The sequence below is a fragment of the Pelodiscus sinensis genome, chromosome 19 (assembly GCF_049634645.1).
Source record: "Pelodiscus sinensis isolate JC-2024 chromosome 19, ASM4963464v1, whole genome shotgun sequence".
NCBI classification, from domain to species: Eukaryota; Metazoa; Chordata; order Testudines; family Trionychidae; genus Pelodiscus; species Pelodiscus sinensis.
Window position 1 is genome coordinate 7080914 of NC_134729.1, and position 280531 is coordinate 7361444.

At 55.0% G+C, this 280531-nt stretch overlaps 2 protein-coding genes across 4 annotated transcripts; one reads left to right on the forward strand and one right to left on the reverse strand.

Annotated features, from left to right (window-relative positions):
* Positions 1 to 18681: 18681 nt before the first annotated feature.
* On the forward strand, positions 18682 to 154983 carry PDE1B (phosphodiesterase 1B). Of its 3 annotated transcripts, XM_006131134.4 has the most exons (17): positions 18682 to 18750; positions 21466 to 21544; positions 22265 to 22401; positions 130277 to 130390; positions 132088 to 132270; positions 132817 to 132883; positions 133468 to 133584; positions 135464 to 135604; positions 136239 to 136339; positions 137546 to 137671; positions 141260 to 141361; positions 141979 to 142099; positions 146370 to 146451; positions 146547 to 146667; positions 150300 to 150436; positions 150982 to 151100; positions 153577 to 154983. In XM_006131134.4, exons 3-16 carry the CDS (start codon positions 22277 to 22279, stop codon positions 151077 to 151079), a joined length of 1635 nt encoding a protein of 544 aa, XP_006131196.2. In that variant the 5' UTR covers positions 18682 to 18750; positions 21466 to 21544; positions 22265 to 22276; the 3' UTR covers positions 151080 to 151100; positions 153577 to 154983. The 3 variants fall into 3 exon arrangements, with proteins under 3 accessions (XP_006131196.2, XP_075758197.1, XP_006131197.2); XM_075902082.1 differs by lacking the exons at positions 18682 to 18750; positions 21466 to 21544 and adding an exon at positions 21984 to 22161; XM_006131135.4 differs by lacking the exons at positions 18682 to 18750; positions 21466 to 21544; positions 22265 to 22401 and adding an exon at positions 93238 to 93462 and having other exon boundaries at positions 153577 to 154982.
* An 8368-nt stretch (positions 154984 to 163351) lies between these two features.
* On the reverse strand, positions 163352 to 222148 carry PPP1R1A (protein phosphatase 1 regulatory inhibitor subunit 1A). The gene is made up of 7 exons (XM_075902083.1): positions 221955 to 222148; positions 192651 to 192711; positions 171367 to 171404; positions 170737 to 170800; positions 170083 to 170289; positions 165753 to 165880; positions 163352 to 164255 (listed from the first exon to the last, which is right to left on the reverse strand). Exons 1-6 carry the CDS (start codon positions 222033 to 222035, stop codon positions 165753 to 165755), a joined length of 579 nt encoding a protein of 192 aa, XP_075758198.1. The 5' UTR covers positions 222036 to 222148; the 3' UTR covers positions 163352 to 164255.
* Positions 222149 to 280531: the final 58383 nt, after the last annotated feature.

Sequence of the window (280531 nt, forward strand, 5' to 3'; positions counted from 1 at the left end):
TTATTTTGAAATAGGGGGCCTCCAGCCCTTCCCAGGGTGCTCTGCTGGCCACCCTGGTCACAAGGTAACGTCTGACCTGATGCCCTGCTGGAACTGGTTCCAACCAGCCTTAAATGCGATTCAACGTCCACTCAGTGTGGACGTGCTATTTCGCAATAGAAAAACGTTATTTCGAAATGCATTTTGTGTGTAGGTGCGTTATTTCAAAATAAGCTATTTCAAATGAACTGTCTCGAAATAATGCTGTAGTGCAGACATACCCTCTGAAACACGTAAGCGCTGCGTCTCTGCAGCTCCACCAGGGAGGCTTCTCTGCTGCATGCTGGTGGCAGTGTTTCCTAGTGGATAGAGAAGTAGGCAGGGGCTCAAGAGACCTGGGCTGTCGTCCTGACTGTGCACTGGTTTGTGGGGTGACCCAGGGCAAGTCACTTTCCTGCTCTGTGCACTGTTACACTTTGGTTCTGTGATGTGATGGGAGCCTCAAGGGTTAAAGCCGACTACCCAGTGAAAACTACTGGATGGTGGTGAAACAAATGATTTTTATTAAGTGGTCAAAACCAATAATTACCAAATAGGTGTTTAAACCAGCAATTGCTCAGTACTTTTACAGCTTAGAAAAGCTTGGGCACAATTATACCCAGCTGATTACAATTCTTTGATTGCAATTCACTTATATCAAATCACTATCCCTAATTCGCCTAAGACAACGCAGCATACAAATAAAAAATACAAAAAACAAAGCCAAAATAATGATAATAAAAGAACCACCCACAGCCAATCCCTCCAATGTCACTTTAGGACAGCTGGTAGAGTTAGTCATTGATTTTTTACTGTTACAAGTTGACAACTCCTGGGTTTTTCTTCTAACACTTATACCTGGGCTAAAACTTAACCCTTTCACATAGCACAAAATCACACTATCTATACAATACAATTAATATGACTTACTTATACTTCACAGGGTTATAGGATGTAATTAATGCAGCTTAACTATTAACTAAACCACCAATTAATAAATTTAAGCAATACTCACAAATCCTGCAACGATAACAACTCAAAGACACACTAGATCTCGGAGCATGCTCAGGACTCGTGCACCCCTATATTTGACTCGAAGGGTGGGGAGGCAGCCTCAGGGTGATCAATCCTTTAGCCGGGCAAAAAAAAGACACGTGCCCTCAATACACGGAACCTCCGTCGAAGAAAGGGGTAGAGGGTCTTTTATACAAAAATTCAGTGTCTAATGCCATGCTAGGGTCTGCATTTGGCAGGGCCTGATAGGCTAGTGATGAGGTAGTATGACAATACTGCCCTATAGGAATTTTCGTCATGTATGCGTGATCCCCTTGTGGACAGGACCAGATGGGGCATAGTTAGTGTAAGACAATTATGTTTTATTACCCTATGTTTACTTTTTCCCTTGCCCCTAAGACCGGTCAAGCTACGGTCAAATGAGGCTTATCTGTAAGTGCAGCTAGGCACTATCTAGTCATGCTCACCTCCCTATTTTATGATGCCTGTGAGTCTCAGGATGCCTGTAAGGTCAAATTCCATTCACAAAATCTGCATTGTGCGCTTACAAGTTATGCTTTCTCAAAGTGTGACAGAGGCCTACATTTTCTGTGAGCTGCTTTGTGTGGCTGGATGGGCTATACGCGAAGGCCTGGTCAGAAGAAGCCTGCTGGACCATGGGGATAGCGTCCCCAGCTGGACCATGGGGATAGCGCTATTGACTTGCTTCAGGAAGCAGCTCTGGAGCCACTCACGAACAACAGCCACACGGGGTCAGGCCAAAGGCCCCTTGTGACATAGTGGGGGTACCTGGCTGGTTTCTATGCTGCTGGCTCTGGGGTAACCCCCACTGGCTGCCGTGGGTACCACGACCCAGCAAAACAGGATGAGTCACTATGCAAAGGGGCCTCTCAACCAGTATGGCCAGACACCCCCCATGGAGAGGAACAAAGGAAGGTGGAATGCTACCCTGGCTGGGGGGGCAGGGCTGGAAGAGTGTTGGTTAGTTGCTGGCTGGGAGCATGGAGGAGACAGCCTAGGGAAAGGGTCTGGAGTTTAGGGGCCCAGTCTCCCCCCATCTCAAGGGGGCCTGAGGCATCCTAGCCCAGCTCTGTGACCAGATTCCATCTGTGCTGTGCTGTATCCTGGAGAGGCAATAAACTTCCTCTATTCCACCGGCTGGTGCAGTCTGTTTGTGCCATTTCGGGGTGCAGGAGACGGGGGTGTCCATTCCCAGCTTCCGGTACATTGCTGCCTGATAACACACAAAGCATCAGGCGGAGCATTGCCAGCAGTTCTAGGGAAGAGATTATTCCCCTTCATTCAGCACTGGTGAGGCCACAGCTGGAGTACTGGGCCCAATTCTACCCCTCCCCCCATTACGGAAAGCAGGGGCGGATGAGAGTTTTGCGGGGCCCAGGGCAGCACAATTTTGCCGGGCCCCCTTTGGAGAAAAAAATAGAAAAAAGCGTCAAATGCGCAGATCGAAGGCAATTTTTATACTAAATGTGAATTGGATAAATGTGATAGAAACTTAATTGAGTTGGATAATTTTTATTTTAATTATATTGTAATTCATTGTTAAACAAAATTCTGCATGAATAATTACAAATTTTCATTGAATTATATTGTAATTTTGGCTGAAACAGAGTAGCCAAGCTGCCGTTTTGACCCTCATATCCTGTGATCCTAGGCGGGCTTGGACAAGCATCCGCCCCGGAGCAGGGAAGGAAACCCTTGCTAGAGCAAAGCTAACCTGCCAGGGGCTCTCAGCAGCCTGCCCCAGGACAGGCCTCTCTCCAGGTTGCCCATTAGCCCGGCGAGGTTAGAGGGCGGCGGAGGGATCCCGCCCGCCTGCCTTTCTGGGGGCAAAATAGGGCCGGGAGAAGTGAAGTTGGGAGAAGTTTGCCCGGCGGAGCAGAGGGGAAAGGGCCGCAAGGGGGGCTCGCTCCGCAGGCTCAGCCCTGGCCGGGCTATGGCAGCGCCGCGTGGCTGCAGCCACTTGGCTTCCAGCTGCTGGGGCTTTGAGGGCTGAGCACAGACGCTGCAGTAAGTGTCACTGCCCCCCCCCCCCATGTCCTGGGGCTCCGCTCTGGGCACCGGGGGCTCCCTCCCCCCTCGGCAGTGTCTCGTGTTTATAACCCCGGTAATCCAAAACCGCCGGGATGGGCGCTTGGGGAGCTTTCTGCTGCTTAAAAATAGGCGGGTTGCTGCTCCTTGGCCCCCCGCCCTCCCGGCCATGGTGATGAGCTAAATCACAACACCCCTTCCAGCGCTGCCACTCTCCGAAAGGCGCGGCGCGCAGGGCAGTGGCGGGGCGGGTCAGAGCGAACTGGGGAGGGGTGATCCCTGTATTCGGGTGCCTTCAGGTGGCCTGATCGTGTGTGTGTGTCAGGGGGGATGTGGGTCTAGATCCCAGCAGCCATCCGCCCCGGGGTAGCTGTGACGAGCCGCACACGGGCAGGCGATGTGTTCTCTCGCGCTCCACATGAGATTCCTTCCTCCCCTCGTGCTCTCTTGCGAGTTGAACTGGCAACCTGGGAGGGGAGCCTGAGGCTGTGAGAGAGAAAGAGGCGGCTGACCCTGGGGGCTGTGTCTGCGCTTCAGCTTTGCTCTTAACCTAGCACAAACGTGGCGGGAGGCTGGCTCCCCAGGGACGTGGGTGAGAGATGTGATGTCATCTAAAAACACCGGCGCTGGCGCGGGGCCTATTGAAGCGCGGGACCCCTATATCCGCCGCTGACGGAAAGAATGAGGAGGCACTGGAGAGAGCGTAGTGGAGGCAACAAAAATGATCCAGGGGCTGGAGTGCATGAACTAGGAGAGGCTGAGGGATTTGGGTTTGTTTAGTCTGCAGAAGAGAAGAGTGAGGGGGGATTTAACAGCAGCCTTTAACTACCTCAAGGGAGGTTCCAAAGAAGATGGAGAGAGGCTGTTCGCAGTGGTGACGGATGGCAGAACAAGGAGCAATGGTCTCAGGTTACAGTGGGGGAGGTCTAGGATGGATACTATGAAAAACTATTTCACGGGGAGGGCAGTGAAGCACGGGGCCGGGTTCCCTAGGGCATGTCTACACTGCGTGCTTATTTTGGAATGAAATAGTCCGGAAGAAATATTCTGAAATAGCGCGTCTACACAGCAAATGCTCATTGAAATGGTGCTGAGCTATTTCAAAATAGAGCGTCCACACTGATTGGATGCTGAATCACATTTAAGGCCACCGGAACCACTTCAGGCTGGGCATCAGTACTCAGTTACTCCCTGGAGCTGCTGCCTGAAGCTATCTGAGGCTCAAGCTTAAAAGGGTTCCCCTGTGTAGCTGTGTCTCAGGTTCTTCTCCTTTGCCTACTTCCTTGAGGGAAAGCAAAGCCTTTTCTCTGCCTGCTGTGGTTTCCCTTGCGGACACCTCAGCTCTCCTGCCATGGAGCTGGACCTGGCCCTGGGCAGTTGACGGCCCTTCTCTGTCGTGCTGCAGTTTCTGCAGGCTGCCTTCCTGGCCCTGCAGGAACGCAACCCCCAGCTCATCGCAGAGACCCTCATCATCTCTCTGTGAGTGCAGCTCTTGCAGCTGCACCCGACTGGGCACCCCCGCTTCTGGAGTCTGGCCACCAGTTCTGACTGGTGGGACTGGCTCGTCATGGAGCGGTGGGGTGACCAGCAGTGGCTCCAGAACAGGGATTTCCCTACACCCCTCCTATGGGGGTGTATATCCCCCCAAATTTCCCTACCCCCCCCGTTTTGTGAACTATGGTGCCATACTTTCACCCTCACGGTCTCACCCCTCATCGGCCCTGACACCCCCCCCGTAAATTCAAACACCCCCCCCATTTCAATTCTTGGGGAGGCTACTGCTCCAGAATTTCTGCATGCAGAAAGAGACCTTCCTGGGGCTCTGTGAGTGGCTCGCCCCTGCCATGAAACCCGCCATGTCCCTCAAGAAGCGGGTCACCATCACTATTTGGAAGCTAGCCATGCCAGACAACTAGGCTGTGTCTATACTACATGCCTCTGTCGGCAGAGGCATGTAGATTAGGGTTGTAGGCAAAGGTAAATGAAGCCGCGATTTAAATGATCGCGGCTTCATTTACATTTACATGGCTGCCGCGCTGATCCGACAAACAGCTGATCAGCTGTTTGTCGGCTCGCCGCTAGTCTGGACGTTCCCCCTGTCGACATCAAAGCCCTTTGTCGGCAGCCCCGTTATTCCTCGTGGAATGAGGTTTACTGGGGCTGCCGACAAAGGGCTTTGATGTCGACAGGGGGAACGTCCAGACTAGCGGCGAGCCGACAAACAGCTGATCAGCTGTTTGTCGGATCAGCGCGGCAGCCATGTAAATGTAAATGAAGCCGCGATCATTTAAATCGCGGCTTCATTTACCTTTGCTGAATAAACAAATCTACATGCCTCTGCCGACAGAGGCATGTAGTGTAGACGTACCCCTACTGATCCATTGGGAAGGAGTTCAGCATGGGGAGATAGACCACTGGGGCCCTGGTCATGCAGGTATGGTGCTCTCAGGCTATTGTCCCAGGAGGGGGATGACGTGCTGGGTGGTGTCACCCGTCCCCCTCTCACAGCTGGTTTGGCTGTGGAGAACAGAGAGATGGTCAGTCATCCCTGGAGACACAGTGCCTGAAGCCTTGCTCATCTGTGAGCTGAGACCAACAGTTCTTGGGTCAGACAAAGGCGCTGTGCTTGGAGCAAGGCCACCTGTGGCCTGGACAGCAGACTCTTTCCTTCAGGGGCCCAGATGTCCTGGGGGGGATGGTGGTGGTGGAGGAGCCTCACTACCCCCAGGTCCTGGGGACAAGCAGGCATGGGAAGGTGCTGGCCACACTGGGATCCTGCAGGCGGGAGAGGGAGCCATGGGGTGGCTGGGCTTCCCTCCATGCTGTGCACACGCCGGGTCCAGCAGTGGTGGCATCCCACGGGAAGAGAACTTGTATCCCTGCCCACTGGAGGAGAGGGGGGGCAAGGTGTTGCGGGGGAGGTGTGTGTGAGTGACAGACACTCCTGCGCTTCGCTGCGCTGTCCCCGGGAGCAGGTGCTGCCTCGAGCGTGCAGGCATGCCCGTGTGCCGTGTGCAGCACTCCTCGGTGTGTGTGTGGCCGTGTCCCCAGCCTCGTAGTGGTGACTTGTGGTGGGAGGGCTTCCCCCCATGTTGGGAGTGTGGCCAGCCTCCCCAGAGCCTGTGAACAATAGCACAGTGTGCTCTGGTGCAGCCTCCTGATGCTGCACGATCGTCAACCCGCTGCCCATCCTGTGTGTGTCAGTAACTAAGGTCATTCACCTGATGTGCCTTCCCCGGCCTCGGAGGATGCCTGGGACACATCCAGGCTGTGGGGTACCGGCTCCAGGGTCAGCGTAGTGATCGTACTGGCTGTGTCAGGGTCCTCCTCCTCCTCCTCCTCACCACCAGCTCTGCCCCCAGCGGGGTGATGACCTTCCCCAGCCCTGAGTCCACTACCGGGGGGAAAGGCAGTGGTGCAGGATGTGGTGCAGGTCCGTGTAATAGGGGCAGCCGTGGGTTCAGCCCTGGTGCAGGATCTTCTCTCCCTCGCCCTGGCATATGCTTGGCTGAATTCTTAACTTTCATCCGCACCTGCTCCCGGGTGTGGTTGTGCCCCCTAGTGGCCAAACTCTCAGCCATGCGGCCATAGACAGCTGCATTCCCGCGTCTGGTGCGGAGATCCTGCACCCCAGACCTCAATGGGGGCCAGGATCTCCGCACCACACCAGGAAGGTGCGCGCCTCTTTCGGCACCTGGCGGGGTCCTGGGAGCTGTGTGACTGCTCCCTGGGAGCAGTGCAGGGCTCGGTGGGGGCAATGGAGTTGCTCATTATGGCCCAAATTCAAGGCTGTGGCAGATGCTGGGTGGCTCAGAGCTGTCAGGGCCAGCTTCCTGCCACGAGCTCTTTCCCTTCTGCCTGCAGCCCTTAAAGCTGATTAAGGCATGGGCTATTTGGGCAGCTGCCCGGGACACCAACTTATGGGGGGGCGCCTGATGGCAGCTGTAAGTGGCGCGCAGCACCCCTTATAGCTGCCATCAGGCGCCGTGTGCCCGGTGCCCAGACCTTGGGCTGCAGCAGCTCCCAGCGGCCACCCTGCAGTGGCTGCCCAGGGCAGGGGCCGCGTTAACCCCCCCAGTGCTGGCCAGCAGCGCCCTTCCCCCCACAGCCATGGGGCCCTGCACTGCCATGCTCGGCCCGCCTAGGACTGCCCCAGGCTGCACGCCAGCGGTGGTAGCCGGGCCGGGCTGGGCACGTGCATCCTGCTGCTGCCAGCTCCGCGCGCTAGTGTGGGGGTGGGGCCGCACATGCGCCCTCCCCCAACCCGGGGCACAATTAAGCTGTCTGCCCGGGGCGCTGGAATGGCTCGGTCCGGCCCTGGCTGCAGGGGACAGGAAACTATGGAGTTGTGATGAGTGTGGCCAGAGTGGCCGGCAGGGCACCAGTGGGATTTCCTGGAGGCCCTTTATTTCGAAATAACTCCAGCTGCCCGCTCTACACACGCACTAGAACCTATCTGGGGATAGGCCTTATTCCTCGCGGGATGAGGGTTACAGAAGTCGGAATAAGCCGCCCGTTATTTCGATATTATTTTGAAATAGCGGAATCGCTGTGTAAACGCTCACAATGGATAACGTCCATTATTCCGAAATATCGCTGCTGTGTAGACGCATCCCTAGGGAGGGGGGTGGAATCTCCGTCCCTAGAGGTGTTTAAGTCCCGGCTTAACAAAGCCCTGGCTGGGACGATTGAGTTGGGGTTGGTCCTGCTTTGGGCAGGGGGTGGATTCGATGATTCCTGAGGTCTCCTCCAGTCTGAGGATTCTAGGATTCTAAAGCCCCTTCCCTAAAGAAAGCGAACCGCACACGTCCCCGAGCAGGCCGCTGGCTTGGCTGGCATTCGCACCCAGCTGAAGTGACACAGTCGGGATTTACACCACCTCTCCCTCTGTGCTCCTGGGAGAGTCTGTCAGATTGGAGCCCCCCCCCCCCCGCCCCAGCACTGCACCTCCTGCAAACAGCAGTTCCCGGCATCGCTGCGTGCTGGGAAGGCTCCGTGCACACCTACAATGTTACATAAGGACTTATTAATAACATCTGGAGGCTGCCGAGTCTCCTGCACGTGGTTCCGCAGAGGGCAGCTCTGATTTCTCGGCTCTTGCCCTCCAGCATGATGCCCCGGCAGCCTGGCCAGCTGGAAGGGGGCCGGAGGTACCACGTGGGCGGAGCAGCCTTGGGAGCACCAGTGCCTGTGCGTTGCTTTGAAGACACAAGCACTGAGTCTAGGGATCAATTACAGCGTATACCCAAGTTATTCCTCTTGCGACAAGCCCATGTGCAAGTCACGTGGCAGCACGGGGCTCGGTAATCAGATCCTCAGGCCAGGCCTCTGCCACCTCAGCTAAGGAACACCCATTAGCTGTTTGCAGTGCGGGGGCTATGACACACAGCTCAGCCATACTAATACTACCCTGTGGCTAAGGTTGGGAACCCAAGAGATACCAGCTGGACCATGACAAATAATTTGTCAAAACCGTCTACCCAGGATCCCGGCATGCACTGACCGGAGGGGTCATCTCATACAGGGGCAGGAGCCGCACCTGGGGTGGTTAGAATCAGGGCCAAGACCAGTGATTTTGGGGGTCCAGCCAGAGACAGTTTAAAGGGGTCTGATATGGGGGGGGGGCAGAGCTCAGCATTCAATCAGGTGGCAAACCCCAGATGTCCTGTGTGAGCTTGGCTCCAGCTGGAGGGATCGTCCCCTTTTTAAGTGCAAAGTCGGAGGCACCAGCCCACTGCAAATCCCAGACCTGCAGGCTACAAAGGAGCAGCAGAGGGAGGAAGAAGCCATCTGTCTAGTTCCCTCCAGTGTCTAAAACCCCTGCCCCTTCTGCAAGCCAAGGGAGTGGGGCAGGGAGCAGGGGGCTTGGCCACTGGGGACCTCAGCCTCTGGTCCCACCCAGCTCCCAGCCCAGTGGCTGTGTGGGCGCCACATTCCGTGCCACCTGGTCCCCTGGGCATTACAGCTGGGTGTGCGAGTCCAGCTTGCTAGCTCTCATTCAGCCACAGCCTGGGCACCGGCAGCCCTTGGACGAGCCCCGTGGTCCGGCAGCTCACCCCTCCCGCCACTTGCTGCCACCGGGCGCCTGCAGCTGCCCCGTTTTCAACATGTCTCCTCCAGCCAGGAGCCCAGCCACTCCAGAGCAAACAAGACACTTTTTTTCCTGCCTCCCATCCCCAGTGGGGCACCGCGCTCCTGCCAGCTTGGGCTGCAAGCCTGGGGACAAAGGGGCTGCAGGCCAGCCTTGTCCACAGGACACTGGGGTGACCCAGGACCTTGCATGGCTTTGCACAGGGCACTTGGGTGGGATTCCATAGACGCTGCTGTTGGGATGCCCAGGGCCGGTCTCCCTCTCCTGGCCCTGGGCTGGTCCCTGCAGGTTGGAGGGGAAGAAAAGTAGCAGGAGCATCAACAGCTCTGGGAGCAGCCCTGGGTAGGCGCCACACGCGCTGCCTTGACTGGCTGACACTGTCTGCAGCCCAGGTGTATAGCTGGGCTCAGTGACTGTCATTGCCCCCGCTAGACCCATTGCTCCCCCCCCAGCCTGTAGGGGAGAAGGCGTCAATTTCGCACCCTTGGGCCAGAGTCCACAGTCTCCTGCCCCGCCCCCCAGCTGCAAGGATTCTTCCTAAGCCAAAAGGGAGGGGGCCAGGTCATGTGTCCTGTAGCGGGGACACCCCTATGCCCTGGATTCCCCCCTCCCAAGGGCACCTCTCTTGCCCTGCCCCCATGGTGCTCAGCTCACAGGTGGCTGGGCAGGGGCTGCAGGGCAGCTGGAGCGTCCCTGCTGCTCCAGCACCGGAGACACGGGATCCTGCCATGGAGGAGGAGGCTTCCTGTGGATGGCAGAGTGCAAGGGGCCTGGGCTAGAGTCACTGGCTATGCTGCAGAAGGAAGCCCCACCCCCTGGTCTCCCATCTCAGGGAAGCTCCATGCCAGGGAGATTCTCACTGAGATCTCTGCTCCCCACAGAGGCCTCAGAAGTGGGTAACCATGACATTACTTACCAAGAGGAAAAGTCCCTTCCTAGCCCTCATCAGAGCAAGCTTGACTCATGCTCAGAAGCTGCATGATTAGTATCCCACCAAGTTTTTTCCTCCAGGGCGCTTGACCTCCCATGATGTCATGTGGCAATGAGTTCCACTGGTTTATGACACATGTAACGTATTGGCTGTTACCCACTTGCCATTCATCCCCCATGACGGCAAGTCATGAAAAGGGATGAAAACCCACCCAGATACCTTTGCTAATCAATAGTTGTTTGCAGTGTTGCTGCAGCCCTGTAGGTCCCGGGTACAAGAGAGACGAGGTATCTTATTGGAGCAATGTCTGTGCAAGATGCACAGAGCTTTGCATCACTCGCATCCCTCCCCAGGCCCTGAGAGAGAGCTCTGGGCAGCTCGGAATCGTGGCCTTCCCCCAGCAGACGGTGGCCCAGTAACACCTATGTTGTCTCTCCCCTTGCTGCTCTCTTCAGTCCCCTGAGTCCAGGCTCTTTCTTGAGGCTCCGTGTTATTTTGGTCGTCCATATTTGCGCCTCCTCTACTCGGCTCTATCTCTCTTGGGAGGCGGCGCCCAGCGTGTTCCAAGGAGGGGCAGCCCTCCCATCTGTCCCACGGCATGACACTGTTTGCACGGTTCTCCAGCCCGTCCCCTCGGCAGCCTCACGCCTTGGTTGCTGGTCTGGCTCTGGCTGCGCACTGAGGAGCTGCCTTTGCTGAGCTGAGAGATGACAGGCCATTTCTGACCCGGCAACGTCTCTGAGCTAATCCAACTGGTCCTGCCAACGCTCTGTCCCTCGCATGGCTCTGCTGCCTGCTGTCGGCTCGGGAGGCCCTTTGAATACCAGCCAGCTGTAGCTGGCCTACTTAGATAGAAAAACCTTTCCGAAATGATTGTCTAGCTCTCTTAGCTACTTATCTGCCCCTGTCACCATGGCATCCGAGCACCTCACAGTCTCTGATGGTACCCTTCCTCTATCTGCAGGCAGGCCAGCACTTCCCGCCTGTTCTCTCTGACAGCACAACTCAGAGAAACAAGGGGACATGCCCATGGTCACCCAGGCAGTCTGTGTCGGAGCTGGGAATTGATGCCGGGGCTGTGGAGCTCGCCCCAGGCCCCTCAACATGCTGCCTCACCTTGTCGTGTTATGCAGACTACTCTGTGTATCACACGGGGCACTAGCTAGCAACATCTGATGCAGCACACCAACAGCCAGGAGACTCGGCTGTGAATTTATCTGGGCACTTCCCTGTAAGACACAACGCCGTGTACAAAGCTCACAGCACTGAGAGTCAGCTAGTTCCCTGCTCTAGCAGACAGTGGGTCCCCCCACTCTTCAGCTAATATAGTCATGGACTTGAAGTCTAGTGCAGTGTTCACAGGAGAGATCCCAGTGCCACCCAGCTCATTAGCAGAGAATCCACAGCTGGGTTTTGTGTTTCTCTACTAGTGGTGCACATCTGCACATATATTGGTGCAAGTAAAATTTATTCCATACATGGATGGCGATTAGAGGGAACATTGATCTAGTGTGGCCTCCTCCTGCAAAACACGGATGGAGAGACAAGCAGAGGCTCCTATCTTGGGAGCTCATGTCATTGCATCAGGTGGGACCTGAACCTATTCTTGCCTCCCCCTCCCCACCCCCAGCTAAAATAGTCGCCCTTCACTCCACCACACAGACTGAGGCCAGCTCACTACTTGGTATTGGGTGTTTTCTGAAAGTCCCAGATCCCGGACTCTGGGGATTACAAGGGACCCTCGGCTTTTAATTTGTGTAAAAATAGGTGGCTAGCCCCAAAGGCTGGGAGAAAAGCTGGAGAAGGCAGCTCCCAAAGACACAAAGAGGCAAATAAACAATCCCCCAGGTGGGATTTTTTAACATCTCATGCTTTCTGATGCCCTCTCCTGAGGGGCGGCTGGCCCAGGGGGTTCGCTCCACCCAGGGGCTCAGAGAAGAACTTCCAGACCAATTTGGGGGGTGGCCTAAGCTTCCTTGGCTTGCCTCAACTGAGGGGCCTGGGCGAGGTGGCCCCCGAGGTCCCTTCCAGCCCCACCGTCTATGAGTCTAGGAGGGCTGGAAAACCTGCCTTAGGGCGAGAGACAACGGAAGTCGCATCCACTTACACTACCCCAATGGCTGGGCAGGAGGTGCCTTGCTCATAGTCCATGAGGACACACACAGGGCAGCCTTTCTCAAAGCAGCAGGCTCTTTCATCTCTCCAAGGCCGAACAAAACCCAATGGCTGGCAGTGAAGACCCATCGTTCAGGCTGGAACTAAAGTTCAAGTTTTTAACAATGAGGATCATTGACTGTAGGAACCATCACTTGGATCCAGACCGGCTGGGCGGCTTTTTCAGAGCTACCCCCAGCTCAGTGACTCTGAGCCTTCCCTGTCAGGAGGCTGATTTGTCTTGTGTACCCCAAGTTGTGTACACCTGCCTGCCAATCAGACAGAAAACCCCCGAGCGCCCCAGGCCACGACCACTTTGTCTGCATGACAGTTTGGCTCCTATGGACTCTGCTGCTTTCTATGCAGCCTGTTGTAAAACGAGAGACCTCCACGAGGTGGAACGAGGTGTACAGATAGATCGGAATGGCTACATAGTTCGAACTATCTAGCCCGTGCTGCGTGTAGCCGCACGGCACGGGGTTCGAACAAGCCGGCTTTTAAAAATGGCGGAGCCAGCTTTATGCTAATGAAGCCCGGGAAATTCAAATCCCGGGCTTCATTAGCAAGTTCGGTATGCATACATTACCCCCCTAGTTCGAACTAGGGGGGTAGTGTAGACATACCCCCAGACTTTACCAATGTACATTGCAAAAGAGCCACAGTGATATGTCAGCAGCCCCCCTCAGATCTCCCCTTGGCCCCCAGCACCTCTCGCTTGCTGGCGGCCATGCCACCTAGCACCTTCCTCTCCCTCCCCTGCCCCGTGCCTCCCACCCGCTTGACTTTCTGCACCTCCAGGTGTGTCTGCGGGTGGCCCTGAGGGTGCTCCCTGGCACGTAGAAACACTTGTGCTACTTCTCTCTGGCCAGCAGGCTAATACAGGCGTGTGCCGCAGCCACACAGCGGGGCCCTGGGTTCTGCCGCGAGTGCAGGTGGCAGGGACCCAGCGCAGCTGTTTTCTGTAGCTCTTCCTATGGGAATGTGACCCGGGCACTTGGAACATTGTAACACAGATGGGACCTCAGCTGGGAGGTGGCTCCTCCTGCAGCCCCGGTATCCCCACTGGGTTGTTGGCTCACTGCTGGCCATGGACTGGGCACCATTTTTGCAGGGCCTGGGATTTCTATGGAAGTGCCTTTTCCCACTGGTGAGCAAGTGAGCCTACAGCCCGGGCCTGCCAGTCTGCAGGGGCAGGAGCATCCGCCCAGAGATTCCCTGTCCCACAGCGAGAATTCAACAGCAATAGTTCCAGTTTCCACTTCAGTTAAGTTGGTATTCACACCTTGCCACAGCTAAGTCACTGCCCTGCCCCTCCTTCCCACCCCCTTCCTTCTGCCCTCTCACCTGCCCTGCCCTTCCCCTCCCCCCTTCTCCTTTGCTCTCTGTCACCCTTCCCCCCCTACAGTCACTGCCAATCTGACCTGGGGAAAAATTCTTTGTGAGGATGCAGCCTGGGTACCACTGAGCTCTAACTTGGCTCCCTCATGCTGTGATGTTGTGACAAGCTGCAACCCCACCCAGGTCCTGTGCATACACAGACATCCACAGGCAGGGCCTCGGGTGCCAGGTGTCTGGCTTGCAACCAGAATGCCTGGTCAAAAATGGACCCTGGCAGCTCTGGTCAGGACTGCTAAATGGGCTACTAAAAGTCTGGTTGGAGCTGGCTCAGCAGGGCTAAGGCAGGCTCCCTGCCTACCCTGGCTCTGTGAGGCTCCTGGAAGTGGCCTGCATGTCCCTGCAGCCCCTACATGCATGGGCAGCCAGGAAGGCTCAGCATGCTGCCCCCCAAGTGCCAGCACCACAGCTCCCATTGGCCAGGAATTGTGGCCAATGAGAGCTGTAGGGACAGCATGAGCAGTGGGATGGAGTGAGCAGGGTGGGTGGAGCCTCATAGAAAGGGCGGGGCCTTGGAGAAGGGGTAGGGCAGGGACAGAGCAAGGTGTTTGGTTTTGTGCAGTTACAAAGTCGGCAGCCTGGGCAGGGACACACTCAGCTCAGCTACATGAACACTTCTCCCACCCGCCTATGAACCAAGACAAAGGCTACGGCCAATTCCTCCCAGAGCCCCAGTCTCCAAACTCTGAGCTGAACTGTCCTGGCCGGTGTCAGTTTATAACCCCGTCCATCCCTCCCTCAATGTGGAGAACTCAGACACCAGCTTTTGTATGCTGAGCAGTTGCCCTAAGCACTTAAAGCAAACACAGTGCTTTAGGTAAAACAGAAAGAGATGTATTAACTACAGGAAGCTAGATGTGAAGTGGTTCTAAGTGGGAGGCATAAAAGGACAGAGAAGATTTTCAGAGAAAATGAAAATAAGCACCCAGTCTATAGGCTGTAAACTAAATAAGAATGAATCAAGCACTAGTCAGCCCCCCCGCCGCCCCACTGGATGCTACAGACCTTCATGTACAAGACTTCCCTCCTGATGTCTGGACCTGTCTCTTCAGATGACCTTCATCTTCTTGGCATGCCAGTTGCTTCCAGTGTGGATGGTGGAGGAGACTGGCTTAGATCTTCTTAATTGCCCCTTTGGCACATGACCCTGGCACACACTAGCCCAGGCATGTCCTGCTGGGCTTTGCTGAGTCACAGTGATGGAGCAATTCCCGTTGTGTGGTGCCCACATAGTGGAGACAAACAGCTGATTAATGGGTGGTGAGTTCAACACCCCCCCGGACACGGATCCTTTGTATGTCACTAGCTGCCTTATAACATATTTCATGAACAACCAGACAGCACCAACTCCGAACGTCCTACACACTGCTGATGTGTGCGTTTGGACAGGCTGGCGGGTCTCACCTTTCGTGTGATTCCTCACATGGCCTGCTTGGTATGAAATCTCACAACCACTCGTGAATAATGTGTGTGTGTGGAGGGGGGGGGGTTACACGGCATTGTTGTGGGTTACAGAGTGCCATAGCCTTCCGGCCCCACACGTGGCAATGGCACACGTGAGCAAGAACCGGGCAGCCAAGCGCCGCGGCAGAAGAACGCTCGGTGTCATCTCAGAGCTCTGGCCCTCCCTGCCCAGTGCCACCCCCTCCAGCCATGGCCATCCCCGATGCTTCAGAGGAAGGAGATGAAAAAATCCCACCCTGAATACATTGGGGATTCCTTCCTGACCTCTGCAGGTGGCCAGCCAAAGCCCTGAAGCATGAATGGTAGGAACATAAGCCATAAACCAGCCGGGAGCCCTGCCCCACTCCAGGAGCAGCAATCCTGTCCTACAGATTGTGACGTAGTGCGCGGGGGGGGGGGGAGGGGGGCTGTACACTCTTGTGGCCCTGGATCCATTCTGGTTTGGCATTCACTGGTTGCTGCGTTGTGTTGTGTGTGACGCCTACTGGCCGATGCAGAGACTCTGTGTGTGTGTGTGTGTGTGTGTGCGTGTGTGTGTGTGTGCGCGCACGCTCTCTCTCTCTCTCTGTGTGCGCACGCTGAGGGACCAGTTGCTGGGGGTTGGGGCAGTCTTAGCTGGGGGAAGCATGAAGGAAGCAGACTAAGTCCAAGATGGGCCTGCAGACCCCTTCCTCCCGACAGGGCTAAGGCTGTCCGCCCTGGCTCCCTCCTCAGCATCGAGCCTGTGCTGTATCTCAGAGAAGCAATAAACCCGTTTTACTCCACTGGCTGGGGGAGAGTCAGCTCTGGCTGCGGACGGGGGTGCAGGGTGGGAGGGGCCCCGACGCGCCCCCACACAGCCACCCTCACAAATGTGTCTGGCTCTCTCCACACTCGCGACGCGGTTTGCTGCGCGGCAGAGACCGCCATGCCCTGCAGTGGCTTGGGAGGCCTCGCTGAGGTCAGCTGACATATCCGTGGGCTGGGGGACTCGAAGGCCAGCGCTGAGCAGTGTGGCACTGGCAGACAAGCACGGGCTTGGGGGACAACAGGAGCAAAGTGGATTTCCTGCGAAATATCTGGGAGGCGGTGAATGAAAATTCCCTCCCTCCCTTCCTGCCCCAGCTCGGGCGCTGGTCTTGCAAAACCTGGCTGGGACTCTGACCAGGAGAGGAGTCCTGTCTGTCGGTGCCCACCAGGGGAAACTCTTCCTCGCCACTGGCTACAGGCCCCACAGGCTCCTTCCTGCAGGCTGCCGACAGACACACCCCACCTCAATGCCCCAAGTGCCGCTCCCTCTACCTCCCAGACTGCCACACTGTACACACAGCCGCTGTCTCTGTGGAAACAGCCTCCCCTCCACCGGTTGACTGGTTTCACCTCAGTCACTCCCTGCCCAGCACGGGGCAGGTGGGTTAGAGGAAAGCCAAACAGCAGCATATTGGGCAGAGCTGGAGATAAGATTCAAACAGAAGCAAGTGAGAGGACTTGGAAACAAGAGGTAACCCCCCCTCCCTTGCAACCTGTACCCTGTGCATCTTCACAGGTACCCTTCCTGGCTTCTCTTGCACTTGCTGGCTTGTGCAGCACTTATCCAGGTCAGAGACTGGGGACCCCCTTTGCATCCCCATTGACTGAGTCACTGGTTTGGGCCTTTTCTCCTCCTTGTACAGTCGCACGCTCTTAGCCAAAGGGCCCCTCTCCCCTCCCTCCCCGGGTTTCCTATTGTCAATGGCCAGCCTGCGCCCAGGGCAGACAGTAAACACTGCCTGTCTCCAGGGCGGCTCATTGTTCTCACCTTGCCTGGGCCAGTTCCGCTGGCTCGCCCTCCTCAGGTGACAGGTTCCACTCCCAGCCCATTGGGAGCTAAACACCCACAGGTCACCTAGCTCTAAAATCGCTTCCTGTGCAAACAGCTGGCAACAGCCCTGACAATCAGGCAGCTCTGGCTTCTGGCAGAGCCTCCCATCCCGCCTGGGTGAAGTACTGAGCAGTGAGTTGGCCCAAGGAAAATCCACCTGCCAGGACTGTCTGTGTTCCCCGGTAGGGATGTTAAGGACTAGTTGACTAGTCAGTTCCTCCCCCTCCTTGCTGCCTCTATGATATAGAGGCAGCAAAGGGGGGGAGAGGGGTACTTCAAAGCGGCAGCACCGCACAGCTGAACTGGGGATCAGCTGTGTGATGCTGCCCCTTTAAAACGCCAAAGTGTCATGGAGCCCAGGGTCAGCTGGGGACTCCCCAGCTAGCCCCGGGTTCTGCACAGCATTTCCCCAGAACTCCCAGGAGTCCCCTGCTGACCCTGGGCTCCATGGCTTTGAAATGCACTAGAGCCCTCGCTGGGGACTCTTGTACATTTCAAAGCAGGGGCTGTATGCGGAGTTCCACATTCCTCCTTTGAAATGGACAAGAGCCCCAGCAGGAAGTCATTCAAAGGAGGAACGTGGAAGTGCCTATCGATTAGTCGATGGAAATTCCGCTGACTACTTGACTAGTCAATTAACTTCCTTTTTAACATCCCTTTTCCCAGGCTGTGCCCAGAAGAGCTGTGGAAAGTCTCACTGGAGGAGGGGCCTTGCTCCACCAAACACCTCTTCCGGGAATCTGACTGACCCATCAATGGGCGGCGTTGTGCCACACTTGTAAGCCCAGGAAAACCTTGCATGGGGTTTACATGCCTGGCTCTGAGCAGAGCCCTGGCTGGAGCTGTGCTTCATGTGTGTCCTCTGTCATGCTTTCCCCTGGAGCATCAAGGTGCTTGCTTCGAAAGAGCAGATGCTCCGATAACTGGGGCTGTTACAGCAGGTGACAGCAAAGTGCAGACATGGGCTGCTTAGATCTCCTGAGTTCCCTGGGGCCATGTCCTGCTGCCACCAGCCCTGTGGGGGAGCCTGATTTCCCCTGGGGCTTGCAGGACTGACAGCGCCTTGCTGTCTCACATGCAGAGCCCTTTCCTTCTGGCTCTGCCTTGGTTTCCTGATGTGCAGGTAGCTGGTTGTCCGAAGCCCAATACCCCTCAGACTGAGGTTTCGGAGCTGGGCTGGGGTCTGTCCTGTGACCACTAACCAGCATGTGGGAACCGAGGCTTGCCCTGTGGGAGGCATCGTTCTGTGCACTACGAGAGCAGGAATATTGTCCTTACACTGACCACACAGAACAGAAAAATAGCCCTTGTCCAAGGAGACATTGGTGCTGCATGAGGGCACCTGGGAGTCTGGGGGTCACTTGTTCCCCTCGGTTTTAACTGCTGAAGCCAGGTGCTCTGACTTTGCCTCCGGTCGCTTCTGGACCTCACCTAGGCTACTTTGGCTCTGCTTCTGTGCCGCCGGCGGAGGGAGGCGAGGTTGGCAGAGCAAGCTGCCACTGTTAATAATGTCCCTGCACAAGCATGGAAGTGACCATGCTAATTTCAAGCTCCATTAGAAATGAGTTTTGCCTGTGAGGGGAGGCGGAGAGTTAGAAGCGGGGGGGAGGGAGGGGGGTTAGGAGCCAGCTCTGAGGAAACAGCCACAGCGTGTAGGATGTTGTCGGCTGGGCTGTTGTTGGTGCTCTGGCTCCAGGCTAGGAGACAGACCAGGCAGCTAAGGAAGTGTCTTTCCTGCACAAACTCCTGGCGTGGGAGGGACCAGCTTTCAAAGGACACAGGGCTCTTCTTCAGGTCTGTGGAATGAATGTTGGTCTCCCCTTTGGTTGCAGGCTTGTGACGAAGCGAAGGCGGGGGTGGGGGGACAGGCTGACAGAGCACTGGTGGGGAAGGACGTTTGCTCAGTGTTTTTGGCACTTTTCTGAGCTGTGGGAGACCCACTTCAATCCCCCCAATGAGTTGGAAAAGGGATTTGCATTTGGGTCGCCTGTGGCAGGAGAGGGACTTAGCCACTGGGCTGGGGATAGCAGGGCATGGAGCCATCTCCGACTCTCCTCTAGTTCACTTTCCAGCAAAGGAGCCGGGATGTACGTTTGGGTGTCCCGTGTCCTAGGGGAGGGACTCAGCCCCCAGACGATGGAGCCCTTCTGTCTTTCTTTGGCCCTGTGACTCTGCCTTGCAACTGTCAGTCCTGATGGATCACAGGCTGAGAATAGTTGAGGCTGAGTTGTCTCCACTGCCCGAGGCCCTGCCGTGGCTTGGAAATGATTAGCTGAGAGGTACCCAGCTGTTCCCAGAAATGTATCCCTACTTCATGCTGCAGTGGGAGGTGCATCCCCCTGCCTCCAAACTGCTGCCAATCTGACCTGGGGAAATTTCCTTCCCAAGCCCATCAGTGTGTGAGCATGACCCAGAGGCCAGGTGCCTGTACTACGGGAGAGCTGATTCACCTCTGCTCCAGGCAGGAAGGACAGGGAAGTGCGGGAGGGCACGGCAAGGTGGCGTCTTTGCTCCTCTGCCGTTCTGGCCTGTGCTCAGGGCTGCTCTGACTTCCCCTTGACTGGGGCTGAGCCGACAGCCATGGGAGCCGAAGCACAGTCATACTCCAGCCACGCCTCCTGCTCTTGGGCTGTGCCCTGCTCCCAGTGAGAGCTACCTGAGGTGGTGTCGAGTCCTTACGCTCCACAGGGAAGCACATGGGGGGCCAGATCTGCCAGCTCCAAGGCCCATTGATGCCAGCCAAGCAGCTGTGATGCCACAGACTGAACTTTGCTCCCCCACATTGGCTTGGCTGGGCTGCCTCAGGTCCGGGTCTGGCACTGGGGCTGAAGCCCCCGAACTTGGTCACAGACGCCTAACCAGCCATTCCAGAAAAGACCATTCAAAATGGTGGCAGAGCCCTGTTGAGCCCACAGCTAGAACTCCCTTGGGCACGGGGCTCCTCCCGGGTCGGCTCATTAGCCACGCGCTGGCTAGCCCAATGGCTCCAGCTGTGTGATGCACAGCTCTGCGTTGTGCTGGGGAATTGTCTGTCTGCAATGTCTCACACGGGGACTCGCTGACACGGATGCTGCTCCTGAGAACATGCAAAAGGGAAACTGGAAACAGCAGAGGCACACGGGGCATGAGGTAAACTGAATGGAAACACCTTCCCAGAGACACCTGGAAATAGACCCAAGTCCACAGCGTGGAGCAAAGTGGGGTATAGGCACTGCCTGAGGGGATTGCCACAGGCTCCATCTACCCCAGGATCCTGTCTCCGGCAGTGCCCAGCATCCAAGGCTGCAAAGGAAGGTGCAAAAACTCCTGAAAGGCAATTCTGGAACCATTTTCCCTTTGGCCCCATTGGCGAGAGGTTGGCTTGTGTGCGGGGTGTGGCGGAGCCACTGAACCACAGAAGCACTGTGACTGGATGCAGCGGGAGCGCTCGGCTCTCACACTGAACCTAGTGTGTGATGAGCAGACCCCTCACTTCCTGTGCCCTGGGTTTACGTGTGTGTCACTTCAGTAGCACCGTCTGGAAAAAACCTGCATGGATAGAAACCGGAGGAATCTGGTGACCCTCTGTGTGGGCCACAAGAACACAGTCTCGTGGGCCACACGCAGAACCCCAATGGGCTGCAAGATGCCCATCGCTGCTGTAGTGGTTTTGCTACTGTGCCACCTTCGAGCCGACTTCACTCCCCTGACTTGGCATGTAAGTGGCACCGCATGGTGTTAACTTACAATCTTAATTTCCATGTGGGCTGACAGAGACAGGTGAATAATCTTCCTCTGTCTGGCAGAACCCTGAAGCCTGTATCATTAACACACATACCTACCTACCTACCTCCTGGCAAAGTAGCTGTGTGCACATGCTGCTAATGCCCAGGCTGTTATCTGAGATTGTGGGTACCAGAATGAGGGGCAGGGGAGGTCTTGTCACCCCTGAGGGGCTCTTTGAGTGTGTGACCCTCTAGTGGAAACTGCCCTGGCTAATTTAAGTGCAGAAGATGGGATTATCTGTATCAGTGGCAAACCAGGTCCTGAGCTCTTGGCCTGAGTCCTGTGGCAGGGAGCTCCTGCAGGCTCTGTGCCAAAGGAGTTCCCTTTGCCTGGTGTGTGTTTTCTGCCTTTCCCCTGCCCCCAGCGCCTGCTTGTCCTAACCCAGGTGGGTGCAATTCACCTTCGCTAATCCCTCCTTAGGTTAGACCCCAGGCATTTGCTGTCTTCTTTGCCCCCTCGCTAAACCAGACATCCCCCTTTTCCCAGTCTCTTCCCATAGCAGCGCTCTCTTTGGCTTCTCCTTCCCATGCCCACTGGCTGAACAGAACCCAAATGCGCTGCTGCCCTTTCTGGGGAGAGAGGGGCCTTGTGTCACCTTCCCTTCTCCAGCCTGGCCGAAAGGGCCGCAGTGAGTTCCTGAGCACGTGCCAATGCTCCCCAGAGCCCCGCTGGAGAGCTGGGGGGGGGGGGGGGGGCGCAGGGTGAGGCAGGGATAAGAGGCCCATGGGACTTGCTCTCTTGCAGATTCTGCTTTCCGCGGGGAAGAAGTCGGCAGTGAAGTCAGCACCTCAGGCTACGCGCTGGAGCTACGACCTGTGGGGAGGTGGGTTCGAGACCCGAGCTGTGGCAGGGCTCAGCTCCACCCAACCCCCGGCTGAGGCCTTCGCACCCCCACGTGCGCCTGACGCCAGCCCTCTAGGGAGGCACCTGCCCATGGCCCCGATCCGAGACGGGGAAAGCCCAGCCCCGCACCCTACGCTGGCCCCACGCGTGTAAAGTTACCGGGGAGGGGCCAGCGCCGGCCGCAAGCAGCAGACGCGCCCGGGAGCCATGCAGCAGGTTCGGGGGTAAACGCGCTTTCCCGAGCCTGGCACCTGGGGCCCCCGGATGCCATTTTAGCTCCATCTCCCGGCGCCGGGCTGGCGAAGCGGCGGCAGAAGGGAAGGCGCCGGGGCTGGGCCGGGCATGGGGGTGCCCTGGCGCTGCCAGAGGCTGAGCGAGCGGCATCTCCGGCGGGGGAGGCGCTCCAGCGGGCGGGGCGGGGCGGGGGAGCCCGGCTGGCGGAGGGGGGGCTCGCCAGGCGCTCCGGAGGGAGGCCATTACCAGGCGAGCGGGGAGGGACCGCGGCGCGCACGTTCCGGGCGCCGCTTCCCCGGCCCCTGCGCAGGCACCTGGCTGCGGGATCGTCAGGGCTGAGCGCGGCAGGCGCCCACCGGCCGGGTAAGTGGCAGCCGCAGGGGCCACCGGCGCGGGGCGCGGGGAGCCGGGGCGGGGGGCGGCAGCTGCCCGCCGGCGCTCACGGTCTCTCTCCCCCGCGCTGCAGAAGGAGCAAGAGATGGACGCGCCGCAGAGCCCCCCGCAGCTGGACCGGGACCTGCTGGAGTCGCCCGAGGGCTGCCCGTCCCCGCTGGAGCTCAAGTCCGCCCCCAGCAAGAAGATGTGGGTCAAGCTCCGGGCGCTGTGAGTAATCCCGGCCTGGCAGAGCGGGGACCCCTTCCCTCAGCCTGCCCCCACTGCCTGGGGGACCCCTTCCCTCAGCCTGCCCCCACTGCCTGGGGGACCCCTTCCCTCAGCCTGCTCCCACTGCCTGGGGGACCCCTTCCCTCAGCCTGCCCCCACTGCCTGGGGGACCCCTTCCCTCTGCCTGCCCCCACTGCCTGGGGGATCCCTTCCCTCAGCCTGCCCCCACTGCCTGGGGGATCCCTTCCCTCAGCCTGCCCCCACTGCCTGGGGGACCCCTTCCCTCAGCCTGCCCCCACTGCCTGGGGGACCCCTTCCCTCAGCCTGCTCCCACTGCCTGGGGGATCCCTTCCCTCAGCCTGCTCCCACTGCCTGGGGGATCCCTTCCCTCAGCCTGCCCCCTCTGCCTGGGGGATCCCTTCCCTCAGCCTGCCCCCACTGCCTGGGGGATCCCTTCCCTCAGCCTGCCCCCTCTGCCTGGGGGATCCCTTCCCTCAGCCTGCCCCCACTGCTCTGGGGGACCCCTTCCCTCAGCCTGCCCCCACTGCCTGGGGGACCCCTTCCCTCAGCCTGCCCCCACTGCCTGGGGGATCCCTTCCCTCAGCCTGCCCCCACTGCTCTGGGGGACCCCTTCCCTCAGCCTGCCCCCACTGCTCTGGGGGACCCCTTCCCTCAGCCTGCCCCCTCTGCCTGGGGGATCCCTTCCCTCAGCCTGCCCCCACTGCCTGGGGGACCCCTTCCCTCAGCCTGCCCCCACTGCCTGGGGGATCCCTTCCCTCAGCCTGCCCCCACTGCTCTGGGGGCCCTTCCCTCTGCCTGCCCCACACTGCCCTCCAGAAACTCCTTCCCCCTGCCTGCCCCCATTGCCTCAGGGACCCCTTCCCTCTGCCTGGACCCCTGACCTCCCCCCCCCGCCCGGGAGACACCTTTCCCTCTGCCCAGTGTCACCTGCATCCCTTTGCCTCATGCCCCCATCTCCCTTCACCCTCTGTATCCCCCTCTTGCTCCTTCCTTGGCTTCCCAGTGCCTCAGGGACTCCTGTCCACTTTCCCTTCCCTCTGGGGTTTCTGGGCCCCACCAACCCTCCGTGCACCCAGCCTTCCTCCCCCCACACCTGGTGCCCACCCTACAGTTTATTTTGGGGGTGGGTTTTTTGGAGGAGCGGAAGGTTTGTCTTCTTCCCTAATGTAAGGGCACCTGTGAACATGGGGTGTATGGGGGGGTGCTGCAATAAACTGAGCTGTGTGTGTTTGGAGGGGGAGGGGAGAGGGCACTGGCACGGCTGTGTTCGGCAGTGTGCGAGCTGACAGACACAAGGGGCAATGCCACTGCCTGATTGATTGCAGAGCCATGTGCTTTGCCCGGTCTATTGAGTCAGTGCATCCAGTTCTCTATTGTCAGCTGATGCCGAGCCCTAAATTCCAAGGCTAATTATGATGCGGCTCCTGTGCAATTAACCGCCCTTGCCGAAAAGCCTTGTGCCCGCCTGGGCAGCCCGTGCCAAGGGGTCTGAGCACCCTGGAAAGCCCAGCTCTGCTTGGGTGCAGCGCTGTGTGTGTGAGGCTCAAGCATGAGGTGTTCTTGTCATTCATCAGCTGAGCAAATAGATCATTTTTGCCTGATGCAGCAAGCGCGCTGTGGTGAGGTAGAGCTATGTCCTTAATGAGCGGAGCAGCATGTTAGCCCCTGTATGAAAGAGGCGAACGCCCGGGAGAGCTTAAGAGATGCAGCATGTTGTCTGTCTCCAGCCCGCTGCACACCTGAGAGAGCGCACACACTTCCTGCATGGACCGAGCGCCCGGCTTTCTTGGGATTTAAATGCATGAAAAATAGTAAAAGGCAGGATAAAAATACATGGGTTGGGAAGGGTGAGTGAACAGTAAGGCTAGAAAAGCCCAGGGCAAAGCAGGAATTTCCTGTTCCCATAGGAGACCCGGGGAGACTCTGAAATGTCCGTGGGTGCAGAATGCTTGGCTGTGTGAGATGAAGCAGACAGTTGAGCCGGAAGCGTGTTGGCCGTTGCCTGTGCTCCGGAGTGATTAGTGACATCCCACAAGTCCTGGGTACCCTCGTTGAGCAGCTCAGCCCTGCCCTGAGCATCACAGGACAGGGCTGCTTCAAGTGGGGTCGTGGCCAGAGTTTGTTTTACGACACCCTGAGCCTCTTTCTGTTCCATGGTGCTCAGGGTCCACCATCTAAAGGGGGCAGCTGCGGAGGGAGCTGGTGAAATGGGAGGGAAAGAGGGGCTGCCTGTGGCTGGTTTCCCAGGCAGGGGTGCTGCGTTCAGGCTGTGTGTTACTTGTGAGTGTCTGGGTAACTGACACTGGTCGTGGACCCTGCATTTTTAGCACCCTGGCTGCTCGCCTGAAGATGTGTCCCAGAAAGGGACGATTCTGTCTGTTTTTTAGGGTTACAAGCTTGTCGACACCATGTGGTATGTGACGTGGTGGGAATAAACTGTAGCTTGATAATCATTTGTCTGCATGTTTGGTGGCTATTTCCCGGGAATTCGCAGGCACTTGGGAAATCCGAAGAGAGGCCTGAATTACCACGTAAGGGGCACAGACTCTGGTGTCAGATCAGTGCTAGCCCCGGTCCTTACACCCTTCCATCTGCAGCCCAGTTATATTGGCACCAGCGCCTGGGTCTGCATGGGTGGGTCGGAGTTGCGGGTCCGGGCCAGTAATTGTAACAATTCCAACTTGCAATGGGTAGACGTAGTTAAGAGGTTCGGGAAATCTTTACCACAAGGTGACCTGTCGCTGCTGCAGGACTCCTGTAGCTAGTCCCTGTGCATTGTCACCGTTCAGAGAACGTAAGTAATTAAACCTGCCTGTGCTGTGGCTGATTGCTATTCATGACAAGGTTTTAAAATGTGTTGGAATTTCACTGTCCCAAGAGCCCTGTCTCGGGATATGCTTCCAATAAACAACTTGCCAGATGCAGGTTTCATTTCCTTTGGCATCCGTCACCTTCATGCGAGAGAGACAGCCTCCGGAGAGGGTCTCAGTAATTATAACACCTGTCAATGACCCTCACCCGGGCGGTGGTGTTCTCTCACTGTGAGACTGTAATCTGGGAAGAAGTTATCATTGGGATTGGAGAAACCGTATGGACAGTCTCCTGGAAACACACCTCCTCGTCCAGGGGTAGCCAACAGGTGGACTGTGGGCCAAGCCCAGAGGAGCAGCCATTTTTTAACAGACTCTGGAGTCTTTTATTTACTTATGATCGTGATGGCTATTCATGTTGTTGTTTTCTCGGGAGTCTGGATCTTGACTACACCTTGCCAAGGTCCAAATGTGTCGACAAAAAATAATTGATTGCCCCTGTCTTGGTCAGTTTCCCTCTTGGGACTTTCTCTCTCCTGCTGAGACTGTTTTGGATCTTGGCCCTAAGGTTAGGCTGCTCTGTTGCTGATGGTGTTTCATAGAGCCATGCTGCAGAGGGGGAAGGAAGCTCTTTTTCTCTTCAGGGGTCAGCCATGGTGGTCCCTTCTCTGCTCCATGGGGAGCACAGAGCTCAGCTTCCTGGAGAGGCTGCACCTAACCCCATCCCCTACAATGCAACCAGCTCTCAAAGCCGGTCTGGGCATGCACGTGTGTGTGTGTTTAAAATTCCCTGTATCCCTGCTAGCCAAGAACTTACATTGACTATCTGGAGGCTGTGAAAAATTCCTCCTGCTCCTGTATTCTCCAGGATGCAGAAATGAAGTGGAGGGGGGAAGAGAGAGTGTGTGTGTGTTTGTGTGTGTTGCTGTTTCACTGGGCTGCCCGACTCCCGGTGAGTAGGTCCCGTGTCTGAGGGTTCAAGGGGAACTTCTTTTGGGTGCAAATCACTGGGGTTCGGAGTCCCCTGAGATTGGGTTTGAATTAGGGATGTGAACCGGGAAACTGATTAAACGGTACCCGGGAGCAGCCTCCGGTCTGCCGCAGGGCTCCAGGAGCGCCTGGCACAGCGGAGGTAGGGTGGGCCCTCATTGGCAGCCCCCATGTGGCCAGGGGCCCGCGCTCCACGGCTTCACCGTTCAACCTAGTGTTTAACTGGTTCGCTGATTAGCCAAGATTTACACCCCTAGTTTGAAGTGAACTGGAGGCGACAAGTTTCTCCTCTAGTGCCGGGGACCGGTGGCTTCCTGTGCCGGGTTATTTAGTAGGGGCTGCGTTTCGGAGCAGGGCTCCTGTTTGTCCCCCCTGCTCGCGCTCTGGGCCATGCGTGTCCCAGCGCAGGTGACTCTCCCATGCTCCCTGGAGGCGGCGCCCCCTGTCTGAGCCCCCATTTCTCAGGGGCTGATGAACTGCTGGAAAAACCGGTCCCCTGGAGGCTGCCACGTGTTCTGTTGCTTCTCAGCCCCCAAGCAGAACAATAATTGTGGTTCGGAAAGTCTGACCCCATTTCATTTTTGCGCGCGGGGGGGGAGGGGGAGGGGACGGTGTTAAGACTAAGAGTGTCTTTCACTTTCTCAGGGCCCGGTTCTGCCCTGTGCCCCCAGCTGGTCTTTAAATGTGTCTCACCTTTGATTCTTCTCCCTCCTTTCCCCCGGCTTCTTTTGAAGCTAAATCTACCCAGGCCAGCCAGGGACCTCGAGCTCTCTTCTGCCGGGAGGATGGTCAGCAAGTGGGTGTCTGAGACCTTTCCTGGTTGTGCTGCTTGGGCCCAGGTTCTTGTCTCCCCTACCCCACAAGGAACTGGGCTGAACCCTGGCAGGGGGCTTACAGTAGGAGAGGGAGGGGGTGGTGTGTAAAGCAGAGGTGGCTTGGGAAAGGGGCCAGTTGTTCAGGGGCACAGCGGGGTGCCGCGTGGAGAGCCCTGCCAATCTGCGGATATCGGCTTTATACCCGCAGGCAGCCACAGCCGCGGCTGGAGATGCAGATCTCTGCAGCTCATTTTTGCGGCTGCAGATACATGCAGGGCCCCACCCGTGTGAACAGCTGGTTAATGGGCCCAGGTGTAGGCAGACTGAGACACTCTTGATGGGGCGGGGGCGAAGCACTCCAGTAGAGGCACCCCTAACTGAATTCCCTTATGGCTTGTGTTTTGTACGTGGAGCCAAGACAGTGTTTGAACCATCCCGGTAGCTCCAGGGGTCCTGAGGCAGCTTCCCAGTCCCAAGAGGGCTGCCTGCCACATTTGCGGTGCCCTTAGTCCCGGGCCAGACGGGAGTGGCTGCCCTGAGCTCTGTGGCCCCACGGCTCTGTGCTGCTTCCCTGTCGTGGCAGAGGCGGCTGGAAGGGAGCTGATCTAGTTGGTGCAGGTGCCTGGCCCTAGAGGCGCTCTCCTGGGTGCTCCTACCCTGTGGTGGGGAGGGTGTGGGGCTAGGCCAGTGTTGCTGAGAACAGAGGGCTTGTCCACCCAGGAGCAGAGCAGGGAGATCCCGCTCCGGGAGGGGCAGAGTGGGAGTGGTGTTCAGGTTGCAGTGGTGGGGGGTGAGAGATTTCCAGGTTCAGACTGATTTCAATGAATACGACGAAGGAGATGTTCAGGTCGGTCGCCTCTCGTAGAACGGGAGCCCAGCTGCTGGCTGGGATGCGGGGCCGAGGAACACAACTCGGAGTGCTAGGCAATCTCTCGCACAGCCGCTGCATGGTCACAGGGAGGGGAGCTAGCCTGCGAAATGTTTCACCAAGGGAGGTGGCAGATTCTCCCTCGCTTGGAGTCCCTTTCTGTAGGCTCTGCCCTGGCTCAGCCAGGCATCATGTGCCTCAAAGCAGGAATTACAAGGTGAAATCGTACGGCTTGTTCGGTGCAGCAGGTCGGACCAGACTAATAGATTTTAAGGCCAGAAGGGACCATTCTGATGATCTAGTCTGACTTCCAGAGAATCCCAGCCAGTGACTCCTGCCCCCAGCCACATCACAGGCTGGTCACAGTCATTGCTTGTAGCTTTAACATCGAGTCTCTCTCCCTTGTCTTACCCCCTCCCTAGCTATTAGCTGCATTGGCATGGCATTGCCCCCTGAAAGGGAAATGCCCGGGATTTAGTGACAGCATCTAACCAAGAGTCTGTTGTAATGAGCCTAGGGCATGGCAGCTTGTGTGCGCTCTGCTTCCCCTTAGCAAACAGAATTGGAGCCATGTGTCAAAAGCCCCGTACTGTCACAGCTGATGGAGAGTCTCCTTTAGCTTGGCGTGGGCTCCAGCAACAGGAGGCTCTGTAACGTGTCACAGGGCTGTTGTGTGTAGCACAGGGATGAACTGGGAAAGGTGAGGAAGCCATGAACTTCCTTTGGGCTTATTAATCATTCGGCAAAAGGACCTTAAGGTACATCATGGAGTCAGCTCAGTCAGTTGAGTTTGTGCTTCTAGAGGGCAAGGTAGTAGGTGTGATCCCAGCTGGTAACCTGAGGGGTTGTGGGCTTTGTGTCTGTATAATACCTGCTTTTAACACATTTAAAAAGCCCAAACAGCTGCTGGGTTTTCCCAGGTAACGTGCACTCAACCTGCCAGCTCTACTGAGTGGCGCCGTACTAAGCACTTTGCATGGGGATGTTTCTTGCTGCACTGGCTGTATCTTTCTACCCCACCAAAGCTCCTGAGAGCAGCCCCTACTGGCCTCAAGACAAGTTCAGTAATGTGCCTGGGGCGGGCGCCTCTTTCGGGGGAGCCAGCGTAGCACCGAGCCGTGGCACGGGCAGCTCCCATGGGGAGGAGGCATGCAAAGTCTGCAATGATTTCCCTGTTCTTTTAATTAGCGTATTGACAAATGTAACCGCCTCTTTAATCCCTGCTAGCCTGGCGAAGTCCCCGTCTGCAAGAGAGAGGATCCGTGCTGTCTTAATTAGCCTGGGCACAAGGAGACTAGCACCGGCTCTGCCCCCTGCTATTAGAAGGATGCAGCGGCTGGTCTGCAGAGGCAGGACTTGGCTGTAGTTACACTGTTGGGGGTTCTATGTCGGACACCCAGGCACCCTGTAGTTTCCAGACTCCTGCCTGGTCTCCCTGGATCCTGGCCTGGATTCGGCGGATGTGGATCAGGCTGGTGGCTGCTTTGCTTCCCAGGTCTGAGTCCTAACCATCCCCGTTGGGGCCTGGGGCCAGTTACCAAAGGCCTGGCCGTGCATTGGGAACAGCCTCTCCCCCCTCTGCCTGTGGCGATCGTCCCAGGAGCAGCCAGGCATGAGGCCTCTGCTAGCTGTGGAGTTAACTGTTCTCTGAGTGACCTACTTGTGGTGGTCCTGCCCTCGTGGCCTATGGACCAGGTGTTCCAAAGGGCTCAGCCAGGGGGCGGATTCCCCAGTGCTCTTTGGGAGCTGGTGGGCTATGGGCTCCCGGCCCTGCCTGTCAGTGTGGATTTCCAGGGGCACTGGTGCAGCTCCTGGGGCCGGAAGCGCTGCAGGTCTTCCAGAGCGCTGCCAGAGTCTTATTAACAAACGTCTGTCTCGCTCCGGGACTGTCGGATACACGGTGAGGCCCAGTCCCTGCCCCAAAGACCTATGGGATTACACAAAACATCTCAGCCTCGCTGGGTACCGGCTCCCCCCACCATGCTTTCACCTGTAGGTTCCTGAAACAGCAGAGGCCAAATGCTTTAAGTGCCAAGCAGGTCCTGTCACCTTGAGGTAATGCAGATCGCAGCCTCTAGGTGGCAGCATCCGTGAAATTCCCAAATCACGGATGGAGCCGAATTAGCGACCAGCCTTAGCCAAGAGTCACTGTCGTGTGAATTCCTGTCCTGTGGTGCTATTGGTTTTACATACCTAGCCTCGTCTCGCAGCCAGTAAGTGCGAGTTGAGAACTTCACTGGTTAATCCCATAGTAAAAGTGTCCGGACTGGCTCAGAACTTAGATCACAGGGGCTATGTCTACACTGCAAGGTTTTTGTGCAAAAATGGCTGTTTTTGCGCAAAAACCTGTGGAGCATCCACACCTCAAATGCGCTTTTGCGCAAGTAAATCAACAGTAAAATGGCAGAAGGGAGGGCTTTTGCCGGTGTAGGTAAACATCCTTCTATGAGGCATAACTCCCTTTTGCGCTACAGCTATTGCGCAAAAAGGCAAGTGTGGACGCTCCAGAGGGGTTTCTTGTGCAAGAAACCCCTATGGGGAAAAGCACAAGTGCTCTGATGACCATTCTGTGAATGGCCATCAGAGCTTTCTTGCTCAAGAGCGTCCATGCAGTGTGGATGCGCTCTTGAGCAAAAGCACATCGCTTTTGCAATGCGCTTTGAGGTGTGGACATGCTCTTGTGCAAGAAGTTTGTGCACAAAAGCTCTTGCGCAAAAGGCTTCTTGCGCAAGAAGCCTGCAGTGTAGACATAGCCACAGCGTTTTATCCCATCAGCAAAGAGCCGCAGCAGACACATGAAAGAGCCACTGGTGAGTTTCTGGCTTTGTCTACACTGGCAATTGAGGGACAAAACTTTTGTCATTAACAGGAACTTAACTCCCCCTTCCTCTCCCCCATGGCAAGTACACGTGTAAACAGTGCTTTGTCGGCAAGACAAAGCAAACCCCGCTCATGGGGTCTGGACGTTTTTTGTCAGCAAAAGTGCAGCCAAATCGTGTTTACACTGCCTGACTTCCAGTGAGGGGTCATGTCGCTGAAAGCTGCATAGTGTAGGCATACCCTGAGTATCGCTGTCCTACGTTAACTGTCCTGGGGTTGTTTTAAAAGTGGGGGTGGGGTGGGGGATGGCAAGTAGCCACTTGGTAGTTAAGGTTGCAACAATGGTTCTGTTGAAACCCGAATTGTGGCAGTTCTGTAAAATGCATCTGCGGAGATGGGTCTGGCAGCTGCTTGATGTGGAGTTTGTGATGCACGTTTGGGGGAATTGGGTTTCTGAGATTTCTCCCCCCTCCCCCGCCCTTCCAAGGCCAAACGTTACGTGTTTCAGTTTCTTGCTCCTCTCTTTGCAAGGTGGGGGTAGAACAGTGGCAAGTGGAACTGATCACTAAGAGCTAGATGGATTCATGGAGGTGAGGTCCAGCAATGGCTACTAGCCAGGATGGGTAGGAATAGTGTCCCAAGTTTCTGTTTCTCTGGAGGTGGGTGACAGGAGAGGGATCACATGATTATTCCCTGTTCTGTTCATTCTGGGGCACCTGGCATTGGCCGCTGTTGGAAACAGGACACTGGGCTAGATGGGCCTTTGGTCTGACCCAATGTGGCTGTTCTTATGTTCCAAACAAACCCCAATAAAGTGATTGGACTTTGGGTTTGCTGCTGCAGAGCCACGTGCAGGGAGCAACAGACTGAAAACTGCCTCCACAAAGTAGCCTGTTGCTTAGGAGAAGGTGCATTGGGCTGGGAGCCAGCAGAACCAGGAGTTCAAAACGCCTCTTCCGACAGCTGCTTCATTCCGCTCTGGGGGCGAGGGGAGCCCTGCCACGCCATCCCGCAGGGCGGAAATCTGGAGACGGGCACAAGGAGCACAGAGCACTCCTGTGCCTGCAGCCCTTGCTCCGGACTGAGCCACGTCTCTGGGCGACTGAGCGTTCATTTCACAGGCAAGATATGGAGTGGGGAGCAGAGACCTGTGGCCTGCCCGAAAGTCACATGAGCAATGAAAAGAACTGGACTGATAGCTCTGGTGTTAACTAAAATCTAGCCCGTAGTGACTGCTCAGAAGAGGCCAGGAATGGGAGGCTGGAAGTCAGCATCCTCAAAGTAGTGTGTGTGTGGGGAGCTAGGACAGCAGAGGCTGGGGGTCAGGATTGAGGGGCTCTGGCAGAGCTATGGGTGTGGGGAACCTAGGGCTGGATAGCAGGGGGCTTCCAGCTGAGGCTTGGGGGTGTCAGAACTATGTGCGGAGACCAGGGCTGTGTGTTGAGGTTGAGGGATACAGGCAGAGCTGTGGGGGGTCCAGGGCTGTGGGGGGTGGGTTGTGGGGAGTCCAGGGCTGCGGGGGGTGGGCACCGGCAGAGCTGTATGAGTGAAGCGTTCGCTGTAGCTACTAGCCTGGTTTGGCTGCAGCCCGTTGTGAGCTGAGGCACACCATAGCACGCCCCACCAGAGAGACAGCTATATATCTATATTTAAAGAGAGAAACTGAAGTTAACTGAGTGACAACACAGGCGGCTGGGAGGCAAATTATTTTTTCCTTTTAATCTTTGCATGAATTTCCGCGCTCGTGATCTGCACTTGCCTTTGAAACGAGAGGAGAATTTCTGATTGTGTTTCAGCATTTCCCGCCTACTGATCTAACATGAACTACAAAGCAGAGGCTGGTGCAGGAGCAGCCGTACAGGGGGGCTTAAATGCCTGGCTCTCGGGGGTGGGAAGAAATCTCTGGCTTGTACTGAAGCTAGAAAACTGTGCTGCTTTCCCCTAGGGAGGGGGGCACCTAGAGGAGACAAGCCGTTGGTATGTCAGGCCATGATCTTCTATTGGCCACCACCAAGGGGGTCGCTGTGGGGTTGCCTTGTCTGAGATCCTGTTGTCAGAACTGGAGGGGGGGGGGAGCGGAATACCAGCTGTTTACTGACACTTGCTCCCGTGTGTCTGCTGTTTGCCTTGCGACTCCATAGCTTGCAAAGGGTCCGGTATATGTAGGATGGGGGAGCTCTCTGCAAATCAGATAAGTGACATCAAGGGGACATGGCTACACAGTGGTGCTGGCCCCCTCCCCGATCTGTTTCCCTAACCCAGGCAGCACGTCTGCGCCCAGTTCCGCAAGGCAGTGCGGCTCCTTCCCCCTGCACCGCACGGTACTTACCGCTCCTGCCCTCCGGTGCCTGGCTCCTTGCTGTCCATCTCCGAGGAGCCTGCCTCCTCCGTTCTGCATGGCTGACAGCTTCAGCTGACGTGCTGCACTTGGCTGTTTTCTTTCTTTTCTAACCCTCCCTTCCCCCCTGCAAAGAGGGAACCGTTTCGTGTATTTCCTGCTGGAAGCTGATTTCCCCAGCGCTCAGGGCGATGCTCAGACTCCGGACGGCTTGGGCCGTGAGTCAGGATCGGAAAAGGGCCGTGTTCAAATGGCACCTCCCCGAGGGCTGTGGGCCCGACCTCCCTTCTCTGGCGACAGAGTTTGCAGGGCCCAGGTGGCGTGGTGGCGTGCAGGGCCCAGGTGGCGCTCCGAAGGCGCGTTCTGGGCAGAAGGCCTGAGAGATTCCCCCTACAAGCCTGGCACTGATAAATATTTTCTCTGCACCTGCAAAGGGCAGCAGCAGAGCTGCTGTGAGTTCCAGGTTAGCCCTGCACCCGGCAGGGACCCACCCAAGCAGAGACCTGGGCTTAGCCATGGGCCGGGGACACGCTCTGCGCTGGTACAGGCGTTGCCGGCAGAGCTGTTAGCGAGGCTCCTAGACCACAAATGCTTACGGCCCAAGGGAGCGTCTGGTCACCGAGGTGTTGTCCTGGGGACTCCAATGCCGCTCCCAATAGAGTCAAACACTTTGTTTACATCTAACCCCACTGTAAAGGCTGGAGGTAAAGAGAGGTTTGGGGTAGGGGCTGGCAGCTTGTGACCCCCCAGGTAATAACCCCACAAACCCCAAGGATATGTCTACACTACCCCCCTAGTTCGAACTAGGGTGGTTAATGTAGGCATCCGAAGTTGCAAATGAAGCCCGGGATTTGAATTTCCCGGGCTTCATTTACATCTTGCCGGGCGGCGCCATTTTTAAATCCCAGCTAGTTTGGACTCCGAGCCCGCAGCTACACATGGCACGGACTAGGTAGTTCGGACTAGGCTTCCCATTCCGAATTACCTGTACTCCTCGTGGAACTAGCCAGCACATGCTAGTGACACACTAACTGCCCCGTGCCGGGGAACTGTCTGGCTTGCGACAGTCTTGCAGCCCACTGAGATGCCCACTCACTAGCCTAGGTTGCCCATGGCTGCTACCGGTTGTGTCCGGCTGTGCCGCGGTTTGACAGCCCAGCTGGGGGGCTGCAGGGCGAAGCTGTCTGCCTTGGCAACTGAGGCTCGAGAGCTAAAGGGTTGAGACCTCTGCTCCCATGGACCTTTCACCCTTTCCTGGGGCAGGCCTGGGCATGGCTGTGCAGGGACTCTTGGAGGCGTCTCTTCAGGGCCATGACCTCTCTCCCCACCCTCCCAGCGGCCCTCTTCCTGCTGCTTGAGATCACAGGTGGAAAGAAGCTGGACGGGGCCAGGCTTTCCAAAGTGCTCCATTCCCATTGTTCTGAAGTGGGAGACGGGGGAGGGGGAGTTCTCCATTGTTCTGAGTGGCGGGGGAGGAGTTCTCCATTGTTCTGAGTGGCGGGGGAGGAGTGCTCCATTGTTCTGACTGGCGGGGGAAGAGTTCTCCGTGGGGAGTGTGACTGTTGAGGTGCCAGCAACGGGAACATGTGACAGATCTTCCATCCCAAGTGGCCTGTCTCTGGGTGTCACCTGGCGTACCCCCATCCCCCGCACCAGCTTTCAGATACCCCGACCATCTGTGGGCTGCTTTGCTGATCCGCAGGGGGGATGCCTCTCTGCCAGACCCCGGCTGCATCCCCACCTCTCACCTGGGGATAACGTCTCTGGAACCCCTGCCCAGTGCCATGTTCCCACTACGGCTCTCTGGGCTGCTGGGGAGGAAAGTGGATGGAGGGGATTCTGTGGAGCTGGGCCAGCTGGGATGTTGGGCAGCAGAGCGCCAGACCCGATGGGCCGCCGCTTTGTCTCTTTCCTTCCTTTCCATGCGGCTGTTTGGAGGACAAAGCCAGTTTGCTCACTAAGCCCTGGCCTACGCTAGGGAGCTATTTCAAAATAACTCCCTTTATTTCGAAATAACAAGTAGAGCGTCCACATGACCATGCCCGTTATTTTGAAATAAAGGCCTGGTTATTTCAAAATAACAACTCCTGCTTTCCACGAGGATTAACGCTCATTTGAAAATAGTTATTTTGAAATAAGAGTTGTGTGAACACTCCACTGCTGCTATTTAGAAAGGACTCCCCAGAGTCAGTCCGAGTAATTTCTCCCCAGTGCTTCCTGGGGCTCTAAGTCAAGGTAGTTCTCTTGCATCACATTAAGGAAATCACAGCCTCGGCTTAATTTTGAGGCCTCCCTATAGTGTGGACACGTGATTTCTAAATAGTTATTTTGGGAGTTATCATTTTGAAACTGGTTATTTTGAAATAATTTCCTAGTGTGGATGTGCCCTGAGTGCCCAGCAGTCTGCTGGCCTGTGCTGCCAGGGGGTCTGGCCATCTGGGGCGCCCCCTTGCCTACAGTTCCCCACACTTGCTTTGTTCACTCCTATGTCTGGGGAGGCTGCTCTGTGGTCTAACCACTGGACTTAGCAAACATTCTCTGAGGAGGCGCTGGGGCCAGTGTTACCCCTAATCTTTTCTATCCATGTGTGGAATAATTTGTATGTGCACCAAGGCATGTGCACCACCAGGAGACACAAATCCTAGCTATGGGTGCTGTGCTCATTCTCTGGGCAGTTGCACAAAGGCACAGCATGAAGGGGACAGTGGCTCGGACAGGTGATTCCTGACCTGGACCCTGTCTGGTCACTACACCCGTGGCTGCTCTGGAGAGGAGCTGGGCTTGGCTAGCAGCAGAGGGGGTGGTGTGTGCTGAGGTGCAGTTTGAAAGTGTTCTCTTGCATCATTTGTATCTAAACATGGGCTGGAGGAGGGAGGGCGCGCGTGTGTGGGTGGGTGGGTGGCTGGGATCTGCGCTAGAGACTGCACTCTAGCCCAGGCAGGCGGCCCACACCCTTCTGCATCCCTGCAGGCTTTCCAGTCACAGTGACCCCGCCCCACCCTGCTGCAAACTTGCCCCTCCAATGGGTTTGGCTCTTTGGTAGCCTTATGCCAGGGCAGATCTCAGACCCGTCGCTGGGCCGTCACCAGTGACCAGGGGTGGGGGAAGTGGCTCCGCCCCGCCTTAAATATTTTTGAGAGTTCAGCGTGTCTCAAACGGGGACAAAAAGTCTAAATCTTCAAACTATTTGCAAACCAAAAAATCCCTGAAAGCATCCCCGTGGGTAACTGGAAATGTTTTGGTCTCCCCTTTCCCCTTTTTTTTTGTCTAATAAGTTTAAATTTCAGAACAAAATGTCATTTTGAATCGAGAACACTCAGATTTTCGGTTCAGAAAACATCAGAACTGAACATTTCAGCAACGTCGACTCTCTCCCCAACTCTCAGAGATGGGAGGCTCATCGGCTCCAGCCCTGCTTCCCCAGCCGTTTGGGTTCCAGCCAGCCAACAATTTTCCAGAGTTGCAGCAGCACTCCGCGGAGTGGGAGCCCCAGCTCACCGCAGGACAGAGATGCTCATGAGAGGGGCTGGGGCCACTGCTGGTGATGGGCGGGAGAATGTGAATTGACTGCACACAGAAATGACTGGGTGCAGGAGCAGGGGGCGCGTGGTGGCCGACATGGGTTGTGCTGCGAAAGGCCGTTCGCTTTGTGCAGAGACCCTGCTTGCCCAGCGTGTGCCAGAGTTGGAGCTGCTACCTGTGCTTGTGGTGCTCCCTCCCCTTTTTCCTCCTGTTAGCCCTGCCAGGGCACCCCTGCTCGGGCAGCCAGACTCTTCCTCCTTGTGTGCCGTCCCCAGAAAGCGCTGGGCCTGGACTGGCATGTGGACCTGCTGTCTGGTGGGCAGAGAGCCGAGAGCTCATCTCCCCAGCTGGGTTTGCAAGGCGGTCATTGGAACCCCCCTTCCCTCTGGTAGAGCACGTGTGCTCACGAGGGGACGGAGCCTCTTCTTGGATCATTTCCAGGCAGCAGAGCAGAGCCGCGTCCGGGAGCTTTCTGCAGCTCTGCAGTCTGAGCTGCTGCTTGCAATTCGGGGCAAAGAAGAACTGGGGAGGCCACGTGTGCTGTAGCCAGAGGTGTTACAGGCCCGGATGCAGGTCTGGGGACTCCGCGCACCTGCATTAGTAGCACTGAGCGTGCTGCCTTCATGCTATGGCCACTAGACCCCCAAGCCCAATTGGCAGAGCGCCCCACCTCTCGCAGGGCAGCAGGAACGGTGGGTGCTTGCACCTCAGGTGACCGTGTGAATGGGGATGTGGCAGGTTCTAGTGTGTTATTTGGACAGGTGCAATATCGGCTTTCCATCCCTGGGCCTCACGAATGAGGAGGGAATGGTTAGCCCCCTTGGATGGATAGAGAAACTGAGGCACAGAGCGGAGAAGGGTCATCTAGCCAGTGAGCAGCAGCACTGGGACTAGAAGGCAGATCTCCTGAGTCCCAGCCCAGTGCTATCTCCTTTGGGCCTGTGAGCACCATTGCTGCCCGAAGGACTACCGCTGGGCCTGCCTGGCTGCTCCGACTCTGTCTGGCTGGGCACTGAGCCTTGTGCACCTGCTGCTCCCACAGGCACCCAGCTGATTCTCTGGCTTGGTGGAGATGCCCCTCCCCTGCTGTGCAGCCCTGGGTGTCTGTGCTCGGGGCTGTACGTCCAGCGCAGCCAGGACCACCTCGGGAGTGTTTCTAGCAGGGGGCCAAACAGGAGCCAAACTGCCCCACCCTTCCCCACAAGTGCAGGCCCCTCTGAGCAGGAGTGATGTGGTCGGAGAGCAAGATGGGCAGCCAGGGTCCCGTGCTTAGCTCTGCAGGGTCTCAGGCTCAGTGACGAGCCTGCTCCGGTTCCCATTGGCCCCAGGGAGCTAGAGGGGCCGGGGATGGAGTTTCGGGCAGGTCCCTTCCCCCTCTGTAAAATGGGGCTCATGACATTGCCAGACCCCACCACCCTGGAGCTGAGGCTTTATTAGGGATGTAAAAACCTGTTTAATTGGTTAGCTGGTTAAAGGGGACACGGGCAGGGGGAAGGGTCAGCCAGAGCAGCCCCTGCTTGCGGGGCTCCTGGGCTCCTCACGAACAGGCCGCTCAGGACGTCAGAGCGGCTCCTGCCCGTAGCGGGCCCTCGGCAGGGCAGGAGCAGTTACCTGCTGTGGGCAGGCAGGGGACTGCTCCAGCCCCCCCTTATTAACAGTTAACTAGAACCGGTTAACCTCCTGGTTAACCTTTCACACCCTTAGCTACCATCCCAGTACCTGGGAAGCGCAGGAGAAGGACCTTGGGGACATGTTCCATCTCCCTCTTCATTGGACGTTTCCCCCGCTTTCCCTTTCCAGTAGGAGTCTTGGCAGCGGGCGCTGCTTGGAGACGGGTGTGTACAGAACAATGGATCCTGGATAAGAACTCCCATGCTGGAGAGGGAACAAATGATCAAGCAAGGCAACACTTTGTCAAAGTCCGTGGGAGACCTCCCATGTGATTCGGAGGCTCCTGCAGGATTACGGCTCATGTCTGTGGGGTGCACCCGTATGCAGAATCCCCTCAGGGCTCCATGTGGACGCAAGGGCTGTAGGGTCAGGGCTGCTGCTTTCCAGTGGACTGTCACCACAGTGCAGGAAGGAGAAGGGGTGTGAGGTCTGCATCAGATCGCAGTAATGAAATGCCCAGCCTGAGGGTCCAAAGGGGAGAGCAGGCGCCAGTGGGAAATGGAAAGTGTGCCCCTGACCGGCTGTGTCAGGATGGAGAAAAATGAAAGGTCAGTTCCTATAGATGTGAACCCTTCAGTGCAGGGAGCAGCTCTCTGTTCTGGTTGTGCAGCACCCGGGACCTGGTCTGTGGGTGGGGCTGCTGGCAGCGACAGGAATACGAATGAGTGGAATAATAATATGGAACTCACCTGTCATGTTTCTCCATCATGAAGTGGCAAGTAAGTACATATGCACGTGTGGGTGTTTTCTCCTTGTTCATCTTCCTTTAGAAACACAAGGTACTGGTGTCTCCTAGGTTTGCTAGAGGACTCGCTGGATGTCTTGGCTTGTGGCTGTGTAAAATCAGGGGAGTGTGGGTTTAATCTTTAGTTTAACAAAGACTTCTTTTCTCCTAAGTGTTTCTCAAATACTTGAGTTAAATTAACAACCCCCAGCCAAATCCAGAGCCAAAGATTTATAAAGAGAATAAAATAATAACCACCTGGCCTCTGAAATACTAAGGTGTTTCTGATGTTTTATCACCTTTTAGAGTTTTTCATGGAAGAACGAGGTCTGAATTTTGGCACGTGAGGGTTCTGGTCCCCCTAGACAAGAGCAGAGCTATTGCTTTGTTGGTGCTAGCAGCAAGTGCAGAGTAATGCTTGCTTGGCCATGGATGCCTTATTGTTTTAACTAAAAAACAAACATGGAAATTAGTTGTCAAAACCTGTCATGGATACTTTCAATCTTCCTGTTCCGCAGGCAGCGTGAGGGGACAGGAGCAGAGCTGTTGGCCTAGCTGTGCTGCAGGCATGCAGTGCTTTGTGCTCTTGGGGTTTGGCTGAAATGTGTGGCGAGCGGCTGCTGTTTGTGGCATGCAGCGAGTTAATATGACGGCTGGCTCCTTATGGTCTGTGGCTTCTGAGTTCCTCTTGCTTTTCCGACCTGAGACCCTGCCACAGCACAGGGTTGTGCTGGGCTTGGACAGGGCTCATGTGTGAGTGGTGACAAGGAGGGAGATGAATGTGGCCTGAGCCCCTTCTCCAGTAAGTTACCCGCTGTGCTGAAGGGAGCAATTGAAGTGACCTGCCCTGTGGCACGCGTGTATCCAGCTGACACAGACGCCCTCCTCTCGCCTTCGCCATGGCGATTTGGGAACACTTCATCTCTTCTTTGGTTCTCTCTGCTCGGAAAGCCTTTGCCAGGCACGGGGATTTTCACCGTGCCTTGTGGCCCTGATTCCTGCTTAAAGTAGCATTAGGCTCAGGGGCGACTGGCTTAGAATCTCCCACCTCTCTCCCCTAACACCTGCATCACCGGCCCCTGCAGACTTGCAGCCCTGGCAGCAGCGAAACAGAATCTTGGAAAGAGACGCGAGGGATGTTTAAACTAGGGATGTTAAGGACTAATCGACTATCCGATAAGCAGATGTGTATTGGATCGTTGACAGGATAGTCGACTAATTGCACCCTCCCTTGCTTCTTCTATCAGATAGAGGCAGCAAGGCGAGGGGGGAACAGGGGGTACTTCAAAGCAGCAGCACCTCACAGAGCCCGGGGACCCAAGGATCAGAGGACAGAAATACCACTGAGTCCTGGTCCCTGCTCACCAGCAGATGTCAGCAGAGAGCTCCCTTCCGGATGGTTGCCCTTCGCCTAGTGAGTGAGCTGCATGAGTGGCTCTCCTGCATCTCAGGGGGCCCCAAGATTGTCACAACCAAGATGGCCTCCCATAGGGTAGCGTTGCTGGCTGTGGTTGCGCACCTTGAACGTGCAGCATGAGCCGACTGAACCGCTGCAGTGGGAACGCCCGGCTCTGGCGGCCCGTGTCGTGTGCAATTCGCACGCCCCTCGCTTCCCGTGCCCTGGTGTAACGTGCATGGTGCTTTAAAGCTGGCAGGGCAAAAACTGTGCAGGTGAAAATGGGCGGAATTGGGCAACCCTGCCAAAACATTGTGTGCGCTGCACACAGAACCTCTGATGGGCCACGTGTGGCCTGCAGGCCGCCGGCTGCCAACCGCCAGCACGGAGACTCAATCCAGCCCTGATTCCAAAGCTCCTCTAGGGTGCACTTCCCCTGTTCATCCATACAGGTCAGTAGAGAGCTCCCTGCTGCCAAGGGACTCAGTCCACAGGGTTTCGAAATGCCTGGGCTTGTTTCTCCCAAAGGTATAAGAGCTCCATAGCCGCTGGGGGAAGTTTAGTATTGCAGTGGGCAGGTGTGTGTAAGGGGCCGGGATTAGAACTGTTCAACCACGTGTCATGAGCCCTGTACTATTGACAGCTGCTGAGAATCCTCCTGTAGCTCAAGTGGTAAGGGGCTGGGCTTTTGGACCAGGAAGATCCTGGCTTTGTCCCTGCAAAGTTCTGATTGTTCATGGTGAGCAGCAAAATGACAACTGTGAAGTCCTGCTTGGCCACAGATTTGCTACAGTCTCGTGTTTCCCAGGTGCAGGATGACTCATTTCACCAGATGATGGAGGCTGAGGCTGTCATGTGGCTGGCACTTCACCTGGGCTATTTCTGAGCCACTGCTCCCAGGCACAGCCATAGATTCGGGGAGAGCCCCGTTACTTCTTACGTGCCATCTCTCTCTCTCTCTAGGAGAATTTGCTGTTGCTGCCTGGCCTCAGAGTAGTTAAGGGCTACTTTCCTCCTGCCGTGCCATCAGCATTGCAACTCTCCACGAACACTCTCCTGCCTCTTCCATCCAACCCCAGCACCCCCAGCCCACACCACCAGACTTGGGCTCCTGCTTTAGATGTGATTGGTCAGCTTCAGATGCCTATGTCCCTGCATTGGCTGACTTCTTGATGCAGTGGGAGGGTCTGTTCCAAGACTATTTTGACCAGCAGCTGTCAATCAGGGCATTTGATGGACAGGATAAGCTGCTCACCCCAGCAGCACTGGAAAAGCTGTCAAGTCAGGACTCCTCCCTGAGTCTGCCCTGTGGTGGTGTCCATGAATCAAGACCACTGTGCTGGCTGCTTGACTCTTATTCCCCCTCCCCTCCTCCATAGGACCATGCCAGAAATGGCAGATGACACCCCGGCACCTGGCAGGGCATGTCTTACCTGCCTGCCTCCATCTCTGCAGCTGCACTAGCCTGATGTTCCCTCTCATCTTTCCATCTATATGTGGAATAATTTGATGTGCACTGAGGCATGTGTGAATGTGCACCACCAGTGGAAACCAAAGACCTAGCTGGGGGGAGTTCTGCTAATCAGCCGGGTGGTATTTGAATCTCTCCTGAGCAGCTCCACCAGCGCCCAGCTTACTGGGAACACTGGCCCCACGTACCAGTCGCAGAGGGGCTGGAGCCGATGATGAGCCTGGCTGGGATTTGTAGACTGTCAAAAATGCCCTGCGGGGCAGCTTCAGACTCTGCTGAATCCCACCCTGTCTGGGTCCAGGGCTGAGAGAGCCCCCTGCCTGCCTCGGGCCCACCCCAACGCCCTGCCAATGTCCCGTCTTCCCCTCCCCTGCCCACGTCCCAAATCAGGCCCATCACAGCCCCTTGCCCACGGACCTGCCTTTGTGTCCTCTGCCCCCACATAGGCCGCCCCTGCTCCAGTGAGTTCAGCTGCAGCCCACTGGGGAGACCTAAGGCCACTGCATGAGAAGGTGGAGGGCAGGGAGAGGGTTGCTGTTGCAGGAGCAAGACGGGGAGGGTGGCTCTGTGGTGGAAGAGAATGCTGGTCATTCACATGCTGCCCCTCTGAGGCGGCTTACCATGGAGAATACACTCACCGTCCTTTGTAACAGCCCTCACGGTAGCTGAAGACTTAGCAGCTCCCCTCCACTGTCGTTCCTTCACCCTTAATGTGCACAAGGGGTTCACCATCCCTTTGCTAGGTCAGGTTTTCAAAACCCTTCATACTGGTTGTTGCTGTCCTCTGGACGCTTGCCAGTTTGTCCCCGTCTTTTCTGAAGTGGGGCCCAGAGTTGGATACAGGACTCCAGTGGAGGCCTCATCACAGCCATACAGAGCAGGACCGTTACCTCCTGTGTCTTCCATGCGACACTCCCGTTGATACATGCCAGAATGAGATTAGCCTTTCCTGCTTGTTGTTGACTCATATGCACATTAAGATCAACAATGTGATGCAGTTTTGGAAAAGGCTAATATCGTTCTGGGGTGAGTATAATATATAGTATATAATTACCCGCACTGTTAAAACATTTATGCCCTATTTCCAGTCTGAATTTGTCTAGCTTCAGCTTCCAGCCACAGGCTCGTGTCGTGCATTTCTTTGCTAGATTCCCATTGTCAAATATTTGTTCCTCTTGTAGGTACTTACAGATTACAGTCAAGTCTCCCCCTTCACCTTTTCTCTGTCAAGCTAAATAGACAGAGTTCCTGGGGTCTGTCACTGGAAGGCAGGTTGTCTGATCTTATAGTTTTTGTGGCTCTTTTCTGAATCCTCCAGTTTACCATTATTTTTCTTGACTTGTGGGCACCAGAGCTAGACACAGGACTCCAGCAGTGGTCACATCCGGGCCTGACAGAATAACCTCTTTGCTTCTCAAAAGTCCTTTCGGTCACAGCGTTGTCCTGGATGGCTCACGTTCAGCTGATTATACACCATGAGCCCCAAATCTTTTTCTGGGTCCGTGCTTCCCAAGAGAGAGCCCCATCCTGTAAGTGTGGCCGACAGTCTCTCTTCTAAGAGAGACTGTACAACACCATATTGACTGGTACATGGACAAGTAACCATATTAAAATAAACAGTCTACAACCTATCCTGGAACATGACCCCTCACTCTCAGAGGCCTTGGAGGAAAGGCCCATTCTCTCTTACAGACAACCCCCTAACCTCAAACGAATTTTTTCTGGTAACCATGCAACACATCATCATCATCCTGGAACCCATCCCTGTAATCAACCCCTCTGCCAACTCTGTGCACACATCTAGGCTAACGATTTCATCACTGGACCCAATGACATCGGCTACCAAATCAAAGGCTCATTTAACTGCACATCCACTAATGTGATCTATGCCAGCAATGTCCCTTTGCGATGTATATTGGCCAAATCGGACAATCTCTAGGAGGGGAAAGAATTAATGGACACAAATCAGATCTCCGAAAAGGTAACACACACAAGCCTGTTGGAGAACACTTTAATCTGCCTGGACGCTCATTAATGGATTTCCAATCACCGTTTTGTTTCAGACCAATTCCACAAGCCAAATACACAGTTAAGTTCCAATCCTTCTCTTCATTCACAAGTTTAATTCTTATGCTAATGGTCTAAACAGGGATACTGGATGGCTCACAGGCTATCTTCCACCTTTTAATAACTGAACCAACCAACCAAACAATGGAGGTGCTGATGGTTCTTAACAGACTCCTGTAACTACTTGAACTATCTACTCACCATCTACATGTTTTGTTAGTCTTTGAGGTGTTACTAGACTAATTTTTTTTAAAGCTTTATCTACTCACTGCCTCTCTTTTCCTTCCTCCCTCCCCTTTTTCACCCCCCATTCCCTTTTTTATCCTTGGATCTGGACTCATTATACTCCGTCATCTGAAGAAGTGGGGTTTGCCCATGAAAGCTCATGATACCATCTACATGTTTTGTTAGTCTTTAAAGTGCTACTAGACTATTTATTGTTTTTTAAGTTTTTCATATTAAAACACACGGGGCTTGCTTGCACCCTGCGTATAAAGTTATCTGGATCACACAAAGTTACCCTTCCTCTTCCCTGTTTATTGTTCTCACAACTTGTGTGTTAACAGAACTTTCACTGATAACATTTGCATATTTCTTCCTCTGTTTTGATGCAAATATTAAATAATATAGGGCCTAGAAATGGTCTCTGTGAGACCCAACGATACACACCAGTTTGATAATGATTTCCTGTTCACAGTCACATTTTGAGACCCATCAGTTAGCCAGCTATTAATCCATTTCCTGTGTGACGTGTTAATTTTATTCTGTTCTAGTGTATTTTAATCAAAACATGTGAAGTGCCCCCTGGGACACCATACACAAGTCTAATATATTAATATCCTTATCATCCAAAATTGTAATCTCATAAAAAAAGGGTATGAAGCTAATTTGACAAGATCTATTTTCCATAAGCCCATCTTCATTGGCATTGATTACATTACCTTTCTTTAATTCTCTATTATGTCCCATATTGGCTGCTCCATTATCTTGCCTGGGATCAATTTTAGAATGACAAGTCATCCCGTTTGTTCTTCTTAAATACTGGCACCACATTTATCTTTCTTCCAGTCTTCTGGAACATCCCCACAGTTCCAAAACTTAATGAAAATGAACATTAATAGTCCTATAAGTTTCTCGTCCAGCTCTCTAAAAACTCCTGGCTACAAGTTATCTGGCCGTGCTGATTTAAAAATGTCTAACCTTAGTTAATAGCTGATGTTTAACATCCTTCTGAGATACTAGTTGAATGGAAAAATGTTACCGTATGATATAGCACATCATCTGTTTTACCTAAGCACAGAACAGAAATATTTATTGACTACTTCTGCCTTTTATGCATTACTATTGATAACTAGCCAATTAGCCCATCATCAGACTGGATTTTCAGGTCTCTCCTCCATGTCGGTTTTCTCTCCTGAGCCTCCGGTCTCTCGCTCCGTGTCTCTTTCTCTCTCTCTCCTCCTCCTACTGCTTCCCCCTCTCTCTCTCAGCTCTCCTCTGCCTTCTGCCTATCTCTCCGTCTCTCTCTTTCTCTTCTCCCCCTCCTGCATCTCACTCTCTCTCCGCTCTCCTCTGTCTCCGTCGGGGATGCACGCTCGGCCAGGCCCCGCCCCCTGGCCGTGTACGTCACCGCCCCGTCCCCCTTCGCCTCCCGCCGTGGCGCTTGGCTGACTTCTGCGCCACTCAGACAGGCTTTTGCAGGGAAGCAAGCAGAGCAAGCGGCCGTTTGGGCTCCCCCGCGGTGACCCGGCTGGGTGGTGCAGGAATCAGCTGAGCACCATGGCAGGAGGTGAAGGAGGATATGAAGGGGGATGGAGCAGTGACATACACCACTCAGCGCCACGGCAGGAGGAGGAAGGGGGGGGTGACGTACACGGCCCCGCCCCCTGGCCATGTACATCACCGCCCCGCCCTGGCGGAGGAGCAAGCAGCGGCAAGCGGCCCTTTGGGGCCCGGCTGCGGCCAGTGGCTGCACCTCCTGGCCAGGTCTGCTTCCTGCCCACCTCCTCCCATCCAGCCCCATGGCTCCCGACCCCCTCTGAGCTCTGCTTCCCACCCCCTCTTCCTGCTGGTCAGCCCCACAGCCCCCCGGACACTCTCCTGCCAGCGCTGCTTCCCTCCCTTCTTCCTCCGGCCCCCCCATCCTCCCCTACAGCCCCCGATCCCCCCCTAGCTCTGCTTCCCACCCCCCTTCTGGCCAGCCTTGCCCCCTTCCTCTCCCTACGTGGTGCCCCGCCCCCCTTCCCTTCCTTCTCCCTTCCCCCCATGGCGCGCTGCGCTGCTCCCAGCTGAGCGGCACTCCCGCTGGGCCCCGGCGGGGGAGCAAGTGGTAGCAAGCAGCCCTTTGGGGTCCGCGCTCCCCACGCATGGGAGCACAGACCCCAAAGGGCTGCTTGCCGCCACTTGCTCCCCCCGCCAGGGCTCGGTGGGAGTGCCGCTCAGCTGGGAGCGGCACAGCGTGCCACAGCGCACCAGGAAGGCGGGGCTGGCTGGAAGGGGAGTGGAAAGCAGAGCTGGGTGGAGGGGATTGGGGGCTGTGAGGCTAGAGGGGAGGATGGGGGGGAGCTGGAGGAAGGGGGGAGGGACACAGCGCTGGCGGGTGGGAGGGATATTCGGTTGCCACCACGGAGCAAGGGGAAGGGTGGCGGGGCGCTGACGTACACGGCCAGGAGGTATGGCTGTGTATATCAGCGTTACAGACGCACAGACACTGGGCTACTATATATATGACTAGCCAATTAGCCCGTCATAAGACGGGATTTTCAGGTCTCTCCTCCATGTCCGTCTTCTCTCCTGAGCCTCCGGTCTCTCGCTCTCTCTGGGTATGTCTACACTACAGCGCTAATTCGAACTAACGGATCCAGACTAAAAAACTAGTTTGAATTAGCGTTTTGCTAATTCGAACTAGCATGTTCACATTAAGTGGACCCTGAACCGGGGTTAAGGATGCCCGGAAGCAGTGCCGGCAGGGCATCAGATGAGGACTTAGAGTGTGGAGCTGCTGCCTCAGGCTAGCCGAGGGCTGTGCTTCAAGGGTCCCGACCCCCACCCCAGACAGACAGTTCTCAGGGGTTCCCCGCTTGCAAAGCAGTCCTGGCTTGGAGTGCCCTGAGTGTCCACACTGGGCACATCACAGCACTCGGCCATCAGACCGGCTGCACTTGCCGCAGGCTGCCATCTGGGGAGAGGGGGCAATTGGGGGGCTGCAGGAGAGCTTCCACCCCCAGAAGCCCGCAAAGCCAGCCCAGTCCTCCCCATCGGGGGCTCGTACCCCATTCCTCCCTCACCTCCTTCCACTTACCCCTCCCTAGCCCCCCTTCGTGATGTACAAAATAAAGAAAACGTGTGGTCAAAAATAGAATCTCTCTTTATTGAACAAAACTCGGGGAGACTGGGAAAAGGAGGTGGGAGAGGGGAAGAGAGAGGGTAGGAGAGGGGAGGGCAACTACAATGATGAGGGGTTTGGAATACGTCCCATATGAAGAGAGGCTAAAGAGACTGGGACTTTTCATCTTAGAAAAGAGGAGATGGAGGGGGGATATGATAGAGGTCTATAAAAGCATGAGTGGGGTGGAGAGGGTGCATCAAGAAAAGTTCTTCGTTAGTTCCCATAATAGAAGGTCTAGATGACACCAAAGGAAAGGAATGAGTAGCAGGCTTCAAACTAGTAACAGAAAGTTGTTCTTCACAAAGCAAAGAGTCATCCTGTGGAACTCCTTGCTGCAGGAGGCTGTGAAGGCTAGAACTACAACAGAGTTTAAAGAGAAGTGAGATCAAGTCATGGAGGTTGGGTCCATGGAGTGGTATTAGCCAGGGGGTAGGAGTGGTGTCCCTGCCCAAAGTTTGTGGAAGGCTGGAGAGGGATGGCACGAGACAAATGGCTTGGTCACTGTCTTCGGTCTGTCCCCTCTAGGGTTCCTAGTGTTGGCTGCTGTTGTCAGACAGGCTACTGGGCTAGATGGACCTTTGGTCTGACCCAGTACGGCCATTGTAAGCTCAGGGCTCAGGGTCGGAGGTCTCAGTGGACCCCCTTGATTTTCATGCACACCTGCTCCTGGGTGGCCAGGCTGGCAGCTCTCCTGCCCTAGACGGCCGCTTTCCTGTGCCTAGTGCGGAGGTCGTGGACGAGGTCCACGATGTCTGCACCGGACCAGGCGGGTGCCCGCTTCTTGCGGTCCCGGGCAAACTCCCGGGAGCCGCCAGCCTGGACCCGGGAAGAGGGGGAGGGTTGGGGGGCATCGGGTGGCTGGCTCGAGCCGTGCCAGGTGCAGGGTCTGCTGGCTGGGTGCTGGCAGGCTTGCACCTGGCATGGGCATCGTAGCCAACCTGTGCCCCTTTAAGGGGTCCGGGGCCGGGAGGGGGGCAATAGAGTTTCCCTGGTGGTGCCCAGAGTGACCACCAGGGAAAGCTGGGGAGGGCTAGCCTCCCACTAGTTCGAATTAAGGGGCTACACACCCCTTAATTCGAACTAGTAAGTTTGAACTAGGCTTAGTCCTCGTAGAATGAGGTTTACCTAGTTCGAACTAAGCGCTCCGCTAGTTCGAATTAAGTTCGAACTAGCGGAGCGCTAGTGTAGCGCCTATCAAAGTTAATTCGAACTAACGTCTGTTAGTTCGAATTAACTTTGTAGTGTAGACATACCCTAACTCTCTCCCTCCTGCTCGCCCTGCCTCCCCCTCTTTCTCTCCCTCAGCTCTCCTCCGCCTCCTGCCTCTCTCTCTGTCTCTCTCTTTCACTTCTCCTCCCCCTCCTGCCTCTCACTCGGGGGACCGTGGAGCTCAAATGGCCGTTTGGGCTCCACACTCCCCGTGCTGCATGGGGGGCGCGGATCCCAGATGGTCGCTTGCGCCGCTTGCTCCCACGTGGCAGCCTGGCTGAGCAGCGCAGAAGTTAGCCGAGCGCTACGGCGGAAGGCAAAGAGGGGCGGGGTGGTCACGTTCACGGCTAGGGGGCGGGGCCTGGAGCCACTGTCACGCTGCACGTCACCGCCCCGCCCTCTTCGCCTTCCACCATGGCATTCGGCTGACTTCTGCGCCGCTCAGCCGGGTTGCCGTGCGGGAGCAAGCCCCATTTGGGCCCCGCACTCCCCATGCAGCACGGGCCGCTCAGAGGGAACAGCCAGCATTTCAGCAACAGTGCTGCCCTGAGGGAACAGCCAGCATTTCAGCGTTACAGACTCTCAGACACTGGGCTACTATATATATGATTCCACCATTTCATCTAGTAATGGGCAAATACAATTCTTACGATTCTTTTTCTTTACAATACACTTAAACTCTTCCTTATTATCCATAACTCCACTGGCAATAGAATAGTCCCTGTGTCCTTTTGTTTCCCTTATCATTTTTCTGCCATTTCTAGCTCAACCTTCTTACTCAGCTGTGGGTCCATGGCTTTTTGGGCATCTAATAAAGTGTTCTAAACCAATTTCCAATTATCATTCTCATTTTTCTGATTAAATTTTTTCTCCCAGCTGATTTGGCTCATAATTATTCTCAGTTTTGTGAAATGGTCCCTTTTAAAGCACCAAGTACATAAATTACTGGTCTGGACTTTATTCTATTTACACATTACAAAATAGGTCCTGATTGTTAGCTATAGAACACATATAAGTAAGGACACAGTAGCAGCCTCATAAACCTCTCCTTTTGATCTAGCTACTAAAAAGAGACAAAGACTATTTCTGCGGGTTATGCAGGCACATCATTTGGCACATACCTTCTAAAAGGTAGAGTGGGAAAATGGACAAGACTGGGCTGTGCTGTATTGGGTGCTCTGGTCAAATAAACATTGGTCAGGGATGATCTAATGGTGCTTGGTCTTGCCATGAGTGTAGGGGACTGGACTTGATGACCTCTTGAGGTGCCTTCCAGGCTGAGTAGTCTATAATTCAATGGTTCTATTAATGTAGGCACATAAAATTGTGGGAGGGATAGCTCAGTGGTTTGAGCAGTGGCCTGCTAAACCCAGGGTTATGAGTTCAATCCTTGTGGAGGCTGTTTAAGGATTTGGGGCAAAAATTTGTCATGGATCATACTTGGTCCTGCTGTGAAGGCAGGGGACTGGACTCAATGACAGTGTCCCTTCCAGTTCTAGAAGATAGGCAATCTCTATTAATTTATTTATTTTAATTTATAAAACTGCTTTGCATTAATGTCAGTGGCTACACAAGGGCCTGGGTGAATTGAAGCCATAAAAGTCCAGTCCTTTTTAAGCATCATGTCAAGCTCTTGGCTTCTGTAATACCCTGAGGCAGTGAGTTCCACAGATTTAATATTACGGCTTACATTCTCTCTGGGCCTTGTTTAGTAGAAATCAGCATGTGAGTTTGGGGAACCATAGTCTCTGATGGTCCTAGACCTTTCTAGGGGCTGCTCCATCTTCTGCTGCTAGTCTGAGATCCCTGTGCTGTTGTGTCTTCTCCGGTGACAGATGAAGGGTGTGGCTGGAGCAGCAGTTGGCTCTGCAAGGGGGATCCTCTCTGTTAGGGGGATTATCTGCTGCATGATTGTGGCTCCCCTCCCCCACCTGAGCACAGCAGGGCTGGGTGGTTTTGGGGCACCTGGCCCACCATGTTTAAAGACACCCCTTGCACTGATTCTCACTGCTCTGCTTCTTTAATTCCTGAGCTGAGCCATTGCTCTTGTCTCCAGAGGGCACAGGAGACAGATGTTCTTCTCTGCGCTCTGTCTCCCTGGGAGCCGGCAGCATGTTTCAAGCAGGCGTTTGCAGCCGGAGCTGTTCTGGGGCGGCTGCTCTGCGGCTGGGGGCAGATGAAAGTCCGAGCTCCTCCGTGTTCGGCGCGAGCTGCTTTCACTGTGTTTGAAAAAGGAAACTCTGAGAGCTCCTCAAAGGCTCCCTTGGCACCGGGCTCCCGATGACAGAGGGAATGAAGCCGGTGCTTAACGCCGCTCTGCGTCTAATGACCTGCCTACTCCCAGGAGCTGTGGGGAAGGCAGCACTGGCTGCCTACAAATCCTCCAGATCAGTAGACTTGGCTTGAAATCTGAAAGCCTCAGATCCTGCTGGCTCCAGTCCCCATGTAACAAGGGGGGAGCGAGGCAGGGCCTTGAAATGGCAGCTGGGTGTGTGTGTGTGGGGGGGCTGGTAACTGAAGGCAGGGGTCGGAATCACTAGTAATTTCACAGGCCAGGGCAATGTGCGGTCTGGTGCGGATCAGCGGCTCTGACCCGGGCTGATAGCCTCAAGAGGTGGCGGGCGGGCAGGCCCAAAGGCAGGGGCTGGCTCTGAGGCTGCTGTTCTCACCCCCCTGCCAGAGGCTAGGAAATGCCAGCCCTGGGTTTGCCCCTAGGAAGAGCTACAGCCCTTGAGCCCTGCAGGGCAGGAAGCCGCTCTGCATAAGAAGGGCCAATCCTGCCCGGGTGCAGAGTCAAGTCCTTTTGGGATCTGGTGTGTATGTTTGGGGGTGAGCACTTGGCACATCCCAAGGGGGAGAGGCTCCAGGACTGCGGGGTCTGACTTGGAGGAGGCATGGTGCTGTGATGCTGCGGGTGTGTGAGACACAGTGTCACTCACACACAGCTGTCTGGACAAAGAGACCAGCTCGTTCCAACCCATCGTGTTCCAGTGTCAGCAGTGGCTTCCATGGGTCCATAAAGTTACTCTGGGGGCCTGGAGCTGGCGGGAGTCGGGGTCACCCCGCAGCCCATTGGACTGAACGGCTCCGATCCTTCTCAGAGCAAAATTCCCTCTGTGGAGAAGATACAAGCTGGTGGAGTCTAGCCTAGGCCCTGGCATTCGGGCTGCAGGGGCCACTTAATCTCCCTCCGGTCCTGGAGCTGCAGGCTTCTGTGCTGGCTTCGCTGCCAGGGCGCCAGCCTGGCATGTGGGAACCCAGGCTCAGTTCGCAGCCCTGCTGCAGATGCCCTCTGTGAGCCCTTGGCTGAGTCACTGCATTTCTCCAGGCATCGCGAGCCGCCGTGTCTGGCTGGTGCCTCCAGCCCGGGAGCTCGCTGGGGCAGGGACTGTCTCACTGCTTCTGTGCAGTGCCTGATGCGACTGGGCCCAGCCCAGCTTGGTGCCTCCAGACCCTGCCCAAATACAAACCTGCAGCCCCACACCAGCCCCACAGAACCGCCCCCAACACCACAGCAGCTGGGTGGCCCAGACTCCAGTGTATCTGTTTGAGGAACCGCCCTGCGGCTCTGCTCTGGGCCAGAACAAGTTAAGGAGACTCCTGCTAGCACCTTGGACAGCTACCTCTATCCTTGGCAGCCAGCATGGAGCTGAGGTTGCATCTGGGCATTGGCAGGCTGCTGTGGGCAGTGGGAAGGGAATGGGGCAGGAGCGGTGCCAGGCTGGCCTGGTCTCTGCCATGTGACTCCCGCACAAGGGGAATGCTTTATGTTTCTGTAGCCCCCTTGTGTATCCCATACTCCATCCCTGCTGCACTGTGGTGTGGGGCCGCCACTAGGGAGTGCGTGTGCATGGGGGGGAAAAGGGTATGGGCACAGGGGACGGGAGGGGAGGGGAGCAGGCACTGCGTGGAACGTGCCCTGGCTCTTGGCTGGCTGGGACCATGGCGCTTGGTGGTCTCAGCACATGCAGTAAATGCGGCGATGCCAGCTCGCCAGCCCAGTTTGAGCTGCTAATTGCGTCTATCACAGCGGTGTCGAGAGGCCCAGCTGGGTTCAGGGCCCCATCATGCTCCTGCACAGACAGAGGGAGAGAGACAGGTCTGGCTTGGGGGAGCTCTCAGCCCAACCAGAGGCAGGGGCCTTATCCCCCAGCTCTGACGGGCAAGGGGGCAAGGCCTTGCCCAAGGATACCCAGGGAATCGGTGGCAGAGCCAGGAACTGAGTCCAGCTCTCCTGAGCCCTGGCCCCTGCCTGAAAGACATGCTTGGCTGTGCACTGTTGCAGCAAGATTGAATGCAGGTTCCCTCCTGCCTCTTGAAGCTGCCCAGGCAATTGCCCCCAGCAACAGGAAGGGCTGAGCTGACACATGGCTTCAGGAAATTGAGGTGTTTTGTGCTCTGGTGGCTGCACCTCCCTTCCACTGCCCAGGGATGGATAAGCCGTGTGGACACTGTGGGAGGGGCAGTGGCAGTATCAGCAGAGCTGGGAGGGGGGGGCCCAGAGTGGTAGAGCAAGGGCTGTGTGTGGGCACTGAGATACCCTGATGGGAATAGCATATGGCTGTAGGTTTGGGGGCACTGAGAGAGGTTGTGGGGGAAGGAAAGCATGAACAGCAGGTGGGGTGGGTAGCTTCTCCCCTTAGACTTTGCACTGCTGGTGAGTTTCCACATGGGACTCAGGGGCAAGGACCAACCACCCTTTGTTCCCCAGGCAAATGCCCTAGCCACTGAGCCCTGCCGGGTCAGCAGAGGGACTAGAACCTACCACCCTACACTCCCCAGGCAAATGCCATAGCAGTATAGCTACTAAGTCACACTGGGAGCCACTCTACTGCCCTACCTTCAGGTTGCCCCTTATCCTACCCACAGGGCTGGCAGGGTGCTGACCTGGGCAAGGCAGTTTTGCAGCAGGTCCCAAAGCCGTGGGGTGGCTGGTGAAAGCTGGAGGGCCCACGGGTATTTTCCTGCTTGACATTAATTGCTTAGTATTCCTTTTGGAGGAACTTAATCTGGCATTTGACAGGAAATGGGTCTCTCTCCCAGCTCGCTAATTGCCTAATAAATCTTTAAAGGGATAATTTTTTTAAAGTATTAAAGCCTCAAAAGAAATATTTTGCCCTGTGAGGCCGATGCAGGAAATTAAAATCCCAGAGATAAACAGTGTGGCCCGGCGGCCCGCAGCGCCCGTGTGCGTGGCGCTATTCCAGGCTGCGCTGAGCACAACCGGCCATGAAAGGCCGGGCCAGCAACGACATGGTAATTAGGGTCAGATGGTGAAATGCATCCGGCGCCCGTTAGTCCATTTGCAGGTCCTGGGAGGGGGGAGTAGGTGCCATCCTGCTGCTGCACGGGGAAAAGGTGCCAGGCTGCGACAGAAGCAATGATACCTGGCAGCGAAAACACTGCTCTGGCAGATGGGAGGCCTGGCTTCTATTCCTGTCTTTGCCACTGACCTGGGTCACCTTGGGGACTCCCTGCATCACTTGGTGCCTCAGTTTCCCCATCAGTCAATGGGGCTCTTGAGCTCTGCAGCTGGAAAGAGCCAGAGAAGAGCTTGGGGTTGTTCTGTATTGGATGAAAGGCCCCGAGATGAGCTAATTCTTCCCAGTTAGAGTCCCCTGTAGCGGGTACAGAGCACATTGGAGTGAACGGCTCTGCCAGGCCGTGGATGATGATCAGTGTGTTCCATCCCAGAGCGGCACGGGGGCTCTGTCACAGTGGGGAGGGGGTCAGCAAGAAACAGGTTGAAAAAGCACCGCCCTTTCCGTGCGAGGCTGTGGCTGCCTCTGCTGACCAGCTGTGCGAGCGGAGAGCTCCAAGTGCGGCATTTCCCCAGCTACTGTGTGTTCATCTGGGCCCAGGATTAGGAACCGCCCTTGTTCTCTGGAGCGTGTTAAAAGGACGCGGCTGGTCTTGAAATGGACCAAAAGTTTCCTGAATTCCTGAGCTAGCGCGGGAGCTGGGCTGCTTCCCTTCCTGCTAATGCTGATCAGGGCCTTTCCTGGCCCGGGGGGCTAGAGCTGCAAGAGATCCCAAGGGAACTAGCTGAGGTGAATTCCGCCTGTTCTAGGAGGCCGCAGGGAGACTGATTTAAGGTGGCAGGGCCGTGTTTGTCAGGCGGAGAACTAGGCTCTCAGGTTAATGGAGTGCGTGTGACAGGCGTGTGCGCGGCAGAGGGAGCGGGCGCACGGGGCCCTTGTAAGCGTTGTGACACCGCACACCAGCGCCCTGGCAATCTCTCTGTTTGCTGCCAACCCCCCGTCACCTCTTCAAGCAATTGGATGCTTTTATCTCCGACGCCTGCTTGTCTGAGGCCTGTTCGTGGGGCAGGTGGGCCGTGGGTGGGAGGCGCAGGTCCCAGAGGCGGGAGGAACCCTGCTGCTGCAGGCAGCCCATGTCTCCATGGCGCCCCGGGCTGGAGGAGCGGAGGCAGAGGCCGAGCTGTCAGGCGCTGAGCCGACACTCACTCTGTGGACACCAGTCAATCAAGAGGAAACCTAAGGCCTGCGAGCAAGGGGCCTTAGTCCGCTTTGCCTGTCGCCCGCAGGCGTCTGTCCAGACTTAACCCTCTCCCGGTCCCTGGGAGCTCTGTGGTTTCCTGCTCCTGTCCCATGTGGGGGTAGCCCAGCCTTGGCTGAGGGGGCCACTGTCAGGCACTGACTCCCCTCCCCGTGGGAGCACGAGCAAGCTGGGCATGGCAGCATTTGAGTTAACTGAGGCCTGTGCGGAGGGGCTGAGGTGGGGGCCAGCAGAGGTTTCTGGCCGGATCGTGCGGGTGCGCTGGGCCAGTGCCGGGAAATGGACCGGTGCAGGCCAGGCCTGTGAGCAGGTACAGCAAGTTCCTTGAGTAATCTTGCTCCATTTAAACCCAAGAGACACTAGGACAAGCAGCCTCCCTCTGTGGCGGAGATGTCCTGCCCCCCAGCCCTGTCCCCTGACATCTGTGTCCTGCCCTGTGCTGCAGTGTGTGGGGTGGGGGCTCTGTGGATCAGGGGCTTCCTCTGACAGGTTTATACAGCACTGAGCGCATTGGGGCCTTCACCTCTAGCTGGGCTCCTCAGTGCTGCCGTAATACAGTTAGGACACCCCCCCGCGGTCGCGTTCTCCCCTCCTGCTGGGAACGCGGCTGCGCTGGGAGCTGGGGGTTGTGGGGGAGGGAGGCTGCACAGCCCACCTGCCAGCAGAGTGTGTGGAGTCAGCCCAGCACCGGGCTCTGTGGGGATGTGCTAAGTCCCACGCCGGGGAGAGTCTGTAGCCTGGGTCTGTGTCTCTCTTCTGTGGACCCCCCTGAGGGCTTGGGTGCATTTTGCTCCCTGGGGGTTCCTGGGGGCCCTGCAGCCACCTGGTCTCTCACTAAACAACCAGGCTAGGTGCAGAGAAGATTGCCAGGCCCCCCAACCCCCTCCCCCGCAGTGCTTGCTCTCTCTCCCCCTCAGCTAAGCTAACAGCCTGAGCTCACAGCTAACCAGACCCCTCTCCCCACACACAGTACCCCAGCTGAGCTAAGACCTGGGCTCACTGCTAACCAGACCCCTCTCCCCACACACAGTACCCCAGCTGAGCTAAGACCTGAGCTCACAGCTAACCAGACCCCTCTCCCCACACACAGTACCCCAGCTGAGCTAAGACCTGGGCTCACTGCTAACCAGACCCCTCTCCCCACACACAGTACCCCAGCTGAGCTAAGACCTGGGCTCACTGCTAACCAGACCCCTCTCCCCACACACAGTACCCCAGCTGAGCTAAGACCTGGGCTTGCTGTTAACCAGACCCCTCTCCCCACACACAGTACCCCAGCTGAGCTAAGACCTGGGCTCACTGCTAACCAGACCCCTCTCCCCACACACAGTACCCCAGCTGAGCTAAGACCTGGGCTCACTGCTAACCAGACCCCTCTCCCCACACACAGTACCCCAGCTGAGCTAAGACCTGGGCTCACTGCTAACCAGACCCCTCTCCCCACACACAGTACCCCAGCTGAGCTAAGACCTGAGCTCACTGCTAACCAGACCCCTCTCCCCACACACAGTACCCCAGCTGAGCTAAGACCTGGGCTCACTGCTAACCAGACCCCTCTCCCCACACACAGTACCCCAGCTGAGCTAAGACCTGGGCTCACTGCTAACCAGACCCCTCTCCCCACACACAGTACCCCAGCTGAGCTAAAACCTGGGCTCACTGCTAACCAGACCCCTCTCCCCACACACAGTACCCCAGCTGAGCTAAGACCTGGGCTCACTGCTAACCAGACCCCTCTCCCCACACACAGTACCCCAGCTGAGCTAAGACCTGGGCTCACTGCTAACCAGACCCCTCTCCCCACACACAGTACCCCAGCTGAGCTAAGACCTGGGCTCACTGCTAACCAGGCCCCTCTCCCCACACACAGTACCCCAGCTGAGCTAAGACCTGGGCTCACTGCTAACCAGGCCCCTCTCCCCACACACAGTACCCCAGCTGAGCTAAGACCTGGGCTCACTGCTAACCAGACCCCTCTCCCCACACACAGTACCCCAGCTGAGCTAAAACCTGGGCTCACTGCTAACCAGGCCCCTCTCCCCACACACAGTACCCCAGCTGAGCTAAGACCTGGGCTCACTGCTAACCAGAGCTGCCCCTCGCGCCCCAACCAGCAGAAGGCTTGAAACCCTCAGGCTATGTCTACACTCGCGGCTTCTTGCGCAAGTGCGTCCGTTCTTGCGCAAGAATCTGCAGAGCGTCCACACCGCCCGCCTGCTCTTGCGCAAGGACATTTACAGCACGGCGTGGTAAGAGAGGGCTCCGTGCGCAAGAGCTACTCTCTTTTTTGACAGGTGCAAGCCCTCTTGCGCAAGAGGGCAGTGTGGACGCTCAGCAGGGATTTCTTGCGCAAGAGCACAGCGCGCTCATGGCAGTGGGGACGTTTTCTTGCGTAAGATGTTCTTGCGCAAGAAGCCGTGAGTGTAGACATAGCCTCAGAGAGGAGAAGGGGGCGTGGGCATCTGGAGAAATCTTCCCCTTGCCTCTAAGCCTGTAGTCGGGCCTGAGATCAGGCCCTCGTTCCTGAGGAGGACTGCTCCTTTCCATCCCCCAGCGCTAGCCCTGTCCCCCTCTTCTCTGTGCTCTTCTGTGTACAGGAGAATGTGGCTGTAGCCCCTGGGCAGGGAGGGCGTTTGGGCTGGGGCGCCTGTGGGTTGTGATTAGAGAGGGGTTGTGAGTCTTGTCTAATGGGGGGGCCTCTGGGTTTGGCTCTGACCTACTGCCCAGGGCTCAGGGAGCTGAGGTCCCTGCAGTCCCCGCAGCTGCTGTTCTCTCTGGCTTGTGACTAGCTCAGTCCCCTTGCTCTGCAGGGTACGTGTGTCCGGCACCTGCTCTCCTGGGCTGAGCTGGCGCTGCCCGGCGCTCTTCAGTGTATCTGTGGGGGCCAGGGGCACCGATTCTCCTGCTAATGGGTCTCTAATGTAACATCAGCTGGGCTCCTGCCCTGCTGCTGCGCCCTGGCCGGGCTGGGGCAGATGGGGGAGGTTCTGGCAGCGGCCAGGCAGTGAGCTGTGCGCGGTCACCTGGCACTCACCAACTGCTGCCTTCTGCCTTTCAGAGCTTCCCTGCCCCAGGCACTTGCCAGGCCGGGTGGCCCAGAAAGAACTGGGAAAGGCAGAGGAGGGTATGGGGGGAGTGGGCACAGCTGAAGGAGGGAATGGGAAGGGAAATGTGCACAGCCGGAGGAGGGTATCTGGGGGAGAGTATGCACAGCTGGAGGAGGCTATATGGGGGGAGTGGGCACAGCTGGAGGAGCGTATGAGGGGGGAATGTGCGCAGCTGGAGGAGGGTATGAGGGGGGAGTGTGCACAGCTGGAGGAGGGTATATGGGGGGAGAGTATGCACAGCTGGAGGAGGCTATATGGGGGGAGTGGGCACAGCTGGAGGAGCGTATGAGGGGGGAATGTGCGCAGCTGGAGGAGGGTATGAGGGGGAGTGTGCACAGCTGGAGGAGGGTATATGGGGGAGAGTATGCACAGCTGGAGGAGGCTATATGGGGGGAGTGGGCACAGCTGGAGGAGCGTATGAGGGGGGAATGTGCGCAGCTGGAGGAGGGTATGAGGGGGGAGTGTGCACAGCTGGAGGAGGTTATATGGGGGGAGTGCGCACAGCTGGAGAAGGGTACGAGGGGGGAGTGTGCACAGCTTGGGGAGGGGAAGAGGAACGTGCTGTTCAGACTTTGATCTGCAGAGCTGGTGCTGTTACTTTCCCAAAGTCACATGCATGGCTTGCCCCCGTCCTGCACAACACGGTGCATGTGACTCCCAGCTGCAGACTCTTCCTCTCGCTTAATGCAGAATAAGCCTGCTCCTCCACTCTGGTCCCCGTGCCAGCCCATGCATCTGCTCTGCTCCTAGTGGCAAAGCCCATTGTGCCTGGAGATCTGCATGGGTAGGCTGGCAATGCTCTGATGGCCGGGAGGGTTTGTCCAGTGGCCGCAGTGCAGAGGCTGCATGGCTGTGTGGTGTGTTGGATTTCTGTGTTCTGCACCTTTATCTTGGACAGAGACCACCCTGCTGCGGTGCTGGGAGACCCAGCTGATGCAGGAGAACTGCACACAAACTGCACACTTGCTCTCGCACAGAGACTTTACTTTTGTTCTTCCTTAGCTGTTTTCGTTTGTTTTCTCAAAGGTGGGAGGGTGGGGTATGGATCCTGGAGTGGCCTAGGGCCGTGCCCCTCAACCCCCAGGAGCACCCAAGAGAAATCTGGGGGTATGTCAACACAACTGAAATGTGGAGAAAACGGAATTTTTGTTTTAAGTAACAGCTCAGAGCATGTGGCTGCTGTGGGTGTGGGAATCCATAACCCCTCTGCTTGCTGTGGCTTGCGCAATCAGGGCATGGCAGAGCCACGCACCCCTCCCTGCTCCCATGCAGGAATGGTTCTGGCATGAGCCAGGATTCGTGAATAGCTCCCCTTATCTGGCTGCGTTGGGACGCTGCTCTATTGCTCGCCTCCCCATTCATTTGTAACAAGCCTGTGCTTGACAAGAAGCAGATAAGCGGCTACTCTGTGCAAAGCCCTGTTATCTCTTCAAAGTGTGTGTGGGGGGGGGGGAGAGAGGGGGAGCAGAAGCAAAGGAAGCCCTGACTGCACTAACCAGCCCAGAACAAGTTAATCTCCGTGCGGCATGTCGGGGCCTTTGCAAAGTAATTAAAGCGGTTGGGTGGCAGGCAGGTGCAGCCAGCAGTGCCCCTTCCTGATGTTGGTCTGAGTCTCCTGCATTGTCACCTTCCTCTGGGGAGTCAGAAAGTCTGCAGCCACCTGCAAATGGGCAGGGCTGCAGCTCCACAAGCAACTAGTGCTCCCCCTCCCCTCCCAGCTGTGAGACCAGGCTGGCTCTGCAGCCCTGGCTGAGCACTGAACCCTGGAACCCGCCAGCCCGAGCTCTGAACGCTGCGGAGTGCGGGGTGCAGACACCTCTGAGTGCAGGGGAGACACAAAACACTGCCCGCTGGCAATGGGAAAGGAGGGTTTTATTGTGAGTCCTTAAGTCCTTCTTAAATCCCCAGCTGCTGGAGTCCGGTGACTATAGGGGAATCTCTGCTTTCATCTAAATCAAAAATACAATTTTCCAGCCTTCTTCTTGGAAATGGGGCCCGGGCAGGGCTAGATAACATAAGGGGGTTGAGGAAACCCCAAAAGTTTATTCTTAAAAAAAAAACCTCTCATGACAGTTGAGGGCCGGCCTCATCAATCCTGATGGTTGATGTTGGCCAGACTGTATCCACCCCATTTTACAGAGGGGAAGTGAGGCACACAGCTCAGAGGGGCCAAGGTCCCAGGATGTGGCAGAGCTGGACAAAGGCCCCCTCTCTCCTTCCCCCGCCCGTCTGTCGGTGTATAGCGGAGGAACTGCTCCGTGGGTCCACAGTAGGGCCAGTGGGCAACGCGGAGGAAGCCATGTTCTGTTGGAACCTGCAGTTCTGTCAAAATTGGGACAGTTTTGCTGGAGTTTCATTTTGGAAGAAAATTGGTGGCGGGGGAAGTTCCAGGCAGGGAGACATGTTGTGTTTTGGTGTCTTTGAAATTAAACTATTATCATACTCTACAACGTTTAAAAACTATAAATCGGGAAAAAAATGGAACAACCCGCAATGACATTCCCCTCCCCGAATTTTTCTTTGTGAATTTTGTCATGTTTTGTGTTTTGTTTCTATCTGGAGCTCAAAACCTTTCTCAAAACAGACCCGCCCCCTGTCCTGAGGAGGCCCTGGCTTTATAGTAACAGTGCAGGGCTCTTCTCTGACAGATAAATGCTTTAGCATCTGACCCTTGAGGTCTATAAAATCATGACTGGTATGGAAAAAGTGACTAAGGAAAAGCTATTTATTTATTCCCACAATATAAGAACTAGGTGGTCAGCAAATGAAATTCATAGGTAGCAGGTTTAAAACAAACAAAAGGAAGTTTTTCTTCATGCAGCACACAGTCAATCTGTGGAACTCCTTGCCAGAGGATGCAGTGAAGGCTAGAACTTTAACAGGGTTCAAAAAAGAGCTAGATAGATTCATGGAGGTTAGGTCCATGAATGGCTATTAGCCAGGATGGGGTATCTGATATTGGCCACTGTCGACAGACAGGATATTGGGCTAGATGGACCTTTGGTCTGACCCAGTGTGACGGTGCCCCCGGGGTGGGTGAACCTGAGGCCCCGAGTCCAGCACTGTCTCCTTAAGTCCAGCCAAACAGCTCCTCCTTAGCTGGTGGCGTAACTCGCTTGACAGGCGTCTCACTATGGTTTGCCTCCACTAGAGACGGGGGAGAAGGGGGGGCCCGGGCCCGCCCTCACTTGTGGGCCCCAGGCCAGGGCCCTAAGGACTTGGACCACACGGCAGTCCTAGTCCGGTTAACGGGGTCGTGACCCTAAATGCGTTAGCCCACGGGCTTGGTTCACCTCCCTGCCCTGGGCCACTTCCTCTCTCCCCCTCCCTCTTTCTCCAGTTCCTTGTCAGGTCGGTCCCTCCAGCCTTACCACCTGCTTTCTACTCCGCCTCCACCGGCCTTTTCTGCCCCTCTCGTGGGCCCTCTTCTCCTGCGTCCCGCGTCCCCTGCTCCGCCCGGGCGGCTTTTAAATCTCCCGCTGCCCCGGACGTCAGGCCGGACATTGCCCTGATGTCATCGGCCTATCTCCGCCCTCCACGCCATCCTGCTACGGGCTTGGCGCCTCCCCCTTTCCGCAGCCGTGCCGGTGCTCTCCCAGCCGTGCCACGGCGTGAGAACAGCTGGCGCACCGCTGGTAAGAGTGCCCCAGCAGCGCCAACAGGGCACTTACCTCCCAAGGTCCAGTGTGGGGCCTCGGTGCCCCGTCACACCCAGTATGGCTGTTCTTATGTTCTCTGCTTCCCCCAGGGGCTGCCTTCCACTCCTTTGGAGGCTGAGCCGAGCCAACAAGCTGCATGTGGGGGTAACGCAGGCTCCCTGCTCAGAGCTGATGGGCTGTTTCCCTGAGGCACACCCCGTTAGCTTTCTATGTTGCTTATCCCAGGTCCTGGTTCGAGGGAGCCCAGCACTTTGCCAGACAAATTCCCCCTTGTCTGAGCTGATCCGGCTGTACTGGAGACTGAGCCCAAACAGGTGTTGGTTTGTGAGGGCCCTGCCCCTCAGAGCCTGCCAGGGGCCCATGACACGGACATGTAAAGGGCATTCAGTGGATCTTCATAACATGTTTGTCTTTCCCCCCAGGGGGCTTGATGTTCACATGGTTCCTTCGAGGGCGTCACAGGAGTGCACGCGATGGCGGGAGATGAGCACGCTGGAGGGACAGCTCATTACTTGGGGGACATGAGCTATGAGCTAGAGGCCTCCACGGGGTCTAGAGCAGCGGGAAGGGTCTGGTGATTAGAGCGAGGACTTCTGGTTTCTGTCACCAGCTCTGGCATGGTATGTGTCTCTAGGCCTCTCTCTGTGCCTCAGTTTTCCCATCTAATAGGGTGCTAGTTCCGACCTTACGGAGTACTGATGTTTATGAAGCAAGTTGAGATCCCACCATGAATCTGGTGAAACTTCAAACCTCGCCTGGTGGTCTCCTGCTTTTCCCAGCTCTCCCAGGCCTGTGCAGTCCGGGGGCAATGTGTCGTCCTGGTGAGTTCTGTGCTGACACCTGCCAAACTGTGATAGAAAATAGTAGTAACTGAAGCATGATTTCCCCCAAACTGCCTGCATCAACCCCTAGCACAAGGACCTTTAGGGTGTGTCTAGACTACATGGCTCCGTCGACGGAGCAATGTAGATGAGTTTACCAGACACAGGAAAATGAAGTAGCGATTTAAATAATCGCCACTTCATTTACATCAAAACGGCCGCCGTGCTGTGCCGATCAGCTGATTGTCGGCACAGCGCAGTAGTCTAGACGGGGATCAGCCTACCCCAGCACCCTTTGTCGTCAGATCCTTTATGCCTCGCGTGCATTCCTTAGACACACCCTTTGTGAGCAGAGTGCACACGTCTTTGCCAGGTTTGTAGATTTCAAGGCCAAAGGGGGCAACTGCGATAATCTAGTCCGGGGGTGGGGAATGTTTTTGGGCCAGGGGCCACTGACCCAAAGAAAAATCAATTGGGGGCTGCACACAAGTGAGAAGCAAGAAACCCCTAAACCCTCATCGACATGGCCCCCCACTGAGGAGAAAGACACCCCATGTTCCCCCTGAACACCAGGGCCTGGGGGTGGGGGTGGGGGTGGGGGGTCCAGCCTAGTAGATTTTGTGTGCTCCAGCCCTGCGGAGATCTGCCGCAAAATAATCCCCAGAGCAGAGCTTTTAGAAAAAACTTCCAGCTGGGACTGAAAAATTGTCAGTGATGGAGAATCCACCACAGCCCTTGGTAAATTGTTCTAGTGATTAATTACTCCCACCATTAAAAATGTACACCCACTGCCACCCTAAAAGTGTCTAGCTTCAGCTTCCAGCCAGTGGATCATGTTAGACTCTGCTAAGCCGCAGAGCCCAGCATTAAACATTTATTCCCCAGGCAGAAACTTACAGACTGTGATCAAGTCACACCTGAAACTTCTCTTTCTTAGACTCCCTGAGTTCAGTCTATTGAGTCTATCATTATAAGGCCTGATTTCTAATCCTTTAATCATTCTCGTGGCACTTCTCTGGACTCGCTCCAATTTACTAACATCCTGCTTGAATTAGCAAGGCTGGATGCGGGATTCCAGCAACCTTCACACCAGAGCCAAAAGCCGAGGTAAAATAACTTCTCTGCTCCTGCCTGAGATTCCCCTGTTTCTCCATCCCAGGATCCCAGTCGTTCAGAGTTGCATTAGGAGCTCGTGTGCAGCTGGCTATCCACCATGACTCCGAGTGTTCTTCAGCCTTTGCTTCCTAGGCGAGAGGCCTCCTTCCTGCCAGTAGTTTTCCCAATCTTCCTTCCCCGACGTACTTATTTACACCTATCTCTATTACAGCTGCCATGGCTCACTCGTGCTCAGTTCACAAGTCGATCTAGAGCACTGAGGGTCAATGATCTGTCCTCTTCACTGTTTATCTCTCACCCCATTTTTGTGTCATTTGCAGACCTTGTAAGTGACGATTTTTATGTTCTTCCATTTCATCAAGAAATGTTAAATAGCAAAGGGCCAAGAACTGATCCCACTAGAAACAGAATCTGTGATGACAATTCCCCATTTCCAGGTGCATTTGAAGAACGATCAGTTTTTAGTTCATTTCATGGCCATGTTTGTTTTGTACCATTCTTCTCCTTTTAAGCAAAATGTCGTGCGGCACCACATCAAATGCCTTACAGGAGCCTACGCCTATTATGTCAACACCACTGCCTTTTATCCACCAAACTTATAATCTCTTACAATATAAAGATAAGTTCATTATGCAGAATCTATTTTCCATGGACCCACGGTGCTTTGTGTTAATTACATTTCCCTCCTTTAATTCTGTGCTAATTGAGTCCCATATCACTGTTGCATTATCTTGCTTGGGATAGATGTTGTGCTGACAGGCCTATGACCCACGTCATCCCATTTACCCTTTTTAAAAATTGTTGTGATATTAGCATTCTCCCCCAGCAGTCCAAGACTTATTGAAAATCGACAGTAACATCTTAGGCCAGCCACCCGGGATATGGTCCCTCTAAGTTACCCTGTGGTTTCTCGTAGGCCGTTAGGTGGGGTCATGTACCATGTTAGTCTGATGTGCCACTTCCCCGTGCTGAGATGTGGTTTGATCTTATCTGACTGTTCATTGGCACAGATCCTGCTCCAAGCCAGAGTTGTGCAAACCTCTCGCACACCCTGGGCAGCTGTTCACAGGTATGGTGAGAACTGGGGCGAGTCAATTTTTTTTTGTCAAAGTCCAGGTATGATCAAGATCCAGACTCTTGAGAAAATAATTACAAATAACAGAGGTGATGCTAACGAGTGAACAAAAAGCTGTTTGGGTCCATTCAAAAGCCTCCAACCGTCCAGATCTGGTCCACAGTCTCCCTGTGGCCTGCCCTGGAGAGCCTGATCCAGGCCATGGCAGTTTCTCCATCGGGAACCAAGCCTGGTTGATGCATCTGGCTGAGCAGCAACGGCTGGACTTTGGGCTCTGTCACCAAGTGGTGAGAGTTGGGGCTGCCTTGCCTAGTGGCAGGAGTCAGTGGCTGGGGATAGAGGAACCTGGGCCCAGCCCAGAGCCCTTCAAAATACTGGTCCCAATACATAGCCTGGGGGCAGGTGTGTATGGGCCTGTTCCAGGCCTGCCAGCGGAGCGTGGGGAAGGGGCAATTGCTCCCAGGCCTCATGTTTCAGTGGGGCCTGGAACTCCCAGCCCCCACTGCTGCTGGAGCCCGGACCTCTTTGAAGTGCGGCGGGAGCGCGGCTCTGCTGCTCTGTGCTGTGGCTTTGAGCGCCGCTGGCAGCTTGACTGCATGGGCCTGTCCCAGTACTTGGGGTACCAGCAGCTGCTCTGCAGAAGGCTGCAGCCCCTCTCCAGCGCGTCCTGCCCAGCCTGAGCCCAGCTGCTCCCTTTCAGCCCTCCCGCCATGGGTGCATGCCCAGCAGGGGCGAGGGCCTGCCGTGTCCAGAGCAGCTCCTTAAGCCTTGCCTCTCCTCCACCCCCAAACAGCAGCTCCCAGCGCCTCCTGTGGAGATGAGACGGCCCCTGGCTTAGCATTGCATTACTGGCATTGCCAGCTCTGTGGCCCGAACACATCCAGCGCCATGGGGCCCTGGCCACTCCCCTGATACTCCGAGTCAGTAATGGACAGCGCTTGGCACGCTGGGTCCTGACTAGGGTGCTACCACAAGACAGATAATTTTGTGTTACTTTAGCGACAATGCCAGGGGTTAGAGGTGGGTTGACTGGGGCTGCCCGGGAGCATAGCAGGGACAGGTCCTAGTGCATGTGTGTGTGTCTGGGGCGGAGGAGCCTACGGGGTGGGGGGTGTTTAAAATGGGCTGGTTCTGAGCATTTTCTTACAGCTGTAACAAGGGCAGTGCTGCTGGGGAGCAGTGTTGAGCTTTCTCATCTCTGAGGTTACAAGGGTATTAACCCCGGGAGCAACTTGCCAGCGGCTGTGGGCAATATTCCAGCAAATTGGAGCCCTTGGGTCAGGACTGGATTCCTCTCCCATACAGGCTGTCTCCCAGGCATGAGTCCTTGCATGGAAATCCCTGACATGTGTGGAAAGTCAGGCTAGGTGAGCAGAGTCCCTGCCTCAGTTTCCCCATACAGACTGAGGAGAATGATACTTTGGACAAGTATCCTCTGACGTTCAGCTGAGTGCTAGGTATTAATGAGTATTGCAATGTCCCCTCCTGCCCTGAAAGTCTCTTTGTGAACTTTATAGATTGTTTTCTCCTGAGTGGGTGTTGGAGGGCTGCGTTAATAGCTATTCATGAAAACAAAGTAACCAATAAAGGGGGGGAATAAGAATATGAACAGCCTGAAAAAAATGCCTTCCCCTCACAATTAATCAGATCTCATTTTCTTTGCTATTGTGCTTAGAAAGCTATTAGCTCTCTAGTGAGTCACAGTGTCCCACGACAGAGCAGCCAAGAACGGAATGTCAAATGGGTTTTCAAAAAATCAAAAACTTGATTTTTAATCCCCCCCGCTCACCTATTTCTGGCTGCTGTTACCCCTCCATCCCCCGCACTTTCCCAATCATCTTTAACTCCCGAGTTCCTGCAGCACTGGAGCAGCCAGCGTGTGTATGAAATAGGGCAAAGGGCTTGCAATTAAGCTTACCAAGCCACAACTATGGCCCCAAAGCCCTCAGCGCCTCCGGGGACAAGCAGGCCGCTGGTTTTGTTGGTTTGTTTTGTTGTTTTTAAAGGAAACATGCTCAGGCCTTCTGCAAATTTTGGCCCATGCACTGAACTTGGGTCCTTCCCAGCTCTTGTGCCCCACGCCTGCGGCAGTGTTGGGGGCAGGTCGCTTCCTCCGTGTTGCAGGGTGTAGCCAGTGCAGAGTGGCGCTAACCTCACTTGGGGCAGCCGTCCTGGGGGCTGCAGGGATTTGGTTTAACTGGCTGCCCCGGTGGAGCAATGAGGGGGAGTTGGGGACTGCAGGTGCCAAGTGTGACAGCGTTTGGGGGGAGCTGCTCTCAGCTCTGAGCAGCGACCCGGAGGGACTCTGGGATGCAGTGAACCTGCTGGCCTGGTCTTGCCAGTGCAATGAGGGCAGGGCGGGTGCCTGATTGCCCAGTGGAGTCCCCACCTCGGGTGTCGCGACTTGGTGCCCAGGGCTGTATGGCCACTCAGGTGGGACTGGGCCAATCCTGAGCCATGCTGCTGTTGCAATGCTCAGAGCAGGAAGGCCAGGCCGGCCAGCCAGCCCCTGGGGACTGTGGGATGAGTGCGGTACAGGGACTCCTACCCCAGGGCTTCCTGCCCAACCCACCTGCCTCTCCTGCCCCAACGGCTCCCAGCTTCCAGGGGTCAGGACCCATCCGATGCTCCTCACTCCCTGGGTCCTTGTCTCTCCTAGGGGCAGGGCCAAGAGGGATGGGGGGAGGCTGGGGCTCAGTGGAGGAGGGTGCGTAGGAGTTTCGGGGCTAGTGGGGATTTTGGAGAGTGAGGTTCAGTGGGGGAGAGGGAATGTATAAGGGGGACACAGGCGCCCAAGCAGGCTCCCTGGCAATGCGATAGGGGGTGGGGAGACTGGAGAGGGAGGCTGTAGTGCTTAGGAAGACCCATGGTGTCCTATGTAGTTATCTGGGGGGCAGTACTGGGAACCTTTCCACTGGGGGACTCTCAGGAGCTGGCTGGGTATTTTGAGGTGGCTGCCTCGTGGCTGTATAGAAGTGGGGTCTAAATCCCAGCTTCTCCCGCAGTGTGGAGAGGCCGGGACTGATGCTGTTTTGATTAATACATGCTCAGTTGAGGTGTTTTATTAATGGAAGGTGACAAAAAGAACTAAAACAACATTTACAGGCAGAAAGCAAAAGAAAGAGAAAGTTTCTGAAAAGTAAAAATATAAAAAATATAAAATAGCTCTCGCCAGTGGTATGAGACGGGTGAAATGCCGGCAGAAGTGATGTGTGCTTCCTTCATGTTGTGTTGCTGGTGTCCCTCAGTCCCGACCCACAACTCCCTGGGCACCCCCCCTCCGCTGGTGCCCCTCAGTCCCGACCCACAACTCTCTGGGCCCCCCCTCCTCCCCCGGTGCCCCTCAGTCCCGACCCACAACTCCCTGATAGCTCATCCCTGAGCACTCTTCTCCCCCCCCGCTGGTGCCTCTAAGTCCTGACCCACAGCTCCCTGATAGCTCATCCCTGAGCACTCTTCTCCCCCCCCCCCCCGCTGGTGCCCCTAAGTCCTGCCCCTCCCCCCTTCTCTCCGAGCCCTAGCCCCCTTCCATGCCCCATCTCCACCTCATATTTAAACTGAACTTCAACTTTCTTGAGGTTAAATACATTGACACAACTTCCTGTTTTGGTTTTAAGAAAAATGATTCTCACGCCTCTGCCGGGGCTGGTTTGGGCCGAGAAGCAAAAGCTCAGAAGGGGTGCGAGGGAGGGTGTTCTGGTCTGAGCCAGTTCCCCTCTGAGTCCAGACTCACCAGCCCCTTCCCTGGCTGTAGTCAAGAGAGCCCATGTGATGAATGTTACAGGGTGGCACTGGGCCAAGACAGAGAGCCAGCGAGATCCACCAAGTCCGTTTTCTAATGTCTGCACTGCCCACCGAGCCTGGCCTCCGAGTCACCCACACACATCAGTCTGAGCCGGATCCTGGTCCCTGCGTGGGCTGCGGCAGAGCCCACGTCCTGCTGAGACTGAGGAGCAAGCCTGAGTCAGCGCAGTGAGGACACGTTAGCCCGGCTGTGAGACCTAGGTCCAGCAAGATTTACACTGCAGCAGGGATGCCGAGGCACGTGCACGGCTGGGTCCCGTCGCCCCAGGCTTAGCGTGCAATGTGGACACACCTCCCGTGTCCAGCAGCCTTGGGGCTGTGTGCATTGCCCTTAGCACCACCGAGCTGTGGGAGGGAAGCCCAGGGCCGGGCTGACGTGGAACTCATGCAAGAATCCTGTTCCGGGGGGATTGGGAAATTTGTTTTGGTTTAGCAGCAAACCCAGAACATTTCAAAATTCTCCCTGAAAGAAAATTCCCCCAGATGCCCTTTCAGGTTCCTGGAAATGTTTCATCTTTGACGTCACTCGCCAGAGATCGACCTGAGAAGAGCTGACTGATACCAAACCTACAAATAGTCACAAGGAGACGATTCTGGAGCAATCCACGTGTTTCATTCTGAAGCATCTCCCAGCCACATGAGTTCGCCCCCTCCCCCTCGGCTCAGGCTGCACAGGCTGCTGCCCGTCCTGCTGGTAGGGTTCAGGTAGGGTTCCAAGCGCAGGCGTAGGCTAGATTGCACACAGGGCCGCCCTGTCTGATTTGCAATGCCAGCCTGTTGCTGCACACCGCGCGCCACACAAATTCTCCTTTCTCTCCATTCCAGCCAAACCCTGGCTCTGCTCTGCTGTGGGGAGATGGGCTCTGCCCCAGCCTGCACCCCATTTACGGTCTCTCCCCTGTAAAAGCCAGAAGGCAGCTCCCCACAACATGGGGCAGGCACGGGCCCTGCCATAAAGCACCATGGTATCCGATGTCCCTGTCACGGGTGCCGCCCTCCTGCCCATCCTGCCTTGGAGCTTGGAAGAGACACTGCAGAGAGATCCCCTGTGGGGCCTGCCAGAGGCAGAGCCGTCCCTGCTGTGACCCCTATGCCCTGTGCTCTTCCGTCAGCGCTGCCTGCCCCTACTCTGGGTGTCAGAGCTGGCTCGTCTGCAGGCTGGCTGCTGCCGTCTCCATCGAGGGGACATGTTTGCACATCCCCTCGTGTCTCAGCCTCTCCCTGTCCTGCTTCCATTTCCCACCCCATGGCCCGTGTGCTCACCACCTGTCTGCACGGGACCCTGACTCCGCCCAGCACTGCCCACAGCCCATGTGCTCACTACCTGCCGGCACGGGACTGTGCCCCCACCCAGCACTGCCCACGGCCCATGTGCTCACTACTAGCCTGCACGTGGCTCTGGCCAGCACTGCCCACGGCATGGTGTTGCACACCAGCAAGTCCTGCCCTGGAGCACCTCGGGCCTGGCTGAGTGAGGCAAGCGTGTGAGCCCTGTCTATGGATGGGGAAACTGAGGCACAGAATAGTGATGGGACTTTTACCCATCTCGGATTACTGTTGCTGAGCTCCCAGGAAGAGACGGTGTGGGGGCCAGGCTTTGGGGGAAAAGGGTGGAGTGGGGGCAGGGCTTGGAGTGTGGGGGGAGGAGGGGACAGTTGAGTCCCCTATGGCAAAATGAGAAGTCGGTGCCTATGAGCCAAACTGAGACTAGACCCTCCTGATGGAAGCACTCGACCCCTCCACAGCTGAGCACACAGCCCAGGTTCTGTAACGCCCAGCCCCCCGTACATCCCCGGTAATCACCCAGGAGTCCTGACTCCCTCTTCTCTGCTTTAACCAACGAGACTCCCCACAGCCACTAACTGGCTCCCAAATCGTCGCCTTAATCTTGGTGCCAGCTCTCCTGCTAATTGAATGATTTTTATCAGCCATGTGACGGCACCAGCTTGGATTATTGACACCTGATTCGTCAGCCCCCAGACAGTGCCTGTCACTAAGCCAAGCTCATTAAGCCTTCGATCAGCGCCATGCAAAGAGCCATTATTATTTATTTATTTTCCAGATGACTGGGTTTTACTGCAAATTGCTTTGCAGCCTGCGCTGGGCTCAGCGGGAGAGAGCCGGCCTCCTTCTCTGGAGTGCTCAGCGCGGAGGCTTCAGCAGGACTAGCCAGCAAAGGCAGGACGTGGGGAGAATACGGGGGTGCTTTCCCATGAGGCACCCCACAAGAGCCCTAGACTGGGAAAGGGGCACTTATCTGGGATGGAGATGGAAGGGGAGGGATTGGTTGAATACTTTTTTCCAGTCCTACGGTGTTTGGAACCTAGGGTGGTTCCCCTGTGCATCACAGACTGTGGCTGTCTGAGCAGAAGGGTAACTCCATTGAATGGCATCAGTAGTAGGCTGTTACTCTTTAGTGGACCTGCCACCAGAGGTGGGGATGACGCTTGCTGCTAGGGAGTTTGCAGAAGCTGTGTGGCTGTGGTCGCCTGTGTCAGATGCAGCCCAACATACAGGTGGGGGCCTTGACCCTGGGAGGCAGTGTCAGCCGACGGTCAGGGCAGTGTGTGCGTGTGTGTTACACCCAAGTCTTCAACTGCTGAGACACAAAGTCTCGTTGCAGCGGGCAGCCTAGGAGGCTGGAGGGCGCCCCGAAAAAATAGTTTAACGTCCGTGACTTTACTGCTAGGACCGAGGTCCCGTCGCAGAGGGTAGCCAAACAGGCTAACAGACGCCCCAGTGTGTACAGGAAGAGGTTATTACACTTCAGATTTTAGCTGCTAGAATTCATAATTCCTTCGCAGCGGGCAGCCCAGGGAAGGCTGAGAAGTGCCCCAGTGAACCCTGTCACCTGGGAGTGACACAGATCCAAACGCTCAAGCTCTTCCTATAACTGTCCCTTTATGACCGGCTGAAGTTCTTTTGTTTGTGTTCGGTTCGGGTACAGCAGCACGGGTTCAAGTCAGAAGCTTGACACTCACTGGCTTATTTATAGGAGAAAGAAAGAGAAAAGAAATAAAGAAACTTGGTTCAGTGTATATATATATATATATATATATATTATAAGTGAATGAGGGCACCCCACTTGTTCCCAAAGTTTATAGCTAAATCACCTTACCAAAGGTGATTTACAATAGAAATGAAGCAGTTTGACTTTAAGAAAACTATAATAAAGTAACTAACTTACAACAGAGAGACAATTAGAGTGTACACATAAAGAAAACACATTGCAGGTACAATTCTCACCCCTGTGTTCCAGACTTGGTGTGGCCAGCGTCTTTCTCTCAATCCCTCGGGAAGAAGTAGGGCGAGGTTGGGCGTCCCACGGACCTCGGGAGACAATCAATACCTGCCAGCAGGTGTAGGTGATTGGAGCTCAAATTGGGCGGGCAACTCAACCCTCTTTATACCCCTTGGGTCACATGGGCTTCTTCCTGGTCTCAAGTGGCCAATTAGAAAAAATGGCTTTGAATGCCAAGTTTCCCACGAAGGGTGCAAAGCATAATTCACACCTGGGAAAATGCAGACAATGGGCACCTCTGGTATGTGATGGGCGAAGATTCCTCTCCCGAGACAGTGCAGGCTTGTCAATTACTGGTACTAGCCATCACGGCGACGGGAGGCCTCCCAGTCGTCAGCTAGCCCATTTACTGTCTGGTTTCTGTTTATGGTAGAGTCAGGGACAGGCACCACACCTGCGTTCCCAGGGCATCAAAGGCTGACTGCCTTTCTCTTGCTCTCTGGGGGGGGAGAAAAACAAGATGGGGTTCGTGGAAAAACAAGATGGGGTTTGTGTCTGGCTACAGGCAGTGACGCTGATAATGATTTGGGGGCTGTGGTGGATAATCAGCTCAACATGAGCTCCCAGTGGGGCCAAAAGGGCTAAAGAGATTGTGGGATTCAGGAGCGGTTAGGGCAGGGGTGGGCAATAAGTTCTGGTGAGGGGCCCTACCAAGATTTTGGAAAGTGGTCAAGGGTCGCACTTTTCTGTAGAGGAGATGCGGGGTCTAGGATGGAGGTTGGGTGCAGAAGGGACACAGGGTAAGGGAGTGGAGCGCAGGAGACGGTGTGCGGTCTGAGAGGGAGTTTGAGTGGAGGAGGGGGTTGTGACCTGGGTCAGGGGATTGGGGTGGCGCAGTGGTCCCCAACCTTTAGAGGCTGCCGGGCGCTCGGGGGCGGGGCCACTCATGCGCCGGGCGCCCGGGGGGTGGGGCCACTCATGCGCCGGGCGCCAGGGGGCGGGGCCACTCATGGGCCGGGCGCCAGGGGGCGGGGCCACTCATGTGCCGGGCGCCCGGGGGCGGGGCCACGCGTCCTGGGGCACGGCAGGGGCGGGGATGCCCTTGCACCCGGCGCCGGCATGTGCCCCAGGGCCGGGGCTGGGGCCGCCCGAGCGCCTTGTGCCTTGGGTCCAGGGCCGGCGCCGCTGCCCAAGCCGCGCGCCTGGGGCCAGCACCGGCGCCGCGCGCCCGCATGTGCTGCGGGGCTGGGGCTGCCCGAGCGCAGCTCACCAGGCGCCGGTGCGTGTTGCGCGCCTGGGGCCGGCGCCTCCAGTGCGCCGCGTGCCGGGGGTGGGGCCGGCCCAGGTTGTCGGCGGGCGCGCACAAATGCCCCGGTGGGTGCCATAGCACCCGTGGGCACCGCGTTGGGGACCACTGGGGTGGCGGATCAGGGACAGAGTATGGGTGCAAGAGAGGATTCTGGCCTGGGGGAGGGGCTCTAGGACAGGGTGCAAAGTCTGGGAGGGAATTGTGACCTGGCAGAAGGAAAAAAGGGGGTGCAGACTGCAGAGGGTTTGGCTGGTGACCTGGGGGAGGGAGTTGGGGTGTAGGAGGGGTAGGGGTGCAGTGGCAGGCTTTGGTTGGGTGGTGCTTACTTAAGAATCTCCCAGCCAGCTGCACCCCCAAGGCAGGCTGGGCTCCCTGCCTGGTGCAGCCCCAGCCCACTTGAAACTGCAGGCTGCTCCCTCCACATGGCTCTCAGCTCCGGGAGGGGGAAGAGGCTTGCACTGCCCCATCCTCCCCCAGGCCAATCTCTTGGCTCCTATTGGCTGGTTGTTTCCAGCCAATAAGAGCAGGGAGATTGGGAGCAGGGAGATCACGTGAAGCACTGAGATGGGTTCCCTAGGGAGGGGGTGGAATCTCCATCCCTAGAGGTGTTTAAGTCCCGGCTTGACAAAGCCCTGGCTGGGATGGTTTAGTTGGGGTTGGTCCTGCCTTGGGCAGGGGGCTGGACTTGATGGCTCCTGGGGTCTCCTCCAGCCCTGGGATTCTAGGGTCCTGTGAAGCGTCCCCCTCCTGGCAGCACAGACTGTGCTTGAAACCTCAGCAGCTGCGTGTGTGAGCGTCCCGGCAGGGTGGTCCGCGGGCTGGGTGGGCCGGATCTGGTCCCCGGCTGTACTGTGCCCAGCCCTGGTGAGGGGTGACTTGCTCGGTTTATAACAGCTCTTCCCAAATGCTTTGCCTGCACAATCCCATGTTAGTGAATTAGGGTATGTCTACACTACAGCGCTAATTCAAACTAACTTAGTTAATTCGAACTAAGCTAATTCAAACTAACGGATCCAGACTAAAAAACTAGTTTGAATTAGCGTTTTGCTAATTCGAACTAGCATGTCCACATTAAGTGGACCCTGAACGAGGCTTAAGGATGGCCGGAAGCAGTGCCGGCAGGGCATCAGATGAGGACTTAGAGCGTGGAGATGCTGCCTCAGGCTAGCCGAGGGCTGTGCTTAAAGGGACCCGACCCCCACCCCGGACAGACAGTTCTCAGGGGTGCCCCGCTTGCAAATCAGTCCTGTCTTGGATTGCCCTGAGTGCCCACACTGGGCACATCACAGCACTCGGCCATCAGACCGGCTGCACTTGACGCAGGCTGCCAACTGGGGAGAGGGGGCAATTGGGGGGCTTCAGGAGAGCTTCCACCCCCAGAAGCCTGCAGAGCCAGCCCAGTCCTCCCCATCAGGGGCTCGTACCCCATTCCTCCCTCACCTCCTTCCACTTACCCTTCCCTAGCCCCCCTTCCTGATGTACAAAATAAAGAAAATGTGTGGTCAAAAATAGAATCTCTCTTTATTGAACAAAACTGGGGGAGACTGGGAAAAGGAGGTGGGAGAGGGGAAGAGAGAGGGTGGGAGAGGGGAGGGCAACTAAAATGATCAGAGGTTTGGAAGAGGTCCTATATGAAGAGAGGCTAAAGAGACTGGGACTTTTCAGTTTAGAAAAGAGGAGACTGAGGGAGAATAGGATAGAGGTCTATTAAAGCACGAGTGGGGTGGAGAGAGTGCATCAAGAAAAGTTCTTCATTAGTTCCCATAATAGAAGGTCTAGAGGACACCAAAGGAAAGGAATGGGTAGCAGGCTTCAAACTAGTAACAGAAAGTTGTTCTTCACAAAGCAAAGAGTCAACCTGTGGAACTCCTTGCTGCAGGAGGCTGTGAAGGCTAGAACTAGAACAGAGTTTAAAGAGAAGTGAGATCAAGTGATGGAGGATGGGTCCATGGAGTGGTATTAGCCAGAGGGTAGGAGTGGTGTCCCTGCCCAAAGTTTTTGGAAGGCTGGAGAGGGATGGCACGAGACAAATGGCTTGGTCACTGTCTTCGGTCCATCCCCTCCAGGGTCCCTAGGGTTGGCCGCTGTTGGCAGACAGGCTACTGGGCTAGATGGACCTTTGGTCTGACCCAGGATGGCCATTGTAAGCTCAGGGCTCAGGGTCGGAGGTCTCAGTGGACCCCCTTGATTTTCATGCACACCTGCTCCTGGGTGGCCAGGCTGGCAGCTCTCCTGCCCTAGACGGCCACTTTCCTGTGCCTAGTGCGGAAGTCGTGGATGAGGTCCACAATGTCCGCACTAGACCAGGCGGGTGCCCGCCTCTTGCGGTCTTGGGCAAGCTCCCGGGAGCCGCCAGCCTGGTCCCGGGAAGAGGGGGAGGGCTGGGGGGCATTGGGTGGCTGGCTCAAGCCGTGCCAGGTGCAGGGTCTGCTAGCTGGGTGCTGGCAGGCTTGCACCTGGCACGGGCACCGTAGCCAGCTCGTGCCCCTTTAAGGGGTCCGGGGCCGGGAAGGGGGCAATAGAGTTTCCCTGGTGTTGGCCAGAGTGGCCACCAGGGAAAGCTGGGGAGGGCTAGCCTCCCACTAGTTCGAATTAAGGGGCTACACAGCCCTTAATTCGAACTATTAAGTTTGAACTAGGCTTAGTCCTCGTAGAATGAGGTTTACCTAGTTCGAACTAAGCGCTCCGCTAGTTCAAATTAAGTTCGAACTAGCGGAGCGCTAGTGTAGCGCCTATCAAAGTTAATTCAGACTAACGTCCGTTAGTTCAAATTAACTTTGTAGTGTAGACATACCCTTATTTCCTTCCGGGACCCCAGCCAGCAGAGAGACCCTTTTGCGCAGCATCCGGCGTGAAGTGGTGCGTGCGAGATCCTGCCGAATAGGGGGTGCCATTTTGTAGAGCAGGGGTGTCCAGACACAAACAGCAACAGGCTCTGGTTTTCCTTGTTGGTCAGCAGGGCAAGATGCAGCCCCGCTCTGTCCTGGCTAGGGGGAGGAGGGGAGCTGTAGCCTGGATTATTGAATCCTTCCTACTGCCATGCAGGAGCTGGGTGGCTCTTCCTCTCCGAGGGCCCCTCCCATGCTTCAGGGCCCCAGTTGTGCTCCGGGGTTTGCAGGGTGGACGTCTCCCAGAGTGCTCCTGTCTCCAGCCTGTGCTAGTGCCCAGCCCAGGTGCCGTGTTGCTCTTTGGTCTCCCCTCCCGGAAGGCAGCTGCAGCTCACGAGGGCCGTGCTGTGATTTCACAGGGGGAACCTGGCTGGGAGGAGTGTCTGTGTCTGGGTGTGAAATACCTGGGGCTCGGCTCCCCGCGCCGCACTCAGGGAGGAGAGCCAATGCAGGGGTCCTGGGCTCCCCCTGGAGCTGCTCACCACATACCCACGCCTTGGCAAACAGCTAAGCTCCATCGTCCCGTCAGCTCCATCTGGGAGCGGGTACGTGCCGTCGCGTTAAGTGACAAGCAGCTCCGGGTCTTGGTTCCTGAGGGGTCGGCCTGCTGCTGTGTGGCGCAGAACAAGCCTGTTTGGTTTTTATTAATTTGTTTAGCTCCAAAGACCAATGTGCTGCATTGTGGTTGTCACAGGAGACAACTGCTTCTTTCCCAAGTCAAACAGTCCTTTCTCTTGCCCTGCCTCAGTTTCCCCATCTCTCAGTGGGGAGTAAATCCATTCCTGTTCACTGGGTGTGTGGCAGCCTCATTCTCATTTGCTCATGTTCCAGGCCCCGAGGTCTCTTTTCCCAGGTGCCAAGTCTCACGATTTTATCACACCGCTCAGGATCTTTGCCCTCGGAATCACACCCGAGGGGGACGCCTGGCTTGCAGTCAGTGGGCTTTGAAAACCTTTCCAGCCCGCCAGGGGGCCGAGAACAGTTTGAAGACGAGCTCCTGAAAGGCTCAGAGCCCTCCAGGCAAAGGAGAAGAGCCTGTTTATTACTTTAAAAAAAAATGTGATTTTCAAGCTGGCCTCGGGGCGTTTCCCGTCCGGGATTGGCAGCAGAGCAGCCTGCAGAAGGAGATGGATGGGGCGTTCCACTGGACAAGTGGCCCCTTAGGCAGTGTAGCGGGAGGCTGGCTCTGCTCTGTGGGCTGGTGCCAGTCTCCAGGGCTGTTGCAATTTTTTAGCCCTATCGGATGCTTTCCTGCCCTGTTCTCTGCCTGTCCTGGTTAGCTGGCCAGGCCTGGGTACCGCCGGCCCCACGGCACATTCCGCAGCTCTGTCTCGGCTGCTCCCATCTGCCTGCCAGTCTGTCTTCCGCCTGCACAGGCTGGCTGGCAGGGGGTGTCTATGGGAACGAGTCGCATTGTAGTGCAGGGAAGAGTCAGGCGGGGTGGGGAGGGTGTGTCTGCATGGCAGACCGAAACCCCACAGCCCTGAGTCAGCTATGGTAACTTCCCAGGCTTGGGTTGCGAGTGGCAGTGCTGACAAACTGCGGCTGGTTCTCTGCAGAGCCCCAGGGAAACGAGCTGTGCAGATAATGAAATCGGTAGGAGCTTTGTTTTCTGAAGCTGAGAGAGAGAGTCACTTCCCCCCCCCCCCCCATCACTGTTTATTTATGTGTAGCTCTTAGGCACCCCAGGCATGGCCCGGGGCCCGATTGTGCCAGGTGCTGCACAAGCTGGAGCAGAGAGGCCGTCCCCGTCCCACGGAGCGGCATGGCGAAGCATAAGGCAAGAGACGGCCATGGCCGGACAGACGGGCGAGGGAGCAGAGAAGCATGTTGTGTGAAGACAGGCCAGACGCAGGCGGGGGAGTGCACGACGTGCCAGCAGAGATATGGGCACTGGCAGCAAACAGCAGGTTTGCACCACCCTGGGTTTATGGGAACGAAGCTCAGCTGAAGAGACGAGGAAAGGGAAGGGCTGGAGAAACCAGCGTCAGCCCAGGGCAGAGCCAGCCAGAGCTCGGCTGCAGTGTGACCGAATGGCTCAAGCCCTGGCTTTGGCGCTCTTGGTCCTACCCGCTTGAGCATCTGGTTGGTTCCTCTGCCATTCTCCCTGAGCCACGTGGTGGGCCGTAAAATGCAGGAGGGGTGGCTGGGTGGGTGCCGTGGCCCGTAGGATGCAGGAGGGTTGGCTGGGTGGGTGCCGTATTACGGCACCCACCCAGCCACCCCTCCTGCATCCCACGGGCCACGGCACCCACCCAGCCACCCCTCCTGCATCCCACAGGCCACGGCACCCACCCAGCCACCCCTCCTGCATCCCACGGGCCACGGCACCCACCCAGCCACCCCTCCTGCATCCCACAGGCCACGGCACCCACCCAGCCACCCCTCCTGCATCCCACGGGCCACGGCACCCACCCAGCCACCCCTCCTGCATCCCACAGGCCACGGCACCCACCCAGCCACCCCTCCTGCATCCCACGGGCCACGGCACCCACCCAGCCACCCCTCCTGCATCCCACGGGCTACAGCACCCACCCAGCGACCCCTCCTGCATCCCACGGACCACGGCACACACCCAGCCACCCCTCCTGCATCTCACGGGCCATGGCACCCACCCAGCGACCCCTCCTGCATCCCACGGGCCACGGCACCCACCCAGCCACCCCTCCTGCATCCCACAGGCCACGGCACCCACCCAGCCACCCCTCCTGCATCCCACGGGCCACGGCACCCACCCCGCGACCCCTCTTGCATCCCACGGGCCACAGCACCCACCCCGCGACCTTCCTCCATCTCATGGGTCCACCCAGCGACCCCTCCTGCTTGAGTCCAGAACTGGTGGAATTGGAAAGTGAAGCCCCGAGGGGAACCATCCTTCAGTCCCGTTAGTTACTGGAGCCATGGCTGGACTTGCCTCCCTGCTTGGGAGGGGAGGTGGTCCCCACGTTCAGGGGGTATTAGTACTGCGGGACAGGCCGAGGCAGCCCAGTTTGGTCTCCGCTGGAACAAAACGATAGTTCCATCAGATGGGTACAAAGGTCTGTCACAGCAAGCACAGCCCCTATCCCACCCGCCCCCTGAGGAAAGTCAGCCCCCCGCATCTGTCCTGGAATGCAAACGGTGGGAGCAGTGCCCCTGTTCCCGCCTGGCCCTGTCAGCACCTCTGCTCCCGGGAAATCCATTCCAATTACACAGAGCTGGGAGCCACAGCTGGCCCGGCAGGGGCATATCGACGAGGTGGCGGGAATCCAGAATCCGCTCCTTGTTGAGGTTGCTTTTTGTTCTGCCATGTGCAGGCTTCTCAGTAATCTAGCCTGGGAGCTGCCGCCACCACTGCTTGCACAGGCACCTGTGGGGCTAGACCCATAGGGCTCTGCCCCCTTGTGCTGACAGTTACCCTGTGAGGCTAGACCCATAGGGCTCTGCCCCCTTGTGCTGACAGTCACCCCGTGGGGCTAGACCCATAGGGCTCTGCCCCCTTGTGCTGACAGTCACCCCGTGGGGCTAGACCCATAGGGCTCTGCCCCCTTGTGCTGACAGTCACCCCGTGGGGCTAGACCCATAGGGCTCTGCCCCCTTGTGCTGACAGTCACCCCGTGGGGCTAGACCCATAGAGCTCTGTCCTCTTGCGCTGACAGTCACCCCGTGGGGCTAGACTGGGGTCTGAGCCTGGGGTCTGAGATCTGCCCTTCGGCAGGTTTCCAAACCTGGGCCCAGCAAGCCACACGCCTGTCATTAGACCCACAGCATGAGCCTGACTCAGCGGGCCGAGCCTCTGAGACTCACTGTGGGGCAGGGCTTAGTGCACAGTGGGCACCTGAGAAGGGGCTTGTGGGAAGGCAGCGCGCCGCAGGGCTGAGCTCTCAGGCGAGAGGTGGGGCTTAGGGCCCCCTCGCCCATCCAAGGGCTGTCGGTGCCTCGCTCTGGCTTGGGGCTGGGTGCTTAGGCCCGCGTGTCGGGTGCGGATGCCCCCTCTGTGGCTGGCAGCCCAGGCGCTGGGCACGCTCCTGGTGAGTGGGAAAGCTGTTTTCAAATTCCTGCTCCACTCATCTGGAGCAGGGACTTGGGTCTCCCATTGCGCAGCTGAGCGCTGGGGCTGGTCTGGAGTGGGGCTCGCCATCTACCCTGCTGCAGCTGCTCCCCATTTTTCAGTACTCGCAGAGTAGGGGCGCCTAGCTCTCCAGGGCCTGCCTTTGCCACTGGGCGGGGGGCCAAAAGGCCCTGCCTAGTCTCCTCTGGCTGTTTCGTGCAGGTCAGGAGTGCTCAGCACACGCACCAGACCAGGCCCTGCAGGAGAGATGGGCAAGTTGTGCATCCTGCTGCTGCTTGGCTGGCAGCCAGGGCTTCAAGCACCCAGGCAGTGCGGTGTCGGTCCCTTTATGGAAACTGAGGCACCGAGGGGACTGAGGAGCCAGCTGAGCAGGGGTTCCAAGGGTCTTAGCAGTGGCGACCCGCCAATACAGGTGAACTAGGCGGTCGCCTCGGGCGCCAAGATAAACGGCCGTTGAGGGCTTTGGAGGCGGGGGCGCCTATCGCGTGCCGATCGCGTGTTTCGCCGAGGGCGCCAGTTGCCAGCAGCTCGTCTAGGGCTGCTCCTAGGTCTTAGTGTGCCTGAACGTCAGACTTAGGCGCCTGAGTCCCTGTGTGGAGCTCAGCCCCTGTGCCCCCATGAGGCACAGATTGGGGGGTCCCTGTCCCACAAAGGGTATTGCAGTGACTGCCATCTTCTCACTTCTGGTGGCAGACGGGAGCACTGGGACTGTCTCGGCTGACTGCCCATCAAGCACCAGCCCTGGGGCTTTGCCGAATTAAAGATCTTTTAGAAAATCATCCAGTCTTGTTAACGCCCCTCCTCCCCTGGGCTGGAGACTCTGCCATGCAGGTTAATTATTCTCACGTTACTGTGGCCCTGTGAGTGGGGCTGAATCAGGATCCCGCAGAACAAACCCCAGAAGCTGCTGCAGCTTGAGCTAACGGTGCAAGTCCTGCATTCTGCAGCTGAACCAGGCACCCAGGCTCCGGAGCAAGCTCCGAACCTGCCAGGGGACATGCTTGGACCACGGGGTCGTGCCCGGAGAACTCAGAGCAAAGGGACAGGAGGGGTTTCTGCTGCCAGGTGGCAGGCGAGTCCTCTGTGCCACAGGCTTTGGTGCTGCAGTGTAGTTTTGCTGAGTGATGTTATTAGTCACCGGTCAGGTTTGAACTGCAGTTAACTAAATAGCATTGCAAGTTTATTGTGCTCGTCTGACAATTCTTATTAGTGCTAATGAGGCGGAGCCGTGCCAGGGAGCACCAGACCGGAGGAGCCATCAGGAAACTGCCTCTGGAACTCTATCTTTATTTTTTAATAATCTCTTGATTAGTTTTTAAATATCCCCCCAAGGCAGAGCATGTTTGCTGCTTTACCCAGGGCTTCAGTGAGAAAGGAGCTTTCACGTTAGCATACAATGCAGCTAGCGGTCATGCGACACCTGTTATAGTGCTTTAATTATCCTGGTTCAATTAAAGTGGCCCAGCCCCCGACCCTCTCTCCCAGTTACCTTGGTGTAAGGGGCATTTATTGGGCTGGCTCTTCCTGGGTATGTCTACACTACAGCACTAATTCGAAATTACTTAGTTCGAATTAGTTAATTCGAACTAAGCTAATTCGAACTAACGGATCCAGACTAAAAAACTAGTTCGAATTAGCGTTTTGCTCATTCGAACTAGCATGTCCACATTAAGTGGACCCTGAACCAGGCTTAAGGATGACCGGAAGCAGTGCCGGCAGGGCATCAGAGGAGGACTTAGAGCATGGAGATGCTGTCACAGCCGAGGGCTGTGCTTAAAGGGACCCGACCCCCACCCCGGACAGACAGTTCTCAGGGGTTCCCTGCTTGCAAAGCAGTCCTGGCTTGGAGAGCCCTGAGTGCCCACACTGGGCACATCACAGCACTCGGCCATCAGCCCGACTGCACTTGCCGCAGGCTGCCCTCCGTGGGGGGGTTAATCGGGGGGGCTGCAGGAGAGTTTCCACCCGAGGAGCCCGCAGAGCCAGCCCAGTCCTCCCCATCGGGGGCTCGTACCCCATTCCTCCCTCACCTCCTTCCACTAACCCCTCCCTAGCCCCCCATCCTTATGTACAAAATAAAGGACACGTGTGTTTAAAAATAGAAACTCTCTTTATTGAACAAAACTCAGGGAGACTGGAAAAAGAAGGTGGGAGAGGGGAAGAGAGAGGGTGGGAGAGGGGAGGGCAACTAAAATGATCAGGGGTTTGGAACAGGTCCCATATGAAGAGAGGCTAAAGAGACTGGGACTTCTCAGCTTAGAAAAGAGGAGACTGAGAGGGGATATGATAGAGGTCTATAAAAGCATGAGTGGTGTGGAGAGGGTGCATACAGAAAAGTTCTTCATTTGTTCCCATAATAGAAGGACTAAAGGACACCAAATGAAATGAATGGGTAGCAGGCTTCAAACTAATAACAGAGGGTATGTCTACACTACCCCGCTAGTTCGAACTAGCGGGGTAATGTATGCATACCGCACTTGCTAATGAAGCCCGGGATTTGAATTTCCCGGGCTTCATTAGCATAAGCGGGGAGCCGCCATTTTTAAATCCCCGCTGCTTCGAACCCCGTGTAGCGCGGCTACACGGGGCTCGAACTAGGTAGTTCGGAATAGGGTCCTATTCCGAACTACCGTTACTCCTCGTGAAACGAGGTGTACCGGTAGTTCGGAATAGGCACCCTAGTCCGAACTACCTAGTTCGAGCCCCGTGTAGCCGCGCTACACGGGGTTCGAAGCAGCGGGGATTTAAAAATGGCGGCTCCCCGCTTATGCTAATGAAGCCCGGGAAATTCAAATCCCGGGCTTCATTAGCAAGTGCGGTATGCATACATTACCCCGCTAGTTCGAACTAGCGGGGTAGTGTAGACATACCCAGAAAGTTGTTCTTCACAAAGCAAATAGTCAACCTGTGGAACTCCTTGCCACAGGAGGCTGTGAAGGCTAGAACTAGAACAGAGGTTAAAGAGAAGTGAGATAAAGTGATGGAGGTTGGGTCCATGGAGTGCTATTAGCCAGGGGGTAGGAATGGTGTCCCTGGCCTCTGTTTGTGGAAGGCTGGAGATGGATGGCACGAGACAAATGGCTTGGTCATTGTCTTCGGTCCATCCCCTCCAGGGTCCCTAGTGTTGGCCAATGTCGGCAGACAGGCTACTGGGCTAGATGGACCTTTGGTCTGACCCAGTATGGCCATTGTAAGCTCAGGGCTCAGGGTCGGGGGTCTCACTGGACCACCTTGATTTTCATGCCAACCTGCTCCTGGGTGGCCAGGCTGGCAGCTCTCCTGCCCTAGATGGCCACTTTCCTGTGCCTAGTGCGGAGGTCGTGGATGAGGTCCACGATGTCTGCACAAGACCAGGCGGGTGCCCGCCTCTTGAGGACCTGGGCAGGCTCCCGGGAGCCGCCAGCCTGGTCCCGGGAAGAGGCGGAGGGCTGGGTGGCAGCGGGTGGCTGGCTCGAGCCATGCCAGGTGCAGGGTCTGCTGGCTGGGTGCTGGCAGGCTTGCACCTGGCACAGGCACCGTAGCCAGCCCGTGCCCCTTTAAGGGCTCCGGGGCCGGGAGGGGGGCAGAAGAGTTTCCCTGGTGGTGCCCAGAGTGGCCACCAGGGCAAGCTGGGGAGGGCTAGCCTCCCACTAGTTCGAATGAAGTGGCTACACAGCCCTTAATTCGAACTAGTTAATTCGAACTAGGCTTAGTCCTCGTAGAATGAGGTTTACCTAGTTCGAATTAAGCGCTCCGCTAGTTCGAATTAAGTTCGAACTAGCGGTTTGCATGTGTAGCGCCTATCAAAGTTAATTCGAACTAACGTGTGTTAGTTCGAATTAACTTTGTAGTGTAGACATATCCCCTGTTAGCCTGCGGCTGCACCAGTCCAGTGCAGTAAAAGAACCTTCCCCAGCCACCAGGGTTAGATTAGCAAAATGTTCAAGCGATGAGCAGGCCCAAGTCCTATTCTCAAGGAACATGGGCCCTTCGAATCTGGAGACACATTGAAAGGCCTTGTCCACCCTGCCAGTCATGCTGTGAGTTACAGCGGTGACAAAAACACCCCCAATGATACAGCTGCATCTGCAAAAGCCCCGTCTCCATTACAGTTATACCAGCAAATAAAATAACCCCTCTTGCTGGCACACCTTGTCACGCCCAGGAACTGGTATAAGCCGTGTTGTGGCTGAGAGGCTGTTGATACAGCTCAGCTGGCAAACCCTTGCCTGTGTAGATGCGGCCTTAGCCTGGCATTGGAAATTGGACTTTGCCCCTTGAGTCACTTGGACATGTTTGAAAATGTTCCCGTGGGGTGATCGAGTGACTCACAAACTGAATCTCAGTCCACACTGTGAGGCTGCTGCCAAAGAGGCAAGTCCCAAGTGGACTCGAAGAGTTACGATGGGATCTCACAAAACCGGGTGACTGGGCAACACAAAGGCAGATGAGACTCTGTGATGATAAATACAAAGTAATGCACACTGGAAAACAGAATCCAACGATGCATATAACATGATGGGTTTAAATTAGCCGATAAAACTCACGACGTCATGGATACTTGTCTGAAAACATCCATCAATGTGCAGCAGCAGTCAAAAAGTGAACAGAATGTTAGGAACCATTAGGAAAGAAAGAGATAATTAGACAGAAACCATCATAATGACAGTCTGTAAATCCATGGTTCGCCCACACCTCAAAAGTACAGAGAGGACAACAAAAATAATTAGGGGTATGGAACAGCTTCTATTCGAGGACAGATTTAAAAGGTTGGGACTTTTCAGCTTGGAAAAGAAACGACTAAGGGGAGGATATTCTAGAGGTCTATAGAATCATGACTGGTATGGAGAAAGCAAATAAGGAAGCGTTATTTATCCCTTCACATTACACGTGAACCAGGAGTCACCCAGTGAAATTAATATGCAGCAGATTTAAAACAAACAATACTACTGCACACAACACGCAATCAGCTGGTGGAACTCATTGCCAAGAGAGTTGGGGAAGGCTAGCAGTGTAACGGGGTTCAAAAAGAGCTGGGGAAGTTGATGGAGGATAGGCCCACCAATGGCTTTTAGCCAAAATGGCCAGGGACACAGCTCCACGCTCTGGGTGTCCCTAACCCACTGACTGCCAGGGGCTGGAAAACAGAGAGTGGCCCACTCAGTACATTGCTCTGCTCTGTCCATTCCCTCTGAAGCAGCTGTCAGACGGCAGGCCCAGGCAAGAGCCGTTTTTGTGTTCTTAATGCTTAAGATGGCAGAGAGAGAGTTCCACACATGTTCACTGGACTTACAATGTTTTAGCTGCATGTGGGCAGCTGCACTGGGGATAACTGCAGCCAGTGAACATGCCTCAAATGCAGCCTCTCACTCGGTCCAGATGAGTTTCTGGCTGTCCCTGCTGGAACTAGGGGTGTGCCAGGTGCTGTAGCACACCCTGGCTTGACGTGATCCCCATTATGTACAGGATTTACAGTAGCTCCCCGCCTCCACTGTGAACGGTGTTCCAGCCCCCACTGCTGCCTTGCCCATGCTACCAGCACATGGACCCTGATCTCACTGCTCTGAGGTCAGCTCAATCCATGAGAAAGCTCTGAAAGCCTCTGCCACAGGAAGTGGCCACTGCAAACCTCTTAGCAGAGCCGTTCTGAGTAAGCCAGGACTGCAAGCCAGTTCCCAGGGGTGTCCTTGAGCTGACTGCAGCAGCTCCCCCCTGTCCCAAGGGAGTGAGCCCCGTATAGCCATTCCATAGATGTCTGGGCACGGGGGAGAGGCATTTCTTGGAACCGCTCCTTTTCCAGGAATGTCCCATATGATGGGTGCTCTCCTCCTCCCTGACACGGGCCCTCCTTCCCTGAGGAAGCTGAACCATAGGGTCTGGCTGACACAGACTAGGAAAAGGCTTCTAATTTTGGCAGCATTCAGGGCATGGGTTAGCACTCCAGCCCTGTTCATATTGGTTAACAAACCAACTTGGTTTAGAGGAGAAGTGAAAATAGCTGTAAAAATAATACAGAATAAATGGGGATGTTGATAATAGTGAATATAAATCAGAAGCTAGGAATTGTAGAAAATTGATAAGGGAATCAAATGGACATAAGGAAAAAACTATGGTCCCCAGAGTTAAGGACAATAAAAAGTTGGGTTTTTTACTTGCATTAGGAACAATAAGAACCCTGACAATTGTATCAGCCCATTATTAGATGGAAATGGTAGAATTATCAGCGATAAAGCAGAAATATTTAACAAATATTTCTGTTGTGTATTGGGGGGTATGATGTCGTTATATCATAAGAATGGCTGTACTGGGTCAGTAGCTTGTCTGCCGACAGTGGCCAACACTAGGTGCCCCAGAGAGGGTGGACCGAAGACAATGATCAAGCGATTTGTCTCCTGCCATCCATCTCCAGCCTCTGACAAACAGAGGCCAGGGACACCGTTCCTACCCCTTGGCTAATAGCCTTTTATGGACCTAACCTCCATGAATGTATCTAGCTTCTCTTTAAACTCTGTTATACTAGCTTTCACAGCCTCCTCTGGCAAGGAGTTCCACAGGTTGACTATGCGTGGTGTCATTTTAAGAGGGGATAAGGGATCTTTCGGAAAAGGCTTTATTTTCCAAAAGATCCGCGTCTAGACTGGTGCTTTCTTCCAGCAAAGCTCCGAGCTGGAAAAAAGCGGCAGCCATTTTTATGCTAATGAAGCGGGGGAGATTTAAATCCCCGCTTCATTTGCAATTGCGATATGTCTAATTGCATCCCTTTTACGGAAAAGGAATGCAGTCTAGACACAGCCAAGATGTGGGCAGGGCCAGACTGAGGGGTGGGTGAGCCGGGCAGCTGCCTGGGGCGCCAACCGATGTAGGGCACCTGATGGCAGCCGTAAGGGGCGCGCAGCATCCCTTATAGCTGCCATCAGGCGCCGTGCGCCTGGATGCCACAGCACTGGCCCCGCAGCGCTGGCCAGCAGCCCCCTTACCCCCACGGCTGCAGAGCCCTGCACAGCCCGGCGCCCACGCCAGCAGCAATGGCCGGGCTGGGCTGGGCAGCGCATGAGCCATGCCCCTCGGGGACAGGCCCTGGGCTGCGCGCCCGCGGCTATGGCCGACCTGCACATGTGCCGTGCGCCCTGGGGGCGGTGCCGCACTCCCGGGCCCGGGGTGCCAAAATGGCTCGGGCCGGCCCTGAATGTGGGCGTACCATAGTTTTATACAGGGGCAGTAAGGGTACGTCTACACTACAGCGCTAATTCGAACTAACGGATCCAACTAAAAAACTAGTTCGAATTAGCGTTTTGATAATTCGAACTAGCATGTCCACATTGAGTGGACCCTGAACCGGGGTTAAGGATGGCCGGAAGCAGTGCCGGCAGGGCACCAGAGTAGGACTTAGAGCGTGGAGCTGCTACCTCAGGCTAGCCGAGGGCTGTGCTTAAAGGGACCCGACCCCCACCCCGGACAGACAGTTCTCAGGGGTGCCCCGCTTGCAAACCAGTCCTGGCTTGGAGTGCCCTGAGTGCCCACACTGGGCACATCACAGCACTCGGCCATCAGACCGGCTGCACTTGCCGCAGGCTGCCATCTGGGGAGAGGGGTCAATTGAGGGACTGCAGGAGAGCTTCCACCCCCAGAAGCCCGCAGAGCCAGCCCAGTCCTCCCCATCGGGGGCTTGTACCCCATTCCTCCCTCACCTCCTTCCACTTACCCTTCCCTAGTCCCCCTTCCTGATGTACAAAATAAAGAAAACGTGTGGTCAAAAATAGAATCTCTCTTTATTGAACAAAACTCGGGGAGACTGGGAAAAGGAGGTGGGAGAGGGGAAGAGAGAGGCTGGGAGAGGGGAGGGCAACTAAAATGATCAGGGGTTTGGAACAGGTCCCATATGAAGAGAGGCTAAAGAGACTGGGACTTTTCAGTTTAGAAAAGATGGGACTGAGGGGGGATAGGATAGAGGTCTATAAAAGCATGAGTGGGGTGGAGAGGGTGCATCAAGAAAAGTTCTTCATTAGTTCCCATAATAGAAGGACTAGCGGACACCAAAGGAAAGGAATGGATAGCAGGCTTCAAACTAGTAACAGAAAGTTGTTCTTCACAAAGCAAAGAGTCAACCTGTGGAACTCCTTGCTGCAGGAGGCTGTGAAGGCTAGAACTACAACAGAGTTTAAAGAGAAGTGAGATCAAGTCATGGAGGTTGGGTCCATGGAGTGGTATTAGCCAGGGGGTAGGAGTGGTGTCCCTGCCCAAAGTTTGTGGAAGGCTGGAGAGGGATGGCACGAGACAAATGGCTTGGTCACTGTCTTCGGTCCATCCCCTCCAGGGTCCCTAGTGTTGGCCGCTGTCGGCAGACAGGCTACTGGGCTAGATGGACCTTTGGTCTGACCCAGGACGGCCATTGTAAGCTCAGGGCTCAGGGTCGGGGGTCTCAGTGGACCACCTTGATTTTCATGCACTCCTGCTCCTGGGTGGCCAGGCTGGCAGCTCTCCTGCCCTAGACGGCCACTTTTCTGTGCCTAGTGCGGAGATCGTGGACGAGGTCCACGATGTCCGCTCTAGACCAGGCGGGTGCCCGCCTCTTGCGGTCCCGGGCAAGCTCCTGGGAGCCACCAGCCTGGTCCCGGGAAGAGGGGGAGGGCTGGGGGGCATCGGGTGGCTGGCTCGAGCCGTGCCAGGTGCAGGGTTTGCTGGCTGGGTGCTGGCAGGCTTGCACCTGGCACGGGCACCGTAGCCAGCCCGTGCCCCTTTAAGGTGTCCGGGGCCAGGAGGGGGGCAGTAGAGTTTCCCTGGTGTTGGCCAGAGTGGCCACCAGGGAAAGCTGGGGAGGGCTAGCCTCCCACTAGTTCAAATTAAGGGGCTACACACCCCTTAATTCGAACTAGCTAGTTCGAACTAGGCTTAATCCTCGTAAAATGAGGTTTTCCTAGTTCGAACTAAGCGCTCCGCTAGTTCAAATTAAGTTCGAACTAGCGGAGCGCTAGTGTAGCGCCTATGAAAGTTAGTTCGACCTAACATCCGTTAGTTCGAACTAACTCTGTAGTTTAGACATACCCTAAGATATTCTGTGTCTTATTTTCTATCCCTTTCTTAATAATTCCTAACATCCTATTTGCCTTTTTGACTGCCGCTGCACGCTGTGTGGACGTTTTCAAAGAACTGTCCACAATAACTCCAAGATCTCTTTCCTGATTTGTCGTAGCTAAATTAGCCCCCATCATACTATATGTATAGTTGGGGTTATTTTTTCCAATGTGCATTGCTTTACACTTATCCACATTAAACTTCATTTGCCAGTTTGTTGCCCAATCACTTAGTTTTGTGAGATCATATCATATGACAACACTTTTTCCATTGCACTAGTATCTCAGGAAGCTGTTAAATAGTAGGTACTAAAGTCGGACATTTTAAAAATAGCAGGTACAGGTTACTTATAGCCACAGGTTTTAAAAGAGCTGGCTGAAGAGAACGCTGGGCCAATGACTTCTGATTTTCAGGAGGTTGGGACCCGAGTGAATTTCTGGGAGACTGGAAGAAGGCTGATGTTGTGCCAAGATTTTAAAAAGGTAAATAGGATGGCCTGGGTAACTATAGGCCTGTAAATGCCACATCAATCCTGGGCAAGATCACGAAGCAGCTGACACTGGACTTAAATAATAAGGAGTTAAAGGTGAGTAATACAGTTAATGCCAGTCAACATGAGTTTATGGGAAACAGATCCTGGCAAACTAACTTGACATCTTTTTTTTTGGATGAGATTACTAGTTTGGCTGATAAATTTCATTCTGTTGATGTAGTGTGTTTGGCTTGGTGCCACATGACATTTTGATTAAAACACCCAGAACTATGTAAAATTAACTTGGCTAATGGATAGGTTTCACAATGTAATTGTAAACAGGGATTTAACAGAGAACGGGTGTTTCTAAAGGGGTCCCATAGAGATCAGGTCCTGCATCCCCCCCATATTAAATGTCTTTAAGTGACATGTGATCATCACTGACAAAGTGTGCACATGACACAAAAATCGGGGAGTGATGAATAATAAAGAGAGCAGGTCACTGGTGCAGCGCAGTCTGTTTGCTGAGCAAGCAGGGTGCAAGCAAACACTGTGCTTTCATATGGCTAAGTGTATCCATATACATCCAGCAACAAAGTGGGGTGCTCCTGGGCTCACGCACCCACCAAAAAAAAGAGCAGAATTAATCTTCTGTGGGCTTGGCACCTGGCCTATTGCCCTCCTGCTGCCCACATGTACAGCATGTGTATTAATATGGTGAAATGTAGGTGTGTACACCAAGGAGCACAGACTATAGGCCACAATTACAGGACGGGGGACTCTGCAGCAAAGCAGGGACTCTGAGAAAGATTTGGGGATCAGGGTGAGCTGTCAGCTGGACATGTGTGACGCTGTGACTGAAAGAACTAAGGCACCCCTGGGATTCACAAACAGGGGAATCGCTGGCTCTGTGTGATGGCTGCTGGACCGCTGTGTCCAGCTCCGCTGTCTGCAAGTGCAGCAGGAAGTTGATAAGCTGGAGAGGGTTGAGGGAAGAGCCATGAGGATGATTAGATGCCCTATAAGAATCGATTCGCTCAGCTACTTGGCTTAACTCAGAGGAAGTCATCACAGTCCGTAAGTACCGACATGGGGAACAATTACTTCACAATATGGAATTACTAGAAGATTTTCCCGGCATTGCTCGGGTTCTTCAGAGCAGGGGACTGGGGTGTGGGGGCTGCAAGAGTCAAGGCAGGGGCTTGGGGATGTGTGGGGCTCCGGGCAGGGGCTGGGGGTGCAAGAGTGAGGAAGGACTCAGGTGGGAGTGGCCACTGGCCTGCCCAGGGCTGATCTGCTTGGCTGCTGGCTTCTTTCTGGGGCCTGCCCGGGGCTGTGCTGCCTGAGGCCAACCCAGGGGCAGTGGGAGCCAGGCTGCCAGCTGCTCCCCAGGGACCAGCCTGGGTGGTGGGGAATGCACAGCTTTTCTCCCGGGGCAGGACACTTGCTGCCCCCCTGTGGTCACTTGGCAGTATAACTGTCCCTGCTATCAACCTCTCCCCTCCCATTTGATGTGAAACAACCACATCCCATGCACAGCCCATTATCCTGGCATAACCAAACCCTGGCTTTATGTTCAGCCAAGAGGAGGAGTTCTTAAACAAACGGACTCACGGACAGATGGGCCCACGGACGGACAGGCGCACCAACTCTCTCAAATACAAAGCAGATTAAATACATCATACTTGCAGTCTAGCTGGGAGTGGTCCAAAGGCTGGACGTGGGAGCGAGACATTTCAGACTGGAAATAAGGTGTAAATTGTTGACTGAGAGTAATTAATCATTGGAACAATTCCCCAAGGCTTCTGCTGCCATCTCCATCATCAGCTTTTCAAATCCAGCCTGGATGTTTTTCTAACCAATCTGTGCTAGGATTTGCCTGGGGGGAAGTTCTCTGGCCTGACAGTCACAGGAGGTCCCTGCTCCTCTGGGAATGGGCCCATGTACATTAGCCAGGCTACAACCCCTTGCGATGGAGAGGCAGAGCAGAAAGTGGCTGGGCTCCATCACCACAGCAACAGCAAATGGTCCGTGAAGTTTCTGCCGAGACCACCAGGCTCGGGGCGACCCTAGACTAGCTGCCAGCAACTGGTGCCCTAGGCGAACCGTGCAGTCGGCGCCCCCACCTCCAAACCCCTCAATGATACTGCACCACCATTTGGCGCCCCATTTAACTTGGTGCCCTAGACGACCGCCTAGTTCGTCTATATAGACGGGCTGCCCCTGACCAGGCTGGCTTGTGGCTTAAGTCCTGTCCTTCATGTGGCTGAGTCCCAACCCCGACACACAGAGCACTAGACAATCAGGGAGAAAAGAAACATGGAATCATAGAATCATAGCAGTGGAAGGGACCTCGAGAGGGCATGGCATCCAGTCCCTTGCCCTCACAGCAGGACCAAGCACTGTCTAGACCTAGGCCCACCGATGGGGAGTTGCCTCTGGGCCCAGTGATTCAATGGGAGTTTAAATGTGCTGTTCACATGCACGTCGGGCTGCCTTGTAAATGCTGTGGTGAGTGCCATCTGGGCAGCCCCGTAGCCATCAGTGACTTTGGACCGGCGTGTGCTGGAGACTCAGGTTACATTTCCATCTAGGGGTATGTCTACACTACCCCCCTAGTTCGAACTAGGGGGGTAATGTATGCATACCGAACTTGCTAATGAAGTTCGCACGGGGTTCGCACTAGCCGGCTTTTAAAAATGGCGGCGCCGGCTTTATGCTAATGAAGCCTGGGAAATTCAAATCCCGGGCTTCATTAGCAAGTTCGGTATGCATACATTACCCCCCTAGTTCGAACTAGGGGGGTAGTGTAGACATACCCTACGTGACTTAGGAACCTAATTTCCATTTTCCAAAGTGACCCTGGGGCTACCGTCGTATTGACGGTTGTTGGGACGCAGGCGCCCCAGTGTTCACATCCCTTTTGATGCACTGGAGGGGCTAGAGCCCCACTTCCACCCCCAGTGACTGGGCTGGCAGCACCCGGCCAGCAGAGCATCCAGTCCTGCCCCAGCCTTGCTGCTGAGCTTGGCCCAGATTCTGCAGAGCAGAGAGCTCTGGTTTATATTTGTAAAGCTCGCACAATCTGCCTAGAATAGCGCGGCCACGCCTGGCCCTGCCCCCTCGCAGTGCCCGGCTTCCCAAGGGGACAGCAGAGCGGGCAGCCTGCAAACTCGGAGTGGAAGGACTTTGAGGAGAGAGGCCCCGCTTGGCACGTTGCTGCAGCGCCGCAAGCTGAGCCCTGGGATGTTGGACACACCCTTCCCCCCGCTCCTTTCTGGGGTGCAGGGCCAGCTCCATGGCAGTTCCTGCATTTCCAGACGGTCCCCCGAGCAGCCCGTGCTGCTGCGCAGTGCCCTGCAGATGGGTCCTCCCAAGAAGAGCTGGGAAGTGGCTCTTTACGAGCCTAGAGCCACGGGCAGGGCTCTGTGGGCTCCGGCGGAGTAAACTCACAGTCAGAACTGGGCTGGGTTGGAGGCAAGGGAGGGGTCTGGTTGCTTGTTTCACGGCAGATTTTCCTCCACGGCCGCCTGACAGTTCCTGTGGGGTTATTTCCTTCATCACTCCCCTCTGAGGCCGCCCCCTTCCCCCGCCCTCCTGGCCACAACACTCCCACGCCACCACTGCAGCTGCCAAAGTTAGTTCCTCTGAAGAAAACAGCTTCCCCGCGGCCCTGGCCAGTGCTGGAGAGAGGGGGCCCAGGCTCCCCTGGGATTTCCACCATTTGTGAGAGGGGGACCCCCAGGGTGTTGCCCCAGCACTAGCCTAGCTGGCCCTTGGGCTCCATGGCACGGTTCGTGACAGTGCAGAGAATCCATTTGCAAGGGCCCATCCTAAGGTAAGACATGGGGAGTTCCCCACATGCTTTCACGCAGCTCGGCTCTGCTCTGCCAGGAGCGCCAGCCCGGGGGTTCTGGCCATGGGGAGGCAGTTTCTGGTCCTGAACCCAGCCTGCGGGCTCCATGCGGCACTGGCGCCTGGGCTGCGCTGATTCCCCAGGGTTATTTAGAGGGACGGTGTCCTGCGCTGACCAGCCTTTAAATCTTGCTTTGATGCTCCAGTGTAAGGAGCACTGGACCGGGGCAGGAAAGTCAGAGCATGGAGGTACAAAGACCTCCAGCCACGCTCCTCTTTGCTCAGCAGACACCCTGTTCCCTGGCACTGGGTCACTGCAGGGGCTAAGCCCTAACCCTTTCCCTGTTCCTATTTTTCCATCCAGCGTCCCGGTGCAGCATTGCGATGCTGTTAAGCAGCTGCTGCGTTCTACCCCCGCGGGGGCTGCGTGTCAGTGCTAGGGGTCTGGGCTTGCACTTCAGTAGCTCTGAGGCCGGAGGGGTGCTCGCCATTGTGCAGGGAAGGCGCAGAAAGGCAACGTGGCCCCCTGAGGTCAGCAAGCTGGCTGGTGGCAAAAAATCCAGAGGGGAAGCCGGGAGTGCTGACTCCCCCCTAAAGCGCATTGGAGTCCTTGGTGAGAAACCGACTCGCGGGAGGTCTCACAGACTTGTTTGCTGACAAAGGCACCAGGGCAAACCAGACAAGAGCTAAGAACTTGGGCAAAGAGCAAAATAACAGAGTCTATTTTCGGCTCTGAGTTTTGTTCCAGCTCCCAAACGAAGTGAATGCAAACGCCATGCGCTGAGTCCAGGCGGCAGCAGGCAGAGGTTTGGTATGGGGCGTTTTGCTGGCCTTGGCCTCTAGCTCAACAAACCCATTTACTCAGGAAGGGCCAGATCCAGGGCTGGGTCTGCATGGACAGAATCCCATATCGGGGTCAAGGGGTGCAGGGATCAGCCCATCAGGATCCAGCCCTTTGTCCCCAGGGGAGTTGCCCCCATGGTCTGGGCTGCACTGAGGCAGCCTCCTCGCACGCTCTCGCCAGCACAGCTGTGGTGTGGAGCATGCTGAGAGCTGGGCCGGTGTCAGCAGCTCCATGAACCTGGGTGGGACTTAGGCGAGAAAAGGGGATCTGAGTGTTTCCCTTTTGGAGGGTCCGGTGGGGCTGGCACAGCCAGCGTGGTGAGGTTCTGCTAGCTCGGAGTAGGGGGCAGCCGTCCCATTCTGCTGCCTTGCTCCCCCATTCCCTGGCCATACTCCCTTGCTGCACCCCACACCTCCTGCCCCCGCTGGCTCCCCGGTTCTGTGCTCCCCCTGCCCAGGCAGGGAGTTCTGTGAGAGTCTGCGCCGGCAGGGTGGGGCCACCATTTCTTCCCCTTTAGCTGGAGTTGGCTGCCCCTCTCAGGCATGGCAGTGGTTCATTGTTTCCCTGTGCTCCCCTGTCTGTCTGCACCAGGTGTATCTTGTAGCCTATGGTGCTAGGGGGACAGCAGCCCTCTCTGTGGGGTGCTGGTGCAGCGCCTGGTGCCTGGGGTCCTGAGCAGTGAAGTTACAGCCCAGCAAGGGCAGCCTTGCCAGCCTGGAGTTAGACCTTCGCACTGGCTGGGCTCTGCCGCCTTGAGCTGCAGGGAGGGCCTGACTTTCAGGGCTCAGTTCGGGGCACCTCATGTCCATCCATGGCCATGCAGGCAGGAGGGCTCTGCCTGGTGCAAGGCTGAGCTCCTGGCTTTGAGACCAGGCCTCTTGGGGGCTTAGCCATGGGGAGGGGCATCGGAGCTGAGTTTGGGATGGAAGCGTCTTTAGCAAGCGGTTTCTGTTCCCTGCCGTGCTCCGAAATGGCCCCATTAGCGCCATTGTGCGAGGCCATCGATCTGCAACGCAGCAGTGGAACGTCATGTCAATGCTAATCCCAGCGCTTGAGCTGTCTGCAGCTGGAGGCTCGGGCGGGGGAGCGAGAGCCTCCCCTACACCAGGCGTGGGAGCTGCTGTGACCTTTCCAGGAAGGGCTTGTTCCTGGCAGAGCAGGTGGGTGGGATGGGAGGGCAGGTACCGGGCAGGGCTGGGCTCGGTGGGGGATGCCAGGGTGCAGCATCTTCTCCGAGCTTGGTGAGAGAAAACGTGCAGGGGACAGAAGTGACTGAAACGCTCTGTGAAAACACAAGACCCAGGGAGAGATTCCATAGATTGAGAGAGCCTGTGGCCCCAACGACCATTAGACTAGTTGGGCTGGCCTGCTGTAGGCCGCCCCAGCACCCCGTGAGGGGCTAGACTCAAGCACCTCAGAGACCTGAAAGACCGAGGGGCGCTTGGGGCTGAGGCCGGGCAAGGGAGGGAGTTGACTGGGGTAAGTGGTGAGGGTCCCAGCAGGTGTCCCTGCGCTATGCTGCAGAGCAGTTGAAGAAAATCCAGGGTCCCTGCCAGTCTGACCGGGGGAAAAGTCCTTCCTGACACAAAACCTGCCGCTCAGTTGCATCCTGAGCCTGTGAACCAAGTTCACCAATTAAACATCTAAGACAAAGGATTCTCTGTGCCACCTCAACCATGAGCCCACCCTGTCCGCTGGCTCCCAGATGCTGCAGAGGAGGGCAGACCCTTCCCCCCGAATACATCTTTGCTTGGGGGGAGAGGGGGGAATGTTCCTTCTTGAATCTGCAGACAATTGGATGAAGCTTGGAGCATTAGAGTCAAACTCCCTCCTCCCGATGAGCTGGGGCTGAGCCAGGGATGGGCAAAAAGGGACCTGCCATGCAGGTCTATCCGGCCCACTGCGGCTCCCCCACCCCCAGGCCAATCAGGGCCTGGAGACGGGGGAGCAGGCAAAGTTTCCTCCCCCGCCAGGAGCACACAGCGCTTACAGTCAACCGCCAGGGTTGACTTGTGTGGCACCCCCTTGTAGGGCAGGGGCAGGGAGCGAGAGACTTCCCATGCTTCCCCCTGCCCCCAGGACCTGATTGACCTGGGGGTGGGGGGAGCGTGTGAAGTTTCCTCCCGCCGCTAGGGATGTGGGCACCTAGAGGGAACCACCAGGTGTTCTCCTGGGGGGGGGGGGGGAGAGGATGTCACACACTTCCCCCACCCCCAGGCCCATCAGGGTCTATGGGCAGGGAAGCACGGAAGTGTCCTGGCCCCGCCCCAGTGCCCCCCTCCACCCCATCTAAAATGATTGCCCACCCCTGGGCTGAGCTGAACCGTGACTGGTTTGACTCTTTAGCTCTCTCCTCAAACACACACAGATACAGGCAAATTGGCAGGAAGCTCCCCACAGTTACACTGAGCTGCCGCTGGTTCCAGCTGGGTTGGAATAAGACCCTGTAATTTTACCGCGGTGTGAGTGCATTGAGTCCCTGGCTGGCACCTGTTGGTGAATGGAGAATCAGAGCTGGGTATGTACTGTGCTGTATGTACTACACTGCGCTGGGAGCCTGGGGTGAGTGGGACTTGAGTTAGCAGACTCTGGGTTTGTTAACTTAGGACTGGAGCATCTAAACGCATCCGTAACTCCAGGTAAGGAATTGTGGAACCCCTAGCCCCAACCTGGGTCTCCAGTGTCTACACTGCATTATGTGGGTCCGGGCCCATATCCCAGACTTCTAGCACTCTCCCCAGTGTGACCACCGTGGGAAAACTTGACTGGCACAAAACTTGACTGGCTAGAGGACAAAGAAAGCAAGCCTGTGGGATACTGTTGGTGGACTCCCAGGGGGCTGTGTCTACACTACAAAGCAATAGGGCTTGAACCCTGGATCCTGCCTAGCCTTGGGCTTGCAACCTTCACCCCTGTGAGATCCTGGGACTCTGTGTGTAGGCACATTGAGCCTGAATTCAATCTCTGAGCTTACATTACAGTGTGGACACTGCCCTCCCCCCCCACAACCAAGCAAACCTGAGTCAGTGTTTACATGGGGGATCCGGAGCAGAATTGGGCTGTGGCAGTACCTGGGTGGCGGAGTTTGGGTCTAATGGAGTCTGGTGTCATTCCAGCGAGGAAGATGGCTCTGTGCCCGCAGAGCTTAAAAAACCATCTGACAAGGCACAGCTGATGCCCTGCTCCCTGCCAGGGGCAGAGGGGCCATGGCAAAGCTGTCGCTCTCCAAATTCCATGCTGCCGGACACTGCAGCCATGGGCCATGGGCCAGGAACTCCAGTAGGTACCAAGAGGCTGTAACGTGAGTGCAGCTTTTCCTCCCATTGCAAACCTCCCACCTGCAGGAGTTTCCTGCTGAGTCAGGGTATGTCTACACTACCCCGCTAGTTCGAACTAGGGGGGTAATGTATGCATACCGAACTTGCTAATGAAGCCCAGGATTTGAATTTCCCGGGCTTCATTAGCATAAAGCCGGCGCCGCCATTTTTAAAAGCCGGCTAGTGCGAACCCCGTGCCGCGCGGCTACACGCGGCACGGACTAGATAGTTCGGATTAGGCTTCCTAATCTGAACTAGCTGTACTCCTCGTTCCACGGGCTTCATTAGCAAGTTCAGTATGCATACATTAGTTCGAACTAGGGGGGTAGTGTAGACATACCCTCAGAGTGTTCCCATTCCTGGGCTGGGACTCTCATGGGTCCCTGCTACACCACCACTGTCAGGAGAGAGGAAAGGACAGGCACAAAACCAGCTTGCAGCTTGCATTCCTTTCCCCCTTTAGTCCCTCTCTGCTCTGAAGCAGGCAGCCTGGAGTTATTTGTGGCATTGCAGCAACCCAGGGCCCTGCTGCATCAGGGGACTGCACAGACAGACCCTCACCAGACGGCTCACACTCTAGCAAGGCAGATGACCAGCAAGGGGAAGAAGGGTGATTAGGGCCGTTTCCTGATCACAGAAGTTGTGGGTGGAGCGAGGGTTTGAACCGTGGCCCCTTGCATTACACCTACACCCCCAGGCTAGCCTTCTCTCTCAACACACATCCTGTGGGGGGCTGCATTGCTCAACTTCTGGCTGGGACTCCACTCACTTCACATACCTAGCGTAAACAAGGTGGCTGTGTCCAGACTGCATCCCTTTTCCATAAAAGGGATGCAAATTAGACACATCGCAATTGCAAATGAAGCGGAGATTTAATCCCCCCCGCTTCATTTGCATAAACATGGCTGCCACTTTTTTCTGGCTTGGAGCTTTGCCGGAAAAAAGCGCCAGTCTAGACGGGGGTCTTTCGGAAAATAAAGCCTTTTCCAAAAGATCCCTTATTCCTCTTAAAAAAAAAGAATAAGGGATCTTTCGGAAAAGGGTTTATTTTCCAAAAGATCCGTGTCTAGACTGGCGCTTTTTTCCGGCAAAGCTCCGAGCCGGAAAAAAGCAGCAGCCATTTTCATGCTAATGAAGCAGGGGAGATTTAAATCCCCGCTTCATTTACAATTGCGATAGGTCTAATTTGCATCCCTTTTACAGAAAAGGGATGCAGTCTAGACACAGCCTGTGAGTCTCCCCAGCACATTCAGTGGAGCTTGTAACTGGCCCCAGGGGCAGGTGGGCAGAATTTGAACCTACCACACTGCTCTCTCCAGGCAGATGGCCTATCTCCTAGTCCACCCCACTATCCTACCTTTGTGGGTGGGGGAAAGAGACCCTTATCCTGCCTTCCTAATGCAAGAGCTATCTTAATTCCTCAGGCAGCCTATGTTGGCTGTCATACTGCTCCCAGGGTGGGCAAATTTGAACCCAGCACCCTGCTTTCTGTAGATCAAGGTCCTATCCTCTTGTTCACTCCAGAATCCAACCCACACTCACTCCCAGCAGCTCATGTCCCTGCCTTGCTTTACAGCTCAGCCTGATCCTACTCTCATCTTGGGGTGTGTCTAGACTACATGGTTCCGTCGATGGAGCCATGTAGATGAGTTTACTAGACATAGCAAAATGAAGCGGCAATTTAAATAATCAGCTGTTTGTCGGCACAGCGCGGTAGTCTAGACGTTTCACGAGGCATAAAGGATCTGACGACAAAGGGTGCTGGGGTCGGTTGATCCCCGTCTAGACTGCTGCGCTGTGCTGACAAACAGCTGATCGGCACAGCGCGGTGGCCATTTTGATGTAAATGAAGTGGCGATTATTTAAATCGCCGCTTCATTGTGCTACATCTAGCAAACTTATCTACATTGCTCCGTCGACGGGGCCATATAGTCTAGACACACCCTTGGAGTCCTCTGCGCTCTGTGACTCAGAGCATTCTGGGGCCAGCTGGCTGGCAGGGAGGCGGACAGGGGCACGGGCTGAGAGCGGAGTGGGGCTCAGAGCACATGTCCTACTGTGCTAAAGACCCAAAGCGGCAACCGCCACTCCCTGAGAGATGCTGTCCCTGCGCACGGTGCTGGGGACGCTGCCCTGCGCACGGTGCTGGAGACGCTGCCCTGCGTACGGTGCTGGGGACGCTGCCCTGTGCACGGTGTTGGGGATGCTGCCCTGTGCACGGAGCTGGGGACGCTGCCCTGCGTACGGTGCTGGGGACGCTGCCCTGCGCACGGTGCTGGAGACGCTGCCCTGCGCACGGTGCTGGGGACGCTGCCCTGCGTACGGTGCTGGGGACGCTGCCCTGTGCACGGTGTTGGGGATGCTGCCCTGCGCACGGTGCTGGGGACGCTGCCCTGCGTACGGTGCTGGGGACGCTGCCCTGCGCACGGTGTTGGGGACGCTGCCCTGCGTACGGTGCTGGGGATGCTGCCCTGCGCACGGTGTTGGGGATGCTGCCCTGCGCACGGTGTTGGGGACGCTGCCCTGCGTACGGTGCTGGGGACGCTGCCCTGCGCACTGTGTTGGGGATGCTGCCCTGCGCACAGTGCTGGGGACGCTGCCCTGCGTACGGTGCTGGGGACGCTGCCCTGCGCACGGTGTTGGGGACGCTGCCCTGCGTACGGTGCTGGGGATGCTGCCCTGCGCACGGTGTTGGGGACGCTGCCCTGCGTACGGTGCTGGGGACGCTGCCCTGCGCACGGTGTTGGGGACGCTGCCCTGCGTACGGTGCTGGGGACGCTGCCCTGCGCACTGTGTTGGGGACGCTGCCCTGCGCACGGTGCTGGGGACGCTGCCCTGCGCACGGTGCTGGGGACGCTGCCCTGCGCACGGTGCTGGGGATGCTGCCCTGCGCACGGTGCACACCACGGCCAGCGAGAACGGGAAGTGTTGGCTTTCGCTACTGGCTGCTTTGCACGGCAGCGCCAGTGATGCGGAGCGACTGAGCCATGAGCCTGAGGGAAGATGCAGCCGTGACTTGGGGAGCGCTGGGGGGGGGGGGGCTCCTGTGCTGAGGGGCCTGGCAGCAGATGGCAATGGAGGGGCTGTTTCCTCACGGCCAGGACTGACTGTTCCATGGGCCCAGCCCTCAGCCTGGAAGATGAGATTGCAGACGCGTGCGTGCAAGCGTGAGCGGCTGCACTTGCCTCCTGGGACTCTCTTCCAGGGCACTAAGAGAGGAATCCAATCCCAGCGCGGTTCCCGTCTCTGGGGCGGGGCGTTTCCTCCTTTCCCTCCCCTTTCCCATGGCCAGGAGTGAGCAGCACAGTCCGGCAGCCTGGGCTGTGCAGGGAGCTCCTTGGCAGCCAGGCCGTCCCCTCCAGGGGAAGGGCAGGAGCCATGTTTGTTCAGGGAGCCTTGGCTGTCCTGAGGCTGCTTCCGTTCCCAGAGCCGCTGGTTCCGCACTGCTCCAGGTGCCAGGGCTTTGCCAGCCGGGGAGCCTGCCGAGAGTTGCAGGGACTAGGCTGTGGGTTTGTATCGGTGGCTGTGCGACTGAGATGGAGACGGGATGCTCCCAAGTGTACTCCCTGCTCCTTGCTTAGCCCATGTTCTGATGCCTGTGGACAGTTCCCTGTCACAGCTCAGCCTGGGCCGAGCTCCCTGGGGGTATGTCTACACTGCAGAGTTTCTCCAGGAAAACAGCCATTTTTCTGGAAAAACTACACTTACGTCCACACTGCAATTGCATTCTTTCGAAAGTCGAAAGCACAGAGGGGGGGTAAAAAAACCTCTTTTTACAAGGAAGAAGCCTCTTTCGGAAACAGGCGTGTGTGAGTGGGGAAGAGGGGTTTTTCGAAAGCCTTCAGGGGAAAGCACAGGTGCCCTGGTGGCCACTCTGTCCATAGTAATCACAACATAAACGTGAGATAGTGTCCAGTCAATTGAAAAATGCAGATCACTTTTTTGCTGTGCTTTTGCTGTGTGGATTCTCTCTTTCGGAAGTTTTTGCAGAAGATCTCTTCTGGAAAAGCTTCTTCCGAGAGAAACCTGCAGTCTAGACACAGCCTGGGCAGGGCCTGTCTTGCGGTGTGTGCAAAGCGCCCAGCATGAAAGGGCCCTGAGCTCAGTGGTAAGAGCTAGTGCTGTGGCAGCACTGAAGAATGTCTATAGCAGAGAAATATTCGGGGTGGGGGGCTCTTTAGCAAGGGGCAGTCAGCAGATCTCAGACCGTTTGCTTTACAGTCTGCTCCTGGATGTGTCGATCTGTCAAGGAGGCGGCGTGTTGTTTGGCTTTAACATTTCCCATCTGCCTCCAGAATCGCCTTTCCTTTGGAGAACACTGGGAGTAAGGTGCCACCTGTGTATCTTGAAGTGCCCCCCTCGGGGCAGCCCCCCCCACCAGTGCCCTTCCCCCTGCCCCAGGGAGACCCACTCCATTTGCCACAGCGCAGTCAATCATTTGTCCTCCGCAGCTGCCAAAAATCCAAGGCTGGGTGAGGAGCTGGGGGCACCGGCACTCAGACCCCCCAAGCTCATTTCCCAGCGGCAGCAAGCAGGTTGGTGATAGGAGCAGCTGTTCACAGGCTGGATTGCAGCGGGCAGCCTCAGCACTGCCTAGGCTGGGCACCCAGTGCAGCCTTGCACTGCCCCCTGCTTCTACACAAGGCTGCTTGATTGTCCCTGCTGCCTTCAGAGGCAAGGAACAGGCAGCCACAGGCCCTGGTGGGTCAGCCGGACAATGGAGTGAAATCAGTATGGGTGCTTGAGAGTGGGGTTGGCATCAGCCCCACAGAGGCCAACTGCAGTTGACCATAACACAGCAGTCATAATGAGATGCTCAGTGGAGATTAAGCATCGTCTCGTGGTCAGATGCTTCCTTTTTCTCAGCGTGTCCACGCAGCCTGTCGGGGCTCTCCTGGCTGTGTCAGACGGGAACCAATTGGCAGGCGCTGAGAGGGGAGACGTGCCTTGCAGTGGCTGAATATGGGCACTAACTGGAGCTTGTAAGCAACCACTCTTGGGTTCTGCAGGGCTCAATGCATGGGCACCTCGCAGCCCTGTCCTGCTCAGACACACGGGGAGACAGGCCCTGCTCTGCAGAGTTCAGCATCGGGGCCTGCAGGCCAGTGGGGTGGATCCAAAAAGAACGAGGGGTTCTGTGGCACCTTGGGGACTCAGACTTATTAGGGCACCAGTGTTTGTGGGTAAAACCCACTTTGTCAGATGGAGTGCAGTGGAAGTTACCGAAGCAGGGGTCTGTATAAGGAAGAAGTTGCTTCTGTTAATGAATCATAGAATCCTAGAACACTAGAATTGGAAGGGACCTTGAGAAGTCATCAAGTCCAGTCCCCTGCCGGACCAGACACTGTCTAGATCATCCCTGACAGGTGTCTTGTCTAACCTGCAGTGATGGAGTGTCGGGGTCCCCCAATCCTGCAGCCCCGTAGCAGCAAGAACAGACTCCGCCAGCCAGTAGAATAGAGGGGGTTTATTGCTCCTCCAGGATAAAGCACAGCACAGACCTGATGTGGTTACAGGAGTCAGGGCCAGGATGCCTCAGACCCCATGGGATAGGGAGTCCATTGTCCCCCCCCCCAACCCTCAGCACCCAGCTTAGTCTGTTCCCGTCATGCTCTCTAGCCAGAAACCGCCTCTCTCCCAGACTCTGCCCCACAGCCGGCTGTTCGTTTCCTCCTCCCTTCCTTTGTCTCTCCCCTGGGAAGAGCTTTGCTAACTGCTTAGGGACTAGGTGTCTGGGCCAATACACATGTGGATAAGACAGTGGGAATCACACATGACAGCGCAGGGGGACCCCGGGTTACAGAGCAGACAACACCCCCTCTACGTCACACCTGCTCTTCAATATCTCCAGTGTCCGTCTGCTATGTACATTGGACAAACGTCTCAGACACTTCGCCAAAGGATCAATGCCCACAAAACAGATATTAGACAGGATCACAAAGAAAAAACAGTTTCTTGCCATTTCAACCAGAAAGTTCATTGTTTCAACGACTTGATTACCTGCATCCTGCTTCAAAGACCTTTTAAGACTTCACTTGAAAGAGAATCCTCTGAACTGTCATTCATGCTTAAATTTGACACTTTACACTCAAATTTGAATAAAGACGCTAATTATCTTACCCATTACAAAGATAGCTTTCCCAATTATCACTTCTAATATCATTAGCTCACAGACATTTACCTCCCCCCCATCCCCCTTCTGTTCTGAAATTTGATTCGTCCTTTTCATATGTGTTCATTTTTTAAATTGTATCCTTTGGTATATATGGTTGTGACAATTTTCTTCCACTGTTTGATCTGAGGAAGTGGATCTGGCCCAGGAAAGCTCATCACCTATTAAACCATCTTGTTAGTCTTTAAAGTGCTACACAGTCGTGTTTTTTGTTCCAGCGATGGAGATTCCACAGTCCCTCAGGCAATTTATTCCAGTGTTTAACCACCCTGGCAGTTAGGAAGTTTTTCCTGCTGTCTAATCTAAACCTCCCTTGCTGCAATTCAAGCCCATTGCTTCTTGTTCTAATCAAGCCAGGGTACAAGTGGGTCATCCACAGCATTTGGTGTTGAGCCACAAAAGCTGATGCCCCTAATAAATCTGTGAGTCTCCAGGGTGCCCCAGGACTCCTTGTTTTTGCAGATACAGACCAACATGACACCAGCCTGCTAGGCCTGATCAGCCAGCCATGCAAGGGAGGGCACACCAAGCCCTTTTTGTTTGCACATGTAATCACCACCAGGCGGAGTTGAACCTGGGACCTTAGTATAGGGGCCTCTACCCTTTGAGCTAAAAGTCAGCTGCCTCTCAGGCCATGCTGTAGAGGTCTCTTGTTCTTCTCTGTTGCTGTGGTCTAGGTGCCACTGCATGGGACAGTGACCCACACTAGGGCTACGTCTACACTTCAGAGTTTTTGCGCAAAAATCCACAGAGCATCCACACCTCAGCGTGTTTTTGCATAATAAAATATACAGTAAATCAAAAGAACAGAGGGGTTTTGCGGTGTAGATAATCCTCTTTCTACGAGGAATAGCTCCTTTTTGCACAAGAGCTCTTACACAAAAAGGTGTGTGTGGAAGGGCAACGGGGTTTTGTGCGCAAAAAGAGCCAATTAAAAAAAGCACAGGTGTCCTGGTGGCCATTCTGTGACTGGCAATCAGAGCTTTCTGTTGAGAGAGCATCCATGCAGTGTGGACGCTCTCCTGCGCAAAAGTGATGCACTTTTGCAGTGTGGACGCACTTTTCCACAAGAAGTTTTTGTGGAAGATCTCTTCCTCAAAAAGCTTCTTGTGCAAGAAGCCTGCAGTGTAGACGTAGCCCAGGTGTGTGGGTAACACGCACTCTATGGATGCACACACATTGCCCACTCCTTCTCTCACACTTTCCCCCCACATACACATTCGTTCACCCCCAAAGCTCTTTGTTATGCCCCAAGGTATCTGTGCTCGAACAGCCCCATCCTCCATCTGGGGTCCTCAGCCCTGGCGTTCCAGGGACATTGACAGTGCTCAGGACAGTGCCAATGACACAAAGATCAGGAGAGTGGAAATAAAGAAGAGGACAGGTCCCTGATTCCCAGAGATCTGGATCATCTGGGAGCACCAAACCATCTGTTCTGATTCAGCTGAATGTAGATGGAAGAATGCAGGCTGTAGCGACAGGCTAGGGGACTCTGGCCTGGGAAGCAGGTGGATCGACCAGGTGAACATGAGCTCCCAGTGCGACGTTGTGGACAAAGGGGCTATTGTGTTCCTGGGATGTATAAATATGGGACTCTCAAGCAGGAGCAAAAAGGTTCTTTATCTTTCTATTTGGCTCTGATGCCACCACTCTTGGAATCCTGGGCCCAGTTCTGGTGTCCACGATTCATGAAGGATGTTGACACCTTGGAGGGTTTGGAGAGGAGTCACTGTTCCCCGGGATTTTCAGAACCTCAAACAGGAGCAATTCACTGGTTTTACTTTAGATGGTGTTAGGAATAAATTAACAGAAAGGCAGTGATTCTGTCTGATTAAGGGTTAAATGCAAGGAAGCACGCGCTTATTTAACACCGCAGTTGATTAGATTTAAGCAATAGGTCTAGAACTTCCCAGATATTAACCTGATATCTGGAAGAGTACTGAGTAATTCACAGCAGTTTCAGGGGCCAGGTGTTTGTCCACTGGGAAGAAAAGGAAAAATATCTCTTGAGATGGCTTCAATGGGGCTGCTTTCAAGTACATTCCATTAGCTAATTTTTATAACTCACTTTTACAAAACACACAGGTTATAAGGACCTGATTGCATTATATTTCTAAAAAACGTTTAATAAACATTAATCATCTAAATTTAAGGCTTTTTATCCACAGAGGTTTTTAGACTCAATTTTTTACTTGTCTTTCCCCTCCCCCCATTCTCATGAGCAGAAACTGCCAACTAGATTAGTCCGTGCCTCTAAAAGCCTGTCTCCAAATTAACCCTTAACTAGGTGGTGTTCTATCGTATTAATTTACTAGCATGTTTATTTGGTATTGCTCGGGTCCTCAAGGAGGGGCTATGAGCAGGGGGCAATGGGTGTGGGACGGTGCAGGAGTCAGGGTTGGAGGTGAGGAGAGGCCCAAGCGAGGGAGTTAGGATGTATGGGTGCAGGAGCAGGTCCATGCTTTCCAGACAGTGGCTGCCCAGGACTGGCTGCAGCAGTGGGGGCCATGCTGCTGGTAGCTCCTTGGGGCTCACTGCAGTGGTGGGGGCCATGCTGCCCATCTAGCATTTCATCTGTGATGGTGACCGGCAACATCCAGAGCCCTGCCGCAGCCGGCTACTGTCTTACGAACAGACAGTCTCACAAACTCTCAAATATAGAGCAGATAGTGGCTGAATGCACATAGGATGGTTGGAGGTAGCTTAATCATGTTTTGGGGGCATACACACCCTTCAAATCCAGGGCAACACCATGAGAATGATTAAAGGGTTAAAAAACCTGCTTTATAGTGATAGATTTAAGGAGCTTCAACTAGTTTAACAAAGAGAAGGGCAAGGGGTGACTTGAACACAGTGTATAACAGGACTAGTCAAGTGTTTTTTGTCAAGGTCCAAACCCCACTGGCATTGGAAAAGATTCAGAAAAGGGCAACAAAAATAATTAGGGGTTTGGAATGGGTCCCATATGAAGAGAGATTAAAAAGGCTTGGACTTTTCAGCTTAGAACAGAGGAGACTAAGGTAGGATATGATAGAGGTCTATAAAATTATGACTGGTGTGGAAAAATTATTCCCCCAATATAAGAACGAGGGGGTCACCAAATAATAGATAGCAGGTTTAAACCAAACAAAAGGAAGTTTTTCTTCATGCAGCGCACAGTCAACCTGTGGAACTCCTTGCCAGAGGATGTTGTGAAAACTAGGACTGTAACAGGGTTAAAAAAAGAGCTAGATACATTCATGGAAATTAAGTCCATTGATGGCTATTAGCCAGGATGGGTAGGAATGGTGTCACTAGCCTCTGTTTGTCTGGAAATGGATGTCAGAAGAGGGATCATGTGATGATTACCTGTTATATTCCCTCCCTCTGGAGTATCTGGTATTGGCCACTGTTGGCAGATAGGATACCGGGCTAGATGGACCTTTGGTCTGACCCAGTATGGATGTTCTTATGTTCTTATGCCAGAGAGACATTTTTTCACACTACAGTAAAAATAATGCTCTACTATATAGTTGGGAGAGTTTGTCTGTCTGACCATCTGTTTGTCTGTCCTAGAACTCCTCCTAAATGGTAAGTGCTAGGACCATCACATTTGGTAGGCAGCTTCCTGTTATCATAACTTAAAGCAAGATCAGGGTTTGGTTGTGCCAGGACAATGGGATTAGGGATGTAGGCTTATTGGATAGTCGAGTCACTACTCAACAAGTCACTTCTCCCACCCCTTGCTGCTGGGGTGGGAGCCGGTGCTGGGGGGAGCCAGCTTAAAGCGGATTCCCCCCAGCACCATCTCCATCTAGTAATATATTTTTTAAAAAGATGGTTTTGGTCCACTCAAAAGTATTTTGAGGTCCAGATTTGGCCTGTGGTCTGCCTATTGACTACCCATGTCATAGGCACCTACAAGGGAACAAATATTTAGTAAAGGGCTCCTCGGTGTAGCAGAGAAAGTTCCGAGCTGATCCAGCATCTGGAAGGAAGTTGAAGCTAGAACAATTCACACATTTTTACCTGGGACGGTGATTAGCCATCGGGCGGCTTCCCAAGGGTTGTGGCTGGTTCCTTCGTCCTTGGCTGTTTTTAAACCTGCATGTTCTAAAAGCTCTGCTCCAGGAACTGTTTGGGGCAGGTCTCCAGCCTGTGCTGGATAGGAGGTCACATCATAATGGTCCCTTCTGTGGAATCTATGGATGAAACTTCACAGTGACCTTCCCTTCCCCTGGCTGCTTCTCCCTGGCCCTTGGGAACTGCTCCTCCCCCTTAGCTCTAACTCCCCAGTGGCCCCTGGCTGGAGTGCACTGTCCACGTGGGGCTGGGGCACAGCCCCCTGGAGACCAAGCTGCAGCATCTTGTCCCAGGTGGTTCCCAGGAACTCTGGTGTTATGGCCAGAGCCAGGGTGGTCCTGGGAAGCACTGCAGGGCTGGATACCCACCCCCCACTGGGTTGGAGCCCCCACCGAGCTGGGGAGGTAACCTCCCCAGGGAGCTGTGTGCTGCGTCCCCGCGCAGCAGCCTGGGTGGCTCGTGGGGATTTCAGTGGTGCGGTGTGGACAGGCTAAGTACTGGTCCTTGGGGAGGGCTGATCTTACAGCAAGGGGCAGAGCAGGCTGGCGAGGGGCCAAGGACCCTGCCCCAGCTATGGGGTCTCTCTGTCTCTGGCAGGGGGGAGCCAGCACCCCCACAGCTTTGTTGGCATCCCGCTGTGGCCGTGTCCAGTCCTGAACTCCCACGTGCTCCGTTACACGGCCAGAAGGGACCATACAGGCTGTCGTGCTGCCTCCCAGTCTACAGCCCTGCCCAGGACGGGGGGGTTGACCCTTCCTAGCAGGCCCAGAGCAATCTGCAGGGATGTCTGTCCTGTTTGGCTGTCGTCCCCGTCCCCCCCGCCCACCCTTGCAGAGCAGCGGGCTCTGCCCGGTGACTTCGGGGGGCACAAGGTTCTGTCACTCCTGGCTCAGAGACGGGATCCTGCTTGGGTGCTGCAGGGCCCCATCCTGGCGGGTTGGAGGCACTGCTGAGACATAAATAATAGTGTCCCATTCCCACTGTCCTGAGCCAGCCATTGCCTCTGCCTTCCCTACTCTCCACCCTCCCTTTCTGTGCCCCATGCTCACCCTGTGCTGGGTACCCCGCCTGGACCCAGGCGCTGGCTCTTCCCTGTCATGCTAGGTTGGAAACGCCACCCGAGCAGGTAGCTTCCTTCTAGCTGCTTTCATCCGCCGGCTCGCCCTGGGGCCCTTGGCACCTCCAGCTGGCCACTAGCAGCCAGGCTTGGCAGGTCTTCATGGAGAAAGAACAGCCTGTGGCCCGACCCAGCAGTTGACACCCCTGCCAGCTGCCAGAGAACAGGGCGTGGGACTGAGGCCGGGCAGAGGGAAAGGGAGAAAGGGGGCCCTATGCCAGTCTCTGCCACCCACTTTCTGGGGTGAGTCCCTTCAACCCTTTGTGCCTCAGTGCCCCCAGCTGGGGCAGGGACCGCGCTCAGGGTGCAAGGGGCTGCCTGCTGTGCAGGGACGCTCAGAGCAGCAGGGACCACTGTGGTCATCTCATAATCTGCCCTCCTGTGAGACTGAGGCCACAGAACTGCCCTGGCATGGGCCAGACTAGTTCCGCAGCCGGTTGATTTGAACATTGCTGATAATGGAGAATCCACCACAGCCCTTGGGAAGTGTTCCTGGGTTAATTACAAGTGCGGCCGTCGTCTGAGACTGTAGGATTGTGGCATTGGGGCAGCTAGTAAAATGTGCTTAAACAATTCCCAAGTATGCATCTCATTTTTCTGATTAAATTCTTCCTCCCAGCTGATTCGGCTCATAATTGTTCTCAGCCTTGTGAAAATGGCTCTTCTCAGGCAGTTGTCTGGGCTTTATCCTGTTTGCACATAGGCAATGTAATCAAGACACCATCACTGGTATCTATGCTGCCCTTATATCGTGTGATCAGTTCCTCTTTACTGTCAAGATGTGGTCTAACAGAATTCCCCCGCGTTGGCGGCCACTCATTGTGGGCTAGGAAATTGTCATCTGTAGAGTTTAGCAATTCTGAAGAAGTTTTAATTAGGGATGTGAAAGGTGTACCAGCTAACCTTAATGGGAGATGCTTAACAATTCCAGTTAACCAGTGGGGGCTGAAGCAGCTCCCCACCCACTGTGGACAATAATCACTACGGTCCATGGTGCCAGGACTCCTGGGTCCTGTTCTTGGTTCTGCCACTGACTCATTAGGTGCTCTTGGCTGGGTGAGTCCATGCTACAGGTTCCCTTACCTGCACACTCACACCCTTTTGTTAATTGCCAGCCGCTGGCAAGAAGATTCGTGCAGATCCCAGGGGTTTTGTTTTTCTAATCCATGGAATTTGCAGTGAGTTAGCAAGAGACTGACCCCTGCAATCCTGACTCCAAGCCCCCATTCTAACCATTAGACCCCACTTCCCTCCTGAGCCAAAGAGAGAACCCAGGAGTACTGACTCCCAACCCCCACACTAACCACTAGATCCCACCCTTCTCCCAGTCTGGAGAGTTAACTCTCAGCTCTGCTGCTGTACCCACTAGCCCACATGGCCTGTTCCTTGGGAAGGGGCATGTTCATACGACTTAGGGGTGCTGAGGGGGCTTCAGGTCAGTCTCTTGCCCTGTAGGATCTCCTTAGCACCCTGTGGCACCAACCGATCATTTGTTATGCAAAGCAGGGAGAATAACGTAATCTACATAATTACATAATTCCTGGGGGTGGGGGGAGTGGCACAGCCGCTAAAAGGAGCCACGCGCAGGAATACTGGAGCAGCATTTGCCATCATGAATTCCCTGCCCGAGTTTCCGCAGAGCACTATGAGGAGCTGCATGCGCTTGCGGGGCCATAGCATGACTGACTAGGTGTGACTGACTGGGCTCTGATTCGGCTGCCCCAGCCTCAGACTTCTGGTGCTTCCCTCCCCAGCCTGGGCCTCAGCACGCAGGCCCACGGTATCTGAGCACCCGTCGGGGAACCTTTTTTGGGTTGGAGGCTGCTGACCCAGAGAACAATCAGTCGGGGGCCGCAAAAATTTTTAAAAAATTCTCACTGAGGCGGCCCCGGCTGAGAAGGAGAAATGGACACCCCTGAGGTGGGGGCTGGGTGGGTGTAGGCTAGTAGATTTTGTGTGCTCCAGCCCTGCAGTGGGGCAGCGGTTAGGGCTCCCCAGTGCTGGGGGGAGCCCTGAGCCTCAGGGGCCAGATCCCGGCAAGCTGAGGGCTGCATCAAGCCCCCGGGCCTGAGGTTTTCCACCCCTGCCCTAGGGCATCTCCTGGCTGTTTCCTGGCCCTTGCATCCTCCTTGTGTCTCTGTCTCATGGCAACATCTTGCTCCACCCCCCACCCACTGCCCTACCATGTCTCCGAGCCTTGCGGCCTCCTCCCCCATCTGTAGCGGCTGCTGGGTTGGACCTGGGCTGGGCTCACTCCATGACCCATCGCAGCAGCGCTGATCCTTGCCTGCTACATTTCTCCCTCCATGACACCAGAACCGGGCCCCTGCCCCATGGCGGGGGAGGGTCACTCACAGGGCAGAACCTCCCAGGGAACCAGCCCCAAGGGAGTTGACAGGGCAGAGTGATGCCACCGAAGGGGATGCCCATGGCCAGGGGACACAGGAGAGGGGTGTGTGGAGGGAGGCTCCTGGCTAGCAGGGCAAATTTCCTCTTTTATAGAGGACACTCCAGTTTTTTGCTACCCTGCCCTCTATTGATACGGAACAGGAGAGCAGAGGTGAAAGGAACCCGGTGCGCACTGCTGCGATGCTCTGGCTGGGGCACTCCGCTGCCTCAGCTCCCAGCAGGGCTGGGCTCCCGGGGCTCTCCTGCAGGCTGCCTTGCTAAGCAGCAGGCAGCCAGACAGGTGAAAGGGGCTAGCTGGGGTGTGTATGTCCCCTCCGTGTCCAGGGCTCCTCCAGCCCCTAAACTCCCCTGGCCCCCTTTCATGAGAGTAGGGGTGGGGGGGGGGGGGGGACTGCAGCCATGTGTTTTGTGTTTTTTCCCTCTTCCCCTGCCTATCGAGGAGCAAGGGGAAAGTGCTCAGCTTGTGCCTTCCTCTTGTTCCCAGCAGCAGAGGGAAGGGCAGAGGAGGATGCAGCAGGCTGGGAACTTTCCCCTTGCTCCCTCAGAGTCAGAAGAAGAAGAGCAGCAATGACTCAGTATGCGTGGCTGCAGCCTCCCTGCCCTCCAGAAATAGTGCTCTTGCCCCACATACTCATCCCTCCACCCCTTGCCCTGACTCCTGAACCCCCCACATCCCCCTGTCCTGAGCCCCCTACGCACTAAATGCAACTGTCCTCTATTCGTGAGGTACCTTGATGGCTGCCCCTAGCAGGAGGGGTGAGGGACTCAGGAAGGGCAGGTGGTGCAGCCCAGAGGTAGGGTTGCCAGGTGTCTGGTTTTGAACCGGACAGTCCAGTACTTGAGCTTACTGTTCGGGAAACAAATTGAGAAAATGGAAATGAGAAAATAGAAACGTCCGGTATTTCTAACTAAGATGTAATGTCGATTGTGATGTCATGTCAAGTGTGGCCGGTATTGTTGTTGAAACCATCTGGCCATTCTACCCAGAGGTGATGGGAGAGGGAAAGGATGGGGGCAATTAGAGCCCTCTTGTCCCCCCACAATTAAGATTCCTGTCAGGCATGTTATTACCCCTCCCCGCCAGGGACTCCAATGAGCCCAGGATCTTCTGTGCCCACCCTTATGCTCCAATGACCCTAGCATCCACCATCTTGGAAAATGGCCACCAAGTGTTTTCAGTGCGTTTGGTCAAGGCTGTCAAAGTGCTGAGGAGTTTGGGGAGCCTGACTCGTGTGAGCCGAGGGGAGTCATGAGGGGCTGGACTTTGAAAAGTTGGGAGTCCCCTGCATGGAGAGCACTGCGAGGGGATGAGCACCTGGGATGCTATGGTGTTTAAACTCTCTGGTCCTGGCTTTCTCCCACCCTGTGGGCTGTGTGAACAGCAAGCTGTGTGAGACCCCAATCCCCACAGAGGTTTCTAGAGGGAAACCGAGGCATTCATAGGAATCCTACAGCTATTACAGAATATTCCCTCTTTGTCACCCCGCTGCAGTACAACAACTAAATAATAATGTCCAGAGGAAGGTTGTTAAATTTAGACTAACTGGCTAATCGAATAGTCAATGCAATTTACATCACTATTGGATTAGTCAGTAAGGGCGCCTCTGCTTTTGAAATGTAGCAACAGCCCCAAAGACGAAAGTGCTGTGGGGAGCATGGGGCCAGCGGGGAACTCAAGCAGGCCCCTGCTGGCCTGATACTCCCTGTGGCATTTCAAAGCGGCAGCGCCTCTATCAGAAAGAGGGGGAAGAGGGGGGGGAGAGATGGGGTGCGTCAAAGCGGCAGCGCCACGTGGAGCCCGGGGTCTGCTGCTTTGAAACGCCGTGTGCAGCCCAGGGTCAGCTGGTGTCATGTTACTGGAATTTGAGGGAAGCAGCCAGATCATGGCTGCACCCAACAATGGTATAAAAGGGGGCCATGTGGGGTGCTGAATAGAAGCTTATTATCTCATAATCCTATGTAAGCTATTTATGTGGTTGTATAATGTCTGTGTGTGTAGTTAGGAATCTGTAGTCTGTGTGGATACTGAATACTTCTCTGCATGTGGTTGAGCATTGGGCAGAGCCTGGGCCTGTGGACATGCTAATTAGCAAGGCCCTGTGGGACAATGGCACTCAATAGGCCAAGGACACACCTAAAGCAGGAGGGCGGACACCTAAGAGCAGCCAGCAGAGAGAGGCTAAGGACCAGGTGACCTGCTGCATACAAGAAGAGGCCAGGAAGGAGGTATAAAGAGGCCATGTGGTCGATGCCATTTTGTTCTCAGCTCAGCACTTCATCCCAGAGGCAGCATTGCAGGGATCGAAGAGCCCGGAAGACCTGTGAACCCATCCTGATGCTAGGATGTGCAACAAGAACTTTTAAACTAGCAGCTGTAACATCTCTGCTAGAGCCTGCATTGAGGACTGGGAGATTCGGTGCATGTAACGTTCTATTCTTTAACAACCTTACTCTCATGCTTTTCTTTCTTGTGATAATAAACCTTTAGATATAGATTCTAAAGGATTGGCCCAGCGTGATTTGTGGGTAAGATCCAGAGGGTAAATTGACCAGGGATCTGTGGCTGGTTTCTTGGAACCGGACAGAACTTGTTCGGGGTAGGTGGGATTGGGTGCTAGGACCCCCCCCCCCCCCCCCACCTGTGTATAGGCCCGGGGCCATCTGGGGCACGGATATTGCTGGGGTGTCGGAGGGGTTTTGCTCATGAGGCTTCAGGCAGGCTGCTGAAGTGCTCTGTGGGACTGGTTTGTGGCCTGTTTGGAGAGGTCACCAGTCTGGGGGCTGTAAGGAGCCCCGGATTTGAGCAATTCGCCCTAAGCGGACGCCCTCAGCTGTGCCCAGACACGGCCCGGTCCGTCACAGCTGGTGACTCAGAATCCCCAGCTGACTCCAGGCTCCATGCGGCGCTGACACTTTGAAATGCAGCGTGCAGCCCCGAGGCCAACTGGGAGTCCAATCCCCAGCTGGCCCTGGGCTGCACACGGCGTTTCAAAGCAGCAGACCCCGGGCTTCACATGACACTGCCGCTTGGATGCACCCCCATCTCTTCCCTCCCTTCCCCCTCTTTCCGATAGAGGCAGCAAGGCGGGCGGGGGAAAGCGACTAGTCGATTAGTGTGTTGACTTGTCGTTCACATCCCAAGTCCAGAGGGCTGAGGGGTGGAGTACCAGGGAAGGTGGGGCACAACAGCACAGGCATTCATGGGAGCTGGAATGAAAGGTGCCGCCGCACCCCCTGGCTCCAAGTGGTTTCCATTATTTACAAGGTTTACCACTCTACACATTGCTCCAACACCCTCCGCATGCCTGAAGCTGTCCTGTGGGTCAGAGGGCTAGTCAGTGAGTGGCACAAATGTTCACGGAAATGCACTGAATTCAGTCAGAGCTGGCCATCTTCCTCCGACCTGCTTCCATTTGGGTCTCAATTCCACCCACCCCCTGCAAGCCAAGCCAAGCCAAGCAGCAAGCTGACTTCTGGGGAGGGGCGGTCTGGTTCTGGATCCTTAGCTCTGATTAGGCTGCAGCCGTTTTCCAGGTCCAGGGTTAATAGCCTAGCAGTTCCGCAGAGTGATGGAAAACCGTGGCTGCAGTCGGAGGCTCCTGGGGCCTGGCAGGGAGCAGTGGAGGAGAAAATAGAGAAAACGCATCTGCTTAGGAACAAAACTCGCTCCAAAGCAATGTGCGTTCAGTTGCTCCTGTTCGCAAAGCAACAGCGAATGGATCTGGATCTAAATCCTCAAAGGGCAGGTGTGGGGTGGTGCAGCAGGGATGAGGGAGGCGGGGAAAAAGTGGCTTCCACCCAACACTGGCACAAATGGCGATGGGTAAGCAGGAGACTCGGCACGTGGGAGGGAAGATCGTAACCCTGCAAGTCAAACCCACCATCCACAGAGTGAGTTGCTGCAGCAACTGATGGGGATGGGGAGTGTGGGAGAGAGAATTCAGATTTAACCCTTAGGAGGCCTGTTTCTTTTAGCACGCCAGCCCTTGCCCCCCCAGAGGAGGGGCTGGCTCCTGCCACGCAATGGGGCCTGGTATCTAGAGTCTGTCCCCAGCAGACTGGCTCTTCCCAGGCCTGGCAGGGCTAGAGAGCAGAGCCAGAGCTGCACAAGGAGGTGCTGGCGGTGGGAGGAAAGGGCTGCTTCTTTGCTCTGGAAGTTTGGGAAGCGACAGTGAGTCTATACGGGGGGGGGAGGGGGCAGTTCCACAGTCTGCAGAGGGGACGGCTTGTGCCACCATCCACTGGATTTTATAGACACAGAGTGAGGGGTCCAGTATGAGCAGGAGAGAGAGGAACATGGAGTCAGGCAAGGTCCAGACAGATTCCTGAGGCGGTTTTAAACCCCTCTGTAGGGCTGTAGCAGCTGTCACACAGTCCCGGCCTGGAGATGTTAGTGAACTTGATCTGACAACTCCCTTGTGTCTCGTGGGAGGATCTTCACCCCCATTTTACACCTGGGAAAACTGAGGCACAGTCTGGTCTATGGGGCCTTGCGGACTGACGCTCTTCTGGAGCTGCAAAGAGAACCCGAGGCCCAGACACTCAAGCCAGCGCTTGAACCACTAGGCTCCACAAGCCTCTAGCCCGGAAAATTCCAGTACTCTCACGAGTCCTCACAGAAAAGTTTGTGACACAAGACACTTGACAAGTGTCTGACCCTGCGAATCCCAAGGGCTCCCTGGTGCAACATGGCTGTCTCACATGGGCTGCCTGGGAGCTGTGACTGCCTGCAGACAGCTAAAGGAGCCTGGGTTTTGCTCCATGTCAGGCAGGCAGGCAGGCACTGGTTCAGTCCTGTGGTGCGAGGCACCCGCAGCTGTGATCAAACCCCTGGCGCTAGGGCTCCTGGGTAGCTCACGATGAATGGCAAGAAAAGTGACTGACAAAGAGCTTTGCAAGAGAACTTCCCTCTCTCTGGATCCAGGCCCCTTCCTATTCCTGCCTGGGAACACTCCCGATCGTACGAACATCGCTGAATTCTGATGGGGGCCCAGAGCCAAGAGCAGCTTCATGGCACCATGAGATCCATTTACTGACAACAAAACCATAAGCCTGAGTGTGTCACTCAGGCTACGTCTACACTACAGTGATTATCGGAAAGAGTACACAAAGTGCGTTCTGTCTACACAGGGCCAAATTTTGGAAAAGCCTCCTCTTTCAGAAGAGCCCTTTTTCCTCGTGGGAGGAGGAAGACAGGGCTTTCAAAAGAGCATGTCTGCTCTTTCACCAAAAAAAAGCGGAGGAGCAGACGCGTTCCCTGGACACGGCGGAGCTTTTCCAGGATATCACAGAAAAACCCCGTAGTGTAGACATAGCCTCAGAGAAGGAAGCTGGGCTAGTTAAAGTGCTGAGCTGGAGTCAAATCCCAGTTTTGCCGGAGGCAGCTTAAATGAGTCACATAATCATTTTCTGCCTCAGTGCCTCATCTGTAAAATGGGGATAATAATCTGTCCTGTGCTTTGCTTCATCTGTTCAGACTGGGAGGGCTCTGGCGCAGGGGCTGTGTGACAGATTCCGATTTGGAGCAGGGCCTTTAGGATGGGAGATGATCTGAATAAGATAAATTAGTGCGTCCCGTCAGGGAACAGAACAGTAGGAAGGTAGGTACCTAATGATATAGTTTTAGGCACTTTGTGTTTCTAACAAATGCTTCTGATCTAGTTAGGTTCCTAACTCCCTTGGAAAGTCATTGGGAGTCAAGCACCCAACTCACCTAGGCATTTGTGATAATCCCCCAGGCACCTCTCTGCATCCTTGAGGCACCTATGGACATGGGTGCATTGGGCCCCATGTGGGCAGCTCGCTGCACTGGGAGCATGTTGGAAACATGATGGTGAGACAGCTTTCCATCAGGAAATGCTGCTGTGATGAACTCACCGGTTGACACAAAAGCCTGTTGAATCGGACAAAATATTCTGTGGGGGAAAAAAAAAGATCAAAACAAAACATTTTCTGCCCCAGAACTTGTGAATTTGGGCTGGGTCTGGTTCAGAATGAGGCAATTCTTGACCTGTTGACATTTCCCTTGAAACGGGCTGTCCGAGGGTTGGCCAGGTCAGTGTGACACTGAACTCCTCCCGGGACTAGAATCACTGAGCGCTTCCTGGGAGCCCAGAAATGCCTCCGCCCTGCAGATGCACATGCAGAGTTTGGGGGGGCGGGGGGCGCTGGCTACATGGCTCCTTGGTGGGCAAGGGGCTAGGGCATCTTGGCCACAAGAGCACTCCTCTGCGAAGTGTCTCCTTGAGTTTGCCCTTGCTCTCAGCTTTGAAGGATGCTGCTGCTTTCTCTCTCCCTCCGCTTTGCCTCTCAGCAGCCACCTTCCCGGCTAATTGAAAAGATAGTTGGGCGAGATTATAGTGTTGCTGTTTAAATTGCCCAGGAGGGGAGGCTGACTCGGCAGCCAGTGAGGGAGGGATATTTGCAGGCCAGCGAGTCTAGATCACAGGGCTGTCAAGTTGAAATGTGGTCGTTCAAGCAGCGTCCCCTGCGCCCCTTCTGCCTGGAGCAGTGGGACACCACCTCGGTTGTTTACTCACCTGCATGGATGCCTGGCTGGCAGGGGTGCTGATGCGTTCCCCACTCCTCTAACATTGGCTCCCCTCTGCCTGTGTAGAGGGTTAATGTAGGCAGGATTAGACAGGGCCTTGAGGTCAGAGAGCCATTACGTCCGCTCCAGAGGTGAGCTGTCCCCACCCAGAGGTATTTGGATCTGGGGACTTGTTGTTGGCCCTGGAGGAGAGTCCCCTAAGAGGCTGGGAGCAAATTCATCACTTTGCTGGATTCGACAAATCCAGGCCTGATGAGAGACACTGGATTTATGGCTTGTAACAATCTGTAACTCACTAGTATCCCTCTCCCCTGCCACCGGCGAAGCTTTAACAGGCCACTTGACCTTGGATGGTCTCTTGAAATATGTTACCCACTTGTGCTAAACAATCAGTTCCACCTTGTCTTTAGCTGTGACATTCGGCGCCTTTTGCAGCCCGAAGAAGAGCTGAGCAGCTCCAGCGCTTGTCTTCTCACCCACAGGAATCGATGTAATAAAAGAGATCGCCTCCCCCACCTGGTCTCTCAGGCTATGTCTACACAACAATGATCTATCGGAAAAAGGCACGTAAACTAAACGGCACTCTGCAATTTGCGTACCTTTTCCCGATAGTTTTTTTGGAAGAGGCTTTTCCGAAATTTGGCCCATCTACACTGAGCCAAATTTCGGAAAAGCCTCCTCTTTCGGAAGAGTCCTTTTTCTTCGTGGGAGAAGGAAGACAGGGCTTCCGAAAGAGCATGTCTGCTCTTCTGCAAAAAAGAAGCGGAAGAGCAGACGCGTTCCCTGGATGCGGTGGAGTTTTTCCCAGATACCTCCAGTATCCTGGAAAAAACCCATAGTGTAGACATAGCCCCAAGGAGCACGATGGGCAATGGGGGCTTCCCCCACCCACCTCAGAAAGGAAAACTGGGACACTTGCTTGTCCTAGGAACATGGATCCCTGCTGTCACCCCCACTGCTCACTTCTAGTCAAACTGCCCCGCCAAACCTGCTCTTACCCCACCCAACCCCAGCTCCCTCCCATCCACCCTCAATCCCCAATTGTCTCCACTCGTCCCCGCCACCACCCCCATCCCCTCCCAGTTCAGAATCCCACAGGGTCCCTCGCCCCCCTGCATCCCACATCCTGCCGGCTCAGACACAGCCCTCTTCCGTGCTTGCGTCTTGCCCTCCCTGCCTGGCTCGGAAATGGCACAGAGGTATTCTGGCCACAGTGGCCTGATGCCAAGATTCCCTTAGGGAATCTCGTACAGGGCTGGGTTCTCCTACTGGAGTACACCTTGTTAGGTGCCATCGACATAGACTCATAGACTGTAAGGTCAGAAGGGACCATTATGATCATCTAGTCTGACCCCCTGCACAGTGCAGGCCACAGAATCTCACCCACCCACCGCTAGAATAATCCTCTCACCTATATCTCACATATTGAAGCCTTCAAATAGTTTGAAGACCCCAAGATGCAGAGAATCCTCCAGCTGTGATCAGTGCCCAATGCTACAGAGGAAGGCGAAAAACCTCCAGGGCCTCTGCCAATCTACCCTGGAGGAAAATTCCTTCCCGACCCCAAATATGGCGATCAGCTAAACCCTGAGCATGTGGGCAAGACTCACCAGCCAGACACCCAGAAAGTTCTCTATAGTAACTCCTATCATCCCTCCATTGACCTATTTCCCACTGATAATGAATGGTCAATTAGTTACCAAGATCATGTTCTCTCAGACAGGCTGAGCTGGCTTGGAGTTCCCCTTAGACACCCCACGCGTAATCTGTGTGATGAGCCAAGACCAGATTCTGAAATGTGCTTAAGGCACAAGCTGTGCTCGAGAGACCACTTGGAACAGCGAGATCCATTTGTAGGATTATTCCTATTTGCCCTCTGTACAGTGGTAGAATCTATCAGCCTTGACTCCCCCCCCCCCCCCCCCCCGGCATGGCCCCTGCCTCTGTGACAGGGGTGAGGAACCTAAGGCCCGAGGGCCAGATGCAACCTCCAGCTTGCCTGGATCCAGCCCCTGAGATTCAGGGCTCCTCCCCCCAAGAATTGGGGAACCCATACTGGTGCTCTAGCCACCCTGCAGTCGCTCTGTGGGGTTGGAGCACACAAAATCTAATAGGCTGGTGTGCGAGAGGAATGGGGGGAGTGTCTTTCCCCTTCTCAGTTGGGGGCGACGTCAGGGAGGGTTTTTTTGTTTCTTGCTTGTGCATGGCCCCCACCTCATTTTTCTGTGGGTCAGTGCTCAAAAAAGGTTCCCCACCCCCGCCTCCAAGATAAGACAAAGCCTTTGGCTACAGAGAGGCCGATGGGGAGCATAAGGGAACGAGAGGATAACAGATAAGGGGTCACAGTATATCAGCTGGGTAGCTGCTGTTGTCGAGATTTTCAGCTCTCCAATGGTTTGATGTCTCATCTTGCAACTGGCCGCCCTTTGTCCCAGTCTCACACTGCGGCACTTCCTCTCTGCAGCTTGGCCTTCTCGCAAGTCACTAGCGTTTCTCCCCACTGGGGGGTCAGAGTCTCTCTGGCTGCATCTAGACTGGCATGATTTTGCAGAAATACTTTTAACGGAAAAGTTTTTCTGTTAAAAGTATTTCCGCAAAAGAGCGTTTAGATTGGCACGGATGCTTTTGCGCAAAAAGTGCTTTTGTGCAAAAGCATCCGTGCCCGGTATAGATGCGCTTTTGCACAAGAAAGCCCCAATGGCCATTTTAGCCATCGGGCTTTCTTGCGCAAAAAATTAAGGTGCCTATCTACACTGGCCCTCTTGCACAAGTATTCTTGCGCAAGAGGGCTTATCCCTGAGTGGGAGCGTCAAAGTATTTGCACAAGAAGCACTGAATTAGAACGTCAGTGCTCTTGTGCAAATTCAAGCGGCCAGTGTAGACAGCTGGCAAGTTTTTGCACAAAAGCACCTGCTTTTGTGCAAAATCTTGCCAGTCTAGACGCACCCTCTCTGTAAGCCACATCAGGCCTCCTGGCAGAGAGGGGGTTGGAGGTGGGGTTGGGAGGACAGTGCAGACATTGACACGTGACTATGCAAAGAGGGGCCAAGTGTAACACAGCTATCCATGGCTACCCTCACTATGGACGGCAAACATCCTGGAAGAGCCGTTAAGTCTCCTGCTTTAGGGCTCCAGCAGGTCGCTAAACATTATAGACATTATCCCCATCCGCCACTATGAAGTCCTCACCCCTTCCTCTGCAGCATCTAGTGCTGGACCTGTCAGAGTCAGACCTGGAGCAGCCCAGCCAGACGCTGCCCATGTGTCCGGGTTGCGTGAGAACCGGTAGCAATCTCACGCTCTGTGAGGGGGACAGTGATGCCTGTGGCTAGTTTCTAAGCCTAGAACATGGAGGGACTGGGGACCTCTAGCTCCGTTGGCATCTCTGATCGAGGGACACTGCTCTCCACCTCGGTGCTCTCTAGATGGTGGCAGAGATTCCTGCTCTGGGGTCTGGCAGGGAAGCAGTAAAATTGCTTGGCATGAAGCAGCCCATCTCTTTGCTCCTGTAAGGGTCTTAAGAGCTTGTTTAATGCCAGTTGCCCTGGTTAAGCCGCGCAGAGCTGCCCTCTGTTCCTGGAGAGCCCCTGCTGCCTGCTGGGAGTCTGCATTGCAGGGGAGGTTTCTTGAGACCTGGATGCTTCTCCAGTTTGTGAATCCTCTGTGGGCAGAGCTGGATCCTCATGATTCTGTTCATTGGGGTAACTGATCCCGGCCCCCTGTAGGTGGCAGCTGCAGGCAGTGCTGGCCCCAGGCCCCATATAGTGCTTCAGGCAAGGAGCATCTTCAGTGTCCTCCCCGCCCCCCACACACCACACGCCATTCGACAGTCTTTGGAACACCTTAGTTGGTATATGGCATTTGTCGCCCGCTTCACCATTTCGAAGCACGATTTGCATGCCTGATTGATCCCTGTCACATAAGATACATTTGCACACCAAGAGCTGGAAATCGGTACTTCATTCAAGCCATATAGAAGCAAGTAAAAGGAAGGGAAATGTCGTTCTCAAAAACTCTGGAAGGCTCCACGAGATTCTACAAAGTTCTGGAGCACGCTAGGGCCGTGTCCAGACTCAGGGTTTTTTTCGGGAAAAGTAGCCTTTTCCCGAAAAAACTTCCCCTGCGTCCAGACTCAAGCCGCGTTCTTTCGAAATTATTTCAAAAGAACGCGGCTTTTCTTTCGATGGCGGTAAACCTCAATTTACGAGGAAGAACGCCTTCTTTCGAAAGTTCCTCTTTCGAAAGAAGGCGTTCTTCAATGTAAAGAGGCCGTCTTCGAAAGAGAGCATCCAGACTCGCTGGGTGCTCTCTTTCGAAAAAGCGGATTTCTCTTTCGAAAGATCCGCCTGCAGTCTAGACGCGATCTTTTGAAAGAGGCTCTTTCGAAAGATGCTTTCGAAAGAGTCTCTTTCGAAAGAAGCCTGCAGTCTAGACATAGCCTAGGAGATTAGTGGAATGCTTGAGACCTTTTCCCGCAACCCTTCTATTTTCCCTTTTGTCTCTAGCAACAGAAACAAGCCCCTGAGATTGCTGCTCCCTCCGAGCCAGCATCCCTGCCCCTACATCTTAGCCTGGGCATCATGTAACCCAGAGGGCTTGGGGGTTGCTTTACTCACCTCTGTGTCACCTCCTTGGGGCTCATCCAGAGACCTCGCTTTCCGCCCCTTGTGCCAGTCTCACACTGCGGCAGTGCCTCTGTGTGGCTTGGCCCTGCAGCAAGTCACTGCAATCCCCCGCCCCACCTTCGGTGTCAAAGTTTCTCTACATAAGCCACATCACGCAGCCTTCTAAATCCACCACCCTGTTTGCACCAGCCTCGGGCTGGGAGGGGAACCCAGGGCTACATCTACATTGAGTTTCTGCTAGGGACCCTACGTTCATCAGCTACTGCCCCTGTGGTCTCACCCCCAGACTTCTTCCTGCTCCTTCCTCTCCTCCCCAAGAGTCTCTGCAGCCTCTCTCCCCTGTCTCCACCTTTCTGCTCTCCTCGCCCTGACTCTGCAGAGGCCCAGCCTCAGGTCCAGGGCTGTCTAGCAAGCCCACATACTTACCAGGAGCAGTGCATCCAGTCAGTCAGCCCCTTCTAAGCCGTGGGGCGTGAGGGGAAAACACCCCCCACCCACACAAGGGTGATTCCACCTGATCAGAATTTGCCTAGACGTATTTCAGCTGAGTGAGGTCACTGATTTCACAGTGCGGGACGGGCTGGCACATGGACTGGCCGGCACATGGACTGGCCGACCGTAGAGGGGAAGCAGAGAAATGTGGAGGTGGCTGCGTAAATGCAGCCCGGCAGGTAGGCAGATGGTTTAACCAAAAATACTGAACTCTCCCCTGCCCCAAAAAAAACCACACCAGGAAAAAATTCTGTCGAGGAAAAAAAAGGAGGGGAAACCAAAATTGTTAAGCAAAAGTTGCTCCAGTCCCTCCAGTTTGGGTCCTCACACTAGCCCCCAAAGTACTCATCTCTCCCCCAGAGCCAGGCCCCCCTAAATGCCCCCATCCCCGAGCATTTACCCCTCCCCCTGAGCCAGACATCTCCAGTGCCGGGAGCGCCCTGCCCCAATCAAATCCCCCCTGCAGTGTCAGGCACCAGAGGAACGGGAGGGCCGGGTAAGGAAATCTTACTTTTATAGTCACCGCTCCTGCCGCCCGGTCCGGCTGCCTTGGCTCACATTGTGTAGAGGGAGGCATCATGTGGCCAGCTTCCGGGTCTCTGCTGCTCATGTGGGCCAGAGCAGCATGCACTCCACTCCCACCCCAGCTCGGCGCCCCCATAGCAAGTGCCCCCCTCGTTCCCCCCCTTCACTATGACTCTGCCACGCTCCTCACTCCCCCGCCAGACGCGGCAGGGGAACATTGTCCCCACTGGGCATCTGTCCGAGGGAAACAGGAAATACCGGACATTTCGCATGTCCAATGTCTTTTTACTGGACGGAGCCCGCAAATACTGGACTGTCCGGGTGAATACCAGACACCTGGCAACCCTACCGGCGGGTCCCAGGGACTCCGCAAAGCTCTCGTTCCTTATAGCCCAGGCTTGTCCTCTTGGAGCCATTGCTGTCATGATGTGTGGCCAAGGAACCAGGCAAACCCCTTGCCTTGCTGTGGGTCCCAAAGCAACGAGACGGGTCTCCCCGTTTTCCCTCAGGCAAGGCCCTGGGTGTAGCACAAGGCCAGAGTTTGAAAGGCGTTTGGGTGTCTAAAGATGCAGGTGACACCTAGTAGGATTTCCAAAAGTGTTTTTTATTTCAGTGTGAACTGGGCACCTCTACAAACCTGCTAGGAGGCCTCCTGCATCTGTCGGCAACTAAATGCCTTTAAAAAATGTGTCCTCGCTGACTGAGATCAGCGACCCCTCCCTGTGTGTGCACAGCCATCACCACACGCACCTGCCAGCAGCCTGGGGCCTAGAAAATCATGCAGAGCCATCACCTCCTCCTCCTCTCAGCATTGCAGTGCGCTGTTCAACAGCTGACGACCCCCCCAGAGGAGGCCGGGCTTCAGGGCTGAGTGAAAGATTTTCTGCCGTGAGTGGGAAAAACACCCGTGGGTCTCTGTGGGTGAAAGACACGCCGGGCCCGATTTTCAAAAGTGATCCTCAGTGGGTGGAAGGGAACTTCTCTGTCGCTTTCAGTCAGGGCTTCTGTGTCATGAGAGCCTATTGAGACCGTCAGGCCGTGCCGTGGAGTGGAATGAAAATAAGGACTCCGGTAATTACTGTGACTGTTAGTGGCACAAGCGAGGGAGGTAAAACACAGCCAGGCTGGAGAGGAGACTGGCTCCTAGTTGCCTGCAACTTGCACGAAGCTGCAGATACCCAGCTCTCTAAGAAATATCTGTCTCACCACTGGGGTACCCGGCTCTTCTGCCGTCTAGCCACCCCTGTGCTCTGGCCTCCAGACAGGATTCTCCCACCTCTGCTCTGCCTGTGCTGTGACCAGCACTGCTGTGGGCTGCCCTGGGATGCCTGCAGGGCCACGGTGTGCCACTCCCAGCCCCATGCTGTGCTGGAGGGAAGGGGGCTCTGCAGAGCTGGGAGGGAAGTTGGGAAGGAGCAGAGGGCAGTGAAATTGTTGCTTTATTGTCAGCCTGGAACTGCCCCCCTCCCTCCCAAGCACGGGCTCCCTGGGGAACGTGTGGGATTCCAGCGCCGGTGTGTCATTCTGCACAGAGCAGCGCTGGGTGCTTGCAACGCTCCCCCTTCGCCGGCAGAGCCTGGGCACTTCCTGCCCCACCGCCTGTTTTCCTCCCCGCGCCTTGCACTCGTCTGCCTGACCGCTTCCACACTGACACCACAGGGCTGGAGAGCAAAATGGCTGCGCGGGGGGTGTGTGTGTGTGTGTGTGCGCGTGCACGTGTGTGCGTGTGCACGTGCACGCACACACATCTTGTCAGGGCAGAGCGGGTTTCTGACTGACTATGGAGGTGTTAATCCAATTGCCAGCTACTGAAAAGCCTTCAGAGGCTGTTCATCATGTAAATGGCATTAGGAGGGCTGCTCAGTCAGATCCCAGCCTTGCATTCGAAGGGGAGCCGGGTCTCGTCTCCCTTGCCGGGATCATTCCCTTGCCTCAGAGTGAGGCCAGGTGGGCTCAGCGTGGGGATCGCACCAGGGGCCAGCGTGCGCCGGGGGTGTGGTTGGGCCACAGCTTGCTGCGGCACCACGTCTGTGCGCGATTCACCAGGTACCTGGGCCAATGGGGCCCGTCATCTCAGGCACGGCTTGTATGCCAGGCACCATTCACACCGAGTCCAGCTGTTTGGCACTCATCGGTGAAACGAGCCAGCGAGTTCTTAGCCCCCATCACAAAGCCCCCCCCCACCTCCGGCTGGCCGTCCCTGCAAACAAGGTCAGATTAGAATAGGGCCCCAGAGGCAGAGCTGCTCCCAGACCTGGTTCAGTGGGGGTCCTGTGGGATCAGGGGCAGCCTGCAGCCACACAGCCCATGTTCCATGGCAGGAAACAGGCCACGGGGCAAACCCCAGCAGAACCCTGGGTTAGAGCTGCCACCTCCAAGATGCAGAAGAAATGGCCACAGGCCACCCCTGTCTGGACACAAAGGTCCTAGCACCAACTGAAGCTAAGTCCAGCCCCTCCCAGGAGCTCCTGTCTGCACCACCCAGGCCCACTCCTCACGCCTGCCTGCTCCAAGAGGCGCTGCTGAGCTCAGGGAGGCCCAGGTGCCGGCTGGGCTCCCAGGGGTAGCGAGAGGTGACAGCGAAGCACAGCACAGACAGCCTGGCAGTGCCAACACCAGGCAGGTGGCAGCCCTACCCCTTCTGGGGCTCTTTGGGGAGTGCAGGGGAGGAGTTTTGCTCTGGGGCCTCCCTGAGCTCAGAGACAGACGGCGTGGCTGCCTGCAGGCCCGGCCTTAGGCTGTCCCCGTCCCGAGCCCAAGTACAAGGGCTGTGGCCGGAGCTGGTACTGGACAAGGTGGTCACCTGCGTCGCCGTGGGTGCTGCTCATCTCGCTGGCCTTCACGCGGGAGATCTCCATCGGTACCTGCCCGGCCAGCCCTGAAACCTGGCGCCCTGCCACTGCCCCGACCGGATCCCCCTGCATCACCCTGCCGGCGTCTGGGCTCCAGCCCAGCTGCATTGGCAAAGCTGCTGGAGCTGGCCCAGCCCACATGTGTTGGCAGCTCTAGGCTGTGCTTGGCCCTGCTGAGCTGGGATGCAGCCCCGAGCCGCTCGCCTTTCTCCCTGGCTTCGGCAGCTTGTGTTTGATCGGAGTGGAGGGGAGAGTCACACGGCTCAGCAGAGAACCTGGCCTGGCCAGTGTGTTTGGAATAGACCCTGCGAGTGACTTGTGCTGCCCAGGCGGGACTCTGTAACCCCAGAGTGGAGCGGGCGAGGGGCACCTCTTTTGGGTTGGGGGCTGCTGACCCACAGAAAAAAAACAGTTGAGGGCCACACACAAGCCTCTCCCTGACATGGCCCCTAACTGAGAAGGAGAAAGACCCTCCCCACATTCCCCTCACGCCCCAGGGAGTACAGGGGCCCAGGCTACTAGATTTTGTGTGATCCAGCCCTGTACAGGGGAGCTGGAGCACCAGCATGGGCTCCCCAATGTTGGGGTGGGGGGGGGAGAGGAAGGAGCCCTGAGCCTCGGGGGCTGGAACCAGACAAGCCGGGTGCCACAGCCGGCCCCTGGGCCTTAGGTTCTCCCCCCCGCCCACTATAACCACTCACCTGGGTTTGACAGACTAGAGCATCCACCGGCTAGACCCCGCTATCAGCGTGCTGCCTTGGGCCCTACAGACTCTTTGGCTGGGCCTGGCTGCCTGCTGAGCCTCACTGAGCTTTCGGCTGCAGCCCCAGTCCCTCCAAGAGGCTGCTTGACCCGACGGCACCAGGTGCCGACGTGAGGAAGGAGATTGTGAGCAGCAGACATTGAACCCAGGGGCTAAAAGCACAAGCCACTAACTGCACAAGCTCCATTAACCAAGGCTGCAGCCAGCCCCCCAGCCCCTCTCCCCGGCCCAGCCACCGCTGGCAGGACAAAGCACCTTCCTGAATGGCAGCTTAGAGCAGCAAAATGCCGCCTGATGCTCTGATGGGAGAAGCAGAGTCGTCCAGGCTCACCTGTGCATAGCACCGGGGAGCTGTGGCTCTCTAGCTCCTGAGGCCCACTCTAAGGAGCAACTTCTCAGCAACTGCGGCAGGGTCTGGCTTGGCCCCTCGCTGTCCTACATGTAACAGCATCGATCCGTGGCCTGCTACTGCAGGAGCCTTCGCCCTGCAGCGTCAGCTACAGCAGAGAGCCGAACAGCCCACAGTTTAGAGAGCAGCTGGCAAAGAGCCCGCAGCCTCACCGTGCCAGTCCCAGCAGCAGGATGCCTCGCTGGGAGCGCAGACCCACTGACTTGTGAGCACAGAGCTGGGACTGCTTTCAGTAGGCAACTCCAGCTCCCACTGGCAGCACACAAACCGCTCCCTCCCTGCCCATGAAATACAAACCAGAGAGGCAGCTGGCTCTTTGGGAAAGTCAATTAGCACAAGAAAAAAGCTTTGATTGAAAGAGACTCCAGGTGAGTGACAACTCCTAATCTGAGGAGGAGTAATTCCGGGAAGTAGGGGGAGCGTGTGCGGGTGTGAGACAGAGAGAGGTTCCTTGCCATCCATCATGGGGGGGGAGGCAGTTAAAGAGCTACTGCAAAGATAAAGATCTGTTCCTATTTTTCCTCACTCCTCACATTGCCCTTCAAGGAAATACCTCGATCGTGACTATTAGATCAAGCTGCAGAGTAACAGAAACAAGAAGGGGTTTGGTTAGGAAATAAAGGAGCTCTTGAATCACCCCAAATCCATGAAAATTTAAGCTGGCATTCTAACTAGGTGGCCCCAGGATCTGAATCTGACGTTTGTGAGTGTAATTAGTTGGATAGGAATCCTATTTAAAACAATTTCAACCTGAGATAATTAAACTGGATGAATTTGATGAGTCTAATTTACTTCACTGCTGATTAACTTTGCTTCATTTTGCAATGCAGTCAGCTGGGAAAGGGAAACAAATTCAGTTCTGCCAACTCAAGTGATTTTATCTAAGTCTGCTGCTATTCTTTGTCTCCTTAAGTCTCCAGCTGCTGGAGTCAAGTGATCATGTGAGACTATCAACTTTTTTTTATTTTTATTTTTCTCTCCCTCATGATTGTGGAGAAAATCTTGAAACTGTGACCTAAGGAGTACTTACATGTTGGCAACCAGCAGCTAAAAAAAAAGTCGTGACATTGAATTTCGTTAAAATCTCAAAATTTTAAAGCCAGTCTCGTGATTTTTCAGTGCTGACTCATAAATGCTGGAGGGATGGCCAGGCTGCAGTCTTGTTCTGGCTCACTTTGGCCTGGATTTTTAAAGGTATTTAGGCAGCTCACTCCCATTCTTGTCGGTTTCACCTCCACAAGTCCCATGCGCTAGCCCAACGATTCTGAGACTTCATTGTACTGCGGCCCCCTTCTGACAACAAAAATGGCTCCATGATCCTATGGGTCCCACGAAACTCAGCTGCTCCGGCTTGGGTTGTAGGGTTTGAGCTTTAGCATTCTGTCCAGAGCCGCAGCAATGCCAGCTCTGGTGACGCATTAAAATGAACTCGTGACCCACTTTGAGGGTCCTGACCCACAGTTTGGGAACCACTGCACTAGCCCAAATGCTGAAATTCTCGCTTCTTGACTCTGTCTGGGCAAAGCTCCCACCTCCTGCCAAAACAAAGATCCCATCTGCTCCCATTGTAAACGAAATTCAGGGCAAAGGAATTTTCCAATCTGTTAACTTTGGTCTCCCTTTCAGGCGACCCCGAAAGTTCAGGCTGGAGCCATTTGTATTTCCAATTGGAATCATTTTTGTTTTACATCAGCAGAAAGTAACAAAAGGAGAGAACACAGTGAAGTCCTTGGGCGCTCGCTGTCTGTCTCTCAGCGCACGTGTGCATGTGTGGGTGTTGTCTGCACTGATCAGAGCCCAGAAAGGCAGCTGGCTCTAGCAGATGGCAACAAGTTCTAGGGAATTTAAAGGGGAGAATCCCATTGAGCCAGACTGCCAGGCTTTGTGCTGCTGCAGACAGCGTTTGAAAGAGCGAAACCTCCTGTTTCAGGGCATTAGCTGATCTCTAACTGGTTGGGATGGGGAAGAGCCGTTCATTGGGGCAGATCACCTCATCTCTGCCTGATTCGGGGTTCTCTGCAGTGCCTGTGGGAGATGGGTCCTGCAGTGGGTTACAGGCTCCCCGAGGGTCACTGGCCGTGTGTAGGGAGCTCAGTTTGCTAGTAGCTTGTAGTGCTGCTCTGTTGGAGAGCCGGCTGAGAAAAGCTGGTGGTTCTCAGCCCAGCACCGGTGCTTAGCCCCAGGGCAAAGCCCAGGCCTTGATGTCCTGGAATGAGCATCTGTGCAGCATCTAGACATGCAGCTGTGCTGGAGCAGGAGCAGGACAACAGGTCTCCAAGCTGGGAGCTGCCCACTCCTTCCCCCCCGGGCAGAGCAGCTCCTGCAGCTTGCTGTGGCCTGGGGTTGAAGCTGCAGGTTCAATCAGCCCCACTGCTGATTCTGGGTGTGCATGGCAATGGGTTTCTTTGAGCCAGTGTGGCTCAGATACCAGCTCCACCGGCCTCCCCTCCAGCCAAGGAGCAGGGCTCTTGCTGCCCTTGCCCCCAGAGGGGGACATGTATAGGCTGGCAGGAGCCAGTGAGTGAGGAGCTGTGACAGAGGGTGTGTACTGGGCCGGGTAGGGCACCGGCTGTGATGAACCCATGCAGCCTTTCTCCCCTATGGCTTGCAGGGGACGCTGGCAGAGGCCAGGGGTGACCCATGCCTGTCCTGTCTTGCAGGTTGAGGTACATGGTGAAGCAGCTGGAGAATGGCGAGGTGAACATCGAGGAGCTGAAGAAGAACCTGGAGTACACAGCCTCGCTGCTGGAGGCCGTCTACATCGATGAGACCAGGTAGGCTGGGGCATGCCTGCCCCGTAGCGCCCCTGGGCATGCTAGGGGCTATACTGGGGATGGCTCCTCCTGGGGGAAGGCGTATAGGGGATGGGGTGCCCCTTTACAGGGGTGGGGGGGTACATAGGCAATGGGGTGCCATGCTGACAGGGGTGTTTATAGGAACAGAGTGGTGTCCTGCCTGGGCAGTGGGGGGGGGGGGGGTTGTAGGGTGCCGGGTGCCAAGCTGTCCTTCAGTGGCTCAAGAAAATGAGCACCAGCCTCCAGGCAGACGGCTAAGAACCGGGGCACAGCCCCCTCGAGTTCGGAGCTTAGACTCCTCAGGCAATGTAACAGCTCAGCCACAGGGTCGCAGACAGTCCCCCATGGCACTCAGATCTGTCCTGCCACCAGGTGAGTCGGCCTTCCTTCGTGGCAGACGGTCCCTTACTCTAGGGATCACGGCAGTAGTCCAGTTACTCCCAGTCCCAGAGGGCCAGTCACTTACTTACCGCAGTTCACACCAAAGACAACGCTTATAACCAACCCTGCAATGGATCGTAAACAGGTTTATTAACTAGGAGAAGGAACTAGAGTCATTTACGAGGTGGAGTCACGTGAACATTCACACTCAAATGAGTCCCACGCTTACGTTTCAAAAGGCAATAGGCTCTTCTATGCTAAGCAAACTCAGCACGGTCCTTTGGGCGAACCCAGGCTAAGTACTGGGGATCGTTTGCTTGTGCCCAGTAATCCTTGCCCCTCAAAGTCCAAGCAGTGTAAAGCATGGGCAGTGGGAGAAGGTAGGGCTGCATGAGGCAAGTCTCCTGCCCCCAACTCTGCCCCTGCTCCCCCAGCACCACGGGAAGGGAGGAGGGCACGGCTCCAGCCTCCCCAGCCCTAGAGCACTGGGGAAGATGGGCAGAGCGCAGCCCCAGCCTCTCTGGCCCCAGATCACGGGGAGGACCTGGGGTCAGAGGGTGGGTGGGGCCATGCCTGGTGGTTTGGGAAGGCAAAGCCCTGCCCTGTCTATTATATCTGCCACCCCGGGTACGGTTCCTCCTCGTTAGTGCTCTGGATTGATTTCCCCTTTCTGCTTCCAGCTGTAAATTCAGCTATAGGGAGGAATTCACTCGTGTGGCTCTTCTTCCTGGGGGCAGTGTGGGAGGGGGCAGCAATCAACAGTCTTTTGTCCTTTGATGTTCATCTGCTGAGTGTGCGGGGTGGGGGTGGAGGGGGGGAGCGGAGGCTCCGTGGCTGGGCAGAAAACACCTGCTGGAGACTAGGTTCACTCCCCTTAATGCTTCTCCGCGGTCTGACGCGTTACCATTACAGACCAGACCTAACCATGACCTGGTCTCATGGGAGGCAGACGCTGCCAGTGAGATGAATGCAGACGGCCACTCCCAAGCATTTCACAAAGTCTAAACACATTCTTCTAACCCTGACCCGTTTGAACAGTGCGACACACAGGGGAGCCAGCCGGGTGCCCGCCGTGCGTTTGTCGGTCTTCGGCTGAGACGTGGGGCTTCGGCATGAGCTGGGATGAGGTCTGCGAGCATCACCTTGGGATGCCATACAGGGCACGTGGGCGGAGGGCCCATGGCTTTCATAGGGCCCGGGACACTATGCAGATGGAGCATATGGGGGCGTGTCCAGGGATGGCACGTGGGGCTGGTGTGTGTCCGTTCCTGGTTCACCGGCAGTTTCCATTTCAGGCAAATCCTGGACACAGAGGATGAGCTGCAGGAGATCAAGTCGGACGCGGTGCCGTCTGAGGTGCGGGACTGGCTGGCTTCCACCTTCACCCAGCAGACCCGCGCCAAGGGCCGGCGCTCCGAGGAGAAGCCGAAGTTCCGCAGCATCGTCCATGCTGTGCAAGCCGGCATCTTCGTGGAGAGGTTCGGAGCTGGGGGGGGATGACACAGGGGGCTGTCTGGGGGAGCTTGCAGGGTGCTGTGTCGGCATGGCGGAAGTGAGCAGTTTGCCTGGTAGAGGGGATTGTGAGCCTGGACCGGTGATTTCTGTTCCTGAATCTGGGAGGGTACTGGGATCTGAGCAAGGGGGAACGAGCTGGGACTCCTGGGTTCTCTTCCCAGCTCTGCGAGAGGAACGGTGTCCCGAGGTTAGAGTGGGGGAGCTGGGAGTCCATATTCCTGGCTCCATTCCTGGATTTGGGAGGAGATAGTTCAGTCACCGCCTCGCTCTGTGCCTCAGTTTCCCATATGGTGCCCAGGGATGCTCCCCACACTGGGTGCATGGGTGAAGAATGCATCTGTTGAGTATCTGCTGAGCACTCTGAGAGTCTGCAGGCAGGTTGGGCAGGGTCACACCCCTGTCCCCTTGCATGACAATGGGTCTGCTTGGCTGGGCTGGCCACCTGCCCTAGTGCCCTTTGGGGGCAAATGGGGAGCACGGCCCCAGCCTCACCTGCCCGCCTCTTGTAGGATGTTTCGCCGGACGTACACGGCCGTGGGGCCCAACTACTCCAACTCCGTCATCAACTGCCTAAAGGTAACAGGGTGTGTGTGTGTGTGTGTGTGTGTGCTGCTGCTCCCCACGCCCTTGACACTGCCTGTGCTCCTGACATGGCTATGGCTCCCCTGGGGGCAGAGGCTGCAGCCCGGCATCCTCTCTGCTACTCGCCCTTGTCGCCCTGCAGCTGTCAGAGCCAAGGGCGACTCTGCCCTGCCCTGGCAGAGCCAAAGTGCCCGTAGCTTGGGGGGGGTCGCCTGGCCCAGCTCTGCCGTGTTCCATCCCAGCCCCCTCCTCCTGTGACGTGCCTGCCATGAGCCTGTTTGTATCGGCTGGGCAGGGCTGGCTGAGGGACAGGGCCGCCCACAACCCTAGGTGTCAGCCCCTCCTTCCCTGAGCTGGGGTACCTGTGCCCCTCCCCTCTTGCTCCCCTTGGTCATGCACTGTCCTCTGAGCCATTCCCAGCCCTGAGCTGGAGACAGGCTGTTTCAAAGGGGAATTCCCTCTGTCTGTAACTCTGCTGGCTGGAACAGGGCCCTGCCGCGGAAGCAGACTGTGCACCCCTCTCCAGCCACGCTGCTCAGTGAGGGGGTGTGACACCCGCTCTGCCCTTCCCCCCGCAGACCCTGGACCTGTGGTGCTTTGACGTGTTTTCACTGAACAGAGTGACGGACGACCACGCCCTGCGCACCATCGTCTTCGAGCTGCTCACCCGACACAACCTCAACAGTCGTTTCAAGGTCAGCGCCTGCCACCGTCCCCTCACCCCCCATCTGCCACTTGCCCCCAACCCCCAGTCTCCTTCCTCCTCCGTGCCCCCCACTGACCCTCTGTCACCTTCCCCTCGCCCCCCACCTGCCACCTTCCCCTCACTTCCCCCCCGGTCTCCTCTGTCTGCCATGCTCCCACCCATCTTCTGCCATCTTCCCCACAACCCCTGCTAGCCCTCTGCTCCTCCCATGCCCCCTGCCCCACACCATGCCCCACCACCAGCTTCCTGCCCACTCAGCCCCAGAGGGCTGGAAGATCCAACGGCCAGTGGACCAGGTGATACTGGGATCTCAAGTCCAGATCTTTGCCCAGCTCTCAGCTGGAGAGGAGGTTTGAGGGACATAGTGTACAGGGGTGGCCAGCAGAGCAGCCACCTGAACAAGCCCTGTGAGGTCACAGCGGCTCTGGACCCATTCTTGGGGTTGGGGGGTTGGCTGCTGGCTCTGTGTGTTGTTGGAAGGGCTGAGCCTTACAGAGGAGAAATCCCCTAAGCTCTTCTCTGAGCCAGCTGATGGGAGCGGTCACGCTGATTTCCCCAGCTCCGCCAAGGCCTAGGTGCACGCCTGTGGGTGTGTGTGTGCACTCACCTACGCATGAACATGGGTAATGCCTGCAGACCTTGGGCAGGATCGAACCTGGGACTTCTCCATGCTCACTGCATGTGCTAAAAGCTCTTCGCTAAGGCTGTAGGAGACTCCTCACTCTCTAGCTCAGGGTGGTTAATCATTTTAGATGAGGGGCCACTTCACTAATTTTTGAAGTGGCTTCGGGCTGCCCTGGAAGGGGCGGGGCCTCTGGTGGAGGGGGCGGGGCCAGGACACTTCCATGCTCCCCCGCCCATAGACTCTGATTAGCCTGGGCTTGGGGGAGCACATGAAGTCTTTGCCCCCAGCCTCCCCTGCCTAGAGGGAACTGCCAGCTGTTCTGAAGAGCTGGAGCTTCCCTCTAGGCACCTGCCCCCTTGTAGTGCAAGAGGAGACTTCACAAGCTGCCCCCAACCCCGGCCAATCGGGCGAGCAGTGCTGCAGGGCGGGGGCAGGGAGCAAGAGACTTTGTGTGCTCCTCCCACCCCCAGGCTCTGATTGACCAGGGGGAGGGGGAGTGGCAGGGCATCCGCGGGCCGGATCCACCCGCCAGGCTGTGCCGGGGCGAGGGGGGGGGGCGAAGCACAGTCGGTCTCCATGCACCATCTGTCTCTGGAGCAGGCTCTCCTTCGCCCCTCCCCCTGAGCGAGTCTCCTCTCCCCCGCCCTAGCAGGGTTGGGACTTGGCAGACAGCACCTCCGCTCCCCGTCTCTTCTCTGCCTCTGCCTGTGGCAGGGCCCTGGCAATGTGGCACCGTCCCTGGGCCAGGCTGCTCCCTGGCAGTTGTGAAACAGGCAGGGCAGGACTGTGAGCCTCCGCCTGGCCCCGGGAGCCTGGTGCTCTTCATTCCCTGGCCTCTTTGCTGGTACTGCTGAAAGACACACCTGGCTTTACCTGTGGGAGCAGCACCAGCTGGATGGGGCCTGAGCCAATCTGACATCCGCAAACAGGGCAAGACCCCCCAAACCACAGGGGAGAGCAGGCCTTTGCTCTGAGGGCAGTCAGCGGCCTGTGGCCTAGAAGCCAGAGCACAGGTCTAAAAGGGTCCTTTTCCCACCTGGGCAGCCTTGAGCAAGTCACTTGAGCTGTCTCTGTGCCTCAATTTCCCCATCTGTCCTGCCTCTAGGGCTTATTACGTGCTGAGCTTTCTGGCTCCAGGACAAGCCGGTGGCCCTCTCTGGCATGCCGATACCACCGCAGTGCCCGGGAGGTGTCTGGCTTGCACGCGGTGCTGCGGCCTGACCCTGGTCTCCTTGCTCTGCAGATCCCCACTGTGTTTTTAATGACCTTCCTGGATGCGCTGGAGGCCGGCTACGGGAAATACAAGAACCCTTACCACAATCAGATCCACGCGGCCGACGTGACCCAGACTGTGCACTGCTTCCTGCTGCGCACTGGCATGGTGGTGCGTGGACACTGGCTGTGCCCCTGACCCCTTCCCAGGGCTCGTGCTGAGGGTCACGGTCTGGTCTCTTCGCTGGCTGGTGGCTGAGGGGGGGAGGCGGGAAGATCAGGGCAGGCTACTGCTTCCTCCCTGGCGCTATGGGCAGGGGATCTCCCCACGCTCCTAGGCTCATCTGGGGAGGGGGAAGCTCCGTTTGGGCTCGAGGATCCAGAGCTTGGTTCAACCAGTTTTAGAGTCAGGGCCCAGCCTGGGGCTGAGTCAGATCCAGCCCCGCGTCCCCAGAGTTTGGGGGTCTTGGTCCAAGCCCCGTAAGTGCTACCTAGTTCCATGCAACAGGTATGTTGGTACCTAGGAGCGGCCTCTCCACCCTCACAGAAATGGGGTAAGTGGAGCTGAGGGCCCTTCTCCTAGCTCCCTGTGTGGGCCCTGCCCTGCCACCCCCTGCACCCGTCACCTACCAGCACAGCCCACGGCCCCTGGGAGGGAGGGAGGGACGTACATTTGGGGGTCACTATATTAAAGTGCTGCTGCCAACATCCCCCCGGCAGGTTATGCAGGAACAGGGGCAGGACGGGCAAGGGGGCTGAGCCGGGCAGGCCCCCTCCTGGGCACTAACAGCGTCTCTGCCCCCCAGCACTGTCTGACGGAGATTGAGGTCCTGGCCATCATCTTCGCAGCTGCCATCCATGACTATGAGCACACGGGCACCACCAATAGCTTCCACATTCAGACCAAGTGAGTGTCCAGGCAGCCACTCACGGCATGGCCGCTCAGCCCGGGATCCCTTGGGCCTCTGGGGAGGAGCTGGGCTTCACTGAGGAACTGGGGGTGGGCAAGGTGCCCATTGGCCAGGGAGCAGGGAGGGGCAGGGTGCCTGTGGGCCGGGCAATAGAGGAGGGGCAGGGTGCCTGTGGGCCGGGCAATAGAGGAGGGGCAGGGTGCCTGTGGGCCAGGCAATAGAGGAGGAGCAGGGTGCCTCTGGGCCAGGCAATAGAGGAGGGGCAGGGTGCCTCTGGGCCAGGCAATAGAGGAGGGGCAGGGTGCCTCTGGGCCAGGCAATAGAGGAGGGGCAGGGTGCCTCTGGGCCAGGCAATAGAGGAGGGGCAGGGTGCCTGTGGGCCAGGCAATAGAGGAGGAGCAGGGTGCCTCTGGGCCAGGCAATAGAGGAGGGGCAGGGTGCCTCTGGGCCAGGCAATAGAGGGGTAGGGTGCCTGTGGGCCGGGCGTAGATATGGGGTGAGGATGGGGACACCTCTGGGCTGGGCACCCTACAAGGGTTTGCATCAGTGGTGGGTGAGCAGCAGATACCATGAGAATTACCCTCCCCCATCGCTCTGGTCCTGCCCGCGTTCCTGCCCTGGCAAGGCCCAGACCTGGTCTGCATTCCAGTGAGGAAGGGTCGGGCTCACTCCAGCCTGCGCTTTGGGCTGGGTCGGCCCCACTGCAGCCTTTGCTTCTGCGGGGATCAGACCCACTCTGGGGGGTGGTCAGCCCACTCCAGCCCCCAGGAGCATGGGGCCTGCTCTTGCCTGCACTTGGGAGTTTCAGCTGCTCTAGCCTGTAGTTCTGGGGGAGGATCAGGAACTCTCCAGCCTGAGCCCTGTGGAGGATTGGGCCCACTCTGGCCTGCACTCTGTGGAGGATCGGGCCTGGCCTGTACTCCAGTGAAGAACTGGACCTTCTCCAGCCTGGGTTCTGGGGCAGAATCAGGCCCGATCTGGCCTACGCTTTGCAGGTTCACTCATCCCTCAGAGATGCAGTTGTGTGACAGGGACCGGCTGCCAGCCTGGTGTGACAGGGACCGGCTGCCAGCCTGGTGTGATAGGGACCGGCTGCCAGCCTGGTGTGATAGGGACCGGGTGCCAGCCTGGTGTGACAGGGACCGGCTGCCAGCCTGGGGCAGCTTCTCCCCAGCCCCAAATCTGAGCTCCTCTGCTCCCAGGTCTGACTGCGCCATCCTGTACAACGACCGCTCCGTGCTGGAGAACCACCACATCAGCGCCGTCTTCCGCATGATGCAGGACGACGAAATGAACATCTTCATCAACCTGGCCAAGGATGAGTTTGGGTGAGGCCCCACCCTGCCAGCCCAGGGCAGAACCCCCTGCTCCCGTCTCCCCTCACTTTGGCCAGCCTGGGTATTGCAATCAATGGCTGATCGTGGTGCCCATCTGGAGAGCAGGCCTCTGCCTATGATCATCTGTGTCCGCCCTCGCTACTGGGCAGCTGATACAGACATCAGCTCTGCTAGGGGCTCAACTCAAAATGGCGGCAGAGAGGGAACTTTCCTCCCCTCCGTGTTTGATTGATCAGTTGTGTTCCTGTGTCACTTGGGAGCGGGCCCTGTGGTGTTGGCACAGTATGGACACAGCACTGACAGGCAGTCCCCAGAATGCCTCGGGGGTGAACTGCTGATGGGATTTTCCCCACCAAGTGACTGTAAAGCACCCCAGCATGCTGGTGGAAGTGGTTAAAGCTGTGAGTCTGTCTCTCTGAGGGTATGTCTACACTACAAAGTTAATTTGAACTAATGGATGTTAGTTCGAATTAACTTTGATAGGCGCTACACTAGCACTCTGCTAGTTCAAACTTAATTTGAACTAGCGGAGCGCTTAGTTTGAACTAGGTAAAGGGATAACAAGTGGAGTTCCTCAAGGGTCTGTTTTGGGACCCGTACTGTTCAATATCTTCATCAATGATGTAGATATTGGGATAGAGAGTACGCTTATTAAGTTTGCAGATGATACCAAACTGGGTGGGGTTGCAACTTCTTTGGAGGATAGGGACATAATTCAAAATGACCTTAGCAAGTTAGAGAAATGGTCAGAGGTAAACAGGATGAGGTTTAATAAAGAGAAATGCAAAGTGCTCCACTTAGGAAGGAACAATCAGTTCCATACATACAAGATGGGAAGCGACTGTCTAGGAAGGAGCATGGCGGAAAGGGATCTAGGGGTCATAGTGGACCACAAGTTGAATATGAGTCAACAGTGTGATGCTGTTGCAAAAAAAGCAAATATGATTCTAGGTTGTATCAACAGGTGTGTTGTAAGCAAAACTCGTGAAGTCATTCTGCCGCTCTACTCTGCACTAGTTAGGCCTCATCTGGAGTACTGTGTCCAGTTCTGGGCGCCACATTTCAAGAAAGATGTGGAGAAATTGGAAAGGGTACAGAGAAGAGCGACAAGAATGATTAAAGGTTTAGAGAACATGACCTATGAAGCCAGGCTTCATGAACTGGGCTTGTTTAGTTTGGAAAAAAGAAGATTAAGGGGGGACGTGATAGCGGTTTTCAAATATCTAAAAGGGTGTCACAAGGAGGAAGGAGAAAATTTGTTCCTCTCGGTTTCTGAGGACAGGACAAGGAGTAATGGGCTTAAAGTGCAGCAGGGGAGGTTTAGATTGGACATTAGGAAAAAATTCCTAACTGTCAGGGTGGTCAAATATTGGAATAAATTGCCAAGGGAGGTGGTGGAATCTCCCTCTCTGGAGATATTTAAGAACAGGTTAGATAGACATCTGTCAGGGATGGTGTAGACGGAGCTTGGTCCTGCCTTGAGGGCGGCGGGCTGGACTCGATGACCTCTCGAGGTCCCTTCCAGTCCTATTATTCTATGATTCTATGATTCTAAACCTCATTTTACGAGGACTACGCCTAGTTCGAACTTACTAGTTCGAATTAAGGGGTGTGTAGCCCCTTAATTCGAACTAGTGGGAGGCTAGCCCTCCCCAGCTTTCCCTGGTGGCCACTCAGGCCAACACTAGGGAAACTCTATTGCCCCCCTCCCGGCCCCGGGCCCCTTAAAGGGGCATGGGCTGGATACAACGCCTGTGCCAGGTGCAAGCCTGCCAGCATCCAGCCAGCAGACCCTGCACCTGGCACGGCTTGAGCCAGCCACCCGATGCCCCCCAGCCCTCCCCCTCTTCCTGGGACCAGGCTGGCGGCTCCCAGGAGCTTGCCCGGGACTGCAAGAGGTGGGCACCCGCCTGGTCTAGTGCGGACATCGTGGACCTCGTCCATGACCTCCGCACTAGGCACAGGAAAGTGGCCGTCTAGGGCAGGAGAGCTGCCAGCCTGGCCACCCAGGAGCAGGTGTGCATGAAAATCAAGGTGGTCCACTGAGACCCCCGACCCTGAACCCTGAGCTTAGAATGGCCGTCCTAGGTCAGACCAAAAGTCCATCTAGCCCAGTAGCCTGTCTGCCAACAGCAGCCAACCCTAGGGACCCTGGAGGGGATGGACCGAAGACAGTGATCAAGCCATTTGTCTCGTGCCATCCTTCTCCAGCCTTCCACAAACTTTGGGCAGGGACACCACTCCTACCCCCTGGCTAATACCACTCCATGGACCCAACCTGCATGACTTGATCTCACTTCTCTTTAAACTCTGTTGTAGTTCTAGCCTTCACAGCCTCCTGCAGCAAGGAGTTCCACAGGTTGACTCTTTGCTTTGTGAAGAAGAACTTTCTGTTACTAGTTTGAAGCCTGCTACCCATTCCTTTCCTCTGGTGTCCTCTAGTCCTTCTATTATGGGAACTAATGAAGAACTTTTCTTTATGCACCCTCTCCACCCCACTCATGCTTTTATAGACCTCTATCCTATCCCCCCTCAGTCTCCTCTTTTCTAAGCTGAGAAGTCCCAGTCTCTTTAGCCTCTCTTCATGTGGGACCTATTCCAAACCTCTGATCATTTTAGTTACCCTCCCCTCTTCCACCCTCTCTCTTTCCCTCTCCCACCTCGTTTTCCCAGTCTCCCCGAGTTTTGTTCAATAAAGAGAGTTTCTATTTTTGAACACACGCTTTCTTTATTTTGTACATCAGGAAGGGGGGCTAGGGAAGGGTAAGTGGAAGGAGGTGAGGGAGGAATGGGGTACGAGCCCCCGATGGGGAGGTCTGGGCTGGCGCTGCGGGCTTCTGGGGGTGGAAGCTCTCCTGCAGCCCCCCAATTGCCCCCTCTCCCCAGATGGCAGCCTGCGGCAAGTGCAGCCGGTCTGATGGCCGAGTGCTGTTATGTGACCAGTGTGGGCACTCAGGGCACTCCAAGACAGGACTGCTTTGCAAGCGGGGCACCCCTGAGAACTGTCTGTCCGGGGTGGGGGTTGGGTCCCTTTAAGCACAGCCCTCGGCTAGCCTGAGGTAGCAGCTCCACGCTCTAAGTCCTACTTTGATGCCCTGCCGGCACTGCTTCCGGCCAGCCTTAACCCCGGTTCAGGGTCCACTCAATGTGGACATGCTAGTTCGAATTAGCAAAATGCTAATTCGAACTAGTTTTTTAGTCTGGATGCACTAGTTCGAATTAGCTTAGTTCGAATTAACTAATTCGAACTAAGTTAGTTTGAATTAGCGCTGTAGTGTAGACGTACCCTGAGATTCACGCAGGGAGGGCCCGGGGCACATCCAGCCCCCTGCACGGGATGGGATCTGGGGTGGGAAACTCACTGTCTGAGACACTAGCTGTATTTCTGAGCCGTCTCTGGCTGGGGACCCCTGAATGGGGAGCCCTGGCAGCAGCGGCCAGCTCAGGTCCATTGGGTTGTGCTGACAGTGCAGCCACAAAGGAGCCAGCTTATGGGATGCAGTGGGCGGGGCAGGTGGGACGGGCTAGGTCCCTGGCGGGACAGGAGTGACCACGCATCTGTTTCTCCACATGGGGAAGGGAGCTGCGGTCCCTGGTGATTGAGATGGTCCTGGCCACAGACATGTCCTGTCACTTCCAGCAGGTCAAGTCCATGAAAACCTCCCTGCAGCAGCTGGAGAGGTGAGTGAAGGGGCGGGGGTGTGCGTGGGGGTGTCTTTCCAGGCAAAGTGCTACTTCTAGGGGAAGCAAGAGGCAGTGTTGGCGAGGAGTATGGGAAAGATGCTTTGTGCACGTAGGAAGTTTATGAGCATGTGGGGCTTTGTGTGCAGCTGATGTGGGTGACAGGATTGTGAGTGTTGCACAAGGATTTTGGGAGTGGGCTATGTGCTGGGAGGAGGGGGGTGTGTGTGTGTGTGTGTGTGTGTGTGTGTGTGTCACACTGACAAATCGAAGAGCCGTAAGAACAATTCAGCGCCCGGAGAAGCTGCCTGCCAGGGCGAGACTGAAGAAGCTCCATCTACTTAGCTTATCAAACAGCAGGGCGAGAGCTGACCTTCTCCTGTCTGGTAATCCCTACATGGGAGCAGATCTCTGAGAGTGAAGAGCACTTTAATTTTGTTGTCAAAGGCTGAGTGGGAGCCAGTGGCTTGAATCAGCAGCTCAGCAAATTCAGGCTAGAAAAAGGCAGAAAAGGTTAAGTGAGAAGACTTAACCCTTGGGAAAACGGGCTGGGGATGCAGTGAATTCTTGGTCGCCTGGGGCCGACCTGTCTATGCCTCTCATGCCTCCCTCTGCAGGATCGATAAATCGAAAGCACTGTCGCTGCTGCTGCATGCAGCTGACATCAGCCACCCCACCAAGCAATGGAGCGTCCACAGCCGCTGGACCAAGGCTCTCATGGAGGAGTTCTTCAGACAGGTAGTGTGGGAGGGCCAGCCACTTCCCAAGGCCTATGGCATTGTTTCAGATTTTGGTTGTGGGGAGGATGACCTGTGATGAGGGGGAAGAGTGAGAGCACTGGGGCAGACTGAGGACAGCAGCTTCAATAGTGTTATTGAGCATGCTCAGTACAAGCCAAGGAGCAATTTGAGGGGGACTGATCCCATTTGTCCCCCCCCCCCTCCCCCACAGATATCACCTCTTAGGTACTGTAAAACTCTAGTGTTTTTGGCAGATAACTTAGCAATTACCTGACAGGAGCACTGTCTTTAATTTCTATATAAAAGAAAGAATGGAATAAATACGGGTATGTCTGCACTAGCCCCCTAGTTCGAACTGGGGTGGCTAATGTAGGCATTCGAACTTGCAAATGAAACCCGGGATTTAACACCTCATTGCAGGAGGAGTAACAGTTAATCCGAACTAAGGACTTAGTCCGGATTAACTTCTGACTGCCGTGTGTAGCAGTCAGTTCAAACTAAGGGGATTTAAAAATGGCGCCCGCCCGGGAACATGCAGATGAAGCTCGGGATATTTAAATCCCGGGCTTCATTTGCAAGTTCGAATGCCTACAATAGCCACCCTAGTTTGAACTAGGGGGCTAGTGTAGATATACCCTATTAGACCCACTCAGCTCTAATATTAACATGGTCAGGCATCTTGTGGCAAGTCACTTAAGGGACGCTGGTTAGCCTTAAAATGTTAATATATATAGTCTTACTTTGTTACTAATTTTGCGGGGAGAGAGAGAGAGAGAGAGAGAGACTGTCAGGACTCTTGGGCTCTATCTCAGCTCTGGAAGGGGAGTGGGGTCTAGTGGGTCACAGCAGGAGGCAGATACATTTGGGCGCTATATAAGAACATCAGAATGGCCCTACTGGGTCAGACCAATGGTCCATCTAGCCCAGAATCCTGTCTTCCATCAGTGGCCAATGCCAGATGCTTCAGAAGCCATGAACAGAAGAGGCAATCATCAAGTGATCCATCCCCTGTCGCCCGTCCCAGCTTTGGGCAAACAGAGGCTAGGGACACCATCTCTGCCCACCCTGGCTAGTAGCCTGGGATGGACCTATCCTCCTTGAACTTATTTTGTCCTTTTTGGAACCCTGTTATAATTTGGACCTTTTCACCATCTCCTGGCAAAGAGTTCCACAGGTTGACTGTTAAGAAATAATTTGTTTTGCTTGTTTTAAATGTGATTGGGTCAGCTTCTTGTGTTATGTTAGTGAAGGAATAAATAATGTTCCCTGATTCCATTTTTCCACACTATTGATAATTTTCTAGACATCTGACACATCCTCCGACCCTTTAGTCATTTATTTTCCAAGCTGAAAAGTCCCAGTCTAGTTAATCTCTCCTCATATGGAAGCTGTTCCTTACCCCTCATCATTTCTGTTGCCCTGCCTGTACCTTTTCCAAATCCAATCTATCTTTTTCAGATGCATGCAGTATTCACAGTGTGGGCACACCATGACTTTATATAGAGGCAATATGACATTTTTCTGTTTTATTATCTACTCCTTTTCTAATGATTCCCAATATTCTTTTAGCTTTTTAGTTTTTAGACAGCAACTGCACTGCACATTGAGCAGATATTTTCAGGCAACTATCCACAATAATTCCAAGATTTCTTTCTTGAGTGGTAACAGCTAATTTAGACCCCATCATTTTTGTATGTATAGTTGGGATTATATTTTCCCATGTGCATTACATTGCGTTTATCAACACTGAATTCCATCTGCCCTTGTGTTGCCCAATCACCCAGTTTTGTGAGATCCCTTTGTAGCTCTTTGCAGTCAGCTTTGGACTTAACTATTTTGAGTAATTATGTACTATCTGCAAATTTTGCTACCTCACTGTTTGCCCCTTTTTCCAGAACATTTATAAGTTTAACAATACTGGTCCAAATCCCAGCAGCATGACACTCATTCCCGTTCTGTCTTGTAAGTGCAGTACCTGGCAATATTCTCATGAGGATCTAAGGATCCTTCAGTTACTTGAATGACCAGCCTTTGGTTATTCTTAATCACCTGCCTCCCTCTTTTTATAACAAACTCCCTGCCCCAAAGGCAAAGCTGCAAGCAGCTCAAACTCTGTTGAATTTAAGAACTGCCTGTGGAGCTGGGGCATGCAGCGTTACGCAGACCTCAAGTATGAAATCCAGGGGCTCCCCCGAAATCCCCTTAAATAGCGCCTTTAGCTCTTTCACAGTGAGTCATGTGGCCTCTTCCCTGCTCCCTTGAAAGCTGAACGAGCCCATGAGGTTCCAGGCTTTGGCCAGAGGCAGTTCAGGGGATCCAGGAGCCTGCAGCTCCACAACATTCACCCTGGAAACCTGCCTCAGGTGGCGAGAGATCCCCAGTGATTCCAGTGTGACCTGCTGCCAGGCTCCGGCTGCATGCGGAGAGTGGGACAGCATTGCTAAAGCTCCCTTGAACTGGCTCCTCTCGGCCAGGAATGGTCAATTTGCTTACACAGGTGACCCCAGATGAGGCACTGGAGCTCTTCCCACCCCGTTGTGACCTCCTTGGTCCACCCCCAAGTGTGGGCCTGCCCCAGGATCACTCTGTTGGGCACAGGCTTCCCTGTGGCTCTCGAGTACCATCTCGCTTTCTGAGCCATTGCTGAGCTAGGGCCGTGATTCTGAACCAGCCCCCTGACAGCAGAGAGCCCAGCCAAAGAGCTGTGGGCTGGAGATGCCCAGAAGTAGCGCCGGGGCCCTGGGAGAGGAAGGAAGGTGGCTCAAAGCCTGTAGTGGAGCTGGGAAGCAAGCCCTGGAGTCCTGACCCTCCCACTGCTGTTAGACCCAACTTAGCTTCTCACCAACCAGGCAAACAGCACAAGCCCCATTTTACTGATGAGGAAACTGAGGCATACTGAGGGGAAGGGGCTTGCCCTGGATCACATGGTGGGATAGGGGAGCCAGCAGATGATGGCCCCAAGCCTGGCACTGACTGCACTTGCTCTTGCTGCCTCTGGCTCCGGGGTGGGTGAAACAAGGCACTGGCTGGTTGGAATGGATTTTGAGATCATTCTCTTCCAACAGCCACATGGTGACTCCGATGGCACGTGCGCACCCAACAGCCACATGGTGACTGTGATGGCATGTGGCCATGGGGCACACAACAGCCACATGGTGACTGTGATGGCATGTGGCCACGGGGCACACAACAGCCACATGGTGACTGTGATGGCATGTGGCCACGGGGCACGCAACAGCCACATGGTGACTGTGATGGCATGTGGCCACGGGGCACGCAACAGCCACATGGTGACTGTGATGGCATGTGGCCACGGGGCACGCAACAGCCACATGGTGACTGTGATGGCATGTGGCCACGGGGCACGCAACAGCCACATGGTGACTGTGATGGCATGTGGCCACGGGGCACGCAACAGCCACATGGTGATTCTGATGGCACGTGGCCACGGGGCACGCAACAACCACATGGTGATTCCGATGGCACGTGGCCACGGGGCACGCAACAGCCACATGGTGACTGATGCCACGGGGCACACAACAGTCACTGCTGAGTGCGATGGCATGCGGCCACGGGGCCTGTGACAGCCATGTGGTGGACGGGGACAGAGGATGCCTGAGGATGTTGTGAAGGCCAAGACTATAACAGGATTCGAAAAGGACTGTCAGGCTGGGAATGGGTGACGGGATGGGTCACTTGACAATTCCCTGGTCTGTTCATTCCCTCTGGGGCACCTGGCACTGGCCACTGTCAAAACATGGGGCACTGGCCAGATGGACTTTCAGCCTGACCCATGTGGCCGTTCTTATGTTCCTATTCCATATGGCCATGGGGCAGAATTGTCTGTGGGGCATGTGATAACACGAAGCAATGGGGTGTGGCCCGAGTGCTGACTCCGGTGCTGTGCGACTACGGGTGCAACAGCTGTATGGTGTTTGCACTGCCGTGGGGCACGACCGCCATGTGGTAACTGCGCTGCCAGGGGGCATCACTAGGGACTCATCCCCGCTGGCATCTGCAGCTCCAGACCCTGGGTGACCCAGCCTTGCTCCAGGCGACGCAGGCAGATGGGTGCAGAGCGAGGCCATGTCCTGCCCCCAGGGCTGTGTTTTGACCAGCCAAGAACTGAGCCCAGGCGTCTGGCTCGTGTGTCCCACGCTCAGAGCAGTCACCCATTGCACCCCTCTCCTGCGCTCAGGCTGCTCGTGTCCCCCTGGGGCCCAGGCGTTCGGCAGGGTTAACCGTTCTCTTTGCCTTGTTTCTCCCAGGGGGACAAGGAGGCTGAGCTGGGCCTGCCCTTCTCTCCGCTCTGTGATCGCAAGTCCACACTGGTGGCCCAGTCCCAGATTGGTGAGTCGCTGCCCTGCCCGTCGGGCCAGGCCTTGCCCTCATGTTGGGGCACTGGGTGCGTCGTGCTCTAACGCCCCATCCCTCTGCCTCCGCAGGTTTCATTGATTTCATCGTGGAGCCAACGTTCTCGGTGCTGACAGACGTGGCGGAGAAGATTGTTCTCCCGCTGGTGGAGGAAGGTTCCAAGACTAAGTCCTCCTCCAGCCAGCAGAGCAGGTGGGTGCTGGCATGGGTGGCGCAGAGCAGCTAGAAAGCTCAGGAGGGTGTTACTAGCACACAGGCCCATGTAGGCCCCCAGCACACTCAGGGGCAAGGAGCTGAGCCTTACAGTGGCTGCTGGGCACAGAGATTATATCATTATCTCTACATTGCAGTTGGGGAAACTGAGGCAGGGAAGGGCCTGGCTCGTAATCACATGGCAAGCCTATAGCAGAGTTGGGATTGGAACCCAGGAGTCCAGGCTCTGAGGCTGTGCACACAGCCCATAGGCCCAGTCCAGCCCATGCATCTTGTGCCATTTCCCCCTTGGGGGAGTGTAGCCCCAGGGAAGGGCAGGTGCTGGCTCACCTCTGACCGCAGGGATCCCCAGGACAGGGCAGAGCAGCTGTGAGTCCTGGCTGAAGTCTGGTCAGTGGGGGCGGCCTAGGCACCTCACTGGTTCCTTCCCAGCCAGTGCCACCGGCTCTGGAGTGTTGCTGGCTGACCAGCTCTGGGCCCCAGCTGGGCCTGGTGGGCCTCAGGCCTCCCTCAGGAGGTGGTGACACTGCTGGGACCTAGGACCTGAAACCCCTGGGCAGAACCCACAGGCCAGGGCCAGGCTGTCACAGCTGCCTTCATTGCTCTGGGGGAAGGGAGCTCTTCATTGTACCCGTAGTGGGGACGGGGAGGGGGATCCACGTGTTCTCCGCAGGAAGGGGCAGGGGGAGAGGGGCGAACTGGGGCTGCCCAGAAAACCAGAATTCCAGGGTGTGAAAACTGCCCAGGATACCGTATTGGGCCAGAAGCGAGACCTTTGAACCTATTGGACAAAAGCCCAGGGAGCAAGCGAGATGCACCCCAATGCCGGGGCGCTCTCTGGGGCTGTGGGGGACACAGGCTCCTGCTTAGCCCAATTCAGCGCAGGTCTCCCACAGCCCTGGGGGCCCAGCGCTGGGGCACTGGCTGTTCTGGGAAGTGGGGGGCACACAGGGGCTCTGTCCCTGCTCTTGCCCAGAAATTGCATCTTGGCCTGAGGCCCCAGCTTGGGAGCAGTCTCCTACAGTCTCAAGCCGGCTGGGGCTTAAATGTAGCGAATGCCAGGAAAAGGCAGTGATCACCCCGAGAGCCCACGTCCCATGTCACTGCAGCACTTCTGCTGGGGTCTCCATTCCGGCTGTGCGTTCGGCTTGTTTCTGAGCTGCTTGGAGGGGATGTCTGCAGGGCTGGGCCAGCTCCTCCCAGGGAGGGGGGCACCCAGTGGGCTAGATGGGCCCGTGTCCTCGGACCCCGTCCTCAGGGCCACCCACTGTCCATGGACTGAAAGGGTGGCCAGGCGGTAAAGTGAGGTAGTCACCAGTGCTGCCCAGAGGAGCCAGACCCCCATGTAGGCTGGTGCTGCTGGATGAGCCCTGGGGCCTTGGGAGGCAGTGCAGCCTGTGAGACTGGACAGCAGGACACCTGTGTCCTGCTCCCATCTCTGCTACTGATGATGTGGCTGCAGGTAAAACCTACCTGCCAATGCCTCAGTTTCCCCTTGTGGAAGATGCTGCCACTCCTAGCAAAGCTGAGTTAGCCGAGCCGGGGTCTCCCCTTGCTCCATAGGTTAAGGCCAGCATGGACCGGCAGCTCACTGGCCTGTGCTGTGCAGGAGGCCAGGTGCATTGGCCAACAGCCGGCCACTCCTCTGGAGCCCGGTGACTTTAGTCTGAGCATGGGGAGCTAAGCTGTTGTGGGCCACGGACAGAGCAGGGAGTTCGACATGCTGCCAGTGCCCCAGGGCCCTGACAGGGCGGGGTCTGATGAGTGGGACCTGCCCAGAGGATCTCAGTAGGTGATCCTTGCTCCCTGCTGCAGAGGAAGGCAAACCCCTGACCCCAAGGTCCCTGCTGGTTTGACCTGAGCATGTGAGTGAGACCTACCAGTGGGCATCTGGCCGGTGCCCAGCTCAGAGCACTGGCCCAGAACTTCCCTGAGCTCGGCAACAGTACTCACCCTAGCCCTAGCACCCCCAGAGCCCTTCCTACCTCCCGAGATTCCCGGGGCGCAGTCCCCTGCTGGAGCTCTGGGACCGGGCTGAACACTCCACCTGGCAGTACCCAGCACGTCCTTAGGCCAGCGAGGCGCCAATCTCTGCTCCAGACAGGACTTTGAAAGTCTCCCCCCCGCCCCCCGAGCCTCAGGAATATGGAAACTAGCCACTCTGGAGACCGCCCCAAAATGCTGGTTCAGGCTGAGCTGCATCCCAGTCTGCCCTGGCCCTGGCCTGCCCCACAGGAAAGGCAGGTTCCTAGGTGCGCTCCCTGCCTGTGTCCCCGCTGGGCCCTGCAGGAGCTCCCGGCAACCCTACTTTCTCTCTGTGTGAAGAAGGGGAATTTCAAGGTGTCCCTTCCAAAGCCCTTTTATCTCCGCCCAGCGCTGGGGAGCAGGGATCAGGAGCAAGCCTGGCCCGGGGCAAAGTCAGTAAATGATTCACTTGGAGCGGGGAGTCACAGCCCAACTTCAGAGCTTCCCCGCTGCTCTGTATGCGCCTGCCAGCTTCCCTGTAGCCGGAGAGCCGGAGGCGAGCGACCCAGCTGGGACCCTGCCGATGGCTCCAGGCTGCAGTGCCTGAGCCTCACAGACATGAAGTCACCGAGCCTCCCCATTAGCTCATGTTCATCATTATCACCGCTTCCCCCAGGGGAAACTGAGGCATTGAGCCCAGGGGCCTGATCCAGAGTCGTTCCAGTCACCTGAATGCACTTTGGGTCAGGCCCCAGACAAGTGGCAGAAGTGGGGACAGAGCCCAGGCTCTCAGCCCCCCCTGCTTCAGCACCCTAGAGCCCCTTCCCCTCCCAGAGCGGGGGGCGGAGCCCAGGCGTCCTTAGCCACAGGACAAGTGGCCAAAGACCAGGAGGTTGGTGGTGGGGGCGGCCGCTGGACACGACACCATGAAGCCTGAACACGTTTTGTGTGACGTTCGCCTGGCTGTGTCTGCCGCCCCCCCCCCCATCACAGGCACAGTCCACCCCTCCCTGGCAGTGGTTTGCTGCTCCAGCTCCCAGCTGCCTCGTGTGCGATCTGAGTGCGCCCCCTGCTGGCCCTGAGCGTAACACCAGCGGGGCTGCGGGGAGTCCTGGGAAGGAGCAGTGGGTCCGGTCAGACTTGTACAGCACTGCGCTAGCTCCAGGCCACCCCCTCACCGGGGTCAGTGCCAGCAGAGCCTCCCCGCTGGCAGCAGTGCCTGGCTTCGGGCTGGCAGCATTCCTGCTCTCCCTGCTCCCCCTGCTGGATGCCAGTCTCACGTCAGACCCACACTGAGCAGGTGCTCCGGAGCGGCCGTGGGGCCTAGTGCTCAGTGCAAGGGACGGGAGCTGTGAGGCAGGAGTCTTGTCTCCCTCCTGTGTGTGAAAACTGGACAGGTCACATAGCCTCCTGTGCCTCAGTTTCCCCTCTGTGCCAGGAGGGCTGTGGGGTGCCCGGGAACAGGTGCATTCAGGGTTATTGGTTACTCCAGGCAGCTCCCCTGAGCACAGGCTGGAGAGGAGGAGATAAGCCCTCCAGGTCCTCGCCCCAGCCCCTCCATCCCACCTGCTGTGGCTCCCAGCCTTGGTGTGGTGCTGAGTGGTTCCCACACTGCACTGGCGCTGCCCCCTCTGGCTTCCCCGCAGCTCCCAATGGAGGCAGCCGTCCCTGGACGAGCATTCAGAGCTGGGCGACATCAACACCGACATCACCAGCTTCCGCTCCACCTGGAGCAAGTACATCCAGGAGAACAAGCAGAAGTGGAAAGAACGAGCGGCCAGTGGTATGTGCTGGGCATGGGAGGCTGGGGGGGAGCCCTCTGTGGAGAGACCCTTCCCCACCAGTCCAGTCTGAGAAACCCTCAGGGGGCTTGCACCCCCTACCCCCGCCCCCTGCCCTGACTGTGGGTTTAGACAGCCTGAGGGCAGTGTGACCCCCTCGCCGGTCCCAGCAAGGGCCATGGTGCATGAGACGAAGGGTCCGGCGGTGGGTGGCAAGTGGGCTCTGAGCTGTGGCAGTGGCAGGCCCATCGGGCTGAGGGTGCTCGTGGGAGCAGGGCAGAGCAGAGGCTGGTCACTTCATTCCAAATCAGACCAATGCAGGGAAGTGGAGTGAGATGGAGAAATGCTGGACGCTTCAGTCCACACAGGCTACAGGACGGCCCTGCATGAGACGAGTTGGCAGGTCTCAGCTCCGTCCGCATGCAGATGGCACTAAGCAAGGGCTGTGGAGCCAATGGGCCACCTGCACTAGCTCCATCCGGAGCAGGGTCCCCGCAGGCCCATCTTGTGAGCTGTCCCCAGTGCCCCAAATGCCCTGTCTCCCCAGGGATCACTAACCAGACTTCCATCGATGAGCTGTCACCCTGCGAGGAGGAGCCACGGGTACCCGAGAACCAGCACAATCAGAACGGCGATGTGGAATAGCACAGTCAGCGAGGGATCTAGGTGAGCTCCGGTCTCTGCCATCCCGCAGTCTGTACAGCCTGGTGCCAGTCACCGCGAGCCCCCCGTCAGCGCGGCCTGGCGCTGGCTCCGGTCACCGCGAGCCCCCCGTCAGCGCGGCCTGGCGCTGGCCCCGGTCACCGCGAGCCCCCCGTCAGCGCGACCTGGCGCTGGCTCCGGTCACGGCGAGCCCCCCGTCAGCGCGGCCTGGCGCTGGCTCCGGTCACCACGAACCCCCCGTCAGCGCGGCCTGGCGCTGGCCCCAGTCACCGCGAGCCCCCCGTCAGCGCGACCTGGCGCTGGCCCCAGTCACCGCGAGCCCCCCGTCAGCGCGACCTGGCGCTGGCTCCAGTCACCGCGAGCCCCCCGTCAGCGCGGCCTGGCGCTGGCTCCAGTCACCACGAGCCCCCCATCAGCGCGGCCTGGCGCTGGCTCCGGTCACCGCGAATCCCCCGTCAGCGCGGCCTGGCGCTGGCCCCAGTCACCGCGAACCCCCCGTCGGCGCGGCCTGGCGCTGGCCCCGGTCACGGCGAGCCCCCCGTCAGCGCGGCCTGGCGCTGGCCCCGGTCACCGCGAGCCCCCCGTCAGCGCGGCCTGGCGCTGGCCCCGGTCACCGCGAACCCCCCGTCAGCGCGGCCTGGCGCTGGCCCCGGTCACCGCGAACCCCCCGTCAGCGCGGCCTGGCGCTGGCCCCAGTCACCGCGAACCCCCCGTCAGCGTGGCCTGGTGCTGGCCCCGGTCACCGCGAGCCCCCCGTCAGCGCGGCCTGGCGCTGGCCCCGGTCACCGCGAGCCCCCCGTCAGCGCGGCCTGGCGCTGGCCCCGGTCACCGCGAACCCCCCGTCGGCGCAGCCTGGCGCTGGCTCCGGTCACCGCGAACTCCCCGTCGGCGCGGCCTGGCGCTAGCTCCGGTCACCGCGAGCCCCCCGTCAGCATGGCCTGGCGCTGGCCCCGGTCACCGCGAACCCCCCGTCAGCGCGGCCTGGCGCTGGCTCCGGTCACCGCGAGCCCCCTGTCAGCATGGCCTGGCGCTGGCCCCGGTCACCGCGAACCCCCCGTCAGCGTGGCCTGGCGCTGGCTCCGGTCACCGCGAACCCCCCATCAGCGTGGCCTGGCGCTGGCACCTGGCGCTGGTCACTGCAAACCCCCTGTCAGCGTGGCCTGGCGCTGGCCCCGGTCACCGCGAACCCCCCGTCGGCGCGGCCTGGCGCTGGCACCTGGCGCTGGTCACTGCGAACCCCCTGTCAGTGCGCCGGCTGGGTTGCATCCCACTCCCGCTCTGCCTGAGTGTAAATGGCAGACGAGGGAAAGGGAAGCGCCAAGGCTGGCAGGCTCAGAGCACACCCAGCGAGCCAGCTCTGTCCAGGGCTCCCTGCTCACAGCCCGTAGGGGAGCCTGGCCTTTCCTGGCATGGCACAGCCAGGGATGCAGCCCTTCTCTGGGCTGGCTCAGCACCTCCAGCAGCAAGACTCCCGGGGTATGTCTACACTACCCCGCTAGTTCGAACTAGCGGGGTAATGTATGCATACCGCACTTGCTAATGAAGCCCGGGATTTGAATTTCCCGGGCTTCATTAGCATAAGCGGGGAGCCGCCATTTTTAAATCCCCGCTGCTTCGAACCCCGTGTAGCGCGGCTACACGGGGCTCGAACTAGGTAGTTCGGACTAGGTGCCTATTCCGAACTACCGGTACTCCTCGTGAAATGAGGTGTACCGGTAGTTCGGAATAGGCACCCTAGTCCGAACTACCTAGTTCGAGCCCCGTGTAGCCGCGCTACACGGGGTTCGAAGCAGCGGGGATTTAAAAATGGCGGCTCCCCGCTTATGCTAATGAAGCCCGGGAAATTCAAATCCCGGGCTTCATTAGCAAGTGCGGTATGCATACATTACCCCGCTAGTTCGAACTAGCGGGGTAGTGTAGACATACCCCCTTGCCCTGTGCACACAGTGACTGGCCTGGGGTACAGCGATTCCTGCCCCAGCAGTGAGTGCCTACACGTTGGCGCCGCCTTGGCTCTTGGGCTGTCAGAGGCATGTGGGGCATCTCAGCCCAGACCTTGTGGCTGTCACAGCAGAGCCGCCAAGCAGTGGCTGGGTGCTCCGGCGACAGCCTCCCTTCTATCCCCGTCCTCTAGGTGTGAGGGTGCACCCGGGCACCCCTAGCTCAGACTGTCGGGAGTGGCATGGGCAGCTGCTGTGCGGTGCAGGGGGGTGGGACGGGCAGCGCTGGGCTGAGCAGGAGGGGGAGGTGGGACGTACTGCCCTGCCCACAGGGAGCCATGCGCCTATGTGCCCTCACACTGGCACGGGGAGCACTCGGGTGCCCAGGGGTAGTGGGACGCGCTGTACGGCCCAGAGGTGTCCCTGCACCAGCGCACCCAGGGGCTGGCACGGTGCCGGGTGGGCGCTGGCTCAGCAGGGCCTGGTGAGCAGGCAGATCCTGCTGTCTAGGCCTTGACTCTCCTGCTCTGGCCCAGCAGGTCCCTTTTCCGACTGAATGATGCAGTTTAGTCCAAAGTCTTCGATGCCATCGAAATCAGCACCATCGCAGGAGGAGCCGCCCCGGCCGGAGGGCGCGGGAACAACCATTGCCGAGATAGAATTCTTAAATGTCACCTGAGAGCCGAGGGAAACCCAGATGTCACCAAGCACATGACCTGAGCCCATCCACGTCCTCCCTCGCCACCCCCCAGAGCCCTGCAAAGGCCAGGCCCGCCCTGCCAAGCCAGGCACAACAGCCCCTGTTCCGCCTGCCTTCCAGCCCTGCCCCTCCCGTGGGGGCCAGTGGGGGCATCTCACTGCCCGGCCAGTAAACGCCCAGAGCTGCTGAGCCAGGGCCTTGCCCACCTCTTTGTATAGGACTTGCTCTGTGCCATCCCGAGGTGTCAGATGCCCAGGGGTGAGTGAGGAGAGGCAGCTTCAAGGGGTTGAAGCTGGGCTGGGGAAGGGGTTCCCAAAGATGGAATTTGGGTGGAGGGGGTTCCATGTATGTTCCAACAGCTCCTGTGCCAGGGCCTGAGCCCGCATTGTCAGAACAGCTTTTGGGCTCCTACTAAGCGCCTAGAGGTGGGATCTGGGTCTAGCTGGCACGGGCTGGCAAAGTGGGCCCCACGGCATGACACTTCCTGTGCGCTAAACCCCTCCCCCTGGCGCCCTTCCAGTCTGATTGGGTCAGGGCCCAGCCACTGCCCTTCCCGCGAGGAGCCCGGGGCTCCGGCTGATGTCATGGGGCTGGAGTGGGCGGGTAGCTGCAGGGCCGTGCTCTTTTGCACGCCAAGGAGCTGTCGTGTGGAATCTGGTCCTGCCAGGCCCCGTGTGACACGGGTGCTCGGTGTCACCTTGCACATGGGGCTGTGTACTGTGGCAGGGCAGCCGTGAGGAGGGGCGGAGGCAGGGTGTTCACTCCTACCCCATCACAGAGCAGTGTCATCCTGGGCCGTTCCCATGACTGGAGCGAGGGTTCCCAACCAGGCCCTGGCTCCTCACCGGACTCGGCAACCTCCACAGCCTCCCTCGCGCCCCGCAGCACTGGCATGTTTTGAACCCTGCACTCTGCTCACACACGCACTGACTCTGGCAGCCTCAGCTCACACGTTACCCCCGCCAAGCTGCCGTGCCATGTGCTGCAGCAGGGGTCAGCAAGGTCCCTGGGTGCCAGCAGGCTCCGGGGCGTTGGCACAGCTGGGGGGAGGGGCAGGGCTGGGGGCTGAGCACCCTAGAGGGGCTGGACAGGGAATGAAGATTAGGGGGTGACTGACAAGCATTGGAAGAGCCGGGGGTGCTCTGGGGCTGCAGGCGGGAGAGAGGGGCTCTGGTAGGTTGGGGGGATCCCAGGGCTCAGCTAGCGGGGCTGCAGGCAGGAGGGAGGGGCTCTGGTAGGTCGGGGGGATCCCAGGGCTCAGCTAGAGGGGGCTGCAGTGGGAGGGAGGGGCTCTGGTAGGTCGGGGGGATCCCAGGGCTCAGCTAGAGGGGGCTGCAGTGGGAGGGAGGGGCTCTGGTAGGTTGGGGGGATCCCAGGGCTCAGTTAGAGGGGGCTGCAGACGGGAGGGAGGGGCTCTGGTAGGTCGGGGGGATCCCAGGGCTCAGCTAGAGGGGGCTGCAGACGGGAGGGAGGGGCTCTGGTAGGTCGGGGGGATCCCAGGTCTCAGCTTGAGGGGGCTGCAGGCAGGAGGGAGGGGCTCTGGTAGGTCGGGGGGATCCCAGGGCTCAGTTAGAGGGGGCTGCAGACGGGAGGGAGGGGCTCTGGTAGGTCGGGGGGATCCCAGGGCTCAGCTAGAGGGGGCTGCAGACGGGAGGGAGGGGCTCTGGTAGGTCGGGGGGATCCCAGGTCTCAGCTTGAGGGGGCTGCAGGCAGGAGGGAGGGGCTCTGGTAGGTCGGGGGGATCCCAGGTCTCAGCTTGAGGGGGCTGCAGGCAGGAGGGAGGGGCTCTGGTAGGTCGGGGGGATCCCAGGGCTCAGTTAGAGGGGGCTGCAGACGGGAGGGAGGGGCTCTGGTAGGTCGGGGGGATCCCAGGGCTCAGCTTGAGGGGGCTGCAGGCAGGAGAGAGGGGCTCTGGTAGGTCGGGGGGATCCCAGGGCTCAGCTTGAGGGGGCTGCAGGCAGGAGGGAGGGGCTCTGGTAGGTCGGGGGGATCCCAGGGCTCAGCTTGAGGGGGCTGCAGGCAGGAGAGAGGGGCTCTGGTAGGTCGGGGGGATCCCAGGGCTCAGCTTGAGGGGGCTGCAGGCAGGAGGGAGGGGCTCTGGTAGGTCGGGGGGATCCCAGGGCTCAGCTTGAGGGGGCTGCAGGCAGGAGGGAGGGGCTCTGGTAGGTCGGGGGGATCCCAGGGCTCAGCTTGAGGGGGCTGCAGACGGGAGGGAGGGGCTCCGGTAGGTCGGGGGGATCCCAGGGCTCAGCTTGAGGGGGCTGCAGACGGGAGGGAGGGGCTCCGGTAGGTCGGGGGGATCCCAGGGCTCAGCTAGCGGGGGCTGCAGTGGGAGGGAGGGGCTCTGGTAGGTCGGGGGGATCCCAGGGCTCAGCTTGAGGGGGCTGCAGTGGGAGGGAGGGGCTCTGGTAGGTCGGGGGGATCCCAGGGCTCAGCTTGAGGGGGCTGCAGGCGGGAGGGAGGGGCTCTGGTAGGTCGGGGGATCCCAGGGCTCAGCTAGCGGGGGCTGCAGGTCAGACCTGAGGAGTGGCAATGGCCCATGTCTCGCTCCAGCCCTCTCCACAGCTAACAGTAAATCCCCCTGGACTCTGCCGGCCGGCTCTGCAGTGGGGTGTCTGGGAGCTGCCCAATGCTGACCTTCCCGGGGCCGGGGCCTGGGCCTTGTCTAGATGAGGGATCCGGGGGAGCCCGCTCCAGCCAGTGTGACATCGGACGACCCTCTCAGAGCCCTGCTGGCCCAGAGCTAGGGCGCCTCACTGGCTGCTGAGCCAGTGGCTGTGGGCTAGGACCTGGGTTCTTTGCCCGGCTCCAGGAGCAGCTGGGGAAAGGGGGAGAAATCTGTATTTTAAAGAGCGTATGTGTAGTAGTGCAGGCCGGGCACTGGGCGTCCGCACTCCTGGGCCCTCTCTGCAGCGCTGGGCGTGGGGAGGGTCTCGTGGATGGGGAAAGTCCTGTGAGTCCTTTGCTACTGGGAAGGTGCTTGTGACCAAGGTACCTCCTGCCTCAGTTTCCTCTGGTTCGTGGCACTGCCCCAGGGGTTGCCAAGCTAATGTCCGTGCTGGTTGACAAGTGTTTTGAGATGGGGGCAGGGGGAGGGGAATGGGTGTGTGAGTGAGGCGCTGGGCTCCACCCTGGTGCTGCCTGAGCTTCAGATCCAGGGAACCCTGCTGGGTTTGTTCTGCAGCGCATGCTGGGGGCGCCATGCTCAGTGGGCTGACAGGGCACTCACCAGAGGGGCTCACTGCCCAGGGCTGGGGGCTGGAAGCTGCATGCATAGGGGCCAGAGTGTGGGGCCTGGGGCTGTATCACGACAGGCTGGGAGCCAAGGAGGTGGGGGGTGAGGCTGGGAGGTCACTTGCTATGAGGACCAGGAGCCTGAGGGGATAGCTGGGAGGTACACTTGCTATAGGGCCCAGAAGCCTGGGAGGTAACATTTGCTATAAGGGCCAGGAGCCCGGGAGATGGCTGGAAGGTACATTTGCTATAAGGGCTAAGAGCCCAGGGAGTGGCTGGGAGGTACATTTGCTATAGGGCCAGGAGCCTGGGGTGGGTGGGAGGTACACGTGCTAGAAGGGCCAGGAGGTGTGCTCCCATGGAGGGAGTGAGAGCCATGTGCACTGCATTGTACTTGCTATAGGATATGGGCATGTGGGAAGGAGGGGGAGGTGCATGCTTTGAGGAGTACACTGGAACTAAGTGCTGGGTATTCGGAGGGTTTGAGGCAGGTATACCAGCTGTAAGGGCTGGGTGCTTGTGGGGAGGGAATAGAGGCAGGTATACCAGCTGTAAGGGCTGGGTGCTTGGGGGAGGGGATGGGGGCAGGTATACCAGCTGTAAGGGCTGGGTGCTTGGGGGAGGAGATGTGGGCAGGTATACCAGCTGTAAGGGCTGGGTGCTTGGGGGAGGGGATGGGGGCAGGTATACCAGCTGTAAGGGCTGGGTGCTTGGGGGAGGGGATGGGGGCAGGTATACCAGCTGTAAGGGCTGGGTGCTTGGGGGAGGGGATGGGGGCAGGTATACCAGCTGTAAGGGCTGGGTGCTTGGGGGAGGGGCTGGGGGCAGGTATACCAGCTGTAAGGGCTGGGTGCTTGGGGGAGGGGATGGGGGCAGGTATACCAGCTGTAAGGGCTGGGTGCTTGGGGGAGGGGATGGGGGCAGGTATACCAGCTGTAAGGGCTGGGTGCTTGGGGGAGGGGATGGGGGCAGGTATACCAGCTGTAAGGGCTGGGTGCTTGGGGGAGGGGCTGGGGGCAGGTATACCAGCTGTAAGGGCTGGGTGCTTGGGGGAGGGGCTGGGGGCAGGTATACCAGCTGTAAGGGCTGGGTGCTTGGGGGAGGGGCTGGGGGCAGGTATACCAGCTGTAAGGGCTGGGTGCTTGCGGGGAGGGGAGGGGAGGGGTCATACCTCTTATAAGGGTACCTCCCAACTATCCCCCAGGGCACCTGACCCCTATAGAGCTGGGCTCCCGGAGCAGATTTGTCTTTGGCTCAGCCGAGGAGAAGCTCTGATGCCCCCTGGATGACTTGCCTGTCAGACTAGGGGCCCTGGATGCTGGGTCTTCAAGTGCTGCCCCCCCCCCCCTTCCCAGGATGCTCAGCTGTCTAGGAGCCTGCCCTCTCCGCTGGGCCGGCCCGGCTGGCCTTTGCACTGGGCTGGCTGGAGACACTGATGTCACTGGGCTCTGCAGGGAGCAGTGCTGTGCCCTGACCACAGACATGCATGTATTCAGGAGGGCAGTTCCTGGCTTCTCTCTGAGAGCTGGGGATGGGGCGCTCCCACGCCCAGTCCCTGCGCCATTCAGTGGCACCTGTAGAATCCCTCTTCCCCTTAGGAAGGACGCTGTGGCTGATGGACCACGTTTGCTCCTGGTGCATGGGGAAGGAAGTGGGGCCGGGCGTCAGGACCCCTGGGTACTACCTCCAGCTCTGGGAGAGGAGTGATGTCTAGTGGGTGGAACAGTAGAGTGGGACTCGAGACACAGGTTCTAGTCCAGGCTTTGGGAGCGAACGGGGGAGGGGGAGGATTTGCTGTGTGGCTTTGGGAGAGTCACCCCATGGCCAGTATTGAGTCACCCCCACCCCAGTAACACGGGGCGAGTGATGCTGCAGAGTGCGGGCTGGTTTGGAACTGAGGCTGCTCTGCAGGAGGTGGGCGGGCAAAGGCGCCAGGGAGGAAGAGCAAAAGAGGGACAAAGCCCCCAGCCCAGGCAGAGCCATTTGCCTGTTCTCAGAGCACCCGTGTATCAACTCCAGGCCACACCCTGCTCTTGCCCACACCATGGAAAACCCACACGAGGCCTGGCCAGAGAGCACTGGGAGCCAGCAGAGCTCAGCGCCTCGCAGGGCCAGGCATGAGGTGAGACAGAATCAGGCTCAGAATCAGCAGCTCCCTATCAGGAGCGTCCCCAGGACTGATCTCCTCAAACCGGCTTCCTTGGGGCTCTTTCAGCTGTGAGGACCTTTAATCTGGTCACCGCTTAGTGGCCATGCCCCAGTGGCCCTGAGCTGCTAACCTCTCCCGCCTGCACTGTAAATACACCCGAGCTCACCTCCGCCATGGGTATTCTCTGTACGTGTTTGTACTTCGGGCGTAATTTTCTACCATGCAGTTACTCTTCGTTTCTCGAAACCGGTTATTATTCGAACAGCTCCACATTCCAACGCTGAACCCAAACTCTGCGCATGTGAAAATGAAACCAAGGAACTAAGCAAAAGAACTACGTGAAGGACAAATAAAAAACAAAAGTGAATTAAAACTGGTTCCTGTTGTTTTTCCCCTGCCGATGGGAATAATTTTAAAGTCCTCAGACCAATTGAGAGAAAGAAAAAATCTTCACAGGGGAGAAAAAAGTGATTTATTGATTGATTTTGTTTTTTTAGAAAAAAACAACCCCTGTCTAGTTCATACCCTGGCTCGGGAAACAGAGTGGGATCTAGTTAGAAGGGCAGGATTTTTCTAACAGTTTCTGTAAGTATATCAGAATCAGCAAGTCTGCCACAAAAAACAAAAATCAGTGAAGCCATTGGCTGTTCCAAGGTGCACTCAAGGTAAACATGGCAGCTGCAGTGACGTTAAATGAATTCTTTGCATCAATCATCTCTGCAGTTATGAGGGAGATTCCCACACCTGAGCCATTCCTTGTCAAGGAACAGTTCTGAGGAACAGTCCCAGACTGAGGTGTCAATAGAGAAGGTTTTGGAACAAACTGATAAACAGTAATAAGTCCCAAGGACCAGCTGGTATTTGCCCAAGAGTTCCAAAGGAACTCAAACCAGAAATTACAGCCCTGCTACCCAAGGTATGTACATCAGCCTCTGCCCCAGCTGACTGGAAAGGAGCGACTGTTGTGCTGATCTTTAAAAAAGATGCCAGAGTAATCCAGACAATTACAGGCCAATAAGCCAAACTTCAGTACCAGGCAGATGCGTTGAAGTTAAAGAACAAGATTATCAGACACACAGATGAACACAATATGTTGGGGAAAAGTCAACATGGCTTTTGTAAAGGGAAATCCTGCCTCAAAACATTAGAATTTTTGGAGGGTGTCAACAAGCATGTGGACAAAGGTGATCACCGTGTGCTTAAACGCCTTTGCCAAGGTCTCACATCAAAGGCACTTGAACAAAGTGAGCCATTGGGGCAAACAAGGCAACGTACCCACATGGCTCAGTACCTGGTTAAAAGGCAGGAAACAAAGGGCAAAGTGAAACACTATCCCAATGAACAGTGAGAAATAACAGGTCCCCAAGCAACTGTACTGGGGCTCGTGTAGGTCACAGGTCCATAAATGACCTGGGAAGTAGGGGTGGAGAGGGAAGGTGCAAACCTCCCTGACAACACAACGTTACCCACCAGATGAGCAACTGTGAAGAGTTACAAGGAGCTCACAGAACTGGGTGACTGGGCAACAAAAGAGCAGAAGCCGGTCAGTATGGTCAGTGCAAAGTAACGCCCATTGGAAACCAGCATCCCAACTCCACCGAAGGTGATGGGGGAGGGTCTAAATGCCCTGTTACTAATGGAAGAGTCACGAGTCATTGTGGGGAGTCCTCTGAAAACAGCCACTCAATGGGCAGCAGGGGCCAGAAAAGAAACACCATGTTGGGCATCATTAGGCAAGAGAGAGACTAAACCAGCAAACAGTATAGTGCCACCCTGTTGATCCATGGCATGTGGATATTCACATGCTGAGTGCAACTGGGGTTGCCCCAGCTGAAAAAGTGATGTTAGACCTGGGACAAGTACAACAAGGCGCAAAAAAAGGGATTAAGGGTATGGAACCATGTCTGTATGAGAAGGGCTTAAACAGACTGGGCCTGTTCAGCTTGAGGAAGAGGTGACGAAGGGGGGTCTATAAGACCATGCCTGGAGCGGAGACAGTGAACAGGAAAGTGACATTTACCCTCTCACAGAACACGAGACCCAAGGGTCCACCAATGGAATTGACAAGCAGCAGGTATAAAACGAACCCAAGGAGCCTGGAATTCGTTGCCAGGGGAAGGTTGTGAAGGTCACATGAATAACTGGGTTCAAAGAATACTTAAATTCATGGTGGGTAGGTGCATCAGGGGCTATTAGGCCAGGTTGTCAGGGTGTGCTGGGTGTCCCCGAAGCACTGCCTGCCAGCAGGTGGGACTGGACAATGGGATGGGTCACTCGAAACTGCCCTGCTCTGTTCATTGACTCTGAAGCATCTGGCACCTGGCACGAGTCACTGCTGGCGCCAGGATACTGAGCTGGCTGGGTCATTGGTCCGGCCTAGTGCAGCTCTTCAGGACTCCTTGGCTCTATTTGCCAGCCTGGGAGGGGCGTGGTGCCTAGTGGATAGGGCAGGGGCTGCTGTGGGGTCAGTCAGACATCTCTTTTACGGATCACACAGGGCGTTAACCATAGGACTTTGCCTCTGATCCCCTGGCCATTTCTGAGTGCCATTGTGGTCTAGGCCAGGCCTCTCCTCTCCAGCCAGCTGAGGCCCCTGTTCCCTTGGCAGCTGCTCTGGCTGGGCCTGGGACCAAGCTCAGAGCTGGCTGCACTGAAAGCCTCCTGGCTGCCATGGAGTCACAGCTGGGACAGGGCCTCCCCTCCATGGGATACTAGTGCCCTGGAGCTGCAAGGGGCAGGCCGAGAGCAGGGCCCTGGGAGCCGGGGGCATGTCTGTGCCTGGTGGTCAGTGCTGAGGAGGGGGCTGCCAGAGAGCCCAAAACAGCAGAGACAATGCTCCCTTGCCTCGGCACCACGGGATGGAGGACCCCTCCCAGTGAGACCAATGGAGGCTCCTCCCCCAGGACAAGGGGGCCTTGCCTTCCTGTTATTCTCAGTGCAGGCTGCTGGGGGCTGGACACATCCTCAGCCAGGCCTGCCTCCCGCCAGCCCCCCGCCCCTGCAGCCAGGGGGTGGGACCTGACTGGCCTTTAGAGGGAAACGACAAGCACTTTGAGACACGGCACAGGCCTCAGCCAGTGGCTCCCTGCATGTCCCCCCAGCCAGCGCACTATGCAGGTGGCTCTGCACTGCTCTGTGCCTCATGGCCCGGGGGCCTGCTGGAATGTGGGCGGGGGGCTAGGGAGCAGGCATGACAGGTTCCCCAGGGGCCTCCAGCTTTCCCCCCCCCAGCCGCTGTCCCCGCTCCCGTCAGCTGCTCGGCACCGCCCCCCACATAGCCATCTATCTGGGAAGGAGCTGGAGAGCCACTAAGGCTGAGCCCCCCTGCAGACTGGCCAGGCGAGCAGAATGACCAGGAACACAGCGGCCCCTGCAGCCCTGAGCCTCACTTTGCTTCTCCGGCTTTTATTTTTAACACGCTCCTTCTCAGGAATGAACGGCGGGAATTTCAAAACTAACCAAACCCTTTACTGCCCAGCATGTGCTTGGCCTGTGCAGCTCCCTGCACCTGAGGATGTTAAGAGGGGCTAATCCACTAATCGTGTAGTCGATAAAAGTGTTCTCAACTACACGATTAGTCGATAAGAGAAGGCTGCTGCGGCTCGGCCGTTTAAATGTAGCAAGAGCCGGGCATGCAGGCAGCGCAGCTCCTACTACATTTAAACTGCAGAGGCACAGTGGGGGTAGCTCCTGGACCCGGCTCATGCCAGGTCCAGCAGCCTCCCCTGTCCTCCCAATAGAGGCAGCAACGCAGGGTTGTAGGAGCAGGCAGCACTGCGGAGACAGTGCTGGGGGAACCAGCTTTTAATTTGGCTCCCCCCAGTACCAGTTCCTGCTTCCTCCCCCCACTTGCTGCCTCTGTATCAGCAAGGGCAGCAAGGACGGGGGGGGGGGGAAGCGAGTAGTTGAGTAGTCGACGCGACAACTTGCTTCCACCTCTCCCTGCAACACAGGCACCTGCTGTCCTTGGACTGTGCGACTCCAGAGGGACCGGACACTCCTGCGGCTCACAAGAACAGCCAGGCTTTGGGAAGGGTTAACCCTCCTGCTTCACTGGCCACTCAAGAGCAGGATGAGACCTGCACAGATTATCCTCTGCCTGCTGCAGCGGGCTTCTTCCCCCTTCCTTTGCAGCCTCTGGCACCGGAGAGCTGGGAGACCGGGCAGGATGGGCCCAGTGTCCCCCCCGCACTGCACCCCAGCGCAGGGTGCAATGAGCAGCAGGCACCAACAGGAGAAGATCAGTTTATTGATTGACATGACAGGCTCGGTGCTCTGGACGGACAAAGCGGCAGTGATTTGCAGAGGGCTGAGTGCAGGTGACGACAGACACTCCGGGCAGGGCTCAGCCTCCTGCACCGCCGCACAGGGGCAATGTATGCTCACCTCTCAGGCTTGCCCTGGGGTCAGCCGAGCCCGGCCCAGCTTGGCCCCACCGGTCCTGAGACCTGGCTGAGGGCGGCAGGAGCCCGGTAGGGCGAAAGGCCCTGTGCGCACCCAGGGAGAGGAGGAAGTGCAGAGGTTTTGCTGCAGGGGGTTCCTGTGTGGCTGGGGAGAAAGGGGTGTCCCTGGGCTCCTCAGGGCTCGTCCACACCAGCACAAAGGTGTCTTTATCCCAGGACTGGGACATGCTTGACAGGGTGTGTCAGGTTGGGGAGGGAGGCCGGGGGCAGCCTGACAGAAGGCTCAGCCATTGCCTCATTCCCCCTGTGGCCTCATGCAGAGTGCGAGGCTCTGTGCTGTGCTGTGCTGTGCTGTGCTGGGCAGTGCAAGGAGGAGCTCTCTGGACACTGCATGGAACTACAAATCCGTGCCCGGCCCTGCCAATCCTGCCCAGGGTCATTGTGCTTGCTGTGAAAGGCCCCATGTGTGCCAGGCTGCTCCATCTGCCATGAGCCAGGAAGGGCTGGTGGGGCCCTGGGGCCAGATTGCAGCCTCTCCTTCCCACCCCAGGGCACCTGCTCTACATCAATAAAAAAACCCAAAATCACAAACACCCAAACAGCCATTGAAATCTTAGAAAACAATCATCAAGTGCCCCCTCCAAACTCAGTGATCTTCCTTCTTCCTTCCTCCCTGCTGCGTCGCCCTGCCTCTGTCCTCGAAACACCACTCACACCTGGATGGCACGCCACCTACAGGAGGGTCAATACACAACAGATGTTGGCGTTGGGAATGGGACCCACTCTATGAACTCACAAAAGCAAGGGAACGAAAAGCCATGTTGCTTCCCAATTCATCCTGCTGCTCCTTCACCTGCAGGCACATGCCCTCCCATTGCCATGGCTCCTGTAACCTTAACTCTGCCCATTTTTGCACTGTGTGCACAACTGTTCCCTGGACAATGCTTCTCCAGCACATAGTATGGGGAGGGTTGGGACATGCACTGGCTGTGCTGATAGGGTGATTCAGTGCATACTTCAGAGCAGAAGGGATGAAGGGAGGATGGCATCACTAGGGGCAGAGTTAAGGCTGTCATGGGTGATAGGGAGATATCCAGCCTGAGTCAGATAATGCCTCCCCTTACTGCCCAGAGGATGAGCCCCAAGACCCAGACTGAGTTAAGATTTTGACTTCAGGGCTGTTGGGACTGTCCGGGGGGTGGGGGGCGGCATATGAGCCGTGGGACCTGTCCCCTCTCTCCCTCATAGGCACCACATGGAGCTGAGAGGAACCAAACAACCTTGTTGATTTAAAAGTGGCTTCTTGGGGCAGCAGCACTCCCAGTGACCACATGCATTATGAACGGGACCCTTGGGGTGCTCACTCTCACTCCTGCTTCCAAATGGCCAGTCCAAAGTTCCTGTGTCCAGGGAGCAACATCAGCTGCAGCCAGGTGGGAAGCTGTGAGCCCAAGCCCAGGGCAGTCAGTCCAGCCCAGCCCTGCCACGTTACCATGTCCTGGGCTCACATGGCCCATGGGATTCCCAAGATCATTCCCTTTCCTCCTCTCTATCCACTGTGCTCCGCCCTGAGCCACACCGCTCCAAGTGCCTGTCTGTTCACAGCCTGAAGATCCTGGTGCATCGCCTGTCCCCCCACACCAACGCTCCCTCTAATCATTTCCATCCATGTGCAGAATAATTTGATGTGCATGGGCACGTGTGAATGTGCACCAGCAGTAGAAAGAAGAAACCCAGCTGTAGGCACTTGCTAATCAGCTGGGCAGGATTGGAATCTCTGCTGAGTGGCCACACAAGCACCCAGCTTACAGGGAACACCGCTGCACCATCAAGTCAGCATCTTTCTGCTCTGCCTGTGCTGCCAGCATCTGTGTCCTTTCTCGGAATTCTTATCAGCATGTTGGTACTTAAGGGTCAGATGGATCGACTAGTCTGTCTAAACCATCCCCTCTCTGCACATGGAAGCAGCACGCCCTGTTGTAGCTTGTGTCTGCTCAGGTCACCTTAATATATGGAGATATACCTAGCTCATAGAGCTGGAAGTCAAGTCCAGTCCAGTCCCCTGCTTTCGTAGGAGGAGCAGGTTCCATCCCTGACAGATTTGCCCCAGATCCCTAAATGCCCCCTCCCCCAAGGATTGAACGCACACCCATGGATGTCACAGGCCAATGCTCAAACCACAGAGCTATCCCTGCCCCCCACCTGCTCCCGCCTCCCAGGGATTCCTACCTAGTCACTGGCAGGAGCCGGCTTGCCTGAGGAATCCGTTGGCCGTCTGTGTACGTGCTGCTTCTCCGAGCACCGTCCTGGCCTTCCATCGCCTTCGCTTCTTGCACAAGCCCCTGTCGATTCGTCCTCTGCACAAAACAGGCCCAAGGAGCCCTATGTGAGGGTCTTCCCCTTGCAGGGTGTTCCCAACATGGGCTTGCACCTTGGGACAGGCCGCCCCCCGATGCAGCCTGCTCCAGGGACCTTCGCCCTGCAGGACATGTGGCAGCCTGCCCTAGGGCCACCTTCTTCCCGAGCAGAGAGAGGCTGCCACGGAGACTGACTGAGTGGAGCTTGTGGTGACTTTTGGTGGGGCGAGCGCTGCTCTCACGAGTGCCAAGGGATTCTGGGTGCCCCGCACAAGCACCCTGAGCCAGATCTCCCCCAGCTGGGCACTGGTGCCAAGACAGAGGACGGGGGACTTGCACCTCCCCTATCCAGCATGTCCCCGTACACAGGCTAGGGGGCATTTCAGTGCTGCCCATGACCTCATGGGGCATTGCAGATTGGAAGGGAAAATGCAGGCACCCAGCCAGAACCACTGCGGGGCCCCCAACCAGAGTTCTGAGCCCCCCTCGGTCATTCAAGAAGGGAAAAACCCACAGCCACTTCCAGCCACAGCCCTTTAGCTCAAGTGAGGGCCAGGCCTTTAATGCTAGAAATCCCAGGCGAGCGGCGGAGGAGCAGGGTGCAGGGACACATTCCTGTGGGCTGCTTTAGGGAAGCCGTGTGTAGCTGATGCAGTGTTGTTCCCAGCACGAGAGTCGGGGGAGGAGAGGGACCTCATTGATTGTCCCAGCTTTGCTGGGGAAAGAGACAAGCTTTGGAGCCACACCGAGATTTTTGTCATTGAATCCTAGAACTGGAAGGGACCTCGAGAGACCATCGAGTCCAGTCCCCTGCCCTCATGGCAGGACCAAGCATCGTCTAGATCATCCCCGACAGGTGTCTGTCCAACCTGCTCTTAACTATCTCCAGTGATGGAGATTCCACAATCTCCCTAGGCAATTTATTCCAGTGTTTAACCACCCTGACAGGAAGTTTTTCCTGATGTTCAACCTAAACCTCCCTTGCCACAGTTTACGCCCATTGCTCCTTGTTCTATCCTCCGAGGCCAAGGAGAACAATATTTCTCCTTCCTTGTAACACCCTTTTAGAGACTAGAAAACTGCTCTCATGTCCCCTCTCAGTCTTCTCTTTTCTAAACAGGCCCAGTTCTTTCAGTCTTCCCTCATAGATCATGTTCTCTAGGCCTCTTCATGCAAAACCTACAGCCTTGTCTTCCCCACTGTGATGATCAACAACCCCACAACACACCTTTCAAGATCCATGGGTCCTCGCACGTGCCTGTTACAACATGTGGGGCACCCCATCCACTCTGCTAAATGCCCCATAACAGTGATACGGATAACCAGACATTCACCTTGAACTCACCCAGGAAAATGATGAGACAAAACCACCACAGCGCCTGAGAGTGAGCCCGCCACACCTGACCTCTCAGTCCCCATCCTCAAAGGAAACCTGCCCAACTCCTTCAAAGGACGACCCTGGGAGCTCACATTCACATTCACAACTAACTCACATAAGAACATAAGAATGGCCGTACTGGGTCAGACCAAAGGTCCATCTAGCCCAGTATCCTGTCTGCCGAGTGGCCAGCACCAGGTGCCCTAGAGGGAGTGGACCGAAGACAATGATCAAGCAATTTGTCTCCTGTCATCCTTCCCCAGTGTCTGACAGACAGAGGCCAGGGACACCATTTCTATCCCCTGGCTAATAGCCTTTTATGGACCTAACCTCCATGAAACTATCTAGCTTCTCTTTACACAATTACAGTTATCAGCAGGGCCTCTTTTTTGGCGCCTGTGTTACTGAATCAAAGTCTTGCTCATTAGATTGCAGGCCTGTTGCTGTTTTCATGTTACAGGCCTCTATTTAGGCCTGCTGACTCCATGTTATTGACCCTCAACTTACTACATTGGACACTAAATACCATGGACTGAATGAGACACTGGATTCATGGCTCACTGCAACAATCTCTAACCCACAGACAACTCTCTCATTGAAGCTGCTTTTCCCCTTCCTCCTGCCTGCCCCACCATGGCACTTCATCTTGAATGGTCCCTTGAAATCTGTCTTCACTGTCACTAAACAATCAGCTCCACCTTGTATCTAGCTGGGACACTGAGTACTTTCCCCAGGCCTGAAAGACAGCACTGTGCTTCTCTCTGTCCGTAACCCCGAGCGGTCCCACTTTGTCTCCCTGTGCACAGCTTGTGAGTTCTGTTTGACTTCGGAAACTCCCTGGGAATCCGGCTGCGAGGCTGCAGCCTCACTGTGAAAGGTGGGGGGTGTTTGCCCTCTGTGGTGCCACTTGTCTCCACACGCAGCTGACCAGCGGCACCACGCCAATGAAGGGGGGTTGTTAAACGTGGGCACCTCCCAGAGCTCCGGGGGCAATTTAAAGGGCCTAGCACTCCATCTGCTGCCACTATTGCAGTAGCAGCAGTGGTGGCCAGGACCCCCAGGCCCTTTTAAATTGCCAGACCCTGGGGCAGCTGTCTCCACCCCTCCTTGACAGCCCGAGCCAGGCTGTTGATGGAAGAATAGCTAGATAAGGAAAGCACAGACAGAGAAAAAGAGCCCCGCAGCGCACAGATCTCAAAGTCCTTTGCAGACATTAGCTGTCAGTTCCATGGCAAGTAGGGTATGAGCATCTCCCTGGCATACAGAAGGGGAAACTGAGGCATAGAGAGGGGCTGAAATCTGCTCAAAGTCACACAGAGCCAGGGAGAGAATCCAGGTTTTCTGTCTCCCACTCCTGCAGCAGGAGAGCCTGTGGTGTTCCATGCAGCTGTTTTGCACTTTTAGATGAGTGAGCGAGCGAGCGAGCGAGAAGCTGGGAAGCTGGTTCTCATCTGGCTGCGTCAGTTGCGCTGGAGTCAGCGATGTGCGTGTCCCACTTTGCAGGCTGCCAGCAGGAGGACTTGGTACATATTTGATGAGGGGGTTTGGAGGTATTTTTAAAAGGCTGCTCCAGTGAGTGATTCATCAGGGAGGGAAGGGATCGCACCTTTTCCCCAACTGCATCACGGCACCGATTCCCAGCTGCTCTACCATGCGCTTGCCCAAATCACCAAATGGGCAAGCCATTCCTGAGCCTGGTGGCCAGGGTCCATCACTCCATTGATCAGCTGCGTTGGCATCTTCCCCCTGTGGCTGCATCTTCCCCCTGTGTCCACTAGAGGCCAGTGTTCTCACAGTTGCTGCAGATCCTTTCTTATCTCCATCAGACCCAAGCCCTACACCCTCCACCTCGTTCCCACAGCCTCTCCAAGACACGGCTTCACTTAGCCCACCGGGGCAAGGAAGCGGGGCACCATGGGTGAGGCCAGCATGGGGTATGGGGCAGAAGAAAGGGGGTTTGCTCCACACAGCGGTTGGGGCTTGTGGGTCAGAACTAAGGTTATTGTGTGATGTGCGCAGGTGACTTTCCACACTGAAAGCCCTGCTGCTAAGCGAAAGCTGTTGTCAGAGCAATGGGCACTGTGGTTACTCCCTCCGCTGTTCCTTCCCAAGGCTCTGAGGGCTCAGCCGGGCTGAGAACTGTGTGCTTTGTAGGAGAGCTTTGCGGGAGTATTTACAGTAGCTGCCTTCTTGCTGCACAGGGTGGGGAAACGAGGGGAGGGGACAGTCCCAGATGAGCTGACCTCATGGCTAAAGGGAGTCGCACCCTTTTGTGCATCAGTTCCCCTCCTGTAGCGTGGGGTGGAGAGCCCCGCCCATCTCTCCATGGGGCTGGGAGGGTAATTGCCTTAAAGCAGGTGAGGTATCTAGGTACCACAGTGATGGCACCTGAGACAGGAACTTGCAAGCTCAGGGGCACAAGCAAAGTTCAATGCCACATTTAAGCAGTCACAGGCCTGATCTTCCTGGGAGCAGACATTGGCCAGAGCAGGCGGGGCTCTACCCCGAATGCCCCACAGCCAGAGGCTGCTGCCTGTCCCAGGATCTGGGGCCCAAGGTTGGGGTTGGAGGCCGGATGAGCTGCAGGTTCTGCCTTGGGACCCAGCTCCCCTGGTCTGCTTGTGGCAGCGGCATTGACACCAGCGTGTGCACAGTGGGCTGCACGTTACCCCTGCCTCGCACTGGTGTGAGTGAGGCACAAGGTGTCAGTGGAGAAAGGTGGAACCAGGCCTGGCACAGAGCAGGGCAGATAGAGGGGCCGGAGCCGACCCACCCTGCAGGGGAAGGACTCTGTCCAGTGAGGGCGTGTCTATGTTATACTCACGCCCGTCTGGCTCAGTGTGGTTGCCCTCCGGAGACTCCAGCCTGGTCTTGGTCCGGACATGGGGGCAGGTCCCCCCAGGGCTGTGACTGGGGTCTGTGTTACCGTGGTGGCAGCACCCGGGGCTGTGTGGGTCCTGGCTCCCCACGCTGGCATCCTCCTCCTCCCGCTCCTGCTTGCACAGGTGGTGCTCCACCATCATCTGCAGTTCTGCGGGAGAGAGAAATGCCAGGTGAGCCCTTGGGGCCAAAGGGGGAGCTCCTGGCCGCTGGGGGTCATCAGACCCCTGGACTCCTGCACTGTGTCTCTCCAATGGGGCACAGTACGGGCAGCGCTGGTTCACCATGGCTCAGAGCTTATCCTGATAGCTCCCAGGCCTGACGCCAGGGCTGAGCCACCCCGGGCAGATCCCCCCAAACCTGGGGCCCGTTCCCAGCACTGCCACCCACGCCCATTCCTAGCATGTCTGTCCAGCGCCGATCCTCTCCGCTCAGAGGAGAAAGGATGCGACTGGAGGGAATGTGAGAACAGACCGAGACAGTGGGCGGACGGGCGGGCGAAGGAAGCAGGAGAGGACAGAAGCATTTCCTGGAGACAACCAGCTGCATGTCCTCGTGCTCCCCAGACCAGCATGAAGTGGAGGACGTGCCACGGTACCTTTCATGGTGGGCGTCGTGCGGGGGACCTTCTTCCGCTGCCTGGGGGACATGGACAGCCCCGACTGCAAAGGGAGGAAAGGCCAGGTCACCGCAGGACACTGCACGGCACAAGAACCCTACAGCCACCCGAGCCGGAGGCACTGGGGCTGCTTGGGTTGTTTGCAGGGGCTGGCATCCAGCAGGCACAAAACAGGGCACATTGCCCCCCACCCCACTCCGGTCCCCCCACTGAACAGGGCCCCATCTACAGAGCCTCTACCCCCTCCCTCCTTGCAGTCACTTCCCCATCACGTCCCCACGCGCTCACAGCGAGGCACTTGCTCATTCACACCCCCTAACTCTACCCCCAAACCTGCTCCTCCACACTCAGACTCCCCCTCTTGCTCCCTACACCTGTGTTCTCCGGGGATGGCAGCCCCTTGGCTCGCTGGGCCCTGGGCTGAGGCGAGGCTGAGCCCACTGATGGAGCCGCTCTGCCCTGCTGCTCCAGCACAAGACTCAGGCATGTGCCTGCCAGGAAATGCAAGGCCCGTAGGAGTCATGCTGCACTGGGCTTGCCTGACGGGCACTTGCCTGCCAGCCCCTCCCAACCCACCAGAGGAGGGTGAGTGAGACAAGAGGCACCTACCTTCAGCAGTGGGTTGGGGAGACGGTCCTCGTCGATTTCTGGGGGGGGGGGGAGCGAGGAGAAAAAGAGTGGGGTGGGGGAGGGAGAAGAGGAGCAAGAAGTTAACAGAGAGAAGGCACCAGGAGCTGATCACATCCAGTGCAGGCTGGCACAAGGGGGGGGCGGTCTCTCATCCCCATGGGCAGAGCCAGCTCTGGGGATCCTCAGCAGCTGCTTTAGAACACGGTGTTCAAAGCGTTAACCCTCCTTCCACTGCCCACACTCACCCTCTGCCTGTCCAGAGCAGCCCTAGCTGGGGACCTCAAAACGCTTTGGAAACATGGACCAACATCATCGCAGCCTCCCAGTGCGGGAGGGGGCAGGGCAGGGGCTCAGCCCTGGTCCGCAAGGGGGCTGGGATATTTGCTCAGATACTCGTCCTGCCTCCTCAAGCAGCCAGAGGCTGGGCCCGACTGAGCATGTCTCTCATGTGCCATTCCCAGCACTGCAAAATGCCCCCCTCCCATTCAGCATGGAGGCACTCTGTGCCCCCCTGGCACTGGGCAGGGGGCAGTGGGTCAGGCCCTAGCCCTGCCCGGGAGTCACTGTTTGTCACTGGTGAAATGCACTAGCTCCATCCCAGGGAGCAAGCCATCTCCCAGCACAGCAATGGAGTCTCTGTGCCAGGGCACCACACCCCAGGCTGGTGTTGGGAACACGGCACAGTAGGCCCGATGCTGCCAGACTCACCCTGACCCGCAGTGGGGCAGCTCCAGTTGCTGATGATTTGCAGCAGCGTGGCTGAGATCAGGGTCAGGCCCAGCCTGCTGGGTTTATCTGTTCCCAGTTTTTCCCTGGTGGGGTTGGTTTTGTTCCGCTGGGCAGCCTGGGTGAGTGGCCCCTTTTCCTTCCTAGAGCACGTGTGCGTGTATGTCAGTGTGTGCACGCTCTTCGTACAGTGTGCCCACAAAATGGGTATATTTGTTGGATGGTCTGTGTGGGGTGTGTGCTAAGTGCATGTGGAGAGCAGGCTGCTGCAAAGCAGGGAAGGTAGGTGTGTGTGTGTGTGCGTGTGCGTGTGCATGTGCGTAGGCACGCACATAAGAGAGAAAGAGAGGGAGATTCCGTGGGCTCTCTGCCTGTGTCTTGCCACCTCCCCCGCAGGACTGGGCTGGGATGCTGTCACCATGACAATTTCTGCTCCAACAAACTAAAAAAATCCCCCAGTTTTAAAACACTTGCCCACTCAGCAATGGGTACCCGACCTGTAGCATCGCAGTTGCCTGGGAAACAAAATAGGGTGTTGCCATGGTAACCAGAATTCCACTGACCACCAAATTCCCTCAGCCACTGAGAGGCTTGTGGGCCTCAGGAGGGCCTCAATGGAAGAGCTGTTGGTTTTCTCTCCTTTCAAGCCCTCATCCCTCCCCTCACGCTGCTCTGAAGCACTGGGAGAAAGAAAGAATGACATTGTGGTATTGCAGCCTCCACTATAGCAACGGTGGATTCTCCATCACAGGCAATTTTTAAATCCAGATTGGATTGTTGTCTAGAAGTTCTCCTTTCATTCCAACAAGGATTAATTCACAGAAGGTCTCTGGCCTGTGGCAAACAGGAAGCCAAACTAGATTATCACAATGGCCCCTTCTGGACTTAGAATCTATGAAGGTCTCATGGCTTGTCTAGACTTAAAATGCTACAGCAGCACAGCTGCATACCTATGGTGACAGGAACAGCCCTCCTCCTCCTCAAGAGGTGGTACCTAGCTGGATGGATGTAGTTAAACCAACCTAATTGTCTAGTGCAGACCTGACTTAGAATCATGGAATCATATCATCAAGTCCAGTCCCCTGCCCTCACGGCAGGACCAAGCACTGTCTAGACCAGGGGTCTCCAAACTTTTCTGCCCGAGGGCCGCATTAACTATCAAACAGCAGTTCGGGGGCCGACTACACACTTGAGGTCCAAATAAAAAACAATCAAAACATGGGCTACCTGCTGTCCCGTGCGCGCGCTGGGGCCTCGCGCAGCCGCCTGCGAATCCGTTTCTCCCGCTGACACCAATGCTCGGACTCAAGCTCAGGGATAATCTCGCCGGCACGCGGAAGAAGGCGGGGCCAGACAAAAAGGTCTCCACGGGCCGGATGAGAGGGCCTCGCGGGCCGCATCCGGCCCGCGGGCCGTAGTTTGGAGACCCCTGGTCTAGACCATCCCTGACAGATGTCTATCTAACCTGCTCTTAAATATTTCCAACGATGGAGATTCCACAACCTCCCTAGGCAATTTATTCCATTGTTTAACCACCTTGACAGGTAGGAAGTTTTTCCTACTGTCCAACCTAAATCTCCCATGCTGCAACTTAAAAATATTGCTTCTTGTCCTGTCATCAGAGGCCAAGGAGAACAATTTTTCTCTCTCCTCCTTGTCATACCCTTTTAGATACTTGAAATCCGCTATCATGTCCCCTCTCAGTCTTTTCTTTTCTAAACTAAACATGCCCAGTTCTTTCAGTCTTCCCTCATACGCCATGTTTTCTAGACTTTTAATCATTTTTGTTGCTCTTCTCTGGACCCTTTCCAGTTTCTCCACATCTTTCTTGAAATGTGGTGCCCAGAACTGGACACAATACTCCCATTGAGGCCTAATCAGTGCAGAGTACAGTGGAAGAATGACTTCTTGGCTGTGTCTACACTGGCATGAATTTCTGGAAATGCTTAAAACAGAATAGTTTTCGTTATAAGTATTTCCGGAAAAAGAGCGTCTACATTGGCAGGCTGCTTTTCCGTAAAAGCCCTGTTTCCAGAAAAGCATCTGTGGCCAATGTAGACGCGCTTTTCCGGAAAAGAGCCCCGATCGTCATTTTCGCGATCGGGGCTTTTTTCCGGAAAAGACTACTGGGCTGTCTACACTGGCCCTTTTCCGGAACAGTGTTCCGGAATAAGGACTTATGCCCGAGCGGGAGCAGCGTAGCTTTTCCGGAATAGCAGCTGATTTTGTACAGTAGAGCGTCGTTGCTTTTCCGGAAATTCAAGGGCCAGTGTAGACAGCTCGCAGCTTATTCCAGAAAAGCGGCTGATTTTCCGGAATAAGTGGCCCAGTGTAGAGACAGCCCCTGTGTCTTCCTCACAACACTCCTGTTAATACATCCTAGAACCATGATTTATTTTTTGCAACAGTGTCACACTGTTGACTCATGTTTAATTTGTGGTCCACTATGACCCCTAAATCCCTTTCAGCAGTACTCCTTCCTAGACAATCACTTCCCATTCTGTATGTGTGAAACTGATTGTTCCTTCCTAAGTGGAGTATTTTGCATTTGTCCTTATTAAACTTCAACTTGTTTACCGCAGACCATTTCTCTAGTTTGTCCAGATCATTTTGAATTTTGTCCCTATCCTCCAAAGCACTTGCAACCCCTGCCACCTTGGTATCATCTGCAAACTTAATAAGCACATTCTCTATGCCATCATCTAAATCACTGATGAAGATATTGAACAGAACCATTCCCAAAACAGACTCCTGCAGAACCCCACTAGTTATGCCCTTCCAGCATGATTGTGAACCGTTAATAACTACTCTCTGAGAATGGATATCCAGGCAGTTATGTAGTCACCTTATCATAGCCTCATCTAGGTTGCATTTCCCTAGTTTATTGATAATAAGGTCATGCTTATTAAAATGTCTTACTAAAGTCTAGGTATGCCACCTCCACCGCTTCTCCCTTATCCACGACACTTGATATCCCATCAAAGAAAGCTATCAGATTGGTTTGACTTGAGTTGTTCTTTACAAATCCATGCTGGCTGTTACCTGTCACCTTATTATCTTCCGGATGTTTGCAGATTGATTCCTTATTTACTTGTTCCATCATCTTCTCTGGCATAGAAATTAAACTGACTGTTCTGTAGTTTCCTGGGTTGTTCTTATTTCCCTTTTTACAGATGGGCACGATATTTGCTCTTTTCCAGTCTTCTGGAATCATTCCCGACTACCATGACTTTTCAAAGATGATAGCTAATGGCTCAGATACCTCCTTTATCAGCTCCCTGAGTATTCTAGGGTGCATTTCATCAGGCCCTGATGACTTGAAGACATCTAACTTTTCTAAGTAATTTTTAACTTGTTCTTTTATTTTAACTTCTAAACCTACCCCATTTCCATTAGCATTCATTATGTTAGGCATGCTGTCACCATCCATCTTCTTGACAAAAACCGAAACAAAGAAGTCGTTAAGCAGCTCTGCCATTTCCAAGTTTCCTGTTATTGATTCTCCGTCTTCACTGAGCAATGGGCCTACACTTTCCTAGGTCTTCCTCTTGCTCTGAATATACTTGTAGAACATCTTCTTGTTACCTTTTACATCTCTAGCTAGATTTAGCTTGTTTTGTGCTTTTGTCTTTCTAATCTTGCCCCTGCATACCTGTGTTGTTTGCTTATACTCATCCCTTGTAATTTGACCTAGCTTCCACTTTTCATACAACTCCTTTTTGATTTTTCAGAAAATGGGGCCTCTGTCGCTGCTGTTTGATGTTCTCAGAGCTAACCTGAGCAAAGTACAGCATGAGATGGGAGGCAAATCCACTTGTCTGAGCAAATTAGACCTGATCCAAGTGATCCTGCTCCTGTCGCTTAATCCCAGCTTCTGACAAACAGAGGCTAGGGTAAGCATTCCTACCTCTCCTGGCTAATGGCCATTGATGGATCTAACTGCCATGAATTTATCTAGTTCTTTTTTGAACCCTGTTAAAGTCTTGGTCTTCACAACATCATCTGGCAAGGACAGTGAAGGTGGCTCACTGGAAGGCGGCTCACTGGACGACAGGCGGAGCTACCACCGGGACCACGTAAAGTGCATTGATCCTTACCCCCTACAGGTTGGGATGGTGAAACTCTGCCGGGTGAACTTTTGAACCCTGGGGCAGCACTGACCCGGAGCAGAGACTTTTGGGGTGTTGGACTTTTGGGACTTTGGGGGGATTTGTGGCTGGGTGGAGGGCCTTTGCTCGTGTTTGGTCTGTAAATCCGGTGTTTCCCCAATTTAATGCAGATGTTGGTTACCTCATGTTATTAAAGGTTTGCTACTATACTGAGGCTCTGTGCTTGCGAGAGGGGAAGAATTGCCTCTTTTGAGGCATCCAGAGGTGTATGTAAGATTTCCCAGGTCACTGGGTGGGGGCTCGAGCCGGTGTTGTATTACCTTGTTGGGAGGAGACCCCTAGATACTGAACCCGCTCTTGCTGCCCTTGCTGCTATTTACTCGGCCTGGCAGAAGGGTTACAATTGTATAGACCTCTACCATATCCACCCTTAGTCTTGTCTATGCTGAAAAGTCCCAGTCTTATTCTCTTCTCATATGGCAGCCATTCCATACCCCTACTAATTTTTGTTGCCCTTTTCTGAACTTTTTCCAATGCCAAGATATCTTTTTTGAGATGAGGTGACCACATCTGCTTGCAGTATTCAAGATGTGGGCATATCATGGATTTATATAGAGGCAATAAGATATTCACTGTCTTATTCTCTATCTCTTTCTTAATGATTCCCAATTTTCTGTTTGCTTTTTTAATCTCTGCTACCTCACATTAGATGCTACACACTACAGGCTGGTACTCCCTGGATGTGTTTACATTAAGCTAATTGTCAGGGGAAAACAGCCTTTTAACCACTGTGATGCAGGTCTGGGTGAGGGCTGAGTCCTGTCTACACTAGTACCTCTACCAGGTGGGGTTGCCCAAACTGGCCAGGGCTGTAGAAAGACAAGTGAACGAGCTCTTATGGTGGAATTTGGGGAGACTGACCTCTCTCACACAATTAGAACCATACAGCCATAGAGTTAGAATCAAGGGCACCAAGTCTAACCTCCTGCTATGATGCAGGATTTGTTAAGTCCAGGGTGACTCGCATGGCTGGAGCGCTGTCATGGAAGGGTATAGACTGTTCAGGAAGAACAGCCAGGGGAGAAAAGGAGGAGGAGTTGCACTATATGTAAAAGAGCACTATGATTGCTCAGAACTCGAGCATATAGAGGGAGAAACACCTGCTAAGAGTCTATGGGTTAAGTTTAGAGGTGCAAACAACAGCAGTGATGTTGTGGTTGGTGTCTACTACAGGTCACCGAATCAGGTGGATGAGGTAGATGAGGCTTTCTTCGGACAACTGAGAGAAGCTTCCAGATTGCAGGCCCTGGTTCTCGTGGGGGACTTTAATCATCCTGGGTATGTCTACACTACAAAGTTAATTCGAACTAACAGACGTTAGTTCAAATTAACTGTGATAGGCGCTACACTAGCGATCGGCTAGTTTGAACTTAATTCGAACTAGCGGAGTGCTTAATTCGAACTAGGTAAACCTCATTCCACGAGGACTAACGCCTAGTTCAAATTAACTAGTTCGAATTAAGGGGTGTGTAGCCACTTAATTCGAACTAGTGGGAGGCTAGCCCTCCCCAGCTTGCCCTGGTGGCCACTCTGGGCACCACCAGGGAAACTTGTCTGCCCCCCTCCCGGCCCCAGAGCCCTTAAAGGGGCACGGGCTGGCTACGGTGCCCGTGCCAGGTGCCAGCCTGCCAGCACCCAGCCAGCAGACCCTGCACCTGGAATGGCACAAACCAGCCACCCGCTGCCACCCAGCCCTCCGCCTCTTCCCGGGACCAGGCTGGCGGCTCCCAGGAGCATCCCCGGGGCTGCAAGAGGCGGGCGCCCGCCTGGTCTAGTGTGGACATTGTGGACCTCATCCACGACCTCTGCACTAGGCACAGGAAAGTGGCCGTCTAGGACAGGATAGCTGCCAGCCTGGCCACCCAGGAGCAGGTTTGCATGAAAATCAAGGTGGTCCACTGAGACCCCAGACCCTGAGCCCTGAGCTTACAATGGCCGTCCTGGGTCAGACCAAAGGTCCATCTAGCCCAGTAGCCTGTCTGCCGACAGCGTCCCACACTAGGTACCCTGGAGGGGATGGACCGAAGACAATAACCAAGCCATTAGTCTTGTGCCATCCATCTCCAGCCTTCCAAAACAGAGGCCAGGGACACCATTTCTATGCCCTGACTAATAACACTCCATGGACCCAGCCTCCATGAATTTATCTAACTTCTCTTTAAACTCTGTTCTAGTTCTAGCCTTCACAGCCTCCTGCAGCAAGGAGTTCCACAGGTTGACTATTTGCTTTGTGAAGAACAACTTTCTGTTATTAGTTTGAAGCCTGCTACCCATTCCTTTCCTTTGGTGTCCTCTAGTCCTTCTATTATGGGAACTAATGAAGAACTTTTCTTTATGCACCCTCTCCACCCCACTCGTGCTTTTATAGACCTCTATCATATGCCCCCTCAGTCTCCTCTTTTCTAAGCTGAAAAGTCCCAGTCTCTTTAGCCTCTCTTCATATGGGATCTGTTCCAAACCCTTGATCATTTTAGTTGCCCTCCCCTCTCCCACCCTCTCTCTTCCCCTCTCCCACCTCCTTTTCCCAGTCTCCCTGAGATTTGTTCAATAAAGAGAGTTTCTATTTTTGAACACGTGTCCTTTATTTTGTACATCAGGAAGGTGGGCTAGGGAGGGGTAAGTGGAAGGAGGTGAGGGAGGAATGGGGTACGAGCCCCCGATGGGGAGGACTGGGGTGGCTCTGCGGGCTCCTCTCCTGCAGCCCCCCAATTGATCCCCCCCCCCCGGATGGCAGCCTGTGGCAAGTGCAGCCAGGCTGATGGCCAAGTGCTGTGATGTGCCGAGTGTGGGCATTCAGGGCACTCCAAGACAGGACTGCTTTGCAGTCCCTCATCGAGTTAGACAAGCGAGCGGGGAACCCCTGAGAACTGTCTGTCCAGGGTGGGGGTCGGGTCCCTTTAAGCGCAGCCCTCGGCTAGCCTGAGGCAGCAGCTCCACGCTCTAAGTCCTAATCTGATGCCCTGCCGGCACTGCTTCCGGCCATCCTTAACCTCGGTTCAGGGTCCACTCAATGTGGACATGCTAGTTCGAATTAGCAAAACGCTAATTCAAACTAGTTTTTAGGTCTAGATGCACTAGTTCGAATTAGCTTAGTTCGAATTAACTAATTCTAATTAAGTTAGTTCGAATTAGTGCTGTAGTGTAGACATACCCCTAGACATCTGTTGGGAAACCAATACGGCAGTACACGGGCAATCCAGGAAGTTTTTGGAGAATGTTGGGGATAACTTCTTGGTACAAGTGCTGAAGGATCCAGCCAGGGTCCGTGCGCAGCTTGACCTTCTGCTCACAAACAGGGAGGAACTAATAGGGGAAGTAAGGGTGGGTGACAACCTGGGAAGCAGTGATCATGAGATGGTAGATTTCAAGATCCTGACCAAAGGAAGAAAAGAGACTAGTAAAATACACACCTTGGACTTCAGAAAAGCAGACTTCCACTCCCTCAGAGACTTGATGGGCAGAATCCCCTGGGATGCTAACATGAAGGGGAAAGGAGTCCAGGACAGCTGGCAGTATTTTAAAGAAGCCTTACTGAAGGCACAGAAAGATACCATCCCGATGCCTAGCGAGAGAGGCAAGCATGGTAGGAGACCGGATTGGATTACAGGGGAATTCCTTGGCGAACTTAAGCACAAAAAGTGGAAACTTGGACAAATGACCAGGGAGGGTTATAAATGTCTAGCTCGAGAATGCGGGGGGTTATCAGGAAGGTGAAAATGCAATTGGAATTGCGACTGGCAAAGGATGTGAAGGATAACAAGAAAGGTTTCTACAGGCATGTTAACAGGAAGAAGGTGATCAGAGAGGGTGTGCGGCCCCTACTGGATGAAGGAGGTAACCTAGTGACAGATGATGTAGGGAAAGCTGAAGTACTCAATGCTTTCTTTGCCTCTGTATTCATGGACAGGGTCAGCTCCCGGACTAATGCGCTAAGTGACTCAAGATGGGATGAAGATGGATATCCCTTGGTGAATAAAGAACAGGTTAGGAACTATTTAGAAAAGCTAAACGTACATAAATCTATGGGTCCGGACTTAGTGCATCCGAGAGTGCTGAGGGAGTTGGCAAATGTCATTGAGGAGTCTTTGGCCATTATCTTTGAAAAGTTGTGGTGATCAGGAGAGATCCTGGATGACTGGAAAAAGGCAAATGTAGTGCCCATCTTCAAAGAAGGGAAGAAGGATGATCCAGGGAACTATAGGCTGGTCAGTCTTACCTCGGTTCCTGGAAAAATCATGGAAGGGATCCTTAAGGAATCCATTTTGAGGCACTTGGAAGAGAGAAAAGTGATCAGGAATAGTCAGCATGGATTCACAAAGGGCAAGTCATGCCTGACCAATCTGATTAGCTTCTATGATGAGGTAACTGGCTCTGCGGACATGGGAAAGTCAGTGGATGTGATATACCTTGACTTTAGCAAGGCTTTTGATACGGTCTCCCACAATATTCTTGCCAGCAAGTTAAGGGAATGTGGATTGGATAAATGGACAGTAAGATGGATAGAAAGATGGCTAGAAGGCCAGGCCCAGCGGGTAGTGATCAAGGGCTCGATGTCATGATGGCGGTCGGTTTCTAGCGGAGTGCCCCAAGGTTCGGTTCTAGGACTGGTTTTGTTCAATATCTTTATTAATGACCTGGGTGAGGGGATGGATTGCACCTTCAGCAAGTCTACAGATGACACTAAGCTAGGGGGAGAGGTAGATATGCTTGAGGGCAGAGATAGCGTCCAGAGTGACTTAGACAAATTGGAGGATTGGGCCACAAGAAATCTGATGAGGTTCAACAAGAACAAGTGCAGAGTCCTGCACTTGGGACGGAAGAATCCCAAGCATTGTTACAGGCTGGGGACCTACCAGCTAAGTAGTAGTTCTGCAGAAAAGGACCTGGGGGTTACAGTGGATGAGAAGCTGGATATGAGTCAACAGTGTGCCCTGGTAGCCAAGAAGGCTAATGGCATATTAGGGTGCATTAAGAGGAGCATTGGCAGCAGATCCAGAGATGTGATTATGTGATTATTCCCCTTTATTCGGCTCTGGTGAGGCCACACCTGGAGTATTGTGTCCAGTTCTGGGCCCCCCACTATAGAAAGAACGTGGACGCATTAGAGAAGGTCCAGTGGAGGGTGACCAAAATGATTAGGGGGCTGGAGCGCATGACCTAGGAGGAGAGACTGAAGGATTTCAGTGTGTTTAGTCTGCAGAAGCGAAGAGTGAGGGGGGATTTGATAGCAGCCTTCAACTTCCTGAAGGGAAGTTCCAAAGAGGATGGAGAGAGGCTGTTCTCAGTAGAGACAGATGGCAGAACAAGGAGCAATGGTCTTAAGTTGTGGTGGGAGAGGTCCAGATTGGATATTAGGAAAAACTATTTTACTAGGAGGGTAGTGAAGCACTGGAATGGGTTACCTAGGGAAGTAGTGGAGTCTCCATCCCTAGAGGTGTTTAAGTCTCGGCTTGACAAAGCCCTGGCCGGGTTGATTTAGTTGGGATTGGTCCTGCCTAGAGCAGGGGGCTGGACTTGATGACCTTCTGAGGCCTCTTCAAGCTCTATGGTTCTATGGTTCTATGGCCAGCTGTCTGCACAGAGCTGGGGCAGCACACAAATGAAACACACACGCCTTCGCCAAACATCTCACTTCACTGGACACCCACAATGGCTTATCTGGTAAGCACAGCTGATCGCCGTAAGAATCACAGTCTAACGTGATCACGCCCACTGAGAAGGGGGGTGTACAAGGGATAGTTGCCCCAGGACCAACGGATATAAAAGAGCCCAGAGATCCTGGTAGCAGTGGCAACTGGAGCCCGGGGCTCTTTAAATAACTACTAAGGGTTGCCTGGGGGAGATGCAGCATGTCAGTATCTGAGCGGTGCAGAGGGCTGCCTAGTCCCAGCCCCGTCTCTTAAACCTAAGACCACGACCCTTTAGTGGGAGCGGAGCAACCCCCTGCCCCACCTTGCACAGGGGCCTGGTGAGGCTGTTGTCCCTGCCTAATATGATGGAAAACCATGAGCTAGGGAGCCCCATTATACCCTAGCAATCTCCACAGTTTTATGAAATGTGGTCGCTTCTGAGGTACAGATCAACACCCAGGCTATGTCTACACTCGCGGCTTCTTGCGCGAGTAATATGCAAATGAGGCTAAGCGTGGAATATCGCTGAACCTCATTTTCATACCTAATGAGCCACCATTTTTTTCAGAAGAGGCTCTTGCGCAAGAAGGAGTGTCTACACTGCCCCTTCTTGCGCAAGAAAAACCCTCTTGCGCAATGCCGTTCTTCCTGAAAAGTAATATGCGTAACGGCATTGCGCAAGAGGGTTTTTCTCGTGCAAGAAGAGGCCGTGTAGACGCTCCTTCTTGCGCAAGAGCCTCTTCTGAAAAAACTGGTGGCTCATTAGGTATGAAAATGAGGTTCAGCGATATTCCACGCTTAGCCTCATTTGCATATTACTCGCGCAAGAAGCCGTGAGTGTAGACATAGCCCAAGAGCGGCCATTGAATATCGTCAGAACTATTGTTCCAACTTTGGAACAGAAACTATCGCGAAGGTAGCCAAACATGAAGACAATGATCAAATCTGATAAAAAGTCAAAAAGAGCCTATGAACACTTTGGATGTGACTAGACTACATGGCTCTGTCGATGGAGCCATGTAAATTAGGCAGGACGGCAAAGGGAAATGAAGCTGTGATTTAAATAATCACCGCTTAATTTAAATCAAAATGGCCATCGCGCTGTGCTGATCAGCTGATTGTTGGCACAGCACGGCAGTCTAGACGAGGATCTGCCGACCCTAGAACCCTTCGTCGGCAGATCCTTTATGCCTCGTGAAATGAGGCTTACAGGATCTGCCAACGAAGGGTTCTGGGGTCGGCAGATGCCCGTCTAAACTGCCATGCCGTGCCGACACTCAGCTGATCGGTGCAACGCAGCGGCCATTTTGATTTAAATGAAGCGGCGATTATTTAAATCGCAGCTTCATTTCCCTTTTTCATGTAAACTAATCTACATGGCTCCATCGACGGAGCCATGTAGTTTAGATGTACCCTTTGACAATAGATGTTACTCAGAGAACAGCTGGGTCTAGAACCTGGTGACTGTGTTTGTCTCAGACTTATGGGCTACGTCTAGACCGGCCCCTAATTCCGGAAGAGGCATGCAAAGCAGGTAAGTCAGAATAGGGAAATCCGCGGGGGATTTAAATATCCCCCGCAGGATTTAAATAAACATGTCCGCCGCTTTTTTTCCGGCTTGGGGAAAAGCCGGAAAAAAGCGTCTAGACTGGCGCGATCCTCCGGAATAAAGCCCTTTTCCGGAGGATCTCTTATTCCTACTTTCAGGTAGAAATAAGAGATCCTCTGGAAAATGGCTTTATTCTGACTTACCTGCTTTGCATGCCTCTTCTGGAATTAGGGGCCAGTCTAGACGTAGCCATGAGGAAAAAGGATGAATAGCTCCAGATATTGTAAAGAAAAAGAATTCATATGTGATCAAGGCTGACAGTGGAGAGTTCAGTAGAAATTATTGGCATCTACAGTTTGTTCCTCAGCAAGATCAATGGATGGTAGATGACACAGTAGACTCGAGGATTCGAAACTGAAGTCAGCCAGTCATTGCAATTAATGGACAACCAGATAAGCAAGATGAGCCTCATTTGCATACCTAATGAGCCACCATTTTTTTCAGAAGAGGCTCTTGCGCATGTAACAACATGTTTGGGCTGTGTAATTAGAAAATCACTACAATTCAGAGGGATGTACCGGACTAATACTCGCTGAGCTCTTTTCCCCTTTATTCGGCTCTGGTGAGGCCATACCTGGAGTATTGTGTCCAGTTCTGGGCCCCCCACTATAGAAAGAACGTGGACGCATTGGAGAGGGTCCAGTGGAGGGTGACCAAAATGATTAGGGGGCTGGAGTGCATGACCTATGAGGAGAGACTGAAGGATTTGGGTTTGTTTAGTCTGCAGAAGAGGAGAGTGAGGGGGGATTTGATAACAGCCTTCAATTTCCTGAAGGGATGTTCCAAAGAGGATGGAGAGAGGCTGTTCACAGTAGTGACGGATGGCAGAACAAGGAGCAATGGTCTCAAGTTACAGCGGAGAGGTCTAGGTTGGATATTAGGAAAAACTATTTCACTAGGAGGGTGGTAAAGTACTGGAATGGGTTACCTAGGGAGGTGGTGAAATCTCCTTCCTTGGAGGTTTTTAAGTCTTGGCTTGACAAGGCCCTGGCTGGGTTGATTTAGTTGGGATTGGTCCTGCCTTGGGCAGGATGCTGGACTTGATGACTTTCTGAGGTGTCTTTCAGCTCTATGATTCTATGAGCTTCAAAGATGGTGGGGTAGTGTAAACTTTGTACATAGCAGGAGTGTAGAACTTAAAGGGGGAGTTGTAATGGAAGGATGAACTGTATCATAAGGTGCTACTAAACTATTTGTTGTTTTTTTGTTTTTCCTGTATCATACAGCTCAGCCACTAGGTGGCGATGCGTATGACATACAGTAGTTAAGTTAACCTGTGTCATACCTGGCAAAGATTTAAAGGATCTTACAGGACACACATCTTGTGAGTATCTTGCTCAGAATCAAGCATTGTGACCAACCCCTGCCTGCTCAGGAGTACGACAGTTACCACACGTATGCCTGGGAGTACTGAGTGCTAATGACAGTCAAGATACTGACAGTGATAGAAATGTAGCCGTGTTAGTCTGGGGTAGCTGAAGCAAAATGCAGGACAATGTAGCACTTTAAAGACTAACAAGATGGTTTATTAGATGATGAGCTTTCGTGGGCCAGACCCACTTCTGGGTCTGAGGAAGTGGGTCTGGCCCACGAAAGCTCATCATCTAATAAACCATCTTGTTAGTCTTTAAAGTGCTACATTGTCCTGCATTTTGCTTAAGATACTGACAGTGAGACAAAGTACAATTGATTTAACTCTCCTAAAGACAGGGCTTAGCCAGCTGCTACAGAGAACATAATTCCCACAGAAGCAGCTAACCCAAATAGATCAAGCATGCCTACTCTCCATCAAAGCCAGCCTCCATGGTTCCATCATACAGTGCAGTTGAAGGAGAAAACATAATTTCTCATTAATGTGTCATTATTATTTGTTATTTAGATGTGATTAAGCCCAGAGGCCCTGAGCTTGGATGCTGTGCGCAGGGCACAGTCTAAGTATAGGATGAGACACAATCTAAAGACAAGAGTGCTTGAGGTGACTGTGGTCACTGTAGTAAGAAGCTGTCACCTAAGATGTTCCCAGGTTCCGTCCACAAACACCCTCCAAGTGCTACCCCCTTGACAGCCAATGTACAGAGCTTCATAATAGAATGGTCCCCCTCCTTTTACATGTCATTAGTAGGCTTCCGAGTCAACACACAGTGAGACGAATGGGGGAGGTTCACTCCCCACTACTCCAGTCTGTGCACACACAGGGGAATGGCACTGCATTTGTTACACTTGCTGGTAAGTGACTTCACTGGTGCTGTGCTCAGGTTCCATCAGCAGAGGATCTGGCCCTTCGTATGTTTTTAATGAAAACAAAGATTGTGGCGACCAAGGAGGCCATCGTCATAAAAAGTCACCGTCACGAGGGCGGCTCACCCAGTCCAGTACAAAGTGTCTTGCGGATGCTAATCCCTCTGTCTACAGCTGGGTGGCAGGCTGCAAAGATGCCTCCAGCCCTGCAGAGCCTCTGAGCTGGATCACGGAGGGCAGCCAGGACTCACTCTGTGCAAAACCTCCCATCATTAACATTTCATTCCTGCTGTCACTTCCCATCTCTGGGAGAGGGAGATTTCACTCTGGCTGATGGAGCGTGTCCGCCAACTCCTTTCAGGGTAAGAGACAGAGCATGGAGCCTTCCCTCTGCAATCCGGCTGCAGGGAGAATACCTGCATTGTGTGCATCAGAGGGTATCATGGTTGCGAAGGAAAGACAAACCAATTACGGCATAAATGAGCTCAATCCATCTGCCAGCTCCTCTCAGCGCCATGCATTCAATTAGTTTCTGTTTACAGAGACGTAGTCCGTGCAGCTCTAGGAACCTGGCTGGCTTCGGTGTTTATAACGGGTCAACCCAAATTCCCAGATCCAAATGCCTCCGGGATGATTGAAACCTGGATTCAAATCAATGGCTCCAGCCAGACCCGGAATGAGGGACTTGGCATCTGAAAATCTGCCTGTCGCTGGTCCCTAGCTGCTTTCCCTCCGTCGGCAGGAAGCTCTGCTCAGCCCCTTGGAGGGAAAGTGAGCAGTTGCGGCATTGCAAACTCATTCATATTTGATCGCCCAGGAGTGTTTTTAAAAGACTGCAGCTCGCTGTGGGTCCCAGCGGCATGTCACAGCTCATCTGTCAGTGGAGAGGAGGGAGAGGGGCCTTGGTTGGAACAGCAGCTAAATCCTGACAACGGCTGCTCCCAGAAACAGGCCAGAGCTTTCCTGGCCCCTGAGTGCATGAAACAGAGCAGAGCATTGGAACGGGAAAAGCTGCAACCCAAACCCAAGCAATAGAACACACGAGGATGAGAGCGCCCCCTGCTGTTCTGCCAAGTGGTGATTAGCAAGTGGTGATGCCTTCCCCAGAGCAGGGCCCAAAGAACAAGCCAAAGGGAGTTGTACTAGAGTGGCCAACAACAGAAAACACTCTCACCTGGAGCTATTAATATGAGGGGAGACTTGCTAACGGCCTGCACGTATCCAAAAGGAAGGGAGCTATTCAGCAGGTGCTGACACAGGGAACACTACAAGTTCTGAAACGTTCTGAAAAGGAAAATCTAGGAGTGATGTTTGGAAAATGAAGGTTTTTTGCAGAAAATTTCAACTTTTTGGTAGGAAACAAAGTATTTCCATTCGGAAATGCCACATGGGAGCTGTAGTCCGAGTGTTCCAAACTCCCATTCCCCTCTAAAAGCCAGGCTGCCTGGTCTAAGGGCATCTCTCAGTGCCGAGGGGAGGCTGTTGCATCATGGAATTGTCCTTGTGTATCTTGGGAGACGTAGTCCAGCCAAGCTCATAGAGGAGAATGGGGAGATGAGGAAACCAAAGCACAACTCCCATGAGGCACTGCAGCAGGCTCTCTGAACTGATATATTTCTGTTTTCAGGTGTTTGGGTTTTTTGATAGAAAATTGGTTTTTCCTCAGAAAGCAGACTCTTTGATTGAAACAAAATCATTTAGTCAAAAATCCAATTTTCCATCAAAAATAACTTGATGGAATTGACCTGGCTGAACGTTTATGGCAAGTATCCAGAACACATGGTAACAGTGTGATCTATATGGAGTTGGAAAAATAACTGATTTTTTCTTTCAGTGGCTGAACCAAAAACTCCGAATTTCTATTGTTTTGGGCTGATCCAAACCAGAAAAATTTCAGTTTTTTTCCCAGTGTTTTTTTCCATTTTAAAAAAAATTATTCTCAGTCACAGTCTGAAACAGATCACTGTTTTGAAACTAAAACTCAAAATATGTCATTTTTAAAATTTCAAAAGTTTCAACTTTAAACAAAAAATCTTATTTTTTTAACCGCAGAAATTATTTGCTGAATTCAGCCTGAATTCATGAATAGCCGATCAATCTAACACTGATTTTTTTCTTGAATTGTTTGAAAAAGTTTACCCAGAGCTAGGTCTGTGTTGTTAGTGGTGCTGTTATAGAGTCTTACAAGTTCCTTTTCCAGAGGAGTGAGCAGTGTTCAGACTTTGAAGCAATGCTCTGTTGGTGATGACTTTGCAATAAAGTTTCTTCAGGGAGCTGTTGCAAACAGCTCAGAGTTTGCTCCTTCCCTGACTCTCTCTAGCTAGTACCAATGATGGGGCAGGATTACTCCGTGGACACCGGGCCTATGTCTACACTGCGCTCTCTTGTGCAATAACATATGCAAATTAGGCGCAGAGATGAATATCACCACCCCTCATTTGCATACTTAATGAGCTGCCATTTTGCACAAAGGGGCTTTTGCACAAGAAGGAGCAGTCTACAAAAAACCCCTCTTGTGCAAGAGCCTTTCTGCCGCTTATTTTCAGGCAGAACGGCTCTTGCACCAGAGGGGGTTTTTGCTCAAGAAGGAGCAATGTAAACTGCTCCTTCTTGTGCAAAAGCCCCTTGCACAAAATGGCGGCTCATTAAGTATGCAAGTGAGGCGTGGCAATATTCATTGCTGCACCTCATTTGCATATGTTATTGTGCAAGAGAGTGCAATGTAGACGTAGCCCCAGGAATATAAGCTTGAAGTGTTACTAATGAACCTTTTGCCTGCAGGTCACTGGTTTGAATTCAGCCAGTGTAGCTAGGCTGAGAACTTAGCAACTGAGTCATGCCAAACGCTCCAGAACAACACGGCTTATTGAACACCCATCTCTCCTCCGGCACTCCGATTTTAGGACTCAAGCACGGCCTAACCTTGTTCCCCTTGGATTTGATGTCGCTGACATGAAATAAGTCTGGTAAATCCCCATTCCAGCTTCTACACTACAGGTACCGCTGTGATGCATGCCTGACAGAGAACAGCTGGGGGCAGAGACCGTCTACCACCTGTCTGCGCAGTGCCCTGTGTGACGGGGCCCTGTTCTCAGCCTTGACCTCTAACGACCTATGGCAGCACTGGCCAAACCTTCCTAACCGTGATGACTGTGGGAAACTTGGCAACACAGGGGGCAGAGTCCCTGGATCAAAACAAAATAAACGATTTTTCAGACAGTTTTGTGTAAACTTGTATGGTTGTCAAAACAGATGCACGTCGCAAAATCCCTTAAGTCAAGCCTGGTCCAAATCCGTGGCCTGATACAAAAAGCCCTGCTCACCCCTCCCTCTTAGATCAACAAGAACTGTGAAGACAAGATGCCAGAACAATCAGGCCACGTATTTTGGAGCCTCAACATGGGATTCAGGGCCAAGCAGTGGGTTCCGCATTGGAAAGTGTTGTCTTTGGCCTGTGCAGGGCAGTCCTGCTGCTTTCTGGCCTGGCTTGCGCCAGCCTCTCTGCTGACTCGCTCCCTGTATCTGGGGCACACAGCCAGCCCATCCCAGGGGAAAGGAAATGCTAGGGAGGCCAACTTTCTACTTGTACAAACCTGACCCCCTTTCCCCATGGCTGCTCTCAGTCTGCACGTTGCAGGTCAGATGCAGCCCTTGTAAAGTACAAGCAGAGGACAGGTAGCTCCCTTGACATTTTCGCAGACAGACAGATAGATCAGAGTTCAACCAGGCATCCGCTGCCTGGTGCAGGGAGAAGCTGCCAAAGGGCTCCTGGGATAGGATGGTGCATGCCGGGCCTCTTGGATGCCGGAGGCAGCTGTGTCCAAGGGAGACAAAAGACTGGCAGGGTGAGGTAGGGGACTGAGCCCCCTGGGACTCTGTGATAGCTTCAGCCTTGGAAGCAGAACAGGCAGCATAGCCTGGATTGGAGCAAGGTGTGCTGGTGGGGTGGAGAAGCAGGCAGAAGGGAATCACAGAATCACAAGAGGTCATCAAGTCCAGACCCCTGCCCTCACGGCAGGGCCAAGCACCGCCCAGATCAGGGCTACTCAACACGTTTTATTTGTGGCCCGCGGTGTGGTTTGGGTTTACATGGGAGTCCACATGCGTCCCGCAGGCAGGGGCAGCCTCAGCAGTTGTCTAGGCGCCGCGTTTAACACGGTGCCCAATGATGACATCACACCATTGAGGGCTATGGAGGCAGGGGGACTGATTAAACATTCCGCCTAGGGTGCCAGCTGCCGCAGCTCTCCTTAAGCCACTCCTGCCCGCAGGTGGGATCCTTTGAACGCACTCCACAATGGCGAGGAATCTCCCAGGCAGGGTGAGCACTGAAAGACGCAAGCAGATGGGCTGGCTGGAACAGACGGGTACAGGTGTCGGTATTTCTAGCCCTCTGGGAGGAGGTGCTGGGAGCATTGGGGCATTGTGGGAAGTGTTTTGTATTCATGCCCGTCAGTGTGAAAGAAGCTATTTGCATATATTTGCATATATATTTGCATGTATCTGCAACCACAATTAAGTTGTGGCCCTCTGCATGTGCTGTGAGTATCATTGTGGCCCCCGGGGCTTCCAAAGTTGACTAGCTCTGGTCTACATCATTCCTGACAGGTGTCTATCTAACCTGCTCTTAAATATCTCCAGTGATGGAGATTTCACAACCTCCCTAGGCAATTTATTCCAGTGTTTAACCACCCTGACAGGCAGGAAATTTCTCCTAATGTCCAACCTAAACCTCTCTTGCTGCAATTTAAGCCCACAGCTTCTTGTCCTATCTATCCTCAGAGGCCAAGGAGAACAATTTTTTTCCCTCCGCCTTGTAACACCCTTTCAGATACTTGAAAACCGCTATCATGTCCCCTTTCAATCTTCTCTTTTCCAAACTAAACAAGCCCAATTCTTTCAAGTCTTCGCTCATAACTCATGTTCTCTAGACCTTTAATCATTCTTGTTGCTCTTCGCTGGACCTTCTCCAATTTCTCCACATCTTTCTTGAAATATGGTGCCCAGAACTGGACATACTACTCCAATTGAGGCCTAATCAGTGCAGAGTAGAGCGGAAGAATGACTTCTCATGTCTTGCTCACAACACTCCTGTTAATGCAGCCCAGAATCACGTTTGCTTTTTTTGCAACAGTGTCACACTGTTGACTCCTATTTAGCTTGTGGTCCACTATGACCCCTAGATCCCTTTCAGCAGTACTCCTGCCTAAACGAGGAGTCCTGTGGCACCTTATAGACTAACAGATTTATTGGAGCATAAGCTTTCATGGGCAAAGGCCCACTTCATCAGATGCATCCACGAAAGCTTATGCTCCAATAAATCTGTTAGTCTATAAAGTGCACAGGACTCCTCGTTGTTTTTGCAGATTAGGACTAATACGGACTAATACGGCTACCCCTCTGATACTTGCCTTCCTAAACAGTCACTTCCCATTCTGTATGTGTGAAACTGTATGTTCCTTCCTAAGTGGAGCACTTTGCATTTGTCCTTATTAAACTTCATCCAGTTTACCGCAGACCATTTCTCTAGTTTGTCCAGATCATTTTGAATTTTGTCCCTATCCTCCAAAGCACTTGCAACCCCTGCCACCTTGGTATCATCTGCAAACTTAATAAGCGCACTCTCTATGCCATCATCTAAATCACTGATGAAGATATTGAACAGAACCATTCCCAAAATGGACTCCTGCAGAACCCCACTGGTTATGCCCTTCCAGCATGATTGTGAACCGTTAATAACTACTCTCTGAGAATGGATATCCAGCCCATTATGCACTCACCTTATAGTAGCCTTATCTAAGTTGTATTTCCCTAATGCATTGATTTATTTAAGAAGGTCATGCGAGACCGTGTCAAATTCCTTACTAAAGTCTAGGTATACCACATCCAACCACTTCTCCCTTATCCACAAGACTTGATGTCCTATCAAAGAAAGCTATCAGATTGGTTTGACATGATTTGTTCTTTACATATCCATGCTGGCTGTTACGTATCACCTTATTATCTTCCACATGTTTGCAGATGAATTCCTTAATTACTTGCTCCATTATCTTCCCTGGCACAGAAGTTAAACTGACTGGTCTGTAGTTTCTTGGGTTGTTCTTATTTCCCTTTTTACAGATGGGCACTATATTTACCCATTTCCAGTTTTCTGGAATCTCTCTCGAATTCCATGACTTTTCAAAGATGATAGCTAAAGGCTCAGATACCTCCTTTATCAGCTCCCTGAGTATTCTGGGATGCATTTCCTCAGGCCCTGATGACTTAAAGACATCTAACTTTTCTAAGTAATTGTTAACATGTTCTTTTATTTTAACTTTTAAACCTACCCCATTTCCATTAGCATTCACTTTCTTAGGCATCCTGTCACCATTCATCTTCATGACAAAAACTGAAACAAGTCATTAAGCACCTCTGCCATTTCTAAGTTTCCTGTTACTGTTTCTCCCTCTTTACTGAGCAATGGGCCTACTCTTTCCTCGGTCTTCCTCTTGCTCTGAATATACTTGTAGAACATCTTCTTGTTACCTTTTACGTCTCTAGCTAGATTTAGCTTGTTTTGTGCTTTTGTCTTTCTAATCTTGCCTCTGCATCCCTGTGTTGTTTGCTTATATTCATTCATTGGAAGGTGAGGGACAGATCCCCCCCAATGAGAGAGCAAACCACCTTCCTCCCAGAGTCTGTGGAGCTGTACTGTGGGGTAGTGGTGCCTACAGATTGACCACTGGGCATGGCTAGAAACCTACCCAGGCCAATCGAAGTCCGTATGTCAGGAGAGGGCCCTGGCCTAGGGGCCTGTACTAAGGGCCAGATCTGAGAAGGGAAACACATTTCCCAGGATCCCCTGAGAGAGACCAATCCTGAATATCATCCGCTGGCTACGAATCTCACCTGGGGACGACTGGTCGCTGCTCAGAACCAGGGTGGCAGGAGTTGGCCGGCGCCTCCGGATCTAGACAGAGAGAGGGAACAAAAAGCAGCTCAGTCGTGCAACAGGAGACAAAACAAAGCGGCAGCACCCCAGCGACTGAGCCTGACTGGCACTGCCCAGGTGCAGCAAGCGGTTTGAAACCAGCCCCTGCCTCGTTTCATAGCGTCCCTCTGTCAGTGACTCTGCTGTGCACAGCGGGCCGGGTCCCACACTGTCCCAGGCGAGGGCAGGGCAGGCAGCACAGTGCTCAGAGCAGAGCTTGGCCTGGTCGTCTCTGTTAATGACCTGGAAGAGGAGATTGATTGCACCCTCAGCAAGTTTGTGGGCAGGGATAGGTCCACGGTGACCTAGACAAATTGGAGGTTTGGTCCAAAAGAAATCTGATGAGGTTCAACAAGGACAGGACTTAAGATGGAAGAATCCCAAGCACTGCTACAGGCTGGGGACTAACTGGCTAAGCAGCAGTTTGGCAGAAAAGGACCTGGGGATGACAGTGAATGAGGAGCTGGATACGAGTCAACAGTGCGCCCTTGTAGCCAAGAAGGCTAATGGCATAGAATCATAGAACACTAGAACTGGAAGGGACCTTGAGAGGTCATCGAGTCCAGTCCCCTGCCCTCACGGCAGGACCAAGCACCATCTAGACCATCCCCGACAGATGTCTATCTAACCTGCATTTAAATATCTCTAGAGATGGAGATTCAACAACCTCCCTAGGCAGCTTATTCCAGTGTTTAACCACCCTGAAAGTTAGGAAGTTTTTCCTAATGTCCAACCTAAACCACCCTTGCTGTGGTTTAAGCCCATTGCTTCTTGTCCTATCCTCAGGAGGAGCATTGCCAGCAGATCTAAGGAAGTGATTATTCCCCTTTATTCAGCACTGGTGAGGCCACATCTGGAGTATTGCGTCCAGTTCTGGGCCCTCCATTATAGAAAGGTTGTGGGCGCACTGGAGAGAATCCAGCAGAGAGCAACAAAAATGATTAGGAGGATGGAGCACATGACCTACAAGGAGAGGCTGAGGGATTTGGGCTTATTTAGTCTGCAGAAGAGAAGAGTGAGGGGGGATTTGACAGCAGCCTTTAACTACCTCAAGGGGGGTTCCGAAGAGGATGGAGAGAGGCTGTTCTCAGTGATGACGGATGACAGAACAAGGAGCAATGGTCTCAAATTACAGTGGGGGAGGTCTAGGTTGGATATTAGGGAAAGCTATTTCCCTAGGAGGGTGGGGAAGCACTGGAATGGGGGAGGTGGTAGAATCTCCATCCCTAGAGGTTTTTAAGTCCCGGTTTGACAAGGCCCTGGCTGGGTTGATTGAGTTGGGGTTGGTCCTGCCTTGGGCAGCAGGGTTGGACTTGATGGCTCCTGAGGTCTCTTCCAGCCCTAGGATTCTATGGTGCTCCCTGTCTATGGTACAGCAGTTAGAGACGGACCTGTCAATCACACACCTCATTTGGAATCAGAACTATACAATCAGGCAGCCTGGGAGAAAAGGGAACACTGGACAGTACAGTCTTGTGTCCAGCATAAACTGCTAACAAAATAAAGGGAAAGCTTTAAGAGAGATTTGACAAGGTAAGGAAACTGTTTTGGTGTTTGTTTTGTTCAAATTAACATAGTTAAAAGCATTTTTCTTCTGCTTCAAAGCTGTATTAAGTCAATGTTCAGTTGTGAACTTTGGAAAGAACGTTTTGTTCAAAGTAATGAACATTTCGAAGTTACAAACAGCCTCCATTCCTGAGGTGTTCGTAATGCTGAGGGTCTCCTGTCCTTGCTACCCCCAGCCACTTGTCTCTTGCATGCCAGTTACACGTGGGCTGATATTTAGCACTGAATTTATTAGAGATGGCTCGAGCCCCAAAACCAGTATCTGGGGGAGGATTTCATATACCCATAAAGATGCAATGTCGTGAGTGTTTGGTCTGGGATTCTGGTTCTGTATTATCCCAAGTGAGGATCCCAAAGCACCGTACAAACACAAAAAGGATGGCAAACATGGATACAGAGTCTAGGTCCTTTGTCTTCAGCCACAAGAAGAGTCTTGCTCCGCATTGGTATTTCTAACATGACACATGCAGCAATATTGACTACAGCTGTCGAAATTTTCCCATAAATATTTTGATGAAAAATGGCTTTTGATGGAATTTTTGAACAGTTTTTACCATTTCCATCAAAAAGTGGAGTTTTGTCAAAAATACAAATGCTGAGAGATTTTAGTTGAAATCAATTTTTTTCCCATTTTTCACCAGAAGCAAAACTATTTCTCAAAGGAAAATTGCAGCAGAATAGCTCTAAGCTTCTCACAGGGTGGGGATATGGTTTCCAGTCAACACTGCTGTTTCCTCGTGGAGCACAGGGCTTGCCCATTGTGAGGGTGCATCTGCACAGCACTCTAAACTCGGAATAAGATATGCAATTTGTGCTACGCAAATTGCATATCTGAGAAATCATAGAGCTGGGAGAAACCTCACGAGGTCATTAAGTCCAGCCCCCTGCCCAAGGCAGGACCAATCCCGACTAAAACACAGCTTAGCTGGGACCAATCCCAACTAAAACAATAGCTTATTTTGAAATTTGGTGCATTTACACAATGCCAGATTTTGAAATAACACACTATTTTGCGACATCCCTTAACCCTCGTGGAATGCACCCGTTATTTTGAAAAATATTTCAAAATAAGGAACAGCTTGTTAATACGTGGGTAGCTATTTTGGAATACCTCCGGTATCCCGAAATAACTGTGCTGTGTAGACGTACCCTTACAGAGCTTCAGCGGTGTCGAAGCACTAATGCAGCGCTGCCTGTGTAGCTCTTAGTGAAGTAGCTACCTACATGGAGTGAGGTGAGTGTCGCTGTCATCCAGGGGCATGTCCTGACAGACAGACAGAAAAGTGTGTCATGCAGACCAGGGCACAGACAGTAAAGAACACTGTCTCTTTAAGAAAAAGCTGCCTAAAGTGACAAGGGAACTGCACGTAACTGATACAATCATTGCATCAGCCCAGGGCCGCAGGCTTGCAGATCCATTGGGCCACAGAAATAAGGAGGCAGCAGAAACGGATAGCTCAGTGACCTTGGGAAAGTCCACTTCCTTGCTCTGTGCCTCAGTTTCTCCCTCTGTAAAATAGGGATAATGATCCTGACCACCCTGTAAAGTGCTTTGCAACCTACTGATGAAAAGCACTAGACAAGAGCTGGGGCTTTCTATCTGCTAGAGTTTAGGACCCGTATGTTCCTCTTTGAACATCTGGCCCACATCGGGTGCTGAGGACTCTCCGAAATCTGGCTCAGGAGGCAATGCCGGATATGAGGAATGCTTGTAGGCAGGGTGTTGGGGCTGCGGAGAAGGGGCCCAGCTCCCAGCTCACCACAGCTTCCTGGTGTGACCTTGAGTTAATCACATAATCCTGGGCCTCAGCTGGGGCTTGGAGATCAGGAGCCTTCTCTTCCCCCGGCCCTCTGCATGCCTGCTAGGTCGGGAGCGCCTTGGGGCAGGTGGTGTGTATGGGCAGCACCCGGCACTGGGGTGCAATGGGAATGCAGAGAGTCTTGCAATGGTGCAGCTGGAGGCAAGGGTGCAAATCAGCGGCGCTCCAGCTAAGGAGCTGCTCCCTGATGCCGGTCTAGCGCCATCCGTTTCGCTGTGGCTGGGTGGCTTTGAGCCTCGGCAGCTTCCAAGCAGCTCAGCAGGATGCAGATGTCCTTTACAATCGATGCCTTAAACAGTTCCTGGCAAGCATGGAAAATATTGACTATAATAAGGTGCGTGGGCTAATTATACCCGGTGCTGATAAACACTTGGCGATGTCTGGGCTCTTTTGTGGTCCTCTTTAGCTCCAGCCTTCCTCCTCCAATGAGGCTGCCTCTTATTAATAGCACTCTTCATTGCCAGAGCACTTCAGCAAGGGTAATTAATTAATCATTTAATCCGAGCGCTTGCTGTGTTCAAAGCACGGTACAGCCATTAACTACCTGGGCCCATTGATCACACAAAAGCCGTGGGCTGGTCACTGCACCGTAGAGAGAGCTGAGCCCACCTGTGCTGTTAGGGTGACAGCTGGCTGGCTGGCAGGGCTCCAGGTGGGAATCCTGGGTTGAATCTCATGACAACTACGGGAGGGGGGTGGCTAACTAGGAGAGGAGTACAGCTGTGCACTTAAGGTGTTGGATTGAGGCTCAGAAATTCTGGGCGCAATTCCTGGATCTCCCCCCAGTTGCTTTGTGTGGCCCTGGGCAAATCCCGTAGGCCCATGGCCACGGAGCATTTCGGTTCCTAACGTCACCTGATTTCAGACTGCTCCCAGTGGAACTTAGGAATCCAAACACCTTGGTGGACCCAGGGCTTAGTGCATCTGGGCCTCAGTGCTTCATGTGTGCCATGGAGCAACTGTCTGAACCCTGTCTGCCTTGAACAGTGGCAGCGCCTAGCACAGGAAATGCCCAGCCAACCAGCCGGCACAAATGCTGCAGGGTCCTGATCTCAGCTGTGGGTCTCTGCATTGAGCAGGTTCCCCCTGCAGACATCTTTGCAAAGGGATCTTGGCTCCCGCAGGAGGAGGGGGAAAGGGACTGTTCTTAGTGCCAATGCCTAGGACAGTGGGTTTCACCACCCACGTCCAACATTTGCTCTTCTCCCCCCAAGGTGCATCTTGTGCACTGTTTAAAAAGTTGTGGTCAACCCGTCAGGGCCTACAGCCAGCACCATGCAGTTTGGAGGAGAAGCACAGCCTGGGTGGGCTAATCTTGTGCTGCCCACAGGGAGGGGAAGGGACCTTTCTCTCTCCTCTTCCTTGACCGCCCCTGCAGTAAGATTGGCAGCCCTGCTGGAGGCAGGCCAAGCTTCCTGTGGGCAGCCGCAGCACCCAGAATTGCCACAGCAGAGTCCCCTACAGCCCCGGTTCCTCCCACAGCTGGGCTGCCACTTCCGGGCCAGCCTGCCCCAGCACCCCAGGGCTGGCGCTTGTCCATTCAGCCCTGCGCCAGGGCCATGCCCCTCAGCGGCACGCAGGGCCTGGCAGGATGCAGAACCTCACCCCCTCGCCGGGCAGCCTGGCCTAGCAGTCACACCCCTGTCGTGCTGTCTGGCTCTGTGCAAGTCACTTCCCCGGGTCTGTCCCTTGGCTTCCCCTGCTGGCAAACGGGGGTGACTGTAAATTTGTGGGATTTAAAGCCAGATTCCATGCCCCCCCGTGACCCTGACTCCAGTAACTCGTGTCTAGCTGAAACCCTCCCAGAAAGGCCTCTGGCCTGGCTCTGAAGCCAGCAGGAGGCAGCGATTCCAGTCCACGGGCGGCGGCTATACAGTACTAGGCAGGGGAGGGCTTTGCCTTCCCAAACAGCCAGCCTGGCCCTGCCCACAGTCCACCTGTCTGGTGGGGGCAGAGTGTTGCTGCCACTGGGCACCCGCCCTCCTCATGCTCCAGGCTGGGGAGGCTGGGGCCGTGCGTCCTCCTGCCTGCCTGCCCTCCCCGTGCTGGGGGGGGGGGGGATGGCTCAGCTCGGGGCCTCGGTCGAAGGGGCAGGACTGGGGGTGAGGATGTGGGATTGCCTCCCCCAGCCCTACCCTCACCCACCGCCCATGCTCCAGCCCTTCCCTTGGCAAGTTGTTCCAAGGGTTAATCGCCCTCCCGGCTCCATGCCTGTGCCTAGTCGGCAGTTTGAATCTCTCTGGCTTCTGGATGATTCTTGCCCCACGTTTGTACAGGCCTCCAAGAGGCTCACGGGCAGGCTCGGCAGCCTCAGGCAGGAGGATGCTACACGGAGCCTGTGTGAAGACGGGCCCACTGTGCGTTAGAGGCTGACGCTGGGAGGGAAGAGCCAGGCAGTAACTCCAGCCAGGGCTGCTCTGAGCAGACGGGATTTGAAGGAGTTACTGAGCAGTGGCTGCGCCCATCGCTGCCCCGAGCTGCCCAGGCTGCTCCTGCTTTCCCGGCTACTCCCACTTTGCTGCCTGCCTCCCATCAATAGCAGGAGGAGCCACGGTATCGATCAGAGCGGTGGGGAACGTGGAGCAGGGCCCATTGGCACTGCAAGGCCTAACGCATTGTACAACACACACAGGCACCCCCACCTGCCCCCAGCAGCCATGAGCTGCTTTGGGATCCCTGGCAGATTTGCTGCCAGCCGTGTGGGGGTCTCACTGGCAAAGTTGCAGGCAGACGGCGCCAAATGACCTCAGCACGGTCTGGCTGCCAGGCAGGGCAGAGTCCTGGCGAACAACACACCCTCTGGCCACACTGTCCCTCCTGCTTCCAAGGGAGGTGGGGGAAAGATTTACGTGGCAGAGGATTCCTCTCCTGTGCTCTGAACCATTTCCATGGCCCGTGGGCCTGGGCCATCCATCCCCCGCATGAGGTCGCAGCATGCGATGAGCAAACCCAGCAAAAGGGTGGCTGCCGAGTGAGTCCCTGGCAGAGCGAGACAGAGCTGGGTTAGAAGAGCAGTCCTTGTAGCACCTCCCAGAAATGAGCCAGACCCCCCCTCCTCTCCCGGGCATGCACAGAATCATTTCCCACCCCTCAGCCGTTCAGTGACAGCTGAAACTGGACAGAGCTGTGTTCACTAGTCCCCAGCCACTTTCCTTCTGCCGCCCAAAGCCATTTCCCTGTCAAACAGGAGTGAAGTCAGCTGAGCACTCACACCCCGGGACAGGGAGCGAACTGCCCATGTGAACAAGGCAGGAGCATGACGCTTAAAGTCTGCAGGGATAATCCGCAGCTGACTGGCCCAGGGCCCAGCTGTTCTACAGGTGGGGAGCAGGGCTGGGTGAGGGTTGGGGGAATGCAACATGGACAAGAGAGTCCACGTGCTGCTCTCACAGGGCTACGTCTCCTCTTGCCCCTCCTGTGGCTTCCCTGCTCGATGCCTGATGCAGCCTGTTCCCCGGCAACCCCCATGAGATCCCTACACTTCCTGTTCCCCAAACCCTGTGCTTTCTCACGCAGCACCACGGCGACATGGGGAGAGCTAGGCCATCCCTGGCAGCGATAGCCCAGGTGGGGATGGTTCTCTCATCCACCATCGCTGCCCCTTGTGCAGAGAGCTTCTCAAGCTCACAGCATCTGTCTCTGGCGCCAATCTGCCAAGTGAGACCTTTGGATTCTCCAGGGGGGCTGGCGTTCACTCTCTGCAGCAAACCAAACAACCTGGGCTCGTGTTGCCAGCGATCAGAGCCAGTCTGGGCCATCGCCCAGCTCTCAGGGAACTCTGGGCCGCCGGATCCCAGCTCTGAGCCAGACCTGCTAGCGATGGGAGGGTGATGGAGGAAAGTAGGCCTCGGTGCTTAAGAAAAGCTGCTGTGCTGCAGCCAAACCGGGAGAGCGATCTCAAGGGTACTTTGGCACCTGCTGGCCTTGTCGCTTTGCCCTGAGCATGGCCGATCGCCGCTCACTGTGGAGTCTAGCTTGGAAACTGGAATCAATAAAATCAAAGTGTCCATTTCTGTGGGGAAATGAAGGTGGCTTTGACAGCGATCCCGCTCCGCTGAGCAGAAATCCCCCCGGATCTCAGCAGACGCCATCCCCTGCTTTCTGTAGGGCACGATCGGAGGCTCTGGGGCCAGCTGCTCTTTCCAATGAGACCACCTGGAAATGCCAAGGAGGGTCTCCAGGACCAATGAACACTCCGGGTCTGCAGGGCCTAGTGATCAGCTGTGACCGTGTCCACAGGCAAGGAGAGCCAGGTCACCACACAAGCCACCCAGAATGTTACCTGAGCGAGAGGGAGCATTTTGATATGGCTGCTCCTCTTCCCTTCACCATCTGTAATACAGTTATCTCCGCCTCCCCGGGGAGCCAGGACAGGATTCTTCTGAGCCCCACATTACAGGTGGGGGAACTAAGACCCAAACACACGGAGTGACATGCCCACTGAACTGTCCTGACCCCAAGGCCAGCACCAATCCACTGAACCCTCCCGCAGCATGCACTGTTCTCATATATTTATGCTGCAATCAGCAAAAGCTACAGATCCCTTGACTTGAGGTAGATAGTGGGGAAGTTAATTTGGGCTCAGCATCCCGAGTAGGGAGGGTACAAAATTCACTCTGCAGCACAGTCAGCTCCGCCTGGGATGAGTGGTCCCTGGTCAGGCACAGGGAGACAAAGCAGCAGAGAAATACATCACAATCAGCATAACAATAGTGTGCCCTGTGCCAAGTGGGACCCAGTGGCATTTCTGTGTCAAGAGCCAAGGCGCATTCATACCCTCCGCGGGTGTGTCTACACTACGCAGATTTTAGCAACAAGGCCGTCAGCACGTGAATGCTTTTTGTCTGCACTTTTGCCAACAAAAGACTTCCCCTGCCAAGGAGTGGGTTTCACTTTGGGAGCAGAGTATCCCTGCTGACAAAGCAGCATTCCCACATGCACTTGCCATGGCAAAACCGTGGCTGTCTAAGTGTAGACACAGCCTAGAGACTCACGGGTCTAGAAGGGAGAAGGGTTCGATATGATCATCTCGTCTGAGCTCCTGCAGAATACGAGCCAGAGAATTTCCCAGCGATTCCTGCTCGGAGGACTGTGAGGGAGTGACAGCTGGCTCAGCTGTCTTTGGGAAGGACACCCAGGCTGCAGACCAGGGCCAGAGAGCCCAGAGGGATTTCTTGGCAAGGTCCCAGAGGTCTGTGCACTGCCATTGTCCTGCCAGCTGGGGGTGCGGTGTGGGGAGACCCAAACACCTGGCCACAAGAGCAATGGGTGAAACTGAAATTGTTGCTAATGAGTCCAATGCATGCGCTGGGGTGAGGCGCAGGCATGTTAGCGCTGGAAACACAACCTGCTCAGACTTGTCTTCCGTGCCCCCCAGATTCCCCCTCCTGGCTGTGCAGTGTGGGCCTGGAAGTGTCTGTCTCCTCAGAGCCCCCATGGACACAAGCTTCCTGCTCTCTCCACACTGGCGAGATGGTGTTAAAGACCTAAGCAGATAGCTGCTCACATGGCATTGCCAGAGCCTGCTGCAGCCAGCTGATGGAGCAAACTGGTAAGTCTGTCTCTTTTCCCACCCGAGAGCAGCACTGCTGAGTCGGGTGCATCAGGCTCTTCCACGGCTGGAAGGGCATCCATTAAAGATGGCGGGGCATGGAGGGCAGTGAGCTGAGAGATGCTGAAGCACATGGTCCTCCATGCGGGTTTGCCATTGAGAGGCAAAACGGGGCTGGAGTTGTCCGAGTAGCTAACTCAGGGCTCATGGCGTAGCGAGGGGCTGGGGAGCAGAAAGCTATTACAGGACAAGCTGAAAGGCATAGATAAGGTTGCCTGGCATTTCCCATTATAAGAACCTGCTTTATGTTGCTTATAATTTTGCCTGATCACAGCCCTGGGTCAGCTTGGATCCATACCCAATTCTCCCTCCAAAGGGCCAGTCCCTCTCCCAAGACCCAACACTGTCTGACCTCCAAGGACAGAATTAATCCCAGTTTGGTGGCCAGGAGGTTCTCCAGGGATGGTGCATGCTGCACTGGGCCAGGTGGAGCTCTAGGCAAGTCCTCCTGGAAGCAGTCCTTCGGGAGGGGAAGAGGGAAACGTTAGACTTAAAGTCTCTGCTGAGCAGAGAGAGACGAGAGGAACCTACTTTGTGCACAATAACCTGAGGGAGCAACTGCAAACCAGTAAGGGGTGGAAATGCCTTGGTTTGTAAGGCTTGGTCGGGGCTAGATTGCACTGCACCCATGAGATGTCCTTGGTGCCTATCACTGGAGTATCTCAGTACCTCACGTCTTACCCTCCTCACACCCCTTGTGGGGCAGAACACGGCTGTTATCCACAGAACACGGGGGGGAACTGAGGCCCACAGGCATAGAGGGCTGGATATTAAAGGTAGCTAGGCCTGTAAAGATGCACATATGCACCTAGCTCCCCACAAGGCACCTCCCTGCATCTTTAAGGGCCTTCGGAACCCCTTACAAATCTTGCCACCCAGGGTGCTAGTGCCAGGAAAGATCTCCCAGATCATCACTTGAAGCACTCATCCTCTCCTTCCCTCTCCTCCTCAGCACAGCTTGCTTTGCTAAGCACCTGGCCTCCTAACCCGGAATCTCTCCACATGCCAATTCCAGGAGAATCCTTTACTCTTCAGTGCCCTGAAGGGATGCTCGTGAGACCAAGGGAGGGGGTGGCGAGGGAAACACGTCTGGTCCTTATGCAGCTCTGGTCCTTATGCAGCAGTCATCTGGATGCTCCCTGCCTCCCCACTAGCCTCCTTCATGCTTCTTCTTGTTGGACTAGTTGCCATAGAAACCCAGTATCTGAATTTTAAGCAGAGATTTAAAAGGTACAAAAATGGGTTCTTCCCCAGTGATTAAATTGCTCGATATCAGCTGTCACCGAGCCATGCCCCTCGCCCCAGGCTCATCAGCTGTGTGAGGGCCATGGTTGGAAGGTCTCCTTCCAGCTTGCAATGGGCACGTCTCTGTGTTCCATCACCTAACTAGCCCCCTTCTTGACACTCTCTGTCCTGATGGGAGATCACACCCACAGTGGGAGAGGAGGACATGTGGCCCCTTGGGGACGAGGGATGTGAATGGGTAACCGGTTAACCTTACCAGGTGATGCTTACTGGGTAATGGTTAACCGGGGCCTGGGAGCAACCTCCCACCTGCAGCCCAATGCAGGTGGAGGGCTGCTCTATGAGGCCAGGCCAGGAGCGGGCATCCCTGCGCAGGGCCAGGAGAGCCGGCAGCCCCTCGGCAGCCCGGCTGGAATGGTCTCCACCCAGGATCCTGTCTAAACGAGTAACCAGTCAAACCTAACATGTAACCAGTTAACTGATTAAATGGGATTTTACATCCCTACTGGGGACCAGGCCCTGCAAGGCCCAAAGGGTCTGAACTGCTCCCCTCTGCCACTCCGGGCTCATGGGAGACATGCACAAGGATGGGAACTCCTGCCTGCCTGGCCCTCAGAGATGCTGCAGCCCCTTGCCAGGGGAGAGCACCTCCTGGTCTGGTCCCACACCTGGGCATGGTGTGAGGAGCTGGGGGAGGACATGGCCTGGGCACTGGGCAGGGGAGTGAGCAGTGATGGCCCCTGCAGGCTGAGTTTTACTGCTCACCTCACTTCCAGGACCAGCACTTCCCCAGCAGTGCCTGAACGCTCTCTGCAGCCTCCAGCAGTCCCCAGGCTCACTACACTATGCCTGCTCTGTCAGCCAGCAGGATCCGTCCTGCCCTGGGCCTCCATCACCCTCCGCATCTCTTCCCCTGCCCCCAGGAGAGCTGCCCCAGGCACTCAGCTCTGCTCTGCTTGGAGAGGTGGCAGGAGAAACAGGCTGCAGGGCAAAGGCCAGCTCCAGAGGGACTCCAAAGATCAACTAGCACCCAAAGGGGATCTGGCTGCAAACTTGACTTTGCAGAGACTGGGCTCCCCCAGGAACAAGGTTAAGAACCTAAGAACGGCCACACCGGATCAGCTCAAAGGTCCATCTAGCCCAGTGTCCTGTTTGTCGACAGTGGCCAATGGCAGAGGCCCCAGAGGGAGGGAACACAACGTGATCCCTCTCCTGTTATCCATTTCCAGACAAACAGGCTCCATTTCCGTCGACGGAGCCATGTAGATGAGTTTACTAGACATAGGAAAATGAAGCGGCGATTTAAATAATCACCGCTTCATTTACATCAAAATGGCCGTCGCGCTGTGCCGATCAGCTGTTTGGCGGCACAGTGGGGCAGTCTGGACGCGCCGCGGTCGACAAGGGAAGCCTTTGTGGACCGTTCCAGTAAACCTCATTTCACGAGGCATAATGGAGCGGTAGACAAAGGCTTCCCTTGTCGACCGCGGCACGTCCAGATTGCTCCGCTGTGCCGCCAAACAGCTGATCGGCACAGCGCGGCGACCATTTTGACGTAAATGAAGTGGCGATTATTTAAATCGCCGCTTCATTTTCCTGTCTAGTAAACTCATCTACATGGCTCCATCGACGGAGCCATGTAGTCAGACATGCCCACATTCCTACCCATCCTGGCCAGTAGCCATTGATGGACTTAATTTCCATGAATGTATCTAGCTCTTTTTTGAACCCTGCTAAAGTCCTAGTCTTCACAACATCCTCTGGCAAGGAGTTCCCCAGGATGACTATGCACTGCGTGAAGAAAAACTTCCTCTTGTTTTAAACCTGCTACCTATTTATTTCACTTGGTGAGCCCTAGTTCTTATATTATGAGAACAAGTAAATACATTTTCCTTATTCACTTTTTCCATACCAGTCATGATTTTATAGTCATCTTCCCACTTTGTCTCCTTTTTTCTAAGATGAAAAGTCCAAGTCTTTCTAATCTCTCTTCATATGGGACCCATTCCAAACTCCTAATCATTTTTGTTGTCCTTTTCTGAACCTTTTTCCAATGCCAATATATCTTTTTTGAGATGAGGTGACTACATCTGTACGCAATATTCAAGATGTGGGCGTACCATGGTTTTATATGGAAGCAATAAAATATTCTCTGCTTTATTCTCTATCCCTTTGTAATGATTCCTAATGTTCTGTTTGCTTTTTTGACTGACACTGCCTATTGCATGGATGTTTTCAGAGAACTATCCACAATGACTCTAAGATCTTTCTCTTGAATAGTTATAGCTGAATTAGTCCCCATCACTTTATACGTGTAGTTGGGATTATGTTTTCCAATGTGCATTACTTTGCATTTATCAACATTAAAATTCATTTGCCATTTTGTTGCCTGATCACCTCGTTTTGTGAGTTCCTTTTGCAGCTCTTCACAGTCTGCTTTGGTCTTAGCTATCTTGAGCAGTTTGGTATCATCTGCAAATTTTGCCACTTCACTGTTTACCCTTTCTCCAGATCATGTATAATAAGATGAATAGGATTGGTCCAAGGACAGACCCTTGGGGGACACCACTAGTTACCTCTCTCCACTCTGAGACGCTATGGGGCCCCTGTCACCATGGCATCAGAGCATCTTGCAACAGGAGCAGTCTGCGCTCCCAGTACAGAGACTGCGGTGTCACCAAGGAGGAGATTTGGCCCAGCCTGTCTGCTGGCTAGAGGGAGGGGGGTGATGGCTTGACAGCACAGACAGATCCTAGCGCTCCCCGTGCTGCGTCTGCCATGGCATCAGACACCATCGCGGCACGCCGCAGCTCCCACGGCCACACGCTTGGCACCTGACGCTTGATCAGAGGCACTGAGAGGACAGGAACAAAACCCAGAACAAAAGGCAGTGACAGTGGTTGTCCAGGTCTGCGCAGCCAGACTGACGCCCCCCAGTGCAAAGCCAAGGAATGTGTGTGGGGGGTCATGCGGGACTGGCCCCCCACTCTGCTGAGCAGGGATGGTGTGAGCGGGACCCAGGGTCAGTCTCTGGTCTTGTTCCCACTGGTGTAATGCACTGGCGTCTCTGGGGCTGCTCTGTGGGACAGCAGTGGGGCCATGACACGCAGGGTACCTAGCAATGCCAGCCCGACTGCCCCTGCAGGAGACGAACATAGCTGGGGGGCTGGGAACCGAATCTCCCTTTTCAGGGGCCTGGAGGCGGAAAGAGGGACAATGGGACTGTCTTAGTGCTGCCAGCCAAGCGCCTGCTTCTCCTTGCTTTTTGGTTTCGAGGGCAGATCTTCTCTCCCTGCAGACAGGGGTGCAGGAGACAGGCTGCAACAGCTGCCCCAGGAGCTCGACACCCAGTTCTGCTGCTCGTGGCACATGGTGCCTGCATCCAGCACCATTATGGAGTTTTATTCACAATTGTTGTCCAGCTGTTTAACCCTGTGAGAGCCACAACGCTGGCAGGCCAGGTGCCAGGGCATGCCATGGTCCCCATGCCCAGAGCTGGACTCCGGGTGTTGCACAGTTACAATGGGCATTCAGTATAAGAATGTGTTTAGTGCTTAGACTCCATTGAATACTTGTGAGCTGCTCCTGCACTAATCTCACTCACAGCAGCTTTCTCCCATAGTGCAAGGTAATATTTGCACATTTGCATAAGCCTCTGGGACTGCGTAAATCAGAGCCATTAACTAGTGTGACATACTGGTCTCCAGAAGAAGGTGTCACATCCTGCCCAACAAAGAAAGTCCATGGACACAAGACCTTAAAGAAGACAAAAGGCCTTGTTGTTTATTCTCTCACCCCTCTGACGGAGGTGAATCCCTCTCACCAGCTAGGTTTGCAACTCAAAGCACAAGGGCTGTGTCTAGACTGGCCAGTTTTTCCAGAAAATCAGCCACTTTTCCGGAAAAGCTTGCCAGCTGTCTACACTGGCCACTTGAATTTCCGGAAAAGCACTGACGATCTCATGTAAGATTGTCAGTGTTCTTGCGGAAATACTATGCTGCTCCCGTTCAGGCAAAAGTCCTTTTCAGGGGCCAGTCCTTTGTTTTCCGCAAAAAAGTCCCGATCGCAAAAATGGCGATCGGGGCTTTTTTTGCGGAAAAGCATGTCTAGATTGGCACAGACGCTTTTCCGCAAAAAGTGCTTTTGCGGAAAAGTGTCCATGCCAATCTAGACGCTCTTTTCCGAAAATGCTTTTAACGGAAAACTTTCCGTTAAAAGCATTTCCGGATAATCATGCCAATCTAGACATAGCCAAGGAGTAAAGGAATAAAACCATAACAAAGAGGAACCATATTTCCCTGCTGTCTGGACACTCAGGGTACATCTAGACTACATGCCTCTGTCACCAGAGGCATGTAGATTAGGCTACCAGACATAGGAAAATGAAGCGGTGATTTAAATAATCGCCGCTTCATTTAAATTTACATGGCTGCCGCGCTGAGCCGACAAACAACTGATCAGCTGTTTGTTGGCTCAGCGCGATAGTCTGGATGTGCGGGTGTCGACATCAAAGATATTTGTCGACCACCCAGGTATGCCTCCTGGGATGAAGTTTACCTGGGTGGTCGACAAATACCTTTGATGTCGACACCCGCACATCCAGACTATCGCGCTGAGCCGACAAACAGCTGATCAGCTGTTTGTCGGCTCAGCGCGGCAGCCATGTAAATTTAAATGAAGCGGCGGTTATTTAAATCGCCGCTTCATTTTCCTATGTCTGGTAGCCTAATCTACATGCCTCTGGCGACAGAAGCATGTAGTCTAGACGTAGCCTCAGTTTCCAGGCATAAGCCAGGGATCCTCAGATGCTTAGCCTGGGATAGCCCTAAGGGACATACTGCACTTGCTTATTATAGAAGCTTTTATTACCTTTTGAAATTTAAGATTATAATTCACGTGTGTGTATTTACCTGCTTCAATCTTGTAAATAATGTTCTGGTTTCATTTCCCCATTTAGTAAATCTGTAAATAGTTTATAACAGAAGAGGCTAAAAGTGTTGCCTTTGGGATGAGAAAAAGGAAATATTTCTTCACGCAACAGGAACTACTTGCCAGAGGATGTTGTGAAGGCCAAGACTATACTGGGGTTCAAAAAAGAGCTAGATACATTCATGGAGGATACGTCCATCAATGGCCATTAGCCAGGATGGGCAGGGATGGTGTTCCTAGCCTCTGTTTGCCTGTAACTAGGAACAGGCAAGAGGAGACAGATCACTTGACGATTCTCTGCTCTCTTCATTCCCTCTGGGGCGTTGGCATTGGCCACTGTCGGCAGACAGGATACTGGGCTGGATGGGTCTCTGGTCTGACTGGGTACTGACAGGATACTGGGCTGGATGGGTCTCTGGTCTGACTGGGTACTGACAGGATACTGGGCTGGATGGGTCTGTGGCTGTTCTTATGAGATACCGTCTTTATTGCTGTAAGTTCAGTGATCTCAAAGCACTTTACAGCTAGCAGTGAATTAGCCCCGCTCATCTCCTGGGAGATGATCAGTGTCATTATCTCCATGGGACAAGATGGGGAAATGGAAGTCCAGAGTAGGGTTGCCAGATGGTTTAACCAAAAATACCAAACACCCCTCTCCACCCCCCCCCCCCCGCCCCGGAAAAAAAAACACACCAGGGAAAAAAATTCTATTGAGGGGAGAAAAAAAGGCAGAGGAGACCAAAGTTGTTGAGAAAAAAAAATTAAAACAGCATGGCCCCTTTCAGAGTGCGTGCACAGTCAGAATAGGGATAGGAACAGGGGAGTGGTTGAGCACTAAGACCCAGGGTAGGCATTGCTTCCCCTTGGTCTTTAGGCTTTTAGCTGCAGCCATTTTGCTTTCTTGATCAAGCCAGAAAGCAGCTTCCATGTGGAAGAAGGTAAGCAGGGAGTCCAGGGGTGGCTGTCTGGGGGTGTCAGAGGCCCGGGGGAGGGGAGGCCAGGGGCTGGGCCCAGTAGCCAAGTGTGTCGTAAGGTTGCCAGGTGTCTGGTATTTTCTGATTTTTTTTCCCGGCCAGGAGGTGAAAATACCGGACATTTCAGGTGTCTGGTATTTTCTGAATTTTTTCACCGGACAAAAGGCGAAAATAACAGAGTGTCTGGGTCAACACCGGACACCTGGCAACCTTAGCCCAGAGTACTGAAGTGACTTGCCCAAGATCACACAGCTAGTCGCTCCCTGCAACCACTTGACTCCACTGCCCATACAGAGCCAAAGATAGAAGCTATGAGTCCAGGCCCCTCCGCTCTCACTGCTACACTATACTCCTTTGCCAGAGCCAGGGCCTCCAATCATGGAACGGCACACCTGGCCTTGGTACCCCTGATGGGGGGACTACCCCATTGCTGCTGCTGCTCCCTGCCCCCGAGTCAGGACTCTTTGCCCTCTGCCCCAGAGGTGCTGGCGCTGGGCGTTTTGCCGCTTTCCTTTCTTTGCTGTTTTTAGATCAATCTCCACCATGGATTGACCATTGCCATGGAGAACATGGGCACAACAGACTGCTCAAAGTGCGTGTCTGTGTGCATGTGCATGCACGTGTGACCGCCAACACGTGTGTGTCTCAAGGGGTATGGCTACACTACAGCGCTAATTCGAACTAAGATAATTCAAATTAGCGCATCCAGACTAAAAACTAGTTCGAATTAGCGTTTTGCTAATTCGAACTAGCATGTCCACACAGAGTGAACCCTGAACCAGTCTTAAGGATGGCCGGAAGCAGTGCCGGCAGGGCATCAGATGAGGACTTAAGAGCATGGAGCTGCTGTCTCAGGCTAGCCGAGGGCTGTGCTTAAAGGGACCCGACCCCCACCCCGGACAGACAGTTCTCAGGGGTGCCCCGCTTGCAAGGCAGTCCTGGCTTGGATTGCCTGGAGTACCCACACTGGGCATATCACAGCACTCGGCCATCAGACCGGCTGCACTTGCCGCAGGCTGCCATCTGGGGAGAGGGGGCAATTGGGGGGCTGCAGGAGAGCTTCCACCCCCAGAAGCCCGCAGAGCCAGCCCAGTCCTCCCCATCGGGGGCTCGTACCCCATTCCTCCCTCATCTCCTTCCACTTACCCCTCCCTAGCCCCCCTTCCTGATGTACAAAATAAAGGACAATTGTGTTCAAAAATAGAATCTCTCTTTATTGAACAAAACTGGGGGTGACTGGGAAAAGGAGGTGGGAGAGGAGAAGAGAGAGGGTGGGAGAGGGGAGGGCAACTACAATGATGAGGGGTTTGGAACAGGTCCCATATGAAAAGAGGCTAAAGAGACTGGGACTTTTCAGCTTAGAAAAGAGGAGATGGAGGGCAGATATGATAGAGGTCTATAAAAGCACGAGTGGTGTGGAGAGGGTGCATACAGAAAAGTTCTTCATTAGTTCCCATAATAGAAGGACTAGAGGACACCAAAGGAAAGGAATGGGTAGCAGGCTTCAAACTAATAACAGAAAGTTCTTCTTCACAAAGCAAAGAGTCAACCTGTGGAACTCCTTGCTGCAGGAGGCTGTGAAGGCTACAACTAGAACAGAGTTTAAAGAGAAGTGAGATAAAGTCATGGAGTTGGGTCCATGGAGTGGTATTAGCCAGAGGGTAGGAGTGGTGTCCCTGCCCAAAGTTTGTGGAAGGCTGGAGAGGGATGGCACGAGACAAATGGCTTGGTCACTGTCTTCGGTCCATCCCCTCCAGGGTCCCTAGGGTTGGCCGCTGTCGGCAGACAGGCTACTGGGCTAGATGGACCTTTGGTCTGACCCAGTATGGCCATTCTAAGCTCAGGGCTCAGGGTCGGGGGTCTCAGTGGACCACCTTGATTTTCATGCAAACGTGCTCCTGGGTAGCCAGGCTCGCAGCTCTCCTGCCCTAGATGGCCGCTTTCCTGTGCCTAGTGCGGAGGTTGTGGACGAGGTCCACGATGTCCGCACTAGACCAGGCGGGTGCCCGCCTCTTGCGGTCCTGGGCAAGCTCCCGGGAGCTGCCAGCCCGGTCCCGGGAAGAGGGGGAGGGCTGGGGGGCATCGGGTGGCTGGCTCGAATCGTGCCAGGTGCAGGGTCAGCTGGCTGGGTGCTGGCAGGCTTGCACCTGGCACGGGCACCGTAGCCAGCCCGTGCCCCTTTAAGGGGTCCGGGGCTGGGAGGGGGGCAATAGAGTTTCCCTGGTGGTGCCCAGAGTGGCCAGCAAGCCTCCCACTAGTTCGAATTAAGGGGCTACACACCCCTTAATTCGAACTAGTAAGTTCAAACTAGGCTTAGTCCTCGTACAATGAGGTTTACCTAGTTCGAATTAAGCGCTCCGCTAGTTCGAATTAAGTTCGAACTAGCGGAGCGCTAGTGTAGCGCCTATCAAAGTTAATTCGAACTAACGTCCGTTAGTTCGAATTAACTTTGTAGTGTAGACATACCCAAGGTGTGTTAGTGAAAACACAGTGTCTGTGTGACCATTCATGTGCACGTGGGGCAGCGCTCATGTGTGTGTGAGGGCGCCTCTGGCTGCAGGGAGCACATCCTGGAGCTGGCTGGCAACCAATGGCAGGTTTGAATGAGCCACGGGGGTCAGGGCGAAGCATCAGGCCACAGAAAGCCACCAGGGCTGCAAGCCCATCTGTGCTAGGGGAGGACTCACCAGACACCCCAGCCCTCGTGATGCTGAGTGACGCCCACCCCACAACGCCCTGAGCACCCCGCAGCCCAGCGCTGGCACCGGGCCCCGCTGCAATGCCAGGCTGGCTCCCGCAGCAGGGGAGGGCGATCTCCGTTAGACCCCCAACCAGGGCCTGCCTGCTCCCACTGCACGGCCACGTCTCAGAGCTCCTGGAGCCACCACAGAGCAACCCGCTCCCCCGTCACTGCCCCGAGCCCCTGCCCCGGCCCCTCACCGAGAGCCGACTGAAACGGAAGGTGTGCGGGCAGCTGGATCGCAGTATTTACTGGCCGGAGCCGCGCTGCCAGGCGGGATGGGGCCGCACAGCGCGAGGCAGATCCCCCGCAGGTCCCTTCGGTCCCTCTCCTGTGGTGCTCGCTGCCACACACCAGTGAGGCCCAAGGCTCAGAGGGACCTTTCTCTGCATCCACCTGAGAACAGGCTCCGTACCTCAGACAGGTCAAACCCTGGCTAACAGGGCTTGGGCGGGAACTGTCCCTGGCCCAGGGTATCCCAGGATCCCCTTCCTGTCCTACACCCTGAGGTGACTGGTCAGAGGGGTTCTGGGGGAGGGGGGACACCAGGAGAGCAGAGCGAGCTGGGCCACGTTGCTCTGCTTCCCCCGCCACTGCCGGGGAGTGGGTGGGCCAGCCCCCTGCTGCAGGTGCCAGGCCCCCCCCGCCCCGCTAATGCCCCTGCCAGCTGCTGGCCAGCCCCTCCCGCCCATGCTTCTGGGGGTCATGTGACCCCTCGAGCCCTCCACGTTGTCCCTGCTTCCACCTGCCTGTGAAGCAAGGGGTGGTCATGACCAGGGCCATCGCTAGAGGAGTGCGGGGGTCTGTGGCAACAGCGTCCCTTCCCCAGGCATGGAGCGACTCCCTTCCTGCCCCTGCTCCAGCCCCAGCCTTGCTCTGGCCTCTCCCCCCACTGCACCCCTTTCCTCCAAGAGACATAAGCCGGGGAGTTATTGGGGGGCCTGGCATGGCGCGGCAGCAGGGATCGCCCCCCTCACTCTCACTACAGAGCCAGGAGCTGCGGGAAGCAGGGCGCCCCACCTGGCCCCAGCCTCTCCACGCTGCTCCCCCGAGCCCCGCATCGCTCAGGGGAGGGGAGAGACGGGTCACTCTGCACCCACTGCACTCTGTGACCCGGCTCGGAGATGGCGGTGGAGTGGAGCAGGCTGCTGGGTCACCCCGTGTCCTGTAGCTCCCGCGCCATGGTGAGCACAGGGGGTCTGACCCCTGCCATTGCCCTGTGCCCCCAAGCAACCCCCCTGGCTGCCCTCCACCCCCGGGCTCACATCGATATGGGGACCATCCCGTCCATGAGACAGACGAGGTGGCTGCTGCTGGGCCCCTCAAAGCTCGGAGCCTGGGTTTCTATGGACGGGGCAGCTTTAGTCGGGCCTCTAAGAGATGGGGCCCCAGGCCAGGTGGGCCCCTGGACAGATTCGCTGGCGCCATGGGGCCCAGAGGCAGAGAGCAGCTGTGGCTAGACACAGAATATGCGCAGGCTAAGCTGGGCTGCAGATTCAGCAGCTCTCAGCGTCAGGAGACATTCAAATGCCCTTCTTCAGCAGAGCGCGGCGCCAAACACAGACCTGCCAGCTGGGTGTTCCTCCCCCAGCCCTCCCTCTGGCCGCCCAGCCAAGCCCCAAGCGGGGGGGAGATCCCCCCACCTGCGGCCAGTGCCCGGAGACCGGTCCTGGACGGGGCGACGGGAAGCAACACCAACCCTGCGCACTCAGCTCCCCCATGCACCAGGCCCGCGCCAGCTGTGAGGCAGTGCAGCGGGAGCCAGCGTAGCAGCAAGCAGCAAAGGGCTAGGCCCAGCCTCATGGGATCAGCTGCCAGGAGCACTGCAAAGCCTCGCAAAACCAAGCCAGAAACCCTCTCCCGGGCAGTCTGGTCTCACTGTACACGGCTCCCCATCCCCCTGCAGCCGAGCCTCTGCTACCCCTTCTCTGCTGGGCACATGGGCTAAGTGCTGCCTGGCAACCGGCAGGGGACGGGGGACTGTTAAATGCCTCCCTTGGAGGAAGGGGGGGTCCATTGGACATATTGGCATTGACTGCAGCAGGCCCAGGGCAGGGCCTTTCCCCACCACTCAGCCGCGGGGGAAGGGGGGGAGCCGTTACCTGCTTGGGATTAATGAACAGCTGCTGGTGTTGTAATAAAGGAAAAAGCCCCAGGGGAGAGTCAGCCCAGCACTGAGGACTGGAAAGGGTTACACAAGGGCAGGAGGCCACTAGCTCAGGGCTGCAGGCGGGGATGGGGGCAATAGCCAGCAGCAAGGTGGGGAGGGGAGGGGAAGGGCCGCTGCCCAGCCAGGAGGGTGGTGGAGGGCCAAGAGACATGGGGATGGGGAGACCTGGGCTGGGACCTGCCGCACATGGGGCTCTGGCCCAGAGGGTGATACCAGATTCACTCAGTAGGATCCTCTCTCCCCTGACACCAGGGCTGGGTGTCCGGGCTGAGCCCGGCACAGCTGGGGCCCGGGGCCAACACCCTGGATTTCTGGAGAGCTGTTCAGTTTAAAGGGCATGGGCCTCACTGTACAGCCTGGTCCAGCTCCCACCTCGCTGGGATCAGAGCGGGCCCTTCTGGAGGCCTTGGCTCTCCCTTCCTTGCAGGGGTGCATGGAATTGGTGAGGAGACACCCCTGCCGGGAGCCATGCTCTGCAATCTCCAAGCAGGGCCCCATGGCGCTGCTGGCGGGGGGAAGGGGAGGAGGTCGTGGCCCTGGGCCCCCAGCCATGCCAGACTCAGCCTGGCAACACTGGAGAGGGCCCAGGGAAAGTGCACGAGGTGGCAGCCTCCCTGCAAGAGCGGAGCAGTGCAGGGGGGACCCAGTGGTGCTGTTCAGAGGCATGTGGGGTTCAGGGACCCAGCCAAGCTGCACCACACCAAGTGCACAGGGCTGGCCAGGGCTAGTGACAGGCCCTGCAGGAACCAGGTGCACTGGCAAGAAGGAGGGACCGGGCGCTGCTCCCAAGGAGGCCTGAATCCCATGGCTTCCCAGTGGGGACAGCACGTCTGTGGCCTCCCCTAGACCCGTAGCAGACACTGATTGGCCGGGGGGGTGGGGGCAAAGTGGCAAGGCCAGAGAGCACTGGGGCAATGCAGGGGATGGGGGGGGGGGAGGAAACTCGCTTCGGGCTGGGGCAGGATGGGCTGAGTGCAAATGGTGCAGGGGGTTGAATTCCCCACCCCCTGGGTCCGTCAGGCAGCAGTTTTAACCCAGCCCATGTGGCCAGGTTTGTCCCCGGCCTGCCTAGGTGAGGTCATTCACTGAGCCTGTGAGAACAGTCCTGGGGTTTCAGTGCAGTTCCCAGGTGTCACCGACCCCCAAAACTAGTCCTCAGGGGGCCCCTCATCAGAGAGGCCAAAGAGCGAGGCCACAAGGACTGCAGGCCCAACCAGTATCAGACCTTGGCCTTGCGGGCCTGTTCCGCCCAGGCCTCGGGGGGGGGGGGGGGGGGGGGGTAGTGCAGGTGCAGAGGGGGCGGCCAGCAGCCCAGGCAGTGCTACGCCCAGGCAGGGTCTATGGCGGCAGAAGGACAGTCCAGGGCAGAGCACGTGGGCGCAGGCCCGGCCCTGGGACTGGAAGGTTCAGCAGCTGAAGGATGAGGACACTCTGCAGTGCCTGGAAGCTCAGGGCCAGCCCATTCAGCTCCCTCAGCAGCAAATCCACTCAGAAAAGGTGAAATAAAAATAAACCTGCAACTAAAATACCCTGGGGGAGGGGAGCTGCCGGTGCTGGCACCGCGCCCACTGTGCAGCGAGATCTCTCCCAGCTCCGGCGCTGGCAAACGTGCACCTGCGCAGAGTCTGCTCCCAGCGCGGCACCTGCTAAATGAGACGTCTCCTGCGCGGAGCTGGGGAATTGCCCATCTGTGCAGAGGCTGGCAAATGGAACCGAACCCATCGCCTGTTCATTGACTGCCTCCTTGGCTCACTCAGCGCAGGGCACCTGGGGCTGGGCGCAATCCCGGAGCCCAGGAGTGGGGAGGGGACAGCAGGGTTCTGGGGGACACGAGTTTCTCTCTGGAGCCACTTCCAAACTATTCATTCACCTCCCTCCTGATTCCTGCTGCATTTAATTTCCATAAAAGGGAGGGGCCAGCAGAGCTGGGGAAGGGCAGGTGTAGTGCAGTGCTGGCACATCTGACACACACTGCTGTGTAATGCCCTCAATCCCCACCACTTCCCCCTGCTCCCTCAGCCCCAGGCTGCCCTCCAACACACCCAGCTCCGCCGCTGCTCCTCAAAATCCCCGCCTAGGCCCCCCGCCCCACTCAGGCTGCCCTCCAACACACACAGCTCCGCCGCTGCTCCTCAAAATCCCCGCCTAGGCCCCCCGCCACCCAGGCTGCCCTCCAGCACACACAGCTCCACTGCTGCTCCTCAAAATCCCCGCTTACGCCCCCCCCCCCCACCCAGGCTGCCCTCCAACACACACAGCTCCACCGCTGCTCCTCAAAATCCCCGCCTAGGCCCCCCGCCCCACTCAGGCTGCCCTCCAACACACACAGCTCCACCGCTGCTCCTCAAAATCCCTGCCCGCTGCCCCCCCGGACTGGAGCAATACCTAGGCCCGTGTGCCCTGTGCCACTGGGACAGTTCGGTGTGTGCTGGACACTTCTGAAAACTTTGTCGGCCCTGCCTGCTCCCGGGTGCCAAATACCTTGCAGCCCATGTTAGACAGGCCTGCACACACAGAGCCAGGGATGCTGCTTAGAGGGGAGCAGGTTTTTGAAACGCTTCCCTTCCCTGGCCACAAACGTGCCGTTCATGAGCCCATCTTACCTGGCAGCTGAACCCAGAACCCACCCACCCTGGAAACGCTGCAGAAAACAAGCAGCCTTTTGAGGTTTGTGCTCTGACTCTAAATGGCAGCAGGGAGCACACAGGGCTGTGAAAACATCCAGAGAGAGCAAGACCCCAAACTCCATCTGATGCCAAATGGGGGGAGGGGAAGAATTGGGGGAGGAGCTGAGGTTAGGGTTGCCAGGTGTCTGATTTTGAACCTGACAATCCAGTAGTTGAGATTTCTGTTCGGGAAACAAATTAAGAAAATAGAAATGTCCGGTATTTTCTAAATAAGATGTACTGTAGATTGTGATGTAATGTCAAACGTGTCCAGTATTTTTGTTGAAACCATCTGGCAACACTAGCTGAGGTTCCTGTTGCAGTTTTAGTTTATTTGGCCCCCAAAATACCCACAAGCCTGGGGTGTTAACCCCATTCTCAGAGCGATCCCCCACAGACTGCTCCTGTCTGTGTTGTTCAGCCCCTACAGAACAGGCCCCTCTGTGGATCTCAAAGCACTTCAATGGCTTGTCCTCTCCATGCTACAGAGGAGGAAGGGCTCATGGTCACACAGCCATGCAGTGGCAGAGCTGGGAACAGAAGTTAGATCTTCCCAGTCTCACCCTGTGCTTTAGCCAGTGGACAGCACTACCCCAAGCAGGGCTGGGGCTCAGAAATAAATTGAAGCTCTTACAAGATGCTAGTGGCAAGCAAGTAGAGAAGGCTCATCCACTTCCCTTGTTCTAGCCTTCTCCCCTGAACTGTCCCCTCCATGGCTGGAAAAGCTGCCTGACTAGAGCTCTGTACAGGAACTTCTCCTTTTCCTGTACAATGTTCCTCTGGGCTGGAGCCGAGCGGAGCTCGCTGTGACCTGGAAAGATCTGAGGGTTGGTTACACACAAAGAAGGCCAAACAATGAACTAAGCAGGGGAAGGAGGACAAGATGGGACTAAGCGAAACACTGGGAGGGAATGCGTCTCATTAATCCTTGCTGGGGGAGGCAGATGGAGATGGCATCCAGAATGGGACTGATCAGGTTCTGCAGCCTTCTGCCCCCAAGTAATTGCAGCACCTGGCACTAAGATGCAGCCACCTCTGGGGTGGAAAGTGGCAGCTGCTTAAATAGCCACACAGGGAAGCCACAACTCAGCCATGTCGGTGGGCTCAGTTCACCTCAGGAGGCCCGCACTCCACAGATCACAAAGCCAGTCGACAGCACTTGGACCACTTCTGGCCTCTCTAAGGCACCAGTTCCAACCCAGCCCAGGACCTCCACCTCCACAGTGGCTTGGTGCCCCTGACCTGAAGCGAGTTGTGACAGGTCTCAGCCTGGTTCTGCTACACGTCCTCTCTCACCACAGTCAGCAAGAGCAGGCAGAGGCTGTGGGCTGAACGCAGCTCAGGGTTCCAGCTGGGAGAGGGCGTGTTGCCAGCCCCAGGGGGAGGCTCAGAGTGGAGCTGTGGGTGGCTGGGAGCTCCTGCCTGGGCTGCATCTGTTCTGCAAGAGGAGCTCAGCACCCAGGCTCCTTCATCAGAAGAGCTGTTCACACGGGGGCTGGGCTCTTGGCACCTAAGTTACCAGTGGGGGGAGTCCATGTGCCAGCTCCTCCTCCGCAGCGAGTCACTGCCTCTCGCCTTGCCTTTGGCTTTCCAGGTAGACTAGCTCCCCACGGACCCCAGGAGGTTCCTGAGTGGAGTCTCTGCCGCGAGTCTTCGAAGCTGGGGGCCAAACTGAGAACTCAGGCCGTGGTGATGCCCCAGGCTTTGCCCACAAAGGTCCCATCCCCCCATGATGCCCAGGGACCTCCTTCCACAACAAAATCATTCTCCCCCTTTGGCCAGCAATGAACAATGCTGACATGTAAGCGCCATCATTACGCTCCAGAGGCAACACTCTCGGGAATGAACAGGCTCAGCTTGCACAGAGCAACTGTGCCGGGGTCTTTGCTCACTCTGGCAGACATCACTGCTTTGGCAACACTCTGGTCACACTTTTTGGGGGCATCTCATAGCCCACGAGGGCTAGAGATGTCATTCTGGTTTCGAGGAGAGCCTGGGACGGCAGCCCCAGGAGAGTCTCACATCTTCAAAGGGCTGTGAATAGGCCTGTGATGACCCTGGCTCTGGAATCAGGCACCCGAAGGGGCTGGCCACTTGGTGCTGGACTCCTTGCATCACACCAGCTTCGTCGCCCTGCCCTGCCCTTGTCTGATGCTTTCAGATGCTGCACTTCCCAGAATGAATGCACAGTGCCTGGGAAGTTTGCACAGACACATGCATGAGGCGGGGTTACCTGGCACGGTACTGCTGACTCCACATGGAAGCCCACACTGTCAGACACAGCCACCCGCAAGACAGACACCTCCGTGGTACAGCACAAGCAGTAGTGCCAGATTTTTCACATCTATGAGCTCTGACTGTGATGTCACTGAACCCAAGCAACAAACAGGGAAACTGAGGCACGGGTACACTCTGGGACTCACTCAGCATCACAGAGAAAGCCTGTGGCCAAGCCAGAAATAGAAGCCACAAGTCCTGACTCCAGGCCTCCCTGCTTGAGCCCACTAGACCTCACTGAGCTGGAAATAGACCCCAAGCGTCCTGCCTCCCACTTACCTCACTCTAACCCACTAAACCCACTCACAGAGGTGACTCAGTCACAGTGTGTGAGCACCTGCTTGGGGAGCAGCTGTTTGATAATGGGCTCTCCAATCTAGCAGACAAAGATCTAACGGGCTGTAAAGGCTGGTAGCTGAAGATAGACAAATCCAGAGTGGGAAAAAAGGCACAAATCTGTAGCAGAGATGGACCATTGGAACAATTTCCCACCAGCTGCTGTGAGTTCTCCAGCGCCGGCAACTTTTACATCAAAACTGGATGCTGTTAGAAAAGGTCTGTTCTGCTTTCACTGGGAACGAATTCAGGGAAGTTCTAGGCAGGAGCTCACACTCTGATCACACTGGTCCTTTCGACTCTCAATTCCAGCTCTCACCCTCCTGGGGAAGGCTCTCAGCCCAGAAGGTGCGGAGGAGTGGGAGGGTGGAAGCACCTATTCCTAGCTCAGCAAAGCAGCTGCACAAGAGGGTGGGTGAGGATGGTGCTATTTCCACTGCTCTGCCTAGTGCCTTACCCCCTGCATCAGTTTCCCAGCCCCCAACCCAGTTGCTGCGGGCAAGATGCTACAGGGCTCTGCCGGAGAGCCTCTCTGCTAAGGAGCTGGGTGGCAGTGACACAGATGGGGCCTGACAGCCTTTCACGCCTCTGGGAAGGGACAGAAAGACACCTGGTGCTGGGACAGCCTGTGTTGGCCTTTGGGCTCCCCCTTCTTTGGGCTCCCCAGTATGGCCCTGCTGGTGAAAACAGGAGGCCACAGAGGGGCAGCGCTGGGGCTGCCGTCCCCAGAACCAAGAGGAAGACACATGAGCTTCAGCCTTGGAACCTATTAAGATGCTCAGCCCTGCACAGGGAGAGCTCTTGGACTGCAAGGGGCGCCGGTAAAAAATCTCCACTCTCTCCACAGGGAAGGCAGGACTAGAGGGGCCCAGGCTGGTAGCTACTGCTCAGCTGGACTCCGCGATGCCTCTGCAACTTCTCAAATGTCCCGCAGATCTGAGGTCAGAGCAGTCCTCTTTGCCCCACACCTCTGCCCCTCCAAGTCCCAGGAGAGAGGGCCCCACCCAAGTCTCCAAAGAGGGAGACTGCCTTAGAAATCATGTTTGGGTTATTTACTGAATGACCCTTGCTTGCTGTTCTGTTGCTTTGGGTTCCAAAGCCTTTTGCTTATGCTCAAGTCACATTTTCAAGCTTTTTTCTCCACAACCAGGAGTCTCAGAAGCTCCCGGCTATTCTAGCCCTTGAACATCCCACGCACAGCGCTGCTACTGGTCCTCAACCTGCAGTCCCCGACTGCCGCACCCCTAGCTCTGCTAGTGCCTCCCGATCCTGGGCCACTGCCTCCAGCTATGCCTGTGCTAGACTTTCCAATCCCAGCGTTGCCAATGCACCTTAGCCCCAGCCTGACCTTTGCCATTTCATTCCCTTGACACACAATCCCTGCGGCTCTTGCTTCCCAAAAGGGGACTGCAGGCCAAGGGAGCTGAGAAGCTGCTGTAAGGCAGTCACAGGACAGCTGCCTGGGTGAGGCCATTAGCCCTGTGAATGAGCTAGGGTCTTACACCTCTCTGCCCCTCGGTGCTGGACCCGTAGGTCGGCACAGCCGTGCCGTGCCATGCTGGAGCCATGCCATGGCTGTACCATTGCCATGCCAGTGCCACGAGGTGCTGTGCCAGCCCTGCCTCTGCCACCAACTCCCCACAGAAATCCCAAGGGGGCTGGTCACAGAGCCCGCCCCCGCTGAGCAAGAGTGAAAAGGGCTCAAGCCCTGGAGTTTCACCAGCGGGGGGGGGGGGAAGGGGGGAGCAGCGCCACGTGGGCGGCGTTACTCCGGTCTAGACCCTGACCCGCGGTTCACAGGCGCATTGTGCTGCGCTAGCGGCTAACCCGTGGCTCGGCACCGCCCGCTCTGGGCTCACTGGCGTGGGCAGCCCAGGGCTGCTCTGAGGAGCTGGAGTGAGACCGCCCGGCCTCCCGGACAGCCCTGGGCGGGGGCGCTGGGAGCAGCCGGGGCTGCTGGACAGGCCAGGCTGGGGCAGCCAAAGGGAAGCACCGGTCACAATCCACAAGGTGCACTTGAGGGAAGCTGTCATGGGGGGGGGGCGAGGAAGGGGGAGCTGTCCTAACACCCCCCCCCCCGCGCCCACCCCCACCTCCACGCGCGGCAAGTGCTTCGAACACCTGGCCAGACAACGTACACCCCCACGTTTCGCATCCCCCCACACACCGGGCACAGCACCCCAGACACCCCTACCACCCTGCACCGATCATCATACAATCCGCACCAGCACGGCACCCCCGACACCCCGAACACCTCGCACACACCCCACCCGGCACCGCACCCCAGGCACCCCTACCACTCCTCACCCGCCTGGCACAGCATCCCAGACACCCCTACCACCCTGCCCCACGCAGCCCTCGCCATACACCCGCACCCCCACTCCCCGCCCAGTTTCCTCTCCCCCACAGTACCCTATATATCCCTACCACCCCGCGCTACACCTCCCCCACACACCCCGCAGCATCCCCACCCGACACACCCTACCACCCCGAACCACCCCCGCCCGGCACAGCACCCCAGACACCCCTACTACGCCGCCCCACGCACCCCCACAACACCCCGCCATACACCCGAACCCCCACTCCCCGCCCAACATCTCCGCCTCCCGCCGCACCCCAGACGCCCCTTACCACCAGCACCCCAACACCCAGCGACCCCCACAAGACCGCGACTCGGAGCCGGAGCCTCCTGCCCCCAGTTACGGGGCCCGGGGCCCAGGCGGGCAGCCTTTCCCTGCGGCAGGCCGGTGAGAGTCCCCGGCCGGGGCGGGGGCGCTGGCAGCCCCGCGCAGGGGGTCGGTGCGTGCGCCCTGCCGCGGCCGCTGCCCGCATGGTGGCTCCCCTGGCCACGAAGCCGCCCGCCGAACAAAGCTCCGCTCCGGACCCACCTGCTCTGCCGCCTCGGGGTCCAGATGTGGCTCCAGCAGCGGGACGGTGAACTGGATCTTGCGGGGGCTGTTGGGCTCCATGGCCGGGCGCGCAGGGGACTCCAGCTCGGCGCGCCCGGAGACACAGGCAGGCAGCGGAGGACGCGCCCCGCGCTCGCCCCTGCCAGACTCCGCTCAGCCCTGCTCCGGGAGCTGGCGAAGCCGCCGGTGCCTATTGGCTGGCCGGGCGCGGCCCGCCGCCCCCCTCCCTCCTCCCCCTGACACTCGCTTCCCGGAGCGTTAACCCTCCGCCTCCCGGCCCCGCAGCGCCCGAGGGACGGGCCGCTCCGCGCGATGGGCGGGGGAAGAGGGTGCGGAGCATCTCCGAGGGGGCGCTCATCACCCCGGCGTGGGTGCGCGATGTAAGGGGTCGGCCGGAGCAGACGGGTCAGATCCCGTTCCCAGGTGGCGCAGGGTGGAGGATCAGGCCCTACCGCCACCGGTTCATCCTCCGCTTCTTCCCATCTCGGGATACATCAGCGGAGGCGGTGGCCTAGCGGAGGAAGAGCAGGGACCTGCAGCGGGGCAAGAGCTGGGTAGTATCACAGCCCCAGAGCCAGGGGGGCAGCAGCACCAGAGGTCCCAGAGCAGGGGAGGGCCGCAGTCCCGGAGTGTGTGTGGAGGGGAGACAGGAGTCCCAGAGCTGGGGGGCAGCAGCCCCAGAGTGTGTGTGGGGGAGACAGCTGCGGGGGGGGGGGGGTGCAGCCCTAGAGCGGGGAACAGAGCTCTGGAGCCAGAGGGAAAGTAGCCCCAGAATGGGCTGGACAGCAGCAGAGCCAGTGTGACAATAGCTCCAGAGCTAGGAGACACCCCAGAGTTGGGTGACAGCAGCTCCAGAGCTTGGGTAGCAATAGCTCCAGAGTTGGGCAGGCAGCACCCCAAAATCAGGGTAACAGCAACCCAAGAGTTGGGGGGCAGTAGCCCCAGAACAGCAGCCACAGAGCTGGGGAGCGGGAACAGCAGCCCCAGGACTGCCCTGAGAAGTCAAGTGCTGTTTATGGACAATTTTTTAAAATGCTGTGTCGGATCAAATCCAGCCAGTGTTTTTCTCTGATTTTTTACCTTCAAAGGGTCAGATTTTGTTTTGAAATTCCACCAAATTATTGAAAAAAGCAAAGGCCAAATACACCCAGTCCAAAACAAACAATGGACACCCCTTAGTCTGAAGTTGAACAAACCACCTCTTTCACCTCTTTCAACCAAAATTTATTGGGGGGAGGTGGAGATTTTGGTTTGGGCACCAAGCTGAAAAGTCCATTATTGGTGAGTCCTGCTGGCATCCTGGGACATCCTCATCCAGGCCAGTCTAGCTACAGTGCAGCCCCCATCATCGCGGCGTCCTAGTGCTATCCAGTCACATGGTATGTCACACAATCATAGAAGATGAGGGGTGGAAGAGACAACCCCTTGCTCAAACCAGGACCATCCCCAACTAAATCATCCCAGCCAGGGCTTTGTCAAGATGAGCAAACTTCTACGGGTGGAGATTCTGCCCCGTCCCTAGGTAATCCATTCCAGTGCTTCACCTAGGGAAATAGTTTTTCATACTATCCAACCTAGACCTCCCGCAGTGCAACTTGAGACCATTGCTCCTTTTTCTGCCATCTGCCACCAGTGAAATGACCCTGGCTGCTTCCTCTTTGGACCATGTCGCCACCTGGTTTCAGGCCCCCCTTCATTCTTCTCTTCTGAAGATTAAATAAGCCCAGTTCCCTCAGCTTCCCCTCACAAGTCCTGTGTCCCAGCCCCCTAATCGTTTTTGTTGCCTCCACTGGACTCTCTCCAATTCGTCAACATCTTTTCGGTAGCAGGGGGTCTCAAACCAGGATGTGATATTCCAGTTGTGGCCTCAGCGGTGCCAAATAGAGGTGAATAACCACATCTGTCAGTCTGCTGCCAATGCTCCTACTAATGCACCCCAATATGCCGTTAGCCTTCTTGGCTACCAGGGCACACTGTTGACTCCTATCCAGCTTATTGTCCACACTAATCCCCAGGTCCTTTTCTGCCAAACTGCCTCTTAGCCAGTTGGTCCCCAGCCTGTGACAATGCTTGGGATTCTTCCGTCCCAAGTGCAGGACTCTGCCCTTGTCCTTGATGAACCTCATTAGAATTCTTTTGGCCCAATCCTCCAATTTGTCCAGGTCACTCTGGACTCTCTCCCTACCTCTCCCCCTAACTTAGTGTCATCTGCAAATTAGCTGAGGGTGCAAACAAGCCCATCATCCTGATCATTAATGAAGAAGCTGAATGAAACTGGCTCCAAGACTCTGGGCCAAAACTGGCCCCTGGTGTATTCCACTTGAGATCCGCTCGCTGCCAATTAGTCTTTGAGCCGTTGATCATTACCCATTGAGCCTGGCAATCTAGCCAGGTTTCTAGCCACCTTACAGTCCATTTAGCCAATCCACACACTGTTAATTTGCTAGCAAGAATACTGTGGGAGACTCTTATCAAAAGCTATGCTAAAGTTAAGGTATATCATATCCACGGCTTTTTCTATATCCTCAGAGCCAGTTATCTCCTCATAGAAGGCAGCCAGGTTGGTCAAGCATCACTTGCCCTTGGTGAATCCATATTGACTGTTCCTGATCACCTTCCTCTGCTCCAAGTGTTTCAAAATGTATTCCCTGGGGATCCCCCCATGATTTTTCCAGGGACTACTACTCTCTGTAGTTCCCTGAATTGTCCTTCTTCCCTTTTTTAAAGATGAGCACTACATTTGCCTTTTTCCCATTGTCTAGGACTTCCCCCAGTCGCCACAAGTTTTCAGAGATAATGATCAATGGCTCTGCAGTCCCATGTGCGAACTCTCTGAGCATCCTTGGGTGCATTGGATCCAGCCCTAGAAACCTTTGCATGTCCAGCTTTTCTAAATAGTCTTGATGATAGATAGGACTTAATGACCTCTGGAGGTCCCGTCCAGTTCTAGTATTCTATAATTCTATGATTCTTTGATTCTAACAGTAAACAAAGGAACTACACAAAAATGGGGAAGATAGTTAAACATGAATTAAAAGAGACCATAACAGGAATGAAATACATGCAAGCTGCATGGAAGCTATTCAAAAACACCGTAAAAAGAGGCTTAAAGATTATGTATGTCTCCAATAAAAAAACAAACAGAGGCTCCCCACCCCCCCAAAAAAAGCCACCATGGCTAACTAAACAAAGTGAAAAAGATTTCCTTTAAAAACTGGAGGTCAGAGGCTTACTGAGGGAAACAGAAAGGTGCACAGCTCTGGTGTGTCAATGTGTAATAGTATAATTAGGCAGGCAGAAAGGAAACAGCAACTAGCAAAGGGCACAAAAACGAACACCAGTTTCTTTGATTCCATCCGACACAGGAAGCCTGCCAAGCACAGGGTGGGCCTAATTGAAACCCTAGGGGTGTTTCTCAAAGCCCCTCCCCCAGCCTTGCAGGAGGGATGATTAGACCCAGGGCCCAACTAATGTTGGGGGCCAAATAATGACAAAACAGGGTCAGGAGGTGCGGGTCACAGGTTTAAAATGAGGGAAGCGGATGGGGATACCGAGCAGAGAACTCCGGACAGCTCCCACTGCTCCTTGAATCTGTCGATGGAGCCAGAGGACGAGGCCCAGAGGCACTCAGCCCGGATACGTGCACTAGGGAGGAACGGAAGGAGGCCCCACGGTGGCAGAGAACCCCTTGCCTGGCACTAGATGGCTGAGGTGCTAAAGCAGCACTGAAAGAAGGCAAGGCGGCTGTGGAGAAACGACATGAATTCTTTCTACCCCTCGTCACTGCAGGGGGTGTGAGGGAGGATTCCACGCCCAAGCCGGGCTGTTCAGACGGTCGATCTGACGCACTGTCCCACACTCCGTAGAGGAGCTCCGTAGAGGAGCTTTTGCAGCAAACTGATACATTTGTGCAGTGATAAGCCAGGGGACCAGATGGCAGGGCTGTAACTAGGGCGGGGTGAGAAGGGCAGCCTCCCAGTACAAGGCAGTGCAGGGTTGGGCCAGCCGGTGTCGGCCCCTCCCTCTGCAGGTTTGGACCCAGCCCCAGAGTCCATGGCGTAGTTTTTTTGAAGGGAGGGGGACATTTCCCTCCTCCCCTCCCCCAGCAACTCCCAGAGGTAGGAGCACAGGAGATGATCTGGAGTTGCTTCTCCTCTCCTGCCTCTGCAGCAGGCTGCTGCCTCCTGGGTCCTAGTGCAGGTGGTGTTGTGTGCTGGGTGCCCTATAGAGCCCATCCTGTTTTCTGTACAATGGTGAGTGCTGGGGAGGGGGGATAGGGTGGGCGAGGGGGGGCTGTAACAAGGGACTTGGAGGGATGGGAGAAGAGGCAGGCAGAAGGAAGAGGTTTGGATGGAGCAGGAGTAAGAGAAGGGGATTGGAGAATGGGGGCAGCAGGTGCTGGTGCCCCTCAGCAGTAGCATCTGGGGCTCCTGCATTAAGCCAGTCCATCCCCCCAGCACTGGAAGCCCATCTCCCCTGGGTACTCCTGCATCAGGTACCCCCACCAGTGCCCCAACTATCCTTCCCTGTGCATAGACACCCCTGCAGCACCCCCTAAATGTCCCCATCATCTCCTCCTCCCTGCAGCAGTGTCCTCTCTGTGGGGACATGAACGGTGGTATTCCTCGGAGTTGCTCGGTTCTCAAGGTGTTGGTTCCCCTGGGTGGACGAGAGGAGTCCACCCTGCCAGCAGCTGCCTACGCCTGGCACATGGCTGGGCACTGGACTTGCATGGCATAGCTCACAGTTCGGGCTGTGTGACCGAGAGGCCAGCAGCCACAGGACTGGGCCAGGGCAGCCAATAGGAGTAAGGGAAGGCAGAAAGCGGGGAGAGGCACATGACTCTGTGCCACCTCACACATTGCCTCTAGAGGGCACACATATGATTGCTTTCCCTGGGCGCTACCATGCTTAGCTGTGGCTCTGCCAGCAGAATGAAAGTGCAGAACTACTAGCGGTGGGATGCAACCTGCTGCTGTATGCAGGCTCTGGACCAGGTGACTGGCAGCTAATGCTATGCCGATATTTTTAAAAGGCTCCAGAGGCGTTCTCAGCAATTACAGGCTCATAAGCCTCACTTCAGTACCCGCTGCCTGTCCAGGGTAGGGGGATCTGAAAGCAGACCTGGCCCACGTCCCTGCTCCCTGGGCTCCCCGTGTGATGGCGCGTTGGGGGTCCCCCGTCTCCTGCACCCCGAAATGGCACAAACAGACCGCACCAGCCGGTGGAATAGAGGAAGTTTATTGCCTCTCCAGGATACAGCACAGCACAGATGTAATCTGGTCACAGAGCTGGGCTAGGATGCCTCAGGCCCCCTTGAGTTCGGGAGAGACTGGGCCCCTAAACTCCAGCCCCTCTCCCTAGGCTGTCTCCTCCATGCTCACAGACAGCAACTAACTAACCCTCTTCCAGCCCTGCCCCCCAGCCAGGGCAGCATTCCACCTTCCTTTGTTCCTTTCCATGGGGGGTGTCTGGCCATACCGGTTGAGAGGTCCCTTTGCATAGTGACTCATCCTGTTTTGCTGGGTCGTGGTACCCACGGCAGCCAGTGGGGGTTGCCCCAGAGCCAGCAGCATAGAAACCAGCCAGGTACCCCCACTACGTCACACCCCGCCATGGCACCTCAGAGCTGCCTGTGTGGTGGCCGGGCTGTGGCTCGGAGGCCCTGTCCCCTGACCAGGGCTAGGTTAGAGAAAGAGCCACGTGGACAGCTATAGGGAGCCGGGGACCCTCCATTTGCTCTGGGCAGGTCTTCAAGGAGAAGGGGGCAGGGCCACAAAGGTTTCAGGGGAAGCCTGGCTCCCCCACTTTTCAGAAGGCTCCACTGCCCTTTGCTCTGCCCTCTGGTCCGTGATGGTCCTTGGCGCTGCCAGGCCGGGCGGAGCCGCTGCCCTTTGGCCAGCGATGGCACTGCCTAGACTGGGCTCCATATTTTCAAAAGTGGTCGGTGATTTGGGTGTCTCCGTTTTGGGGCACCCTGCTCGACGTGCCCAAAGTCCGTTTTAATGTCGGTCTCCTTGTTGCTGACGTCTCAGGAGTGAACCGGGGTGAAAGTAACTCACATTTCTTACAGCTACTGTTGTATTGCACCCCCCGGGCAGGGGATTGGGGTGTGTGTGTGATATGACAGAGTCTGTAAGAAATTAAGAGTGGAGTGGAGTGCAGTGCAAAGGACTCAGGGAAGGGGGTGGGATGTGGGGAGGGGGTGCAGGAGACAGGGTTGGGGGCTGTGGAGAGGGGATCAGGGCAGAGAGTTGGGGTGCGGGGGATGCAGGAGACAGGGTTGAGGATCTGAGGAGGAGCTCAGGGCAGGAGGCAGGGGGTGCAGGAGTCAAGGCTGGGAGCTGTAGGGGGGGCTCAGGGCAGAGGATTGGGGTGTGTGGAGAGGTGAAAGAACTGGGGCTGGGAGTGTGGAGGGCAGGGCAGAGGGTTAGGGTTTGTGGGGTGCAGGAATCAGGACAGGGGCTGGGGGTGAGGAGTGCAGGGGTGTGTGGACACCCTTTAGGGAGGGTGGGGGGCTGATGCCCCCCCATTTCTATCGTGCTGCTTGTTCCCCTCTGTCACACCCAGGGAGTGAGAGGGAAGTGCAGAGCATGGGTCACTCACTCCTCGGCACTCTGCCCCCAGCCAGGGGGGAGAGGAAGGCAGGGACGCTCTGAGCTTTCCTCTGGCTCCCTGACAGTGACTGGATGGGAACAGCAAGCAACAGGCAGTGCTGGTAGGAATGGCAGTGGGGCTCTAGCCCCCAGCCCTCCCTAAAGGGTGCTCTGGGGAAGGGGCTCAGGACTGGCGCCGTCCCAGACCAGCGCGGGACGCCCCCAGCCCCTGTCACCCGCCTGCTGCTTAGTGCAGCAGCCTGCAGGAGAGCCCCGGGGCCGGCTGGGAGCGTGCCCACCGCCTCCTGCAGGGGAGCACCCCAGCCAGGGCGCCCAGCCGACTTTCACCTGTCGGGTGTGCTGGTTGCTGGCCGTACCCCAGTCATTCTGCTTGGCAGCAGGTCTGAGCCCAGCGCCCAGCCGGCTGCATGGTTGGGGAATCCAAGCGCTGCCCTTCTCTGCCTCTTTTTCTGCCGCCCTTCCAGGAGGAAGAGAACAGCGCCGTGGCTGAGCGGCCAGCGGGCTCCGTGTGCTCCAAACCTCCATTGTGGGGAGGGAGGGCAGCCCAGAAGGGAGCAGCTCTCTGTGTTAACCATTACAGAGATCCCAGCCACGCTGCTGCTGCATCACTCAGGCCCATGGTACCTTCACCCTCTCGCTTCAGGCTCCTTTGTGCCCCTTCCTCACAGGAGCCCCATTTCCCACAGCCAGTGTCCTCCTTAAGGGGGCATCCCGGGCTGACGTCACGCCAGCACAGGCCTGTAGAAGTTCAGTCTGTCTCTGCTACGCAGGCACGGCCCCTGCAGCTCTCTCAGGGCCCAGTCTCCGGCCCTGCAGATGATTTCTGCCTTACACGGGGTCACTGAGACTTGGGCACAGAGATCACAGCAGATCTAGGAATTAACCTGGACCGAGGGAGGCCCCGCCTGCCATTTTATGCCCACGCTCATCCTCCTCCGCAGCCTCTGTGGGCACAGCCCCCTGGAGCCATCGTCCTTCAGCTCCCGCTTTGCAGCTTAGTTTGAACGTTCCTTCCAAGGGAGGTAGATTGCTGGCTGGGGACCAGGGGAGGGGGAGATACTTAACATGTGTCCTGGCATGTGCAAGGGACTGTCTGACAAGCCGCTCCAGGCTGTGCTGCTGATTGCTCCCTGCTTTGATCTGTGCCCGGAACCAGGAGAGCAGCTGTGTGGCACTCCCCCCACAGGGAGGCCTGGCAGGCATCTCATTAATCACTGTGGATTGCTCCCACCAGGCCAGACAGGGGAGGACTCTTGCTTCTGCCCTGGGGCCTGGGGAGGGGCTCAAAGGGTCATTTCTCCAGTGCAAAGCAAGGCAGCTGGTTCCCCCGCATGCGCGTCACCAGCAAATCACAGAGCACTTCACAAAGGAGACCACGTCACTGATCCCATTTCACAGATGAGGAAACTGAAACCCCCTGGGGGCAGTGCGTCACACAGCCAGCCAGTGGCAGAACAGGGAAGAGAAAGCAGGTCTCCTGAGCCCAGAGCTCTATCACTAGGGCACGCTGCCACCCAGAAGGGTGAACCTGCTGCCTCTGCTTTGTGCCTACTCCTACCACACCAGCTACATCTACATTGCATCCCTCTTGCACAAAAGCCTATGCAAATGAAGTTCAGATTAGCATATTGCTGCACTTCATTTGCATAATTAATTAGGGGCTGTTTTTGCATAAGAGGCTTTTGTGCAAAAAGGAGCCATCTACACAACTCTTTTTTGCACAAACCTCCCCTCTTGCGCAAGAGCCGTTCTTCCTGAAAAAATGAGGAAGAACGGCTCTTGCGCAAGAGGGTGTTTTTGGGCAAAAAGGAGCTGTGTAGATGGCTCCTTTTTGAGCGAAAGCCTCTTGCGCAAAAATGGCCCCTAATTTATTATACAAATGAAGTGTGGCAATATGCTAATCCGCGCTTCATTTGCATAGGCTTTTGAACAAGAGGGATGCAATGTAGATGTAGCCTAAGAATAGAGGATTCAGCCGGAGTCCCGAGCTGGGCTCTCTCCTGCCCAGCCAGCACACTGGAGGAGACAAGCGAGCCCCATTTGTAGGAATTGTGGGAATAAACACAATCTCAACGTGGCAGAGTCTAGACATGATCCTTGAATAGTCCCAGCTCTGCCACCGATGCAATAGGTGGCCTTGGGCCAGTCTCTTTCTTTCCCAGTGCCTCAGTTTCTTTGTCTGTACAGTGGGTTTAATAGGATAGTTTCATAGGCTATGTCTACACTCGCGGCTTCTTGCGCAAGTACAGCCGTTCTGCAGAGCGTCCACACTGCCCGCCCACTCTTGCGCAAGTAAATTTACAGTACGGCGTGGTAAGAGAGGGCTCCTTGTGCAAGAGCTATACTCTTTTTTGACAGGTGTAAGCCCTCTTGTGCAAGAGATCTTGCGCAAGAGGACAGTGTGGACGCTCAGCAGGGATTTCTTGCGCAAGAAAGCCCTATGGCTAAAATGGCCACCAGAGCTTTCTTGCGCAAGAAAGCGTCCACACTGCCATGGGCACTCTTGCGCAAAAGCACAGCTCGCACATGGCAGTGTGGACGTTTTCTTGTGCAAGAGTTCTTGCACAAAAACACTTGTGCAAGATGTTCTTGCGCAAGAAGCTGCAAGTGTAGACATAGCCATAGAGTTTCAGGCCAGAAGGGTCCCTAGTCTGACCTCGTGTACAACACAGGGCATTACAGTCCACCCATTGCCCCTGTCCAGAGCCTAATAACTTGGGTTAAAACTAAAACATTTCAGTTCCCAGGAGATTAAACTGTTGTGTGCCCCAAGCAGAACAAAGGAGAGCCCTAGGTGTCACCAATGCCTCAGGCCCCTGCAATGGCAGGGAGGGGAGTAGTTGGGATGTGCCCAGACATTTGCTGCTGTGGAGGATGGTGACCTTCCCCCTGGTGGGTCCCTGCCAAGCTCATCTGGGGGGAAATTCTTCCTGACCCCAAGTCTGGCCACTCTCGGAGTGACCCTGAGCATAAGAGGAAGGAATGTCCGGCTCAGCTCAGGGCTCTGGCCCGTTCCGCCCAGCTGGGGCCAGTCCCTGATGCTACAGAGGAAGATGAAAACAACAACACCAACAGCAACAAAAGCAGCTCTGGCATCCACCTGAGCAGCTGGGCCTGGAGAAGAAATCCCTTCCTGCCTCTGGCGGGAGAGCAGCTGAAGGCCTGAAGCGTGAGACTGGACTGTAGCGAGTATCTTGCTACAAACAAACATATTGAGAGCGATGTGAGTTCTCCCCACAGCCCATGAGGTGTGGGACGGATTTAGCTGGAGGAGGAGGTAACATAAGCCAATCACTGTCCAGTGTTCAAGAGTGTTGACGTCCAGGGGCAGCCTGCTCAGTGCCCTGGCAAATTCACCATTCGAATCCTTTGAGCCTTTCCCCAAAGATCCAGAGAAGAAAGAACCGGGGAAGCTTTTGAAACATGCCGCGTTCATAAGCTCTTCATTGTCCCCACATCCCTGGTTCTTTTCCCAGGAGGAGTCTCAAAGTCAGCTGGAGCTAGTGCAGGTGGCAGTGTCATCCGGCTCCCACTCTCCGGCCTGGTCTGGCTACAACATCTCTCAGGCTCATGACGATGAAAGAGCAGGGTCTCAGGAAATGATGGTGCAGCTCACTCCAGCTGCCAGGTCTCTTTCCAGAAGGGAGTGGAGGGTGGACTGGCCTACCCCTTTGTCAGTCTGGGCCCCAGCCAGGCTTCATTTCTGACACACCAGTTTTGATTCGTTGACTTCTGTCCGGTCCGACACGCCTGTTTGCCAGTCCACCCCTGAGCACGTGAGTTTCGCCGGCAGGCCTTTTGTTTGTGCCAATGCCGTCTGGCCACCTGGCGTTTGCACCTTTCCCCATCAATAGTTGATGTTACTGCAGGCTTGGGCAAAACATGGCCACTGGGCTAGATTTGGCCCACCGAGCCACTGGATCTGGTCCGTGGACGCTGTGGGGAGCCCCAGGCAGACTTCCTGCTGGCCTCGCCCTACCCGCACACTGCTCAGAAATGCGGCTGCCAGGCCATTTCTCTTTGATAACTGTGATCCCTGCGGGGAAGGATTCAGGCGCTGCCCCCACCCCCAGCACAATCCCACTGGCAGACAACGGGAGCTGCCTATTTGAATAACAGGCAGGACACAAAGCATCACGCCCCAGGTCACAACCCAAACCCCTGCACTCCAGTTCAGTGCCCCAGGTCACAACATTCTTCACCCAAACTCCCTCCCAGACCCCACTCTCCCTCCTGTACCCCAATCTCTTTCCCCAAGGTCTCTTCTGCACCAGCCTTCTCCCTAGACCAGTGGTCCCCAACGTGGTGCCTGTGGGCACCATGGCGCCCTCTGGGCCATTTCTGTGCGCCCGCCGAGTGATCGGGGCCGGCCCCGCCCCCAGGCGTGCTGCACATGGACGGTGCTGGCCCCGGGCACACGGCAGTTACGTGGCCCCACCCCCGGGTGAGCAGCGCGAAGTCTCTGCCAGCCCTGGGCGCGCAGCACATGGGCAGCCGCGCCCCCAGGTGAGCGGCGCGAGGGCCGTGCCGGCTCCGGGCTTGCAGTGTATGGGCGGCGCCGACCAGGGTGCGCGACATAGGGGCGGCACCGGCCCCAGGCGCGCAGCACAGGCGCCAGCTCCGGGCACGCAGCACATGGGCGGTGGCGGCCCCGCCCCTGGGAGCATGAGACATGGGCTGTTCTGGCCCTGAGCGCACAGCATATGGGCAACCCCATCCCTGAGCATGCAGCACAGTTGTGGCGCCAGCCCCGGGAGTGCAGCGCATGGGTGGCGCCAGCTCCGGGCATACAGCGTATGGGTGGCCCCGCCCCCAGGCGTGTGCGCAGCCCCGCCCCTGGGCGCATGTGTGACCACGCCCCCGGGTGCCAAGTGTGTGAGCGGCCCCGCCTCTGGGTGCATGTGTGACCATGCCCCTGGGTGCCCACTGTGTGAGCGGCCCCGCCTCTGGGCGCATGTGTGACCACACCCCCGGGTGCCAAGTGTGTGAGCGGCCCCGCCTCTGGGCGCATGTGTGACCACACCCCCGGGTGCCCAGTGTGTGAGCGGCCCCGCCCCTGAGCGCATGTGTGACCACGCCCCCGGGTTCCCAGTGTGTGAGCGGCCCCGCCCCTGGGCGCCCGGCAGCCCCAAAAGGTTGGGGACCACTGTCCTAGACCTTGCACCTCCTCCATTAATATCGTGGAAGAGTGCAGCCCTCGGCCACATTCCAACATCTTGGAGTGGTCCCCATTGAAAATTATCGCCCACCCCTATGTTACAGGGTATTGTGATATGCCTTGAAATTTCACTTACTTCTCATAGCTGAACTCACAGTTAGAGCAAATTGGTAGGGGACTCTCAGACTCCAAGGCCCTGCTGAACTATGCATAATGTGAAGTATTGTGCAGACATAACGGGTGTTCAGGTACTACAATCTGAGCAGAGTACAAACTCCTACACACCTAAGAAAGGTAGATCCAGTTCCTTGGAGACAGTCAGGCTATGTCTAGACTACCCCTCTCTGTCGACAGAGAGATGTAGTTTAGGCATGTCGAAATTGCTAGTGATTTAAATATTCTTCGCTTCATTATTCTATTCAAGTCCAAATATTCTTCGCTTCAAAACAGAGCTTTTTTGAAAAAAAAAACCCCACAGTCTAGACGCAGATCTGTTGAAAATAAACCCTTTTTAGACAGAACCTGTAAACCTCATTTTTTGAGGAATACAGGATCTGTTGAGAAACGGTTTATTTTCAACAGATCTGCGTCTAGACTGCCGTTTTTTTTTCGAAAAAGCTCCATTTAGAAAAAAAAAGCGGCGGCCTTGTTTATGTTAATGATATTTAAATCCCTGCTTCATTAGCAATTTCGACGTGCTTGATTTGCATCCCTCTGTTGACAGAGGGGTGCAGTCTAGATGTAGCCTCAGAGAGATGTGTGTAGGAACAGATGTTTTGTAGGGTTACTACATAAATGTGCTGTAGAAGACCCTTGAATAGAGGTGACTATAGAAGGGTGAAGATTTATAATCCATATTTTCAAACTCCGATAGCTACATCCACTCTGGGGTGCCTAAGTACCTGGCCTGTTTCCAAAGGCGCTGAGTCCCCACTGCTCCTCTCACCTTCAGTGGGGGCTCAGGGTGCAGATCAGCATAAAGCAGACAGGTGATTCAGGTGACAAATCAGGATTTCAGTTTGACTTCAGGCACCTTCCTCTGAAAATTTTCATTTGATTTTCAGATTTGATCTCCCCCCACATTAGTCATCCCCCCCCCCCCCCCCGGGAAGCAGAGACTGGGCTCCAATTAAAGTGACTAATGGCAGCTTTTCAGCATGAGAGGGGCAGAAGCCCTGCAGTGGATAAATGACCGACTCCTGCTAATCTCCAGCTGTCTGGGGCTGTGGCAGCAGACTGGAAGTTGAGCCAGAATCCTCCAAATAGATCAAGCAGCAACTGGTGGTAGCTGAAAAGATGTCAGAGGGGAAATGAACCTTGAGTCTGTCTTCTTTATTATCCACAGCACGACGTGCCCAGGGCTGCACACAGACATACTGCAGGTCCCTGTCCCAGATAGACTTGTCTGACAAAGCAGAAGCCCCAGATATGGAGGAGGATGTTAAAGACTGATGAAGGAAGATCAATATCTGAACGGAATGCTTTGTCTCCTGCACAGCTCTGTTAGAGTCACTGGAGCAGGGCTGAGTTACACCAGCCAGGGCTCTGTCCCAGATATAACAATGGAGAAATCCAAGGGTAACTCCAGCACCAGGAAAAGGATGCTCACATGTCAGATTCTGTGCCCACATGCCATAAAGTGCATAAACATTGAGACCGCTCCCCAGCGGGTGTGAATGGGCACAGCTCCCTTCATTTCATGGACTTATGCTGACCCCATCAATCTGCCTGGGAGAGAAGTGAGGGTGCCCGCTAAGACTGGGTGCTGGGTAAGGTTTTAAGGGGAAGAGTCACAGGGAGAGGGGTCAGGTTCCAGGTAAAGTGGGCTTGTGTTCCTGGGAGCTCATTTGATTCCACTACAGTTCACAGGCTCATGTTCTTTGCTAGGCAAGGCAGCACCAGGGATCTGTAGGCCCCAGGCAGCATGTTCTCACATTTGTCTATTGGTGTACACAGCTTCCACACTGGTGCAAACCAGCTCCATTGGTATATATGGTTGTGACTACTTTCTTCCACTATTTGATCTGAGGAAGTGGGTCTGGCCCACGAAAGCTCATCATCTAATAAACCATCTTGTTAGTCTTTAAAGTGCTACATTGTCCTGCATTTTGCTTCAGCTACCCTAGACTAACACGGCTACATCTCTATCACAGCTCCATACCAGTGGAACCCATAACCCCAGCCAATTCTGTTTGTCATTCGTCAATAGTATTTGTCCATAGCTGTTACCCCATTTCCAAAACTACCAGCCATCCAGTCAGGAACAGAACTGCCTGACCTAGGGAGCCAATCACACAGGCTGTGTCTAGACTGGCCACTTTTTCCGGAAAAGCAGCCGCTTTTGCAGAAAAACTTGCCAGCTGTCTACACTGGCCGCTTGAATTTCTGCAAAAGCACTGACGATCTCATGTAAGATTGTCAGTGTTTTTGCGGAAACACTATGCTGCTCCCGTTCGGGCAAAAGTCTTTTTCCGAAAAACTTTTGTGCAAAAGGGCCAGTGTAGACAGCAGAGATTTGTTTTCCGCAAAAAAGCCCCGATCGCGAAAATGGCGATCAGGGCTTTTTTGCGGAAAAGCGTGTCTAGATTGGCCACGGACGCTTTTCCGCAAAAAGTACTTTTGCAGAAAAGCATCCTGCCAATCTAGACGCTCTTTTCAGAAAATGCTTTTAATGGAAAACTTTTCCGTTAAAAGCATTTCCGGAAAATCATGCCAGTCTAGACATAGCCACAATGTGTATAGCAAATGTTCGAAGCAGATGGTTTGCGGTTGACTCACAGTCAGGCTGAATATTGAGCATCCAACCCACCTGGCAAATACTGACACAGAACGATCCGGATCCCTGACGTTGGGTGTGGGATCCCAGGAGAGGGCTGCCTTTGCACTCCCCTGGTCCTGTGGTCCCCGGTGTCTCTAGAGCAGTGTTTCTCAACTAATGGTTTGAGTACCCTTAGGGGTACCTGAGAGAAGTCTGGGAGGGTATGTCAACACAACTGAAATGTGGAGAAAACTGAACTTTTGTTTTAAGTTTTACAGCACCACAACTGGAGAAAATACTTTGGATTTTGCTCAAGAAGGACTGTTTGTATTCCATTGTACTTCCCAGCCATATTGGATCCATTGTCATAGGCTTGGCCAATGCAGACTTGAACATTTAATTTGAAGCCTTCCAGAATTTCTAATACATGAGTGGCAATTTCTTTTCCAGTTTTTTTCATGAAATTATCAAACAAAATGAATCATTCTTCAACTGAAACCTTTGAACTTCCTGTAATTTTAATATATTGAATAGCCAAGGACGCCTGTTCTTTATGAGTTGGATCAATAATAATTGAGTCAATATGAGGCTGAAGTTGCATCAATAATAATTGAAAAGTACTTCACATGTTGTATCTCTTCAAGAGTGTCCCACGCAGCTCAATAAACTCATTTTGTATTCTGGTATTCTTGCATGTGTTTTCTGCTCTTATGAGTCACAAACACACTTAACATGGCCTGATAAAAGTGGGTCATACTTGCTAAGAAGCTCAAGTATACTAAGAAAGTTTCCATTTGTAGAGTCTTTGGTTCATTGACTGGAACCAAAGAAAGCCAATCCCCATTCAGAAAGAAAAAGAATGACATTCAATATGTGCTCAAGGAGGTTTTTTTCCCTAGTTATCAGTTTCTGTGTTTATTTCACACAGGAGTTCAATTGAACTGTCAGCTAGTGTTGCTCTCCTAGCTGAGGGTATGTCTACACTACAAAGTTAGTTCGAACTAACTTTCATAGGCACTACACTAGCGCTCCGTTAGTTTGAATTTAATTCGAACTAACGGAGCGCTTAGTTCGAACTAGGTAAACCTCATTGTACGAGGACTAAGCCTAGTTCGAATTTACTAGTTCGAATTAAGGGCTGTGTAGACCCTTAATTCAAACTAGTGGGAGGCTAGCCCTCCCCAGGTTTCCCTGGTGGCCACTCTGGCCAACACCAGGGAAACTCTACTGCCCCCCTCCCGGCCCCGGACCCCTTAAAGGGGCACGGGCTGGCTACGGTGCCCATGCCAGGTGCAAGCCTGCCAGCACCCAGCCAGCAAACCCTGCACCTGGCACGGATCGAGCCACCAACCCGATGCCCCCCAGCCCTTCCCCTCTTCCCGGGACCAGGCTGGCGGCTCCTGGGAGCTTGCCTGGGACCGCAAGAGGTGGGCACCTGCCTGGGCTAGTGCGGACGTCGTGGACTTTGTCCACGACGTCCGCACTAGGCACAGGAAAGTGGCCGTCTAGGGCAGGAGAGCTGCCAGCCTGGCCACCCAGGAGCAGGTGTGCAAGAGAATCAAGGGGGTCCACTGAGACCCCCGACCCTGAGCCCTGAGCTTACAATGGCCGTACTGGGTCAGACCAAAGGTCCATCTAGCCCAGTAGCCTGTCTGCCGACAGCGGCCAACCCTAGGGACCCTGAAGGGGATGGACCGAAGACAGTAACCAAGCCATTTGTCTCGTGCCATCCCTCTCCAGCCTTCCACAAATCTTGGGCAGGGACACCACTCCTACCCTCTGGCTAATACCACTCCATGGACCCAACCTCCATGACTTGATCTCACTTCCCTTTAAACTCTGTTCTAGTTGTAGCCTTCACAGCCTCCTGCAGCAAGGAGTTCCACAGGTTGACTCTGCTTTGTGAAGAAAAACTTTCTGTTACTAGTTTGAAGCCTGCTACCCATTCCTTTCCTTTGGTGTCCTCTAGTCCTTCTTTATGGGAACTAAAGAAGAACTTTTCTGTATGCACCCTCTCCACCCAACTCCTGCTTTTAGAGACCTCTATCCTGTACCTCCTCCGTCTCCTCTTTTCTAAGCTGAAAAGTCCCAGTCTCTTTAGCCTCTCTTCATATGGGACCTGTTCCAAACCCCTGATCATTTTAGTTGCCCTCCCCTCTCCCAGCCTCTCTCTTCCCCTCTCTCACCTCCTTTTCCCAGTCTCCCCCAGTTTTGTTCAATAAAGACAGATTCCATTTTTGAACACAATTTTCCTTTATTTTGTACATCAAGAAGAGGGGCTAGGGAAGGGTAAGTGGAAGGAGGTGAGGGAGGAATGGGGTACGAGCCTGCAATGGGGAGGACTGGGCTGGCTCTGTGGGCTTTTGGGGTGGAAGCTCTCCTGCAGCCCCCCAATTGCCCCCTTTCCCCAGATGGCAGCCTGCAGCAAGTGCAGCCGGTCTGATGGCCGAGTGCTGTGATGTGCCCAGTGTGGGTACTCCGGGCAATCCAAGCCAGGACTGCTTTGCAAGCGGGGCACCCCTGAGAACTGTCTGTCTGGGGTGGGGGTCGGGACCCTTTAAGCACAGCCCTCGGCTAGCCTGAGACAGCATCTCCACGCTCTAAGTCCTCCTCTGATGCCCTGCCGGCACTGCTTCCGGCCATCCTTAAGCCTGGTTCAGGGTCCACTTAATGTGGACATGCTAGTTCAAATTAGCAAAACGCTAATTTGAACTAGTTTTTTAGTCTGGATCCGTTAGTTCGAATTAGCTTAGTTCGAATTAACTAATTCGAATTTAGTTAGTTCGAATTAACGTTGTAGTGTAGACGTACCCTGATTTCCATGTAACATAGTTATCTTTATGCAATACAGAAGTTTCATGTGCAGGTATTCAGTCTTTCAACTTCCTCCAACCTCTACTGATGTTCTAACCGGATGGATCAGATGGTACTGATGCATTTCTGTTAAAAATGAAACAGACTACACAGTGCAGAGCCTGCTTTTCCATGCTTCAGCAGAGCCAGACTCTTGGGGTATGTCTACACTGCCACCCTAGTTTGAACTAGGGTGGCTAATGTAGGCATTCGAACTTGCAAATGAAGTCCGGGATTTAAATATCCCGGGCTTCATTTGCATGTTCCCAGGCGCCGCCATTTTTAAATGCTCCATAGTTCAAACTACACATGGCATGGACTAGGTAGTTCGAATTAAAGCTCCTAATTTGAACTACCATTAAATCTCCTTGCAGGAGGAATAACGGTAGTGGGAAAAGCATGATTTTCAGCATCTTTTGGTATATTACTTGGAATCTGAAAACAAGTAACTTTGAGAAACAACTGCATTTGAGCAATATTGTTCTTAGCAAGAAGTCCAATATCAGGTTCTGATACCACTGTTGTTATACTGTGTCCTGTGCTAGTCAGAAGTTCTTGCTCTTGCTGTGTAGCTTCTCCGAGTTTCTCGTTTTCTGCCTGCACAGTCTCTAAATCGAGCGTAGATTCTGCATCTATTGCTACTGTTGGCATTTCTGTGTCTTGATTAATGATCTCCTCATTCTGAGGCAGTGGTATTGAAATGCCATTTGGAGGTATAAAGTTGTCATAATCAGAACTGTAAGTGTCACTGTCAGCATGGTCACCGTCTAATGGCTGAGATGTCTTTTCTATGAGAAATGATGTTATTGGCTTTAAACTCTTAACTGCTGCTTCACTCTGTTGCTTTCGCCATCTCTAAGGCCGTGTCCAGACTCAGGGGTTTTTTCGGGAAAAGTAGCCTTTTCCCGAAAAAACTTCCCCTGCGTCCAGACTCAAGCCGCGTTCTTTCGAAATTATTTCGAAAGAACGCGGCTTTTCTTTCGATGGCGGTAAACCTCGTTTCACGAGGAAGAACGCCTTCTTTCGAAAGTTCCTCTTTCGAAAGAAGGCATTCTACAATGTAAAGAGGCCGTCTTCGAAAGAGAGCATCCAGACTCGCTGGGTGCTCTCTTTCGAAAAAGCGGATTTCCTCTATCGAAAGATCCGCCTGCAGTCTAGACGCGATCTTTCGAAAGAGGCTCTTTCGAAAGATGCTTTCGAAAGAGCCTCTTTCGAAAGAAGCCTGCAGTCTAGACATAGCCTAAGTGTGCATCTAGACTACATTCCTCATTCGAAAGAGGAATGCAAATGAGGGAAATTGAAAATGCAAATAAAGTGCAGATTTAGAAATCTCGCGTTTCATTTGCATAATCTCATCTGATTGCTTTTTCAGAAGAGATTTTTTCGGGGGGGAAAAAAAGCGGTCTTGATGGGGTTCTTTAAAAAAAAAACCTCCTTTTTCGAAAGAACCCTGTAAACCTCATTTTTTCAGGAATAAGGGTTCTTTCAAAAAAGTGGTTTTAACTGTATATACTTCACAATGAATATTAGATAATAGCGGTTTGGGGGTTATTTACTAAGGCCCTTATAGTCTTATTTCAAAGTCTTGAAATTTCATCTGCTAACATGTTCCTGTTATTAAATTCCTCTAATAACTGGTGCGTTGTTATGAATATGAACATGGTGTGATTGCCAAATTAGATATAAAGTTAATGAAACAACTGGAAAGAAAAGTTTATTATCAGAAAAAAGCCTTTAAAGGTTAATCTAAAACTGGATGAAGAAGTAGCTTACAGCTGGGCCTGATATGGTTGTTGTATACAAAGAAACATAAGAAAAAACAAGAATACAAAAATCTCCTATGCAGAGATACACATCTAATTTAAAGGTTAAACTCACCCTCAGACCAAGCAAAATCACTTTACAGTAACAGAAATTAATTATGACTTTCAAAACCTCTAAACGATGCAAAGACGTAAACAGCATTTCATAACGTAGAATCACTAATTACAGAAGTGTCTCCAGTCTCCGATTATGCAGATGAAACCTCGGATGTGAAAGAAAAATTGGTGAAGGCCTGAGGTCCCACAATGATTTAAAACAATTTTTTGCAGGTCTATAAAGCTTTTTTGTGTGGTCTCTGTTATAACTGCAAGGTGTATAATAAATGGAAATGACTTGGTAGAAAAATGGCAACATTTGAGGCCTCTGTCTCCTGAGACCTGGGTCAAATGGCCCTCCCCCACTCCCCAAGGGCCTGTTCCCAACGCATCTGTTCCCTTGTCCTACAGTTCTTGTAGTTAGGAAGTTTTTCCTGAGATGAAATCGAAATCCGTTATTCTGTAATTTAAATCCATCGCCTCTTGACTTTCCCTCCGGGGCAAGAGAGAACAACTTTTCTCCCTCTTTGCTATGGCAGCCTTTCAAGTATCTGAACATCAATATTATATCCCCTCATACCCATCTCCTCTTTTCCAAACTGAACATACCCAGCTGTTTCAGCGTTTGCTCAGATGGCTGCATTCCGTCCCTTTGATCATCTTTGTTGCACCCTTCTGGATCCTTCCCAGTTTCTCCCTTGCAATACATTGGTGACTAATACTGGACACCGAGTAAATGGGACTGTCACCTCCTGTGGCTTGCATGCTATGCCTCCTTAACGCAACCTACAATTGCTTTTGATCTTTTTGCAACAGCATCACATTGCTGATTCACGTTGAGCTTGGGATCTATCACAACTCCCAGATCCTTCTCAGCAGTGCACTGCTGCCAAGACAGATTTCTCTATTCGGTATCTGTGCATTTTGTTTTCCTTCTGATGTAAATCACACCTGACACTTATCTTTGTTGAATTTCATTTTGTTGTCTATAACCCAGGTCGCCAATTCATCAAGTTTCCTTTGAATTTTCGTTCAATCCTCCAAAATCTTGGTAACCTCCCTAGTTCTGTGGAACCTGCAGACTTGATCAGTGTGCTCTATACCTACCCCCAGGCCATTAATAAAGATATTAAATAAAGTGGGCCCAGAACAGATCCCTGTGGAACCTCCTTTGGGACCTCCCTCCATGCCAACATCATTCCATTAACAGTTACTCTTCGTTTGTGGTTGTTGAATCAATTATGAATCCACCTGGTAGTGGTAGTTCTGCCAAGCCCGTATTTCTCCAGCTGACTTATCAAAATGTCATGTGGGACTGTGTCCAAAGCCTTGCTGAAGTCCAGGGATATATTATTTTCACCACCTTCCTCCTATCCACCACAACAGCTACCCGATCAAAGAAGGAAATCGAACTGGTTTGTCATGGTTTGTTCTTGGTAGATCCATTCCCTGGCTCCTCCTTTCCCTCCCTTTAAATGATGGGCACGACATTAGCCCTTCTCTAGTTTTCTTGTCCTCTCTTCTTATGCACAAATTTTAAAATATTAGTGTCTGAGTTTTCTTCAGTTACATCCTTCTGTACCCTCAGGTGAACAGCATCAAACCCTGCTGACTTGAATTCATTCAAACTGACCACAACATCTCTGACGTGTTCTTTACTTATCCTGGCCTGCAACCCTTCCCCTTTCTTGTCATCTGGTCACAGGCTATTTTTATTTTATTTTTGTAACTTATACCTGTTCATTGGTTTTTTATTTATTATCACTCTGTTCTTTGTTAATAAACTTATTCTTGTTTTTATTGCCAAGCCAACTCAGTTCTGTATTTTACAGCAAAGAGAAAGTTTGCCGCTGCCCTAGCAGGCTGGGGTGTGCACTGTTTCATTGGCAGCAACCAATCAGTACGTCTACACAACAACATTATGTTGAAATAAATTGGGCTATTTCGAAATCACTTAGTCCGCATCCACACAGCAGACAGTTATTTCGAAATAATGTTGAAATCCTGTCAAGCTGGAGGATTTCTTACTCCAACTCCTGTAACCCTCATTGTACATGGAGTAAGGGAGATGAGAGGAAGAGCGCTCTATTTGAAATGAGTGCTGTGTAGATGCTCCCATTTTCAAAATAAACTACGCAATTGACATAGCTCAATTTGCATAGCTTATTTCGAGTTAAGCTCTGCTGTGTATATGTGCCCTGTGTGTCCAGTGAGAGGAACTGGGCGCTGCAGGGAGCTGTCTCTAGAGGACTCAGGACTGGGGGGAGGGGGGGAGGGAGGGAGAAGGGGCTGCTACCTGCAAGGCAGGGTTTGGTCTGGGAGAGGCCTGGGGAGTTTGCTGGTGAGGCTGGCTAGGGTGTGTGGGAGCTCACACACGACTGAAGAGCAGCACAGCTCTCCCTTGCTGAGGCTGTGAGGGGAAACATGGTGGTTTGCTGTTCTGGGTAGCCCAGAAAGGACATCACAGTGTTTACTGGGGGCCAGTTTCTGACCTGGGATTTTTCTGTGAGGGTTGGTGCCACGCCAAGGCTGTGTCTAGACTACAAAGTTCTATTGGAAAATGATATGCAAATTGAGAACCACTATTTGCCTATTTTTTCCGCTTTTCTTCCGAAAGAGGCTTTTTCGAAAATTGGCCCATCTACACTGGGCGAGTTGTCGGGAAAAGCCCTCTTTTGGAACACCCCTTCTTCCTCATGAAACGAGGTTTACAGGGATGTCGAAAAAAACACATCGAAAAAAATTTTTTTTCGGAAAAGCAGATGCGTTCCTTGGACGTGGCAGAGCTTTTCCGGGATACCTCCGGTATCCCGGAAAAACTCTGCAGTCTAGACATACCCAGAGCCCCTTGTTCCACCCAGGTAGCACCTAGGACCATGTTACAAGCAGGATCTAACCCCTGAATCAGTTTGCAGAAATTGGCATTTCTGAGAAGAAAGCAAATGTCTAAGCTCACAAAAACGGATTTTCCCAGTGAGCCTCTGAGCTAGCTCTCCCTGGAGCGAGGCAGGGCAGCCGGGCGACTAGCAGACAGGCTGGTGAAAGGAGCCTTTCTCTGAGGAAAAGGGGGTGGAAAAATCCAAGCAGATGTTAATCCAGTTAAGAGAGAAGTGCCTTTTAGCACAAACAACCTCCCCACCCCCATGTGCGACTGAGACGCTGCTCCCCATTCGCACACCTCTGGCGCAGGCTGCGTGTGAGCCTGAGCGTGACGCTCTCTGACACACCATAGCAAACCGCTTTGCCAGGCATGAAATCCCAAGCCTAGCACAGGCTCCTATGGGATGCCGGGCCCAGCCGCGCTGCGTGTCGTCAGCCAGCTTCCTCCGTGCGCGGGCGCCAGGGCAGGAGGGTGGAGGCAGCTTGTCCTCTGCTGGGCAGCAGCATCAAGGGCTAGTGCAGCCCTGAGGGCCTCTGTGGGCTATGGCGGGGCACAGGCCTGCCCCTTGACTGCCCCACCCCGCCCTGGAGCGCCATCTGTCTGTCTGCACCATGAGGACCTCTCTGGGGCAGGGGCCGTGTGTCCAGCTCCGGTGCAATGGGGCCTTGGTCTCAGTGGGGCCGGGGGCTGCTACTGGAACCCCTGGCCTGGTGTTAAAGCTTCACTCTGGGGACTTTGTTTCACCTCAGCCTCACTCAGGGGCCTGGAGACCCCCTAGGCCGTTGTGTTGGTGTCAGAGTCTCCCAGTCCCCCGTGTCCCCACCTCGCTCCCAGAGAGTCTGGGGGCTGCATCCCCTCAGCTTGGCTGGTACCAGGAAGGGGTAGGTGTGTGACAGCTGGAGCAGCGTAGGGGGAGAGGTTGAGAGGGTGGGGAGCAGCATGACACAGATGGGACCCTTTGTTGCTGTACTAGTGCAGCGCTGGCCAGGGACCAGCGGGCAGGGTTGCAAAGGGGAGAGTACCCCATACACACTCCCATCTTTAGCTGGCTTCCCACAGCCAGCTGGGGACTCCAGGGCTACGTCTACACTGGCATGAATTTCCGAAAATGCTTTTAACGGAAAAGTTTTCCGTTAAAAGCATTTTCGGAAAAGCGCGTCTAGATTGGCAGGATGCTTTTCTGCAAAAGCACTTTTTGCGGAAAAGCGTCCGTGGCCAATCTAGACGTGCTTTTCCGCAAAAAAAGCCCCGATCGCCTTTTTCATGGTTGGGGCTTTTTTGCGGAAAACAGTACTATGCTGTCTACACTGGCCCTTTTGCGCAAAAGTCTTTCGGAAAAATACTTTTGCCCGAATGGGAGCAGCATAGTTTTTCCGGAAAAGCACTGATGATTTTACATGAGATCGTCAGTGCTTTTCTGGAAATTCAAGTGGCCAGTGTAGACAGCTGGCAAGCTTTTCCGCAAAAGCAGATGATTTTGTGGAAAAACTTGCCAGTCTAGACACAGCCCAGGAGCATGGCTAATCGTTAGCGCAGTCACTGCTGCTGGCAGCTGGTGTGGCTCTGGCGCAGCCCAGGGGTCCGTGTGCTTCACCCAAGGCAGCAGTCCCAGGCCAGGGTTACGTCACTGCGGGTGACTCTACAGGCGGGGCAGGACATGGTGGTCAGGCATAGCACCATTCCCGGAGCTGCACAGGCTGCACCCAGCCCATTGGCCTGTGGCTGGGACCTGGCTCCTGGCTCTGCTCTCTGCCATGCTTCTATGCCTGAGCGCGGCCCACACGTGTGCCGAGACATCCCTGTGCTCAGTGCTGTACGTACACAGCAGGTGCAGCCAGCCACAAGGGGCCTGGTGGCTCAGGCAGAGGTGATGATGTGACGACTTGGTTCCACTGTAGCAGCTGCTTGCACCACACAGCTGCCCATGACTGTGTCTGGTGGGTAACTGGGGCAGGGGGAGGGGGTCACAAAGACTTTCACTGTCCCCAGCAGCTGCCCGACCAGCAAAGTCTGAGACGAGGGAAAGTGCCCAGGCCCTGCATCTGCAGAGGGGAGCTTGGGCGAAGTAGCCAGAGAAGGGGGAGCTGGGGAGGGCCAGGGCTGAGGATGCTGGGGAGGGGGAGGGAGGAGATGGGGGTCTGGCCAGGACCTGAGTAGCTTAGCTCGGAAGCTCAGTGTAATAGCACCTGACTGTGCCCAGTGCAGGCGGATGGGTGGGCTGAAGAGATCAGTGGTTCCCAGCAGGAAGAGTCTTTCCCCTACAGGCCCATGTCCTCTCCCACTGCCGGGTGGGCTGGTTGTGCCCTCACTGTGCTTGGCAAAACCTCTCCTCGGGAGGAGCCATGGAGACACAAGCTGCAGTACTGGGTGCTAACCACCCGCCCCCACCTCCCCAGCCCAGGGGGGCCATGGAGCCGGTTCTGATCTGCGCAGGGTCACAGCCCCGGGGCGTCCGTGGAGCCTTGACCGCCCTCCGCTGAAGTTGGCGCTGCTCCCCTGGGAGCTATGACGGCCCCACGGGCAGCAGGCCCCCAAGACTCCCTTCCCGGCCCCCTCGCGATGTGGGGAGCTGAGGCTGGTGTGCAGAGGAGGGGTCCCCCCCCCAATGGCAGCAGAGCTGTGATTGGATGAGATCCCCTAATGGTCTGACTCCTCACCTCCCCGGGTTCCATGCTCAGGGCGTCCCCACTCGCAGGACTCAATGCCACTTGGGATCCCAGGGGCCCCTCTGGTGGCTGGGCAGGTGCCGCGGCCGCACGGCCTCGCCTGGGCCGGCTCTGGGTTACAGCTGGTCCGGATGCTAGAGGGGGGCACGGAGTGGCCGGGCTTTGTGGTCAGAGCTCTGCCCCCAGGGAGCTGGCGCTCTGCGTGCTCTCCTCACAGCCTGGCACGGGGGCGGGGCAGGGCAGCATGGTTTGCCTCCAGGGAGGGGGCAGGGAAAGCACAGTCTATCCTAGTCTCCAGGTGTGGAGGGGCACCAAGGCTCAGGCCCCCTTACTCCCCACTAAGGATGTTGAGGACTAGTCGAATAGTCAATTCACCCCCCCCCCCCGCTGCCTTTGTTCACCCCCCCTTGCTGCCGTACCAAGCACCATGCAGTGCTGCTGCTTTGAAGTACCCCTTCCCCCCGGCTTTGCTGCCTCTATCTGATAGAGGCGGTGGGGGAAGGGGGGGGACGACTAGTCGACTTGACTATCCGATAAGCAGGAAACAAATCTCGTGTCTTGACTCACTGAGCCTCAGCCCCAGGCCAAACGTACAGCAAAGGGGGTGTAAACCCTCATGGGGCAAGTGGTTCCCAGATGGGCTTCCGTGCCGCCAGAGCAGCTCTGCCTCCTGCGGGTTGCACCAGGTCAGGGGCTTTTCAAAGCATCTTCAGGTGCCCCCGGGCAGCTGGCGAAGGATCTCAGGACTCTTCAGGCTGCCTGACACCGCCCTGCCCCACAGATAGTCCGGCTGAGAGGAAGGGGCCTGCAGAAGTGGGATGCGGAGCTCAGCAAGGGGCCCAGAGGGGGGGTTATCTGGGAGGTGGGCATGTCTCTCCAGCGTGCAGTGAGGGCCCAAGCCGTCACCTGGGGGATCCGCCCCTGCAGGCCAGGGCCAGGGTACTGGGAACACTATCAGAAAGTAAATGTTTGCAGAGAGCCAGGTCAGTTCTGCACACAGGGGCCAGTGGTGTCTGCGGAGCTGGGTGCAAAGGGCAGAGAAGGGAGAACCCTCCCTCTGCAGCTGCCCCCTGCCCCTTCCCCTTTTCCTGGAAGGGGGAGTCATTAACCCGCTGCCCAGCATCACGCCGCACCGGACAGCTCACACAGGACGGGGCTGCCTGGGGACCAGAGACCGGGGGCAGGGTCATGCTCCAGAAGCAGAAAAGCTAGAAATGGTTCTGACCCAAACGGCGCAGTCCCTGTCCCTGGGTCACTGGCAGCTGGTCTGTCTGTAATGGGCCTGCCTGAGCTGCCAGATCCAAACCCCTGCCCCAAACCTGGCACGATCCAGGACCTCTGCAGGGCTGCCTGGGCATGAGGGGGAGCTGCGGGCTGCCATGCAGGGGCAGGGCTGGGTCTGCCACACCTGACTGGCCACAGACCAGACCAGCACAGCAGTTTGGAGTTGGAGCCTGTGATGAATAGGGGAGTGCTGGCTAGCATTCAGTGACTAAAGGGTTAAACTCAAGTAGCTAGGGGATGTTGGCAGGGAGTTACAAGAGCCAGTGGGAAAAAGGTGTTGAAATTTAAATGGGAAGATATACCTGCCTGCTTTTTTTACTTTGTGTGAGTTTTTTAAGCTAGGAGCTGGGGGAAGCAAGATGAATTGAACCAGGCAGAACTAGCATGCCCACAAGGAATACTGAGCATGGAAGAGGACATACATGAGTAGATAGAAAAATATATATTCAGTAGTGACCAGGTTCTTTTTCTTTGTTTTGTTGTTTGGTTAAACTTATTTGTGTTAAATCCATGTGCTCCCCCCATTCACTATATCTAAGCTGCACCCAGAGATATCATTTTTTCTCTCAGTTTTAATCTGGTCTTTTCTTAGTTGCTTTATAACTAGAACCCAAGTATGTTGAATTAAGTTCGAACTAACGGAGCGCTAGTGTAGCGCCTAGGAAAGTTAGTTCGAACTAACGTCCGTTAGTTCGAACTAACTTTGTAGTGTAGACATACCCATGGTGACCTGACTGAGAGGTCGAGGGGAGAAACTCTTCCATTGACTTCCCTTATTCCTTACGACCCCATGGCGTGCCAGGGTCCATGGGGGAGCCATCACTGGTTGCTTTAGCAGATCCTTACTAGACCCACTAAATCAAATCATGGAAGATCGATCTTTGGAGCCTTGATCTCTGGGTAAGTATAGACAAGGCCTAGAAAACAGCGTAAAGATAAGCTGGCAAGAAAACTTGCATCAATAATTCCTGGGTTGCCAGGTGCTGGCATTGCTAATGTTTGTAATGAAGCTGTCTGCTGCAAGACACCTTTTGGATGCCCTAAACCAAAGGCACATTGAGCAAGTGACTGAATGATGACTAGGTGGTCTGCAAAAGAAAACACAGGTGCTATCACCTGAGGAGTAAAAGACAAGAGCAATCTTGGGGTAGGCCATGCAGCAGCAGAATGATTTCTAGAACATGCTGACCCAGTCTTAAAGGTATCTATTGTGCTGTGCAGCAAAGGGATGGGTTATGCACAGTACTTACCCCAACAACAGGACCGTTACACCAAAAAGCAGGTACAGTACTTGACAGAAGGTGCATGACATGGGGCGGATACGTCAGACCAAATCTTCTTTGGAGATTTGCAACAGGAGCCGAAGATGACTTAAAGAAGATGACTTGATATGCGCATGTTGTCAGGTTTCCTTCGATCTGCCTCATATCTGGGACACGGTATTGGAGAAACCATACAGCGAGGCAGCTGCAAGACCGATTCCCCACACAGTGAGGGTACGTCTACACTACAGCACTAATTCGAACTAGCTTAATTCGAATTAGTTAATTTGAACAAAGCTAATTCGAATTAGTGCATCTAGACCAAAAACTAGTTCGAATTAGCGTTTTGCTAATTCGAACTAGCATGTCCACACTGAGTGGACCCTGGACCGAGGTTAAGGATGGCCGGAAGCAGTGCCGGCAGGGCATCAGATTAGGACTTAGAGCGTGGAGCTGCTGTCTCAGGCTAGCCGAGGGCTGTGCTTAAAGGGACCCGACCCCCAACCCGGACAGACAGTTCTCAGGGGTTCCCCGCTCGCTTGTCTAACTCGATGGAGGACAGCAAAGCAGTCCTGGCTTGGAGTGCCCTGAGTGCCCACGCTTGGCACATCACAGCACTCGGCCATCAGCCCGGCTGTACTTGCCGCAGGCTGCCATCCGGGGGGGGTCAATCGAGGTTGCTGCAGGAGAGCTTCCACCCCGAGGAGCCCGCAGAGCCACCCCAGTCCTCCCCATTAGGGGCTCGTACCCCATTCCTCCCTCACCTCCTTCCACTTACTCCTCCCTAGCCCCCCTTCCTGATGTACAAAATAAAGGACACGTGTGTTCAAAAATAAAAACTCTCTTTATTGAACAAAACTCGGAGAGACTGGGAAAAGGAGGTGGGAGAGGGGAAGAGAGAGGGTGGGAGCGGGGAGGGCAACTAAAATGATCAGGGGTTTGGAACAGGTCCCATATGAAGAGAGGCTAAAGAGACTGGGACTTTTCAGCTTAGAAAAGAGGAGCCTGAGAGGGGATAGGATAGAGGTCTATAAAAGCATGAATGGTGTGGAGAGGGTGCATAAAGAAAAGTTCTTCATTAGTTCCCATAATAGAAGGACTAGAGGACACCAAATTAAATGAATGGGTAGCAGGCTTCAAACTAGTTACAGAAAGTTGTTCTTCACAAAGCAAAGAGTCAACCTGTGGAACTCCTTGCTGCAGGAGGCTGTGAAGGCTACAACTAGAACAGAGTTTAAAGTGAAGTTAGATAAATTCATGGAGACTGGGTCCATGGAGTGGTATTAGCCAGGGGGTAGAAATGGTGTCCCTGGCCTCTGTTTGTGGAAGGCTGGAGATAGATGGCACGAGACAACTGGCTTGGTCATTGTTTCGGTCCATCCCCTCCAGGGTCCCTAGTGTTGGCCACTGTCGGCAGACAGGCTACTGGGCTAGATGGACCTTTGGTCTGACCCAATACGGCCATTCTAAGCTCAGAGTCGGGGGTCTCACTGGACCACCCTTATTTTCATGCAAACCTGCTGCTGGGTTGCCAGGCTGGCAGCTCTCCTGCCCTAGACAGCCATTTCCTGTGCCTAGTGCGGAGATCGTGGATGAGGTCCATGATGTCCGCACTAGACCAGGTGGGCGCCCGCCTCTTGCGGACCTGGGCAGGCTCCCGGGAGCCGCCAGCCTGGTCCCGGGAAGAGGGGGAGGGCTGGGGGGCATCGGGTGGCCGGCTCAAGCCGTGCCAGGTGCAGGGGCTGCTGGCTGGGTGCTGGCAGGCTTGGACCTGGCACGGGCACTGTAGCCAGACCATGCCCCTTTAAGGGATCCGGGGCCGGGAGGGGGGCAGAAGAGTTTCCCTGGTGGTGCCCAGAGTGGCCACCAGGGAAAGCTGGGGAGGGCTAGCCTCCCACTAGTTCAAATTAAGTCGCTACACAGCCCTTAATTCGAACTCCTTAATTCGAACTAGGCTTAGTCCTTGTGGAATGAGGTTTACCTAGTTCGAATTAAGTTTGAACTAGCGGTTTGCTAGTGTAGCGCCTATCAAAGTTAATTCGAACTAACGTCTGTTAGTTCGAATTAACTTTGTAGTGTAGACATACCCTGACATAACACATGTTCCCTGTCACAGAGTATTCTGTGTGTGTTTCACGTAAGAAGCAAGGGGGTGCTTTTGGTGGCTTTCCCCTGACTGCATTACCTCTGCACCTAAACCAATACCTGGCACATCAGCACACAGCTCACACATTTTGTTAAAATGTGGACTGGCCAGGACAGGCTAGCATAGCCCATGTGACAAACCTTGTCTGCCTGACTTTGGCTTTTTGCACATCTGTGATTGTGTGCAGGTTGTCACTGTGATGGAGCAGAGACACCTCACACCAGCAGGGAACACAGGCGTGGGTATGGGGAGTGCTGCAACACCCTTGGGGTCCCAGCCACTTCCCCGGCTGGCCCTGAGGGCTCTGCTGCTGGCCCCAGCATCCTGGCTATCCACCCTCCATGTGGGGTTCATGGCCATTGACCCTGCTGCCAACCTGGGGTCCCACTCAGTCCCACTGGCCCCACAGTTGGGGGCTCCACTACTGACCCAGGGTCCTGCTCAGCTTCTGGTCCCAGGAATCCATCACTGGCCCCCAGCATCTTGGCCTCCTGCCCCACATGCAGATCTCCAGTCTCCTGACCCTGCTGCTGGCCTGCAGGCTCCACTGCCTGCCCAGCATTCCTCTCTACTGCCGGCGCCGTGCCCAGGGACTCTGCTGCCAGCCTGGGGTCCTGGTTGGCCACCAGCCCGGGGGGCTCCACTGCTGGCCGTAGTTCCAAGGTGCTGAGGGGGCCAGGCAGAGCTGGGGTGTGTGATCAGCACCCACTCTCCAAGAACTGTTCTAGCGCCACTGGCAGAGAAAGGGTTAAAGAGCCTCCGGCTCCCTCGCCCTGCCCCGCTACACTTGCAGCCACTGCCAGGCCTGGGCGGGGAAGCACAGGAGACACCCTGGCTCTGTTCAGGGTTGACTGGCCACGGGAGGTGACAGGTGGCTCTGCCCCTCTGTGGGAGGAGAGTGTCACTGCAAGCCTGAGGGCAGGGCCAGTTGCTGGGAGAGCAGAGTGCATCCCTGCCAGGCAGACCCGGTAGCGCTCAGCTCTGAGTGCACTGGCCGACCGGGCTGGATAGGCATCGTGAGGCCAGGCCCCTCCCGCCTTACATCCACCCCACTCAGAGAGCCCTGGGAGTGCGGCAGGATACACAACAGGTGCATGAAGGAGCGCTGCTCCAGGCAACACACTGCAGACTGCTCTATGTGGGTCCGTCTGCACTGCACACGAAGGAGCACTGCTCCAGGCAACACACTGCAGACTGCTCTATGTGGGTCCGTCTGCACTGCACACGAAGGAGCGCTGCTCCAGGCAACACACTGCAGACTGCTCTATGTGGGTCCGTCTGCACTGCACACGAAGGAGCGCTGCTCCAGGCAACACACTGCAGACTGCTCTATGTGGGTCCGTCTGCACTGCACACGAAGGAGCACTGCTCCAGGCAACACACTGCAGACTGCTCTATGTGGGTCCGTCTGCACTGCACACGAAGGAGCGCTGCTCCAGGCAACACACTGCAGACTGCTCTATGTGGGTCTGTCTGCACTGCACACGAAGGAGCGCTGCTCCAGGCAACACACTGCAGACTGCTCTATGTGGGTCCGTCTGCACTGCACACGAAGGAGCACTGCTCCAGGCAACACACTGCAGACTGCTCTATGTGGGTCCGTCTGCGCTTCACACGAAGGAGCGCTGCTCCAGGCAACACACTGCAGACTGCACTGTATGGGTCCATCTGTGCTGCACTCTTATTTTGGAACAAGCTATTCTGGAAGAAAAACTCCAAAATTGCTGATTTGGAAATTGGGCGTCTATGCTGGAAATGCCCATCAAACCAGCGCTGAGCTATTTCGGAACAGAAGCTCCACCACATGCATTGGATGCTGAGTCGCATTTAAGGACCCCCAGGAGCCACTTCAGGCTGGGCATCAGGGCAGCAGTCACTTCCTGGAGTTGCTGCCTGAGGCCATCTGAGGCCATCCAAGGGACTCCCCTGTGTAGCCGTGTCTCAGGCTCCTCTCTTTCGCCTGCCTCCTTGAGGGGCAACAGACCCATTCCTCTGCCTGCTCTGGTTGCCCCTGCAGACACCACAGCACTTCTGCCATGGAGCTGGTCCTGTGGGAGAGCAGTCACCAGCTCCTGGACCTCACGATGCACTTCCTGGTGCAGTTACTACAGGCTGCCCTCATAGCACTGCAGAATCTGGACCCACAGCTCCCTGTGGGTCACCTCCTCGCCTCTCACCACATGCTGCTCATGCCGCACAGCCCCTCCTCCCCTCCCTTGCACACCATGCACCACCAGCCCCTCCTCCCCTCCCTTGCACACCATGCACCACCAGCCCCTCCTCCCCTCCCTTGCACACCATGCACCTCCCTTGCACTCCCTTGCACACCATGCACCACCACATCTGGCACCTGGACGCCAGTTCCGACTGGCGGGACCAGATCGCCATAGAGCGGTAGGACGACCAGCAGTGGCTCCAGAACTTCCTGGAGCTGTGCAAGTGGCTCGCCCCTGCCCTCTGGTGACAGGACACCCACATGCCACCCGCCACCCCCCTCCAGAAGCAGGTTGCCATTGCTCTGTGGAAGCTCACTACTCCAGACAGCTACTGCTCCGTCGGGAACCAGTTCAGCATGGAGAGATCGACCGTCGTGGTCGTGGTCATACAGGTATGAGTCTCTTACCATCTTATCGGGAGAGTGGTGAACTGCTGGAACAGGGTTCCCTAGGGGAGAGTGGGGGGAAGCTCTCTCCCCAGAAGGTTTGTTGTCAAAGCTTCACAAAGCCCTGCCAGGGGATGGGATTAGCTGGGGTTGGGCCTGGTGTGCGAGGGAAGGGGAAGGGAGGCCATCAACCCCATTCTGCTGCGACATGGGCCCCATCGTCAGCAGCTTTGCTGGTGAGTGTGGCCAGAGTGGCCAGCAGTACACCTGTGGGAAACCCTGGAGGCCGTTTATTTTGAAACAACCACAACTGCCCCATCTACACATGCCCTATTTTGAAATAACTATTCTGGAATAGCCACAAGGAGTCCTGTGGCACCTTACAGACTGACAGATGTATTGGAGCATAAGCTTTGGTGGGCAAAGACCCACTTCGTCAGATGCATGTAATGGAAATTTCCAGAGGCAGGTATAAATATGCAGGCCAGAATAAGGCTGAAATAGCCATTATCCCTCATAAAATGAGGGTTACAGAATCTGGAATAAGATACCTGTTATTTAAAAACTATTTTAAAATAATGGGTTTGCTGGATGCTCATCTAGTTCTTTCAAAATAACGCTGCTGTGTAGATGTGCCCTATGGGTATGACACAGGGCCAGAAAGGGTTAAGCAACTTCCTGGCTAACTGTCCCAGGTTCAACCTTTAGAGACAGTTTAGTAGATAATAGCTGTGTTTTGGGGTGTTTATCTCCACAGAGGTTGACAATGTAACCAAAGGGTTCCTGTCTATTGCTGCATTCTGTTAATTCAGAGATGAAAAGGAGATGAATGGTTTGATGAACTGTGAATGTGGTAATATTGCTGTTCTTACTTCTCTTTGAAGTTTGCAGTAAACTGGCTGAGGATGGGCAATTACCTTATGCTAATGGATGTATCCAATTACAAGTGATGCTTAGGAAATAGGAGGTTTACCCAAGGACTGCATGCTGTCAAGAGGCTGGAAAATAAAAATGACTATAAAAGGAACTTTTGGACTCTGCTCAAATCTCAAATCTGCTTAAACTTCATCAGAGAAAAAGTTTAATCCTCAAGAAGACTGAGGTCTCCAGTCCCAACATATGGACAAATTCTCAAAGGACTTTTGGCAACTGAAGTTTGCCAAACTTTTCACCAGTTCTCTCTCTTTTTTCTTTTTAAACAAATGTTAGTTTAGTTTAGTAAGAACTGGCAGTAAGCATGTATTTGGGTAAGTTCTGGGGCTGGATTGCTTTTAAGGGAGTTGTGTCTTGGCAGTAAGGTGTTGTAGTTCTATCTAGGGGGAGTGGACTTTCAGCAGTGTAACCAAACTAGCCTGAGCCCCCAACCAGTGAACTGGGAAAATTCCAACCTACCCACTGGGCTTGGAGACCTCCCGAGGGCCCTGGAGGCAATTCTTCCCCTTTCTTCCCTTTCTTCAATTCTAGAGGCAATTCTTCCCCTCTCGCAAGCACTGAGTCGGGGTGCATCTACACTAGCTGGTTAGTTTGAGCTAGGTAGGCAAATGAGGGCAATCGGAGTTGCAAATGAAGCCCGGGAATCCCGGGCGCTGCCATTTTTAAATCCCCCTTAGTCCGAACTGACTGCCCGCGGCTACACGCGGCAGTTAAACGTTAATTCGAACTAACTCCTTAGTTCGAATTAACTGTTACTCCTCATTCCACGATGAATAACAGTTAATTCAAACTAAGGAGTTCATTCGAATTAACATTTCACTGCTGCGACTAGCTGCAGGCAGTTAGTTCGGACTAAGGGGGATTTAAAAATGGCGGCACCTGGAAACATGCAAATGAAACCCGGGATATTTAAATCCCGGGCTTCATTTGCAACTCCGGTTGCCCTCATTTGCCTACCTAGCTCGAACTAACAAGCTAGTGTAGACATACCCTAAGAGATAGAAACAGTCTGTTTAATAACAATAATCTAGCATCATTCTATGGAAACAAACATAAACAAAGAAAACCCGTAAGCAAGATACCATCGCCTGAGTCTTTTGCTTGAAGATCTTTAGTTCAACCCCCAACTCATATAATGTGGTCCCCCCCACTTCAAACACTCCACTCACAGCTCTGTCCAGTCAGTATGACCCAGAGTTCATAGGTACATCATCATGACATCTCTCCTTGGTGAGCATGTGGCAAGGCCACCTGCATCCTGCTCCTGCCAGCCACCTACTGCCCACTCCCACCTGCTCCTGTCAGCCTTGTGGGCCAAACCTAGTGATTTCAGCTCTCTGCAATTTCAGCTTCTCAGCGATTCCAGCTCTTGGCCCAAAGCACAGTCCAGCCAAAAGATTCCAGCAGCCACGAGAACATAATTTTAAAATAACAAAGAAATGCCTTCTGGAGTCTGTTTTAGCTCTATCATTAGAATGGTGGGGGGGGGGGGGGGGGAAGACAGGTTAAATCATCTTTACATCTCATGTCTGGAGGACAGAGGACATGCAGCCTGCTGGTTCACAGATATGCCCTTCCCCTCAGTTGACTTCACAGAGTTTGGCTGAGGAAGCCTTGTCCATCTGAGGTTCTTTACACTGACAGGGTCTCGCCTTTGAACCTAGTTAAACACAGTCTGACTTTTCTGCATTCCCAATAATTGCAAGCATTGGTGGTTGTATCTTACAATTCCTGCATTTAGGGTTTGTGATCCCACAACAGTCAAATTGGTTACAATGGGTAAAACACCATTTTAACAACTGAGTACCTAACAGGCCTAAGCAAACTGAGTGAACTGTATTTACATAACCACACCCAGGATTTCTTTCCTATTCCAGGGTGAACTGTATTTACATAACAACTGTTGTATACCTAGCAGGCCTAAGCAAACTGAGTGAACATAACCATACCCAAGATTCCTTTCCCATTGCAACTGGCTGTAATGGAAGCATTGATTCAGACCCTGCTACATCAGCTATTTTTGGCTAGTTTGGTGGTTCTAAATATTAGAATAATCACCGGCTTTGGGGATTGTCTGTCCCATTCTTTGCAGTTTTCCCTAACTGAGCAATCTCAGAGTGGCCCCCTGGGATTGTGCACACAATAGGCCATACCCAAAACTGAAGGGACATGGGCTGCAGAAGCAGGGCCAAGTTCCCTCTATCATACCCCTTAAGAGCTAAGGCCCAGAGGGGAGTAGAGGCTGGAAGGTTCTTGGCGTAAGGTCAGGAACCATGCCCCTCAGCCAGGGAAGCAAGGGGCTGGAAGTCACATGCACTAACAATTGGGTGCGTGGACCTCTGAGCACCTTATCACAGTCACTGAATGCAGGCAGTTTTCAGTGATAATAGCCAAGCAATCTTATGGAAGGTTGGCCCTGCGGTTTGGTCAGAGTACAGGCCAATTGATATTAGTTTCCACTTTCAAGGGATCAGGAGACATTTGGTCACTCCCTACCCAGTGTCCCAAATAAGGAACCTTGGAAGCTCCTCTTTTGCATATGGATGCCTTTATCTCTCAGTTTGTTAACACAATTCCCAAGTACTTTTTGTAATCTGAGCACAGATAACTAGTGCTTTATCATCAACATCAGCTCCCACAAAGTCTCGTAATCCATTTAACGCTTGATTGTTGAGCCGTTGAAAAGTGTCCCCCACCCATGAATTAACTCATATGGCAGCATGTTGAACTCGCATTGTCCCAAGTCAGTAATAAAAGTAAATTTTTGCTGCCTAAAGGAACCTGCCAATGACCTTTTACCTATCATGCTCAGGAATTTTGCTGTGCCTGAAGTATCTAATTATAACCGTACGAACAGTTACCCAGAAGACGGCAAGTCAGATATCGCAGGAAAATGAACAACTTGCTGATTATTATATAACAACTTGCCCGATATAGGTACAGTTAACACACAAAGAACTTTACAGATAGGCTGAAAATAGCTGACTAAAAGGTGTTTAACAAGCATGTTGGGGAGTTATTTAAAGTTTTTCCCCAGAGAAAGAGAAGAGGCCAACACTTCAAAGCAGCTGTGGCCAAATCAATGGGCTCTTCATTTATATCAGAGGTTGGAGGAAGAGATCACTTGTGCTGTAAAAATCACCAGCAGGGAGACGGCATGGAGGCTACACCAGACCACCAGCATCCACCCCTGTAGGGAATGGGTCTTTGTCTGGGGCTACCTTTCAGCAGAATACATTTCAAAGACAGTGGACTATCGAGAGAGGGGGTGTGAATCCCTACCCTAAGATATTCTCCTGAAGAGACAAAGGAAACAAGCACTTGTGTTCTGTGAAGGGGCCTGGCCAGAGAGTCTGGTCAGCCATGCTGGAGAAACGCCTCTTTGAATAAGGGACTGAAATGAGGTTTTAGTCTCAGGAGGGTATTTTGACCCTGGTTTGCTTGCAGCTGCCTTGTTCTCGGTATCACTTCAGCTGATGCCTTTCTGTTCAATAAGTGCGTATTGCTCTCCGTATAAACCAGAACAGAGCTGCGATGGGAACACGAGGGGCTGCCAGCCCCCAGGAACATGAAGTTGCAGGTATTGTTGCTTTAAGAGAGCAGCAAACTCGCTGATCTGTGTGTTCCAGGAGAGGCCCGCAGGGAGAGTCTCTGGGGAACTAGCATGCAATGCAGGGGTATGTCTACACAGCAGTTATCTCAGGATACCAGGGGTACATTCCGAAATAGCTATCCCGCCTTTTTTGAACCACCCACTATTCCAAAATGTAGCGGACGTGCTATTTCGCCATCCCTGTAACCCTCATCCTCCGAGGAGTGAGGGGTGGCTTGACATAGCGCTGGATTTTGAAATGGGGTGCCAGATGACGAAATACGCTATTTCAAAATGGGCTTGAAATAAGCTACACAAATTGCGTATCTTCTATTGAGCTTCAGGTGCTGTGTAGACGTCCCCTAGGTTACCTGCGAGGCCAGGCTGAGGGCGGCAGAGCCTCGAGCACTGGCTAGCGAGGCAGCCCGCAGAGCAGACACGCAGACCAATCTCCAGCAAAGTCCTCTCATGTAGACGCTGCATTAATACAGTAGCTCTCAGTTCTGGGAGTCCTGAACAGCACGGCACTAACCACAAAGACAGGGGTGGGCAATCATTTTTCCAGGGGGGCCATTTCACGAATTTTGACTGTGGTTGTGAGCTGTCCCCCGCCCCCAAGGGGCAGGGCCTTGGGTGGAAAAGGGCTGAGGAGACTTCGTGTGCTCCCCCACACCAAGCCCAGACTGGGCTGGGAGCCGGGGAGCATGTGAAGACCCTCACGCCCTGACCCCGCCCTGACAGTGACATGCGGCTCCTAGAGGGGACCTCCAGCCATTTTGAACAGCTGGCGGTTCCCTCTGGCGCCGCACTCTCCTGGTGGGGGGAGGAGACTTCGCACGCTGCCCCGTCTCAAGGTCTCGATTGGCCTGGGGGCAGGGGAGTGGCGGGGAGCCAGGCAGCCGTGGGTCAGATCAAATGGCTTGGTGGGCCCGTGGGCCCTGTCTTGCCCATCCCGGCACTAACATGTCATCGGGTCTACGCATGGGATAAGCAGCAGGAGCTGAGAGGGCATCCAACTTTCTACAACCAACACAACCCCCCCCTCCGTCTTATTTGGTTTAGGAGCCAACACCACAGGTGAGGCCCAGACGCAGTTAGATTTATTCCCATATCCAGCAGACTCTGCATTGCTTAGACCAGAGGTCACCAACCAGTAGATGGGGAACTACCAGTAGATCTTGGAGCCTCTGACAGGGGATCCTGACTGGTTTGGCCATGAGGCTACCAAGTGCCGATACTCCAGCTGCCTCTCCCCCAACTGCTGCACATCTCCTGCCCTTTGCCTTGGAGCTGTCTCCTCAGGAGCCTCCTGCTTTCTGTGCTGCGCAGGGGAGGCAGAGGAGGGTGCTGATGCCAGGGTGCCCTCTCCCCCTCTGTATCCTGTCTCCACAGAGCAGAGAGGGGACACAATAGGTCTCGGAGGGAGTTTGCTGGCTGCTTTTGGGAGTGGTGTGGGGCCAGGACAGGGGTGAGCCTGCCTTAGCCCCACTGCACCACCAAACAGGAGCCGCCTGAGGTCAGCAGGGCCCAGCTGGAGCCCACATCCTGAAACTCTACCCAAGTCATGCACCCCAAGCCCCTGCCATAGCCCCCAGTACACCTTCATCCAAACATCCTCCTGGAGCTTGCACCTAGAACCCCCTTCTACATCCTAACTGCCTGTCCCAAGCTCAGATCAGACTCCTCTCACACTCCAAATCCCTTAATCCAAGACCAGAGCCTGCACCCCAACCCTCAGCCCTTGCCTGGTGAAAGGGAAGGAGGATGGGGGAGCGAGGGGCCTCGGAGAAGGGGCACGAAGCAGGCAGGACAAGGGTAGCTAGGGTTGAGGTAGATCTTGGATTGCACTTATATTCAAAAAGTGATCTCGTGCTTGAAAAGGTTGCTGGCTTAGAGCATCTGTTCCGGTGCTTTCCCAGTGACTGGATACGCCCTGCTTGGTTCAGGCTGGGGTCCTCATTATCCACATCGTAGGAGCCCTCCCTGGCATGCTAGAGAACATCTACCAATGCCTGATGTGTCCTGAAAGAGGTGCCTGGGCTCAAGCAATGGGGTTTGCACTTGTAAGTGATGCAGAAAGCCTGAGGCATGGGGCTATGAACAGCCAAGCCTGGAGATGCCATATAAAGCACTGCCACCTGCCTGTGGCTTTGCAGTGCAGCCGGAATGTCTGCCCTGTCCATCTAGATGAGCTCTACATGTCTCAGTGCGGTCACTTGATGCTCGTGCTGGCATTCAGCCATCAAATCAAGGCACTGTGTGCCAGGTCTATATACAGGCAGTCCCCGAGTTACGCGGATCCGACTTACGTCGGATCCGCAGTTACGAACGGGGCACTTCCTCTCCCTGGTCTCGAGCAGACCAGGGAGAGGAAGCAAAGCGGTGGCGGAACGCGCGGCCAGCTGACAGCCCAGACGCTTCTGGGCTGTCAGCTGGCCGCGCGCTCCGCTCTGCTCCCCCCCCCCCTCTGCAGACCAGGGGGAGGGGGAGCAGAGCGGAGCAGAGCAAAGCGGCGGAACGCGCAGCCAGCTGACAGCCCAGACGTGTCTGGGCTGTCAGCTGGCCGCGCGTTCTGCCGCTCTGCTCTGCTCCGCTCTGCTCCGCTCTGCTCCCCCTCCCCCTGGTCTGCAAACCATGGGGGGGGGGGGGAAGCAGAGCGGAGCACGCGGCCAGCTGACAGCCCAGAAGCGTCTGGGCTGTCAGCTGGCCGCGCGTTCCGCCGCTCTGCTCTACTCTGCTCTACTCTGCAGACCTGGGGGACGGGGAGCAGAGCAGAGCAAAGCCGCGGAGCCCGAGGGCAGCAGGATAGCCACGGCGCGTCTGGGCTGTCCCGCTGCCCGCGTGCTCCACGGCTTTGCTCCGGACGCCTGTGGTACAGCAGCTGGGGCGCTGCCGGTTGGTCCCGTAGCGCCGCTCTGGGTGCCATTGGACCAACCCAGCAGCACCCCAGCTGCTCTGCCCCAGGTGTCCCCTAGTCAGAAGCTGCTGAAAATGACCAGTGGCTGACTACAGGAAGCCCCTGCCCCGGGCTTCCTGGAATCAGCCGCTGATCAGTTTCAGCAGCAGCTGACTTGGGGATGCCTGGGGTTCTTAAGTTGAATCTGTATGTAAGTCAGAACTGGCGTCCAGATTCAGCCACTGTTGAAACTGATCAGTTTCAGCAGCGGCTGAATCTGGACGCCAGTTCCGACTTACATACAGATTCAACTTAAGAACAAACCTACAGTCCCTATCTTGTACGTAACCCGGGGACTGCCTGTAATCATGACTGGTGTGGAGAAAGTGAATAAAGAAGAGTTATGTACTCCTTCCCATAGCACAAGAAGTGTGTGTGTGTGTGGGGGGGGGGGGGTCACCAAATAAAATTAATAGGTAGCAAGTTTAAAATAAAGAAAAGGAAATATTTCATCTGTGGAACTCCTTGCTAGAGGATGTTATGAAGGCTAAGAGTATAATGGGGTTGAAAAAAGAGCTAGATAAATTCATGGAGGACAGGTCCATCAATTTTTTTGGGGTGGAGGGTCAAAAGCTGAGAATGAGCAACAGGAGATAGAGCTCTTGATGATCAAGTGTCTAAAAGGAGGAGGGAGAAAAGTTATTCTCCTTAATCTCTGATGATACAACAAGATACAATCGGCTTAAATTGCAGCAAAGGAGGTTTACGTTGGACATTAAGAAAAACTTTCTAACTTCAAGGTAGTTATGCACTGGAATAAGTTGCCTAGGGAGGCTATGGAATCTCCATCAGTGGAAATTTTAAAGAGCAGGTTACACAAACACCTGTCGGGGATGGTGCTAGGTCTTGCCTGGGATTTGATGGTTCTATAATGAATACGGGCCGAAGGGGGTGTGGACTTGGATTCCCCTTGCTTAGGGCAATTGTTTCTCATCTCTTCTGTGGAGTTACACGGAAAACACTTTATTGGACTGTCCTGTGGCAGAGGTCTGTGAAGGGCTATGAACCAGCTGTTGATTTGCTAGTGCTCCCTGTAAGCAGGCGCGTCCCACACCCTATGGGCGTGCCACCCCGGGGTCCTGGTCTGGGTCCTATTGCCCGCCTGAGCCTGGCTATTTCCCCCCAAACCAGTGCAACAGCCGCCTTAGCGTCTTTAAGGTAGTCACTAGTTCTCCAGATAAAACAATAGTCGCCCCTATCCACGTCCCACTTCACGCCAGCGAGACAGCAGGAAGGGGGACCCGGGCCTGCCCGCTCCTCCAGGTCCCGTCCCAGGGCCCTAAGGGGGGTGAGATCGTTCTCTCTCTTCTCCCTACAGTTGACGGGGACACTGCCCGAAACACGTCAACCCACAAGCTCCACGCCCTGCCCTGGGCCAGTTCCTACTCACCCCCTTTCCTGCTTTCTTCCTTCCTCGCTTGACTCCTGACGCTTGGCCCATTATATCACGACTGCCACGGTGTCAGACCTACTCCCCCACCTTCCTCCCGTGCACTGCTCCGTCCCCACTCACCTCTCCTGCTCCCCCCACCCGTGACAGGGTCCGGTCACAGACGACCCCTTGGGGAGCCTCCTGGGGTGCTGACACGGCCACTGCCACTCACCTTCCTGCTCTCTGGGGCTCCTCACTACCCGGTCCTGCTGGGCCAGCTCCGCTGGTCTCCCCCAGCCAAGGCCCCGAGCTGAGGTTCCTGCCCCCACCGAGAAGCAGCACAGACACTGAACCACTGCAGGGCCAAGGAGAGTGCAGTTCAGGGCCCAGCCTCCTGAGAGAGCCCTCCCCAGATGGGATCAAACCCCAAAGAATGAGGTAAGCCCCTTTAACATGAAAGGGGGAATGTGCACACTGGTTGCCCCCCCCCCCCCCCCCCCCCAGGTAACAATCGCTTACACTGGGTCTGATAGAAAATAAAACTGGTTTTATTAAGTGGAAGCAGTAGGGTTTAAGTAGGAATAAGAGAAAGCAGCAGAGCAAAGTAGGTTACAAATAATCAACAGAAACAAAACCGCTTGGCTAATTCTCCACTGAAACCTCAGTGCAAACTTAAACTCACCCGAAAACCTCTTTTCCAGCTGCCCCTCTAAACCAGGGCTGTCTTCCCCACCCTGGGGTCTCAGGCTCCTTCCTTCAGGTACAGCCCAGCCAAAAGACCAAGGCCTCTCCTCTCCTATCGCTTTGGTTAAGGAATTGAGCCCCTCCCTCCCAACCACTGCTCAGACTTAAGGACAAAAGATTGTTTAACAGGGGCTCATCTAGAAGTTGCAGGTAACACCCTTCATGTCTCCCATTCACACATGGGAAACTCACAAAGTGTTCCCCACTGCATGTGTCTAATTTTCCACACGCAAATGATACATACAACAGAGTAAGATCAACAGAGCCAGCAGATCATGACATGAAGATCGATGGGTTACACGAAATATTTTGCTCAAACCACCTTTGAGTTACGCATATTCATGTCCATGAGTCCACTTCCAAAAGCACGGCGGGGGGGGGGGGGTCCATCACACCCCCCCTTTGACCAGTGGTGGGTCCCTTTTGAAGACTGCACTGCAATGTCGCCCCAGCCGTACGGAATGCACGCTGGCCCGTCGCACGCTCTCCCTCCCCTTACGTGAGGGGGGGCAGGCTCGCTGTGGCCGCTTGCCTCGGCGGTGTATGCGCGGGCGTCTTGCCGCAGCGCCGTCCCCCCTGCCTCCTCCGGCGCAACCTCCGGCCCCGGCACACGGAGCGTGGCGGCTCCGCCACAAGCAGTGCCCACGCCAGTTCCCTGTAGCCATGCCGCCGTGCAGGTCTCCTCCAGTGCGGCCTCTGCCCTGGGAGTGCGGAGCCCGTCGGCTCCCTCACATTCCACACTCCACACCACACAACATTTTCCAGAGACAAACCAGGGGTGTGTTTTGCCCATCTCTTTTGGGCTTTCTCTCCCTGCACAGCCTTGCCTGTACGTACAAGTCAGCTCATTCAGCACCAGCTTTGACGGCTCCTGGACGTTTCTCCCACACAATGATTAGTGCAATGAAATCTACCAGTTTACCCTCAGTGGCTGCCCCTTTATTCTTAATCTGCTTTTTCTACCAACCCACCATTTTATCCATAAATTCCCTATGGCTTCATTTACCTGCTTGCCTAAGGTACCTGAACCTGAAACAACACATTTCTGGTGTAATCTGAAATCATTTTAACAGAGACATTATAAAAACATCACATTCCCTTGTGTCATACACATCTCACCCACTGCACCCCTGTAACCCAATGGTGAGAGGAAGCATTTTCCTTGCCTCATAAGTGGGGCACAATTTGTCCCAGCTGCATAGGGGGTGGGAAGGATGGATTATTGCTTGCGTGTTTTCTATCTGCACTGTCAGCATCTTGAATTGGTGCCTCTCCTCACACTCCAGCACATCCAGCTCCGGGGGTCAGAGTGTTGCTTCTTGCTGCCGATTTTCTGCCTCCCTCTTTCTTTTGTTCTATTTCCTCACTTGAAATAAACTAGCAGAAAATAATGAAACTGACCTTTCTGTCTGTTTCCAGTCTTCTCACTCATGAATCTCTTAGGCTATAATTTGTCAGTGCTTTGAAGTGTGAACCTTAGTCAACCCGCAAACTGTGTGCAAATCCTTTCCCACTACGCCACCCTGATGCTTCCCGAATGGTAAAACACTCCGTCCTTTTTCTCCTTTAGCAGAAGAGTGGCAGCTCTCTCCCACCCTAGTCTGCGAGCCAAACAAAGCCCTTAGTCCCTCACCAGTCCTTCCCTTGCAGGTCAATGCAGGGTATGCATCATTTCCCGAGTGCCCCAAAAGTGCTTTCTGGAGCATCCCACCTTAGACCCAGGATACTCCCAGAAATGATCCTGTCCTCTAGCTCCAGAGAGACAACACACACAGCCGCCTGTTCGGGAGCAGAGTAGTCACACCGTACTTGCCTAGAGCAGCAGTGGGATGCATTGACAATAAGTTTATTACAAAAGAAGAGCTGTTGGCAACACTAAGCAGAGGTAATAGAAACAGGGAATGGATATGAATGCAATAAAAATATAACACACGCATAAGGACTAGCTACAGCCCTAGCAGTCTCCAAGCTTGGTCTACAGCAGTTTTCTTACCTACTATTACTTTTCAGGGTCACCAGCCCACACAGCTGGGGATCCACCACTTCAGGGCAAAGAGCGCTGTCCTGTCGCATTGCCTTCTACTTCCCTTTGTCTTTGTCTCAAGAGTCAGCGTGGACCCTTGAGGTCCAGACTGCAGGGCACCCTCCAGAGTGCTGGTGCCCAGCTGGTTCCTCATCCCCATGGTAACTGGTGTGGACCTCAAATGAAAATGAGCTGCCCATCGCCTCTGGCATCCTCATGCTCAATTTACACCAGAGACCCAGACCAGAGGAGCCGTCAGCCTCCGCAGGCCCCCAGGCAAGGTGTGTGTGGAGCCAGCTCCGGGCCCCCGGAAGGCAGGAGCAGCAGGGCTGAGGCCACCAGCCCTCAGCATGCACCAACTGCGGCACATCCTGCTCCACCTCCCTCCACCCTCAGCACCTGCCCCTCCAGCAGCCCTAAGAGCTGCCCGGAGTGCTCTGCAGCACACACCAGCAGCGACTTAGCAGCAGTGGCAGCTGGGAGCTCCAGGCCCCTTTGAATCACCAGGCCCTGAGGCAATTGCCCTCTGTCCCCACCCTCGATGGGCCTGGCCCACGCAAAGGGCCAAAGCAACATTCCTTTGTGTAGCAGAAACTCGTTCGTTACACTCCACCAGGGCTGGCTCTAGGTTTTTGCCACCTCAAGAAAAAAACTTTTTGGCCGCCCCTCCCCCTTTTTTTGTTGGCTTTTACACGTTTGCACTTCGCAATGTTTTTTTGTTTTGTTTTGTTTTTTTTACTGTTTCAAATTTTTTTTAAATGAAAACAGAAAATTTGTAGTTAGTGAAATAAAACAATTTCCTACTAGTGAACTCATTTAATGTTAACAAAATCACAATTACAAACATCATGGAGAGGAGGGGAACGGAGAGGGCAGGAGCAGGAGCTCCAGGGAGGTGTCTCGGGGAAGGGACAGGGGAGATCTTGGCTTGCCCTGACATTTACAGCGTGATCTTGGGTCCGAAGAGGCTGGAGACCCCAGCCGAGAGGCAAAAGGGAAGCTGCGGTGTCTGTTCCCACTGCCCAGCCAAGAGAGACGCTGTCGGAGGCTGACGTACAAGCAGCGGAACAGAAGGCCCGTGACGTGGGCTGGGAGCTGACTGCGGGAGAGCTCTCTCTGCCCAAAGCAGGCTCAGCCCCCTTCTTCCCGCCCTCTGCGCGCGCCCCCGTCTCTCGGCGCTGCGCGGGGCCTGCAGCTGCCGAACCATTGGAACAGCCAGGTCACGTGACCCAATTCAAACCTCAATAAGCGTGCGGCTCCTCCGGGCGTTCACACGCGGACCGGCCGGCGGGAGGGCGGAGTCTGGGTGTGGGTTCGGGGAAGGGGATAATCGGTTTTACTTTTTAAAAATATTCATCCTGTTGCGTTTCCCAGGGTGCCCTGTGCAGGAGGCCCGGATCCTCCCTTTGGGGAAGCCCCATTCAGACACCCCCGCTCTTAGCGGCATTGGAAGATGTAGGCGCCACAGTGTATGAGATTGGGTAACACTCCTGTGGGGTGTTAATCAGCAGCGCCCATGGGAGCCTTGGGGCCGGGCATTGCCAAGGGTGGCTGCTTACCAGGAAATGCCGCCCCTGGAAACGTGCCGCCAAGCACCTGCTTGATTTGCTGGTGCCTAGAGCCTGCCCTGCACTCCACAAAACGTATTGCAGGCTGACGTCTCCAGCACAGAATCCTAACCCCTTGGAACAATGTTAATGCCCTGTTAATGCGATGTTAATTAGGATCTCTAATTCGAACTATCGGTACACCTCATTCCACGAGGAGAAACGGTAGTTTGAATTAGAGATCCTAATTCAAACTACCTACTCCGTGCCGCGTGTAGCCATGGACACGGAGTTCGGACTAAGGGACATTTAAAAATGGTGGCACCCGGGAAGATACAAATGAAGCCCGGGATATTTAAATCCCGGGCTTCATTTGCAACTTTGAATACCTAAATTAGCCTCCCTAGTTCGAACGAGGGGGCTAGTGTAGACATACCCTTAGAATGGCCCTGGTGAGGGGCTATTTTGAAACAGAAGTGGAGCGTCTACACACGCTTTATTTCGAAATAGCTATTTCACAATAGGTGTTATTCTTCATAGAATGAGGTTTACAGAAGTCGGAATAAGCCGTCCGTTATTGCAAAATTATTTCAAAATAACAGAATTGCTGTGTCGATGCTCACATTGTTATTTTGGAATAATGGCCGCTATTCCAAAATAACTTTGCTGTGCAGATGTACCGTACGAGAGCAGTGCATTAGTGCGCGAGCGTCTCAGACCTGGCAGGAGTCACAGAGCAGTGGCCCTCTGCCAGATTGCTCAGGGGGTCTGTGAGGGTCTCAGCTGTCCCTGCTAACCCACAAAGACCGAACTGCAGAAGGCGCCTGTCAGGCCCAGTATCCCAAGACCTTCGCTATCCCAGGCTGATGGCTGAGGCACCTGGGAGTTCAGAGCAGAGTGACAGGATGTGCAGAGAGCTGGGTAGGCTGGCCCCCTCTGTGCCTGATGAGACCTGCTGGACCAATAGAACCAGGGTCTGGCGGGCCGAGGAGAGGAGCCTTGGTTTGGCGTGATCATGGGAACATTGAAGATTTGTGCAGACAGAGGCTAAGTTGCTGGGGATTGCTCAAACCTCGCCCCACCCCAGGCCCTGCCATGCTCCATTCCTCCCAGCAAGCCCCACCCCTACCCCACTTCCACTGAATGCTGAGCTCTCACTATTTTTATCTATAGGTGCAGGATTGTGCCCAGGGCATACACATTTTTGGAGCATAAAACACGGGACTCGAAGCTCCTTCAAGCCCCCTCTTCCTTCCCCCAAGCCTGGCTGAATCCCAGAGTAGCGGTCCTGGGTTCCAGTGACTGGCATGCAGGCCCCACTGAAATGCCTCGTGCACTGCAGGGGTTTCCCCCTGTGAGCAGGGTGTGGGGAGGCACTGGGGCGATGGGGCTGCGCCAGCCCTGGATGACAGTGGCCACAGCTGTGCAGCTCAGGAGCTTAAATAGGATGTTGAGAAATTGGTGAGGGGGCAGCAAAGAGCCACAAAATGACCTGTGGGCGGGAGAAACGGCCTGACAGGGCGATGCCGAGCAAGCGTATCCCACAGAGCTGGGCATCGGTCCCCAAGTGGGCCCCTTCCCCGGGGACTAACGGGCTTTTTGATCTGGTAGAGAAAGGCAGAACAAGAGCCAGTGGCTGGCAGCGGAAGCCAGGCAGATTCAAGTGAGAAATAAGGCAGAACTGTGTAACGGGGAGGGGATTAACCAGAGGAACAAACAAGCTGGGCACTTAGCAGGGAAGCCGCTCCTGTGGTCAGATCCAGGCTGGGGGCCCTTTTGGAAGAGGCGTTAGCCAAACACAAACCACCGGGCTCAGTACAGGGGGACCAGGGGACCTTCTCTGGCCTGTGCCCTCACAGAAGGGCAGTCGGGATGCTCTGATTGCCCCGTCTGGCCTCCCGCTGTCCAGAGCTGTAAGAGCCTAGTCAGGTTCCGGGATGCTGTCTGCAAAGTGCACAGCTCAGACTGAGCACGGGAGCCTTCCCCTTTAAATTGGCAGGCCCCAGCTCCACCGACTGCTGGGGGCATGCCTGCTTCCTGCTTGGCCTGTTCCCGTGCCACCGCTGAAGCTGCGCCTGCCTGGCGGCACCAGGAAGCAGGTGCGTCCGACGCCCTTGATAGAGGGTCTGCCGGTCGCTGGCTTTACTGAGCCTCATATCTCCCTGTGAGACTCAGTCATATTGGGGACATGCTGCCATTGGCTGTCGGAAGTTGCTCTTCATTATCGTTAGGAACATGCTGCCTCTGGCTGCCAGATATTGCTCCTCGTTATCGTTAGGAACGTCTACAGGAACACAGCGAGCTGCTTTGACGGCACCGGTCACGGGGCTCGCTCCAGCGTCTCCCTCAGCAAACTGGGGCCAAAAGCAGAAGAATTTGAACGTACAGACCCAAGGATACCTGGAACCCTCCCTGCATATCACGAAGCTTCATAGGCCTCAGCAGGTTGATTTGCAGCAGCTGGGGATGCAGCCCTGAGATTGCCCTATGAATATTGCTCAGCAGCTTGCACTGAGTGAAACTCACTGGGGGGAGGGGCACTTTGGAGAGGGGCAGGGGGCAGTTCTGCAGGTATGTGGACCCCGTGGTCCCATGAAGCTGGTTTGTCAGGCTAAGCCTCCTATTCCAGCCCAGCCTGGCTGGAGGGGGCCTTTTACCTGCACAGAAGGTCACTGCAAGTGGAGTGAACTTCCCTTGACAGGCCCAGAGAAGAATGGGCTGGATCCGAAGTGTGCGTGAGCACTGCTATGTTCACACCCGCTGAGGGCTCCTCGCCGTATTTACCAGCCCAGATTCTGCGGTTAGCGCCGGATCCTGTCCTCTTCCCTGTGCAAGCAGGAGCTTGATCCCTTGGCAACAGGTGAATTGGTGAAACTCTGTGCCCCAGCCTCGATTTTCAAATCCAGCTGCCCCTTTCAAGCGAGTGCCCTGAGTGAGGCTGGGCTCTCCGTGGCGTTGGGTGTGTCCCATTGTGCTTTATCACCGCCTTGGGGGCAGGTTTGTGTCAATTTGTTCACCAGCTCCTATGCTGGGATAGCAGCGCCCACTGGCCCTGAATGAGACGCGAACGAGAGCAGGGACTCAGGCCACCGGGCCGTGCTAGTCTCTTCTTACAGACACCCATGCACACGTGCGCACACTCCAGGGCAGTAGTGCAAGAGGGCTGATCCCTTCACCCTCACTCACCTGCTCCTCCCCTGGCCACGGAACAGCGATCCCCGAAGTCCGGAGATGCAAACGATTCGATGTTTGTTGGGATGAGCAACCAGCCAGCAGAAGTCCAGTTTCCTTTCCTTTTGCCTTTGGTCACCCCCTTGTTTCTTCCCACTTACTTCCTGTTTGTCCCTAATAGAGATAGCTGTATTTTCAGTATCCCTTAACCAATCATTCTACTGAAATTTAACTAACCAACCTGACCTGAATAGGCTGCTACTTTCCACATCCTAATGACATGAAATGCTAAGTACCGGGTACTTGGAGTACTTAGAGCCCACTCGATTAGCCTCATTTAGCAAGGACACTGTAATGGGCAACATTTTTTTCTCTTCTCTTTCTCTCCCCATCCCCTCTCTTTCTTTGCTATTTATTTGTACCCTGGACCCCTTTACTCCAGTCATCTGAAGAAGTGGGTGGTATCCATGAAAGATCATGATCCCATCTGCATTTTTGTTAGTCTCGATGGGTACATCTGCTCAGCAGCACTATTTTGGGATAATGGACATTATCCCGAAATAGTATTGGGCATGTCTTAACAGCAAGCCGGTTATTTCGAAATAATTTGAAATAACAGGCAGCTTATTCCAGTTTCCTGTAAACCTCATGGCACAAGGAATAAGGAAGATGCCGGAATAGCACTCTATTTTGAAAATCGGGTCCGAGGCTGGAGGTCAAAGCAGTGAGGCAGGAGAGAAATCTAGAAGGAAAACTTTATTATGCATGCATGCAGGCTGACAGCTACCAGTGAGAGCAGCAACAGCCCTGAGAGACAGGTTCAGGGATCCTTTATACAGTACGCTCAGACAGTTTAGTTGTTGATTGTTTTCTTTAACATATCAAAGTCTCAGCAGAAGTACTCTGAGTATGCTAGAAGTAAGTTTACAGTACAAAGGCACATAAGAACCTGAGTGAGGAGCCTACAAGGCAAACTGTGACAAAGATAAGGGTTTACATGACAAATTGTGACAGGCTAGGAGTCTTCATGAAGTTGAGATAGGAGGCATTGTAAGGGTCAGGGAGAGAGGCCTGGAAAACTTTTAACCCTTACAGAAGTTTTCTTTTAGAGAGTTTTGATTTCCTGCACAGTCCCTCCCTTAGAAACAATTGGAATTATTTGATTTTTCTCCCACACTATGTAGAGTGTGCCAAATTTTGAAATTGCATAGCTTATTTTGAGCTACGTGCAACTGTGTAGATGCATTGTAAGGTGCTGCAGGACTGTTCACTGGTTTTTATGTTTTTTCAGTCCTAACATATTGTAACATGGTTGTCTAACTGATTACATCCCCCCACCTTAATTGGTTTACACCCAGGAAAATGAATTATACAGGAGACAGAAACAATCAAAGAACCAGACAGAGCCATACAGATCAGCGCTAAAGAGATGGGGAGCATAAGGACAAAGCAATAAAGAAACGCAGATTTGCCAACCCCAACTATTGGCAAGTGGCTCCTTGCCAGAGAGGAAGCAGAAACCATCAACCTAAGTTTCAATGACTGGTTTGGAGTTTTTGGAATTCCCCTTCCTTACTGGTTTGGCTTTGCTCTTTCATAGGCCTTTGCAGGCAGGCCCGAATAGCTATGTCCTAACAAGTAGCCTCAGCAGACCAGGAACCTCAGGGATTATAAATCTCCCCTGGGCTTGAGTTGGCTCCATTTGCCAGCCACTCAGGGGCGGATATAGAGCAGGGCAAGCGGGGCGGCTGCCCCGGGCCCCACGCTTCAAGAAGCCCCGCGCATGCACCATGGCAAAGGGGGGCCCCGCAAAATTGTGCTGCCCTGGGCCCCGCAAAATGGTCATCTGCCCCTGCAGCCACTGATAGGGATGGGGGGCCAGTTCCTAGGAAGCGGCTTAGGGAAGTGCCTTAAATATTTTTTAGTTGCAGCTCCTCCTATCTGTCCAGGGCTGCAAAGAGGGAGTCAGAGGAGGATCTGTCCCCTCATCTGAAATACTAGTAGTTCTGCTGCTGACATGTGAGCCAGAAGAGAATCCGGCTCCCTGTGCCAGAGCTGGGTGGCAGATGTATAAAGCAAAGAGGAGGCGCATTGTCACTGAAGTGTGTCGATGGGCAGTTGGGTATGTGCTGGCAAAGCGAGGGGCATCTGACAAGCCTTTTCCAGCACATCATCACTTTTAAACAGCTTCACCAGAAAGTCCTTGTATGATAAAGGGCTGCTTGAAAACCAGGGAAGACTTCACAGCCTTTTGCTCAATCACGGTTTGGATCTTGTTTGTTTGGGTTTTTTTTTGTTAAAACACAAAAATTCCTCCCAGATTTGAAATTGAGGCAAGCCAAGCTGCTCGATTGCTGACCAGTGGTGGGGGAATATAGGGGGAAATGGTGAATATTTTGTTCTTTATCTAGCTGCCGCTGGCTGTTGGAAGTTGTCCTTGGTTATAATTAGGATCACCTGCCCAAACATAGCAAGCTGCTTTGCGGGCCTTCGAAATTTTAAAACCAGATTTCACCAAAATGCACACAACTCACACAAGGGAACTCGCAGGGCTGCCAGGCCCTGGTCTCCAGTAGCAGGTGATGCCAGTTTGTGGGGCATCCCACAATGTAAAGAGTTGCAAGAAGAATAGAGTAACAGCATGCAAGTCTTGGCTGGCCTCTAGCCGGGCAGAAATCCCTCTGTGGGTAGGACTTTCTGCCACACAGTCTCTGAGTGATATTGCAAACCAGTGGTGAGCAACCTGAGGCTCACTGGGGCTCCCCCTGCAGCCTGCAGACCCCCACATGCCTCTCACATACTGGGACAATGGAGCCCCACACTTCCTGCTCCTCCCCCTTCCTCCCAGAGCTGGAACACTGGAATCAGCTGTTTGGGGCTGTTCACTGAGGCGAAGGAGGGCCACTCACGCAGCCCATTCACAATTCCAGCTCACCCATCACAGTTGCAGTTGCATGAAATATCTTTGGGTATGTCTACACTAGCTCGTTAGTTCGAGCTAGGTAGGCAAATGAGGGCAACCAGAGTTGCAAATGAAGCCCAGGATTTAAGTATCCTGGGCTTCATTTGCATGTTCCTGGGCGCCGCCATTTTTAAATCCCCCTTAGTCCGAACTAATTGCCCGCGGCTCGACGGAGGAGTAACGAGGAGTAACAGTTAATTCGAACTAAGGATTTAGTTTGAATTAACGTTTAACTGCCGAGTGTAGCCGCGGGCAGTTAGTTCAGACTAAGGGGGATTTAAAAATGGCAGTGCCCGGGAACATGAAATGCCGATAGGTCTCTGTCAAGGCTGTTCCCCACTCTGGCATGACAAATGCAGAAGTGGGGGCCCGCAAGAGCACTCCAAAACCTTATTGTGGATGAGTGGTGGGGTGCGATCACCCCCTACTGGGTGGACAGGGGGCTTAGCAAACCCCTTCATCCTCTAACCGGGCCCCCGGCTGGGATTCCCGGTAGTGCATCACGTAAGTTGGGTGCGATCACCTCCTCCCTGCAGGGCAGGAGAGGGGGGTTCAGCGGACCTGGTGTCTATACCCCGGCTTAGAAGGGGGGCTTGTGCCCCGAGACTGGCCCCTCAGAGGGGCGATAATCTGGCCGGCCCTGCCGTCCAGCCGCCACTGCTCGCACCTTTGTGTGCGTTCCGATTCTGGAAGGGGTTGGGTGCTCAAGGGGATTGGGAGGGGAACCCTGGCCCGCCCTCTCTCCGGGTCCCAGCCCAGGGCCCTAAGTGCAGGGACTCGCTGTCGCCCCTGCATGGCAGATGGGGGGGAAGGGAAGTTCCTCCCGTAATACGTCTGCTCAAGGTCGCCAGAAGGCCCCCGCCCCAGGCTGCTTCCTCCCTTCCCCTGGCCCCTGGAGTACCCCTGCCGTTCCCCAGCACCTACCGGGATTCTGTGTTCCGGGTCCGGGGTTGCTCCACAGGAGTCCCGTTGGTCCTGCTGTTTCCTTGGATCTTGTCCCAGCCAAGTCGCTCTCTCTGCAGGCAGCGGGATTTATCCTGGTCATCCTCCGACCCTGGACTGGCCGACTGCCGGCCGCGGGGGCCGTCCTGGGAGCCCCTGGAATGGGGACGGGCCGCCTGCTGGTCTCGGGCACGCACCCGGTCTGTCCTGGGCTCCGGTCCGCTCCTACCTCCCTGGGTGGAGGCTGCCCCCTCCCTCTCTGCCGGCGGGCCTTTTTGAAATGGCCCGCCGGTCCGGATGCAATCCAGAGGTCCTGCCTCTCCAGTGACGTGGCAGCTTCCCCCACCACGTCCCGGCTGTCACTCCCTGCCAGTGGAGAAGCACGTGGCAATCACACTGTGGCTACTCCAGGCAGCTTCCACTCGGCTGCCAGTCGGTTTGGTGGGAAAGTCGGCTGTTGGACTCGTGCAGATGGGAGTGTGCAGGGCCATAAATCGCATCCTCCTCCTAAAGGCTGTGACTCTGGGCATCGTACATGAAATTGAGGATGGCTTTGTTCGGATGGGCTTCCCAAACTGCGGGGGGTGGGGGGAGCGATAGATGGCACACACACGCCAATTCTGGCACCAGACCACTTAGGTCTTACAGTAACTGCAAGGTGCTTGTGGATCACAGTGGGCATTGCACGGGCATTAGCACTGGCTGGTCTGGAAAGGTGCATGATGCTTGCACCTTCCAGCACACTGGCCTGCTGTGCTTGGTTTGCATGAGGCCCTGCCCGGCAGAGCTGAAGGAAGAGCCGAGCACTGGATGCAGAGAGAAGCTGTGGCTGAGTTTCAAAAAGCACTTAAGAAAGGAAGGAAGCTAAAGGGAAAGTCCAGACTTACAGATGCCAGCTGGAATGAAGAGCTGTGCAGGTCAGCGGCTGGGTGAGGAAAGCAACCAGTGGAAGTGTGTGAACACAAAAACCAACGCGAGGGGAAACAGCCAGTACAGCAAACCAGAGCTCAGGAAGAGCTTTGCTACTAGGAAAGAAAGACAGGGTGCAGCAGGCGGGACCAGCAGGTGGGAGGGCAGTGTAGAAGGGAGGAGCAGGTACGCTCACAAAGGGAGGGAACAAGTGAGGGACGGTAGCCAGAGTTCTCAGCCCCAAGAGCCTAGAGGAAGGCTCACAGCAGACTGCAGGTGAGAAGGAAAGACAAGAGGACTTGTAGTGTGCTAGCCAGGTGATGTCTTGGTTCGTACCTTTATGATGGCTCATAACTTTATGTTGCTGTGTTTGTTATTGCAACATACTGGGAGTATGGGAATAACCACAGACCAGCCCCTCCGAGACACAAAGGGCTGGTCCCCAGTGTCAGAATGTGATTAACTGCTAATTGTAAAGAAGATTTACGCGTGGCCCCCGCCAGTGGCACGGGAACACTTTTCACCAAGAAGATGGATGGTGACAAGATGCCTAACATAATGAATGCTAGTGGAAATGGGGTAGGTTTAGAAGTTAAAATTTAAAAAAGGACAAGTTAAGTATGACTCAGAAAAGTTAGATGTCTTCAAGTCACCGGGGCCTGATGAAATGCACCCGAGAATACTCAGGGAGCTGATAAAGGAGGTATCTGAGCCTTTAGCTATCATCTTTGAAAAGTCATGGAAGTCAGGTGAGATTCCAGAAGACTGGAAAAGGGCAAATATCGTGCCCATCTATAAAAAGGGAAATAAGAACAACTCAGGAAACTACAGACCAGTCAGTTTAGCTTCTGTGCCAGGGAAGCAAGTAATTAAGGAATCCATCTGCAAGCATCTGGAAGATAATAAGGTGGTAGGTAACAGCCAGCATGGATTTGTAAAGAACAAATCATGTCAAACCAATCTGATAGCTTTCTTTGATAGGATATCAAGTCTTGTGGATAAGGGAGAACGGTGGACATGGTATATCTAGACTTTAGTAAGGCATTTGATACGGCCTTCTTATCAATAAACTAGGGAAATACAATCTAGATGGGTGCATAACTGTCTGGATAACCATTCTCAGGGGCTGTGTCTAAGCTACACCCCTCTGTTGGCAGAGGAATGTAAATTAGACACATTGAAAGTGCAAGTGAAGCGAGGATTTAAATATCCCGCACTTCATTTGCATAATCCCGTCATGGCGCTGTTTCAAAAAAGCGCCATTTCGAAACTAAAACTGCAGTTTAGATGTAGTTTTTTTGACCACAGAGTGATTTTTTCAAAAGATCCTGTACTGAGGAGTTCAGGATCTTTCAAAAAATCGCCCCATTGTCAAAAAAACTGTGTCAGTTTCGGAATGGTGCTTGTTCAAAACAGAGCCATGACGGGATTATGCAAATCAAGTGCAGGATATTTAAATTCATTTCATCCCCTGCCAGGGATCCACCCCGCAGGCCAAGGAGGCGGCGCGCTCAGCACAGAAGCTGTGAAAAGATGATGCCAAATGCAGATGGAAGTGCAGAGGCTCCTAGGATGTGAAGTGATGCACCACAGGGCACTGGGACAGGACCCAGAATGCTCCGCACCTCCCCGCTTTGTGGTGGAAGAGGAAGAGGAGCTCGGCCGGAGAGCTGCCCAGAATGCACTGCTCCGAAAGCTGTTGCAAGTGCCACAGGTGCGCTCTCACAACTGCGCTGGCGGCTGACAGTGTGGACACCCAACAGCTTTTCCACTGCAGCGTGCCGGGAGTGGTGCAGTAACCGCCAGCGCTGGACAGCTCCAGTGTAGACGCGGCCGCTGCAGCTACATTGCTCAGTAGCACAAGCCCCAGGAACCCGAGCCAGCTGAACCAGGAGGACAGACCAAGCCAACATCCCTTGCACCTGGCTTAGTGTGCAGTGTAAACATGCCCCCAGAGACCCAATGGGAGCCGCTGGCCCCCTGGATCCCACCCCAAAGAGACAGTGAGTCGTGGGCCTGCCCCTTGGAGGTGAGAGGAAAGGGGTCTCAGCAGGGACAGCTGTAGCCAGACAGGAACCCCCCTTGTAACATCCATTTTTGCTTGCCTGGAGCATACAGGGCACACAGAGCAGAAGGCCCAGGCTGTGTGACCGTGAATGGCTGTAAACAGAGATATGCCAATTGCTGACCAAGATGCTGCCAAGGAGTGTCCTTGACTTAACCCATATTGATACGAACACACAGCTGTCCGCGGGGGGAGGAATCTTTCGCCCAGTAAAAAAATGTCTAGTACTCACAATTTAGTTATCTCTCTTGCAAGTGTAAATTAACTTGAAACTTGCTTGTAAGAACTGGCGCCACAAAACGGACCAGTACAATTTGGCATCTTAGATAAGAAAGAGGATACGGGCCCCCAGGGGTATAAAGATGGGTCCAGCAGCGCATTTTCTCTGAGTGTCAATCTACCATCTATCTGCTGGTCGGGTTAGGTGTTTGATCTCCCGAGGTTCCAGAGGGGACGCCCACCTCGTATTCGTCTTTCCTAGGAATTGAGAGACCGGCCCTGGCCTGACACGCTGGAGTCGAGAGGCACAGAAAGGGGTAAAGATTGTGCCTGGATGTGGTCCTTTGCTTAAGTATATATATACATAGTGTTAGAGCTCTTTAAAGATTAAGCTGTCACTTGGTACCATTATTTCTATTTTCTATCTTTACCTTTTTCCTGTAATCATTTTTAAGACCTATATATATATATATTTGCTAGCATTTAAGAAATAGAGCAATAGCCATTGTAACCATATGATTTATACGCTTCTTTAATAAACCTGTAACTGTTTAAGCTTTAACCTGACTCCTTCAGTTGCTGTAATAGAACCAAGCACAATTTAAAAGAACTTCAGCCAGTCATAAAGGGACAGACATAGGGAGAGCTTGGGCGTTTGGATCTGTGTCACTCCCAGGTGACAAGATCCATTGGGGCACCTTTTCAGCCTTTCCTAGGCTGCCTGCTGCGAAGGAACCCCTGTGTTCTAGCAGCTAAAATCTAAGGTGTAATAAGCTCTTCCTATATAATGGGGCATCTGTTGGCCTGCTGGCCACCCTCTGCGACGGGACCCCGGTCCTAGCAGTAAAGACACGGACGCTAAACCTTTTCTCGGAAACACACACACACACACACACTGCCCTGACCGTCGGCTGACAGAATTGGCGTAGTCGGCAGGATTGTGTTATTGGTTCACATACAGCAACGTGAAGCCTGTCATGCTGGACATGGATTTTAGCTGTATAGAGAAAGAGTTTGCCCAAGAGGGATGGGGCAACCCTAAATGGGATAAAGAGATGTTAGGGAAAGGCGCTTGCATCTGGCTGTTAAAGGGTGTGTGGCAAGCAGCCTGCACTAGCTACTGGAACTTAGAGCTGATAAGGGTGCAGAGAGAGAGATATGAACTCTGGGAGCAATGCCAGAACCTGGATACCCGGGTGCAAACCCTAACTAAGGACATGGAGCTCATGGCAGCCTTTGTCCCTTTGCTCTCCTTGTTGTCTTGCCTCCACCCAGACCATCTGCAACAGCCCCAGACCACAGCCCCTGCACAGCCTGCAAGCGCCTCCAGAGGCAGCAGGCTCCCAGCCAGAGCAGACTGCTGGGGCTGGCCCAGACTCACAGGCGTGGGGTGGGCGGGGGCCCGCAGCCACCTGCGTCAAACAGCTGCAGCAGCCGCGGCAAGTAAATGAAAGTCCCATCACTTATTCATGCAACAGGGAGGCTCTTTTGGTTTCTGCAAGTCTCCAGCAGGCAGAATTAACTAACTAGGTCAGTGATGGGGGGGTGGAGTCTGATCTGACTTGCTGGCTCCTCCATCAGCTCGGGAGGAGGGGATGGCCAGGATGCTGTGCCTGCTCTCTGGACATCCCAGGGGATTTTCCCTCCCTCTCTCCTTCCCCCCACTTGCCCAGTGCACCAGAGACCTGGCTGAGCCACCTTTCTGCTGGGGTCCCTGCAGTGGTGTCGGCTTTTGGGGCACACTGAGATCCAGGAGCAGGCTGGGCACATGGTGGCGGCACAGGACCTGCCTGTGTCTGGCAGGAGATTTTGAAGCCTGGAGTGCTGCTCCTTGGGCCCAGCTTCCTTGTGCCAGGGCGATACGGGCACCGGCCCCACCCTCACATGCACCTGCCGCAGTAAGTGCCCTGTGCTCACCGGAGCAGCAGCTCCTGTGGGTCCCACTCTGTGGGGCGGGCTGGGCTCGGCTCCCTGCTCTGGACCTTGTGATCTCCAGGGCCTCAGAACCACTCTGGTTTGGTCCAGTTCCCCTGCTGTGGGAGTGGCATTTCAGCCTGGTGTCTGGGGTCCGTGCCCAGAAGGCCCCTGTTGCCGACAGAGGGCGCGTGGCTGGAGCCGCGCTGTAACCCCCGGAATGGCTTGCAGGGCGGGGAGCCCAGCCCAGCTGTCCCTACAGGGCCAGAGCCACCGAAGCGGCCTCTGCAGGGTGAGCGCAGGGCGAGGTCTGTGCCGCAGCCTCACGTGCCACGTGTCACATGCTGGTGACCCAATTCTGAGCCGAGACCCTGGACTGAGAAACCTTGCGCCGAACCCACTCCCCTCTCTGTGTCTGGCAGCCGCGTCCTGTGCTGATCCCATCAGAGAGCATCAATTATTGACGAGGAAGGATTCGTGTCCAAGCTGCCGTGCTTGGTGCTGGGAAATGGCCCCCCTCCCTCATGCGCCTGCCATTGAGTCTCGGACTGCTCTGTATGAAGCCAGGCAGGGCTCCGGGCAGCTGTGTCCACGGCAAGGGGCCCTCCTGGGTGTGACCTCAGAGCATTCAGCCCCCATTCACGGTGCACTTCTCCTTGGCGGGTCCCCGGGGAGCCAGAGGGCCTGCACCCCAGCTCTGCAGGGAGCCGTGACCCTCAGCCGGTGCATAGCATGGAGGAGTTATTGCGCAACAGGAACACAACACAGAACAGAGCTTGTTAGTGCAGGATGAGCAAAGTCCATCATGGGGAACCTGGGCCAGACACCCCGTCGCATCCCCTTCCTGGCTTTCAGGTTACAAAGGGCACTGGCCATCGCTTCAGTGCAGGCAGCTGGAGCCACCTCACCCCCCTCAGCAAAAATCACAAACACTTATTCCTACCCTGTAGACATTGGTACAATGCACAGGGAAACTGAGGCACGCACAGTATTCAGCAAACCGGGAGGCCTCACATAGGCTCACAGACAACGCACTTTGTCCTAATGCTTCAGCTTCCTGTCCTCTCTCACATGGTGCAGAACTGGAAGGGGCCTCGAGAGGCTGAGTCCAGACCCCTGCT

Excerpts from the sequence above, each read along its gene's own strand:
- PDE1B (XM_006131134.4), top strand. The coding sequence starts at position 22,277 with ATGGACGCGCCGCAGAGCCCCCCGCAGCTGGACCGGGACCTGCTGGAG. Across the intron at positions 130,391-132,087 it reads GTCTACATCGATGAGACCAG|GCAAATCCTGGACACAGAGG; the intron begins GTAGGCTGGGGC and ends TTTCCATTTCAG. Across the intron at positions 142,100-146,369 it reads TGGAGGAGTTCTTCAGACAG|GGGGACAAGGAGGCTGAGCT; the intron begins GTAGTGTGGGAG and ends TGTTTCTCCCAG.
- PPP1R1A (XM_075902083.1), bottom strand. The coding sequence starts at position 222,035 with ATGGAGCCCAACAGCCCCCGCAAGATCCAGTTCACCGTCCCGCTGCTG. Across the intron at positions 171,405-192,650 it reads CAGCGACCAGTCGTCCCCAG|AAATCGACGAGGACCGTCTC; the intron begins GTGAGATTCGTA and ends CCCCCCCCCCAG. Across the intron at positions 165,881-170,082 it reads CCACACTGAGCCAGACGGGC|AGGACGAATCGACAGGGGCT; the intron begins GTGAGTATAACA and ends TGTTTTGTGCAG.